General features: G+C 41.8%; 11 protein-coding genes, 2 long non-coding RNA genes and 1 other non-coding gene across 26 annotated transcripts; 8 read left to right on the top strand and 6 right to left on the bottom strand.

The window, feature by feature from the left end:
* Window positions 1-9,850: 9,850 nt before the first annotated feature.
* On the bottom strand, window positions 9,851-20,005 carry LOC110973285 (somatostatin receptor type 4-like). Its single transcript, XM_087133465.1, has one exon. It carries the CDS (start codon window positions 18,924-18,926, stop codon window positions 17,682-17,684), a length of 1,245 nt encoding a protein of 414 aa, XP_086989591.1. The 5' UTR covers window positions 18,927-20,005; the 3' UTR covers window positions 9,851-17,681.
* Window positions 20,006-23,120: 3,115 nt separating this feature from the next.
* Window positions 23,121-31,619, bottom strand: LOC147799931 (uncharacterized). The gene is made up of 3 exons (XR_015423641.1): window positions 31,287-31,619; window positions 24,130-24,164; window positions 23,121-23,725 (listed from the first exon to the last, which is right to left on the bottom strand). It is a non-coding gene; the product is annotated as an uncharacterized LOC147799931 (long non-coding RNA).
* A 15,065-nt stretch (window positions 31,620-46,684) lies between these two features.
* On the top strand, window positions 46,685-67,526 carry LOC110973173 (short coiled-coil protein A-like). Its single transcript, XM_022223781.2, has 5 exons — window positions 46,685-46,825; window positions 53,610-53,735; window positions 56,237-56,392; window positions 60,640-60,778; window positions 61,709-67,526. The coding sequence occupies exons 2-5, from the start codon at window positions 53,651-53,653 to the stop codon at window positions 61,740-61,742; spliced, it is 414 nt and encodes a 137-aa protein (XP_022079473.1). The 5' UTR covers window positions 46,685-46,825; window positions 53,610-53,650; the 3' UTR covers window positions 61,743-67,526.
* Window positions 66,393-76,982, bottom strand: unc50 (unc-50 inner nuclear membrane RNA binding protein). Of its 2 annotated transcripts, none has more exons than XM_022223776.2 (8): window positions 76,801-76,982; window positions 74,731-74,965; window positions 74,299-74,324; window positions 73,605-73,670; window positions 71,523-71,643; window positions 71,020-71,159; window positions 69,883-69,984; window positions 66,393-69,118 (listed from the first exon to the last, which is right to left on the bottom strand). In XM_022223776.2, exons 2-8 carry the CDS (start codon window positions 74,937-74,939, stop codon window positions 68,979-68,981), a joined length of 804 nt encoding a protein of 267 aa, XP_022079468.1. In that variant the 5' UTR covers window positions 74,940-74,965; window positions 76,801-76,982; the 3' UTR covers window positions 66,393-68,978. The 2 variants fall into 2 exon arrangements, with proteins under 2 accessions (XP_022079468.1, XP_022079470.1); XM_022223778.2 differs by having other exon boundaries at window positions 74,731-74,962.
* A 164-nt stretch (window positions 76,983-77,146) lies between these two features.
* On the top strand, window positions 77,147-81,232 carry LOC110973225 (cytochrome c oxidase assembly factor 5-like). Its single transcript, XM_022223880.2, has 3 exons — window positions 77,147-77,350; window positions 78,516-78,614; window positions 79,659-81,232. The coding sequence occupies exons 1-3, from the start codon at window positions 77,249-77,251 to the stop codon at window positions 79,698-79,700; spliced, it is 243 nt and encodes an 80-aa protein (XP_022079572.1). The 5' UTR covers window positions 77,147-77,248; the 3' UTR covers window positions 79,701-81,232.
* Window positions 81,233-81,266: 34 nt separating this feature from the next.
* Window positions 81,267-104,190, bottom strand: LOC110973224 (adenylate cyclase type 10-like). Its single transcript, XM_022223878.2, has 26 exons — window positions 104,036-104,190; window positions 102,523-102,645; window positions 101,831-101,965; window positions 101,000-101,146; window positions 99,782-99,987; window positions 99,305-99,350; window positions 98,535-98,566; window positions 98,065-98,110; window positions 97,322-97,371; window positions 96,704-96,854; window positions 96,537-96,568; window positions 96,011-96,129; window positions 95,399-95,475; window positions 94,676-94,859; window positions 94,308-94,351; window positions 93,833-93,995; window positions 92,966-93,158; window positions 92,157-92,545; window positions 87,219-87,391; window positions 86,594-86,724; window positions 85,874-86,063; window positions 84,068-84,116; window positions 83,788-83,935; window positions 83,227-83,307; window positions 82,970-83,017; window positions 81,267-82,366 (listed from the first exon to the last, which is right to left on the bottom strand). The coding sequence occupies exons 1-26, from the start codon at window positions 104,046-104,048 to the stop codon at window positions 82,088-82,090; spliced, it is 3,249 nt and encodes a 1,082-aa protein (XP_022079570.2). The 5' UTR covers window positions 104,049-104,190; the 3' UTR covers window positions 81,267-82,087.
* Window positions 104,191-107,601: 3,411 nt separating this feature from the next.
* On the bottom strand, window positions 107,602-173,757 carry LOC110973286 (protein furry homolog-like). Of its 9 annotated transcripts, none has more exons than XM_087132712.1 (59): window positions 173,662-173,757; window positions 172,562-172,806; window positions 172,018-172,235; window positions 169,443-169,496; window positions 168,898-169,031; window positions 168,741-168,771; window positions 167,788-167,918; window positions 167,141-167,303; window positions 166,380-166,562; window positions 164,887-165,090; window positions 163,792-164,085; window positions 162,382-162,686; window positions 160,471-160,611; window positions 159,789-159,981; window positions 159,179-159,346; window positions 157,940-158,029; window positions 157,170-157,444; window positions 156,366-156,530; window positions 154,820-154,999; window positions 154,349-154,406; window positions 153,141-153,232; window positions 152,539-152,717; window positions 151,780-151,940; window positions 151,115-151,225; window positions 150,347-150,525; window positions 149,717-149,952; window positions 148,932-149,179; window positions 148,199-148,336; window positions 147,073-147,440; window positions 146,752-146,847; window positions 145,247-145,468; window positions 144,704-144,804; window positions 144,293-144,478; window positions 140,744-140,984; window positions 140,066-140,276; window positions 139,514-139,612; window positions 138,584-138,833; window positions 137,035-137,255; window positions 136,527-136,637; window positions 135,726-135,923; window positions 135,028-135,195; window positions 133,910-134,050; window positions 133,287-133,466; window positions 132,036-132,059; window positions 130,915-130,938; window positions 128,208-128,327; window positions 126,333-126,503; window positions 125,622-125,798; window positions 125,003-125,122; window positions 122,985-123,124; window positions 122,526-122,799; window positions 121,768-121,932; window positions 120,504-120,554; window positions 119,527-119,556; window positions 118,289-118,309; window positions 114,186-114,296; window positions 113,301-113,500; window positions 112,160-112,257; window positions 107,602-111,029 (listed from the first exon to the last, which is right to left on the bottom strand). In XM_087132712.1, the coding sequence occupies exons 2-59, from the start codon at window positions 172,635-172,637 to the stop codon at window positions 110,224-110,226; spliced, it is 9,732 nt and encodes a 3,243-aa protein (XP_086988838.1). In that variant the 5' UTR covers window positions 172,638-172,806; window positions 173,662-173,757; the 3' UTR covers window positions 107,602-110,223. The 9 variants fall into 9 exon arrangements, with proteins under 9 accessions (XP_086988838.1, XP_086988842.1, XP_086988841.1 ...); XM_087132716.1 differs by having other exon boundaries at window positions 149,717-149,949; XM_087132715.1 differs by having other exon boundaries at window positions 173,615-173,749.
* LOC147799930 (U4atac minor spliceosomal RNA) lies at window positions 134,643-134,774 on the top strand. Its single transcript, XR_015424609.1, has one exon. It is a non-coding gene; the product is annotated as a U4atac minor spliceosomal RNA (small nuclear RNA).
* A 1,470-nt stretch (window positions 173,758-175,227) lies between the features above and the next one.
* Window positions 175,228-185,014, top strand: LOC110973245 (uncharacterized). Of its 4 annotated transcripts, XM_087132611.1 has the most exons (3): window positions 175,228-176,541; window positions 179,510-180,601; window positions 180,698-182,993. In XM_087132611.1, exons 1-3 carry the CDS (start codon window positions 176,530-176,532, stop codon window positions 180,995-180,997), a joined length of 1,404 nt encoding a protein of 467 aa, XP_086988737.1. In that variant the 5' UTR covers window positions 175,228-176,529; the 3' UTR covers window positions 180,998-182,993. The 4 variants fall into 4 exon arrangements, with proteins under 4 accessions (XP_086988737.1, XP_086988736.1, XP_022079620.2 ...); XM_087132610.1 differs by having other exon boundaries at window positions 175,985-176,541; window positions 179,510-185,014; XM_022223928.2 differs by having other exon boundaries at window positions 175,987-176,473; window positions 179,510-185,014.
* Window positions 183,818-189,478, top strand: LOC110973244 (uncharacterized). Its single transcript, XM_087148571.1, has 2 exons — window positions 183,818-184,150; window positions 186,137-189,478. Exons 1-2 carry the CDS (start codon window positions 183,818-183,820, stop codon window positions 189,476-189,478), a joined length of 3,675 nt encoding a protein of 1,224 aa, XP_087004697.1.
* A 2,341-nt stretch (window positions 189,479-191,819) lies between these two features.
* On the top strand, window positions 191,820-198,067 carry LOC110973287 (uncharacterized). The gene is made up of 2 exons (XM_087132609.1): window positions 191,820-191,989; window positions 194,058-198,067. Exon 2 carries the CDS (start codon window positions 194,061-194,063, stop codon window positions 196,371-196,373), a length of 2,313 nt encoding a protein of 770 aa, XP_086988735.1. The 5' UTR covers window positions 191,820-191,989; window positions 194,058-194,060; the 3' UTR covers window positions 196,374-198,067.
* Window positions 198,068-201,636: 3,569 nt separating this feature from the next.
* On the top strand, window positions 201,637-210,345 carry LOC110973250 (histamine N-methyltransferase A-like). The gene is made up of 4 exons (XM_022223933.2): window positions 201,637-201,939; window positions 207,124-207,404; window positions 208,349-208,672; window positions 209,228-210,345. The coding sequence occupies exons 1-4, from the start codon at window positions 201,902-201,904 to the stop codon at window positions 209,593-209,595; spliced, it is 1,011 nt and encodes a 336-aa protein (XP_022079625.2). The 5' UTR covers window positions 201,637-201,901; the 3' UTR covers window positions 209,596-210,345.
* LOC147799929 (uncharacterized) lies at window positions 202,370-212,839 on the bottom strand. The gene is made up of 3 exons (XR_015424248.1): window positions 212,700-212,839; window positions 209,399-209,572; window positions 202,370-208,815 (listed from the first exon to the last, which is right to left on the bottom strand). It is a non-coding gene; the product is annotated as an uncharacterized LOC147799929 (long non-coding RNA).
* On the top strand, window positions 212,756-219,001 carry LOC110973248 (histamine N-methyltransferase A-like). The gene is made up of 3 exons (XM_022223931.2): window positions 212,756-212,969; window positions 216,951-217,274; window positions 217,832-219,001. The coding sequence occupies exons 1-3, from the start codon at window positions 212,756-212,758 to the stop codon at window positions 218,200-218,202; spliced, it is 909 nt and encodes a 302-aa protein (XP_022079623.2). The 3' UTR covers window positions 218,203-219,001.
* Window positions 219,002-224,808: the final 5,807 nt, after the last annotated feature.

Here is a 224,808-nt window from a genome sequence, read left to right as displayed (position 1 = left end):
AAACGCTTTCCAGAAGGCGGGAAGAGGCACAAGACTCGATAAAATGGTTTCCGCTCAATGGATTGCCCTTGTATACCCGACTGAGCGCTAGGTTGTGCACACTGCGGGGATATATTCTCGCGCGGCTGTGTTGTTTCCAAAACGCACACAAGGTGCAGTAGCCATGGGGTGACATTCGATACGGCGCCTGATCAAACCTAGTTTTGCCTTCCGTCACGCTGCCCTCAAAACTTCTCAAACAGAAATTGGTTAGAAAGCCCAGCAGTTGGCGTAATTTTAATGCATTTGTAATGTCCGATCTTTGGAAAATGTAAGTGGAATATCAAATTGCGGCCAACGATACTCATGGAGTTTCTTTTCTTTGTGAGCAGTAGCAAGTCGAGAGTTTAATCAAAATATCCCGCAGTCACAGAAGTAGTAATTCAGAGGAGTTCCCCACGCAATATTATATAAGGGACATGTCCAAAGAATATTATGGTTGTGATAAAATACGCACTGTGCCAACATTTTCTGGAATACAATGTTTTCATACATTTGTTGAGAAGTGGAATTTTTATTTGCAGCCAGAGACTTTCGTTATGCAGACATGCAAGAAACCAAACTGAGGCCTTGTGCGAAAATCGTGGCTGCAGCTACAAATAACAAGTGCGCTGGCGGCTGCTGCCAATTTGAATGAGCCTCGAATTCGACCAAGAGAGGGCGCAATTTTCTTAAAAACAGAGGGTCCTGTGATAGGAACTGAACCTCGCGGGTTTACGAACTGCACATGTTGCGGTGGCACCGCTACCAACAAAATGAACACTCCCGACCAATATAGCTCTATTCAAGCGACGCGGGGTGTCTCTGCTCGAGGGGGAAAGACTCTCAGCAGTAGCTATAGTTTATTCAAACCTGGTCGAAGCTGTGTTAGGGACTATTCAGTGAAAGAAATAGTCTCGGCTCCTTGAACTAACCCGTAAGTATGACTTGTAAGTCGTACGTACGAGAAACAAGTCGTATAGTTGAAGTACTAGTTACAATTCAGACTTTTTACGTAGTAGAAATAAGTCAAACGTACGAGATATCAAAGTTGCACGTACGAGATAAAGTCGTATGCACGAGATATAACTCACATGGACGGGTTAGCTGAAGGGGAAGAGATTTATTTCGCCTTAGACAGCTTGGCAGCGTTGAATTCCGTTAGGATTTTTTTCAACTGACTATCCTCCGACGGGCTGGAGACATCAATCGGCTACGGAGACCAAGGCTTCCAGCATTTGACCTGTCAGTTCCTGGTGACTTTTCAGAGCTAATGTTCTCTTTGTGTTTAAGCTACAGAGGACGAAGTCGATGGAAGAAACAGATGTGCCTGCCTCCTAGTCTCGGAGTTTGGGCGTTATATTACGGAGTCAGTATTGACTTCCTGGCCTCGTTTTTAAACCCCCGGGGGATTTTGCCCCCCCCACCACATGTTTTTTCTCAGCCAAGCCTTTAGGAGTTTTTCAGTAGCCCCTTGCAATCATTTTGACACCAATGTTGTGAAAATTGCGAAGTTCTCGCGCAGTGCCAATTTTTCTGAAACAGTTCAACCAAAAAATGTATACTTTTCCACTGCTGTGCTCAATTATTAATGCATGCAGGCCGGCACGCGTCTGGCCTTGAATTTCAAATAACCGTAACAACAAAATCACGGTTCAGATTAAAAACTCATGAGGCATGTCCGTACATGCATGTCGGTTTTGCAAAATAATCTGGCATGAGACCTTGAAGGGGGGGGCTACCCGGCTGTGAGATGGTTCAAAATAACCCAGCTTTTTAGGATAAAACATGCGAGCCTGGCGGATCCTAACGCGAGTTGATTGGGGTCCGGGTGTCCATGGTCTCTGTTGGTTGCTCAGGCATTCGGCGCATCCGGGACCTACCTCCATGCTGAAACTTTCAGTGGTGATGGTTTGCTGCTGTAGAGAGTTGTCTGTTTGTCAACACACTATGGGAAGTCGGTGACAGCACCGTACCATGGTCGTGTATTAGACGACAAATGACTTTGCCTCTACTGTCTCGCTGGTTGTACAGGTATTCGCCTGCGTTGCGATCTATGATTAATAGGTAGATTTGTCCCGCTACTGAAATGTGAAATTCGATCGTGGCACTGCATGTTCGATGTAGACATGCAAACATGGACCAAACCACGGCTGTTTTTCCTTAACTGCTAATAAATGGCCTTCCTATATGGAATCAAATTACCACCGTAGAAATGTAACTGCTGCGCCTTGCCATTAATGGTCATTTGTCGTCTCAGCGCGATGTATATAAAAGGGTCAGGGCGATGAAGATGTCTTAGATACCCTTCTTGGGCGACCTCATACGCTGTTCAACTGTAGAATTCGGCATTCTTTGGGGGGTTAAGTGTATTGAAAAGAGCGCTTTTCCGAACATTTGAAATTCCTTGTGCTTTTCTAGACATCAGAGGGCGCTGTTGCTGTGATGTCAGTCAAGTAAGACCACAGACATATAAACGCATAGACCGCCGGTCTTGCACGTAATACCGTGATTTCTAAAAGTATGGGCAAACAACGATCGAAGCGACGGATGGCAGCGCGTCCAGTGCGCATTACGCGCAACGCATTTCCATGGCACATGTATTTGTTTACATGTGCTTCCAAATACGTTCACCTTTTTTGCTCTTCGGTACTGGTATCTATTCTTTTCAAATGTTGCAACCGCATTGTTTTGAATCTATGGACCAGATTAAGTAAAGAGAGGGTTTTTTACAATCGAAAAATTCCTCAACTGTGCGTAAATCTCCTAAACCGAGGGGTGAATTTGCCCATAGTTTTTATTTTAGTCTGGCGCCACGCAGAACACGAACCCCCCCCCTGTAGTTTTGAATAGGACCTGACAGTCAATGCGTTTATATGTCTGTGAGTAAGAGACCGCTCAGAGCACCGGGGGTAACGTTGCACGATATGCCTGCCCGAATTATGTCAGAAGTGTCTACGGTGCAAATTTGATTCATATTCTACACAGATGCTGACAAATATTTGTGTACATTACAATTTGATTGAGGATGTTTGGCGAGGCTCAGCGATTCTATCATCTGTAAATCCATGTGTGAGGAATTGAGATTAATACATAGCCATTGGGTCGAACGCGAGATACATTTAGCTATCTGTAACGGTGCAACTATAAAGCCTTTCCGGTTATTAAAATATGCGGGGTAACTAGACACGGACTTTTCTCATTAAAACCTGTAATGTTCTTTTGTCTTGCTTGAAAACTGATGATTAAAGCTGAAAATGATCCGAACCCTGCACCGCATTTGAAAGATGGATACAGTCTTTTCGTTATAAAGACCGGCTAAATTACACTGAAAGACTCTCGAATAAATTTTTTGTTTGGAGACGACAGCAGGGAAGTAGGCTATGAGGAAGAAAGGACACGACGATAATATCCTTGCACTTGACGATTCCGCGGTTCACTCGTCACTTAAAGCCGTTCTCTCTATTGGACAGTCTCACTGACATATCTCGTCAGCCCACTAAATGTGTTTATTGGTCCAATTTCTCTCTGCTGTTTGTCCCTTTCTGGGAGTTGCAGGAGCCATGAACGAATACAAGGGTTTCACAATTATGCGCCTCCAAGAGTTTGTGCGCGAAATCTGTCGACCCAGTGCGCGTTTGCAAACTCTTGGAGGCGCACTGTTGTGAATCGCATTAATTGAGCTAAATCTCTAAGACTTTAGACTTTTCCCCAACGTACGTCACCTCAGTACCATTACGAAAGTTGTAACCAAATAGAAGACTCCCAAATCAAGTTTGTGTGGCAGGCTTCTAGACCTTTTTAAAATGCAAATTTTTAAAGTAATCTGAAAATGAATAGGCCTATAAGATTTTCCTCGCCATCACGGGTGTTTGCGGGTCAAAATTTCCGTCAGTCATATTGGTGTGCAGTCTTTGGATAAATAGTCTAACCTTTAATCCAAGACAGCCTTTTCACTCAAAAATGATTACAGTTGGTGGTCGTACCAAGATGCAAACATTACACCATGGAGCGCTCCCCGCTGGAATTAAAAACAATAATAAGCGATGAAGATTGATTAATGCCTTTGCATGAAAAAAAAAGCAGTTGTCGGCGGTTGGGCTTAGTGAATATAAGCACGTACGTAAAATACAGTGGGGGAATTAGGCACGACTGCTTGTTCAATGCTCTTGTAATTGATTAATACAATTAGGTCACTCTGGTATAGGCTGTAGAAATAGCTGGTCCACTTTCGTTCTTTTGTACTACCGCATCTATTCATCTTGTGATTTCTCTTGCAACTGCGTTTCCCATTTTATTACAATTCCACGAGTCTCCATCTCTTTCTCTCTCAAGCTAATCGCCTAATTGCATTTTTCGCCCACCTGAATTCCCAGATCAAGTTCTTAAAGTTAGAATTTGTTGACTGAAACAATACTCTGAAAACATTTTTGGCAAAGTGTTTGTTCGTAAACTGAATACAATTATTGTCCAGTTGCATTTACTTACATAATAATCTTATCTACATCAAACCAAGCTACATAAAATGAAGCCGACGTTTTTCCTGTTGCCACAATTCAGGAAGAGGAAACAATCTTTATTTGTATTGTAAGTCCAAAATGCTTTCAGGTTTTTACTCCGCGGAAGACACTGCTACGTGTGACTAGAAACGCATTCCTAGTTAAAACAGTACAGACAGGCCGGGGGGGGAGTCGAATCGGATGCTGTTTTATCAACGCTTCAATTGACTTGGTCCAGTCAATGTTGGATATGATTTATGCTTCCCGACCTCGGGAATGTTGATGATTTCCTCGATCCTGGGAATGTGATGGGGCAGAAATCATAATGTGATTGACTTTCCTGGACAATCTCCAATTTAATTCCCCACACAGCAGTGACTAGCCTGAGTTAGCCGTGGCTCTCGTCCTCAAGTACTAAAGATAAGATCAAGTATGCCGTAATGTCGGTACCACAGCTGCTTGCAATATATTTCTGCTTAGATATGTCGTCTTTTTTTTACCTTCGGTATGGTGGATTGATTTTGTACAGGTAAATATAACTAGGTGCTATTTTTCAGGCAATCATACGGTACTGAAGCACCGGTATATAGATAGGCTATCTTAAAGTTTAGAACTCCTGATTAAACTGATGCATTGGGGGACTTCTAGTCAGTCAATCTTTTCAGAGTCTTATAGCGTAAGTGCTTCTTAGTAATATCATTTAATCTTCACACGTAGAATTTTTCAAGTGATTACATCTTTCCTACATCCGTCCACCGAAACACTACGGTTAGAATTATGATTTACAGCCGCTAGTACAAAAGTAATAGGCCTATAAGGAGCACACATGTCGAATGCAATTAATTTCGAAGTTGTAAAGGTGTGCAAGTCTGTCCGCTTGTTGGTTAGAGAGATTACTATTTTGGGGGTGACTTAGTTTAGGCTTCCCATTTTCACGACCATCAAGATTTTTTTGGTTTTTACTTGTGTACCTATCTACAAAACATGTGAACGAGTCTGTCAATAAACAAGATTGCGAGTTGGAGCTACCGACTTTAAACTTCGTCGGTCCCATCCAGTTCGTTGGTCCCTGCTCACATAATGAACTCGACCGTTCAATCCAATCTCCTTTGCACGGACGGCCACGTTTGAATCTCTTGGCCACAGCCGTTAATTATTTACGCATCTAGATTAGTTCTTGAAATCATGTGAAATCATGGTATAAACCTACAAAACCATTAAAACTTCTGCGCATATCAACATGTCTCTTTCATTTTGACGTTTTTGAACAGTGGAAACAACAAACATTATTGGAAATTTGAAGAGAATGATGGCCATCTTAACAAGAACCCAGACGCTAAAGCAGGTGTATTTTGTACTTGCCTTGTGTTGTATAAAACAAGCATATAGGCCTACATGTATTCACATCTTGCTCGAGAATGAAGTTCCTAAATTCAATCTTTTTGGACTGAATATCGGTAGAAAATTTTAACTTAAATTTTTCATACGCGGCTGGCGAGACCTGTACCTCACCAACAGAAACGACACCATCGAGTCTGCATCAGCTGCCATAGACAGTGCTCGGTTACCATGACATCTGCTGGACACGATAATCCGTTGCCATAGCACCGAAATTTGCTGGACAGTACGGATCAATACCACAACGCACCCTGCTGTAGCAAGCTCCTTTTCATTTATTGAGTCTTCTTGTAGCGGAAGTTAATTTTTGCTCTCCCTATCAAGACCATATCTAATATCTTATCGCTTAGGCCATTTACCCTTTTAGTATTTACGTGACAGTTCTTCGCAAATTTCATAATATTTTCGAAACTAAGATTACTCGAATATCAACAAGTGGGTCATCAAATCGCTTCGACATAAATATTTATTATAGCTCTAGATCAGAGTGTTAACTTTTGGAGTAAATAGCGAAGTGTGAACCGTCTTACTCTCATAACTTCAATTTTTCAAAGTCGAAAATAAAATAACAGCCCTTTATGTCCCTGAATACCACGCTCGTGTTTATCTGCGCCTTGTTTTCCCAAACCATTCCTCATGTGCTTAGTGACAGTTGAACGTAATGAGAAAGTTTGGCTGTAGAGTAATGGAAAACAGTCATTTATCTAGTTATTTATTTGTTTTTAGAGATTGTCCGAGTAATATTTGACGTTAATCGACCAAAATAGCCCATTTTTATGGCCAACGTTTGCCGGCAAAGGGGTACCACAATGATTGCACACGGAACGCTCAGTGTGATTTTCCAACGGTGGGAGCATCATCAGGTGTGGACAGGCACCCTCTTCAATGTGGTCAGCTCCTGTTTCCTCTGACCCCGGGACCTGTGTTTATCCGGGCGGGTCGAGCTGGGGCGATCCTCCCTTAATAGTGTCTATTCCTTGTTGTGTCCTCCCGCAATCCATTAAAGAAAGAATATGCCTCGGCAAAGGCCCGAAACGATACAGCCGCGGCTATCTTGATGGCCTTGCATTTAAGAGTAATAAGGTGTCTTCCGTAAGTTTTATTAACAGTAAGCCTGCAGTGTTTCCGAATGGTACTTGCCTCTGTTTAATATTCCGTACCAAACAATGTATGCAATGCCATTTCCACGTTGATGGGTCTTGATATTTCTCAGTAAAACGACTTACACGCCACGGGTACAATGATGAAGTCGGGGTCATTTAAAAGGTGATTTTTGGCGCTTGGAATAGCGCTATGTCCTCGTATGATTATATCTAAACAAAAAAGTTGTTTTTGCTTTGATTGAAGGGTAAATCGCCAAGTGCTGCGCGGGTTGCATCAGACAAAAACATAAAGCCTCATTTTCAAGCCAACTGAGCTTCTAAACACCGTGTATCTTTTACGTAATTTCTCAGCATTGCATTCGAGAATTCAGAATTTGGGTGAAAGCCGAAAGCCTCTTAAAATAAGCACTCGTGTACACAAACCAGGGGAATAGCTTCTCTGATGTGTTCTGTCGAAGTACTGTGACAACGTTCTAAGTTCGTATTAATTCTCCATTCTCCTGTATTTTTGAAAATTGCTTTTTTACAATATCTAACAGTGGCACGTTGACTTATTGGAACTAAGTCTTGCAAACTGAATTACAAATTACAATCAAATAGTTTTAACTCAACAATTATACGTATAATGATCAAACTAATACTTAGATATTCAAAAGGACTTATGTACGAACATTTGTGAGAGAAATGGCGTTTGTGAATCCTAGTGAAACAGTAGATAAGGCTTTGCTGTCTAAAATATGCACGCAAACAATTCAACAACCGAAAGTCCTTTTTTTTAGATTACCAGCAACTTTTGTCCCATGCAGTACAAAATTCCAATTTACCAAGCTACGCAGACGAACAGTATAATATTTTAATTTAAGTAGTAGTTTTTTAAATATAAGCAAGTATTTAAATTGATGGCGGTCCCTGTCGTGAGGGATAGCCGACTTTGTTACTCGGTGAGGATTTTCATACCTACAAATCCCTTCAAAACCGTATTTTTAATTTGATAAAGGGCCACTGTGAGCCGGATAATCAGGTCATTTGCAGCTGCCTTTTTTTTCTGGACGAAAAAACGTAAGTGAAATTTCAAATATTCACATTCAACATATCCTCAAGGGAATACTTCAGAAAGGAAGAACTTGACGTTGCGTCGCTAAGTCTTGGCTTGAGAAACCAACATTCATGCATGTGGCGTATATAATGACCAAACTGACGGATCCTGAGGGAAAAGTTAATTTACTGACGACGATTTTGGGGGGCTGTTTCATTTCCCGTCCCTGCCAAAACGCGTAAAAAATCCAATTGGCCTACCACGTGAGAAAGCGCAAAAAGAAACCTAAAATCGACCCCACATTCTAAAACAGGAAAGTGTGAAATTTTGCTCCGCCTTTGACCATACTCCACAAATTAAGTGACTTATTTTCCTCTATTCTCTGGCGTCTGTGTGGTGATGCAGTTCTGAGAAGTAATTAAAAACACTTACCAGTTTCACTTCATCATTATTGTCATCTATAAAAAAACACGTACACGGTGACAAGTCGATCAGAGGATGATCGGGGCTGGCCTAGCTACTGCCAATAGAGACACCTGTTTGCTGTGTTTGGGTTTTTACTGAAATGTAATCAAGCTGCAACAGAAAATTATGACTGGTTCACTGCCGACCAAATTCATTTGAAGCGAAAAAATGGAGTCGTGTCACCCCATGAAAAATGTGTGTTGGTGTCCCTTTGTGTTTCCAGGAATGTCTGAATTACCCATAGACGATAGCCAGGCAGCAGTTTGCTTTCCACTCTGAATGCTGCAATTAACCCCTTCTCTGAAATGTCCCCAGCTCGGCTATTTCGAATGTTTGATGTCCTACGTTCCACTTGTTGAAGTCGAGCAGACAACGCAATCTCGCACGCGATGCCATTTCAAATGTCAGTCATGTGATTATTTTACGACGTTGTGTGGGCTTGAGGACAAAAGTGGTCCACATATTGTAGGGTCCGAGGATGTTGTGTAAGTTTACACAAGTCCTTGCAATGTTTCTTGGTCCCTGAAAAACGATTTCAGAAAAATTTTCCTTCAGGGTGCATCTGTTGCAAAATATAAGAGGAACAGTTAAGGTAGGCCTACTCATCAGAAACTCCAGGTTAACAGAGTGTTCATGGTGGGGAAAATGAGTATTTTCCCCGAGTTCTTAAAAAAAGAAGAAGTATGCGTGAACAGGTTGGAGTGTAAACAATGTAAAGGTGTCTGCGACTTACTATTTTTGTTCATAGCAACCAGCAGTTTAACAAACAGTAGCCAATACCTGATAGTGTGCTACAATACCTGATATTGTGCAACAGTACCTGATATTGTGCTACAATACCTGATATTGTGCTACAGTACCTGATATTGTGCTACAATACCTGATATTGTGCTACAATACCCGTACTGCGCTACAATACCCGATATTGTGCTACACTACCTGATAGTGTGCTACAATACCCGATATTGTGCTACAATACCCGATACTGAGCTACAATACCCGATATTGTGCTACAATACCCGATATTGTGCTACAATACCTGATATTGGGCTACAATACCTGACATTGTGATATGATACCTGATATTGTGATACAATACCCGATATTGTGCTATGGTAACGGTATCCCATGATATTAATTTACTCAAAGTCATTCTACCATGAATTCGCCTCTGATTACCTACATTGAATATGCGAGCATAATTATTAAAAATTGACCTGGGGCAGAGTCCCTGAGGGTCACTCGTCTTGATGCACACCAGAGGCTGCGCCTGTCTGATGTGTTTGCTTGTGATTTGAAGGTCCTGGTTAATATAGAAGAAACACTTCTCCTTCTCCAAGCTTGATAAAAATGTTTATTCTCCCTTGCTTTGTTGTGATTAAACGAGCAACATCCACCAACTAAATTATTGATATACTACACAAACTCCATATTGACGATTAAAAAAACATGGTTGCAAGCGTCCACTTGTCGCATCCAAAGATTTTATTAAAATGTTCATTTTTGCTCTTAATAATTTAAAACTTCACTATTCGACGCTCAATGTTGCTTTTGTCAACCTTCGCTCAACGGAGTGATTACAGTATTTTTTTCGGAGAAAGACAACGAACCTGTTGAATATACATAGAGCGAGACTTTAAATAAAACTAACGCAACTGATGACTTCCACTTAATTCCTTACAACAGGAGCAATTTTTGTAACGAAATACTCTCTATATACATATCAAGTATAGGAAAATAAAATGTGCTGTGGTGAAACATGTATTCAATATTATATATATACATAAATTTTAGCGCAATTTCATTGAGTTTATTACAAAAATAACAAAGGTTCACTAAAGCAAGATTACAGGCTGTTGTTATATCCCTTGGTATTTTGTTAATTTCGCAAGTGTACACGGTATTTTATGTCGCCGACCCAGAAAGCAACAATTTTCCCGAGTGACAGGAACGTCTTTGGAATTCGTGAATCAAAGGAGTGCAGACTTGGCACAGTTTGAAAGTTTGCTTCCGTAAATATATTGGTAACTCTATGGGTCTGGTTGTACTCATCTTAATGTATAGATACTACTGGATGCTCAAATCCTCATTGTTCACTTTATTCTCTTCCCAACCCTGCATTCATTAACTATATTCTCATGTCTCCCCTTAACCCAAACTGTCTTACTTCCGTGTGACACCCTTTTCTGCCACGTTGTGCGCATCACAAATGTTGGGCACTTGGATGACCTCTGCAAATCTCAAACCTTGTTAGACTCCTCGTCTTAATGAGAAAATATGGCATTTTATTGAAAATGTAGTCGTCTGGCTTGCCGAGATTAGCAAGGTTGGCCTTGGTTTTTCCCCGTTGAAGAGGAAGAGTGTATCCCCGGAGAGGCAGTGCCACAACTGGTCGATAAGTGCTGAGTGTACGTAGCGGCCAGACCTAGCCTTGGGCCTCTACAGCCATTTAATAATTATCTGGTATCAGAAAAAGCGATTGGGTTTTTGTGTGTGTGTGTGTGTGTACAATTTGCTAAAGTAAAGTATCACAGGAAAAACAGCTGCAGCATTATTATTAAAACAGCTGAAGCAAATATTACATGCTGCAAGCATATTTTATGTAGAATTGATTGTTAATATCGAGAGGCATATACATTACAATCCCCTTTTTGTGTCCATTGATTACTGTTTGTAAACTTCACTTTGAGAAATGAAAAAGGATTTTATCCGCAGGAAAACACGTTACCTCGACACCAGTAAAATGTGAACAAACCTTTTACATGTACGTCCATCCGACGATGCAGATGGGTAATCATGGCCTAGTCCGGCACCTAATGTGATCTTTCCTAACTGGAATTTTCGAAATGAATACTGTGATACCTTACGAATCCATCAGTGTTGTAGTCAAGTCATTTCTCAAGTCCCTTCATAAGACTAGTCACAAGTAGCAGGTTGAGCAATGGCAGGAATTTTTGTCGCAGTTCAGTCGTGTAAGTTGTGACTTGCCCTGAGACCGGCTTGTAATGAACCCATGATGGACACGTACGTAGGAACATGTGATGGACTCGACCACAACACTGGAATCTTTACGATTGTTTTACAAACATTTAACGTCATTATTGAAAACGCCTGAAGCAAATTTACAGATTACATAAGTATTAGTATTGCATGTCCAAAGCAAACTCAATCGTTAACTCGTACATTGAGCTTAAAACAACAAAGTAAGTCTTAGAAAGTTATGTAATTGACGATGCACTTTTGTATATTCGGAACAAAACAAAAACGCAACCACTGTGTATTTTTCATAGGTGGCAAGCGTTTTCGTAGATTAAAGTAAAGGAAAAACGAACATGTGGAGAGATACGTGTGAATGAACTTCCTCAAAAGTAAGACAGTAGGGCTTACGGACATTTTGGAAAGAAATCTGAATCACAATTTTTTTCTCTTAAAAGTGTGCAGACTGAATCACTAAAGCCATTTAATGTGTTTTACGCCCTTGGGAGGTGTCACCAATCCATCGTTGCTTTTATTTGTGTACACAAAAACAACATGTCTCTTCATGTCAGTTCCAAGTTTTCTTTTCCGCAATATTTACTCATTAGGGCCTATGTCATTGAATACCAAACGCAAAGACAGGCCACACTGCAACACTAAGAGACGATGGCCAGGCGTTAATTCCATCGACATCACGTGTGGAACATTTTAAATTGCATTGTATTCAGTGGTACGAACGTCAATCTAATGATAAAACTGCAATACTCCAACGTTTGAATGGAGTTCCCATTATACTAGCTAACCTTTCAGACAGTATACCACTTCTCCTTCCGGTCGCATTCAGTGCCTTGAAGTAATTTTTTTTAAGTATAAAAAGTAATAAGAGTTCTGTGTGATTTTCATTATTTGATTAACCCCAACAATTTTGCCTTTTTTCCACTTGAAACATAGTTTTTACAAAGCGCATAATCCGTCACTATCCACCATCTGAATAAGTCCACAAAACAAACATTTGATTATTTATTACACTGATAATTAGCCACATCCTTATCCAGCACACATTTCAGTAAACAAGACAACATCACAGTAAAGTTGGTTATAACAAATTGGAATAAACCCTTCTTCGATACAAATCTTGATGAGGCTCAAAATGTGACTAGCCTTTAAAACGTTTCCTTCCAGTTTTCTGGGGAAAAAAAGATTCTGCCTAGGTTCTGAAATGCATTCTCTCCAGAGCTAAATTTACAATGCAGCTTAATCATGGAAGGCCCTGGCTACTTAGCAGGAGCAGGCAGGGTATATTGTCCTTGTCAGTGCACACCCAGTCTGTCTTTGTCAGCTTTTGTCTGTTCAGTCGTTCGCACGCACGTGTTCTTCCTGGGCAGGTGTCTTGGCGACCTTTGGCGAGCCCGGTCGTGTGCGTTACACGCGATAGAAGTGATAGGTTCTGCAAAGCCGTGGGCATTGTCAGATGCAAACTGTTGCGCAAATTTCGCAGAACTGTCGGCAACCAGGTACATATGTTGAGGAAGCCAGTGGAAATTTACGCCTTTGTAGTTTTAAGGACAGAAAATGGCGATGGATGGACAAAACGAAAGTGGGGGTGACCGTGGTGAAAGGAGTGTCGGTGGTGTTTATTACTCACGATGAGTGGTGTAAAATTATGCGGTATCGGTCACCATTCTGGGATAGACTACGTAGAACTTTAAAATCTACGATTTTTAAGACTGTATCTGGTTTCAAGACTACACTTGTGGTCAGATAATAATCTCTCAGAGTGAAATTGACATCAAAGTTGAAAAAGTGAACTACATCAGCAGCATATTTTCATACAGTTATGACATGATGTCAATGCTATTCAATCTGTATAATAAGGCCTATTGTCATATAGGTCGCATCCAAATTACCAGGCTGTTCCGCTGGAAATCACGCATACGCCTGTAGAAGCCACTAGCTAGGTAGAGGCTTCATGAATTTCCAACGGGTTCATGCAACATCTGGCCCATGCGTCATCAGCCAAATCTGATTCGGACACGGCCATCTTTGTTGTAATGCTGCACTAATACGGGTGATTCACAATAGTGCGCCTCCAAGATTTTGCAACGCATTGACCAATCACAGTACGCGAAATCTGCCGACCCTTTCCAAACGCGCATTGGGTCGACAGATTTCGAGCATTGTGATTGGTGAGCGCGTTGCAAACTCTTTGAGGCGCACTACTGTGAATCTCCCGTATTATCCCTGTTCTCCCTACCACATACCGTCGTAGGCTCAAACATTGACCACCAGTGACACTAATGCCATTCCCTTCTCACATCGGCCATCGTTTTGACCAAAGCATATCCCCCAGCAATTATCAGGGCCACTTTTGCCCATGTGGCTATTAGTAATGCGTAGACAGCAATCATAGTTTCATGAATGTTTCCAAGGCCGTCTAAGGTGAGCAGGAAATTAAACTAACGGCACATTCTTTGCGCACCAAGTCCTCAGGAAAGTGACAGAAACTTAGTTCCTTGCAACTCTGCCACACCGCAAAGCTCTAGAAATGACAGCACTGACAAATTCCTTCGGAATAGATTTTTCTTTAAATCTCCGTGTCTTCTGTAGAGAAAAAAATCATTTCTTCTACACGCGATGCTGAATGGTTTGGCGCAGCGCACGTATGCCTATCTTGGGCAACATTCCATTTGTACTATGTAACAAAGTCAACAAAATTCAAGAGAAAAACAGTTCAATCATAAGCATGAATCGGGGTGTGTGGTATGAGAAAAATCTGACGTGGCGTCGACTTGCGCGAAATAATCCCTGCTTGGTAGATTCAGCCAGAGCGTAATGTAGCCCACTCGAGTCCTCTCCGGCAAAGAGTCTCCCTTAAGCATCCCGTGGGGAGTTCTGTCTCAGGAGACTAATACGTAATTCAAGGAGCAAAGTCGAAGCGGACGGGGAAAACATTAGAAAAAGAATCAAGGAGCGAATCTTTGCCGGCACTTTTCACTCGCCCGTAGATTTTAGGTAGCAAATTCGCATAAAGTCGGGGATTTTCTTCGTTATTCTTGAGTCTAATGCCGTCAGTAATTCTGAACCACCGGTGGCATTATCGAAGTAGAATTGAGTAATCCCTTTGATAAAAACGCTCTGGCTGTATTCGGTTCTGGGTATTTAGTTTCATCCACGAAAAGTAGAAATGAAGCCCCCGAATGTTTGCGCGCGAAATTCTTTGTTCTGGCTGCTGTAAATACTCCATCGTGTAATCTCAGCGGACAGTGTCCGGTTTCTGTTTGTTATTCCATTATCGCGATCCTTTCTAGGATTTTTGTTGGAGACTATCTGTAGCTGTAGCTTTTTGAAACTTTGTTTTCGTGTTCCTTTTTCTCTTCGACAACTCAAAATGGAATATTACCTCGAGAGGATTGTTCCATATCCATTATTTTTGTAGCGCCACCATGCAGAGTGTATAAAGCGATAGCGATAGGGTCAAGCAACACAAAGCGTTTCAGTTCAGAACAACGCAAGCGATGCCTCAAAATAGAAAGATTTACAAGGGAAATGAATAGATGCCTAAAATGGCGTTCTTCGTGACGGTATTTCAGCAAATGAGTTGTGTGCCAGTCTAAGACCTAAATAAAGGGAATTCTTCCACAGAGAAGATGATTTTGTTTTTGAATCCAAAGTTGGCATTATTACTCCACACTAACAAATTTATCAGCCTTAATGATTGAGTCAGTGCGCATTAGCTCGCGATGTAGCTGACCTAATATGTATTTCCTGTACTCCATGTATTTCCAAAATCGAACATTTACAAGATGAATAGAGGGTGACTATATTCCTGGCGTTTTTCACTCCAAGGAATTAATTTCTGCCTGGAAGGATTTAGTTAAATACAATATCCTAGTCGGCAGAGGGACTTAACCAGAGAGAATTATTTAGACTGATTTGTGCTAATTTTATCCTCGTTTTGTTATTCACTGTGTTTTAATCTTTAATAACGCCTCTCAGTAGCCGACCACAAGAAATAAGGTTACTGAAGGAAATACGTCCACAGTGGAACTGTGAAACGCAGCCGCGTCACTGAATTTTTAATAGGCGGGAGTCGAGGATTTCTTATCAGATTTACAGCTAGTGAGAGGGATTCAAGACTTGCTGTAGAAGAAAAAGCCAAGGACGCACCGTGCAATGACAGCAATTTGGACGCTCTATGCAATATTCTGTTGACTGGCGCCACACGTCGATGATATGGCATCGGTCCCCAGCCGACTTAGACAGAATTGAAAGGATAAAATTAGCTCCTGGCAGGGGCGTAGCCACTGGGGGGGGCGGCCTGGGGGAACGTGCTCAGCCCCAAATTCCCAGCGCCCCCACTAAAAAACGAGATAAATGGATGAATGGATATTGAACAAGACTGAAAAAAGCTTGCCCCCCAAAACCAAACCACTTAAAGCTGGTGCCCCCCATGTTGGTGCCCCCCATAAGATGCAGGTGCCCCCTTTGTGCCCCCCCAGTAAAATCCTAGCTTCACATTGGCCTCGGGATGTTTTATTATAATTTCAGAAATATTCCAAGAAAAAATAATACCTTTAAAAAATCAAATTACGTTTACTTTTTGTTCAATCTGAATATACTTGTGCATTTCGCTAAGAGAAACCTTGATATTGTGGAAGTTGTTAAAGACATTCATTTTCGGTCGTGTGGGATAGTACTTCAAGCATTCTTGTATCTGAGAAAACGTACAGCAATGACCAAGGAAGTGTCCGTTGGCGCGTCATCTCCATTATAAATCAATGCCCGATGGAGTACAGGTGAGAAAAATTATCTGGTGAATTGCTCATGGATGAAAACATCCTGTGTTGCTAAATCGAAGTGATGAAAGAACGTATATACAGGTATAATTATCAATCAAGTATCAATGCTTTGGGGGCAGTAGAAAGGTTTCGCCCCAGCTGTCGCTGAATGACTAAACGGATAACTTGTAACTCAGTGCAGATAAGCAAACAATGCATAATTTAATTGTTGCAAAGTGCACGTTGTTGAGTGATTCCAGAAATTAGAGGTCCATTTTTTTGTGTCCCTGTCACATCTGACATATGATTTTTTAAGTTCAGAACACATTTTCAAATTTCCAAGAGTAATGAATTAATGCAAATTACCTGCCAAACAAACAGTAACAGTTCGAAATCAATTCTGGTGATATTCCTGTTTCAAATAACACAGGTCAGATGTAACAGCGACACCAAAATGTCACAATTTTGGACTCCAGTTTCTGGAATTACCCTGTTCTATTTTTGGACTAAACCTTGCCGCGTGTTGCACACGGTCGGAGATGATACCCATCAAGGTGCCTTTCCAACCTGCACGTCAACACTTGCGCCAAAATTGCTCCTGGGGTGATTTTGACGCACATGTGTGTTCATAGACACATGTTATGTTGATGGAGGCTATTTTTTGTCCTTGAAAGTGAAACACATCATGTACGCAACGCATCCCAACTATGGCATATGGAAAGGCGTCTTCCCATTAAAGAATGGCCGTTGACTTCTTGCGCATCATTTAATTCCAAAAATGAGCATACTTTCCATAAGTTTAGTTTGCTTGATTTATTCCTAAGATGCTTTTTTCAGTGCAACAGAGCCGTGTATAATTTTATCACCGCCTGTACGTGTTTTTCTTTATCGTTTTAATTTCGATGTGTAATTTTCTTGGACAAACTTTTTGAATGCGGGGAAATAATATCATTGTTTGCTCATGGTGTTAATTTCAAGTTCTCCCCTTAAGGGAAAACATATGTAAAGGCATGGGCCTTACATGAAAACGCGGGTCTTTAATCTAGTGCAAACATAATTTGATACACGGTGATTCTCACCGTGTACTCAAAACTGAGGATCCGTATGAAAATGAACCGTACTATTTATAGTTCGTCCGTCTTGATAAGTCATCGGTCTCGTGTATAGTTATACAATCTCGTCGACAAAGGGCAAGTGTACTTTGAATGTACGATGTACGTTGGCCCAAGAGACGAATAGAAAAAGCAGATTACCTTTATGCTTGAGCGGTACTAGCCATTGGCATTGTCAATAGTGAAAGCTTCCTTTAGAGTCGTACACCAATGGGTAAGCTATATTCAACAACTTTAAGTTCTTCTGTGTGAAGAGAGTTGATGTGCTGTATGTGATCTTTGCCAGTGTTCCAAGTTCAGTGTGACTGTGAATGTGACTGTGAGTGCGATACTTCCTTCTTGGCCTTGCTTTCTTGACTCTCGCCGCGCAGGTGGCTGAGTTGGACAGTGGACGGAGTCTTGGACTCGTGACGCCGGTCCTGCTTCTTTCTGAAGGCTCGCAGGAACGCCTGGCGGTACCTGGGGTTGGTGATGTTGTAGATGATGGGGTTGACGGCTGAGTTGAGGTACATCATGACGCGGCAGAACTGGGCCCAGGTCCGCCTGGTGGAGCTGACACCGTAGTAGTAGATGTTGTCCCTGCGGATCATGGCCCAGAGGGATGTCAGTTCGAACGGGGCCAGGCAGAGGAAGAAGATAGTCCCGTTAGCGATCAGCATGCGGCTGACCCGGTCTCTCATCTCAGTTTTACGTTCGCGGGAGTTGTGCCGGCTGGTCTTGGACACCCGGTCGTTGAGGGCGCGGAAAATGCAGACGTAGATGACGATGTTGCCGGACATTGCTACCAGGAATGGCAACGCTTGGATTCCGTCGCTGGCGTACGCCACCCAGTGAGCGTCTCTTATGGGCCGGCAAGTCTTCCTGGTGGCAGGATTATTGAGAATATCCTGTAGATTCGAATTCGGGGCAAATGGGTCGTCTTTGAAATAGACGTCTGTCAAAAGAGTCGCCTTGCACGGGATCAACAGCGTTGCTATGATACAACAGATGAACCAAGCTCCAAAAATCAGTTTCAGGGTCCGCCGTTTGGTGTTCAGTTTGTAATCATGTGGTCTGCAGACGGCATAGAATCGCCCCACGGAGACGAGTGTGACCAGCGTGATGGAGGTGAAGTAACAAGAGCCCTTCATAAAGGAGATTAACATGCAGCCGGCGGCGCCTTTAGGTGCTTCGTCATAGACGTCGGGACGACTGACGAACAATGCAAGCTTTTCGCCGATGGCCGTAGACAGGAACACAATGTCTGCCACGGCCAGGTTGATCAGGTAGATATTGACGACAGTCCGCATCCACCGAACGCGAAAGACCACGAAGAGAAATGCCATGTTGCCGAGAAGTCCAATTAGCAGAATGATGGGCATGATGTACATAATAAGGATCACCTCCGATGAGTGGTATTGCACGTTCTCAAGGTCAAGCCAGCTGCTTGTGTTTGGAAAACCGTTAGAGAAGCTTATCCAATCGGAATAATTTTGCCAATCGAAGGTTTCATTGGGATAGCCCTCCCAGAATCCCGAGAAGCCGTAACCCTCCATATCCATCTCGCCAGTTTGTCAACGAAGAAAACACATGTGAAGTAAAGCACCAAATGTAAACCACCGGTACCCAATATCGTCCGTCCAGTTCCTTTACGTCAACGCCCAATTTCTTTTTGCCTTGTTGAGCTCTCTGCTTGGGTTTGAGGTGCCACTGCGTGGCCAAATCGGAGCTCAAGAACTCGGAGGTACGTCTGATCTCTGAGCGGCCCTTGACGAGAGTGATTGTGACTAGCCAACATTTGCTGGACGTGCATGAATCTCGGTTGTTTACCCAACTGTTAAAACTTGCGCCAGTGGTTGCACCACGCGACTCAGATACGAATCAAGCCCGATGGAGATGCGTTTTGGTGACATCCATCACGATGTGGAGGCTTGTTAGCTGAGCTGATGGACCAACCACCGAGCCGCATCGCACCGTCAGATTTTACCAGATGCTTGCCGTCGCGTCAGCCACTGACTGTCCTGTCCGTAAATCCCGCCCACTGAACCCACCAAACTGGGACGTGGGTGATGATACTGCGCGGAGCGCAAAATGGCTGAATAATGCAATTTATGTGGATAGACAGTGTCCTCCATTTGGCAACCTGCCACGGGATCGTCGTTTTAATTATGAAAGTCATAGTCGATCAAAGACTGACGCTCTGTTGAAAGGTGTGCCATCAGCGGGAGTCGCGCTTTAAGGAATTTGGATAAAGAGAGTGAAGCGTATCGGTAGTCGCCAGTTGAAGCAAAGATGCATCGGCTTTAAGCCCGGGCAGTTGATAATACACGCTATCCCTACACTGAATTCATGTATTCTACACAGTTTGCGGCATGTAATTTGATTGATGGATGGGTGGATTGTGTATATGTTGGCGGGTCCCACAGTTCAACGCGACTACGCTGTCCCGTCATGATGCCAGATGTGACTCTGTCCTTTCGCGAAACGACTGAATCAGAAAGACGAACAAAAAGGTGCACCTTTCAACGTCGATTTTGTGACTTGCATATATTGCTGTAACGAGAGCAACTGACTGATGATTGCTTCAGAATTCTCGACAAGCGATATTTCTCATTCTCCGTGTATGAATTAAACAAGAACCGCGCTACAAGTGGTGTGAGTTCCATCGAAATTGCACGGCCGATACGAAATGCTACAGCATTCATAGATGGGAAAGCCTTAACCCTCCCTGGTTCGGTTTCAAATTGCGCATGCGATACAAAAAATGAAATCCTGACTACTTGGCTCCTTGACTTCAGTTGCGTTTGCATATTTAGGTTGAGTGGACTTCAGTCCATTGATCTTTCCTGTTTCCTATCCGATGTCTTACCGATTCTGCGACTGTGATATAAATATTCGAATCCTATGAAAAGCTTGCATCCAGTTTCGTAACAGTCTTCACAAGAGCATTTTAATTTCATTATTTTAACAAATACAAGTTGAGAGTAGGAAGAATTTGAGCATTCGCGATGAGTTAAATAAGCATTCTTCTTGATAACCCTACAGTCAAACTGTACACACTTTTACAAACTGAAGCCATCTTTAAAACTGCTCTGACATTGTGATGTGAGTGGTGATGCACGATGTACAGCTGCAATGAATTTTTCATAGACACAGTTTTTTCAACTTTGTATTCTTCGTCAGTGTATGAAAATTCTGTTACTTTCCTGTGAATTAAATGCATTGAAAAGAACATGCTTTCAAACAATTAAAATTATCCATGCTTTCTCTGACAACTGGGGGCGCTGTTGCTGTGAGGTCATCCGGGAAGACATGGTTTTGTGCATAGGTACTAGGTGCTTCTGTTCAAATTGTGAACCAAGAGTTAACTAACTAAAAGCATTCCTGAGAAGGGGGTTGATGCTTTCTTAATGGTACGCATATTAACAACAATGAATCAGCAAAGAAGAGAAAACTGAGTACAGGAAAATCTACAAACTGCAGTACTTTTTGGTGTATAAATTAGAGTAACACTGAGGTTTCTTCCAGAGCTGGCATCACACTTTTGCTCATGAATATGGAAATTCTCATTAGCATAAAAACCAAAAAGGCGGTGAAATACCCTTTGAAATAGTAAAACAAGAGTTGAAACTGAGACACAAAGGCGCATTGGGGGGTGTATTCAAAAATATTGATTACAGCTACCTTTTCAGTAGTTGATATGTCCATCAACTGATGCTGAGTTTGCTGTTCAGGGTTCAGGGATCAAGTGTTGCAACTTTTATAGATTACAAGCGTGTAAAGTTCAAATTTTCAAGCAGGTAAAACAAAAGAACACAACACTGACAACCAACAACAGTGAGTAACAGACCTTCGGTGAATACCCTACCAAATTGTGCAGTTTTTTAGCCAACAGCAAAAAGCATTCTACAATTGCAATAAAGGTTTTCGCAGTCAATTTAATCTCAATAATCGTCCAGGTGTAATGTGGTGCCCATTCAAATTCGTTTTAAATTGAATGTTCCTTTGTATCATCCTAAAACATTTAAAAGGTGTCATTCGACTCCGTGCTCCGCTTCATAACTTCATTCGATTCCGTTGAACTAATTCAATAAATTTCGCCGGAAGCCTTGGGAAGAGGTTGACAAGAACTCAGTTAAATCAATCGACAAACAATTTCAGCATTCTTCCATTCAAATAAGGCCCTGTAACTATAGCATGCTTCCTTGGTCTTATTTATTTGCATTTATTAGAGTAGCGTTTCAAGGGGGAAAGCGAAAGGCTTGTGGAAAGAAGATCAAACTCAACTCTGTTTTCAGGCTAAAAACGATTACATCCGTTGGCATTCTTTGGCATAATGCTTCTTGTTTCGTAATTTGCATATACATATCAATTTTATTTAATTTCTAGGAGAGAGAAACAAGAAAGTGACTAAATGCACAGGAAACAACAAAACCAAGTTTGTGTTCACTTGAAAAAGATGGTCAGAATATTAGAAATGAATCTTGAACACTGAATAGTTCTTGTATACATGCGCGCAATCACAAGAAAACTATCCTCCATCTGAATCTAACTAATAAAACAATATCATAATAATTTGTTTGTAATCAAGACAGGGTTTGTGGGAGGGTGTCATTATTCCTACCCCTTCGGGATTAAAGAGCATTTGGGGTGGAAAGAAAGATACGCAACACCTACTCAAACAAGCCATATATCGCATCTAAATTTAACACTTAATGTTTGAAATAGATTGATTACAAACGAGAACTCCAAAAGATTAAAAACCCTTTGCATTTCGAAGACTCTTAATTCGATGGCACTAATTAGTAAAAGTCTTTGGAAATTTCGGCTAACTAACGACTAGGGTAAATTAAAATTTGAATGAAGATACTAACATAATGCCAATACAAAATGATTTTTTGCTTAATATCGGTTAGTAAAATATATGTACGTCAGTCCTTGGTAATACACTAAAAAAAGTCTGGGTTAACTTTAACCCAGGAGGAGGGTAAAAATTGCAACTGCCCAAAATTGGGCTGTGTCAGTCCAATTTTTGAGGTATTGATTAATTGTTAGTCTTTTTTAACCAAAAAAGGTTGACATTTACTGATTTTTTGGGTGAAAAATGAACCAGAATTTAATTCTCCCCCAAGAAACTGAAAACCCATTTACAGTTTCACCCTCCCTTGGGTTTAAATTTAGCACAGGCAATTTCTTGGTGCCTAGCGGTCGTCGGTTAATTGTCACTACTGGAATAAAGTATTAAATTTAAAGCAGTCTTGTAAACGCTGTTATAAACCGTGTTGTTCTTCAGTACATAATATGCCAGCAAGTATTTTTCGCCTTGTTCACGAGTCAGCCATTTTAAATGGAAAGCCAGACCCTCTGTTTTCTTTTCGTTTTAACTTAACATAAGCATAGGCAAAAGTGAGGCAAGATCTGGGCTAGAGGTCATAATAAACAGTCTGTCAGCTCCTATTCCAGAGTGGCCCCTTTGGAAATATACCGATTCGGATAACGGTTGCGTTGCAGATAATATTCGGAGAGTGATAATTTTACTGAATTGAAATATCGAAAATCCAACAAGAGACGCGTGCATTATGAACCCATTGCGGCATGGTGAATTCGTGCACACATTAAACAGCGTGTTTCTCATCGCCAGACAGTGATACTGGCTTCACATGTTATTCACGCTGAAAACAAATCGTCGCCCCTTGACCATTATCCTGATGGGGGAGAACGACAGATGCCAAGGGATATAAACTTAGACGCTCATTGATTGGACAAATACAAATTTAATACACCAGCTCGGATACCTTTAGATGCTGTCTCATAGATCCGGGAGGCTGTTATTGATTTCGGTCCATTTGGTATTTATCTAGCTGGGTCAGTGTGGGGAACACAATCTTTAATTCTTACATCTAATATTTAGAATATGTACTTAAAGTTTCTTTTTATTCTCATCGTTTTTTCCGTATCGAGCTCAGTTGTTTCGGGGTCTCAAATTTATCAGTATACACAAGCGCCTTGTGCTTTCTTGTGGACACAAAATTGGTCATTATTTAGAGAAGCGCAATGCGGACATGATAGTTGTTAGTATCTAATTCCCCGGCAGAATCCCAAATGATCATCGGACCTGATAGAGATAGATTTGGCCATCCTTGAATGTTCTGGCCAGTGGGCGTTGTATCTGCACTTGACAGCGATAGGTGATCCAGGAGAGGTCTTCTCAATAACGCGGGAAAGTCGATGCGCTGTACGCTGCGCACTCTGTACATCGGGAGTCCTTGCAGTGTGCGATCATCTTGAAAGCGACACCGCTCATGACTGCTTGAACGGAGCTCCGGAGGTGCCAGCCGAGTCGTTTAGATCCTAACGTTACCTGGGGTCGACGACATTGCAACTGCTAATGTCAAAACCTCAGAAGACAATTCGAAAGTTGGATGTTGTATTTCTGTGATAAACTGCCACAGTCTGGTAATGTCTTTGTAAAGGGCGTTTGTCTGACGTAACCAGTAGTTTTCCAAATTTTGGCTGTATCCTCTTATCAATTTAGCCTTTTTTTAAGGAATTGAAAGCTGAAACATTTAAGAAATGGTACGGCTATCTTTTTTTTGGGGGGGGGGAAGAATTCTTCACAGGAAGAATCAACGTGGACAGGCGTTTTTAGAGAAAAATCCCATGTTTCCTCCCCAGACCCAAGACGTGAATAAGTCAGCGATGCGATCTTTTGTCGGACGGCATTCAGAAGCACTAATGTATCCTATACATACAGGTAGGTGATACCTTGACTTGCATGACACCAATCCACTTGCTGGATGCTGCAATAAAAAAAACAGAAATAGAAACAACAAATTTCCTCAAATTTCCTGATAAATTCAACACAAAATATGAAAGTTTACCTAAAATGTAAGAAATTTACCTAAAATGTAAAATCTAAAATGTAATTCAACTACTTAGATGGTACATGTAGATGTCGTAGTTAAAAACCTTGTGTCTTGATCAACGTGTTTCTAAAAGATCTCCTAGTCAGCTAACCATGAGCATGTTTAGTAAATGGATTTCTTTTCTTTTTTATTTGGTGAAAGATGGAGAAATGAAATCGCACATAATTGTTTGAAGCGGCTTAGTTCTGTTTGGTCTGTAATGTTTTGGGTATATTTGATTAGTTTTCTGACAGATTTGATATCAAGTGGAACAGTAACAGCTCAGTAAAATTTGAAATACTGAACAATCGCGGGAAATGGGGAGCGCTGGTCTTGATCACTATGCTTTTATTTTGAAATTCATCTGCATTAAAAGGCCTCAGCTTAAATTTGATATAGATCTGTATAACTATAACAAAGAAAATACTTCTTGTGAAGACTACTTTTCGACGTCATGCCAAAGGAGATGACTGTTGAAGTAGTCATTTTTATGTTGACCCCAAAGAACACTTGGTCATTAAGCCTCTTTCCTCCTCGTTCTAATGGCAGTCGGCAGTGACGGTAATGGTAAGATTTGATGCATCGTTAATGCGTTCCCCTTTGGGCACGACAGACTGTGCATGTTGGCAGGCGTTATTATACTGTAAGACGGCCAAAGTGATTGATCTTGTAAGCAAGTGTGAAGACTTTGAAAGTCCAGGCGTAATCCGGGGCCAGGGAGTCTGTGCACGCACACGCCCTGAAACCTTCTCCGAGAATTACTGTCATGAGAAACTGCAACATTGATAAAAGAGATTCCGGAAGTATGAAATACCTGGAGGAACTTCCTGCTGCGATACATATTTGACACATCGACAGGAAACGACAGAAGCTGAGCCAGCATTTTTGCGTATGCGTGCTTGCTCATTTGCATGCCAGCGCGCAAACACAGGCGAGGCAAGAAATTGCGATGATAAATCTCTGAAGATATCTCGCGAGTTGTTGGGAAGTGGAAAGAGCAGGTGGTTTTCGACCCTTAAGTGGATTGTTTGAAATGAAACTGAACAAAGGAAATTGGGCTTCTGCTGTAAGGGCCAACCCTGGATAAAAAATTGGCAGACTGATCAGACAAGGCGACAGTTATAGGTCGCGTAATGTGATAAATATTGTTCAAATCAATGCCTAGCCCCTCGAGTTTGTTTGCCTTTACCTTGTCAGGCACTGAAACCATCTATTTGGAGACGCCTCCTCATGAGACTTTTTTGAATGACGGTTGGAATTCTTCCTCTAAGGTAAATCAAAATGAATTGCCTGGCTGACGAATTGGGTGAAGCATTCCTTAATGCGTATACACGCACTATTTTTCAAGAGAGGTTCTTACAGCAGGACAACAGGACAGCAAAGTTTGACAGCAATGGTTGTTGGAGAAATCAGAGGAGGTTTAAGTGACTATTCCAAATCTAAAGGTCACAATAGGTGAAATTGGATGGAAACGTGACAATTATTTTGCCCGTACAACTCCCTATAGGCCCAAAGTTAACTTAAACTGCAGTTGTTAACTGAATTTGGGGAAATGTCGTTTACCAACTCATGAATACCAGTGATGTATTGACTCGAGTCACTGACTCGACTCGAACTTGAGTCACAATTTGTATACTCTAAAATCATTAAGTTAATTAGCCCTTGCGTCGCCGAGTACAGAGTTCTAAACTCCCGCTCTCTGGGAATCACTTTAATGGGTTAATGGGCCCGCGGGCGAGTTATGTGTTGACGAGCGTTACCCACCCACTATCGTGACCTTGCATAAGACCAGTGATGTCCTTCTTGTTGTTAAAAAGTATTGTACTTTTAAAATTAACCAAATTCACACACATTTTCTAGGAAGCTCCACTCTGCACATACGTATGAAAACTGACATCAACCATTCCATACATCAACCTAAATTTCTCTACATACTGGTCGCAGAAAAGTACTCAAATACATCAGCAAACAGACCGCTGGTCCATAAAGCTGTATAAAATCAAACAGTAGGAAAAGAGCGGGGACTGGCCCTGTTGATGCTGATAACAAATCTCACACCTTCCCAGCTATAAAAATCTAATTCACGGCAGCAATCTTCTTGGAATACCCCCTCCTCAGCAAAAGGGTAAAACCGACCGATCATTCCTTTAACCTTGCTTGCACAGACCGGTTTCCCTTATTTTCTCAGCCATAGAAACACTTCTCTTAACAAGAAAACAACATTCATGATGGCGGCCGAACTCCACTCCAGCAAACTTAAGACGTAGAGGCGACATACATGTATATGATTTCGCGCCTTCCCTGACACTGGTAACTGTCTCGACTCGACTTGAGTCACTGCGATCAAATGACTCGATCCGAGTCCCTCGTTCAGAGGACCCAACTCGAGTAAAAGTAATTAAACGCAAGTTCCAAAATTAAAAGCAAACTTCTTTGCGAATAAAAAATAATTTGCAACGACTCACATTAACGCTTTATACCGGTAATATTTGTGTCTTTATATTATTATTTTCAAGACTACATTTAGTGACCTGGAAGTAGATTTTAAAATGTCAGAAGATGACTTTCTCTCTCGTTTTCAATTAGTATAGTGTGTTCACAAATTTGTGACCCGAATTGATACGAACTAAATACTTGACTGGGCTTGACTTTTTTGCCATTACTCTGATGGACGTATTTGGTTTCTTAAATTGGAGGCATTTTTAGGGAATTTTCTGCAGTTGCTGGCACTGGTTACTTCTTTACAAAAAAAAAATTAATCACTTGACCACTTTGTTTGGAGATCATTAGAAAGTGCTAATCAGCGGACGATTTTGATTTCAGATGGTAGTGTGCCTGCCTGATCTACACGACTTCCACCAGAAGAAGCGACTTTTAGAGAAACGCAGCCTCAACAAACACAAAGAATTTGTAAAAAGGGAGAATAAGTTTGACCCTAGAGATGCTGACAGCATCCACCCACATCATCTTTAAAATTCGATAGATCGTGATTCCGCACCTTACGTTCACGGTCCGTTGGTATTTCACCCCTTTCCTCCCCTTCGGAGACACGCTCTCGCTCGCTTACATTCGCTCGATGTCACTGAGTCAGCAGTGACGAGTGGAAATGGTTTCATCTCAACGAGATTGGTTGTCCACGCGGGAAACCATCTCAAGGATGACCAGCCTGACGACTGTTCCGTTGACGAGCTAACGAGTATAGCTGAATGTGCCACTCTCTAAGGTGGGTGTAGCATACACGATTAAAAATGCCTTCTCGTAAATGAGGTTTATGGTGGTTTATTCTGTATAGGGCAAAGTGGAAAAATGTGATTTGCGTTTTGGTTTTCCGCCAGAAAGCCCGCAAAGTTCGGAGGCGGCCTGTTTTGGCGCTCCACTGTGAATTCATTGAAAATACTTCGACAAAAGTGAGTTCTATGACTGATGTAAAAATGTAAAATTGTTTGAAACATGACTCTACTTGTCAAGAGATATGAATAAAAAGGAGAAACAAAACGCCAAAGTACCCAAGTTTAGGTGTTGCAATGATAAATATATCAAAACCAATCCGGCAGCCTGTTATTTGGAGAAAAAGAACATCTGTAACATGCTTGTAAGATTTGGAATTTTCATGGCAGAGGCTAGACTGGTACATGGTGTACCCGCAAACCCTCTCTTAGCTGACAACATGAAATTTCTGGGCACCATACCAAGGCCGATTTAAAACAGAGTATAGAGCTTGTAATTTGTATTATGAGGTGTGCACGGATAGGGGTAACTCGGTCTAGCAACTTGGTGGTATTAATAGCGTGTAACACCTTTTAATTTGAGCCCAGCTCTATGGTGTGCAATTAGACGCTTAGGTATATACACTACACTACGCGGGTCTTTAAGGAGGACATTTTACTCAAATTAGTTCAGTCATCGTAGAGCTGTGCAGAATTGATAATCCGTCAAGTCGACCCGAGAACCTGCCACCATCTTCGGAAACCCCTAATAGCCGTGCGTTAGATCAGAGAATTTATGAAATGAAACGGGAGCAGAAGCAGACAAAGACTGTTGACCTCTTTACCATTTGAAGAAAACTGTTATCATTAGAATCCCTTTGGACGTAGGCATTGGCTACACCTTTGGCTAAGGAGAAACAACAAGGCTCACAACGTGCGTTTGGCTCGTACTGACTGAAAATAATTGAACCAAACGGGCTGGTCAACAAAGAACTTTATAAAATGAACCAGTCAACGGCATTAACCCAGTAGATCATTCAGTACGACTCCAGGGAAGGTCTCCTGTGTCGTCTTCAAGCCGTCCCATCACGCCAAATCTAATCATGGCGTGTTGTCATTTTCTTAGCCTACTTCTCTTTCTCGTTTCTCCTTCTAGTTCGGGCCAGGTCGAGTCGGTGAATGATGACCGCTGCTTTAAGCAAGGCCGGGTACGATTACTTGGCTCGCGAGGGATAGTGCTCCCAAAGCATCGAATTATCAGCGAGTCGAGCAATTATTTTAAGTCGGCTGTCCGAACGCCCTGATCGGGAAATCTCTCATTCCGGCAATCTCTCCCGTCTGATCACCATTACACGATGCACCGTGCTTTTTATAATTCAGATGTCACTTAATACTTGAACATACAGGAGCGCGAGCGTATAGGTTGATAAGGCCCGTGTAAATGCTGCTGCACTTTCAGTTCCACTGAGGAGATGGATTCTTTTCAGGTAGATGAATGTGATTGTAGGATTTAACGAGTCCCTTCATTGAGTAAATGTAAAGTGCCGATTAGATGGGTCTTGTTTCTTCTATCTGGCACAGATCTAATTTGCTGCTGGCGTTGTGGAGAAAGCGTTCTTCAAAATCAAAGAAATCGAGACCAGCATCAACGGCTCTCTTTGTTTGTTTGCTCTTCCCTGAATGTTGTCTCAGTCTCCAAGGGTCAGGAAAGAATATTGCACAGGACGAATAGCCAATCCGAAGAGTTTAGGTTTTCCATTCTATGATCGCCGAGCTGGGTCAAGAGAGGGTGCAATTTTCTCAGCAGCGGCGGCTCCTTTGGTGGGAAGTCCACTTCGCTGGTTCACGAACGAGAATGAAATGTACGCGTTACAGTCGCATCGCTACCAGCAAAACGAACATTCCCCACCATCCATTTTCAAGCGATGAGGGGGTGCTTCTGCTCAAGGCTGATTGACTACTGTGTGTTTTTGTATGAGGAAACACAAGTCGGCAAATGACATATGAATAGCCTTACCTTATCTCTTCATTAAATGACATGATGTTAGGTACGGAAGCCCGATCGTGCCGGGTTTTTAAGGTACATATATTTTTTATTGCGAAATAACCCAATAGTTTTGCGAGGTAACGCAGTACTATCGCGAGATAACGCCGATTAGCTTGCCGTTATTACTGTTTTTTCGTTGATTGTGTAGGCCTACATGGGTAGTCATCTGGAGGAACATGAGGTTTAAAGCCCTTGTAAGCTTTTACTTCTCTCTTGATATACGGTATTCTGACATTTTATGGTTTTTAGCTGTGAATCACGGTGTTATTGTAAGTTTAAGAACACTATAGCGACGTTCGTTGCAATATGGGCTATTTAGAAGAAGACATAAATCGTCCATAGTTGATGTTGCTCCTTTTTTTATTGGAGCAAACACAAGAGTCTGGATTTCAAAATGCATACCGATGAATGCATCAAAAGTGCTTATTGGCAGGATTCATCTTTTCAAGATCGGATGTGGCCTTGCTGCGCTCAGTTTTGGACGGCTAACAACAGGGGGCGCTTTCTTCGTGTATGAGCATTTGTGACCCACTCTGTGAAAATGAGTCACAAGTCGGCAGAGCCACTATGGAGTAAAAAGTCCTTTAGAATAATTTTGCACAGTGTAAATAAATAGGAACCCACATTATTTTGCACCATGGAGTATCCACTTTCATCAGGATGCAAAACTGGGTGATACATCAAAACAAAAAGCTTAATTTACTGTTTTCAATACAAATGAAAGCTCAAAACGTGGCTCGGGGGACTTATGACTCATTTTCACAGAGCGGGTCACAATTTTTTGGTTTTTTTCGCAAAACGTTTGCGTCATTTCACAAAACTATTGCGTTATTTCGCAATACAAAAGTACACGTACTTTAAAAATCTGGCACGATTGGGCTTCCGTAGTTAGGCCTTGGCCACTTCTGTCAATTTATATCTCCTCGCTCCTTCGTTGGTTCTTGATATGTTGTAGGAACCATACAGTACTGGTTACTGGTACCTATTTGACTTGTTCCTACTGTGATGCAGTGAATGCCGTCCATACAAATGTATGGAACAATTCTGTCATTCATCCTTATGATTAGAGTATACATTGTGTTGTTACACTTGACAAAGGGACTTAGGTGCTGTTAAGATGCGTCCTATTTTGTCGCAGATGTAAGCTTATAAAAATGGAAAACGCATCCTCTAAATCAAAGATACTTCAGTTAAACTGAGGAGTGATGTTTCAAGTGAGGCATGGAATGAATTTTACCACATGTCAAATTATGTTCCAATACCCACGCCGTTGAAGTACGCCTATGCGGAGTCACAATTTAACGTATAATGTACAGTATAGAGTTTAAACTTCTTTGAAGTGTAGTTTTTGCATGTTTTCCCCCGACAACTTGGGGTGTTGCTGTTGCGTCACCTTGTCATATACTTGACAGTCAGTTTGGAAACGTTTTGTACAGATTGCAAGCCTAAATACATACATTAAAATTATTGTTGTGTAAAGTTGAGTTTTTTTCCGGAAGCCCGTTGGCAATGGCACCAACGGGCTTTCGTAGTTTTCCCTGCACCAGGTAAAATCTCAAAGACATTATTTTAGCAAACAAGCACGAAATCTCGCCAGTACTTTTGTTACTTGTGTACAGTTTTAATTCTGCATTGTAGCCTGTAATAAGAAGCCGTCACGGTTTTGCAAAAGAAAATGAAATTTTAACCAGGGCGTCACTGCATATGGCTGATTTTAATTTGAACCGAGGTAGTGTGAGCTAATAAAATGTTAATAATGCGTACGTGCACGGTAACTGGCGTTGGATCCACTGATGAGGTGCGAAGTCATCCCAGAAGTCATTTTCGAGTGCGTGAAAATAACGGGTCCTCGTTGTGGGTTTGAAATTAATCCTTCTTCGGGTGCAGTTTACAACCTTTTATTTCTCATGTTACTTTGCTGAGGCGTCATTTCAGCATACACCAAATGTCATGACATTATAGACATTTCTGTTACACAGAAATCCAAAAATGTAGCCCAGACGAGAACATGCTGCATCGATATAGGTTTTTTCAACTAAAGAAAGAATGTTTTATAAGACATAACACAGTTCTGGCAGTGGCTTTAATAAACAGCTTTAACGATGAGGTTTTTGCCTTATGTGACGTCACAATTCTGCTGATTTATATGAATATTCACGACAACGCAAGGATATAGGCAGACCCTCAGAAATGAATGGAGGAAGACTCACAACTAAAAAGTTTTATCTGTAAGACAACTTTTAAAAAAAATGTAATTGTCTTTGGATTGATTGTATGAGCAAGCCAGTTTTCTTCTTGAACAATTTACCAAAACGTTATTGAGAGTGAGGTAATGCCATAACAGATTGGAGCCATGCATTTATCAAATCCGAAGATTTGGGGGGGAAAAGTTTTTGAGTCCAAAGCCTTGCTTTATACAGGACTTGAATTTCACACATCGTTCGAATTCTCTGGGATACCACAGGCTAACCCAGTAGTTCTCCTGCGAGTGATGGATTGCCAGTGCCCTTATAACATTGGTGAAATTCCCGAAACAACTTAACCGTGACTTGTACATAGCCTGTGTGCGTGTCAACATTTCAAATGGTTAGAACCTGGAGGACGAACTTCCGTGCCCCCCCCCCAGAGTTTAATACGGTACTTCACTGATGACGGTTTGTTGTCAACGCATGAAAAAAAAGATGGATATTTCAAAAGGAGACGCTCAAAATATACTTCAATCACCTCGAGTCGTATCTTTTGAAGCGCTTTGACGTTAAAAATAAATGTTTCCTCAATACTCATTGCTTACAGCATTAGTCGAAACGCGTGTTTGCTCATGACGATAGCCCACCATAAGACCACTTTACCATTGGTTGTTTGAGCTCAGTGGTCACCAAAGTCATGCCGCGCCATCCCTTTACCAACATCATTACTATATTCCAAACTGAATTAGCGAAAAAAAAATTCTACAAAATCAAAAAAGGGATTATATCAACTTTTCTTAGAAACTACTGACTCAGGGGAACATCCCAACTGGAAGATGCTCCCATACGTGTGAAAACACGGGTGGATCCGGTGGGCAGCCACGGGACCATGTCCCCTTAAAAAGGAGCCCTATTCAAAGTAATTGAGAATGGGTAGCTCTGGGAACTTTTGCACTTATAATCCTTCCAAAAGTGCACAAAAAGCCCCGAAGTGTAGCCTCACTTCTCAGGAAATAACAGTGTACTTAAAAAAAAATCAAAATTGGTCACCCCCCGGAAAATACCAGTCTTCCCCCAAAAGCTGGTTGAATCACCTATTGCGTGAACAAGACCCTGCTATAGACCCTCGCTATGACGTGCTCTCCTGATCGCCAATAATGTATACATGTGTCTTAATTTTGGAGATGAAATCAAACTTTATAATTTATATAATAAATCTAAAATAAAATATTATTTTCCAGATCTTTTGATCTAAACATCAAAAACTGGCATGATGATGTCTCACGCCAAGGCTGTTTTCTAGATCAATAAACTGCAAATGGTTTTATACTAAGCAATAAATCTAATGGCTAATGGGAAATGAAGTTTTGAAATTTAATATGACGTATCCCAGAGAATACAAAGCTTTGTCATTCAATTGCCCGCGAAATCAACTTGCTTCAGAAGCCACAGGTAAACATCTAAACTTCGGAGATGCATCTCCCGCAATAAATAATATAATTATAATGACAGCTTCCAAGTTGACTCTCTCTGAGGCCGTATCAGTTTTCGCATCTTCTTTGTGCTCAACTGACAATGATCCTTTCATGCATCTGCGCCCCGCCGTTTTAAAGCAATTATGTTGTCTTTGGGATGGAGGAAGCGCTATCCGATTACCTCTCCTACTAGATCTAGTAGAGCGTCGTTGGTAAAGGGTGCAGTCCACTAATTCAAGTGAGAATTTCTGGCCTGCTCATTAGCATTAAAAGTGCCCCCACACTATCTTTTGCAAAAGGGTGAGATTTTGTAAATCCTTGCTGGAATCAACTCCCTGGGTCTTTTGGCTTTAATTTGAGAGCAGAGTGGCTAAAAAATAATGTTGAAAAATGGTCCTAAGTGCCTGAGAAAGTTGAGGGTTGTCACTTGAAAAATGGCTCCAAGCAAACTTCGGAAAAATCACTTTTCGGGGGGTGATTTTGTTTTGAGGGGATAACTCAAAATGTAATTGGTTAACCCACAGAAAATTGAAAAAAAAATTGAAAGATTAGGGACCATACAATAATTTAACGTGTGTTTCAGATACCTCAGGGATGTTGGTACGCATGTTATTGGACCCCGAACAATGCTGATTTTACACTGTTTTCAATGGGGCTTGAATTAGTGGACTACAACCTAGAGCCCCGAACCCAAATGACCGGGGAGTTTTTCCTTCATCATTGATTGTTGATTGTGTTGAGGTATTGCGACACCACTGGACCATTCCTTTTTCACATCACTCAGATGCAGCTTATGGACAAGATCCGGACTTCGGAAATAGTGTGCGAGACCACAGAGCAAGGAATGGCGAGACTTTACAGCGAGCTTCGCGCTCTCTCGTTCTGCGCGTTTATCTTTGTCTGTTGCTTGTGGCAGAGAATGTGGCATTTTAAGAGGAAGAAAACATGCCATTAGGAGAGAAGATTATATTTCACTTAAACAAACAAGCAAGACTGCCTGCTTTGAGAGAAATTAATTTTGTTTTTAGAAGACTCCAGGTTTTTTGGCATGTTTAAAGGCCCATCATTACTTTCCAATGTACCCGACAGCGTACTAACATGGGAAAATTGGCCACAGAGTGCCGTACGCGTACGGCATAAACAGAGCCACGTGTCTTTTAAACATTAGAATTGAAATAATAATAATAATACTAACACGGCACCCATCCCGTCCTTTGACCTATCTGTATAATGATTTGACTATGTTATAAGATATTTACAGTGAATGTTTGTAGAATTTAGAGTTTCAAATAGTGGACATGCTAACTACAGTCGGGGAGAATGCAGTTACATCATGAAATGTCGTAAAGTAGAAAAAGGACGGTTTTGAACCGAGGACATACTCCGTGTATTCGTCTGAAGTGATATTACCTTGCAGGTATTATAACAGTGAAAACGTTACGGTTAACGTTCCAAAACCTCCTGTCACTAAAAAGAGAGATCCTCCTAAATAATTCCAGTGTCATAATTTCCTTTGACTGTAATGGAAATTTGTGCTGATAGCTTTGTGATCGCTCGACACAACATGGCACCATGAATATTAATGTCTTCCTAACAACACCTTTTATTGTGACAATGATAGTTGTTCTCAACATTTTGCCATTTTGTAAAGCAGTCTTAATGATAGTATCTGCTGTTTCGAGGTCATTGTTGGAATGATGTCATATCTCTTGTTTCCAGGTCATTGTTGGAATGATGGCACCTATTGTTTCCAGGTCATTGTTGGAATGATGTCATAGGCCTATCACTTTTTCCAAGTCATTGTTGGAATGATGGCACCAATTGTTTCCAGGTCATTGTTGGAATGATGGCACCAATTGTTTCCAGGTCATTGTTGGAATGATGGCACCAATTGTTTCCAGGTCATTGTTGGAATGATATCATAGGCCTATCACTTTTTCCAAGTCATTGTTGGAATGATGGCACCTATTGTTTCCAGGTCATTGTTGGAATGATGTCATCTCTTTTTTCCAGGTCATTGTTGGAATGATGACATCTATTGTTTCCAGATCATTGTTTGAATGATAGCATTTATTGACGGAACTTGTCATTGTTCGCGAATTCGTTGTATGAAGGCGACCTGGAATGAATTGGGATGACGTGAGCATGATACAACCGACGTTAGTTAATCTCAGAAGTAGTGTTTCTTCTTGTCCTTACGAGAAATCAGTGAAAAGATTTCATCCCAGAACGGGTGACCTGCGGACGCTATGAGAAAGCAGTAGGCCTAAGAAAAGGATTTCACTCCTAAGTTAAAAAAAAGAGTAAAACATGTGAGTTTGGTTATACGATCCAACGAGGGGTTGTTGAAGAGTGGAATGGCACGGGACCAAAATCCCACGAGATCTCGACAGAAACAGACTTTACGAAGCTGTTGAAACACACACATAGAAGTACACACACTTTCGTTTGCTTCTCTCGCCGTCTGATTCAGTTTCACTGGGAATCAAATTAAAGTTCGTCGATATTTTAGTAAAGGAATCGCTTTTGCACTTTTCTGCTCTTCGCTGGGAAATTTCCTGTGCCCAAGCTTGCTCGAGCCAAGCCGTGCCGACACATTTTATGACAATGTAAGGCGAACTGAGTCCGTCCGGCACAGTTTGTTGACTCTGCGTCCAATAGAACCTATAACGGCATGGCCTGCACTTACGCATGCAACATGAACCTTGGGCGCGTTGGCTGTTTCATGAGTTGGTTATCAGAGCAGGCAATAGATGTTTGGCGTAGAAGGCGCACGCACCTACGGTACGCTAATCTTGCTTTTGCAAAAACTGGTTTTTGAACTGCGGTCAGAGTGAGTTTATGTTTGTATCTGAAATTTGGCTTCAATCAAAAAGTGACTATAAAAGGTGAATTCAGAAATCTGAAAGTGAATTAACTGGCATAAAGTTATATTTTAGTTTTGGGTGTATCTACATGAAAACAAGTTTTGGAACACCGGTAGAATGTAGGTAGAGGGTCTTTTCTTTCAAAGTCAAAAATCTGTGTATGGGCAGCTGGGCCAATTTCATAGGGCTGCTTAAGCACAAAATTGGCTTAAGTGTGACAAAAATTAAACAAAAAATAAAACAAAAGTTACCAGCTTAAACTCTATGTGAATGTCATGCTAGCCAAAAAACAGCTAAATACCATTGTAAAACAATACACATCACATGAAGTTTTGGCTGGTAACCTAATTTATCAAAAACTTTTTTTTACCCTTAAACATATTTTGTGTTTAAGCAGCTCCATGGAAATTGCCTCCTTCAAGTCAGTTTAAGCAGAACCCACACTTTGACTCAAATATTCGGTTTGGCACGGTCCGTGTTGAGCGTATTGCCATTTTGGCGTAAGGACAGTAATGATAAACTCATTTATACTACATGGCACTGCCAGATTTTGCCTTGATGAAATATCGTTTACTAAAGCGCCTTTTACTTCACTGGCTTGAAAAACGGTATAATGTGTTGAAACTGCGTGTATTTTCAATGCATTTATATAATTAAAGGATGTACTTGAGTTGAGGTGTTGTAGAGCCATCTTAATGTGAATTGAAACGTAACAAAAATGGTAAGTTGAATCTTTAATTTGATGCAAAATTTCATAATTTAGGTTGCCAAATTATCGGAAAAAAGTTTCTGTGGCTATTATTTTACCTCCATTTCGCGCTGAAAATAAGCAGAATCATTATTAACTATAGCCGATTGCAAATTCTCACCGAAATGATTTGCACGAGCTGCGGGTTAATAAACGTTTGGCGTTGTCCGTCGATAGAAATACACGTTTACAGACAGCTTGGAATTGGATGAAGCAGTTGCTACGGAGGAGGTCGAGGGCTATCGGATATTGCTTGGTTTCACTGGCGGTAAACGTCACTTTATATCATGTCTGATCACGTTCTGGGTAATCATAATGACTTACGGTTACCCAGTAGTTCTGCTACCTATTTACTCTTCGTGCTGCGTTTGGCTTGTGCTAAACTGATTCGCAATACGATACTTATTCTGCATGGTTCTGATGTGATGCGACTCTTGACAGAATGTCACAGACGTTTCAGAATTGCTCATGCCTTGAGAAAGGATATTGTGTTCCTTGTCTGGAGAACAATGTGTGGCTACTCCGCAGGAGGTGAAATCCACTCTCCGTTGCTCTATTTAGTAGCTATACTGTTTATTATGTTCAGATAACAGATAATAATTTGTGGCATTTTACTATATTGAGACTTATTGTTGTGTTTTAGCAATATGGAACATTTCCATTTGTGTTCAGTATTTCCACTGTGAAATGTGGGTAGATAATTACCTTAAAAGTGCCAAGTGATCTAAACCTATCACAGGAACACGTTGTCTGCTACAGAATATAAGTAATTTATGTGCAAATTAGCTATCAATCTCTATTGATTTGATGGTATGCTCCAGGCAGATTAGTTCTATTAAATGACGTAGCTTTATCCCTGGCAGAAATAATGAGTTTCTACAATCTTTTGGTTAGAGACAATTTGAGACAGGTCCCTATACCCTGATATTTCTTCTCCTATATATGTCCTCCTGAGGTACACCAAATCAGCTCCAATGAATCACAGTTGAGGACAATCGCAGTTATTTATGCAAAACACAGGGCTGAAGGTGCAAAGCGTCCCTTAGGATTTCTTGGTAATTTTGAAGTTCTGATTTGGTTCAGAAATAGCTGGAGATGCTATCAGGCTAAACTTCGAGTTACACAGCTTCTACTAAAGTATGATGTGTCATCTTTTGAAAGTAATTTCATTTTAATGTAAAAACAAACAAGCAACCAATGATTTCTTGCACGTTGTGATCAGCTAGACAGAATCGCTGACATATCTCCGGCCTTAAAATTATCGTACAGAAGTGTATTGCTTCTATGTTGACATTGTTTGATCCTTCACAATTCGGTATGGTATCCCGTCACACTGCATGGGTGCAGACAAACATAATTATGTAGTCAGACGGGTGACCAACAGGCAAAACTACCCATCAAGAATACTGTATTGGCTACTGAAATACAGTAGGGTTTTTTCCTTCATACATTTACACAAAGAAACTGCCACAAGCATAATCGGTTTAGTGAGAAATTGTGCATTCATTATCCAGGCTGTAAATTCTGCCCTGATAATATCCTTGGACGCTCTTTTGTTGGATGTTACATTTAATTTAAAAAGTCAGGGACAAATGTGGACCAAATCCTATAATCCTATATATCATCTCTGCTATTTTGATATTAAGTTTGATATAAAATTGATAAATTGATATTAAATTCATGTGAATATTTCATTTAAGATATGGAAATAAATAAACTAAACTAAACTAAACTAATCGTGACCAAGAATACATGTATACAAATTGTGACGTTGCGTCTGATACTGTATTCAATTTGGCTACATAACACAGCGAAGACAATATTGACAAGAGTACGTTGTCCACTCAGCATCATGCCCACTTATTCATTGCAGTATGCCTAACGCATAACATTATTCAAGACCTCTTCGATGTTCTCGTGTAATGAGACAAGTGTCATATCTCAGCGGTGTTGATGCACCCAAGTCAATATTGTGCGCCCGATGGCATCTGCCGTTACGCATAAAAACCACGCATCAGGTTCAGCATCAGTAGTGTGCATTTCCATTTCTTGTTGATGCGGACACGTCTCATTTTCATGGATCATCCTAAGGAGAAAAAAAAACATTTTGCGTGGTCAGCAAAGTAACTTTGCATACCCACATTTTCTGTGCTCAGTACAAAAATCTTTCCTGGTATCATTCTTGGCGCCCCACGAAGATATAATGGGTACCGGTAACACTTGAACGTTTCACATAGTTACAGTCTCCAAAAGTTCCAAGAAATGACTGTTGGGGCAACTACCTGATAATGTATCGCCATACGGACAGGCGTTTGCTGTTCTCGTTTTTCTTATCCAGGCGTGTTTTTCAATCTGCCACCTTTTTTCCGCTTCGCGTCTGCCCCAATATTTTGACAGGTGTACCTTCACTGTGTAGGCTTGGAAACTGAAAAAGATATGGCTTGCACGTTCCAAACTCCATCTGTTCCTGATTTTACAAGCAGAATTTTCCTTCCCATTTCTAAACCTCGTTTTGTGAGCAGTTTTATGTCGTTTCGACGACACAGTTTCACTCACTCTTGGCACTGAAGCCCTGTCATGGAACGGCCGTCGATGCACGCGAGTTCGTTTCGGTCATTCTCCAGGCGGGTTCTTTTTTCAGCCTAATAGCTTCGCCTGCATTTTCTTGTCTGAAAAAAAGATTCTATGTCTAAAAAGATTGTACTTTTTTAGTTCTGCTGACCTCTGGTGTATCTTTTTTTTTATTTGGCTTCTGAAATTTTCATTTCTGCCGTGTGGGAATTTACTAAATAATGCTACAGGAGGTGTTAGTAACACATTGCATGGTTTGAAGTAAGGTGATGGATTTCAATACTTTGCATATGTTTCCGGTGTCGTTTTGCTTGTTTTGGTCTGTTTTGTTTTTCATACCTGCATCTGCTTGCCCTCCTTTTCTTGTTGGTTTTTCGGTGTCCCCCCTTTCACTGAACTAAAACAAATGCTAAACAAAAACACACACAAAATACCTTGGTCAAGTTGACATTGAATTGGGAACCAAAGTGGCTCAATTCTTTCATATGCTATAGGTGAAATGTGACCATTATCTTGGGCGGAAAATGGCGGTCATTTTAACCTTTTTCCACGACACGTGCTTGACCGTGTCCATTTTAACACACGAGTCTCAGAATGTGAGAGTAAATATGTCTCAACGGTTGGGCTGGGGAAAAAAAAGAACTAAAAAAGTTCAATTGGCTTCTGCGTTGCGGAGAAAAAGACAACCCCCGAAAATTTCTGAAACTTAGGCCTTAGGCCGGAAAAAAAGTCTCTTTATTTAGTATAAACGGATAAAATTCACTACACAATCAACACAGGTTGTCCAAAAACCAACTTTTGAACAACTTATTAAACGACTTGGGATTTTTTTTCCTTTTGCAAAGAAATCTTTATAATTCATAACAATAAAACAGTTGCATACGAACGTCCGTTTGCCGGGAAATGTTTTTTACAGTGATCATGCTTCCTGGCAAAAAGGCATAAGCGCTTACGTCCTTCTTCCAGGCACACGATGTATATTCCATCCAGTAAAAGTTGCCCATTTGTCACCGGCATTTCACTTATCTTCTCATGCTGTTACCGCACCGTACAAACAAGTGTTAATGTTTTACCGCCTTTCAAACACCTTCCTGCTGACACTTTATGAACGTGTTGTGGTGTTAATAGTCCAAAGCTAAACACGTTGTGGTGTTTATTTCTTTCTTTTTATAAATACGCGTTGATTCGGGCGATTCACAAAAGTGCACCTCCAAGAGTTTGCAGTGCGTTGATCAATCATAGTGCGCGAAATCTGCCGACCCTTTCCAAACGTGCTTTGGGTCGACAGATTTTGCGCACTGTGATTGGTCAACGTGTTGCAAACTCTTGGAGGCGCACTATTGTGAAACGCCCGTATTAATTTATACACAATGGCACATTTGGGTGTTAATAGCAAGACACGCAAAGACGTTTTGTGGTAACACTTTCTGAACACCCAAACACGTTTATTTTCAAAAAGGTGTGTAATTTCAACAGACTGCTATATATTTGTTATTAACGCAAAGACGCGTTTAAAACGGGCGCTGGTTTTCAGTGTTTTCAGCTCATAGTGTTGACAATAAGAACTTCGATGACACCCACAAAAAAAAACTCACCCAAGACTTGTGCTATTTGATATCGTCAATGTTCTGACAAAACAGTTTGTACAGTGTATATTTCAACAGGAAATAATTACACTGGTCTGATTGACATTATTTCCACGAATGTTTCAACAGTAGAAATGATTTGTACATGAATATTCAGAAGAGGAAGAGACTGTTTAATTAGCGCCTGTTCCTCTGCGCGTTTTAGGTGTAACCGACACCTGTTAGTTAAACCAGGACAGAATTACTCTCAAAGATCGATACACGCTCTTCTCTGTACATCAGTATACAGGTATCCATTTCATATGTCGTAGTGCTTTGTAATTTGGTTAGGTATGCTAATTCCATTTTTGGTGCCTCTTCTTGCGCAAACTGTTCGATCGTTACTCAATACTGCAGAACTGTCCTTTTTGTGGTATTATTTTTCCTGAAAGCTTTGGAAAGAGATAGAGAACACTCGCTCTCCACCCAGACACATCGAATTATCGAACCAAGCGATTGAGTGGTCGTGCGGGAACTAATGCTTTTCGTTATATATTTACAAGGAACAAAGTAATATTCGTTGGCAAACCCTATCGAACAAGTCAAAGTATTTCAGTTTGTCTTTGCGGGTTGAGGAGTGCCACCCCTTTCATTATTGCGCTTTAGTGTGTTCACTCTCTCAAAGCTGTGTTATGGAGTTGAACTTGTAACACCATTCCGCCATCCTCAAACTGTGGCCAAATACTCTGCCGAATTGTATCATGTTCATGGTTGGGTACTTGAGGATGTGGTTTTCCTGTATACCATTTGGGAGATGAGGTAACTTGCCTCATTTTGATGAAGAGGGATTCGACCGGCTGTTAGTGTGCGTATCTTAAGTTTAAGTTTAGATAATATCGGATCTGCTTTGAATTCCCTGGCCGTCAGAATCGCGTGATGGTTTGCTCATTTTCCAGACCGTGAAGTTCTACATAAAATCTTTAAACTGTCGTTAGTTCTTAGCGCCATGCTATTCCTACCGGTACTCCGCAAGGCCAGTGGTCCATAGTTGTATAGTTCCCGTGTGACTGAGTGCTCAAACCGTGTTTCAGTAATGAGTGGGGTGTGGTGAGATTTATTTGGCAAAAAATGTATTCATTTTCGCGTGATTGGATAAACAACCTCTGCATTAAGGTCTGGATCTTCACAATTTCAAACATTTCGAATTACATGTAATTAGAACGTACATACGTAACAATCCACATTATAGCCTTTATTCAAAAAGAAGTACATCAACATTATGGTCGCTGAAGTTCCCTAGTTCTGTGTTTACTGCAATCCTGTTTAATTTTGTACCTTTTCTGTTCCAAATGAATTCAGTTTACGTAGGAAAAAAGAGCCAATTTGTTGTATTTGCCATTCTAATATTTTGCGTTTATATTCATCAAGTTCAACTCACTTTCTGTGACAGTAGCTAAGGTATTTATATTTAGTCACTAATCAACCGGCCATTTATCAAAATGAAACGCACTTTTTCCTCTTTATAAAGTCAATTATCAGCACTCTTGTCTTTAATTCAAGGTAATTAGTTTTGAAATTTTGAAATGAAATTTGTTCAAACCACTCAACATTTCTAAAGTACAAAAGGATTATCTCTGGAGTTCATGTGTCCAGCAGTGGAAGTATCCTCGGCATATTGAATCATGAGGTTTTCTGGATTTGTTTTGACACAGTCATTAGTATATGCATGGGCAATAAGACACACCCTCGACGGACTCCATTGTCAACACCTGAGGCAGGTGGAATTGTAGAATTAAGCTTGCTTGTTCCCAGTGAGACGCAAAGCTTGACTGCTGAACACTGAAATCTTGGGGAAAAACAGAAACAAGCCTTCAGGATTTCGACCCTGAATGCACTGATTAAAAAATGATTTTGCAAACCCGATAGCCGGGAGCACTTGGAGTTTTCTCACAAACAAATTTTGTGATTTTTTTTTATATCTGAAAAGGTATTTTTCTCAAATGGATAAAAAAACTAATAAGCCTCGACGTCACCTTTTCTCAAATGGATAAAAAAACTAATAAGCCTCGACGTCACCTTAACCGACCGGGGATTAATCCATTGTTATTTTAAGTCCCGCAAAAACATGAAAAACATCTTTCTTGCTGTTCTTAATCTTGGCTAACACCGCTTTCATAAAATTATAATCTGACTTTCGTACAGTGCCTAAACTCATTAAGTCATTCCCCTGCAAACACTGCTACGATTCACGGCCGTATTTTCCCCCGTAATTTCGTTCCAAAACTGTCAATCTTTTTCGGAAAACCGTGAATATCTAGTGACAGCTTGATAAAGGAACAGATGAAATCTAGCATGACTTAACAGTGTACCTGCACTGCTGATGGCTAATGTGTGAAGTATTGGGTTTTAGTCAACCCGCAGGCTATATTCTGGATTAGTTTGCTCTCGTCTCCTGTAAAGACTGCATTTCCGCAAGCATGTTTTCCAGGCATTTCAAGGGCAGAACCTGAGTGCTCATCTGTCACCGTCAAACTGACTGTATGAGTTTGTCAAATTGAATCAGAGTTTAAATGTACAGATTAAACCCGCTGGTTTGGTTAAATTCACGTCACTGTATTTTTATTTTCTGTGTGCATATTTGGAGGGGGCGGGGAGTGTCTCTCGCCATGTCTGAGGCTGTAAGCTTGCCTCAGGCACTAGCCTCCAACGGTCAGATTTCAGCGGCTCTTCCCCCCCTTAACTGTTGGCGCTATTAGACAAGAAGTGACTTCATACAGAAGTTTATTTCTATATTTCAAGACATTGGTCACCAAATTTATTTGTTTGGGTTTGGATTATATTTGATTAATTTATTTTCATTTTCATATAGTATTTAGTAAATTATTTATCATTGAAATATTAGCTTGAGATTTTATAACACTTTGAATTCTTACGCATTGCCAACCACTTAATGGCAAAACCTACGGCATGTACTTGTGGCATAGCTAAAGAAAGGTCTACTGACGTCGATGATGGTCGATACTACTGTATTTCGCCTGAAATACCAATAATGCAGACAGGTTTTCATTCGGGCTCTGTATTTTCGTTTCTGTGGCTATTTGATCTCTCATGTTTTATCACTGCAGACAATTACATCATTTTGAAAAGGCGTCCTTATTTAATTATGTGATCACGGGCGTGCTTGATTCGCTCGTCATCCAGCGTCCGAACAAGGCGCTGGGAAGGACTGAGGGCTTTGCACAGATTTTAGTGAAGGAAATGTACGCAACACGGAGTCACACGCAACGACGAGCACAGCAAAATTTCTGTGGGACCCGCGAGCTCGCTCACTGCGTTCAAGACGGCAGTTATAAATTTGATTTTTTTTCTTCTTCTTCCGTATTGCTAAAAAATTCTCACAACACTTCAATCGTTCATCCAAACTTGATCAAGATAACCAATGATTTGAAATATATCTCCAAGAGACACTTAACCAGTGATACTTTAATAGTGAGAGGATAAATTACCACACTGTGATTGTACCAAGGTTATGTTTTTAATCATATAGCTGACACTTTGCCCATCCAAAGTATTGACACTGGTGAACCAAAAAATTTAAATAACGCTTTGCTAACATGAAGTCATAACTTCACAGTCACAGGTCGTGCACAGTGTAGCCAATCACAGTGCAAAACCATCGGCCCTTCTCATCAGCGCCCTCAGTATGGGCGACGAGCGAAGCTTTATAGCTCTCCCAGCTGAGCATTTATACAGGAGCGGCAGAGCGGAGAGCTATATGTAGAGTGCGTGCTAGTGATGCCAGAGCTGCAGGGCAAGCTGGAGTGAGGCTAAAACCAGGAACTCTGTACATGACGTCAAAACCTGCACAGCTCCAATCTAGCGCCCATATGCGAATACCCAACTGCAACTCACTGTCGTGCGTTTTTACAGACACTTAATATGAGGTTCTTGGGTCTCGGACTCTGCACTCTGCACATGGAGCTATTAATGCTCTCAGCGCACCGAAAAAAATATTTGGTGAAGAAAAACAATATTGGAAAAAAGCAGTTTCGAACTCAGGACCAAAAGATCTATGGTCAATTCACTATCTATGGACTATTGTGGCACCTTGCAGACAAGAGTTCTTTCACATGCTTTAAGGTAGTGAAAAGACGTATGTCCGTAATGCCAGTGCTGTAAATGGTTTTCTATGCATACGAGAGTTTTACATAGTGACGTCATGCACAGAGTGCCGAGGCCTTACCCGAGCTAGCTGAGTGGTGTGTTATAACAGCGCCCTCATTTTCGTTTCTCTTGTAGATTTTATTTCGGCGTGAGAACACAGATACACGTAGGCCTTATTCAAGAGCCCGCGTGGCTTAGGAGGGGTTCAGAACAATTTTGGGGGGATGTTTGGAAATGATTTGAAAATATGGGAGCTTTTAACTAGGTTTTAGAAGGAATGGAAGTAAAGGGGAGGGGTCCCTGGTGCTACGTGGTACATAAGTGGGTGCAGTTTACTAATTCAAATGAGCATTTGTGGCCAGCTCATTAGCATTAACAGTGCCCCCACGGTATATTTGATTGTTGTTATTTATTTGGCATAACCACAAAAACAAACTACACAAAATGAAAACTGCAATACAGAGAACAATACAATACACAAGACACACGATTTACCAATGGCACCTGCCATGAGTTGAACAAGTTTACTTAGAAACTGTGACCTAAGGGCCTCCAACTCCGCTGCCACTGGCAATAAAATAATATATGTATATCTAATATAAAACAAAATTGTTTTATAGCAAACTTTAAAACAAAACAACAATTTTTTTACAAAATACAAATTACAGAAAATAAAATTTTAAATAATACTAAATACATAATGTTAATACCAGCAAAAAAAAAAGCAATTTATCTTTTGAAAAAGGAGATTGCTTGGCCCCCAGATGGTGAAATTGTGTAAATTGTTGCCAGGATCAGCTCCCTGTGTCTTTGAGCTTAGATATGAGAGCAGAATGGCGAAATACTACGGTAGAAAAATTGTCCTCAGTGCCCGAGAAAGTTGAGGGCTGCCACACTTGAAAAATGGCTGCAACTAGACTACGGAAAAATCACTTGTGGGGTTGAATTGTTTTGTGGGAATGAAAATGTAATTGGTTAACCCACAAAAAATGAAAAGAAATTGAAGGTTTAGGGGCTATTTGTCTTTCAGAAACCTCAAGGATGGTGGTATGCATGTTATTGGGCCCTGAACAGTGCTGAATTTGTATTGTTTTCAGTGGGGCTTGAATTGGAGGACCGGACCCTTCTATCCGTGTTCCGGGTACGAAAAAACCTGGTTAGGGGAACCATTGAGAAATAAGATGTGGCAGAACCAGAAGTACATTTATAGGTATAGCCTTTGGGGAAAATCATTTTGAAAAAAGAAGAAACAGAAAAAACAGAATTTGAGATAAGACGATTGGGCCTGAAACCCCACCACGGTACAGTCAACTGCATCTATTAAAAATTAGTTCATAATTACCACCATGTAAAGTGCGACACGCCCAAGTTCATACCGACGTGACATGAGCAAGAATTTGTCCTTTTTTATTACGCAAGGCCATAGCAACATTTTCTCTCATTCTGTCAACCTACTGTGGCTTGGACATTGATTTGCTTTTATAATAGGATAATTTACACTCGGTATTGCTTACCGATTCCCTCCCCCATTCCCCGCCCTGAATACAATAAAACATAATGATAGTGCCACGCCCATACCTACTCAGCTCCCACAATGCAGTGCTGCGTCAGAATCAAGATGGCCGGCGTTCTGTGAAGAAAAAGGAATGTTCTCACTGGGGTTCAGAAACGATCTTTTCTCCTGTCTCTGATGCTGAATGCTTTCCACAAGTCAACTTGAAACGAAGGTAAGATTTTGTTTTACGACGAGTGTGTGTAGTGTATAAAAACCCTTGTTTAGCTCCCTGAAGAGATGAAACTACGGTGTCCAATGTTTGAGCCCAATTTCCGGACAACTTTAAATTCCGGAAGTACAGTAACGTTTGGCTATAGTATTACATAGGGTTGCATTGCTTTCGAGTCAACTCGTACCTTGGGCAACTCATAATGTGAGTTAAGACGTCTCGTACTTTCAGGTTCGCAATTCACTTAACTTTCTTTCTCATTTTTCCATGTTCACATGTTTAAGCCTTGAACATACATCATGTGATTGTAGGTCAACTCGCCCCCTGGCCGACTCGCCCCTTACCAGCTCGCCCCTTACCAACTCGCCTCCTGACCGACCGACTCGCCCCCTAGCCGACTCGCCCCTTACCAACTTGCCCCCTAGCTAACTCGCCCCCTGGCCGACTCGCCTCCTGACCGACTCGCCCCCTAAGTTTGCCAAGCACGTATGGCCGGCCCATTTACCATTTGAAAAAAATACAATCAGTCAGAGATGGACTCAGTGATTGCTGCCCTTAAAAATAAGTTCTGGGGTTTGCAGCTGGCACTCAAAGTTGAGTTTGTTTAAAGCTTGGTGGATATTCCCTTCGTGTGAAATTGGGGTTAACAATTTTTTTTTATATTGGTAAAACTAATTTACTATCGTGTGTATGGGCCTTGGCGCAGCGTTTCCTGTGTATTGTCTATGGGATTTCCTGCGCCACAACACCAACACCGTACCATATTAATTAACTTTGCGAACTATTTCAGATAAAAAAATGGTACATACATGTATTAAGCATAATGCCCGGCGACGCAAACCTACAGAAGTGTTAAGGAGACATGATTTATGACAAAGGGTGTAACGGTCGCTACACACTTTCAGGTTCCAATAACTTCATGGGATAATGGGGCATTAAAAATTGACATTAGTGTACAATGTACCACTATGACTTTATACATCACACAAAAAGCGTATATCCAAGAACCTACATGTAAATCAATTTTCGCAGTATACATGTATGTGAGGTCCCAGTCGAGTGAATTAGCAAAAGAACACTATAACTACATGTAACTAACTAACTGGATATCGGGTCACTTCAAGAAGATACAGTCACATACCCAAATATTAATGGGACGGACCGGGAGGGTTCGAAGTTGTTGATCCTGAGGGTATGTTGGATGTACAAATAAGCTAATCAGACAGTGGACGTAGGAAGCGTTTGAATAAATAAGTGATTAGTGGTAATGTGCAAATATCCATCACCGTCCGTGAGTCGTTCGTGTCGCGTCGTTGGTTAGAACCATTGTTTTTTTGTTTTTTTTTAATACATTGGGCCGGCCATATTTGCTTGATGTTCCGAGGGGGCGAGTCGGCTAGGGGGCGACTCGGTCAGGGGGCGAGTCGGCCAGGAGGCAAGTTGATAAGAGGCGAGTCGGTCAGGGGGCCAGTTTACGAGGGGGCGAGTTGGACAGGGGCGAGTCGGGAAGGGGGGCGAGTTGACCTGACACCCATCATGTACATGTATGATGTAGGGCCTATCATTATCAAGGAAATGCCTTTATAAATTTCCTGGAGAGATACAGAGCGCCAGCATGATTTTCTGCATATCATCCTTCCATGGGCATGTGTGTGCCATCAGTTTCAGTGACAGATGTCAAACAACCCGATGGGTGCATTCCACCAAATGGTCGTAATGGTCGCAAGCTCATAAATACATGTACTTTGTGATCCCACAGGCATGACAGGGTTTTTACAAGACATGCCATAATCAGGAGGGATCATACAAATACATGTATTTCCAAAAATCCTGAATTTTGGACTGATAGTTTCCAGTTTGGGGTATTTCTTTCACAAAAAGCCCCAAATTGCGGGTCTATTTTGGATAGAGGCAGCCGGCTACATTAAGAGCTGAGCGCTAGTATAACTGAATCTGCTTGCCCTGATGAAGGTACCCAGTTACCTAAAGCTCGGCAATTACATAATTCAGAGCACTGATTGTATATTATATTTTTGTTCGAGAAATGATGGCACTCTCCCATTCAGAGACATTTCTTCTCTGTTGACTTAATTGGCTTATATTCAAGCCTTGATTGATTTCTGCCTGACTCATGAACGACGTGGAAGCATATCGGCCTGAGAAATCAAAAATTGTTCATGATGACAGCAGCAATTAATAAACTCTGACTAAGGTACGAGTTGTCTCGTATGCGAAGGTACATGTACGAGTTGGCCAAGGTATGACTTGCCAAAGGTACGAGTTGGTGCAATTATGTTGAGTTGATGGTACGAGTTGTCCGAGTTTTCCAAGGTACGACTCGACCTGTTCCCGTTGCATTGATGTCACCCAGACATACATTGTAACAGTCATAAGTTATAACATAGAAGGGTGGCAGGCTCTGTTGTGGCTTGGCTTTATTGTTTACCCCCCACTCCCCAGAAGTGGGTCCGACGTCCGTCCCGCTCCCACAAACCCAACAGAAAACAAGCCTTTTTCAGCATAGGCTGTACATGACATTTAGCAGGGCACGAACAGGGATTTATTCTTGTTGTGCACCCATAGACATGCTGCTCCATTCCCCCTAAGACTGTAGCCTAGGCTATACATGTACATGTACATGTACCTTTGTATTGAGTAGGGCCTACCAAGAAAAAACGGGCCCAAACTGTGCCCATTTTCCAAAAAGAGCCGCAAATATTTCCTGATCAGCGTCTGAGAGTCATGCGGTTCACATGTGTGCTTGTACATGTATTTGCGAAGACGAGCCACGACCAAATGGTTGACTACGGCTGCGATCAATACTCAAGACATGGAAATTGGCTGCAGCGGCTTTCTGTACGTGTGTGTGTAAATTCTTAGCTGTGACTTGACTGAATGGTTGAAATGGCAGTTGGCTGTGGTGTGTTGAGGTTCACACTGACCAATCAAAGGGCCCCTCATTATTTATGCCCGAATGACAGGAATGACAAGCAACAGCTGTTGGATGCCCATGCACGTGAGCACGCTGTAGCACAGTAAACACTTTCTGTTAAAGCTGCACATGGATGTTGACAAAGATCGTTGCCTGTCCGCGTCCAACGGCTGTTGCTTGTCATTCCTGTAGTTTCGGACTCAAGTCCAATTTTTTGGACTTTTGACTCGGCTCTGGCTGGGGTTGTTCTGGACTCGACTTGGCTTGGACTCTGCTAGTGGCTGACACAGACTACTTACCAGATTCGACTCAAGTCCATTCAAAACTGTTTTTATGATTCAGAAATTTCATTGGAAAAACTGTCCGCATCTGTTGCCCATTATTGTGTGGTTACAAACCATCATTTTCGGGTCTAGGATAATGGCAAACGTGTAAAAAGCACGCAACCGATTCGACAGAATTGCCGGTGCAGTGCAGCATAAAACAATTTCTTTCAATGCAGTGAAGTCAGCATGCCCCTCGCCTTAGCGAGTAAAGTTACATGTACATGTATGCTGAAAGACTTGTAATCGCAGGCGCTTACATGTAGTTTCACCAAAATGTGGTTATCGGAACGTCAGGGTAATTGGAACACTTGATCGATTGGCATGTTCTTCCAAAAATGAACCAAAGTGCAACTCCACTCATTTTTCAAAATTTCTAAAAGAGTAAATTTGTTCATATAAAATACATATTTGCACTTTCTGATTTATCTTAATGATCATCTAGATGACCTGGCAGACTGTGTATATTTTGTGGACATTTGGTTAGCTACATGTACCTTTGCAAATCAACGGGAGTTGAAAATAAAGTCCTTGCCCAGTCTTCATTTTGCCATATGTTTTGGAGAGATCCCCACTCAAAACTACATCAAAATTAAGAACTCAGAGTATTTGATTTTCATCGCGAACTGTATTTTATGCCCACATCATTTTTTGGAGAACGTCATTTAGTTTGCAGAATTTTTTAGAGAAACCTCGACACGAAGAGGAAAATCCCAGAGCACTGCACTTCCTTGGAAGAGCTCTGAAATATCGAATGAAAAAGAGAACACACTATCTGTCCTATATATAACACTATCTGTGCTGATGTCCAGGTCAGACAGCCCAGAAGGCAGCAAAGTGTTTCTTTATGTCACCGTAAAATATCAACAGGCATCCCAAAGTTGTCACGATCGGTATTTATGACTGGGTTTACGAAAATACACTTGATGAAAATGTGATTGTGCAAGTCGTAAAAGCATGATGATTTGAGGATCTTTCTTGCACATCTTCCGAAAGGCTCGTTCTCTACATGAATTTTTATTTACATGTACTTGCTGGTTGTTTTTAATGTCGATCATTTTGATGGAATCGAATGATGTTTGTGCCTGCTGACTTTAGGACCCATTAATCTGTGAGACACATTCTTTTTAATAATTCATGATTATGGCTGTAATGTACATGTACGTACATGTAAATATTATCATCTGTCACCAATTACAAATCGCTTTAACATGTTTAATGATTACCGCGGGAATCATTACATGTACCTCCCAAAGATTTGTAGGTGGCTTGGATTTACAGGTTGTTCAAATGCTGGTGTTCATGATTTTAATTAATCAACTCTGCCTGAGATCCTCCACAGCCAGAAGAAGATGCAATGCAATGTAAAACAAAAGCTGTATCAAATTTAGCGTCTTTTTGAGTGGAAAGAAAAAAATTAGAAAGGGGTGCGGCACAAGGGTATTTTTTGGCAAAGGTTTATTATCCCCACCATGGTTTAACATCTGTTAATTAATAATAGGCCTATACCGGTACATGTACATATATGTATGTACATGTACTGTTGGGCTGAGTCAATTCGAATAATTCACTATTTGAACATTCAACCTTCAATTCCATCAAATATCCAGAGATTCGGATCCAGAGAAACCATGTACTAAATCAGTTGCAAAATGCACTGAATTGTACATTATGATCACTGTATAACAGCTTCTCACCTCTACAATGTACCGGTACATGTACATGTAGGACTACCTCCAGCCACAATTAAGCAAGATTGAAGAGCAGAGCAATACATGTACTTCTTGTCCTGTTGAAAGTTTCTATTCCTTTTGCATTTTTTAATGAATTTACTTTTTGAATCATAGGATGTGTTATTCTGTTGCTTTTCATTTCAATCTGCTTGAAACAAGCCTCCATCGTGCACTTTTTCTCATTTAAAATAAAATTCTTCCTTTTTATTCATTTTGCATTTGCATTTTTACTTTCTGAATCGTGGGATGCATTATTCTGTTGCTTTTCTTTTCAATCTGCTTGAAACAAGCCTCCATTGTGCGATTTTTCTCATTTGAAATAGAATTCTTCCTTTTTATTAATTTTGCATTTGAAGATATTGGAATTTGGAAAATGGTATTTGAATATTCGATAATCGATTGAATAATCGGATATTTGGCACAGCCCTCATTGTCTGATTCATGTACATGTACTGTATACTGTGCATGTACGGTATGGCTGTGGGCTAGCCGCCAGCGTCTGGTTTTGATTTATTAGTCTCCTCTTGTAACCGTCTTGTTTTACTGTTCAGTCATCATCACTGCCAAAACCAGAGTATTCATGTCATCAAACACTACTGTATCATGTTTGTGATTTTGGCGAACTCAATAACATCTGATACCTTAACCCCATTGGGATGCCAGTGGAAATAAGTCTGTGTACGTACATGTACAGTATGCGTGGTTGGCTTTTTTGGGAGAGGGTTCCAGACATGTATCTGGCTGCCTTTCATTTCAGGTAATACGATTTGAAACTTGTACCAAGAAGTGTCAATCTGATTATATTCTACACTAATTTAGGAGTGGAAAAATTCAAGTTTTCTTTGAAAATACCTCAATTTGTCTTTCTGTCATGTCCCATAGACTTTTTTCACAGTGTCTAAGGTGATGGCCAAATATGGAACTGTATCCTGTTGGGGGCCATCTTAGATGAAGTCAACTGTTTAGACCTGTATTTCGGCCTGGTTTACTTCGTAATGGGCAGTTTCTGTCACTGTTTACTGATTTCGTCTGAATAAAATAATGCAGGGTAATAATAATTAAACAATCACAGGTGCTTCAGAGGATCAGTGCTGTGCCCAATCAAGTCTTTCATTGTACATGTACGGGAACTGCAACCACTCACTTGCTATCCAAAAGCACCTACATGTAGGTACATTCACACACATGTATGCAACACCGGCCTCATTCTGGTGTTGAAGTACACGTACTGGACTGTCTCTGTATCTTTGGCCCCAGAACCATGTCTGTTAAAAACAAAATAAACATTGAAAAAACAGTAATAAAACCTAAGTAACTTTATCTGCCCAGAGTTGAAGTGCATCCCCAAGCGCCAAAAGAAAGAGAGATGGTTGTAGGTTTTCCAAGCGGGTTCTTGCACGGGTTCTTCATGTACACAAAGAACATACATGTATATTGAGGAATAAATTTGTGACGCATACTCAGCGTGCTCCGCGTCAAACGTACATTGTACCATTGATCCCATTATAAACGCGCGCCTATGGGGTAAGTACCAAAAAAACATGCCCTCTTTTGTTCCGCTTGGAGCTGATAAAACCATGGAAATCTATGCATTTGAAAGTGCAACATGTCAAATGGTAAAGCTCACAATTACTGTACATGTATTATGGGATGGGTTATTTTCTTCCTCATACATGTACATGTATACAGAAGGAGGATTTTGGATGTGAAACAACTATCTCTCGTATCAGTTGCTCCTTACGTTTGTCCCGATAGATTACATTCAAGTAAATACTTTTAAAGTCTTATCTTTCCTGTAGGGGTCGATTTTCAGCTTTAACCATTGTGCGTTTCTCCAGCAATGAGTGCTAGTGTTGTTTCACCATCAACACCCAGTTCAACAGATGGGGATATCGGAGCATTTGGCGGCATGGATGATGACAGAGGCAAGTTCAGGCATGATATCAATTCTTTTTGTTGTTTTTTTCTGCACATGCATTTTATGCATTACCAGTATTGTGTCAAGTACATGTGCGTATGTATGCTGAACATCTGAACCAACTTACATGTACCGGTACTCGGTTCGCCTGAATTGGAAGTACACATTTGGCTATTTTTAGTTCAGTGTGATAGTTCGGCTGCAGAAGCACTGCCTGAACATGGCGTGGTGACACGCCCCTCTCCAGATGACCAGAAGAGTGCTTGGGGAGTACTGGTGTGTATTTAATAAATGGATACACCAAACAGTGTTCCATTGCTAACATGGCTTGTTCCTATGCAGAACACGCACTGCTCCTGAGAACAAGGCATACATGTACATGTACATGCCCAAATGGAAGCGTGTGTGTCCTTACCAACTGCAACTTGGGAACAGTTTGTTGCTTTGGATAATGCAGTAAATCTACTGGGAGCACTTAATGATCCATAAAGGACTATGCGGGTGGGAAGAGGAACATGTTGACTTTTGAAAAAGACTTTCTTGAATTTCAGCCGGCCTTAAAAAATCCTATTTGCTCTCTGTGGACTCCATACGTGAATTGAAATTGTCATGTACATGTATATAAGAAAGCCAGTGCCGAGTATCCAAATATTCAATTATCAAATATTTAAATACTATCTCTGAAACTGAATATTCGAATGAGAATTTTTCAAGCAGATTCAAATGAAAAGTGAAAGAAATCTTACAAGTCAAAAAGTAAATTATTCATTACAAAATTTAGAAGGAATAGAAATTCTCAACAGGGCAAGAAGTGTTTTTCATCTCTTAAATCTTGCTAAATCTTGGCTGGAGATACTCCTAGACGTGAGAAGCTATTATATTGATCACAACGTACAAATGTGTGGGTTAGTGCCTCTGATTTTGTATGGTTTGTTCATCAACAATTTGATGGTCGGTACAACCTAATATTTGGATATTCGATCAAATTGAAGGTCGACTATTGGAATTATGAACTACATGTACATGGTCATGTACGTACATGTATATGAATTGATTCAGCCCTAGTATACGGTAACTGTAATGTACAATTGTACATTGTACATGTTTATGTATACTGTGGGTGCCACTGAGTTTGTTTCTGCATTCAACTGGGGACCTTGAACAATTGAGGACAATAAGGTCCCCGATTGACAGAGGGTCCCCGATTGACAACTGTGTACAAAACATATGGGTGGTCTTCTAAAAAAGTTTAAGTACAAACAAAAGAGGAACAATAGGGGGTCCCCAGTTGCAGGCAAATACACACTTATGTGTGTGTGTACAATTGTACTGGGATATACATGGACATGTGCACCTTGCTCACAAGGATGCTTTTCATTCATGCTCTGACATGTCTGATGTACAGTGTATGCAACCTGTGCATTAGCCTACATGTACGTTGGCTTTTGATGAGAGAGCTGAGCCAACAATAGAAATATTTCAGCAATGAAATTGAAATATCAGTAGACTTGCTGCAAAATTGCTGATGTTACTCTAGTTTTAGTCAAGGCAGTCATGGCAATAAGTTTGATCCATGTGAGTGACACACAGCAGCGCTTGACAAGAGGCCAGCGAATTGCTTTTCACACAACCTGCCTCTTTGAATGCCTTCAGCAACTTGTGTTGCAATGCTTTGTGCTGTTGAATTGACAAAATACATACATATGTAAATGATGTCAGGTTTTGTTTACTTGTGTATTTTCTTAGGGAATCTAGGTAGATGTACATATAGGGATGAGATCCGCTGAGCTCCTATAGGAAAGTGCACCTTGAAACAAAACCTGAATTAATCATCTCTTACATGTAGGTCTGTACAGTCATGACAGTTGTGGGAATGTGTACATGTACACATTTATACGTACATGTACATGTACATGTAAATTCCTTTTGGCAAGTCACTCAACACAGTAGGCTGCCAGCTGCGTGTTTCACCCATCTTATTTGTCAAATATGAGATTGTGTTCTCTTTGTTGCAAACATTATCACCGTTATTACTACCAAATTTGATTTTCAAAACAGAAAAATACCTGTACATGTCGCTGAACCAGTGGTGAATTAAATTACCGGCTGGTGTTTTCTGTGCTATGCCCAGACGAGAGTTCAGTGATTGCAGGGATCGCTTCCGCTTACAGCTGAATACATTTACATTAAACCTGAAGGCAAACATGCATGTTCACTCCAGTGTAGTTGTGGAGTCTTTCTGAAATCCTATCGCTAGTCCAGTAAGGAGTTCTTAGGTCTAGTCACGAGCACGTGCACATGTAACAGGATGAACACTGACATCTGACTGATGTTGTCACATTTGCTTGGGATTTGACTTGACTTTGGCTGGAGAATGTACGATGGACTTGTAGGGACTAGTGGTAGACTCGACTGCAGTACAACATCAGCATATTGTGTTGCAGAGGACTCCACGCATTCAACAGACATACACATGTACCACCTGTCTCCCCGGTGTTTTTGTTGCAGGCGTAATTTCGCCCAGGCCCATGAGTACCGACAGCAGCACCGGTGACCTAGCAATGCGTAGCGCCAGCTTGGACTGTTCCCCTGATGACAGTGAAGATGCAGAGGAGAAGGCTAGACTCACTTGCCAGGTGCTGGAACTGCAGAACACCCTGGACGGTAAGCCAGAAACTTTCATTTCTTCCCTGGAAGCCTCTGTTCCTTTGTTTTTGCTATTTAAATTCGGCATGATCACATTGTGGATTGTGACTCAGCACGTTTTGTTTTAAGATGAACTGTTTGGTAACAACAAACTCAAAGAACAGTTCTTGTTGTGATATTACTTTAACCATGGAGGAAGGATTCCATGCTTTAACCCTCCTATGCTGAAGTCACTTATGGGTCATTTGGTAAACACCTCAAAGAAGCACAGCTATGTCATGTTGTGCACTGCACTAACTGTCCCTCACAGGAATGTCAGATTGCACTTTTGTGCTGCCCAACAACTGTGCCTCGCTATTTCATGTGCATAACTGTGCAGTAAACCAAATGCAGCGAAGAGGACTGCACAAAAGACCCTGTGTCATTTTGTGCTGGCAACCAACTGTGTACACACTGAACCTGTGCATGTTTGAGTTCCATATAGAGGACACATGCAAGAGAGTCACTCGTGCATACGGTACATGCATTTGTGCTGTTAAACCAAAGGAAGGTTAATAGAAACTTCTTATGCATGTTATGGTGCCATGGTGTTGAGATGTTTTGCATTGTCTGTTTCTTTGCTTTTCATTTCATGAGAAATTGAAGAATCACACGGAAAATGTACATGTGAAGAAATTCTTGTTATGCACCTGTACATGTATGTACATGTACATGTAGGTGCATTAAAATAGCATAAGGGCTTTTTCCATTTAGCTGCCAAGCAGATTGTGTGCTTTTTACATTGGCAAAAAAAAAAAAAAAAAACAGCTGAGGAAACAGGTCCCCCCCTTTCTCTCATACTTAGACCAAAAAGTGCTCTTTGGGATGCAAGGTGGGGACATGTGATAGTTGGTATCAGTTTGGATTTTTACTAGTTTGTCGTTTTAATGCCTTTATACATGTACATGTAGCTCTGTTCATTGGAATTTGGAATTTTGTTTGTGGAAACCTTGTGGAAAGATGATTTATGTAAGTTTTGGAGTTTGGGTTTGTTGTAATGCGTTTATTTTCCATAGCGTTTTAACCCTAACCCTCCTCAATTGTCCCAAATCCTCTAGACGGTTTTGAAGATATTGGAAGAATGGCTAAAATTTGTGGCTAATTGCTAAGGATGTATTGTGTCAAGGTTGTACCGGTAGGTTAGACCTTGTGTTGTTTATGCTCAGCTACATGTACAGGTATGCATGAAGTCATGTCTACTTTACATGTACATGTGAAACCTTCCATACTGCTCCAGGAAACCATTTGTACTGTCTCAACCTAACCACAGGAATTTGCCAGAGGAGTTTGACGGATTGAGATAGTGGGCATCCCTCAAGGGGGCATATTCAAGAAAGACTGGAGGATTAAGGCTGGAAGCATTGTTTGCCATGGATAATTGGAGGATTTTGAAAGATTGTGATACTTTGCACCCTTCAAGGGAGTATATTCAAGAAAGATTGGAAGATTTTGAAGGATTAAGGCTGGATGCATTGTTTGCCATGGATAAGTGGAGGATTTTGAAAGATTGAGATAGTTTGCACCCTTCTAGGGAGTATATTCAAGAAAGATTGGAAGATTTTGAAGGATTAAGGCTGGATGCATTGTTTGCCATGGATAAGTGGAGGATTTTGAAAGATTGAGATAGTTTGCACCCTTCTAGGGAATATATTCAAGAAAGAGTGGAAGATTTTGAAGGATTAAGGCTGAATGCATTGTTTGCCATGGATAATTGGAGGATTTTGAAAGATTGAGATACTTTGCACCCTTCAAGGGAGTATATTCAAGAAAGATTGGAAGATTTTGAAGGATTAAGGCTGGATGCATTTTTTGGTACCAGTATGGATAATTGGAGGATTTTGAAGGGTTGAGGATATGCCTGGCTAAAATACCTAGGGGTTAGGGTTACTACAGTTGGACTGTGAATGGAACATTCATTACCCTTCCAAGGTCCTTGATGTCTCAGATGAAAAGCATTACTGTACATGTACCTCATAAAATTACTGTGGCTTCAGAGTTAACATGGAAAACAATACCGCTATTGTTTATCAAAGGATTGTTATATTATTTCTGGTTAATTTTACTTGGTTCAATTTTGTATTGCACCATGAGCATCACTTTTTGGTGGATACCGGCGTGTTATACATTTTTTTGTTTTATCATACTGCTGCTATACATGTACAAGTATGTATTTGTGAGTGCAGGTCATGTGCCTCTCGTGAAAAAGCATGCTAGGTTTGAGTCCAAAAACTAGAAGGGAGTACATGTACATGTACATTGTGGAAGAGCAGGTTATGCATGAAGTTAAACACTACAGGGGTCTACTCAAATCTTAGTCTCAACTGCTTCAACATGTTCAATGCAATCTGCAGTCTCAGCATGCTGGGCAGAAAGCTTGAAATAGTTGACAGCAGCTACAGTCTGCAGTCTCAGCATGCTGGGCAGAAAGCTTGAAATAGTTGACGGCATCTACAGTCTGCAGTCTCAGCATGCTGGGCAGAAAGCTTGAAATAGTTGACAGCAGCTACAGTCTGCAGTCTCAGCATGCTTGGCAGAAAGCTTGAAATAGTTGACAGCATCTACAGTCTGCAGTCTCAGCATGCTGGGCAGAAAGCTTGAAATAGTTGACAGCATCTACAGTCTGCAGTCTCAGCATGCTTGGCAGAAGGCTTGAAATAATTGACAGCATCTACAGTCTGCAGTCTCAGCATGCTGGGCAGAAAGCTTGAAATAGTTGACAGCATCTACAGTCTGCAGTCTCAGCATGCTTGGCAGAAAGCTTGAAATAGTTGACAGTAGCTGCTATCTGCAGTCTCAGCATGCTGGGCAGAAAGCTTGGAATAGTTGACAGCAGCTGCAATCTGCAGTCTCAGCATGCTGGGCAGAAGGCTTGAAATAGTTGACAGCAGCTACAATCTGCAGTCTCAACATGCTGGGCAGAAAGCTTGGAATAGTTGACAGCAGCTGCAATCTGCAGTCTCAGCATGCTTGGCAGAAAGCTTGAAATAGTTGACAGTAGCTGCTATCTGCAGTCTCAGCATGCTGGGCAGAAAGCTTGGAATAGTTGACAGCAGCTGCAATCTGCAGTCTCAGCATGCTGGGCAGAAAGCTTGGAATAGTTGACTGCAGCTGCAATCTGCAGTCTCAACATGCTGGGCAGAAAGCTTGAAATACATGGAGTTGACAGCAGCTAGAAGTGAAATGACACCAAAGGATTCAGTTGACAATTTCACATCAAATCCCAGTACATGTACCGTAAATTGGTGACAGCATGAAATGAAATCCCAATACTTCGGAGTTGATTTAGCGGAGTTTATCTTTACAATGAGACTGAGTCAGCACAATTTTAAAGGGGGGATATTTCCTTCCATGTTTGTATACATGTACATTCATACTACGTGATAATCTCCAAGAACAAGAAGAGTATTATCTAGATGCAGGTAGAGAGGCTTTTGAAGGTGTGCTGTTTGGTTTGATTGAGTTTGTTTGTTTGTTGGGTTGTTTGTTTGTTGGGGTGTTGGGGTGTTTGTTTGTTTTTTATTTTGCTTTCCTTCTTTTTTAAGATAAAATCTTAACAAATGTCAGTGCTTAACCCCTTGACGATGGGAATTTCTTCCCGAAAGCCGACTCCAAGAATTCCAGCCTCGCTTGGCCACGAAGGCCACATGCCAAACCGCAAATTATGGGTTTGTGGCCTGCGTGCTCTGCACGCTTTGAATTACACAGTGAAAAGGCTGATTGTTCGGTGGCGTGCGGCTCTACTCACGCTTCCACATTCCCGTTGCCTCTTTTCAAAGTGGGGACTATTGTGAAGCTGGTGATTATGATGCAAAATCGGTCTTTTCATTTCTGCGCTACGCACAAAGACCAATTACCATATACACAAGAGCCAGGGTCTGCCTTCTTTCACCGTGTTCGCTCAAGCGTGGGCCGGGAATAATAGCTGAAAAGCGGGCTGAGGATCTCAATTTTTACGGGGGCTATAGCTGCCTCCCGTTGCGAAGGGGTTAAGCGTGACAATCACAGAGTGTGCTCTGGGTACTTAGTTTGAGATACACGTACGTACATGTACACTAAAAACCTTTGTAAAAATTCCACTTGTTTTCATTCCCCTCAGATTTTTACTATGGATTCTGAAAATTCCAGCAGTATGGAATAATATGGAGTAATATGCAACAATGATGTGTTTCCAGGAGCAGTGTTTTCATTTACAGTGCAAATATATGAATTGTTTGTTTTTTTCCCAGATTTGTCCACCAGAGTGGACAAGGTTAAAGAGGAGAATTTGAAATTGAAGTCAGAGAATCAAGTCCTGGGCCAGTACATCGAGAATCTCATGTCAGCATCGAGTGTGTTCCAGTCGACATCACCAAAGAGCAAGAAGAAGTGAGCAGAGCATTGCCATGTGAAATATAATGAGTCAACTTCATTTAACCCTCCTGCTGCTGTAACCGTCAAAAATGTCGGGTTTTTTTTTGAAGATTCCTTCCTCTTGATTTGCCCCAGTACACAGACACATATGGGAAATGTGACTGATTCTGACCGATATGACCACTGTGTCAAGAATGTATCTTTGCATATAAGGGTTAATCAAGGTCCACTCCTATGACACCGTATTCGTAATGTGAATACATGTACTTTCCCTAAGTCCTTGAGAATTTGGTTACATGAAAAGAACCAGAACAAACCAGCGCTCTGGTTAACCGTCAGGTTTGTGTCTATTAGAAGATCAGCAGAGCAGTTTCAAAGAATTGGTTTTCACTACCCCCGCAACTGTGGTATTCATGGATTCAAAGCGGTGAAAAGACCCAGGTTAATTTAGCAATAACGAGTTCAAGGTGACCAAGTTTGAGTCCAATGTAAGCAAGCCATTTAAGGGTTTACATAATTTCTTCATCTTTTTCAAGAAAGGGGGCTTTGCCACAACTTTTTCCTTTCCCTGGTTTAGCCTCTAGAGTTATTAGACGCATTTTTTATGTTGGTAAGATCGAAAGAAGTCCTTGAGAAAAAGGTCCCAAGGGTTGAATAGATTACTCTATATTTGATTTCATGTGCATTTACATGTACATGCACAGCATATAATGGGGTCCCAGAATTAAGGGGCTAGAATGTTGATAACCTATAAAACAGCTTTCAAGTCTCTGCTTGGCTCTTTTGCTTGAAGAACCTGAAGATGCCTACGCCTACTGTACGTTAGGTTTGTGTTGTGTTGAGTCGAATTGGTTTAGTTTGAGTTGAGTTGATTTTGTTCAAATCACATGTAATTTGATTTGACTTGATTCAAGCCAATTTGATCTGATTTGATTTGAATTGCAGATCAGGAGGCAAGGGGAAGAAGGCCGATAAGTGAGTCCTGCAGTACGTCCATGTGTGTGTGTGAGTGTGCCCACCTTGTGAAGCTAACCCCCCTGCTACCTGCAGCAGAGGTTGCAAGGATGGCGCAGCATCTCGAGTATTGAAGAACTTTTTTTGCATCCATCCTGCCATCCAGAGGATGCCGGCCTCGACGAAAGTTCTGCTTTGTGACCTGCACGCCCACACTGCAGAAATTTTGTCCGGGGTTTTGTTTAAGAAAAACACAAATCTTGAGTCCGTGGATGTTAAGAGATTATCGCCAACTCACTGTTTTACTGAGGAACTTGTCAGTGCTGCATGGATCCTTGGTGCATGTAAGAAATATGCAACATTGCGTAGCTATATTTGGTCGTCTGTTTACCATTTTCAAGTGTTGTACAAATGCTCTTCAAAAGAAAATCTTGCAGTTTGGCTGAGGGGAAAACGTGACCGTTTTGTGATTGTACCTGTGAAGCGGCATGATTTGTATAAAAAACTAAAAGACTGGTAGTCTTGGTGTGTGGTAGTCATATTTGCAAACAAAACATATCTAACAGATATACATGAATTACAAAATTTTGTAATCCAACGGGTTCAACATGGGAGCATTTCACAACATTAGCATTACCTTGGCTTGCATCGATGCATAGTTAGTCTTTACACCAAATTAGATTTGGCTCTCTTTTCACAGTCCATGGACTGTGCTTTGTATCATGCCTTGATTTCCTTTGATTCCATGTCTCCGAGTCTGATTTGTGCACGGACCTTGCATAGTACTATGCAAAGTAACCATATACATACATATACCGTGCATGCAGACAGCCTTAGGTTTTTTTCCCCTTTTCGATAGTCTCTTCTTGGGCACTTTACTTGAAAATCTACATACAGTATTCAATAGAATTGGTATGATTGGTCACGTATTGCTGGTAAAGGAGTGTTGCAGTGTACATAAGATGCTTGATATCATAGTTAATGCTTCAAATATCAAAACAAGTGCAGCACCACAACTGTTAGTGAAAAAAGTGAGAAAAGTTACTTGGAAAATGAACAAATGTATTCTGGCAAATTTTGACTCCTGATGGGAAATATCATTTTAAGTGAAAAAGTTAAATTCTGGTCACTGTCATTTCAGCTTGATTTTTAGTTAAGTGCCTTGCTATGCACTGTATTTGACCTGTACCGACCAAGCTTCTTGTACATAAGTGTGTAGGACGTCGTACTTGCAGTCAGTACCTTACTAACCACTAATCACTGAGTGCTTATTACAAACAAGTTGTCCCAGATTTCTGATTATGTGTGTGTGCTAAAATCGTGGATTGGGTTTAAGCGAAGATGGTTATTCCATCTAGCATGTGAAATGATGATAAGTCCAAGATGTTTTGTGGCCATAGTGTCAGATGTGGGATGTCAGAAGTTTGATGTGCCATAGTCGCTTTATACTTAATCTAAGCTTTTTTATGCTCAGTATTAAAAAAAATTCCAACTGGATGTCTTAGAGGGCATTTTTGAAAAGTTTCAAAGGGTAAACAGCACAGTAAAAGTGTGATTCTTGGCGACAGTCGAAGGTCCATCTTTTTGGTCAGAGATAACAAAACAGAACAGGGATTCCATACTGGCAAAGCAGTCATGATGAGGATGAATTCAAAGGTTTTATGAGTGGGCTTTCTCTGGGGAAAGTGGGATGGCAAATTGTTGAGAATGGAAACAATTGGAAGGCCTCACCCAAAGCCATCCAGATTCTTTAGAATTGGTGGCGTATTGTTTTCATATTGCAGGTTTGAGGAAGGTTGGTCATAGCCACTTGAGCTTTATATTGCTTCGATGCCTCCTCAAAGGTGAAAAGAAGTAGGATGTGTGATTGGTTTCTTTTGTAGTGGTGGAAATTACAGGATTCAGCAAGGCTACCAGCAATACGCCATGGAGATAGTTTAAGAGGTTTTGAGAATTGAGCCTTGTATCGACATATGGGCTTACAGCATGAGTAAATGATTTCATTTGCTCTGTTGATCTTGCTTTGCTCGAGGAAAAAAGGAAAAATAAGACCCGTGTGGTATTTGAATGAGTTTGGCAGGAGTCGTCATAGAAATCAACCTAAAACAACAGCATCTTCACTCTGTAAGAAGCACTCCAGTATTTACATCCAGTTCGTGTCAGTCTTGAAGTTGGTGTCAAAACTGTGCAGTCTCAATTTTCAAGTCAATCTTCCTTATTATGACAACAATATGTACTGTAATTAATGTGATTCTAATAATGTACGAGGACTGAGTGGATGCACATGTCAGTGACATACTGATCTGTACTTGCACTGATGCTTTAGTTTGCGTGAAACTTACAAGAAACATCAAGTCCAAACCAAATGAAAATTTGTGAACTTGTGCTGTGATTGTACTTCAACTAACTTCAGCATTGTCTGTGAGCGTGATGCCCTGTTCTGTTCAAAAGTCGCTGGATTGCAAACGCAATCTTTTGCAAGTTATTCAACTCCAAAACATTGAGTACACAGACAGAAACTAGACCTGCAAGATGTTATGTGATTGATATTTGAAGTAAGTACATGCATGCAAAGATATGTGCTCAAGACTCTGTAGCATGTGTGTAGGTAAAAGATGATCACAAACCACCGTGTTCAGTTTGCTGAGATGAAATTGTGGCTCAACTTTTCCAACAATTCAACCAAACAATTTCTAATAGCATTTTTGTGCATTCACTCGTATGATAGGAATTGTTTTTCTGCAAATACATTGGTTCAGATTGTTGTTGTGTTTTCTCTCTGTCCTTTTCTTTGCTAAAACGTTTTTATAGTTGCGAGTTTTATTTTGCCGATAACGAACCATGAGTTCATCCTAAATATTTGTATATCTTATGTGCAATAATTTAACTTCTAGCAGTATTCTTCTCTGTAAATTATAGGCACATGTAGGTAGTGTACATTGTTCAGAGTAGTTCTATTGTTTTTGGACAGGGTCATTGTAAAGTGTACAAGCACGTTTGTAGAAAAAAAATGTGGATATGTTGATGCAAATCTGTTGGAATTCACACATGGCCATTTGCCCAAGCTTGAATGCACCGCAGAGCATTGTGGAGACACTGCATATGGTGGATTTGTTTTCTGGTCATGTAAATTGTGTAATCATGTCACCGTTCTCTGAGATGGCAAACTTTGATCCCGATGTGTCTTGAGAAGCAGCAGTGCTTGTATCTCCGCCGCATTAACATTTTCTACTTGATTTCAGATCGAAGGTGACTTGGAGCAGAATTTTTTTTTCAGGTTTCTCTGGCCTTAGGCAAGAACGTGACTTCCTGTAATTATCCTTCCCTTGAATCCGTGAGGGAAAAACAAACAGAGGTATTCAAATTGTATATTGTCAAGTAGCATCAGGAAATTGGGAAATTACATTCTGGTTTCTTGTAGAGGCACATCAAATCAATTTGTTTTGAAATATATAACAAATCAGTGTGGTCCATTTCTCATGACATGTACGGATACTGTCACATGAACGGACATGTATTATGCACAGCTTCTGAATCTTTTTGGAGTTCTTATTCCTCAGCGTAAGATGTGTTTGTTTTGTGAAGTGTGAGCTTCCTCAGACAGCCAAGGACATTACAAAGAAAATAATCAGACTCCCAAATGCTCTCTGTGCTCGGTCACAACAGTTCACTTCGGCTTGCTTTCTTACATGCTGCCCAGTAGGCCTGTGTACTGAAGATATCATTCTGTTTACATGTGCGTTTTCATATGGGAGTCAGGATGGGAGGACGGGATTGACGGATTTGATTTGGAGCTCCATAGGAAAGCGTACATGTCACAAAGCTTGATGTCAGTGCATAGGCCTATTGAACTCTGAAAGGAAAGCAGGCCAGGGAGATTAATTAAAATAGCACTGTACTCAATACGGGCATTTCACAATAGTTAACTCGAAAAGTTAACGATGTGTTGGCCAATCACAATGCGCGAAATCTGTCGATCCTTTCCAAACACGCACTGGGTCGACAATATCTCGCACTGTGAGCAAACCCTTGGAGGCTCACTATTGTGAAATGCCTGTATTGAAAGCTGATTACCTTCAAATTTGATGACTATCATCGGCTTATGTTACGTCACTGCCTGTGCCGCTTGCTGAATATGTGACTTGTCTTTATAAATGAGGCTTGTAACAGAGTAGACTGCCAAAATTGCTGGTTTTGCAGGGGGACACCTATCCACAGCTAAATAAATCCGGCATTTATAAATACAGTCGAACCTCGTTAATAAGAGCACTGTTAATACAAGATTCTGCTTATAACAAGGAAATGTTTATGTCCTAATTTCCTGTTATTGTTTTCACTCTTGATAACACAAGGTTCCTGTTATGACAAGGTAATTTGCCGAGTCCGAAGGATTTCTTATTAACGGGGTTCGACTGTACATGTAGTTCAGTAGTGCACGTTAAGGATTAGTAAATGAATCGGAGCAATCTTGAAATTATCACCTGTATCACCTGCTGCTGATTATTAGTTGCCATCAAAATGATTGATCAATGGAATGAAGGCATTTTTAACGTGACGATTTAACGATTTAATTTCTTTTGTTTCAAATTTAATCTCTTTCTTTTGCCAAAGAGACTTGTAGTTGACATGAGCTTGAAATCATTTTAACACGGCTGCAAGTTGAGTTTTAAGTTGGTTTTTGGCAACACCAACTTGTCATGTACATCCGCAATTTCCATGTCTTTGAACAGCATATTCCCCCTCATAAGGCTGGAAAGTGTTTCGTGCATTACACCCAAGGACAGATATAATCAATATCATCAAACCAAGGGTTTTGGTTTTTCTTCTGGCAGTATGTAGAAAGGTTTGTCATCTGCACGCTTGGATTATTTCTGAGTCATAGCCTGCATGTGATGGTGTTTTATTTTGGGACCCACTCAGCAGATGACCTGTGATATTTTAAATAGCTTTCATTGCTTCTGAATGTTGATTTGGTCGTGTGTGATGTAGAGACAATATCTTGGCTGAAGTGGGAACTATGCTATAATTTTCTATCGTGGCCGTTTGGTTTCCACAGGCGAGGTTCAGGTCTTGGTCACTGATTCACGTTTCACTGGTTTACTGTCGCACCAATTTGCTTCAACAGTGTTGATATGGGAGAAAAACTGAGGCAAAGTAAGTCCATAGAGAACCCCAGGGTGTATGCACATTGTGTACAGGATCCAATGAGGTCAGTTTTTATGATCTGCAGATTGGTGGAACCCCAAAATGTTACAATTTCAGCATTGCCAAGTTTTGAATCGGAGGGGGAAAAAGGTGGCTTGTACAGCATTCTTACACATGTAATACTGGTAGTGTTTACATGCATGACTTTACAAACTGACAAGACTTGGAAGCAACTCTGTGGAATTTGGAGAGACACACTGGTCGGGTGGACTCGTATCTGAAAATGCTTGTAGCAAAGACTACTCTTTTGATTGCCTGAAGTGGTTTGGAATAAAGCACTCATTATGACCATCTGAACCACTTTTTTTTTCTTTCTAAATTTTCAAATTTCCTTTGAATATTATACAATGTAATCATCTTTTTGACCAAATTTAAACCCTCTAAAGTTTGATTTGTTTCCTTGTTACTTCAAACTTTGAGAAGTGTATTTAGTGTAGATTTAAGTATATTGTGATCGGAACACCTGTAAAAAAGACATAGATTCCTGAATTTTAAGTAACCTGCTGTATTTATTGATTTGTAATCTTGCCATTATGCAAACAATGATGCTGATGAAGAAATCGTGGCTGTGAAATAAATTGTGTAGCAGAGTAGTAGAATCAAACCACCTACCATATTTCAGTGGCGTCGTTTGTTCAAGAAATGTCTTTGCCCAAGAACCTGTATTTAAAGCAGGATGTACATGTAGTTGATGAACTCACTGCTTACAATGTGCACATGTAGTCTTGCAACCAAAATTTCAAACAGCGTGCTACCGTGATTCTTTCATCGAAAACAATTCTTTTTCAGAGGTAATGAACACTTGCACTTACATACAGCGTGTTCTGGTTCTGGATATATGTACTAGCAAAATGTATTAGTTAAGTAAAAGGTTTGTGGTGAAAGGACGTCTGTCGTCAAGAGACTGCCCAACAATGGCAGCAGTCCCCTGAAGACAGACAGAGCATACTACCCAAATCATTGAGCATGTGCACCCTCCAGTTTATTTCAGTACCATACATACAAAGAGATATCTTTTGCCTGATGCTACAGCAAACGTTTTACTTAACACCTTCACCATGACAAACTTCCAAGCTGACCATGTATCAGGTTGTTGCGTGACCAGTTCGCCAGTTCATCTTCAGTCAACCCCCACTACCCTTCAAAAATCTTGAACTGTCGTATACAATCTGTTCATGAAGACAGTGAGTTTTCCAACCTGATGCACTTTTATCAAACGAGTCGTCATTCATCTGTATTTCTTGCTGGACACCAAGTAGCCTTTGTGACTATCAAGTTATAAAATGTCCAGAATAACTTACAGGAAAGGGTTACCTTTTCAAAACCGATTTCTACAAAAGACCCAAAACTATACATCTATTTACAATAATATACACCCACAGGTGTGTGCTGAGTGAAGTCAACACAATCTCAAGTTCTCTCCGTCTGGACCTTTTTGTCTCGCACACTGCTTGTGCATGAACGATATGTCGCCAGCTGGTTCAACACCACTCCCCTGCTCCCAAACAGGAATCTTCTCTGCTTGAAGACTAGACAAGTATTTTGGGCAACAGAAATGCCTGTTTACACCACACGAACACATACATGTAGTCTTGCTACAAGATGTTACTACTCTTCGTCGAGAGCAAGGAGGAATCTCTAGTCGAGTCAAAACTGCTTTGGCAACATCAACATGCAAACTATTCTACACGTGTACATGTACTCTAATGTAATGTGAAATCTTTCTTCTGCCACCTTTCAATTTTATCATTTCAATTTCCTGTGTACCAAGTACAGAAGTTTTCTCAGCACATTTTTTTATAATGTACATGTTTTATAAAAATGTCTGTTCGAGTGCACTGACCGTACTTACCATGTACATGTACATGCGGAAAGAAAAAAAGTTTACCACACGAGTAGCTACGACATGCATGAAGAAAAATTATTAAACAAAATCAGATAGATTCTGAAGACCATTTCGAAGAAGTTGGCATTTTTCATTAGCTGGGCATTCCCAGCGGAACACCCTGGGGGCAATGTTGTGACTAACGGAGGGGGGAAGTTTCCAGACGGCCTTCTAGTAGACTCTGTACTCGTAGAAGTACATGACACTCCTGGCAATGTTCCAGTTAGTTAGGAGAGATATCACAAATATGCAAATGAGGACCAGGCACGGCGGGTAGAGGAAAGCCACTGTGCGTCTTAAGAATGGCAGAGCTGTGGGGTGGAGAACACAGGAAGATGATCAGTGGTGAGTCAAGTGGTTTAGAAGAAATGCTCGAGCCACGCTGGAGAGCTTGTGAAACACTTTCTTGAATCTGAGGTGCAAGTGCATGTACATTTGGGCAATTCAAGTCACCCATATTGATCAAAGAGATGTGTCACACTTGTACAGATGAATCTCATTAATACAAGGTCCTCCGGACTTTGTAAGTTACTTCGTTGTAACAGAAACCTTGTATTATCAGGACTGAAACAACAAATAAAAGACAGGGACCAAAAACTTTCCTTGTAAGCAAAATGTCGTATTAGCAGTGCTCTTATCAACAACGTTTGACTATATACAACCTTAGCATTTAGCTCAGTGGTGGCTCGTTAGATCAGTCTATGAGGTCATTTAGAAATGTGGTTGAAGGGCTTGTACTGTACACCATTTGAGACCCATTCTATTTGGGCTCCACCTTTTTTCTATGTCCCCGTCACATCTGACGCAAATTCAGAACAAAGTCTTTAATTTCTAAGGGCTGGAGTGATTACGTAATGCAAATCATCTGCCAAGCAAATAATAATGCATTTAGTTTGAAATCAGCTTCAATATTTCCACGTCAAGTTACACAGGTCACTTGTAACAGAGACACACAAAAAATGTCACACTTTTGGGGAGCCCGACTTTCAAAAATGACCCTTTTTTGTCGTAGAGAGCAAAATTATTCAACCCCTAAAGTGACATTGGAAACAAAAGGTTTGGTTGTTACACTCACCGCTGTATCCCAAGAAGGTAACATAGATGTAATAGGTGATGGCGATGAGCCAAAGTGTGTTACCCAGCAGAGTTGACAAAAAGCTGCTACGGTCTAACAACGCTGAGGTACAGAAAATATAAAATAACTTGATTGGAAAGAGTTGCAGTGACGACTAGGCTGCTGGCATAAACTTGCTTCCATTTGTCACCACAGACCTGAAGATTTGTATCTTAGATCACATGTAAGACCTCGAAAGAAAGATTTTGCTTGAAGTAAAATTGTTTGGCCCTCCGGATTAATCTCAAAGAGTTCCTGAGAGCTGTTCCTGCTTCTGAGCAATTTGTCGCAAAATTTCTCCTACTGATTATCTGATCCTGTGGGCCACTTGTTTGCAACTTTGAGCTATCTTTGAGCTAACAGGCCTAGTTTACAAGTGTGCCAATAGATTGTACTAAGTAGTACCCATGTGCGCATGCATAAGACCCAAATGAAATCCTAGTTGGCCCCATGTCTAAGCCATGGTGTCAGACAAGATATCTAAGGCCAGGTCCAACTTATTAGTTGGCAGTTTCCACAGACGTGTTATTTTCAGGAGTGGCCGAGGAATTTGGACACTTCCAGAGTGAGATGCTGAAGCAGAACCTAGCCTAGCTTAGCTGCACTCGATGGCATTAGGGAGGGTCTCATCGTTCTGAACGGTTGGAACGTCCCATTCAGGACACCGAGTTCTCATTCTGGAACGGATGGCCTTCCACCTGGTAACACAGTTTTCCCGCTGGAATGCTGCCTCAGCAAGGTCTATGCATGAAGTGGAATGCTAGTGTTCCAGAGGGAACAGTCCAGCAGAACACACATGTTCCAAACTGTTGAGATGCTCCCTTAGGTTTAACACAAGTAAACTCCTGCCTGCTTCCAAAAGTAGTAGTAAGCCCAGCAGTTAAGCCAGAGCACACCCTCTTGATCAGGCTGGGAATACACTCTCGCATCAGGTGGTTATTTCAAGATGGCAGAGTACATGTATTGGGAGTAACACATTCAAGGGCAGCCACAGTTTCTGCACCCTCTTTATACAAGAGATTTTTTTGTGCACATTCAAGCAAAATCTGACTTTGCAGAGTATGTGCCAATCCAGCATTCACACTCATATCAACTTACGGATATAAAGGAGGAGTTGCACAACATGAAGGATGATAAGGAGTGGAAAGAATGCATTAAGATGGACATCAAAGGCAAAGCCCCACTCTACATCTGGCTTGTTTCCTCCCGACACTCTCAGGTATCTGTTGGCCACAAACCTACAGCGGAACAATTAAAACATCACAACACTGCAGGGAACACCTGATCCATGTCTGGGCAAAATTACATCCAATTGTTTTTTGTAATCATGAACACTTTGAACTACGTTTTCAATTGATTCGTTAACGCTAGCCATGCCACATCCAAAGAAATTCTACCCAATAAGCCTCAATGGCTTGGGCTATGCAGTCAAGACAAGTTTAAATTAGACAAGCACACTTCTGTGGGAAATTAAATGCATATAAGAAAGATTTTAATGGGTCGGCAAAGCCAAGGCATATCAATGCTTCTTGTCAGCATAATTTCAGAAGCAGCTAGTGCTGCGATTTTCAGCAATGTTATCAATGTTTGTCTCGTCTCACCACAGCACTGTTGCAATCAACAGACCCACTCCAATACAGTCCACAAACACCACCCACAGCAGGAACTTGAAGAAATGCAGCACTCCTAGCTGCAAGACGATGGCGAACCCCACAGAGGAGGCTGTGAATGCAACAAAGAAACATGCAGTGAAGACACTGACAAAGGTCCCAGCCTCTTTTAATGGGTGAAGAAGATTTCTGGTCTTGGTTGGCGGGCCTAGGAGGTGAATAGCACCACAGTGATTACATAGAATATAGTTTTTATTCCATTGGGATGTACAGATACTAATCATTTCATTCCAACATCACACATTCTATTACTTCACTGCAGAAAGATCAATTGACCTATGTAGTGATGACATCAGACTTGGTTTACACACATGCACCTTGCTATGGAGCCAGTGGGGGCCTATAGTTCGATGCGTACCATAGGAAAGCATGAATGAAAACAAAGTGTGCAGTTATCAATACAGGAGTCTATCCGCTCTGAGCAGGAACAAAAGAGGGCGTGTTTCAAAATGAAATTGTCAGTCCTTTGGTAGGTGTCACAAAGTTCCTTTTACATGTACCTCTCAGAAGACTTGTACATGTTTATGTTTGACAGTGTTGTTGGCTGTAGTCAAATCTTCTGTTGGTCTAAGGTTGAATGGTTTCGGTGTAAGAGAAGGTTAAAGGTGTGTTCGTCGCGGGAAAATTTTAAATAGGTTTGGGGTCCTTGGGACCTCTGGGGCAGTGCAACGTCGCTAGGTGATTGTTTTTTGATATATGACGCAGTAGCGAGCCAGAAAAGCAAGTACGACGAATGATAACAGGACCAGAATGTTTGCTGGGAGGTGGGCTCGTAACCGTTACGTGAACGATCCTCAAAGGCAACTTAATGAGTCAGTCACATTGTGCCGAGTAATGGCTGTACTATCAAAATAAGCCAAAATAACGTTTAATTTAATACCAGCGTGACAGTTGATTGGGAATTGTATTTTGGATTCTCGCCACCTTTTGAATTTGTAATTCTAAGCTTTAACCAGTGCCGTTTCATATGATTCGATTGAGTCTGGTGTTAGGATTTTGATCGAATGAAAAATCGGTTGCCGTTGGTGATTTAAGTTTGTATGTAAATGTTGTATTAAGCAGTGCGCACTGATTTGTTAAATTGATTTAACCATTTGATGTTGAGCTGTCTTCATATTGTATTCAAATACCGAGTACAAGTCAGACTCTAATGAACCTTGAATTTCTCATTCCTCATCCAAGCATGTTAACTAAATAGGCTCTCACCCTTCTTACAGAAAATAATTTTCTTCTCGGGTCGTTTGACTCCACGGGGTCATTCTGACAGTAGGCATTCCCTGCATAGGCGCGCAAGTTTATACGCGTTTGACATGGAGGACACCGAGTGCACGCAACAAATTGAGTCTGGAGTTTATGGCCGTTGCGTGCACGCCGAACGCGTACAAGAACCCGGCTGGAAAACTTAGTACTGTCTGTCTTTCTGCCAGTGAGGGCACACTTCAGCTCAGGGTGGATTGTGAACTGCCTCATCTACTGGGGCAGCTGATGACTGAAGGAAAATCATGCTGCCTACTTCTAATCCTTACAAACAGCAGCCGGTCTACAGAGTAGGTTCATTAAAAATCAGGACCACAAACAGGCAGAGGGGGGCATGGCCCTGTCCGTTAAACCTGGATCTAACCTTGTTAATAGGAAAATACACTTGCACATCAATGGATGTATCTTATGTTAGTCGAGCTCATCTCCAAGTACAGTGAGTACTGATGCCATTGTACCGAAGACTCATTCACTTCTGGATGGAAAGTAACAACTACAGCAATGCATCCCTGGTATGAGCCACCAAATTGATCTGAAACCACGGCTGCATCCGAATCTCTTGTCTAGAGCTAGGTCTAGGTCTTCGCTCCATTAGAAATGCGTGGAGATGCGTAGGTACGTGTAATAGACCTAGCCGTAGCTCTGGAAGCCCGTTTCGGACACGGCCCACATTTGGAAACCACCTCTACAGAACCATGTTAAATCTGAACTACTGAAGCCAATGATCATGAGGCACTGTGTTCATTGTTAGCTTACCACATAAGCAAATGCTGAGCAGGACAAGGAAGGCAGGGTCATCCCTTGCCCATTGGTCCTTGGTTTCTATGGAAACAGAATGTGAAATAAACAGAATCTGTACAACTGAAACCTGTAGGGAGGAAATTCCCTGTAACATTTGTAAATGAATGTTACAAAGGGGATAAAAATCACTGTGTAAAAACTACACTGCAAAATTGGTGATACCTGATAGATATCCACTATCCGGTTTGTAAGTGACTTTGTCACAAAGGCCAATGCGCCACGATGTGCAAGCTTCCATTGGACGATCGCTGAAGTTGTGCGTTAACTTCCGGTTCCATGTAAATGGCAATCAATGCATGTAACTCCATGTGCAGTGGGCGTGGTTTAAACTGAAGTGACGTCACACTTACGAACCGGATACGCAAATTCATACACTCGTTTGACCACTTATTTAAATATAATTTGCATGTACGTGTAAATGATTTATTTATCTTGATGTCATCTCTTGAAAACTTCCTTTCAACTCTGACCTCTAAGCATCTGAAATGCAGAATGCCAGCTGCTGATGATCAACAGACATAATGTATGTAGATCCCATGTGCTTTCAACTGAATATTCAGTTGAATCAATTCTTAGTTGATTCATTCTGCTTTGGACCTTGAAGGTACATGTACTATGCACGTGTACACACACTTGATGAATCACTTACGTTTGCTATACTGGAAATTACGGTACCTGCAAGGGAAAAACACCAAGAAAACTTTTCAGATTGATATTGATTGAATATCAACCGACAAATTTACAATGGTGCATGTACCAATGCACAGGTGGACCATTCTGCCAATTAACTAAATAACCACCAATCTTTATGCTCAACAATTTCCTCTATGCAGATTTTGTAAGGGTGCATAATTTCCAAATGTATACATGCTCACTTGGGTGGGCCTGTATTATTTCTTCAACATTTTGTTCAGTGCCAATGTTAGAAAAATGAACCAAATTCACTCCAACAAAAATGTACCATCTACTGTAAGGCTGACCGGTGCACAAGAATGGTAGCTGGTTTTCAAAAAGTCCTGAATTGAAGAAAACGTACTGCAGATCCTGGGAGTGGATGACGTTTGATTTTAGCCCCACTTACACTTTTTGTGGAGAGACAAGTAAGTATATCATTTGCCACATTGCGAACTCAAAGTCCATCTGCCGAAACATGAGAATCCGGCGCATAAACTTGCGACGTTTGGCCTGCGCCGTGTGTCTGTTCTCCAGCATGGGGTTGGGACTGGTTGGACGAGACCCATTTGGACTGGTCGGGGGAGACGACTTGGCTATGATGACTGACGTCAACATCTTCACTTCAGGTTTCCTCTCATCTGCTGAAGTTAATGCAGAGTGTAAACAAACGGTTATTCGATTACAAGTTTACCTGCAACAGTAATCATTTTGTATTTGGAAGCGTAACTGGTATCTTTACGAAATTTAAAATGGAGGGCCTGACGTCTCTATCGGGTAGAATAACTCTTCTTTTGCCTAGCTGAATTTACGTGTACATGCACATTAAAACTGGATAAACATCGGGCACTGTGACTTTTAAGATAAATTTGTATGTCAGGTCCTAGTCAGATGAGCAGTCGGAAGCAGTTTTCACATTTTTCAGTTTTTATTTAATAGCTCAAGAAAGCCAAAGTTTGTGTAGATCTCATGAACAAACGCTAGTTTTTCTTTGAAAAACTCATACTTTTTTTGTCATGGCCCATAGACTTTGTGCATGACTCAGCAAGTTATACTCTTTCTCGTTTTAGATGTGAAGAAAAAGAGTGGGCAATGTGAATGTCATGACTGTATGCTTAAGTGCACTCATCATGAGTCAACTTGTCTGAATCAATGATTTGTCTCACCCTCAACGGTCAACTTGTCTGCCTATTTGAGGCACAGACAGTCGAGCTGTTCAGAGCTGAGTCGGCAAAGGGTGCACTTGTCCAAACCCCTGTTAATCCAGGCCTACTGACTGCCTTTAAACTGTCATGAACTGTTACTTTTTTCTTCAAATTTTCTAAATTACATGTGACATGCAGCCTGTAGGCCTAGGACATGTAGCACTAGGCCTACGGATAGGCCTATAGTTCATGAAAGACATGGGCTATAAATGGCACTGTCTTGATAGATGTACACTGTACATGACACCGCCACTGTGGCATGGCACTGACAGTCATGACAGTGTTCAGGCTTTGGGGTTAATTAAATTAGGCTAGTACAAAAAAGTACAGTACATGTAAATTATACGTAGGCCTAGCCCCACTAATAGTGTGGCACGGACTCTCCTCCCGATCCATGCTTAGCCACACATCCGTATACACAATTTTGTGTCGGCGTATTGAACATTTCGGTGCACCCACTTATCATCGTGGGCGCAATTTCTTTTGCACACGAACATGATTCTTGACCTTTCCGCTTTCTAAAAACCATTTATTGAATTTCATTCACACTATTCGGGTATTTTCCAGTCTTTTTGCCTTTATCCATTCAATCTAATGGGCTCGCTATCAAAGTCGCCATCTTTAAAATAAGGTCGTTGAACATTACGTCACTTGATCCCTCATCGTTTTGGCAGCTCTTCCATGTTAAGACATCTAAACTGCTGCCAAAGTTTTGGAAGAGCCCATTGGTATATGTAGTATCTTATCGCTCAGTCTGTGTATTACATATGTCTTGACTTGGAACAAAATAAATAAAGGCAAAAAGACAGGAAAATACCCGAATAACATGAGTGAAATCATTCAATAAATGGTTTTTAGAAAGCGGAAAGGTCAAGAATCATGTTCGTGTGCAAAAGAAATTGCAACCACGATGATAAGTGGGTGCGCCAAAATGTTCAATATTCCGACACGAAATTGCGAATACGGATGTGTGGCTAAGCATGGATCAGAGTCCGTGCTACACTGTCACTAGTAGTGGGGCTAATGTAGGCCTACATCAACTACAAATAAATTCCATGTGCTTTCAAAGCAGTACATGTTTACACAAGTAACTCAACTGCCATGCTCTGCCTCTAGAAGTGGGCCTAGCCTTGTAGCCTACAATGTACGTCACCTGGAGCCACGGCCGGGCCGGCGTTGATAATTCTTCACGAAATACATTAAGCAGTAAGTGTAACGAACGTTGGTGATACATGTGCAAGTTAGTCAGCAATAAACAAGAATATTCGGCCTACCTGTAAATTCAGGTGAACTTTACTGAAACAGTACAACAGATATAAGGGTTAGGTATATTCTGCAGTCTTTTACCCTAAATGGTGTGTAAAATACATCTTGTCAAGTAGATGCAGAGCCATTAACCAGGTACACGTCGGTACGTTGGAACATTTCCCGTGGCAAATGGAACCTCGACCGCAATATATTGAACTAAAACGTGTTGGAAAGTAAAACAATAACAGAAAAAAATACGATTGTGCGTTCAAATAAATCTTTTTACAAAAGAATTTTTATGTTTGTCTAAAAACGGTTATATATTTCTTTAATAACTCCAAGTTGACTTTTTCTTGTATATTTTCCCGTTGAAATAATTTTATTAAAAAAGATGGCTGCGCCCATGTGTGTGTAATGAGTTGAGATTTGGTGCAGCATTTGAATTTTCACGTGTAAATACAGAGACTCTGCATCATGCCAAAATACTTCGAGGATAAGGAGGAATCTAAAAGACCTTGTTCTGGAGTGAGGGAAGATCTGAAGACATGTCTTCTTGAAAGCGACTGCGTCAGAATTGTGAGTCTGCCCAGTCTAGCAGGTCTAGCGCCGGTGATCAGGCATCGGTGCGCATTGGCATTATTATAATAATTAGGCCTAAATTATATTAAAAAATGACACAGTGCAAGTGATGACAAATGCTTAACATGTACACGTAAGCTCGGGGAGTCTGGGAGCTGTACATCATTAACATTAGAATGTCAATTGTCCTTAATTTGTGAATTTTCCTTTGTCTTCCTGTTCTATTCATATTTTATTTTTGTTTGTATTGTAATCAAACAGCCTTGTCCTATTTCCAGGTTTCACAATGCATGCATGAATTTTGGTGTTGTGGTAAGCTTAGTTTGGAATGCTGTATATCTCAAAAATGACAAATTAATGTATACATTGAAAACAGTTGTAAAATGGTCAATTTGAGATGAAGAGTAACCTCGATTAGGCCTACGGTCAATCAATTGTAGTCCTTGCAGTATGTTGGAACAGTGTCTCACTTTTTCCTTTATAGTTGAATTTTTGTTAGTTTGTCACAAACAATGTGAAATATTATGTATATTACCGCATTGTTGTCAGCATTTTAATTAATGTGTTCTGTGGAGTTCTCCTCTTCATTCCATTTATTAAGTTTGGGCATTTCTTCCATTTAGTTTTTATCATTTAAAAGCAGTAGACCTGTAAAAATCTACATGTACATGAAAGCACATTCCAAAAATCAAAACTGTGTAAAAGTGTAGATCTTGGTTTGAAAACTGATTTATAGCCAATTGCAATCTGCATGTACTCACTGTTGCTAAAAAATGTTTCTGTTCTCTTGATTTTGATAAAATCATATGAATTATACACCATGTATTTAGGGAAATATGTATGAAAGTACCTGAACTAGGAATTATCATGTACTTTCAAGTCAAATGTACATTTAAATATGAGCCCTTTTTTGCTAACCATGTAATACATTACATTATACATACATGTACTTGGCATCTTGTGACAGTACATGTACATGTATTTACCATGTTTACTTGTTTCATTTGAAGACTGATAGAGCCAAAATTACGACCCAATATTTGTTGATGAAGGCGCGTGGAAAATAATACAAACATTTCAAAGCCACAGAAATGAATTCCTTGTAACAATGATATATTTCATATTTTGTTAGTTTTCTGTTGTTTTTCTTTCATTTTTTCAGGACAAGAAAACACCCAAAGAATGTTTACAGCCTGGCACTAATGTGAATGACCAATGTCGAGCACTTCAGGTTGCATTCTTTGAATGCAAGAGGTCACTTGTGAGTACAGTGGTAGATGTTCAGACTTCTTGCATGATTTTGCCCAGGTCACTGCAGGGGGCTGGAGTAGACTGGATATTGGAAAGGACACCTTCTATATTTCATAAATCTTGGCCTCTGTCCCTTCCCCACCTCCCATAGTTGTACACACACTGTCGGACTTCACCCAAACATACATCTACCATAGACACTCACTTGGACTTCTCCCCAAAAGCTGTAGACAGTTGATCATTGATGTCCCTCAACCTCATCCTGTCTCCTTTTTGTCAGTTTGAATTATTTGTCAAGTCAACAAAGAGAACACGAACAACACAAAATATCTTGTTAAGAATTGTAAAATGCTATACACGTGAAGCGATTTAAGTAGTGAGCAGAAATTTCATTCAATAGCATCTGCATGTAGTCAAGCTTTTCAGTTGAAGTGTAGCTGCAATGAACTTTTCTTTGACACAATTTTTCTTAAACTTTGTCTTCTTCTTCGGCATATGAAAACTCCTGTACATTCCTGTTTGGTTAAATGCATTGAAAAGTGCACCTTTTAAACATTTCAAATAATCCATGCTTTCCTGGACAACCGAGGGCGCTGTTGCTGTGAAGTCATCTAGGGAAGACGTGGTCCAGTGTATAGGTGTTTCTGTTCAGATTGTGAGCCCAGAATTTACTGAAAATATTTCTGAGAGAGGAGTTGATGCTTGTTTCTAAATTGAATCAGCAAATGAATCAGCAAAGAAAACTAAGTCCAGCAAAATCTACAAAAATGCAGGACTTTTTTGTTTACAAACCAATGTAACATTGAGGCTTTCTCACTGGGATGACATTGCAGTTTTGCTCATGAATATGCAAATACTCATTAGCTTAAAACCAAAAAGGTAGTAAAATATCCTTTGAAATAGTGAACCAAAAGTTGAAAATAAGGTTAACTGAGACACAAAGGTGCATTATGAAGGTTTGTATTTTAAAACCAATTGATTGCTGCTACCCTTTAAGTCTTATGCCCCGTATGTTTTGTGAGTCAGTCTAAATCAGATGTCGTTCATTTGACAGTTGGACACAAGGACAAGATTCAGAGGGAGAAAGGGTTATTGAGCAGCCAGGACAATCGATGGTAAAATCTGGAAAATTGCCTCCAACTACACAGCAAAATCCAAGAATGGGAGTGAAGCCTGCTTTCCTGCCTGGGGTGTGGTCAGGATCCTCGTCTTCTTTGAAAGAGCCCACCACTGTCGACCGATAGCGCTCAAGTCTTACATTTGTCTCGTCCTTGGATTGGATTACTGAATGACCTGAAGATGATGGTCTCTCGGAATCAGCTGTTAAGATGACGTGTCAAGGTACATGTAGTTGGCATATCATGAGGGCAATCACCCATCAACAAAATTACAGAGCATTTACTGTGTGTACTCCAAGGAAAATATTTCCGACCGTAGCAGTCTTTGAAGGAGACAATTGGGGGGGGGGATTTAACATACTCCTCTTGTCTCATAACTGTAATGCTTGTGTTAAGCCAAAGTTGCCTGCACATTTCTGTCGTCACTTTAATTCTACAAGGCATTTTGTAATGTCCATTCAGGCCAGACGCATGCCGTCGTATCAGTGAAGTTTTTGGGTAGTTTCCTTTTGGGGTAATGGATGTTAAGTTTGGGGGGCAAGGCACTTCCCCACCTGGATCAAACTTTAAACTCAGCTAGAGCAGAGCAAAATCTGAATGCATTGGAAATGCCATGCACTCTGTTCCTTCTTGGTTCAATGTAGAAAGGTTTATTGTGAATACAGAATATCGTTGTGCTGTATATGTTCATTTTTGTTGGGGCACCTGTAGATTTCTGTCTTTGCCTCCACTATGTCTTGTCAATAGTGTTGCATTTCAGTAATTTCTCATTTTATTTGTTAAAATCAAAATTTATGTTCAAATTTTACGGAGGCTTTGCTTTGATATCGTTCATTCATGTCATTCAGTTTACATGTTACTGAAGTCATTTACTTGGGCAGTTTTAAAGTCCAGTACTGGGCATAATTTAGTTCCATGTGCCACTTGTTAAGGCCTGAAGTTTAAATGAGGAATTGTCAATGGGATGAGAAATTTTTAAAAATTGTTTTGTGTGGAAAGTACATGTACAGACATACATGTACATTTGTACATGTCCATGTACACATCAACACTATTACTTTCAAAAGTGAACCTTTTATCAGGAACAAGCTTACTTGTAAGTCAGTGTGCAGTCTTTGTGTACCAAACATTTCTGGGTTTTTTCACCTTTGCTTTAACCTGCTACTTACATGTATTTCTTACGATGGGCCTACATTGTATGTACATGTTTCCACAATGCTTTGAAGAAGTGAAGTACAATGTATGTTTAATTCTTGGTCTCTTTAAAATGCTGGCCATCAGATCTGAATTCAGAGAACTGCAGACAACACATGCCTACATTTGGTTAATTTTTCATTTCCTACAAGCTGCTGTCAGTGCAAAATGCAGGAAGAAATCCATACTGGACCTTCACAATTTTGAGGCGCCATAACACCGAAAAGGGGACACCTGTTAATAATTCGAGAGAACTTCTCGAAGGAAAAAAAACGGTTACACTTCAAGACAATAATAAAATTATCTACGTAGTTGACCTTTGGAGTTTCAGATACACTATGGTCCGTTCGTATTTGCATGTAATAAATCGTTTTAATGTATTCATATCTCTTCAATTTATAGGGCTCCAGGATCAAGTCAAATTCTGGTGTTAATTATCTAATTGTTGATGTTTAAACTAATTTTTAAACTAAATGAATTCCTGACCACTCAGAATTGCTTTTATTCAGGATTTTTAAGTGTAACTTGAGAAATTTACAAACCATATACAGTAAAAACTTTATACAGGCAGTAGGCTGAGAGGTAACCATTTCAAACGTCAGAGTTTGTCTGATGTGTCATACAAAATTGAACATTATTCTGCCAATGCTATCTAATTTGCATGTCTAAAATGGAAACTGTACTTAGAGGACCCTTCTTTTTCATTGATTTCAGCCTCTTCTGGCTACTTCGTAAAATAAGCAATGTTGAACTTTTAGATGTATTTTTTATTGTATACACGTATACAATCTCATATCTTTGCTACCTCAAGTTAAAAAATACTGCTTGGCAATCCCGCACATTGCGCACAAGTTTCTGAAGATGCAGCAATATATAAAAATATTGCACTAATTCGATTTCAGATGTAGGCAGAAATACTATTATTTCTCAGCTTTGGGGCATGCTACATGTAAATGTTAACAAAAATGCTCGACTGTTCTACCAACTAAAGAATTTCATTCAACATTTAACATGTTCAACGGAAGTCACCACTGACCGCTACGTGTATTGCGCTAGTATGTGTCAGACCTTTCAGTAATGATGAAAATTTCTGGTGATTCGGGACTTTGAGGGGATTCTGCTGATTTTAAAGAATCATGAAGGATTTCTACTGACGATAATGACCAGTGATTTACATAATAACCAGAGTGTAGTACAGAGTAAGAAAGAGCAGCACGGTAGCAGAAGCGGTCATGGCCACCACTGGCCAGTCACGCCGTCTTAGTTCCTCCTGCTCTATTGGAGCCTCCTGACTGACGGCTGCTGGCAATCTGGGGGCGACGACAGGCTTGGCGTGGTAGAGGTCAACAGGCTTGGATGGCTGTTTGGCCTTGATGCCGTCCTTTGATGCGGCCTCTCGCGAAGCCCGGAGAGCTTTGGCTGCAGCCAACTGCCAGCGCTGTTTGTTGACCTGCAAATGAGAAGGTTAAGTAAAGTGATAGCTCGTGGTAATAATAAGGTATTCACAGAACATTTCAGAATCAATGGACTCTAAATGTGCTCAGTGGGCCCAGATAGATTCCTGTTCGCTATCTCAACTTCACAAGGAGTGTACAGCAAGACTTAATCAACCACAATGACCATCTCTGCCCTCACAGGTACCCTTTTATAGTCCTGGGCAGAGAGGGGCGAGGATAAGGTGACTTGCCCGAGGTCACAACATTAGCCCCATTACAAGATTCGAACGCTGATCCTCTGATTGGGAGTCGCAAACCGGAACCACCAGGCCACACGTCTCCAAAGGGCATCAATTAGCCCTAGCAATACTCTATCATCAGGATGCTTTGCTTGAATAAGGAGGGAACAGTCTTTGCCAGTACCACGGGCCATGATTACTGAAGATTGTGAAAGAAAGTGCCATTGGCACGATTGGTGTTTCGCTCAGTGGTGAGGGTTAAAAAGGATTCAGGAAGGCTTCTGGCAAACATGCCAAGGACAGTAGAATTAATTCAGCTGAGGTGGCAGCCCTGCTAAGGCTCAATAAATTTTATCATCTGATATCGCTGGTACTTACTGATATGTGCTTCCGTTTCTCTCTGGTCAGGAACAGACTAGTAGTAGCCTAGAATGAAATAGACCAAGTAAGTCTAACTAACAGACGAAGTGTTAGATCTTAACAATTAGAATTTGCTAGCCTGATGGTGGAAAGTAACTCAAGAAAAACTGCACACGATAAAATATGGCTTTGAAATGTGTGATGTCAATCGTGTCATCCCATTTTTAATGTCAAAGAACCAGAAGATGCATTCTTTTTTTCCCAGATACATGTACCTGTGCAGCCAAGGCATCAAGATGTACAACCTGGTCTTGGGTTGGCAGCATGCCTTTGGCTTGGTAGATGAATGAGATTGCCTGTAAAGAACATAATCAATAAACTTCAAACATTACTACCCAAAATACACATAATCTGAGGACACTTTGCAAAAGACAGAATCCCATTTCGGAGCATCAGGATTTTCGGAGTGTTATACACACCATCAGAAACCCAAGCTTTCCTTGCTAAAATGCCCTTAAAATTAACAGGTGTTTGTATGAATAATGACCATCGAAATCAGTGATGGCAAAAAATATGGAATTCTTTTCTCAATCTGCAATCATGATTCAACCAGTTTTTTGTGTATTGCCTATTGTGTTAGCATTCCTCAAAGAATGACAAAACCACTTTTGAAAGTTTCGGGGCAGAATACAGTTACATTGTACTTCAAACTTAAAGACATGAAATAAGATAAAAATAGGCTTACGACACAAGCACCTTACAACACAGCACATCACATCACAGCAGTTGACAGATGACTGTTCAACAGCACATGCACAACTGCATGGTTGACCCACCTGCATGGTGCTTCCCAGAGACACGGCAGACTCTGCTGCATGGATGAGGTATTCCACAGTCTTGGTCTGGTTCCCTGCCTTGCGCCAGTGCGTGACGAGCTGTGGGTAGATCACTTGCAGGGTCATCTCCCCTGAACCGCCTAGTTTCCTGAGTTTATTGAGTGATTGTCAAAGTCAATATTTCATACAAGAACAGGGTGTTTACTGTAACGTACATATTCTGAAAGAAGTTGCAGACAAAATTGTACGTAGAACTGATCCAGACACACGTGTATCTCACCTCTCCTGAACCATTCGACTCTTCTTTTTCCTTAGGCTGAATGACTTTTCTGAAATGAATAAAATATATAAAACATACAAGTGTTTCTGTGGAAACCAAAGTAATGTTTACCAAAATGGCTTGAAGACTTCAGTTTTGTCATGATCAATTTTAAAACAGGAAGAGAGTTTCAAACAAACCTGTTAAAATTTCAAGTTTTTGAGAATGGCATAACCAAACCAGAAATTATATTTAGCGAATAATAAGGGCGATTCAAAATACAGCGCGCCACCAAGAGTTTACCGCATACAGACTACTTTTCAAGATTACGGTCAACACACGCTGCCATGATTAAGTGCACTTTGTAGGTACTTTGGGGATATTCCCCCCACCCCACAGATGCATAATGCTGACTACCTAACACACATTCGCAATAGGCAATTTCATATTTTAAACCAAGATAAACAAACATTCAGAAAACTTGAAGTTTCCCGTGCACAGCGCAGTTAGCGAATGGGACTTTGTTGACTACCTATCCCATAATGCACTGTGCAAAGGCTTCTCTATGACAGTCTCTTGGTGGCGCACTGCGTTGTGAATCGCCTGTATCATTTTCTGTGGACAAAAACTGCCTTTTAAAAAGCACAAATTGGACCAAGATTTCTGGAATGAAGTATTTTGGGGAAAAGAACTGTTAAGTTGGAAAATGAACTATTGAAAATTGGGGATTTCTTTTCCGTTTTTAAAGATGAATCCAAACACTTATAAACAACCATCACCTTATAAGATGTGATTGAATATGCAACAGGTTTTAGGAGCAAATTTTTTAGTTTCGTAAAAAAAAAACACCTAAAATGAACATTGCTTTTGAAAAAGAAATGGATGCTGTGGGCATAGTTCTGTGAAATTCAACCAAATATTGAGGTAAAGTTAAGATGGCAACTTCGGGAAGCAAAGAACAGAAATTTCAAACAATAAGTTGCAATTTCTTTGAGGGTAAGAGAGGAAACAACTTGCAATCCTGACACAACATGTCGTAAAATGTACTCTTTTAAATTTACAGTTAACCACTTCGGACCGGGGCATTTTTCAACGTTGAGGATGCTGGGCCGGCATGACTATCATTTTTTCTGTTTTCAAAATCCTTCAACAATTCATCATTCCATTTAACAGTCGTTTATAGCCGAACGGAGTAATCTTCAGGCACTACTCTAAGTTGACAGGTGACCTTCATTGACACCCGAATATTTCAGCCAGGCCTGCAGCCTTGTAAACAGAGCCCAGATTGTGCGGTGTCACACAGCTGTCTTTTGTTCACGAACCTGGCTCAGTGCACTGCTGACCTCTTTTCAATAGGGGCCAGATTAGCATGCAGCGGTGCTGTGTGGCTCATCGCTGCGGTGGTGGAGAGCTTTTGTCCCCGGTGGTAATCCGCTTGCTCTAAATACCCCAAACCCTGGTATACGGTTTCAAAATAATGCTGGATTATCACCACTTTTGAGAGCGAAAAATTCCGGTCATGCCCAGCAGCCTGGTCTTTTGTTCGGAGTACGGTCTTTTGTTACAGGGCCCTGTTTCCTTTGTCCGAGTTCGGAGACCCCGGCCACACATATAAACCATACGGCTCCGATCCCGGAGTCCCCGGCTGGTAGTGGTTAAAAAGTGATAGATTTTTAAAAACTTTCAAACTATCAGAAAATCTGTCAAAAAATCTTCCAAAATAATTTACTCCCTTCCAAATAAAAACTTGGCCACAAATTTGTTGAGGGGAAAATATCATTACAAAATCAGTTGAAACAATTAAATGAATATAAAAAAAAACCTGACTTTTTTTCTTGGCAAATCCCAGGAAACGTTGCTCAAGGTAGACGGCATATCTTTCATGCAGCTTGCGCCGTTGTTTTTCCACCAGGAGTCCATAGGCTGTCTCCTGTAGCGTGACCGACTGGAATCGGAGCTGCCCGTTCTCATAGATGAAGACCCCAGCTGAGGTGAGGCCTCCAATGCTCTCCAGAACCTGGTGGAGGAAAATACTCAAATCGTCAATTGGATTCCGAGTTGGAAACCCCCATCTGTGTCAAATAATAAACGTGCATTTGGCTACTTTCTGGAAAGTTTCTACTTTTTGCCAAATTAAGTACACATTATTATCATAATAACCTTTAAAGAGGTAAAGTGAATTTTTTCTTTGAAATTTTAACATTTTATTAATTGTATAACGAGGTTGAAAATATGAAACACCTGTAAGACAAAGTAGAAATTACAAAATGTAGCAATGATTTTGAGAGCCAACTGTGTAAACAGACATTTTACTAGATTAAGCTCCAACCCCAATATTCGCTAACTTTGTAGCGTGCGTATAACTGTCACTTGCAATGTCAGATTAAAGGATGATGCAAGGAAATATTACTCTTTCTCATTCTTGCAGAGATTTACACTAAAAATCTCTCCCAAGGAAAAAAGTGCCTCACAGTTTGGGCAAAAACAGACAGAGGAAGTAATCCAAAAATGCTGGCTGGGAGCGGGGAGACATGAAACATGGTTTACCTTGTGTGTAGGTGTCAAGGGCATAAGATGACTCAGCACTGCACTGTTGAAGGAGGCACCAATAATGGAAGCTATCTTGACAGCTGTACGCTCAGCGGCAGGTAGACGATCAATGAAGGAAACCATACAACCTGTGGGCAGAAAGAAAACAGGTGATACCCAAAACATGTTAAGGAAAGCTTGGTGCAAGCACGTAGTGCACAAAGTAGAAACAGAGCTAAATGAAATCCAAACAGTGCTGAGTTTCTGCATCAAATTGGTGCCAGCTCTCTTCAAAACGACGAGGATGGACTTAATCACCATTTAAAATTTTGAGCAACGCACACCAAGTCGCATGCTGACCGTTTAGTGCTATTTTCTGTCATGTTCTGGGCACTGGCAATTCTAAATGGCTCAGTCTGTGTGTTATTCACCTGTCCAGTCTGAAAAATGTTAACTTAGTTTCTACTTAGAGTTTTTAAAATATGAACTTTCATAGTCAGATTCGGTTTATAATCAACTTTAATGTATAATATCAGGCCAAAGTTTGAAGAATGTTTGTTGGGCTTCAAGAATCAGTGTTCCAAACGCTGTGGAACTCCAGATGACTTAAAATTTGAAGAAAAAGCCAGGATCTTGGGCTCACCATTGAGTGATGCAGGTATCTCTAGATCAATGAGTCGAACTCCCTCAGCCACATTACAGTGTGGTTGTCGACCCTCTGTGTTGATCTCCAGTAGCTGATGATGCAGCAGGTTGGTCACACACTGCTTGACCCAAGACGGGTTAATCTGGCCTGTCAGACGTGATGCCAGCAAGCTGCAACACAAGCCCAGCTACAGACTTGAGACATTTGCAAGTAATTGGGTTTCTATAGGAATGGTTATCTACGATAACCAGGCCACGGGCCAATAGACCTCTGTATTGATCACGCCACACTTTGTTTACATGCGTGCCCCTTTCCTATACAGCTCTATCTGTGGATCATGGGCAACTGCCGGCCCCACAGAAATCACAAATGTACATGTAAACCAAGTGTGGTATCATCAGTTACAGACACCCATAGAGTACCGAAGTGTGACGTCACTGTGAACCAGAAAGTGCAGTGCAAATGAATGGAGCACGCGCGCGTGTTGGTTCACGCGCTGGTTCACGCGCTCATGCCTTTTACACATTAATTGTGCGCGTGACGTATTCACTTCGGTACTCTATTCAGAACAGATTCTACAAGCTAAAAACAACAACGGGTGTCAGTTCACAGAGCCTGGTTATTGTTGTCCATTGATCTCGAATAACCATGATGCCAGATTTCTTTATTTTGAACTTGCTTACCCTTCAGAATTAAAAGTTTGGGTTTCTTGGAAAATAACTTGGGAATTTTTGTTAGAAAGATGGCCAAAGAAATTGACTGGTGCAAGATTTGAGCCTCCGGAGCACTGTACCAGTTCTCTACCAAGCCAGCTATCCAGCCCTGTACCAGTTCTCTACCAAGCCAGCTATCCAGCCCTGTACCAGTTCTCTACCAAGCCAGCTAGCCAGCCCTGTACCAGTTCTCTACCAAGCCAGCTATCCAGCTCTGTACCAGTTCTCTACCAAGCCAGCTATCCAGCCCTGTACCAGTTCTCTACCAAGCTAGATATCCAGCCCTGTACCAGTTCTCTACCAAGCCAGCTATCCAGCCCTGTACCAGTTCTCTACCAAGCCAGCTATCCAGCCCTGTACCAGTTCTCTACCAAGCCAGCTATCCAGCCCTGTACCAGTTCTCTACCAAGCCAGCTATCCAGCCCTGTACCAGTTCTCTACCAAGCCAGCTATCCAGCCCTGTACCAGTTCTCTACCAAGCCAGCTATCCAGCCCTGTACCAGTTCTCTACCAAGCCAGCTATCCAGCCCTGTACCAGTTCTCTACCAAGCCAGGTATCCAGCCCTGTACCAGTTCTCTACCAAGCCAGCTATCCAGCCCTGTACCAGTTCTCTACCAAGCCAGCTATCCAGCCCTGTACCAGTTCTCTACCAAGCTAGATATCCAGCCCTGTACCAGTTCTCTACCAAGCTAGATATCCAGCCCTGTACCAGTTCTCTACCAAGCCAGGTATCCAGCCCTGTACCAGTTCTCTACCAAGCTAGATATCCAGCCCTGTACCAGTTCTCTACCAAGCTAGATATCCAGCCCTGTACCAGTTCTCTACCAAGCCAGCTATCCATCTCTGTACCAGTTCTCTACCAAGCCAGCTATCCAGCCCTGTACCAGTTCTCTACCAAGCCAGCTATCCATCTCTGTACCAGTTCTCTACCAAGCCAGCTATCCAGCTCTGTACCAGTTCTCTACCAAGCTAGATATCCAGCCCTGTACCAGTTCTCTACCAAGCCAGCTATCCAGCTCTGTACCAGTTCTCTACCAAGCCAGCTATCCAGCCCTGTACCAGTTCTCTACCAAGCCAGCTATCCAGCTCTGTACCAGTTCTCTATCAAGCCAGCTATCCATCTCTGTACCAGTTCTCTACCAAGCCAGCTATCCAGCCCTGTACCAGTTCTCTATCAAGCCAGCTATCCATCTCTGTACCAGTTCTCTATCAAGCCAGCTATCCATCTCTGTACCAGTTCTCTACCAAGCCAGCTATCCAGCTCTGTACCAGTTCTCTATCAAGCCAGCTATCCAGCCCTGTACCAGTTCTCTACCAAGCCAGCTATTCCAGCCCTGTACCAGTTCTCTACCAAGCCAGCTATCCAGCCCTGTACCAGTTCTGTACCAAGCCAGCTATCCAGCCCTGTACCAGTTCTGTACCAAGCCAGCTATCCAGCCCTGTACCAGTTCTCTACCAAGCCAGCTATCCAGCCCTGTACCAGTTCTCTACCAAGCCAGCTATCCAGCCCTGTACCAGTTCTCTACCAAGCTAGCTATCCAGCCCTGTACCAGTTCTCTACCAAGCCAGCTATCCAGCCCTGTACCAGTTCTCTACCAAGCCAGCTATCCATCTCTGTACCAGTTCTCTACCAAGCTAGATATCCAGCCCTGTACCAGTTCTCTACCAAGCCAGGTATCCAGCCCTGTACCAGTTCTCTATCAAGCCAGCTATCCAGCCCTGTACCAGTTCTCTACCAAGCCAGCTATCCAGCCCTGTACCAGTTCTCTACCAAGCTAGCTATCCAGCCCTGTACCAGTTCTCTACCAAGCTAGCTATCCAGCCCTGTACCAGTTCTCTACCAAGCCAGCTATCCAGCCCTGTACCAGTTCTCTACCAAGCCAGCTATCCATCTCTGTACCAGTTCTCTACCAAGCCAGCTATTCCAGCACTGTACCAGTTCTCTACCAAGCCAGGTATCCAGCCCTGTACCAGTTCTCTACCAAGCCAGCTATCCAGCCCTGTACCAGTTCTCTACCAAGCCAGCTATCCAGCCCTGTACCAGTTCTCTACCAAGCCAGCTATCCAGCCCTGTACCAGTTCTCTACCAAGCCAGCTACCCATCTCTGTACCAGTTCTCTACCAAGCCAGCTATCCAGCCCTGTACCAGTTCTCTACCAAGCCAGCTATCCATCTCTGTACCAGTTCTCTACCAAGCCAGCTATCCAGCCCTGTACCAGTTCTCTACCAAGCCAGCTATCCATCCCTGTACCAGTTCTCTACCAAGCCAGCTACCCATCTCTGTACCAGTTCTCTACCAAGCCAGCTACCCATCTCTGTACCAGTTCTCTACCAAGCCAGCTATCCATCTCTGTACCAGTTCTCTACCAAGCCAGCTATCCAGCCCTGTACCAGTTCTCTACCAAGCCAGCTACCCATCTCTGTACCAGTTCTCTACCAAGCCAGCTATCCAGCCCTGTACCAGTTCTCTACCAAGCCAGCTATCCAGCTCTGTACCAGTTCTGTACCAAGCCAGCTATCCAGCCCTGTACCAGTTCTCTTCCAAGCCAGCTATCCAGCCCAGGATTATCTAAGTGGAGCGCCACGATCGGTTGGTGCGGAGCGTACCAGAAAATTTTTGGAATCTAAAAGCCCCCAGATGGCCGGAAACAGCACTTTCTGGGTGTTTTCAGCTGTGTATACACAGCCTAGAATTAGGGATCTCATGTCTGAAATTTCTGAAATTTCATAAAAAAATTGAAAATTTGTAATTTTGGTCAACTAGGAGGAGGTGATAAATTTAGACGGGCATTGAATTAGAAAAAAAAGAGTAGAAATAAATATTGATTTTATTCTGTAAATCCTTAAATATTGAATTAATTTCTTTCTCTATGATGCCCATAATTTTTCATTGCTATTCAAATCATTTTTCATTTTTTTTGTGTGTTGAAAATAAGGCGAAACATGCAAAATCTTGGCGGAATATTTTCCTTATTTTCTTTGTACGAAAGTTCGTACAGTATGCATGTGGGATAACGGCATTCATAAATGTGTGCAGGGACTTTCTGAACAGTCATTTTAAAGTCTACATGAACATAATGTAGATTTGCCATTTGCTTTTCTGACACATCTGGCCATGTGTCACGTGCATACTGAGCGCGTGTATCTTGCCATATGAAACTCGTTTACGGAAAAGGCAAAATCATGCTGTTACTTTTGAATAAAAAAATTGCGGAGTTAATATTTTCACCGTGGGATAAACAACAATTTACGAATGCAGTGCGATCGTTGGTTTAAAAAACGATCGCAGTGATCATTTTATGCAACATCGAGCAGAAAATACATGCACCGAATGTTGCTAACCGTGGTCGGCACGGCGAAAAACAGTCACGGTCGATTGTCAGTTTTTTACAAGATTTTTAAGTGTTTAAACGAAGTGTGAATGGGGTCATTTGCAATTTTGTCTTTCTGAAAGTTAAGACAAATTTTCTTTTCAAGTTGTGGAACTGGGTAAAATGCAGAACTGGACAAACAACGCTGTACATCATGGAGAGGGGGTTTTCCGATCTTCGCGCACTGAGAGCGTTGCATATGCAAGCCTATGTGTGGCCTTCCAACCAATGGAAAGATTCGTTACGCACTATGTACACGTGCATTGCGCGTAACAAAGCCTCCTATTGTTAATATTTGGTCCAGATATGTTGCATATGCACGTACGTGGGTGCGCAGACGATATGCATGGCAGTGCAAAGTGAAATTTACGAAGAAATTTTACGGTTTCTTCACGATCTTCATATCTTCACGATCGATCCCTCGACCAAGATGCTATTTTATTTGGGTTCTTATCGGGAATACGTGCCGGTCGGAAAAGTTGATTTGGCAGATTGTGGCGGTCGGCAATTCTGCATGCCGGTCGGGCCCGACCGGCGCCGACCGGCAGCGGCAGATCCCTGCCAGCCCTGTGCGGGTGGTTCGCCCCATTTGTCAGTGTCTTTGTTTAGGGGCTACTAGTCAGCAACCATTACTGCTGATATTCTATATAGCAGTTCCAAAAACTTTTGAAAATAATGAAGAAAAATCAGGGGAAAATCTCGGAAACAGACCAAATGTATTGATTCTCCATGAAAATAATTTTTAAAAATCAAACATTCTGTAATTGCCTTCTAAGTGGGTAAAATCTCGAGCGTTCTTAAAAGAATGAGACATCAGGTTGCAAGTAAAGTTTCCAAGACAAGAACTTACTTGGTCAGTTCCCTGGGTACACTAGCCACCTCCAGAAACTGACATAGCAGTGCTTCCATGTTGACTGGCTCCAAACCTTCCAGCTTGACGTGGACGCACAATGGGCTGTTCAAGACCTTGTCCATCCCTTCCGGAACGAGCGGTCCCTCCAACGCCCCCTCACTCCTCCTCAGCGCTCCCATGCCCAGCACAAAGAGGCAGGAGTAGCCGGCAAAGTAGCGCAGGTAGCCCCAGGAGTCCCGGTCAACGTACTGGGCGTCGTCGATGGCTATCAGGGTGCCCGAGTAGCTGTCCAGCTGGGTGCCTTGGACAATGCGGCCTAGGAGACGTTGGAGAGCCCTGGTGCGCTCGGCCGGGGAGAGGTTAAAGACTGACTCATGAGCAGTCAGCTGGCAAACCAAGAAGAGGAAAGTGAAATGAAATGAGTCATTCATCATTTGAACAAATCTCTACCTGCAAGTGTATTACATTTTATTGATTGACGGTCAAATCAAGAAAACCACACAGCGCTTGGGCAGTTTCAGGCAGTACGGTGCAACAAAGTTCATTAAACTGCATTTCACACAGCTAAGTCACAGCTAAGGACGTCTTAATTAGTACGAATAGAGTTAGCCTAATACATGTACACGTATGTCCCAAATGTTCCTTATTCATTAATTTAAAGGACTGCATAATTTTACGAAGCAACAGGTTGGAGAAAGTAATTAGTCATCGGTATTAATAAAGAGGCAAACTGTAAGAGCATACAAAGATGAAATCATCTTTTCCGGATTGTTTAGGGTTGATCACTGCCCTGAATTTGAACCCACCTGGATTCCCAGCAGGTTATTCAGCAGACTCAGGCTATTGAACAGCTCCGTTCCTTCAAAGCGGTCCTCCAGCACTTGCTCCCTCTCCTGTGGGCTAGAGATACCCCCCAGCTCCAGTAATTCAGCGATCACGTAGCAGGCCGTGGTGTACGGGTTGCCGGCGCTGCTGATGGATGGCCTATGACACAGGATCCTAGAGGCACAACGGGAGGGATTGGAGAAGATTTCAAGTCATCCAGGTGATGCAAATTCAAAGAAATACTGACATGAGAACTGGACTCTGGATAGTACTGGGTGAAGAACAGTTTCACAGCCTGTTTGAGTCGTAACCTCAACTTCAAATATAGGCGGCAGTTTTGGGTGTAATGTTTGTTCACTAGTATCATCTGTTGCAACTTACTTAGATATGCAGAACCTTTCACATGTCATCGGAGTCCCCACTTCTATTTACTTCAAACCCCAATTGTTAACAACCTTCTGGCTAAAGAGTAGATGTTTTGTTTTGTCTCTCGGAACAGAGCATTCTGTCTCTCACCCCATGAAATCAGTCGTACCATTGCACTCTTAAGCATTCATTATTTGTACAATAACCAGTACCTGTCGATTGTTAGCCAGACATGGAAATTAACAAATTTTTAAAACTTTAACCCTAACCCTCCTCAATCCTTCACCTGTTGGAGGACTGAGGAGTGTTAGGGTTAATGTTACGTACCAAAATGTTAACAGCAAGCTTTCCTCCAAACTAAGATGACTTGTTCCCAGATAGGTTGCTTCACAGCGACTTTTAATATGCAGACTATAAAGACGTTGTTGGCCTCAAAATTTTGCAGAAATGAGTTTGAGCTTATGCACCAAAGACAAACTGACCTCATGTCGTTCTTGACAGCGGCGTCAATGACAGATCTCAGGAATCGTGTCTTCCCCACCCCAGGCTCACCCTTGACTACTAGGAACAACGGATGCCTGTAGTCACTGGACACGCACACCTTGTCCAAGGTATTCAGGGCTTCCAGAAACTCGGCCACGTACCCTAACGTTTGCAATACAAAGACCATGACAACTTCAGAACTGAAGCTACTTCATGTAGCCCTAGAGTCTAACAAATTGGGGTTTTCACGCCTGAATGCACTTTGCTTATGGGCAGGTAATTAGCTTCTAGGAATCTTCAAAGCTCTATGTGGTGCAGTAAGCTAATGAAACAGACATCACGGGTCGTAATTATATGAAGAACAATAATACTCCTGTCTGAGCTGTAAACAATGCCCAAACAGATTTGGAATGATTTAGCATACTCGCAGGGTATAATGAGAGAATCTAAATGCCTTCGATACAAAATTCCTACCTAGTATCGCATGCTTGGCCTCTGGAATAGAATGATCTTTTCCCCTGAAAATAAATAGCAAAATACTGGTACCTTAATATCACTTCTCCTAAAAGGTAAAATCTGGACGAGGATTGCACCATCAGGACCATTATAAATCATATAATAGATCCCTCCAGTTGGTATGCAGTAAAAGCAATAAGTCTTTAACTTGCATTTAGTTTAAAGCCTCCTCACGAATCAAACTAGGCTTCCGAGAAATGACACCTGTAAAGATCTCAGGCTACAGTGAAACAATGAAGTCATCAATAATTATCCTCAGGCAATCAGAATCAATGAAGTTGCAAACAAATGCAAACTGATGGGTTGAGTGGAAGTTGATTGCTCACACATCCGCTTCAATGTACTCCGAGATGGGTCCCGGGTTGTCCATTCCTTTAAGTGTGATCTCGGGAAGGTCGTGGAAGTGAGCCGTGCCCAGGAAGGATCGATGGCGCGTCTCCTCATCGCAGGACAGCTTGCCAGGGTAATTCATCATCAAACGGGCGGCCATGTTCACCTTGGGTCCAATCACTGATGTCAGAAACACACAAGATATCACGCGGTACAAAACAGGTTCAAGATTTAACTAAAAAACACAACTGGCCTTGTGCTTGAAATCTTGAGTGCACCATTTGGTTGGCTACTGATGACCATCAGCACTCACGTCAAACCTTACAGGCAAGCATAATAATTGTCATCTGGTCATGTGTTAAGTGCCAAGTTGCACAAAACAACATATTTGCCTCAGCTATAGGGTTTTGTTATTTGACCCTCCTAGATCTTTCAAAATCCAACACTGTGCAGTGAATCAGTGGCACATTCTTTGTATGTACTCACAGCCCTATGCCAGTGGTGGCTAGGCTGTAGTTGTGGATCCTTCGTAATCCTTTAAAACTGGGAAGATCTTGAGCAAGAGCACTGCACTTCAGTCAAGACCAATTAGACTGACAAATTACACTTTAAGTATTCACACTGATTGCTTCCAGCAGCCTGCTGTCCTCAATGATTGAACACTTTCACTTATTGACTAAACTACAAAACAGGTTGACATTACCTAAAAGCTCCCTCACCTGTGTATTCATGTCGCTCTGGGTGACCTACGACCCCGCAGAAAACTTTACCTGTTGTTACTCCCACGGAAACTTGTCTGAGGGGAAAAAAAGGATGATTGCTGCATGTTTCAATTTGAATTCTCGTAGTGCTACGAATTTTTCAGGAAATGATGTGCATAGTGCAGTTTTACTAGTTCAGCATCTTTACGAATATTGGAGGAAAGCACCAAGGAAACCGCACATATAACATTGGCCTGACAAGCAAAATTAATTGGCTATGATGAAGAGACTTGCTTTTGCTCGTACATGTGACCCAATTCAACCAGACAAAATCAGTTACATATCATCCCCAGAACCACTACTGAGATAAAAGGCCTTTCAAGGAATCCTGCACAATCTAAGTCAACAGGACAGAATTTAATGCATCGTTCACCTGCGTTTTCCATGTTCATCAGGGTATCCAACTGACAACAAAGACCTGAATTTGCTGTTTCCAGTGCAAACTAAAAAATACTGGGAAAAAAAACAATGCATTTTGTGGGATCCCATCAAATACTTTAACATGGACCATTCTGTTGATTGCGTTTGTGATCCCCTCGGAGTTGGAACTGAGTCATCAATCTCGCTCACCTGACTTCAATCATGTCATTGAGTGTCATTATGATCTGGCTGGAGCATTGCAGGGCATGACCAACCTCGTCCTCATGCTTGAACCCAGGCAAACCGAACAAAACAAGGAAGCTGGTACCCTGCATACATTGGTAAACAGTGCAGTAAAAGTACTTCCCCAGCATTGAATCAACAACATGAAACAAGAAAGTAACAACAAAAGAATAATATGAATTTAGTTTAAAATTTATTTTAAAAAAATTCTTTATATGAAAATATATCAAAAATATTTGATACTTTGAAATTTATATGACTATTTATGTAGGTCATCAATATTTCAAATATCACGACTTTATTATTCAATACTGGAATTTTTGACATCCAGAGACTATGGAAATTACATGGTATTCAGCACACTACTTATTGTGACATGTCCTGCATATTTGAAAATTGCAAGGTGGTTAGTAGAATTTGCTTACACATCTTATGACACTTGTGCCTGAAATCTGAAATTTTATTACTGGTCACCAAAGGTTACGCCACATACCTTGTCAAATTCAAAAATCTTGTTGATGACTCCTGTAAAACAAGAAAATAAGAAATTGGGTGACAAATGTGAAAAAAAAGGTCTCCCTCCAAGAGACATTGTTGAAATGTCATACCATGAATGGAGAAGGTTGGAGCTGTATTGAATTGGGAAGAAATCTGTCACACCTTGAAACTGCAGGACCGCTGTTGAGATCTTGTCAAAGACCCCCTGCAGTGAGCGGCTGTGATCATGACCATGGTCCAGGGACAGGTTGATGAAGACTACAGTGACATCCCGCATCTCACACAGGTATTCCATTGGCTGGTTCTCCTCCAACTGAAATGAATATGTACAGGCTGTTTATGTAACAAGGACTGGGGTTGGATCATGTCACAAGCATTTTCAGAACAGCAATGCTGATTGGTGGAATGTTGACTTTGGTTTAAACTTGTTGAAATTGGAAACAGGTCTAGGTATTTTGAACTTTTAAAAGAGCACGGTAATATAAACTGAAGTTGGACTGTTCGAATAAACTATGCCTCATCAAGCGGTGGTTGGAATGTGCCCCACAATAACAACATCCCATCATGGAGGTTTGCAGGTGATAAAATAAACTTCTGTCTTGTTTTGAAGTTTTATGAACTGGGTTTAACGAGGTTGACATTAAAGCAATGTCAGTATCTGTTGAATTTTCTGTTTCAAAATGAATGCCACAGTAGGGTGGGACAGTGTCTACTTTTCTGAGATCTATATGCAACTGTAATGGACACCTGATTTCACATCAATGTAAGATATGCAAGTACCTTGTGCAGCACTGGAGCGGCAATGAAGGGACGCAAATCATGTTTGTGAACTGAAAAAAGCAGACAAACATTCACAATATAATTAAACATTTCTAAAAAGGCTTTTACTTCAACTTTAGCCTGTTTTACGTAAAGCTTCCAATTGAACATGTATGTAATAGAATAATGGTATTGGCACTTTCAACATTTGGCTTGGTCCTGAGTACATGAAGTTATCAACATATGATAAATTTCTTGAAGTATAAAAGATGGCAAAAGTAGTCAGCCGTGTAATGAGGTTGGAAAATGAAGACAAAAACTTCATTTTTACACATGCATTTTACAGCAAAATATCTGTAACACATGAATGTACATCGAAATTTTGCAAACATGTGTAGAATGTCAACCAATCCAATGACAAAAGTTTTGCCACGATGCTTCTACGGGTTGAAATCATTCTTGCTGTTTTACACACACTACAGAAACTGCATCAGTGAGCCACATGATGCCGTGAGTGGTTTTGCTTCAATATCCAAACACAAGCACAGCCGTTAGTAAACATCAGGGCATGAACTTGGTTCTTGAAAGGGCAAGGCAATCTCTCCTTGGCAAAGGGCATATGTATTAGAAAATTAACTTGTCAATGGGGACATTTCAATGGGCATTGAGGCAACGACCAGGGGCATCAAGGCAAATGCCTCTGATGTCTCCGTGAAGTTCCTGTCCGGACGTATGGTGCGCAGATTGTAGCAAAAATAACTTACCGTTTTTCAAGTTCACCTTTCGAAATGATGGAAACTCATCCATTGCCTGCATAATGGAAATATGGTGGTCATTTCATTACAAATTTTGAATGTACGGGTGTTATCAATAAATGGGGGGGAAACTTTCGTTTAGAGACAATTTTGCTGCAAATCTGCACAGTTAATATTGTTTTAAAGTGATCCGTAAAAAAGAAGGGGTTATTATTTACTGGAGGAATTCTTTTTAAGTTGAAAAGAAATTCAAGTTTTAGGTGTCAGGCCTTGTTGAATTACTTTTCACAATTTAGTTCAGCCCATGAACCATCTGGATGGTAGTCCTTCGTACTACATCCAGATCGAGAATTGGCCCATTTCTCTACTTTGTTTTTACATCCCTCCTAACGGTGGGCAGGTGGCTTGGAATGATGTTGAAACCAGCTATTCAAATAACTCTTTATACAAAATGACAAAATAAAGTCTTTGTGACAAACCTTCGGCTTCTGCTGTTCCTGAGGCAGAGATTCTGTGTGAAGAGCGGGGGGAGGGAAAACAAACAAACGTGAAGGCAAATTGGCAAGTTGATCTGGACCTTGTTAAAGTCATTTCGTTGTTTGTAAAGAACTACAGCAGGAGCTACGACAACGACATGGTTTCAACAGACTTTCCATTCATTGAGGCAACTCTTTCTACTGGTGGATTTGAGTGTACGTGTATGCCAGTCATCAATTATCTTTTATCCTTTCACATTTACAAAGATCAGTGGTGGAGGCTCCAGTGACCATCAAATAGTGCTGGCTTTGAGCAACTTCCAAGTGATGTCTATTAAGGTCCACCCAGGGATTACGTGTAAGGTCATATCTAGTAATTTGTTGGTAAGTTCTTTGAAGAAACACTCTGTTACTTTATAAGAACAAATGAGAGTGGAGTCTGAACTTGGATCTCAGGAAAAATTCTGAGAACTAACATCTGAATTTCAAAATCAGGTATTACAATATTGGTTTTAAGCATTTAAATCTTATCAGGGTAAACCATGGTTAACACAGCATCTTACGTTTTTAATAAATCATTTGTGTTCCGACTCTAACCCCAGAGAAGGTCGCACTGACCCAAGTAGTAAACAAAGGACCTCAGTTACGGGGCTGCCGGATTTGTCTCTTTTCAGTGGCGTCCTAAGATTTCAAGTAAAAAGACCCAGGGCCCACTCAAAAACACTTCCCTCGAACGGAGGTCAATTTGTAGATTAGATGTTTGAGCATTTTACCTTTGGTCAATTCGGACTCTGCCCACGTCTTTCTGATGTTAAGGACCTGTAAACAAATCCATACAATTTGACTGGTAGCGAGTAATAATTTGTGTTGAAGTGCAGGCAGATTCTGTGGCAAACGTGGGTAGCATGTTTACAGCCACACTGACAGTAACTACTGAATGCGTTGTGATTTGTGGCTACTGTCGGCCATCTCATACACACTGCTCAAAAACTGAAGTTTCCCACACGCAGCCCAGTTAGCCAATAAGACTTTGTCAACTACATGTATTTATCCCATAATGCACCACAGAAAGACCTCTCCATGACAACCTCTTCATGGCGTACTGCATTATGAATCGCCTGTATTAGTGATCATCACAGTTCCACATATGGAACTTTTGATCTATTGGTTGAATATACAATTGCTTCATTACACTTGAGTTTGAACATAAACGGCATATGGATGACGAAAAACACAAACACTGGATGTACCCTGACATGTCCTTCATCCAGTTTCTCCACGTTGATCCCCTTGCGCTCCGGGCAGAGTGCCCAGGCAGATGGGGCCAAGATGATGGTTCCTTTATCGCAGTACTTCTCAGCAGCATTGACATCAAGCATTGCCTGACCACTGGAAGAGAAGAGACGAAAGGACTTGGTGCCGACGTAGGTTAAGAGAACTTCACCTGCTGATAAACCTGTGAATGGAAAACAAAAATCTGGGCTCATCTTCAGAGAAGAGTGGTGACAGACAGCAGTATGCTGAACAATATTTCTGTACAAGGCAGGAAAGTGAGCAAAGGATTATTTAAAGCAAAGGCACCCTGAAGGAGTACTGAAGACACGACTAAGAAGCAAGATTGTAATGTCATAAGATCTGATGGGTAACAATGTGCAGTCTCAGCACAGCATCTTTGAGAAATCACTCAGGTTTCTAAATGTAATGGTTTATCACCCTATCGTACAGTCTGTCTGCTCTCAGTGTAAACGGTCGCACGAGAAACCACAGCAATATCTGTTCATTGTGACAAGTCTCCTAACTGTTCATCAGTATAATGGGTTCTTAAGCTTCCAGATCTGCAGCTACATGTAATGTCCACGTCCACAGTACATTTGCGATCAGTGAAGACCTAGCTCTTGATGCCAGATTTGGACACAGCTTGGACGGGCTTTGCTAGAAGCCCCTGCCACCGTGGATTCTAGGGTAAAAACAACTATGCCATCAAAAGGCAAAATATCACCAACATCTTAGCACTGCTGTATGTTGGATGTATGTACTGCATGTATGTTGGATTACAAAACAGAAGGCACTGACTGTGGATTATGTTGGGTTTTTTTCAGAATATGAGACATCCGTTATCAGGGAACGCAGGGTCTTGTAATGTAGACGGAGTCAACCACACCAGCAAATGGCAATTACAGACCTACTTTCATGGAGCTATAGCAGCATCTTAGAGAAATCCCTCAGGTTTGTAAGTTTAACGATTTATCACTTTATCATATGGTCTGTCTGCTTTTAGTGTTGATAACACAGGATTTGGGCAAGCTCAATAATATTTACCAGCTTAGCAAAACTACATTATCGGACAAAACGTCATGGAGAGTTTCTTATGACTGATTAAAAGCTGCTTTGGGCTTAGGAAAAGTTTACAGCTACTCCTTGAAACTAGCCCCAACAAGAACGAAAAGCTTTCTCTGGCTTCTCCTCACCAATCTTAACTCCCAGCTTCACCCCAACTTCAGTGTCCCAGTTGTTGCATGTCTTCATGACCTTCCTGGAGCACACAATGGCTTTGACTACGGCTGTCACGCGAGACTCGACCGACGGCGCCTCCCACAGAACAAGCATGGCATCCCCTGAAGCATAAAGAATCACTTGCTGAAAATTGGCAAGAGAATCGGCATGTCCATGTATTTCATTAATAAAAAACGGGCACACTGTGATACAATGATGGGTTCAAACTGGAAAAGAAACCAAGACCAGCAATTACAACGTAACACCCTACAACCCACAGTATTGTCAATTTATCGCACAAGTCACAAATTCTCCCTGTTAAGTGCTACATGTACACGCAAATTATCCTCAAATATCAAACGTATCAATAAACTATAAATAAAATATTAATACTTCATCAATTACTACATTTATGTTTTTATTACATAAATTCTGCCAGTATATCTTGCCCAACAAAGCGTTCATTATGGAGAAAGAGATTTGGAATGATGATGGTATCTACAGCCCTGTAAAGCAATGCTTAGTGATTTCATTGGCATTTATGTAATAATGTTTGTTAGTAGTTACATGTATTAACCCAAGTACAAGTTTTGTATTGCACAATGCTGTGCAGTATATTACTTTACTAGTGCCATGCTGTACGTCAATTAAGAAGATATTTTTGGGGTAAAATTAGGCAGTTATTCCCGCTCTTCAGAAGTGCTGTGCTACTACGGACAAACATGTAACCATTTATCAAAATCTGTTTCCATCATATCTTGATAATAAATTTGCTTAATTGCATGCGTGGGGGGAATAATGCTGACCAGCAAATTCGACGACATCTCCCCCTGACTTCAGCACCAAGTCCTCAATGCGGCCCAGGTAATCATTGAGGGTCTTAGTCAGTTCATCAACTCCGTGGTTCTGCAGAGAGAACTGCTCACACAATGCTGTGAAACCTGGAATCAAAGAATGCAAAAAGGCATTGTCTCAAACTCTTTATTAAAAACTGAAAGGTCACTTGCACCTGATGAGGGGTTTAAGACACCCGAACATTTGTATAAGTAAGTTTTAACAGGGAGATATGGCTTTAAGAAGATTAAATAAGTTGTCCCAAAATCTAGCTCCAGCTAGTTTTGTGAGAAACTGATACATTTAGGCCTAGCTCACAAAAGTGTGTTACAGTATCATTTGATACAAGTATTACACCTTACAAGTACTGAATCCTTGAATGGATTTTAAATTTCGGCTAGACAAATCTACACAAAAATGTAGAAGTCACAAATTTAGTTTCTACAAAATAAATTGCTCGCCTGATATTTGTTTCAAAATACTGTAGGCCTAGTTTGTCATCTTGAAAATTTTTTTAATGAAAAAAGGAGAGCAACTTCCTTCTCCCCATTTCAACATTTATGTCTATCATAAAAACTGACTACTGGTGAAAATATTTGAAATGCTAAAAAAATCCTTGGAATAAATATTGTCTAGTGTTGCTGCAGTAGGCCCCTACATATACCAGAGATGTCCAGGAACATGAGAACTCCATTGAGCTTCTGGACGGCGGGTAGATGTTTCAGCCCCCTGGCAGCATCGATGACAACATTGGGTAGATGGGCCACCAACTCTTGCTGAGCATCGTCTGATGAGCAATGAAGTGAAAGGTCAAAGAACATGAACAGAACCTATACAATTAAGTACATGTACAGACATGACAGGTCAAAGTAGCAATGAAAATGTACTGCTAACAGGGCTAACTGGTGCATCACTGACTCATGAGCAATAGTATTGCTGGTTGTTTGTGATGAGGAAGCTTAGGCCATGGAGGAAGCCTTCCGACGGCACACCTCAAAATAATAGATCCAAAACGGGCTAGTGTTTACCTTAAACTGGAGGCTGGATATCGTGTTTTCTTCTGTCCTCAAAAATTGCATTTTGAAAAACGTTAAAAAAATGTCCTTGACAAGTGCTCTATGGCCAGCTCACCCCCAAGCATGTGGGCAACGTATGCATCTATCTGTACATGTACATGTACATGTCCTGCACGTAGGCCTATGTTTCGATTGAAAACTTGCGGGCAAAGGACGTGTATCTCTGGCGCCCTCTTGTGATTCATTTGTCATCAAGGAAGGAGTAACTTGTGGAATCCAAGGGGTGAATGGTTCCACGTACTGGCTTTAGAGGTACAGAGCAATATAAAATTTAACATATGCCTTGAGGCTTCCTATAAACATTTTTACTTTTAAAAAAGGTGGGCCATCAACGTGAACAGTCTTGTGCAACAGAATCAAATATACACGTATATGTATTAAATTTCGTCCTGCCTCTAGCGCTCACTGATATTAATAAAAACACTCCTGCACCGGTTTTTAAACACACAATTGCATTGCACATGGCGAACTAGGCTTGGGTGTTATTAATTTACATCTTGTAAGATGTATAGACACAAGCAAATGCCAACAAGCAAATTTATTTGTTACAGGACATCATAATCCTTTTCAAAGTCAGGAAAAGAAGTCGAAAATTTGGAAAGGCACATGGACAGTAGGCTTACAACTTCATGGAACCCATAGACGCAATTATTCCAAACTTCATGAGCATGACCCACCACAGAGGCAAGTCCAATGACTGATATTATCCCCCTCAGTTGGGAGACTTTGATACATTTTATTATCTAATGAGGCGTGCTCAGAATGATGCAAACAAGTCTTAGAAATATAAATTTAATATATTTTTCCCCAAATTGATCGGACACGAAGTAGGCCCCTCCTTCCACAGGTGATTACTGTTGTCAGAGATTTTAAATTACATTATCCTGGCCGTCGACAGGTGATAGGTTATAACTTCTACTACCCTATTAGCACAGTTTGTGGAACATTTTCGGTTAATAATAAAGTATTGGTGAGTTTCTTAATCATCAATTGGCTTAATTTTGTTATACGTTATCCATTGGTTGCTACTTAGTTGTAATTAACATTAACAAAGCTGCGTATTTATTAAAGCCAGATTCGTGAGTTCTCCATTGTACCAACCTTTTCTCTTCATTTCCGTTGTATACTTCTTTATTTCGCTCAAAAGATATTTGTGTGGCACATAAATTATCCCATGACTGTCTCTGCTGCACTAGCACTTGATGTTGAAACGCTGTGACCGTACCGAATGAGGGTGTGAAGTGTATGCTTAGGTGCGTATCTAAACTTAGTGTAGTTGTTAGTTACATGACGTCACATCAAAAGCATTGTCTTAGAAAACAGCCATCCGCGATTTGCAGGCTCCCATTGGACGATCGCTGAAGTTGCGCGTTAACTTCCGGTTCCAAGGTTCCATGTAAACGGCAATCAATGCATGTACACTGTACATGTAACTCTATGTGCAGTGCGTGTGCAGTGGGCGTGGTTTAAAGAAAAGTGACGTCACACTTACGAAGTGGATAAAAAACTGCCACAACGGTTTTACGCGCGGCGCCCCGAGCGCGGCGCAAACCCAATAGGGGCCAGAATAGGTCAAAGCGAGCATGACTCATGCCACCCATGCTTTTCTTTTAAGAAGTAACTGAACAAAAAATATTACAAATTCTAAAATCTTTGCAAGTTATTTTTCCTATCCAAGAGTTCCGGAAGCGCGCCATCAGGGGTCAACTTTCAGGCTCTATTATCTTCAGGCAAACTTGAATTCTCAGTTCTGATTGGTCGGTCCGCGGCAACAAATTAAACACGGTTCATATCAAACCCCGCGTAATGCACTGTTCTAACTCAAAGCATTACTACGGTAAACGGAATTATTGAAATATTCATAGAGATTCCGAGTGATTTTGTACGGTAACAGTTAACATACGTTGAAAATAATAAACCAAGATTGGTTCTGTTCCTTTTTTAAATTCCGGCAGCCCTGATAAAGTGTTGTAAAATTTTGTTTCGAAGGACCATTTAATTTGAATTACGGATACAGTATAAACAAACTTCATTTTAACAGAGAAAAACACTGACTTGGGCCTATGTCTTGCTGACACTGAGGCGGATTGGACAATTTTTTGGACAGTGCATGCGGCCGAAATGTAGTTAGGCCTCTATTGTCTTGGAAAAGTAATTTACAGGGTTAGGCCTAAACTCAAAGGTTGCGTAATTTCCTCTTATTCTCTATATTTCTTTATCAAAACAATGCGGTTAAGTTTTGTCGGAGGCCTGGGATGGGTCACCAGGTCCATGCCTTAGTCAGCTATAATTTGCTCTCTTTTTCCTTTTTTTCCCCAATAAAATGTGACAGAAACTAATTCAAATTGATGAATGGATGAGATAAAAATAAGGAAAAATCAACACCAAAGAGCGAATAGCATGTACTTTGCACGCACGGGGGACGGAAATGAAAGAAAACAGTAAAGGCGCCCTTTCTAAATACCATGCAGCAAAGGGTAACAGCACACGACGCGTCGTGCCGGGTGTCGTGTCGTGTCGTGCTTCAGGCGACGTAATAGGCGACGCGATGCACCGGGACGACGTACGACGCGATGCGACGCACGACGGTCACCAGTGCAACACGACGGGCAATGCAAGGGGCGACGTGAAAATAATGCAACAAGGAAAGGAAGCAAGACAGCACGACGCGACGCACGACGCAACGCGTCGTGTGTGTACAAACTTAACGGCAAGAAGGCGACGGTGCGACCCGATCGACGGCACGACGTAAGGTAGCCGTCGTGTCGTGTAGTTGCGTCGCCTTAGAAGAGGCTAGAGAGAGCCTAAAATGCGTGTCGTAAATAGTACGCCATAGTCAACAGCGAGAGTAAACGGTAACTTGGGATTGAAGGCGGCACAACTGCCAAGCTTAGTGTCTTCCCAAACCTTGGTTCCTTTTTCTTTTTTTTGATGTCCTATACACGCACTAAAACTCACCGAAGAACTGTTCTCCGTCATGTCCGTAGCGCTCGGGGAAACAGCAGTATGTTCCGATCCCACCGCAGCCAAAACATAGAATAGACATCCAAAACCACACTAGTAACATGCCAAAAAATGGCGAAGTTGTTGCACGCACGACAGACCAAGCAGCGAAGAAAAGTACCGTACGAACTAAATCTAGTTAGAATTTCATACAGTGTCAAACTTATTATTGTGGACCGATGAAGTGTGAACGAAATTTAACCAATGACAGAGTTACATACGTGCAATTACTTTTTATTTGGCCATCAACGACGTCATAATTGATTGAACTCTGTGTGCACCATCCGCAAGCTATGCCACGATAATTTTTTTAACGTCTTCTTTCATACAATTTTGTAATTTCGTTCACTCTCGCTCCAAGTTACTTTTTCAGAGAGTGAGGCATTCTGCTGTTCTTGACGCATTCAGTGTGACTTCGAGCAGCGAGCAAGAGGCCGGACTGTTTCAACCCTAAAAGAGCCGGGTTATTTTGCACCATCTCAGAGCTGGAAGGTTCCTCTTTTTTTTTTTTAATTTTGGCGTGCACGCAAAAATTCTCCGCCTTATCAGTACAAATGCAAAGTTTCAACTCAATCTGACATGTGGTTTCGTTGTTACGCTTGCCGGCCTGTGCGCATTGAGCACGGCAGTGGAAAAGTCATTTTTTGGCTGACTTGTCTCGAACAAATTAGGCCCTAGCGCTACGCGAGAACGGTAAATTTGATTTTCACGAGACTCGTGTCAAAACGATTATTACGCTCCACTGGTGAAAGAACGCAATGCCTCAATATGGGACAAAAATACTGAGAGGGCGGACTTCACCCCACTTCTTTCACGGTTGAAGCACTGCCTCATAAAGAGCACTATACATGACTTGTACTGAGTACCGATGAAAACGTCATGCGAACCAAATTAAAAAAATTTAAATTAAGTGCGGCAAAAATTCGACGTCTGAAACAATTAGGAGCGACCACGTACATGTACAAGGCCTGTTAGCAGGCGAAAGCTCAGTACTTGAAGACGCTTGGAATGACACTAGCGCGACTTGGTTTCAGACGTTTATGGGCGGAACCAAATGCAAATTTATGTATTAAGTTCATCTGTCTGTAAGCAAAATTTAACTCAGTCGACCTGAGTCGCTCTTAATCCTGTTTAGCTCAGCGCCACTCTGGAACGTTGTCTGAAACGGGTGTTCAAGGTATTCACCCAAGAACCAACAAGTGAACCAACACGCGCGTACTGTATTCGTTTGCACTACACTTCCTGGTTCAAGTGACGTCACGCTTCGGTACTTTAATGCCATCAGGGATCACTTATAAATGCTTCCCGCCATCAAACACAAAACGTGGAATCTAATCAGACTTAAGTCGGTTCACACATTCACTTTGTACACAGGTTAGACCTACTTTTGTCAGTACCAGACCATTCAGTTTGACTCATATGCAGCAAGGTATGAGACGGAGAGAACCCCCCCTGCTTTGTGTTGGTCATTGTCTCGCAGTAATCTGGGGAATTCTTTTCAGACATCTTGGGGGGATGTGTTAAGTAACAACAGTCTGGAATGTGTATAGGGATTGGACATGTTGGGGGGGGGGTACCCCTCGGTCTCATTTCTTGCTGGGTATAAGATGCACATTGTTTCACAATGTAAGCAACCTGCGACGGAACACCCTCACTACACAACATTCTTTCTCATACTCGTCTTGTTTATTTACTGCCAACAATCATGTGCAATGACATAAAATTTCTTCTGGTCCCCAAAACAGCGGCGAGAGGAGTACACGTAGCCTAAAGGTCATTACCTATCAAAAAGTATTCCCACGGTCTACATGTACTGTACAATGCATCATGGGCTGGTTAGACAGGATAAGCGGATTATATATATTACTATTTCAGTATGCACATTTTATTTATCATGATGTTACATTGTGCGCGTGCATGCGGAGCAAAATACATGCAATCTGCTGGACGTAAACTGAGTCGAACTAACGCTTACTCAGAGTTCGTAAATAAATGCTGAATGTAGAAACAAATATTAATCGAAGCTTTAGCTATAAAAATTATGGAACATTCAAGAGAAAACGTGGAATAGATACATGTAGTTGCCCAAGGACGCTAAGTGAAACTTAATTCATTAACACCAGTCCGGAGAGCAAAATGTATAGCTTTCTTTTTGCCTAAAATAAAAGTAAAAAAATCTAGAATCAATATCCACATATTCGTAGATCTATTTTCCGATCATGGAATAATGATTGCCTGTTGTGTATTCATTGTCATTTCTTCAAACTGTTAAAGTTTGGCCCTTGTGAAAAATGCAATACATACCCGTCCACGATATAAATATTATGACCGAAATACATCCCTAATACCATTTCACAACTTGCGGTTAACTTGTAACATGCAGTCTTCTCCAGTGATTAAATTCACTGGCAACAAGATTTATGCACAAAAATAATATAATATATCTTTCATTTAATTTTTACTCTATCATAGCCAATCCTAAACAATGAGCTTAAGCATAACCAAAGGGTTTTAAGAATACTCCCAACCAAAAATTTCCCCTAACTAATAAACTATCTGTTATTGTGGGCCATTCCTCTGTTGTTATCCTAGGATAATAGCCTCTTCTTGCTCTCCTCAACTCCATGTTGACAGCCCTGAACGAAGTCAGTAGATAGGTTAATGATGAATCACAGAAGTTAATAGGCCAACTGTACTTGCCCTCACCATCATAGTAAACACTACCCTCTTCCATCCAAGCATGGCAAAGACATGAAGATATTGTATATCACTGTCGCACTCAAGTTCAGCGCAAGTCCTCTGAAAGGCCCTTTACAAGTCCTCGCACAAGACCAGTCATAAGTGCTTGGGTGATGAACCACGACAAAGGAATGCTTTCTGTCACAGTTTACTTGAACAGTTTGTGTTCTGGCTTAAGACTGGATGACTTGTGATGGACTTGCAGGATTCTGTGGACTCTACTAGAGTCAACTGTGGAGCACTGCTTTTTAATCTTCAACAAATTCTTGTCTTTTTAGTGCATGCAGTATTAAACTGGCAAACAAAATGTGAACAACTTGGACTGTTTGTTACATTGTCACAAGGTACACATTCTGAATCACCGTTTACATATTTTAGCACAACGATGTAAATACTTACAAAAAATACTAAGGAAAACCATAACACTGTTTCTAATAGAAATTTGCACATAAAACAACACATTGCAAACACTGCACTTCAAGTTCTTCAGTTACACATTATATTATGACTACCAATTTGTATCACATTAACATGTACATATAAACTTCATGCAACATTTTCTGTTTTAGCTACATACACTGTAAAGTCTTTTTTGTGTTGTTCAGTTGATGAGGTAACCAGTTTGGATAGTGGTGTCATGCCAGTCGCAGTGGTATGATCCGACTTTATATATGCACAGTCATGCTTCTCATATGGGGAAGACACTCATCTGTAACCTTGTTCCTAGTGATCTCACTGTATTTGTAAGCCACAGAATGGTGCTATGAAGCACACCCTAGTAATGGGTTCTGGTAAAATTCACCTGGAGCAGAGGCACCACCTCATCGGTTGAGCCACATTGGTTGGAAGTGTTCATTCTGTTGGTAGCGACCCACCCCGACCCGTGATGCAGGCATTTCATAGTCGATTGTGAACAAGCGAAGTGCAGTTCCGACCAAAGGAGCCGCCGTTGCTCGGAAAATTGCACCCTCTCTTGGTCCACCTCGGGGCTTACAAAGTGTCCCCATCCAGACATTTTGTTACAAAATTAAGTTTGCACAAAAGTATTGCAGGAGGCAAATCAACAAAACCATGTGCCTCACGCTTTCGGCCAGAAATAATTTCACGTAGATGTACATGAAACTATGCAACCTGTTTGTAAAAATACCTATTATTTTTCACTCATGCCTTATATACAGTACAAACAACCATGCCTTAACTACAATGATACAAGTAGTCATGTAGTTGAAATGACACTTAGGAAAACACCTGAATAAAGTCTGAAAGATGTAATGGCAAGATTAGATTTCACAAACTCCATCTCTCCTTCCCGTTTTTGTATCTGTTGCTGGAGCATACTCGCGTGGCATGTGAGGATTGCTGATTGGAAGTTAAGTGCTCCTTTGCCATAAGGAAAATCAGATCATTGTACTTGTATTATCAGAAGCAAAAAGCAAGGATGCAACAGGTTCATGGAAGGAAGAACGGTGTACGAGTTTGTAACTTCAGAAGGGAAACATACCACTTTGTTTCTAAGCAGATTTTCCATTAACGGAAAACTGGACTCATCACAGGTCTGTACTGATGCTGTCCTGTGAGGTTTGTGAGACGGGTCTTGATCTCTGGCTGCTCTGGCTTCCGTCTTGGCTAGCCTTCTCCTCACATTCCCCCTCAGCAGCTGGTTCTTGGAGTATTTCCCCCTCAAGCTCTCTGGAGACCCGCCCGCCTATCTCCTGCGACAGCCTACTAGAAGGGGCTTCTGACACATGCTGGGTGGTGGGCGACTGCCCCTGGATCTGCTCTGCCGATTTCGATCTTGTCATAGCTGTCACCCCAGCTCCAATGCCATCCAGCATCAGCGGGTCATCGGTGGAGCTGATTCTCAGACTTCCAGCGGACGTTCTTCTTCCAAGCTGCGTTCCACCGCTTGCTACTGACATGTCATCCGCATCAAGCACCGCAGGTATTACGACTACTTCTGACGGATCCCCATCCCAACTAGATCTCACCGAGTCCTCCGAGTCCCCACCAGGTCCTTCTTTGAGGGCCTCCTGGATAACCTCCAAGGTGGCAGGGTCTTGGCTGATCTCACTAGCAGCGGCACCCAGGTCTGATTGCACTGCCTTCTCGTCCGAGTCATCTTTCTTGATCTCTGGGACTTCGTTGGAGCCCTTCTCTTCCTCCTGGGCAGGCTTCGGGTCCTGCACCTCAGCAATGGCCACCTTCTTGATCTCAAAAATTGGAGAGGCCACAACTTCCTTGGTTTCCATAGCCTCAGCCTTGCGCAGTGAGGCCATGAGCTGCATGTTGGTGTCCATCAGTCGCTGACAGGCTTCTTCTAGGTCAGTGTTGGTTCGGGTCACAACCAACACGCCTATAAAAAAATTAAAGGGAAAGAAGGAGAACTGTAATTCAGAGGAAAAGGCAGTTGTGGATAAGACGTGCCAGACTTTCAGAAAACAGTTCTCCTAAGAACCACATAACACGGTGTGATCTTGAAACAGCTCCACATCCCCATATAATCCAACATCTGGTCTTTTCATGGTTTTATATAGGATGAAGAGCTACAGGGTCTGGCCACTGTCAGTTCACATAAGGTCGATTGTTCCAATTTGATAAAACATGCACAGAATGAGCTGCTGGCTTGACACAATGGGTTGCAGTAGAAGGAAATGTCCAAGGTTCCTCTATGACTCAAAAATGAACCATCTGCTTTCCTCAATACAATGCAGAAGTTTTTCAGTATTCACTGAACGGTTTGGTTTTCATAAATCATTTGTGTTTTTTTTTGTCGCACAAGCCTATTAATGTTATAAAAGTTACCAGTTGAGATAAAACCCTAGAATTTTATAATGTTGAGACCAAAGCTACATGTATGAAATAGTTCTTGAACCTATTTCATCCTCAGTCCGACTCTACATCCAGCTCAATACATCATTCATAAATACCTCAGACAGTCTCCCTATTCAACAACGCGCAACTTGACCGTGTATAAGTATTTGATAATGCCCGCTGCGTAAATCACGGCTGGCACCTGGATGCGAGACAGTTTAATCAAGTCTGATTGGTCAAGAGTCTGCGTGCGGGCGATGTGCCACACAGGTGCCAAGTCCATTTAAGGAGATAGTCGCGTCCACTCTCCTGAGCTGGTCTTAAATGCACGTTTAAAACCAGCCAAGCACATACTCATTCTCTTAATAAGACACTCTCAAACCACCTTGAGGCTTTTAAGTTATTTTACTTCGGATTAAAAACATCTCACCATTCAGGATTAAAAGCATCTCGTCATTTAGGGCATGAATCCAATATAAGTGCTTTTGTTGGCAAAGGTGATGTTTTGATGTTAGTAAAACCACAGCCCAACTGTCTTCATCTGTAATTATTCAGAGCATATATAACGGGTTTGCCCTTACCCAACGTATATTAATAAGCTCTGAAAATATTCAGAGTATGTCAGTTGGTGGTGTCAAGATATGGCATGTAGACACGGCGACCCAAATTTACCTGTTTTCCCCTCAGACAGGTGTTTGCAGAATAACGCCAGCAGGACATCCAAGTCATCTTCCTCACTGGAGCCAAACAGGTCACCAGACCACATGGACCTGCTCACGGAAGATGGAGAAACAGAAAATTCATCCACAAATAAGTGACACTTTGGCTGACTACTCGCTGACGATCAGTGTTGCAGTCATCATCATGAGACCCCTCAAGAGCATCACACGACCTCCGGTCTGAATTCAAGCCACTTGCAATTCAAATGAGCGGCAATATAAGAATTCCTCTGTCACTGTTCACCCTGTCACATGTACTTGTGACTAGTCTTATGAGAAGACTTGTGAATAGTCTTGTTTCTGATCTCATGCTGGTCTGGACTACAACACTGCTTACAATGCATCATTTGAAGAATGTGATCATGTTACCGGAAACCTATAAGTACTATGGTAAAAATGTTTATCAAAACTCTCATAGCAAAGCAAATTTTATGGAATTCATTTGCTGAGCATCAAAGGTCTACTTTAGTAGAAACGAAAAAGAGGTCAACATTGAAAACATCAAACGATGCGTGCTTCTTTCAACATGCTCTCTCACTGCTTTCTGCAAGGCGTGGAACTTTTCTATCAAGACATATTTTTTGTCATTTTGCCCTTGATATTGGTCTGCAATCCATCTTTGCAATAACCCTTGTTTTTATTTGATTAGGACTCAATCAGCCTTGTCCAGGTGGTTTTGACCAATAACAGTGGTGACTGTGCAACTCAACGTCAAACAGAACTCCGGGATGTGAATACGTGTGCATGACATGCTTCAGGAGCATACAGTTTGGTATTAGAGATGCCTCTGTTATGGCCTACAAGTAGAGTGGGCTGTTTCCAATAGAACAGTTGACTGAGGGATTTGATTGCAAGTTGAGAATACGGGAATCGGATACTCATGTTGGTGGATTAAATTGGTTTTACTCAGAATATTTGTCTGGGATTTTCCTTCCATCACTAAAAGCGTAGCTGCTTCTCAATGTATCTCCCCCTTCAGGTTTCTTCAGGCTCAGGACCTACAGCCCCTATGGCACTTTTGAGGAATCCCTGGTTTCATTACCAGATAAGCTTTATAATGATATAATAAGTGTCTCGCGAATCAGACTCTTCACCTGTAGACGTGTAGCAGTCTCAGGGCCAAGCGGAGCTGTCTGTTGCCTAGGTGCTCGGCCAGTGTTCTCAGGGCAGTCTCTGGCGTCATCCTGGAGGTGTCCACCTCGGGAGACAGGGAGGCCTGACCGCTCTCCAGCTCCTCCGAGGCCTGGATTAGCTCCTCCTTGGCCGCTGACACGTCTTGGGAGTAATCTGTCACCTACGCAATGAGAAAAGTGCCAGGACATTGTTAAATTGTAAACATTCTTTCTGGCTGTAACATCAATGGCATCTCAGAAGCACAGAAGATGCTCGGGATCGAAAGGCAGGAAATACCTTTAAAGTACTGATGAAAAGAGAAAAGAAATGCTCATTTTTAGAAGTCGTTAGAAAAAAAAATCTGGACTGAAATGAACACAAACTGAGGGTATATTCACATTGGTCAGTTTATATGACACAACAGGTTCATGAGGAATTTTATTTGTATTAAACGCTTCTGACAAAGTGAAACAAATGTAAATTGTGAAATGCTGAAAACCAGAATGAAATGGTTGAATGTTTGCTACTTTAGGGTATCATCAGACAGGAGAAATTTAGAACAAAACCAGCTTTAGGAAGCTTACTTTGGTTTGAAATTACTGGATCTCTACGAAGCTCTTTCTGTGATTCAAATTAGCGTGTTAAAGCAGCTTTGGCGGTTCTGGACAAAAAGACTCTTCATTGGAACTTGAATTTCTCTGGTCACTTTCACTGGTAATATAAGGACGAAGCTTTCTCCACATATCAGCAAGATTCAGATGGTGGGTTATGATCAGCAGATGTCCCCATAACGGCAAATTCTGTAGGGGTCTGGCCCCACAATTACAAACAAGACGTCTGTCTGTGAACGGTTCCACGGCACTTACCTGCAACGCTTGGCGAGCGGCGTTTAGGGTCTGTATCAGCTTACAATAGCTGTCAAACAGCATGCGTAACTGGAAGTACAGACGGTACAGGCGACGACACAACTCAATTTGCTGCCAGAGATCCCCAAAAAACAAACAACATTTGACTTTTAAACAATAACAAGCCAGTACTTATGGACTGCCTAGGTTATCAAGTTGAAAATGGGAAATCGTCACTGACGAAGAAAAAGCAAATATGTAAGTGACCATGCTCTGTGTACTGAAAAATAAATCGTTTGAGTCAAAACTCAATAATAATATCCAAGGCTTCCATTTATCTTTCTTTTACAACAATGAACCTCTTGGGAAACTATGCAAAGTAAGTTCAAGTACATTACACTTAATTTTGGCACCATATACGAAATTACATTTACATGTAACGTATTATGAAATCTGATGCTAAATCATTTAACGTCCATTGCTGGCTAAATGTACCTTTGTGTTTCAATGAAGTTGGTACTAAAAGTATTCAAACACAACACTGACATGGAACACAAATATTACTGATTCATAATAGTTACTTCTTTTTTTCATGTGTAAAAAAACTACAATTACATGTAGTATGATGGGCAGTGGCATACAGCACGATGGGACATGAGTGTGTAGCGGATTTGGAAGCAAATGTCTCAGTTGCAAAAACAACTACAGGTGAATATCTAGTCACAATCTATTCAGCAAACTTTCATATGGGCAATCCACCACAAATGAACGGTTGGAGGATTTACTGCATGTTACTTGAGACAAGGCAGAATCTGGCCGATTTACATCATCATGAAAAAAGTACTGGTGGCAAATCATCAGCTTGGGGTCGCCATCTCAACCTGCTTTATCCCTCTCCCTAAGTTTACACTAAGGTCCTGTCTACAGGTGGAAAGGCCTGCGGTAGCACCATGCAAAGGAATCTATCTCGCTTATGAGTATGTGTGGTTCTGAAAAAAAACGGGAGTATACTCAACTGGTACTCAAGACGCATCAGAGAAGCCTTGGAGATCCTCAAGCACGACACCGTTCCCCAGGACATCGGTTTCTCGATCAGTGACATCTGGCAACCCCTGCTCATCTCCCAGTCCAATAGGTGCTCTATACCCTAGGACACCCCCACCCTGCCTATGGGTCTCCTATACCTTCAGCCCTCACCCCGCACCTACCTATGCCCAACTGACACGCCTCACTGACCTGCAGGACCCCGTCTCGCATGAGCGCCCACCACCAGCATCGTCGTCACACCATGCTACATCCAGCCACCTTCTATATACAGCCTATCTTCAGCATCTCTTCAGTCTCCTGACGATGGACTGAGTACGCAGTCCGAAACGTTGAGTATACACCCCGTTCTTTTCAGAACCCCACATACTCATAAGCGAGATATATTCCTTCGCAAGGTGCTACTGCAAGCCTTTCACCTGTTGCTGTCCTTCACCATGAATAGTCTGAAATTCTATCTGAAGGGCCTGTCTGACGGTTCCTTGTAACAAAGCCATATTGGCTTTGTTACAAATTTGACAAGAAATGGGCAGGTTTATATTGCAGTGAATTTCTACCTTGGGGTTTATCAGGGCCCATAGACCTTCGTAAATGTATTCTCACCCAAAACAAATACTATCAAATGACGTCACCAATTCTAAGCCTTCTCCAGAAAAGAAGACCCTGAATATTGGCTACTTTACATGAAACCATTCTCCCATTCCAATCTCGAAATCTACACCAGTGTCTTGATTTTGAATAACTCGGTACATCACAACATAAAATGTTATAAAAGTCACAAAAAACTCATTCATTACATTAAACTCAAGAGCAGCACATGCTTGAAGTTTTTCCTTGCAATGCTACACAAGCAAACTACAATGAACCACAATAACACTTGTAACTTCAACCTCCTAATAACCAAACAAAGCCCCAGACGTGTAATAAATGACCCTTTCTCAAAATCTAAGCAAAAGAACTTCCAAAATAAAAAAGGGCTACAAAGCAGTCATGCTGACACTGTGAAATCAAATGGATGAGATTAGCCATTTCAAATGAAGACAGGTGCGAAGAGGATACAATTTTTATCAACATTTGTCGGAATTTAAAAAAAAAAAATAAAAAATAACATGCTAAAACCATCCCCTTCAAACCCAATCAATTCCTAAGTGCATGTATAGAGACACGAAAATTTGAATCTGACTGTAGTTTAGGATTTGGGAAAAGAGACCCTGCAAATCTGATTAAATTAGGTGTCCATACTCTTCCTAATCGCTTATTGCACTTTAAGTAAAGAAATCTCATCCAGAGGTTCCACAGTGTGATATGAGATAAAGGATATCAAGTATTAGACGGCAGCAAGGAAAGCAAAATGATACTGGGTAGACGATAAGATAGAAGCTGCAAACTACCAACAGAGTCAAATAGGTCAATGAATTCAATAGCACAAAGATTACAATACTGATCTGATTGGATGGGCACTAAACATTGGAATGGGAAGCATGCTATATAAGAGAATGAATGTAAGGGTTATGCTTTGTGTGGGTCAATCTACAGTCATTTGCAAAAGTTTAAGACCACCCCGAATTTGATTGGTATTTCTGTCACTGGGCCTGCATTACATTGTCTCATTGAATGATTACTTAACATGTTTTTACAGTGGTGCATAACATCAGTGTAGTGCTATATACCCATTTGAATGAAATTGTTTGCAAAGGCAGGTCTTGTATGACATTTTGTCTGTAAGGCAGCATGGGTTAAAAAAAGCCAGTGTAAGTAATCAGAAATAAAGGAGGGCACAATAAATATTAGATTGTTAACATTTCAAACCATGGAAATGTAGTCAAATAGCTGTTAAACTGAGATGCTAAGGTTGCACATTGAAAATAAACACAAGCCATAATTGATTGGTTTAAGTTTGGTTTTCTTCAGGTTAATGCATTTTTGTATGGGAGGTCCTAAACTTTTGCAAATGACTATATATATGCAACTTGTGTTCATATCTTCTGTAATCCAAAGATAAATTGCTTGTGCACCCAATGGAACCTAGCAATCATCATTTGCCTGCCACTATCTAAATAAGCAATTCTTTTGTCTTTGGGTACTATGACTCTTTCTTTCTAAGTATTAACTATGAGACCCATGAACAGCATTTATACTACCGGTACTTAGTACTTACTGTAAAGCCATGGGGCCACTTGCTGATTAAATGGAAATGAGTGGTTGAGTGCCAATGTTAGCAAGATGGACTCCAAACCTGATTGAAGAGTGGGCGCTTTGCAATGATGCCTTGTTAGCACAATGCGTGTGAACTGGTTTGCAGAATGTTAATGGCCAATCTCGATGTGGGGACAATGTCATGTACATTTCCGTGGGTGCCAGGCGTCAGGTGGCATGGAATTGGTGGTCACGAGTTGGCCCAGTCTGCCGGGGGTGTGGGGGGAGTACTTCTACACAGAGAACACTTATCTCTCTATGGGACACTTTGAAAGTCAAACATCTGGCTGAACCATGGTTTCAGGATGTGACTTTGCAACAAACGCCGGCAAATGTGACCAAGATCCCATAACATGAGCCTTACAGCCACTATTATTTCTACTTTACAATTATAGACAGATCCAAACAAACTCTTTGATTGGAAGTATCACTCGGTTTGGCTTCCCTGAGGAAAAAGAACTTTCCATGGATATAAATATGTTGAAAGTTCCTACTGATTTACAAAACTGACTCTTACAACTTACATCTCATCTCATTAGATCGGGTCAGAGATTTGCTCTTAAGGGAAACTACTTTACTGCACAAAAGGGCTGACTGCATCCATTTTTACCCTAAATCACTTCTTCTGAAAAATGCAAAACTTCAAAACCATCCCTTGGCTGTACACTGCACGTTTCCTTTTGAAAAGTACCTCCTATGACTTCTTCTGTTTGTCTAAAATTTGCTACAAAAGTATTCCAGGAGGTCCAACACTGGTCAATGAAAAAATAAACGAGCGTAAGAAGAGAGAAGGTTACAACGCAGAAGAAGCCAAACGCTTCAAGAAGCATGGAATGGGGATGGGCTATGAAACATTGAGAGGAGAGACAGATCTTGGTACTTACGTTGTTAATATGAGTCATTTCCTGCCCCAGTGAATAGTGAGTGTCAGTGGATCAGGATAAAATGTTACTCGGTTAGTACAACTCATGCTACGTATCGAGTTACATAAAACTCAATTCAATGTTTTAGTAGGGCATGTTAATCCACCAAATCCCACATCCATAGTAACATTTAAGACGTTGTGTCTTTACTGGGCTTCTACATTATGGCTATATCTACTGTCAGCATTTTCCCATGATTTTTGTACATGTACACGCAGTCAAGACAATCTCAAGATCAGATGCAAGAGGGTCATTCGGTAAAAAGTTTGGGGTCAAATTTGTTTAATGTCCGTGTCACATCTGACCACTGATCCCTCAAGTTTAGAATAGAGTTTTCAATTTCTAAGAGTGATTGAGAAATGCAAAATACCTGCCCAATAATTTAATGCAGTTTAAAGTCAACTTCAATGATATTTCCACATCAACTTCCACAGGTTGATGTATAAAAGGGACACCAAAAATTGCCACTTTTGGACCCTGAATTTACAGAATGGCCCATGACCATTCGCAAGACCAATTGCAAGTAACAGTTTGAACAGTGACTAGGGATGCTTTTCTTCCTGGTCGTTTCAAAAGCCTGTGACTTGAAATCAGATCAGAGGTCTTGTGTTGGTCTTGTAAGGTCTCATGATGGTCTTGACTACAACACACTGATACATTTGAAGCTGGGTGCCAGACCTGGACCAAGCTCTAGATGCACACAGATGGCCTCCCCTTATTTTCTTTTTTAATCCTATTTTATTTCTGACACGCGAGCTTTGTGGGCAAGTGATAAGACTGCTGTTCAGTTAGCGGGAGGACATGGGAAACAAGTCACATTGGGCAAAGCTCGTGCTTGGCGTTTCCAAAGAAACTGTCAAAAGATCTGAGCTTTGATCATATCTCAAAACACTAATATCAAAATCGACATTGTTCAAATGCACACTACTGTTACTAACTTCTTAGGAAATGCATTAATTCAATTCATTGAGGACTACTGCAACCTGTCAGGAATCTGTTTTTAGATGAAAATGTTTTCACATGTTAGCTCTGACATAAATCATGCACCTCAAAACAAGAAAAACAGGAAATCTGATTTAATATTGCCCTCAAAAAGAAGTGGGCTGAGAATAAAATCAGCAAAGGTAAGCATTGAAAGTTTAGTGTGACACAATTGAACAAATCATTAAGCATGTTTCCAAACGAAGGGTGGTCCCTACCTGTTCATCTCCAGTTGGTCCAGACATGTCCTAAAAACAGAAAGGCAAAACAGTTCCTACTTGAGCTTTCTGAGGAGTCCAGGAAATCTAACCAAAGATAGGGCTTATAGTAATTATTTAAGCCTGAGCCTCGAAGTCCTTCCACAGTTCACTAGGAAGATTGGAGAATTTGGCAGGATTGAGGAAGCTAGAACCCAGTCATTGTGCTTGGTTTCGTACATCAGGGCTTAACTTGTACGGGGCTTGATGCTAGTTTATGGCACAGTGGGGAATTGGGGGACTCAGGAAGGTTAATGCTTTAGAAATAGGGTTCTACAGCTGTCTAAAAGCTTCATGTGTGAAGTGATACATGCTTTCAGTAGCCTGAGAACCAGGGTGGAACATCTCGATGTCAGAGCTGCCAACCTCACTTGACCAAAATTCCTGATTTTACCTTAAAAATTCTATTTTGTGGAAACAATCCTATTCTTCACTGCTGCATAATTTGAAACTTGATTCGTATGCAAACGATTGAACGAGCGTGATGCATAGTTTAGGCCCCAGACTGATATTGATTATACATCGATAGTTAAGGTATAGTGCACAGACGAACGGCACAAATGAAGCAGCATGGCATTTCCGACATCGCCGATGACTGATATTACCGCGCGAATTTAACTCGTGAGAAATGTCAATTTTCAAGCCAAACAATAGATAAAAATCTAAAATAACTTACAAAGCTTATTTATTTTTGTAAATCGTATTTTATTGAGCAAAATCATACTGTGGTATTGTCACTGAAAAATTGTACAAAATACAATAAAATCCTACTGGTTGGCAGCTCTGCAATGTGGACCTGAAAGTGAACATTCCTTTCCAGCCTTTTAAACTCACTCCTTCTAATGATGTCGACACTTTTACGGAGGACCTTTCTGGGGGGCAAAGAGAGCAATAACAATAACAGATCTGTGAGCTCATCACCAGGAATACGTTCTTACCTGTGCTCCTAAACTTTGCATTTTCAGTGAGGCCTTGATAGAGTCCAAACACTGGAAGAGGAAAAGAAAGGTGTTACAGTACACTGGTGGATAAGCTTCAGTGGCTTCTGAAGTCTCTCACTTAAAACTACGGCTTGACATGTGCCCAAGGACAGCAAGACAGTAACCATGAGACAACTTTACTCAAAAGATTGGATTTACAAATCAGCGATTCAAACCCTAATGGTAAACGTTCCTTCTACTTCAACTGGAAAATTCCAAAGAGTCTTTACAAACTTGTAGAAGATGTGGAAGAAGAGAACTAAGCCATTCAGACCATCCGCACTAGTAACCAGAAGGTCAAGGGTTAAAATCCCACCCAAGAAAACCCACAAAATTCTTTAAAAAACCCTCACGAAAACAGAACACATTTACACAAAGAAACAAGAGAAATAAATGTATTAACTGCAGGTATCTAAGCCCTTCACGGCTGGATTATTTTGACCACGACTGCTGGGCTGTGGCATGCCATGAATGGAGGGCTTTGTCCAGCAGCAGGCCCCATTGAACCAGCAGCTGCATGGTGAATAGACTGTATGTGTGGTATGCACTAATCCTCACACAAAGGTGCTGTAGTAGCAGTCATCGTAGCGAAGGGGTTAATAAATGTTGCCTCTGGGAAAGATTCAGCCAGGATTCAAGCATCAATCCCTCGAACAGCAGACACTGACCTTTACAAAATAAGACTGAGTGGTTCAGGTGTCTGCACTTGTGAGCTGATGGTCACGGATTTGCCTCCCCCAGGTTAAGTTTCTTACAGGCGCCACAGGCACCAACTACTGGTCAACGGCCTAATGCTGATGCACATATGCATTATCATCTCACTTGAATGACTCTGGTCGAACCATTGTTGCAAAATGTCATTGTCACTCGCGCTTTGCCATTGGTTGTCATTCCAAATTAAAGTCCTTGCCAAGTGCCAGCCGGTTGAACTAATCATCTAATTCTCTGATCAGATCTAAGTTCCTCTGTACTTAGTTACGAAAAAGGCCATTGATAACCAGCGATGCGACCATGCCCTAGGGCCTGGTTCCAAAATAGTCAACTGGGTGGTCCCAGCATCCAGGCTTTGAACCTGCTCTATTAAGCAAGCAATAGATCCCTTGCACTTGGTACTTGGTGACCATTCTTTTTACAAGACGTGGAACCATTGAAAAACAATGAAGAGCAATCCCTGTATAGAAATACACAGTCAACAAGACTAAGCCATCATAAATTGACTCACCTCAACTGTCAGATCTCTCTTGGATATGTAAGTGTCATAGTGTTCGTGGAGCTCAATCACGCAATACTTGTGTCTCTCCAGCAGTCTGCAGGCCACCAGGGTTTCGGTGTCAATGTAGACGTAGGGGCACTCGGCATGAGTAGTCAGCAGATCTAGGGTACTGAGTAAGAAGCGTTAAGGAAGAGACAAGGTCCCAGGACTGATCCCCTACAGAGCACCACATCAAGGCCGATCCTTAGAAACTGATTGGTGCATCCAAGTGGTCTGATGAACAGAACAAACAGTCCAGTTGAAAGAACTGGTTCTACTTTGAACCACACAAGAACCACGCTGCACTCATGTGGTCCAGTTTAGAGCACTGTGTGTACTGAAAATTGACATTTGAACATCTTCACACTGCATCAAACCCAACCAGAACTTGGTTGAAGTGTGCCACCATATAAAAATAATTTCTTCCAATTTTGAGATTTTGGGGCCAATGCATGGTGACAATAATTGATGAAAATTGTGTGAAAATCCCTCTCAAACTTGAGAGAACATTCCAATAATAAAGGAAATGAAATTCTGTATATTTTGTGATGACGTCATCAAACTACTCTAGAATATCAACGACATGTCGCCAAAGCATACTTAGAAAAAAGGGCAGCGAAAGGTGCCTTCATTGCCAAGATGTCCCCGAGGTTGTGACGAGGTAGCACAAAGAGTTTGTACACCTAAGTAGCCTGCAGATTACCAAACTGCGACTGCCAAAGGATATGGAATTGGAGGGCTATATCTCGTAGCTTGTCCCCCAGATAGTTGCAGGCCTCCCTGGTCAGGTTGCAGAATCGCTGCTGCATGACCTTGTAGAGCTGTGTGAAGACGTGGAACGTGTTGACGGCGCAGCGACCGCTCGGGTCTCGCATGACATTGTCCACGTGCACCCGCCAGGCCTCCTCCACTTCGTCCACGGGGATGTAGAGGAAGGAGGAGGAGTGGGTGGTCGTCATGGCGACCGGCGAGGTGGCAATGCTGTCCAGATCACTGGTACTGCTGCACGTCACAAAATGAGAAGCATAAGCATTCAGTTGCCAACGTATGTGATGGAGAACGGTGCTTTACAATCACAAAAGCTGCATGACTCACTCAAAAACGTGACAGCAAACATCATGTATACACTTATGTCTTACATGTAATGAGAAGATGTGACCCAATTTGTGACAAAAGGATGACGGTACCTTGTGATCGATGGCGTTGGGCTGCTTCGATTGTCCATGGGATCCATCGCTGGTCCCATGTCACCTGAGTACAGATTTCGTACGCTGGAGGCTGCATCAAGACTGGCAGAATTCTCTTCAGTGCCAGGCAGATCTGAAGTCTAGGGTAAGAAAACGGGTAAGACAAGTTGAAAAGCAAACTGCAGCTTGAAACTCAGGATGTAATAATCTGACCCATTTCTTGGCGAGTGTCTAGGGTAAGAAAACGGGCAAGACAAGTTGAAAAGCAAACTGCAGCTTGAAACTCAGAATGTAATAATCTGACCCATTTCTTGGCGAGTGTCTAGGGTAAGAAAACGGGCAAGACAAGTTGAAAAGCAAACTGCAGCTTGAAACTCAGAATGCAATAATCTGACCCATTTCTTGGCGAGTGTCTAGGGTAAGAAAACGGGTAAGACAAGTTGAAAAGCAAACTGCAGCTTGAAACTCAGAATGTAATAATCTGACCCATTTCTTGGCGAGTGTCTAGGGTAAGAAACGGGCAAGACAAGTTGAAAAGCAAACTGCAGCTTGAAACTCAGAATGTAATAATCTGACCCATTTCTTGGCGAGTGTCTATGGTAAGAAAACGGGTAAGACAAGTTGAAAAGCAAACTGCAGCTTGAAACTCAGAATGTAATAATCTGACCCATTTCTTGGCGAGTGTCTAGGGTAAGAAAACGGGCAAGACAAGTTGAAAAGCAAACTGCAGCTTGAAACTCAGAATGTAATAATCTGACCCATTTCTTGGCGAGTGTCTAGGGTAAGAAACGGGTAAGACAAGTTGAAAAGCAAACTGCAGCTTGAAACTCAGAATGCAATAATCTGACCCATTTCTTGGCGAGTGTCTAGGGTAAGAAAACGGGCAAGACAAGTTGAAAAGCAAACTGCAGCTTGAAACTCAGAATGTAATAATCTGACCCATTTCTTGGCGAGTGTCTAGGGTAAGAAAACGGGCAAGACAAGTTGAAAAGCAAACTGCAGCTTGAAACTCAGAATGTAATAATCTGACCCATTTCTTGGCGAGTGTCTAGGGTAAGAAAACGGGTAAGACAAGTTGAAAAGCAAACTGCAGGTTGAAACTCAGAATGTAATAATCTGAGCCATTTCTTGGCGAGTGTCTAGGGTAAGAAAACGGCCAAGACAAGTTGAAAAGCAAACTGCAGCTTGAAACTCAGAATGTAATAATCTGACCCATTTCTTGGCGAGTGTCTAGGGTAAGAAAACGGGCAAGACAAGTTGAAAAGCAAACTGCAGCTTGAAACTCAGAATGCAATAATCTGACCCATTTCTTGGCGAGTGTCTAGGGTAAGAAAACGGGTAAGACAAGTTGAAAAGCAAACTGCAGCTTGAAACTCAGATTGCAATAATCTGACCCATTTCTTGGCGAGTGTCTAGGGTAAGAAACCGGGCAAGACAAGTTGAAAAGCAAACTGCAGCTTGAAACTCAGAATGCAATAATCTGACCCATTTCTTGGCGAGTGTCTAGGGTAAGAAAACGGGCAAGACAAGTTGAAAAGCAAACTGCAGCTTGAAACTCAGAATGTAATAATCTGACCCATTTCTTGGCGAGTGTAGGTGCGAAAATGCAGAAAACAGTAAAGAACCAAGTTCAAAGCCAGACTGATAGTTTGCCCACTTGTAGGTTACTGACGAGATACTGGCCCTTGTATGACCACAAGAGGGTCACTGGAAGACCCCATATCAGTGTGATAGGAAAGTGGCAGATTATAGCTATCACGTAATACTTTATGGATGATTGCCTGACAGTAATGATTAAAGTTGTACCAGCTTTGATAGACCCTTGTCTGTAAACCAACTTAACCTTTGGATGGGTACGCGAAGCTTGGGGTTCTGTACGCTGGGATCAGTTTATGTGAAAGCACTCCAGAGCAGCTGTCATGACAGAGAGTTTAAATGGGTGTTCTTGGCCTAGTGTTTGTGGCAATGCTTGCCGTCTTATTACCCAGACATAATCCCAGACGTAGCCATTTCCTTACCTCATCATCTGAGGATTCGTCCTTGATGTCCTCAATGTCTGGATTAGGATTATTGGTGGCGTCCATCTCCTCCAGGGACAGGCGGCTGTCGTACCAGTTGAACTTGAAACCCTTCTCATCCTGGAGATCAGAAAGAAAAAGAAAATCATTAATCCTAAAAAAAGGTATAGTGTTCAGAGAGGTGATTTCTCACAGAAGTGAGACGTGGCTGTTTCAGCACCTCCATCTGTGTTTGTTTTCCTGCTTTCTTGTTTCTGTCGTCCCCTTTCCTTGAGTGGCTTTCAGCCTTGAAGGGATAACTTCACAAAACAGAGAGGACAAGTCAAACAGAAAAATGGTGTTTTCAGAAAAGTAAACCCGTACAACAAACTATAACCCTGGATGAACCAGGACAGCTCAGGCAAACCAAATGGTCTGTTTTAATAATACAGAGGACCTCTAGTGTCCGTTTCTGCTCTTCCTATTCTTCGAACTTCAACTTTTTCTTAACATGTCCTGTGAAGCTGGTGTAAGAAAGCCTTCCAGGATATAGACCTGGGTCCTGACAGGACTGTTCCCTAGTGTAGTACAAGTCCTCGGAGGTACCAGACAACCTGAGGACATCAAACCTTACACTCACCCCTTGCTCCCCTTCCTCCCCTTCCAGGAAGTCAAAGACCTTCAGCAGCGGGATGTCTCCCCCTTCCTCCTGCTTGCTGTCGGGGTTCATGGCGTCCACCAGGGATGTGGACTCTGAGGACGAGCACAGGCTGTTCTGGCGCTCCTGGGTGATGTCGCTGGTGGAGCTGAATATCACCTGGAGACAAAGGAAATCAATTCACTAAGAAGAGATGTCCTCGGTTGAATTTCCAGCATGAGCCTCACTGTCCATATCCCAGGTACTTTAAGGATGTTCTGCAAGTAATGTTGTGTTTACAATTTTTACTGTCAGAACGGAGACACACAAAAGTCAATCAAATGCGAAAGTTGTCCTCAGTAGTTGAGACATGGTGCGCATACGACCTGTACTCTGCATGTTGCTTTTTTGGAATTATCCATGTTTAAAATGTAGCCAAAAAACAGATGACACTGAGGGCGCTGTGAAGACTTTCTTAAATGAATACGTTGGACATGCACCTTGAAGATGAACCCTTAAGAAATGTTACAGATATGTCTTGGTATGATCACAGTTTAAAAGTAGAAAAATAAAGGTTCGTCATTTTGAAAACTATCACCAGATGCTCGTGGAAAACGGTTCATCCTTTCAGCTATTCGCGATGGAGCAGCATTCGTACACACGAAATGTTGAAAAAGAACTGTTTAAACAAAGGAGGACAACTGATGAGCTTACCGATGGGCTTCTGGGTAGCCCGACCTTCTGGCCAAGACCGTTGAGCACGTTGACCAGCCTCTCCCTGGTCCGACGCATGGACAGCTGGGGCTTACGCCACGCCGACGGCACCACACTCTGATTGGCTGACGCAGAGCCGTTGTTTGACGCACCACCTGTCAGCTGGGACACCTGCAGATGTGGTGAGGGTAAAAAACAAGAGATCCTATGCTAGATGACCGGTAGAAGTTTTGTATTGTACAAGTTTCAGCAATATCATCATTAAAGGAGTGTAAACTTTTTAAAACAAAATTGTAAAGTTTTAAAACAAAATTGTAACATTCAAAAAGCTAGAAAAATCTACAAACAACTTTTAAACAGCTCTGAGACGTAATACGACACAAGATTTATAGCATTTTCAGCGAGTATGTGAGTGATTAGGTTTAAATGAAACACATGACACTGTGCACAGGTACCATACCAAAACGTGTTTCCTTTGGTAGATAAAATGAGATGAACACAATCCTCATACTGCTGTATTCTATAAACCGACTGTGGAGATACCATTCCTTCTGTGATACAACACTCAACATGTGTATTCTAAAACTTGAGGCACAAGTGCCAGAGATCCCACTGGTTGCGAGCGTACTGCCCGTGCTTGAAGCACAAGTGCCAGAGATCCCACTGGTTGCGAGCGTACCGCCCGTGCTTGAAGCACAAGTGCCAGAGATCCCACTGGTTGCGAGCGTACTGCCTGTGCTTGAAGCACACGTGCCAGAGATCCCACTGGTTGCAAGCGTACCGCCTGTGCTTGAAGCACAAGTGCCAGAGATCCCACTGGTTGTGAGCGTACTGCCTGTGCTTGAAGCACAAGTGCCAGAGATCCCACTGGTTGCGAGCGTACCGCCTGTGCTTGAAGCACAAGTGCCAGACATCCCACTGGTTGCGAGTGTACAGCCTGTGCTTGAAGCACAAGTGCCAGACATCCCACTGGTTGCGAGCGTACCGCCTGTGCTTGAAGCACAAGTGCCAGAGATCCCACTGGTTGCAAGCGTACCGCCTGTGCTTGAAGCACAAGTGCCAGACATCCCACTGGGTGCGAGTGTACCGCCTGTGCTTGAAGCACAAGTGCCAGACATCCCACTGGGTGCGAGTGTACCGCCTGTGCTTGAAGCACAAGTGCCAGACATCCCACTGGTTGCGAGTGTACCGCCTGTGCTTGAAGCACAAGTGCCAGACATCCCACTGGGTGCGAGTGTACCGCCTGTGCTTGAAGCACAAGTGCCAGACATCCCACTGGGTGCGAGTGTACCGCCTGTGCTTGAAGCACAAGTGCCAGACATCCCACTGGTTGCGAGTGTACCGCCTGTGCTTGAAGCACAAGTGCCAGACATCCCACTGGGTGCGAGTGTACCGCCTGTGCTTGAAGCACAAGTGCCAGACATCCCACTGGGTGCGAGTGTACTGCCTGTGCTTGAAGCACAAGTGCCAGACATCCCACTGGTTGCGAGTGTACAGCCTGTGCTTGAAGCACAAGTGCCAGACATCCCACTGGGTGCGAGTGTACCGCCTGTGCTTGAAGCACAAGTGCCAGACATCCCACTGGGTGCGAGTGTACCGCCTGTGCTTGAAGCACAAGTGCCAGAGATCCCACTGGTTGCGAGTGTACCGCCTGTGCTTGAAGCACAAGTGCCAGACATCCCACTGGGTGCGAGTGTACCGCCTGTGCTTGAAGCACAAGTGCCAGACATCCTAGAATAGTACAATAAAGGCTCAAGAGTACACTGGGTATTAATGCAAATGTGATTTGATTTACTTTGCAAGTCCATCATTCTGTGGGGAAAAAAAGACAATGCTAGAAATAGGAGAAGGAAAAAATTCCGGTTCTAGTGATACCTCTGTTGGCTCGGTGCTCATACTACTGTCATCGCTGCTCTGAGTGCTGGTCGCCGACTCGTCGCTGAAGGATGTTGTAATGGTCAGCATCGACGGGAACTTTCGACGAATCACCGGCGTCTACAAACACACACACAAGTAAGATCACAAAGGGAAAAACCGGCCATGAGTTCAGAATAAAACTGTGGTTGAAAACTAATCAATGAAGACAGACCTACATGTACTACAAATCGTTTTAATTACATTGGTTGATGTGCAAACAGATAACATAAAATCTTCAAACGTTAATTTTCAAATTTTCAAACTGATATATGTCAAAACTATAGCATATTGAGTGGCTAATGAATTATAACGTCTACATGGAAGTTTTAAAAAATTAGAAGGTAGAAATTATTTCATGGCGAAGACTTAACCAAATTTAAATAATGAAAAAGGAGTGATGTAAGGCCCATTCCACTGGATGGACATCTACATTACTAATTTCTCAAATTTATTCTGTGGCATCAAATGTGCTATGGCTGAGTTTTTCAAAACCTCGTAAACCTTTAGACTTTAAATGACAACCCTCAAACATGCATCATTGTGCAAGGTGCAAATGTTCTTAGAATAACAAATAGTGCATGCTTGTGGTAGATCTGAGCAGATACACTTGTGTGGAAGAGGATTAGCAAAACAACTTCAAGTTACAAACACACAGGGAAACCAATTCTGAATGATCAGAAGGAACAAGGAAACTATAACTAACGGTTCTGAAAACACAAAAACATCAGGCACTGTTGGAACAGCTATGACACGTATTCCTTTTTGAGGCCAGATTTGCAGAAAACTTGCAGCACTTTTCAAACACTTGCTGACGGCATGCTACTCGCAGACTGCAATGACGCTACTTGTTTAAACATACAAAATTAATTTGGCATCTTTTCTACTGCATTAACGGGGGGGGGGCATAGGACATCTCCAAAACAGGAACTACGGAGGGATGGGAGGGGCAAGATTGACAGAGGGGCGGATGATTCAAGAAACCACAGCACCCACACTACTTTGCAGTGCTAATGTTAGTTAAATAAGGACCTTCTTAAAGGACAGTGGACATGTAGTACTGTGCAACACGGAGTAACATCATCAAGGGGAGACTTTGAGATGCTGGACGCTGGAGTCAAGTTTGAGCGTATGAGCACACGCTCAAAATAATGATGCAAACAATAATGACCTCGTCCTATAGGACTGACAGACTGGCATGTTTGCTACAGCCAAGCGTCTCACAAGTCTCCCATGGGCATGCAAATACAGCGTTATCCAATTGAGGACTTCACACTAACTGCGTCTATGACCGATTCTGCATCAAAAGTCATGGATGAGAATGTTACCCATTCAGGCATGTGAAAACAGCGCATTCCAAATTAAACAAATTGCTACTTGACATGAGAAATGAAGCAAATTTTACATAACAAAAGTTATTTTTTTAATAACTTCCTTCCTTTTCAGGAAGCTAGGTTGCAACTTGAGTTTCAAAAATGTAACGACGGACGAGGTCACTGACAAACAAGCAAGGCGCGAAGTGCTTTCTCTTCTATACTGGTGTCCTTTTCCCTCTATGTCCTTTCATAGATTACATCAACGGACTGGAAACCAGCCTATCGGGCATAACTTTTCAAAATCAGGCAATGTCCATAAGTAATGGCTGTGGCTTCAAATACTACATGACCCCATGGTAGCCCCTGGTTTGTGGCTGCAGCCACTTCCCATAGACATGAACATTAATCCTAGTCACAGCCAGTTGAGTCAGACGCTGCTCTGTGCTATGCACTGCCCTTTCTATTATGCATTGATTACTATGCTTCCGCAGCACATGTGGCATGGACATACCCTTCATTACCTGCCCTTGCATCGTTAGGCAACCCAGCGACCTCTTTGGATCATGGACAGAAGCTATGAACCCATTTGGAACCAAACCAGACACATTTACCAGCAACAACAGGTTGATTGGATGAAATTCTGCTTGAAGCAACAGAAAAACCATGCATGAATGCTGAATGACAGCCATTGTGTAAAAATCTCAATTTTTTTCCTCAATTGCCAGTGGTAGACCCTTTCACTTAGCAATCATTGGCACATCTTCTGAAGTACCATGTACTATCACAGTGATCTTTAGACAAATAAAGAGTCAAGTATAAGATGCAGTCAATTTGTGTTTGAACACAAAACTGGAACAGCTTTTAGTGATGCAACAGCAAACAATGACATACTATGTGAATGCTTGTCCAAATGAAATCCCCCAACAAAAATCATCACAAAAACAATATCACACAACTAAAATGACAAACAATTTTCTTTCCTTCTGATAGGTTTAAGGCCATGAAAAAAAACTACACTGTACTGTGATTTCTCATTACCAAATGAAATTCTTAATACGAATGATGTTGAATATGTACATCATGTATCTTAACATTGGATGTAAGGTGAATCTCAGATGTTCATGAGTGTCCTGGTAGTGATCATGAATATGCAGGCTGTTGAATATGCATTATATGACCAGTTTGACTTTGAATAAACCTCATTTTATATGAAGGTGAATTATACCTGTTTATGACCATGTATGCTGGGAATGATCATGAATATGCACGACTGTTGAATATGTACACTTGCATAAATGAGCAGGGCTGCAGTTGCACCACATTTCCTTCAATTATTTGTGGTTGTTTGTTACCTTGGCCGGGGGATCATAAAAGTACTGTCCAGCAAGACCCATCATTCAAAATAAAACAATGAAATTAAAGTGACTTTTGATGTCATGGGGCACAAGATGATTGTTACTTTCAAATAAAAGAATGAAGAAACCTGTTTCTTTAGATTGAAATTTTGAAACAGTGACCTAAAAAAGTGCTTTGACCTAAACTCATTTTCCCTTTGAAGGGAGGACTACTGGAAGGGGAAAGCTGAAAAATACTTGTCAAAATTTGTTAGGTTCAAATTGATAACTTTGTCTATATGACTACCGTACACAAAGACAACTGACTGAGAACGGCTTGATAATTCCATTGGTAGAACACCAGAGCATTACTCTGAAAGTTCCAGGTTCCAATCCATCCCCAGTCCATTTTTTCTTTTTGCTCAGCCAAAAAATTAACACGATTAAAACTTCACAAAACAGACAGGAGACTCCTGAGGAGACTTTACACTAATAACGCATACACACATTGGGGCGTGTTACCAGACCATAACTACAGTAAGTGCAAAATGGTAACTTGTCATTATTGGAACGTCAAAGACTTCCCAAGACAAAAGACTGGTGATTGTTAGTACAAGGTGAAACAGAAATGATCTCTGTGATTTCCTCTCTTGCATTGATCACATTTATTTGCAAAATGACTTCCCCATCTTTACAAAACAGAAGGAAAATTGAAATGGCCAACAAAGTGCATAGATTCCAAATCCGTTTTGACTTACTTCAGAATGTATAAAACCCTTTGGTCAACAGAAATTCAATGAGTTTAAAAATAAAACCTTGTTTTTATACAGAACTTCAATCCCCAAATTTTTTCGAAAAAAAAATTGAAACGGAGTTTTCTCCTCCATTCCCACGGGACGCACATTCAAGCAGGCCAAAAATGGCCCCGCCCACTGTTTGCTTTTACTGTACCACACAAAAAAGTAAGAACTACAAGTTCACCCCATTCCCCCCCCAAAAAAAGACAATACCTTAAATGATGGTTAGTGGGAAATTCACTCACAAAATGACAGACTAATCACCAACAACACTTGAGCTATGGTAATTTTGAACACATATCACACTTAAGGACCATGTTAGACAAAAAAATCAAAACTCACGTTAGACACATCAGGGTCGACCACCTACATTGGAAATTCAATGGAAACAAAACAACGCAGTTTGGTGTTACAGGAATACACTCGAGGCATCACGGTATTTGCCAAACCATTGTCAAGGAGGGAGGTAAATTTTTGGTGGGAAAATTTTTCAGAGTATTCTCCTTTTATTGCTTGTATGAGTAAAAAGAAATGTGCAGAGAAGAACAGTTAATTGAAAAATGCCAATCGACATGCACAGTGCACCAAGTTGAAATACTCCAAGATGGCATTCCTTCAGACACATGCACTTTTTGGCAAACTCTTGTTACTGTTAACGACATAAGAATGGTCATCACACACTGAGAAATCGTTCTGAATTTGGGCTTTCGTCTTCCTACTGTCCCAAAAGGAACATAAAATATTGTCTAGCATTGGGCCAAGCTTTCAACGATCAACACTGGCAACAAATGCCAAAGGTGATACATGTCACAAAGCTATTGTTAACTTTGTTACAATACCATGATCATTCTAGGAGTGTCAGTTTTTCTCCTTGGCTGTGAGGTTTTTTCCTGTTCTAGCATCATTAGTGAAGCTTTAACGCCCAGCTGAAACTTCTTTGAATTTTTAACACGTGTTGAAGGGAGGATCTACATGTACCAAATCAAGGGCTTTAAATGCAAGAAAGCAAGAAATCTTGGGGTGATCAATCCTTTTCTCAAGCAGGGCCCTTCCTTTGGAACAATTTACGACAAGAACTCAGTCTAAACTGAGGGCACACTTATTTAATATTGCCTTTAATTTGGCACACTAGGTTTCTGCCCGCATTTGTTTTTTTTTCAGTTCTCATTCGATAGTCTTCTCTCTTTCCGTCTCTTTTTCCTCTCCTAGTTAAAGCTGTGTCGAGATATTCTAGTGGCGACTTGAGCATTATTTGATGATAGATTTGGCGCATTGCGAATACTCAGTATTATTTTTCTGTATTATTAAATGTCCTGAAGGGGACGCCACAGATGGTGCCGACGTTGCTGCAGGAACAAGCCATCCCAGGCTATAAATGTAGGTGTGCTCTGATGTCTTTTCTCCCCTAATTTCAGGTACGCAGGCTAAGTTTAGGCAGAAGTATGGTGCCAATATTTTGCCCAAACTTCGGAAGAAGGTCTGGAATGGGGAGGACTTTCCCAGGGTGCGCACTTCAGAACCTTTCAGTCTGCCAATTTGATCTTCTCAACGGCTTAAATAAGACATGTTTTTCTGAGGGAACAGTTTGCTCACCTTAGAGAGGTCAAAGGTAAACTCCATGGTGCGTCCTGGTAGTTCCTTCCTCCCATCGAGGTCAAGTGAGGATGACCTCTTGCCCATGCCGTCCTCAGGGATGGAGGGCGGCTTGACCAGGGAAGATGACTTGGACACAGCAACCTTGAGGATGTTCAGTGATTCTTGCCAGTGTACTCCCTGCCCAAGGACACAAACAGATTTGTTAAAAAATCATCCAGGTTCTTGGCAAATGAACCCAACAAGATACTCTGGTCACGTATCGTGGAAGATGCACTTGATGACATTTTACTTCATAAAAACAAGTTTCTGAGAATGATTGCCTTTTTGCCATCATGTTATTCAATTTTAATATTCATGACAAGCTAATTGCATCTTTTGATCTGCTAAGCTTCTTGCTTTATTCAATCTGCAAGCTCGACAAATAGATTGACTGTGAACTAGAGACAATTATGCAAGTCAGCACGGCTGGTAGTCTACTTTCAGTGAGCCAACAGCTTGGCTACTGAAGTCAAACTGTTCCTGAGCTGAACAACTTGTTTCCAATTACTTCAAGCTCTGTACCCCATAAATGAGCATTCTGGGGATTCCTTAGCCACACTGAGGAATCTTCCTCCCCTCACCTGGACATATTTAGCGATGACTCTCAGCAGGTTGTCGTTGACTTGTTGCATGGGAGCCGCCATCAAGTCGATATTGTGGATCAGATTGTAGACAATCAGAAGGACAGGAGCCTGGTTGCACATGGGACCTTTCTCCAAAACCTGCCAAGAATGTGTCAAAAAAACTTTGTTTTATTGAGAATTGTTGGTAAAATGTCTCAATGCATGTACAAACACAGATTCAATCCCATTTGACATAACTGCAAAATAATTTCCCAAGTGAGCAACACAGAATTGTTGAAACTTGTCTCATGCATTTATCCACTGGTTCCAACCAATTTACATACATTTGCATAATTTATGCAAGGTTTTGCAAAGACAAAAACTATAAAGATTTCACATCTTGTTACTTAAATTGACGAGTTACAACTTTTGCAACAAAACATACTTGATGGATTATATTAAAAATGGGAAAAAGTAACCCTGCGCAATACACTTTCCTACTAGCTCCGCCTACAGTTGCATATATTTGCATAATTTATGCACAAATTTTGAGAAGGCAATATCTTCCATTCTGTTTTAAAGAATCAATAAAAAGCTATACTTTTGCGATCTACAAAATATAGCTGATGAATCAGCAATACTTAAAAAGAACCAAATGCCCACTGGTGGCTTTATTAAATTTCCACTAGGACACCGTGACTAGAATGTAACCCCCTAATATAAAGTACTAATCACTTTCCTTATTATCTTGCTAGTCCTTGTCATGGGTGAGCGTGAGCACTCAATGAGCGTATAGCGAGAGTGGTCCTGCTGACACATACAAACACACAACGCATCGCCCTCCTACCCAGGTAGGACGGGTCAGGGTGCAATTTTTGGAACCCTCCCTCCAAAACAGGGAAGATAACATAAAGATAGAGTGAGTATAGAACATACACCGTCTAGTATATTTACATCCTGAAACTGCTGAGGATGCTCTGCAGGTCCTGAACCTAACCGATGAAATCCTAGCTCTGTGAATACCGCACGTTTCTTGAATATAAAATAATTAGGGGTTTCATGGCCTTAGCAGCAGGCTACATAGTACCATCAGCAGTTCAGGAGCGGAGCCAATGCCGACACCCCTGCCACCTCACCTCAATTAGGAAGGTCATCATGGCGATGCTGAACTGGGAGTACGCGTTGTGGATGTATCGGCAGACAACGCTGGTCCAGGCCTTGCTGTCTCTGTTGTAGGTTCTGTCTCTGTACATGGTTAGCACTGTGGAGAGGGGTGCCATTCGGGGGTAACGTTCCTGGCACACCTGCGAACCAATCAAGCAAGTTTTTGGGGGCCCTTTTCCCAACACTCAAGTTTTGGTATAGTAAGCCAAGATTCTTTCAAACTCTCTCAGTAAAATCGGTAATCTCCCGTTTTGGAACTGTACTTTTTAAGATAAATACTAATCCATTCCAACAAGAGGCAATGCGTGAAGAAATACGACTCACATTCTGTCGAGAAAGACATGTGATGTTCACCAGCTAGAGGCTGAAAGTTACGAAGTCTTTTTTTTGTACCTTAAATCAGACCACAAACCTCACTCACTAAGGAGCGACAGTGAAGTGTGGTACAAAAGTTTAAGTATCACCGTCTGTCATGCTAGAGTGGGAAAGTAATATTATCTCAAAGAATACTGAGAAATGTAGCATCAAAAACCATTTCTCAGGCTAGCACAGAATAAGCCTAAAAATCACTCCCTCATTTCTGGATGGAGAGCAGTCTTTATCAACAAGCTCAACAGCTATGATAGCAAAAGAAACATTTGCACATTAGATTCTGGATATTTTTCCTCACTCTGCCGATGTTGTAGGCAATCTCATTGGCCAGGGTGTCAGGCCGGTCAAAGTGTTGGATCAGGTAGGGCAGGAGTGCTACGATGTTCATGGGGAAACCCCCGGCCTGGGTGGGGTCCACCACACGTAGGTGGGTGTAGCCAATTAGTCTGGAGACTAGCAGGAGAGTCAGGTCGCTAGTCACAATGGACGTGAAGCCCTAGAAATTAAGGATACCAATGGCTTTATAACCAAAAATAAGGCACAAAAATGCAAAACATGGGTATACAGCACACAGTAACTGCCCAAATTAACAAGCCACTTAAATCAAGAGCTATGGCTATGGCTAACCACAGCCACATTACCATCCGTTGAATGCACTCTTTACAATGGCTAGGCCAGTCAAGTTGATCCTAGACCTGGTTGCACTGATAGTTATCAATAGCCAGGTGTACTGCAATGTACAATGTGGAGGTACGGACGAGTAACACTTGACTATCTTGGAATTGTTTACATTGGCACACAGGTGCAAGTAACATGACAAACAAATACATGTACCAATTAACCTACGGTTCATGACTGAACTTGCTTCATTGAGAAATAGATAATTCAACATAAGGTGCACAGATGGTGTATAGAGATATGTCTCAAAGTTGTGGCTGTGGCTCAAAACAATACATGTATATGTACCCATGAAAAACAATGTATAAGTTATTCTAAGCCACTGCCAATTGATTTAGACACGGCTCAAGGCCTAAAGGCTTTCTTTAATACATATAAAAAGCACCCTCAGCAGTGTATACACGGAGACAATAATGTCTACCTTGAGCAGCAGGGCCTGTAGACCAGGGAAGCCCTCCCACAGGAGCTGTGACAACACATGCTCTAGCTTGTTCTTGACTTCGGGACGGTCCAGAGGCAGGTGCTTCATCAGCTACGAAAGCATGAGAAATAACCAACATCAAGTTGCCAGTGACCGCTGCAGAGTTACTCTTTGAACAGTCGGGTCAGAGAGTGTCTCATCAATCGGAACACCCAAGAACATGCCACAGAGAACGTTGCTCCAAGGGAATATAACTAGGAGGTTCTGATGATGTGAGTGGTTGTGAATTTAGTGTTGCCGTGAGACGAAATTTTCTGATGATGTTCCACCGGTGTTAAGGAGAATCTGTGATGCATCATAGACTCTAGTCTCTGGTGGTTTCGGAAGAATGAATTGGCATAGATTGGTATTTTTGAACTAAATTTTCTAATATATTCTCTATTTTGTCCAGTTGCCATATAAACAGTATTCCTGAAAAATCTACAACATCTGGAGATCTTCTTCTCACCTTATCGAGCGACCGCAGTGCCATCAAGAACTCGTACTCGTAGTCTGACTCCAGCAGCGAGACAAAGATCCAGAAGAGCTGGCTGAGGAGGTTGAGGCGGTCCTCAACGCTGGTCTCGCCCATCTTGAGGGACTGGGTGGAGCGGGAGCGGTGGAAGCGGGGCTTGTCTATCTCGCTGGCCGTGTTGCTGCGAGACCTGTGCTCCGTGTAACCTCTCATCTCTGCTAGGGCAGGGGGATTAGGAAAAGATATTCAAGCAATAGACCTTATGCACAGCAAGAACATCACGGGGGGAGGGGACGTGCTAGATATGCAGGAACATCCATACATTTATGGCAATCCTTGCTTCAAAACTATCATCTCGAGCACTGAGCACCTAGTACAATAATCATCAACCAGTCATTCATCTTTGCCGCTGAAATGGTGCTCGCTCATGGAAAAGAAACACAAAATATTGTACAGTAATAGGGGTCACACACTTCAATTCTTACACTTGTCTTTTTGGCAGTAAACAATTCTTTTCAACCCTCAGTATACCGATTCAATTTCTGCTACTCAGTAGATATTTCTAAGGCTCAGAATGCAAGAGTTATCAAGTAGGCTTTTACAGCTCTGACACTTATGACTGCAATATCAGCTATTCAGTAGGGCTGAGTCAATTTGAATAATTCACTATTTGAATATTCGACCTTCAATTTGATCAAATATCCGAATATTTGGTCGTACCGACCGGCAGATTGTTGATGAACAACCCATATACAGAATCGGTTGCAATAGCACACACACTTGTACATTATGATCAACATCATAGCTTCTCACATCTAGGAGTATCTCCATGCAGCCATGATTTAGCAAGATTTAAGAGACGAACAAGACATACAGCCCTGTCAAAAATTTCTATTCCTTTTAAAATTGTTAAATGAATAATTTACTTTTGAAATCATTGTCAGATTTCCGAAGCTTTTCATTTGAATCTGCTTGAAAAAAGCCTCCATAGTGCAATATTTCTCATTTAAAACAAAAGAGATTTTTCCCTTACTTTTCATACATTTTGCATTCGAATATTCAAACTCGAAAAATGATATTCGAATATTTGACAATCAATCGAATATTCGGTTATTCAGCACAGCCCTACCATTCAGGCAGAATGTACAAACAAGCACGGTGTCAACAGCTTATCTAACATTGGCAGGGGGACTTATGTCCCTACAATACCACATGCACGGACAGCACTGGATCTGCAATACCATATTTGTCAATGAATATCGTACATCCCTGGAAGATCCTTTACTATTGATGATGAATCATGAACGGTAACACTCAAAATCACCTGTGCTCATGCAAGGCAGTGTTTCAGTCAAAGGGGTTTATGAATGGCTTTTGAACACACTGTAAACCATGTTAGACATCTTGTATTGTACACAAATGCATGGAAAAACATCCAGCCTTGGCAACTTCAATGCCCCGTTTTCCACTTCAAAGCAAACGAGGACAACCTTTCCTTTTTTCAAATGCTGGATAATCCTGAGTGTGAAGCACACAATTATACCTGTGGAGCCGTTATTGGCAGCGTTGGCGGCGTTCTCCATCATCTTTGCCGAGGAGATAGAGTGCCGTTTGACGTTGTCAAACCCGCATGCCCCACTGGCGATGTTATACAGGTTGCTGGTGGACTTGCGGAAGTCATTCTTGCGGGAGGAGCCTGTCTTGCCACGCTCCCGGTGATCCGTGAAGACCAGGTCGGCTGACAGGGTGTCGATAGAGGCCTCCAGGGTCAGAAGGATCTCGGTGACGTAGCCCTGGAGAGGAGGTGAGGCCAAAATAGGAGTTTCCAGTGAGCCGGATGGCATTCCAACAGCGCATGCCCAATATGAAGGGTGTCTGAGATCATTTCGGAAACAGCAAGACGCACGTGAGATCTGCCTCGATCAGCACCGCCATCATTGACTCACATGCATACTTGCTTTTTGCTTTTACGAAATACCAAACTGGTTCATTGACAAATCAGTCAAACTTTTAAAAGATAATATTTGTTATACTTTGTTAAATTTGTTAACTTACGTTTCTTCTCAGAAAGTGGACTTCAGTCCAAGCCTTTGGAATACAAGGACTTTAATAAACCAGGGAGTTGCATTAATCAACAAGAAGTCACGGGTGGTGATAATTTAAATTTGATGAATTTAATCACACCCTTTTTAGACATCCAAAAGGTCAAAGTTTAGACTAATTCCTCTCCATGCTGGATGGTCCCAAACAAGGCATGAGGTTCCCTGAACAGGAACAAAATTACGATTGCACGGATCTGGAGAAACAGCTTCTTTGATAATAGTTGCTGGCTGAGAATACACACATACAGCCTCGCTAATAGCCCAATCCTAGCCAGCTGGGCATGCTTGGAACAGAACTTGGTCATGCCTGCAAAGCGCAACACGCCCTTGACAGAATCGGAACAAGTTTCAGGAGACCTTCTCAAACGTACCTGTGTCTCCTCTCCCTGCTCTGCTACCGTCTCAACGAGTCGCGAGAGAATCTCGGACAGCATTCGAGATGTCAGGGGGATGTTGAGAGATCGGAAAATCTGCAAAACATCAAAACAAGGGAGTTTTTATCTCTTTGATGACATGTCTAAGACAGAGTATGAATTATCCTGTCAATAATTCAACAACTTTGTTACTTGTTCAAAATAAATGGCGCCATAAATGCCGCAAGATGGTGCCTTCCAGGAAATGACAAAAGCAAGAATGAAAGGGAATGGCTGATTTTTAATTTTGATACGAACAACTACACATCTTACGTATATTAAACAAAGTCTGACAAGCCTAAACCATAAGCAACCTTTTGGGGGCGATTTTCTTTAAGAGACGAGAACAGAATGTGTCACTGCAATGTTGAGAAACCCATTTCTTTTCTAAACCTGCTGGAGAAAGCTACATGAACCCACTCACTCCTTCAGGAGTACAAACAATTAGAAAGCTCAGCTTCTTTTTTAAACTAAGACAGAAACCCAAAAGAATGATCTATGATAGCTTGCCTGGAAGGAGCGACCGGCGTAGTGCCTGGAGGGGCACGACAGGGCCATGGACAGGGCAAACTGGGCCCAGCGTTGCTCCAAGTGGGCCCCCCGCACGCTGCCTTGGAAGACACGCACGACGTGTCTCAGGAACGTCTCGATCTGCTCTGCACTCTTGATGGAGAAGACCTTGGGCGTGATCTCCTCGCAGCTCCACAGAGGGCGACATTTCCTGCGAGACGGTTCCGGGCAATGAGAACACGTCATCAGATCTACACATAGCTTCCCCACATCTCACTTTGTTACGGTTACCTTTAAATCTGTCTGTTCGTGCAATTTCCAGACAATAACAGCGATCAAGTAACAGACTACAGTGAGAGTCTGAAGTCCCAGTTGCTGTCCGACCTACTCCCTTGCACTCAAACCTCACAGAGTAATTTCAACATCCTGAATCAAATCATCATTTGAGCAAGGTCTCAAGTGTAGGCTTGGACCAATATTATTGGCCTGGGACTGGGTTCTGGACTTGACCTCAACCTGAAAATTTGTAGTTGACAAGATTTGGTGCACTTTACAATGAATTTGGTTTGGAATATATGTATTGTGGAAACAAAATGAGCTTGAACACAGCGTAACCAAGCCTCCAAGAAGTCTTGAGGAATCCTCTAATTCAGTACGAGCGTGAATTCAATCCCTCACCGAGTCACTAGGAACTCCATGAGTGCCTTCGCCGTCTCTTCCTCCCCCCTCAGATGATCCACGTTGATCTGGATGGCTCCGCCCATTCCGCAGGGGATGACTGTGGCCGCGCTACCAGCACTGGACACAGAGATGGTAGACCCCGCGCTGATGGTGGTGGTAGACCCCAGGCCGATCAGCTCCTGGAGGTCCGTGGGGATGGTGTCGGCAGGGTGGGTGCTCGTGTTGGAAATGATGCCGCCTGGACAGGACAAACAGAGCACAGGAAATTCTAACTCCAAATGTTCTAAGGTTACTCATATTGTTAACAGTGTTCGCAGAGAATTTAATGATTGGTGTGCATGTCATGTATTAACCTTAAAAGAGCTGTTTTATGGGGGGCGCATCTCTACTCCCATGATCTTTGTTGTCTATGGCCCATTTATTTCAAACCTGGCACACCTGTAAAGACTTCCACTGTAGGTACATCTTTCAAATTTCTATTCAATCCAACATGGCAGTTTTCTTGCGGTCATTTAAGGTCAGTCTGCATATATTAAACACACTTGTCAGGAGAATAGATAGCATTTTGGGCAGAGTGGTCTTGGAAAATTGGGCAGTTTGCCAGAATGGGCTGAGTTTTTGTAAAATTGGTATCAAAATGGTTGTTGGACTTTACAGGAAAACCTCCTGAAGACTCAGTCCACATACATGTGTTGCAACCCTTTCAGAGTGAAGCAGGGTTCCCTGAGGTACTGATACGTGTGAGGTAGTAAAACAAATTTTGCCAAAATTCTAGTGCCTGAAACAAAAGCGAGTTGTTCAAAAAGGCCTCAAATAAATTCTACATAGTCTAATAGTCTACATAGTCTAATTTGCTCCAAATTTCCCCTCTAAAATAAATGGATCTTGTATCCTGTGTCCATTTGTACCATTCTGAACGATTTCAACATATCTAAGTTGTTTTGCTTTTTCCTTCTATTTTTGTCTAATTTAACTGTAAATTGGTACAATTCAACAGAAAAGCCTGAGGTGAGCTGGGTCACCTCACAGTTGAGTAGGCAGGGGGAAACCCTGGGGTGAAGCAATATATGCTAAATGCTTTCTAAGAGGTAGGGGGGCAATTTGTCCTCCATTTGGTTCAACTAGAGATGCAGGACACAAGATCCAACCATAGGAAATTGGCCAGCAGCTGTCAGACCTACTCTTGAATTACACTTCTTGAATAAATACACAATGAATATCCATAGAGACCAGGAACATTTTTACCGATGATACATCTATATTTATCACTGTACGAGACCAGGAACATTTTTACCGATGATACATCTATATTTATCACTGTACGAGACCAGGAACATTTTTACGGATGATACATCTATATTTATCACTGTACGAGACCAGGAACATTTTTACCGATGATACATCTATATTTATCACTGTACGAGACCAGGAACATTTTTACCGATGATACATCTATATTTATCACTGTACGAGACCAGGAACATTTTTACCGATGATACATCTATATTTATCACTGTACGAGACCAGGAACATTTTTACCGATGGCACATCTATATTTATCACTGTACGAGACCAGGAACATTTTTACCGATGATACATCTATATTTATCACTGTACGAGACCAGGAACATTTTTACCGATGATACATCTATATTTATCACTGTACGAGACCAGGAACATTTTTACCGATGATACATCTATATTTATCACTGTACGAGACCAGGAACATTTTTACCGATGATACATCTATATTTATCACTGTACGAGACCAGGAACATTTTTACCGATGATACATCTATATTTATCACTGTACGAGACCAGGAACATTTTTACCGATGATACATCTATATTTATCACTGTACGAGACCAGGAACATTTTTACCGATGGCACATCTATATTTATCACTGTACGAGACCAGGAACATTTTTACGGATGATACATCTATATTTATCACTGTACGAGACCAGGAACATTTTTACGGATGATACATCTATATTTATCACTGTACGAGACCAGGAACATTTTTACCGATGATACATCTATATTTATCACTGTACGAGACCAGGAACATTTTTACCGATGATACATCTATATTTATCACTGTACGAGACCAGGAACATTTTTACCGATGATACATCTATATTTATCACTGTACGAGACCAGGAACATTTTTACCGATGGCACATCTATATTTATCACTGTACGAGACCAGGAACATTTTTACCGATGATACATCTATATTTATCACTGTACGAGACCAGGAACATTTTTACCGATGATACATCTATATTTATCACTGTACGAGACCAGGAACATTTTTACCGATGATACATCTATATTTATCACTGTACGAGACCAGGAACATTTTTACCGATGATACATCTATATTTATCACTGTACGAGACCAGGAACATTTTTACCGATGATACATCTATATTTATCACTGTACGAGACCAGGAACATTTTTACCGATGGCACATCTATATTTATCACTGTACGAGACCAGGAACATTTTTACCGATGATACATCTATATTTATCACTGTACGAGACCAGGAACATTTTTACCGATGATACATCTATATTTATCACTGTACGAGACCAGGAACATTTTTACCGATGGCACATCTATATTTATCACTGTACGAGACCAGGAACATTTTTACCGATGATACATCTATATTTATCACTGTACGAGACCAGGAACATTTTTACGGATGATACATCTATATTTATCACTGTACGAGACCAGGAACATTTTTACCGATGATACATCTATATTTATCACTGTACGAGACCAGGAACATTTTTACCGATGATACATCTATATTTATCACTGTACGAGACCAGGAACATTTTTACCGATGATACATCTATATTTATCACTGTACGAGACCAGGAACATTTTTACCGATGGCACATCTATATTTATCACTGTACGAGACCAGGAACATTTTTACCGATGATACATCTATATTTATCACTGTACGAGACCAGGAACATTTTTACGGATGATACATCTATATTTATCACTGTACGAGACCAGGAACATTTTTACCGATGATACATCTATATTTATCACTGTACGAGACCAGGAACATTTTTACCGATGATACATCTATATTTATCACTGTACGAGACCAGGAACATTTTTACCGATGATACATCTATATTTATCACTGTACGAGACCAGGAACATTTTTACCGATGGCACATCTATATTTATCACTGTACGAGACCAGGAACATTTTTACCGATGATACATCTATATTTATCACTGTACGAGACCAGGAACATTTTTACCGATGATACATCTATATTTATCACTGTACGAGACCAGGAACATTTTTACCGATGATACATCTATATTTATCAATGTACGTCAAACTGAGTCAGACATCAAGCTGATGAGCAATTACAGTGTGCCATTTCTATTCAATGCAGATGGAAAATTAACAAATGAAAATAAATCCCTGAGACTCTCTTTGCAGGATCTGGACAAACAACATTGATACATGGGACACAGCACAAGTCTGGCATCCTGACCTGTGAAGTTATACTCTTTGACCGGTATGTGGGCCTCCGTCAGAGCATGGAGATCACTGATGACCTGATGAGACAGCAGCATCTGAGCCACATAGACATAGTCATTGTGAGGGGAGAGCGCTATAAGGAGATTCAACAAGAGGCGCTTGCAGTGTTCATGGACTACAGGCCAGGAGTGGTCCAGACCTGTGGGAAGAAGTGAAGAGACGGGGTGCAAACTGATTTGGAAATGACCGTTTGAGAGAAAATATGACTTAGGGTCAAGCAGTATTCTAAAAATTACTAGAATTATAATCTAGTCAATCCCAAATCAAATCAAACCAATCAAAACCAACTGCTAACAAAACGAACAATGAAAATGTAATTTGTGATACTGATTGTCGTGAGTTCCACTGCATGATCATGTCTTACCAAGAAACAGAACGTGTAATATCTGGGGCAGATGAATGGACCAATCAATGTCCAAGTTCTCTGAGACCAGATCTGTCATGAGCACTGTGGCAAGATTGCATCTATTGGATAAAAGGTGGACAACAATGCTGAATGAGTTGTACGCTCCATATTTTTTGTCTGAGTCTTGTCAATACTCACCTGTGAGGTATGTTTATAGCCAGAGTGTGCACCAGCTGGCTGGGCAGATTCTCTACGCTTCCCCCGCCCGAACATAATGGAATCATCCCATTTTTTCGTCAGTCACGATGAATTCTGCTCTGTGTAGAAGCAAGCCCAAACTGACAGAGATAATGAGAGCGCGGTAGGGACAGTTTCAAGCAGGCACCTGCTCAAACATGGAGTAGAAACCGAGGAAGTCTTGATTTGAAAAACCAACACTTCCCATGGAAGGAGATGCCTGGGGGCAGGCAAATAGTTAAACCTTGTACCCTGGCCAAATTCTGCACCATTCGTGATGAGGATGCAGTTAGGTTCATTTCACTGAGGTCCCTCCTTACTGACCTGAAGAGCGATCCAGACGGCGGGGCCTCAATGTCATCGATGTAGTCAGACAGCGGGGCGCAGTAGACCTCAACCGGCACAGGCAGGGGTAGCACGCTACCCAGACCGTGGAACTGCTTCCTCCAGTTGGCAAACTGGTCCTGGAGGCTCTCGCCTGACTTGGCTTGGCCCCCCGCGGCCTCGTCTTCTCCTTCCTCCTCTTCCTTGATAGCTGGAGATAGCCTGATAGAAAATAAAAAAAAGTATCAACGAGAGGCTTAACTGATTGTTGCGACTGGTTAAGACCCTTGGGCCAAGTGAGTGAAACGGTCTGCCCTGGGGAGGTCAGACCCACATACAGGGGAGCAAAAGGACAAACACAACCAAAGTAGACACAGCTGGACAATGTGTTGGGGGGGTTCCTTGAATTATTGAAGATGCAAACCCTGAAGGACTGCGGAACAGTGTCTCTTGACAAAACAACCGAGTGAACATTACCAAATGGTTCATGGCACTGCATAGGCAACAGCAATGAATACATACATGTACAATTGGGGCAAAAAGTTTACATACACCTGGTAGAACAAAAACAGTTTTCCCTCGACAGACAGACAAGATGGGTCTCCACTGAATGTACGTGGTATATGCGACAAATAAAAACACCCACAGACATAATATATGATCCATAATATTTACAAAAAGATCAAAATTTTACATGCTCCAACCCTAATATTTAGTGCCACTTTCTGTATTTTTGGCTACATCTCACAGTTGCGGTGGACCGCTTTCTGCATGCTTTTGAACAACAATAAATGGGTAGATGTAAATTTCACAAAATGATTTTTCAGAAATATTAACATCTTGAAGCATAATAAATGTCTCTGACTACTTTCAATTGAAGTACACACTAGGAACATTTAGTTGATTTGCAATTTGTCTGACCTCGTAAAAAAAACGTTGGCAAAAGTATTTCAAACAAAAAATTGAGAAAAACTGTTTATCTACCAAGTGTATGGAAACTTTCAGCCCCAAAAGAAAGTCCACAGCTGCTGAGAACTTCTGGAACAACCAAAAAGATCTGCTCCAACAGACCCTAACTTGGATCAAATCATCCAGCCACAAAATGGCACTCAAGTACAAGCAGTTTCCTTTTGTCCAGCTGTTCCATGATCAGATCAGATTTACCAGTCAAATATTCAGACGTTAACTTCCACCACATTTGATTCCATTTCGTGTACTGTTAAGCCCCAGATTATTCGTACCCATTCCAAATACGGGTAACATAAAAGAAAGGTTATAGCCAAAAGACAACAGAATTGACAACCACAAGCTAAGACGTCTGCCCAGATAAGCTTCTGTGAAGGAAATGCTAGTCTTTGGGTGCCTGGGTTAACCATCAGTCTAGTTCAACTGGTTTGAGAAAATAGCAAACTGCCACGTGTCACAAAGTGCATGAGTAATTTTGGGCTTTGCATACATATACGCCAGGGGTTCTGCTTGGATCCACGCCATATGTTGATGGGTACCTGGTTTTGTCTACGATTCCCGTCGTTGATTGATCACTGCTATGTGTTGAGGTGCTGGTCAGTGTAGCTAGACTGCTGTTACTGTGATGCATGGAGCTGTGGGGGGTGAATACGAGGCAATGTTGGCTTGATTATGAGCTTCAGAACTCTCTAACAAAGATGCAGATGAAGTCAAGAATTGTAACACAATTACAGCCTGATGATTGAAAAAATACTGCAGAAAAAACTTTACAGCAGAACAACATAAGATTAAGAGTGCCCAATTTTGGGTACAATACCAGAAAGAATTTCAGTCTCTGGCCGTTTTTCTTCAACTTTCACCTGTCCGATTTATCCCTCTCTTTCCAGATGTCTTGTGAGGATGCCTGAGAGGCCAGCGACTTGCCACTCTGGGGAGTTGACACTCTCTCCAACGTCCCACCGCTACTGCTCCTCCGATGAAACACCCCTTTGTCCGACGTGGTACGGGCCACCTCCACTTTCTGTACCTTGTCGGGGAGGGAGCTTGTACTCCCCATTTCGGGGGAGGCGGAGGAGAATTTGTTCTGGTTAAAGAGCTGGAAGTACGGGGCCTCCTCGATCCGCTCCACGCTGGAGTTGACCAGCTCGGTGGAGAACATTTCCTTCATGAGATCGTCCATCAGCTTCTGGGGTTTGGCTTGGGCAATGAAGGTCATCACACGCTTGACCTGGCAAATAAAAAAGGAGGTCAAACACACTAACAATTTATAAAGCGCAGGGCATTGCACTACAGAATGTCATGGAGCATGGAACAGAAAAATCCACCAAAACCAAACAAATCTCCCAAAAACTCTGGTGCAGAAAACTTTACAAACATGTTTGTATTTGTTCTAGTTCAAGCCTGTGAAAAATTTGGTCTAATTTGATACAGTACACGTGCCAACACAAACTGAGGGGAATGTGTTCTGATGTCATGATTTCCAAAGGTCAGGAGTTCAACTCCACCTGATGTCACTTTATTTGTCCGACAATAAGTGCCAGATTCAGCTTGGAAACAACATGTGATGGACTGACATCCCATCTGGACTGACTAAAAACAGTTTCATGCCAAAGAAATGACAGATAAATACCAGCCTTTTGAGCCACATTGACTCAAACTGAAGAGTTCAGATGCAAAAACAGAAAAATCTATTGTTCACCTTGAAAGCAAATACTTCATCTTTACTTCTTGAAATTTTAATTCAAAAAGAATTTGAACTGCTCAGAAGGAAAACATGAACCCCTTGGCTGTCATTGGCGGGGGGGGGTCAGAGCTCCACAACCGACTGACAAACATAAAAAGTCGCCGCTAGAAATTACTGAACTTTACCACAGGCTCCAATGTTGCCATTTTGGACCGTTTTCTCCAAAATGTATCACTGAATGCACGTCTAACTATTAAGGTTTTCCTACGTATCCCAGCATACCACACTCTGTGATTACTCACATATGGTAGGAGATCCGGATTGGTCATGATACCGGCCAGAGTCATCAAGTAGGTCAGGATGTGACGCAGGTTACCAGACCAGCAGGTGCATAGGGCTGCCCAGAGTTGCTCCAGTTCTTGTGAGTGGTCATCACCGTACTAATAGTAAAAGGGCAAACAGAGAAAAAACCTAGCTGTCATTGGCTGATCTTAAAATGCCAGCCAGCAGTCTATCCTTTTTAGCATGTGATAACAACAAGCAAAAAACCACTGAGTAATACAACACTAATTTCTAGACTGATTTCTGCTCAGTCATTTTGAAGTCCATCATTTTAGGGACTGAGTACACGTCTACTTCACTCGAGTTTGGATCATACTCCACAAAAATGTTACAGCAAAGTTCATTTTGTAACATAGGGTTAAAGGGAACATCACAAACAACTATCATCCTGAGACTCATCTCAGTTTTGTTTCCGTGTGAAGTATGAATTGTCTCTTAGCCTAGACAATACCAGCCTTACTGTGGCAAACTGTTTTTGATTTGCATAAAGAAATCCTTTTACGGAGGAAATTTGAATCCATGGGTACAAGCACAGTATAAAAAAAATATTTAAATAATAACACAAGAAGTCTTGTGCCGCATTGCTCGGATATTTTAAGGGTTTTTGTTTTTTTCAAATACTGTGCTTTGATAGGATTTCCTGAGTTTAGCAGCTCTGAGATACTGGTTCCAGCTGGTCTATGTCTCTCCTACCTCCGAGGTGATAAAGAAGAGATTATTCAAGACGATGTCGGAGGCTTGCTTGGACCCCCAGCCGCAGGTCTTGAGCGGACTGCCGTGGTCTTGGTCTTCAGGATCTGTGTCTCTCTCATGCTTGCCTGGAACCGTCCCGTCTCGGCTGGTCTCCCCGACCAACTCCACATTGTAGAGCCAGGGTAGCAGGATCTCCAGCATGGCCTGGCGGTGAGTGAGCGGTGCCGACTCAAAACGCTCCGTGATTTCTACGAAGCAGAAAGAAAAACTAATCAAACCAATTTCATTTGGAATTCTATCCACTCACAGACGTGTCTACGCAACTGCAGATCAAAAACACCATCGGGGTAAACACCTGATTTAAACAACCCCTACATCTGTCATCGGTCAAACACAGCAATGTAAATCCAGCTCACGCCATCCAGGTGTAGCCAATCCTGAATTCACATTTGGTTCACGAGACCAAACTTGTTTGACTTGTGACTGAGTAGTGACTGACTGGATTACCACAACTATGGGGCAAGTCTTGTGAGGGAGCATCTCGAGCGTCAGGAACGTTAATGTTCTGTAGGACCCTCCCCAGCAGAAACACTAGTGTTTCATCAGAATGTTCACACATCAGCAGAAACAGTCTGCTTTGTGCCTAGACAGCACTGACGCAGCATACCACTGGGAATGCTGCGTTCCTAGTGGAACGCCTGTCCGTTCCGGAATGAGCAAACAGCATTTTGTATAGGACGTTCCAACTCAAGAGATGCTCTCCCAACTAGCCTCCTACCACCTACCAGAGAAGACGGCCAGGGTGAGCTCGGGATGCAGCCGTGCCAGCTCGTGGGACAACGCCCTGTGAGACTTGCCGTAGGTTGGCTTCAGCTTGCTCTTGACCCCGCCCAAGCCAAAGAACCGCCGGTCCAGCACCTGCAGGAGCTGCAAGGCGGTGGACCGCACCCTGCTGTAAGGGTCTGCCGTCTTGAGCAGCACCACGCACAGGGTAGGGATGACCTCACATGGGTAGTCACTGCTGGTTAGAGAGAGGCAATTGCTGTGAGGAGTATTCCCTTGCTTGAATGTACCCCCAAGGTTCTGAAAATTTATCCTCTCCAATGCTTTTGAACATTGATGATATGATTTGAAACTAGCCATTGGCTACCTGTTTAGGTCCTTCACAGCACCTGTCAATGACCCATCTAAGCTCCATAGGATGCTGCAGATTGTTCCACTGTGGTAGGTACATTGATACCTACATGCAACTGTTGTTACTCTATATTGCTATTATCTCAAACATGGCTTGGAAGTAACCATTAGCAAACTGTGCAGGTCCGGCGCAGCACCTACAAATAGCCATCAGACACCTGCGCCGGGTCCTACATATAGCACCTATGAATGGACAGGTTGAATGTAGTACTGATACTCACCTGTGATTGCTGTTGCCTTCTCTGTCGTTATTGAGCACAGACGCCATGCCTTGGAAGTAACCATTAGCCACTGCTGGTGGTCCTGTGTAGCACCTGTAAATGGCCCACCTTAGCACCATAGGCTGCTGGGGATTGTTCTGTAGCAGCAGAAGCACCGTCTCCTTGCCCAGTTGCACCACCTGGAAGTTGGTTGATAAAATATGAATCAAGGAGGTTGGGATGAAAGAAAACGAATCCCTAGCCAAAACCTGAGGTCACCTGCAGGCAACAGCTAACAGGTGCTTGGAGACAAGTTTCCAATTACATCATTTAGTAGCATGTAGTATCCTGCACTCTTACAGGTCCACTCCTGACCACCATAACTCTACCCAGCAACAGTACCCCTTTTAGAATGTCCTTGTAGCTCTGCCCTCCTCTGGATCCTAATGGCCCTACCTGTTATACATCAATCATTGTACCCCATGAGACCTAGCCCCCATATATAGAGTGTACATGTATATAACATAGTTGTGCTCCTGGATCTCACACAATGAACCAAGCAACCATCAGAACAACTTAAGCTTGTGTCGAGCACACGATATTACATAGCACGCTTAGTAAGAGACAAGTTTCAATAACTGTAGTACATGATTGTCATAGTAAGTGCATATGGTCATAATCTGTAGATACAGAAAAGAAACATGGTCCAAAGACCTTGAGACAGGTTTTCTGGAGGTCCGACGGATGAATAATTATGATGAATGAAGGATGTGAATGGTTGAACCGTACCCGTTCGTCGTTACAGTTGAGGAGATTATCCAGCCAGGTGTAGAGATATCCCTCTTGGGATAAAGCGTTGGCGTCAAAGACTTCCCCACAGACGAGCAGACCGCACATAGCCTGGGTACGGAAAACACACAGCAACACCTTCTGTCGTGTCCTACCAGAACTTTGAGAACAAGGCACTGTGATTTTCCTCATGAAAGACTGAGTTGCGAGGACAAAAACAAGCAGCACGTGGCTTTTTATCATCGGTCAAATTCTTGACATGGGGTTTTGATAGCAAAGTTTGCTTTTCACTCAGTCATTCTGATAGCTCCCTTCTGTGGGGTAAAACTTGGCAGTCAAAGGCCGTGTTTGTTTCACACGGATCTGGATCTCGATGGGTGATCTTAACGCTGGTTTGCACCATCCATTACGAGGGTTTTCGGTGTCGGTAAACCAACGAAGGATCGCCGATTGTGATTCGCATCCGTGTGAAACAAACACAGCCAAAGCAATTCTTGGTTTGCTCTAATGGTGTTTCATAGCACATCAACAACGTATGAACGTCAAACGAAATTACAATTGCACAATGAACCAATGTTTTATTGCTACAGCGTTTTGGTACTTAGAGTGTTCAAACAGTTCAAAAGTTGAAGATTACAATCAAAGGAAGAAAAGTAAATTTCTACCTGCAAGGCCTCCATTTCCAGGTCTGTGATTGGTTCGTCCTTGTATGTAGGACTCCTGTCCACGGCGCCGTACGTCACGCCCAGTTTACGACACATTGAGCCACAGAGAAAGAAGATGCTGTAGCGTACGTCCCTCGCCAAAACGTTGAAACGGTTCTCAGCTGGAATGATAAGGAGTTAACAACAGCTGAGAAGGGACAAGTTTGATTAAGGCCCATTGATGAACTACTGGTGAATCCTTCATTATCTCGCACCTCTGCATTAATATCATATCAAACTCCCTGAACATTTTTAAAAGAATCCCGGGCAGTGTTCTCATACTCAGCTTCAGCTCCGTCGCAAGTGTTGTAACATTGATCACTGAATGCAGGCCCACAAAATTCACATAAAATAAAAATACTTTAATATTTAGCTCTGGTGCATATAGTTCAGTGTTCCAAGGGCACTGTCTGACTTATTACGGCGCTAACAACTTCAAAGCCAGGGGGTTAAAAAAATCAGGTAACGGACATGAAGCTGGGTGTTGGATCCCCCCCTCCTCATACATTGTGGTACCAGATAGAGGTCATGTCTAATGAATGAACTACGAGTGGCTAGGTGTATCACATCTGTCTATGGGGAAAACAACTACAACCGTTACCCAGCAGGCTTTCACATATGCATGCATTATATCCAGCGAAGCCCCAAGTTTAGCACATGGCCAGAGTGTGTGGCAGTACGACTCCGCCAGACTGGGGATTTACTGCATCTCGTTCCTACCCGCTAAGCTCTTGATAAGCCTGGCCACCAGACCGCTGTAGTGCAGTCTGATCTCATGCAGCGTGGGAGAATCCTTGTCGCCTTCGCTCTCCAAGACCAGTCGCATGTTCTCGATGTAATCCGCCAGGACAGAGGCATTGTGTAGAGTCTGACCGTCCTTGTTTAAACTGCCACTGAAACTGTATAACAAGCCAAAACGTGGAAGTTTACAATCAGTTTATGCACATAACTCCCCAAATGCTGATTTTTGTTTGTGATGAGTTACGTCTACAATGTTTTCTATACCAAAAAGGACCGAAATCATCTTTCCTGTTCCAAAAGAAAACTTACTAGGCAATAAAAACAGCGGAAATAAAGAATAAATCTTCCTCAACACTGAACTTGGTTTAAAAATCAAAATTCAACAGTTTTAATCATTTTTTTTACTGCAAAGTTTTAATTTGTTTGTCTTTCCTCAGGCTAGTCGCATCTTTTTTTAATTTGTTCCAAGTTCCTTCAAATAAACCCAGAACACAAACTCATCCATCACAAAGACTTTTTTCTTACCTGAACTCAAAAAGAACACTGGACAATTATTAAAATTGTGTTTCTTTGAGATATACCTTTCTTTGAAAACACCATGTTCGGCCAGAAGCTCAAAGACACGGATGAGATGGACTCTCAAGAAATCTCGTCTTCTTTTCCTTCGCATGTTCTACAAGTAAATCACATGGAAGGGTTAACTGCGTTTCACAAAAGAACTCTGCAAAGAGTTCCAGCATCTGGGGAGTCGGGTTGGCGTAGTGTTTCTTTCCTCGCCTTCCACCTCTGCGGTCCGGGTTCGATTCCTGGCTCAGTCCACATTTGGATTGGGTTTTCAGTCCTGACCTGATTCCGTGGGTTTTACCCAGAATATTCCTCTGGGGTTTTCCTCCCACCTCTTAAACTGTAACTGCTTCTCATTGTCTCCTCTCTAACGGTTTCTTCAGGCATGCGAGCTACAGTGCCTAGGGTGCTTTTGAGGAATCCTAGGTGTCATTACCAGAAATGAATAATAATAATCTTTTTTGTGCATCTTCAATGGCAAACTATTCACAGGCAGTCCATAACTTTTGTGTTGCCCAAGACGCATCTGGTCAACCTTCATTATAACAAAGTTGCTGGGACCAGTCAAGTTAACTTGTTAAACTACAACCTTGATTTCATTTTGCACAGGGAAAACACTCAAAAACAAAGGAATTCAAGATTTTGCAACCCTCAGAATTTGTTCTTTGCAGTGCTGTATACATCAAGAGTTGACAGTAGGCGAATTGAGCGACTTGCCAGACAGGTGGAAAAGCCATATGTGACCTGTCACCACAAAATGAGCATAAAGGAGCACTCCCCTATTCCCTTTTTTTGTGACGGTTCAAAGTCACAAATTGAAGGGGAGGTCAATTTCTGGGTTTGGTAATATTTGGAGAGAGTAACCAAATAATTGAATTCCAAACTTAAAACAAGATCAGTTGTTCAAGAACATCATTTTCTCATACACCATCATTTGTGCCTGATTAACAATGTTGAAACAATGCTGGAAACTAAGACGCAAAGCTGCCCGAACAATGTCCTATAGTCATCCGATTTTTACACGTGCCACTGGAAAGCTCCAGTTGAATTCAAAACTACCAATATCTCAATTTCCGAAAGTTCCGGCTTTCGGCTCATTTTGTGATGACAGGTCACATATCCTCAAGGAATGCATTAGAAGATCCTTCAGTGACAAAAAGCACACCCGCTATGGTGGTTAGAGGAATCCATGAATTCAGATTGGACTTTAACCTTTGACACTCACTTCTGTTTTTCGTTCCACCGCATCTTTGATGAAGATTTGAAGTTCGTCCAGCAGATCCCTGAAAAAAGAGAAAAACCAAAAAAACAATGATGCGTTAATTATGAATTTACCTTAAAATGAGATGTTCTAGCACAGCTATGGTCTTGTCACCATACAACAGAAAAGAAAAAGTAACCCTCTGACAACTTATTTTTTTGTAACTAAATCACTTCTTTTTAAGTAAAAGTGATGACCAACAATAGCTAATATTATTAAAAAGCATACAAGTTGTTTAGTGCAGATCAAACTTTGAAGAACTCCCAAACCATGTACATGTATATACAATAAAAAATAAATCATTAACGACAGTGGAGAAAATATGCAGAGCATAAATTTTGATGACTACCAGCACAGCCCTGAGTGATTGGTTCTCTTAACGGATTTTTCATTTTGTTCAGTTGCTCTGTCCAATCAAATAATGCAAATCCTTACTTTAAGGCTACGGGAGAGGTCCATCCCAGACCATTCACTACAGCCTCCCTGGTGTCCGTGTTATCACACTTGATCAGGGGAACCAGCATCTTGAACAGGGTACCAGCTGAGACAGCCGTTGAGAGAATGTACCCTTTGATCTCCGACCTGTCCACGTGTGACATTTCACCTGAAGATCCACTATAAGAAAAGCATAGAACACACTCAGTCATCTGGGCACCTGTACTGAGACAGTAAAGCAAAGATTCTTAAAATATCGAGGGCAGCGTGGCTTGCAAATCTGTAGAAAACTATTGCAAGGAAAGATGAAGCTACCGTTGAGGATCACACGTAGAAGTACAATTGCGCCCCATTTTTCAAGTGGAACTGAATACAGAGAATTGCTTGGGTGGGATTTGAAATTGGTCAAAGGGGTTTCTTTCCCAAATGGCAGCTCCATCTCCTCTTCCGGCTTCCGGTTTTAGTTTAACTGACCCTCCAGTTTAACAGCCATCTCTTTTCAGTCGCAGTGTTTAACGCCGTGCCAGGGTTGTTCCTTAGACGCAAACTTTGTGCAATTTTCTGCTCCTCTGAATGCATCAAAGTGGTTTGACATCTCTGTTGTCAGACATCTTAAATTGTCTCTGCTTTTCATGGCAAAGGAGGGCAGTGTTGCAGTGACATCATTCCAGGAACACAAGATTCATTATGAGGGTGTTCTGCTAAAATGGCTCAAATTTGGTCACCAAAATTTTCCTGGATGACTGTCATGTATTTGAGCAACACCAAATCAAAACCAAACTGAATACTGCCAAATATCTAAAATTTTGGTAAGGTCTGGTGCTGAAATAACTCTAACGTCATGTCTGAAGCACCTGGATGTAGCCTGAAATTACATACGAATGTATGGTAGTGGATGCAGCCAGTTCCAATAGAATTGTATGTATTCTCAAGCCACAGCCGAGTGATTTGGGCAAGGTCTAACATTTCAGGCTTCTTCCACGGATGGCATCACACTTTTTTTCCCGAAAATTCAAAGTTGCATTACCACAAAAACCAACATGTTCCAAAATACCCCCTATAGTGGCAAAACAATATCTGAAAGTAGGGTTAAATGGGACACAAACATTCACTTTCAAAGGTTTGATTTAAATAATTATAGATCCTAATCATGGTGCTTGAGTTTAAGAGGAAGATATAGACAACGCTGAGATGGGTCTTATGCTTTGATGTCATTTCTATATGCACCACTACATAGGACCGAATTAAATGCAAAAGGACAATATGCTTTACTCTGTATGTTGGTACGTCTGAAACTACTCTTTGGGGCTACGCCTTTGGTTTCATGACAACGACAAGCTAAGGTAGAAGAGGCTCACCGCAGAAACAGCCCGAGGCTACCGGTATGTAAGCCCATGTCTAAAAGTTATAACTGTGGCTGCCAGTGACATTGGCACCCTATAGTTGCAACTGACGAGCAGCTGAGGCCATCCCACGGACAAAATGTGCTACCCCAGCCACAGCCAGTCAAATCAGACACACCCTTGGATGAGGCGAGTTGAGTTACCTGGTGGGGTCGGGTGACATGCAACGTCTTGGGGTCTGGTACCCTGTGCTGGGTGGGGCACAGCTGCAGGCAAAGACCAGGTAGTTGCGCCAGAGGGAGATGTTCTCCTCCATGGGGTTCAAGGTTTTCTTGGAGCGGATGGAGGTACGCCCCTCAGACGGAGCACTGGAGGTAAAAAGGAAAACGCGCGTGCTCAGAGGTCGACCAGAGGCAAAACATTGATAACCAACAACTTGTAAATTGTATGTACCGCTTTTTTAAAACAACACAGTGGCCACAATCATAACCATATACCAAATACAACCACACACAACCTTGTTACTGGTTTAATTCCCTCGATGAAGTAGATGCTTATTAGCCAAAATACAATATGCAGACACTTACCTGTAAAACTGACAGGACTTAATTTAAAACCTTCATGACATTGTACTGAAGGTGTCATCACACTACCTGACCAGATCCATTGGTCTTAAACTATGTGTAGGAGTTTTTGGTCAGATTGTGGAATGAAGACAATTCGTCTGAGTATCCAGTAAGACAACAACAATGTAACAATGACAACAAAATACTTTGATCTTTCGGGGTTTTTAAGAGTAAACAAGGCATCTTTCCAAAATGGCTTGGATTGTTTCTCTTTTTTAGTTATTTTTCGTCCAAAAAGTTGAAAAAAAAAAAGACTGACAGAACTTTTCTAAAGAAATTACAATTTTGAAGTGAAAAACACAGAAAATCCTTAAAAAAATTAAGCCTGGAAAAAAAAATCACATCTCTGGCATTAGATTTGAAATCTTCCAGAGGACTCACTTGGGGTCTATGTGGGTGTAGAGCTGTGTCAGCCTGGTGTGAACCACAGGCCAGGCCTGGCTGACTGCTGCTGGGCAGAAGTGAGGCAGGCAGCTGCTATCAAAGAACCGGGCCAGGCAGGTGATCCAGGGGTTGAAGCCGCCCATGCCACGGCTGGACAGCGATTTGCTCATGGAGTCGCTGGGCGTGGATTCGTAGGTGCTGCCCGACCACTGGTTGATGGACCGCTCCACCACCCAGTGCAGGTCAATGTTGGACATGGCTGTGATGGTGGCCTGAGATGAAGAGGATGTTACAAAACATTGACTAGACAGAATTACGGGAGTGACAATGGAGGTGTCGTGGTGCTTTCCTCATTGTGTATCTTTGTGACCCAGGTTCGAACCCTACCCAGGCTGACAAGTGGACTGGGTCTTCGGTTCCAGGTTCGAACCCTACCCAGGCTGACAAGTGGACTGGGTCTTCGGTTCCAGGTTCGAACCCAACCCAGGCTGACAAGTGGACTGGGTCTTCGGTTCCTACCTGACTCCATGGATTCCACCCAAAACATTCACTTGGAGTTTCTTTTCATCTCTACCACTGGGATTTCTTCTGTCTCTACAGGTTTCTTCAGTGCCTAGGATGCTTTGAGAGACCCTTGGTTTCTTTGCCAGTAATATGTAGTAATGCATGATTATATGAGGGCAGTGACTTCCAGGCACGATTTTCTTTTATGAAGATGACACATGGTAGACTACTAGAAGTGATTGAGAAAATGGAACACCCTTCACCTTTTCCGCGGGAGGGAGCCTATTAAGAAAGCCTTCCACCACACTGGGACAGGCCTTGTCGATCACATCAATGACTGCATCGTCATCAATCTGCGTAGGAAAATAACAGAAAAAAAGAGGAGTTCAATCCCAAACTGCTGCTGTTGATAAGCTCCCCTTTCACAGAAAAAATACATAGGTTTGAATTGCATCAGCAAAGCACCGATGATACGGTTTTATAAATTCAAGCCTTTTTGTTTGCAATAAGAGTAGTGTGCTGATAAAATTCATATTTCACTGCTCAAACAAGAAATTTTCTTTCCCAGTCAAATGAACCAAGGAAATGCATCAACTTCATTCAAAACTGAATTTAGTAAAAAAAAGTGATGAAAAGATCCTTGACAGGATCTGAAAGTACCTTCTAAGCCAACCTGAATCATGAGAAACTGCTTAGAAAGTAAAGTTACAATGCTGCCAAGTCTCTAATGGAGAAGAAAAATAAAACTGCATTTGCTTTTGAGAATTTCTTAGTCTCCTCTCCATCAGTTAAAAACTTTACATTCAGCAGGGTTCTCATTTCAGCCCTGTTGCATTCTGTTGCATTCAGCAGGGTTCTCATTTCAGCCGTGTTCCATTCTCTTGCACTCAGCAAGGTTCTCATTTCAGCCGTGTTCGATTCTCTTGCACTCAGCAAGGTTCTCATTTCAGCCGTGTTCCATTCTCTTGCATTCAGCAGGGTTCTCATTTCAGCCGTGTTCCATTCTCTTGCACTCAGCAAGGTTCTCATTTCAGCCGTGTTCCATTCTCTTGCATTCAGCAAGGTTCTCATTTCAGCCGTGTTCCATTCTCTTGCACTCAGCAAGGTTCTCATTTCAGCCGTGTTCCATTCTCTTGCATTCAGCAGGGTTCTCATTTCAGCCGTGTTCCATTCTCTTGCATTCAGCAGGGTTCTCATTTCAGCCGTGTTCCATTCTCTTGCATTCAGCAAGGTTCTCATTTCAGCCGTGTTCCATTCTCTTGCACTCAGCAAGGTTCTCATTTCAGCCGTGTTCCATTCTCTTGTATTCAGCAAGGTTCTCATTTCAGCTGTTTTGCATTCTGTTGCATTCAGTATGGTTCTCATTTCAGCTGTGTTGCATTCTGCATGGTTTCCATTTCACTTGTGTTGCATTCTGTTGCAGTTGGCAGGGTGCTTAATAATCAGACAGGGCTTAGCGATAACCCTGACCAATTGCAAGAATTAAACAAATGCATCCTTACCCTTGAGTATCCCAGAGTTCCGAAGAGTGCACGGACTTCCTTGAGGAGGAAGAAGCTCAGACGACGGACCAGCGGTCGACAGCTGCACAGGAAGACCAGGGCAAAGCCCTCAGCTGTGTTCAGGATGCTAGCATGGGGGTTACGCTCGTAGGGTGACTTGGCTTGCCCCTGAAGTGAACAGATGGAACTGGGAATCAGGACCCGACTGCTGATGAGTCATTGGGTCAGCAAGAGTAATCACATAAAATGGTGATTTCACGTTGATATCAGATTTTGTGTGGACAGACAAAAATTTTGATCTCTGACTGTCCATGTAAATTCTTGCAGGTAAATACGGGCGATTCACAATAGTGCGCCACCAAGAGTTTGCAACGCATTAGCCAATCACAACAAGCAAAATCTGTCGACCCTTTCCAAACGGGCCTCGAAAGATTTCGTGCACTGTGATTGGCCAACTCTACTATACTATAGTAACTAAGCATTTGTAAAAACTTGTTGCTGTAGAACAAACCAAACCTTCAAATCCCTTCCTTGCTCTTTATGTTTACGAAAAAAGTTTCCCATGATAAGATATTTTTTGGACGAGAGTAATTTCTACATGACTGGTCACCTTGTCTTCTTTGCTCTGGACTGCTGTGCGCCACTGCGACAGCAGCTGCAGCAGCATCTTGAGGGCGCTCTCCAGGATCAGAGGGAACGTGTCGGTGATGTCCCGCAGGATGAAGTGGATGAAGCAGTTCAGTAAGTCGTCGCGCCACTCTGGGAGGTCTAGGACCATGTTCTGGAGCGAGGTGAAAGCCAGGCTGGGAATGCGAAGAAGGAAAATAAATTCCTGGTGCATTTTAGTTATTCCCATCCTGTCACTTTCTTACAAAATCAAGCGCTTGGTTGAGATTAATTTTAATGGAAAGATGACACACAACCATGGCATTATTAACTCCACACAGGGCTTACGTCTTTGATACGTGTAAATAAATGTCAATGCTACGATTTGGCATTCAGGAATACTCGGGATAAAGCCGAGGGCTGGGATTAAAGCTTAAATCTTAAAATCACAAGACAACTGAACTTGTTGTTCATGATTGACAATTACACTAGACTAGGACTTAAACTGTTCAATACAGTCTACATTTAGATACCCACTGCATTTATGTAAGCCTGCATTCATACTGAGAAGACTTGCTAATCGATTCATTTGAACACTTGGACTTTTAGGTTTAACTCTCTAACAATTCAACAAGTAATACTAGCATTTATAGGAAACAAAGCATGGGAGGACGGACTGTTCTTACCCTCTGAGTTCATCGTCCCTGTGTACCGTCAGTCTTGTCAGGAGCTCTAGTATGTCCTTCCTACTCATGCCATCTGGGATGATACGAGGGATGGCTGCAACGCAGGTACGGAACAGCTCAATCTTGGGACGTCGCTCACTCCTACATTATAAATTACACGTAATAATAATAATGTGATCCTTTAGTAAGTGCAAGTTCCAGGCAATATATGTTTAAAGGAGTTGAACAATAAAGACATACTAAATTACAACATGGTCGAGCCAAAGGCATGTAAAGGCACTTCAAGTAGCCCTCAACTGACAGACATATCTCCATGGAGCACAGCCACAGATCCTAAGTGTTGATTTTTTGTGGAGGAAAAAAAACCATAGGGAATCTACAAAACCCTTGTGGTAAAAGAGAAAAGTAATATCTGTACTAACAGATGGCCCAGGTCACAAATCGAACCCAGGCCTACAGTGATAAAAGGGGAGCACTTAAAACACTGGCCTTTCTTTCAACCCAAATTTGAAAACAGGTTTTAGCTCAGAAGGGTCCAATTTCTTATTGGTAAGCAGAAACACTGTTGAAAATTCACCTAGCCTCACGAGTATTTCACGTGCCAACACTTGAAAACTTCTCATGTGGAGCATTATTCAAGTCCATTCTGCTTCGTCCATAAAATGACAAAACTCTGCAAAGGAATCCTACGTACTTGGCAGAGGCATAAACCATGCTTTGGTTTAGTGACACAGACTTCAGTCAGTGTGGGCGGTTGAGGTACAACTCTGGGTCTTACACCACTGCATTAACAGTACAAGTGAACCTTGAGCTTAGGTGAATCCAAAATTGGAGGTAGCCCAGATATGACTCAAACACATATCTCAAGGCCAGACTTACATGCAGCGTTAACCTCAGCATTTTAAATTCTGCACCAGGCTTTGTCCTGGCATATATTCACATTGCATTCTCAGTGTGGTCCAAGAGTTATGAAATGATCACGAGCTTGCTCGAATGGGATTTGAACTCATGACCTCAAAGCTGGCATGAATCCAATGCAGCAGTACGTGTAGGTATCAACCCAGCAAACTTTTAAAGGTGGAGACAGACTGGATAAAAATGTTATCCGCCCCAAGCTGAAGTGCACCATCAATTAGCAAAAGAAAGGCAGGTGGTTACAAGCAGGTTCTTGCAAATACATTCTGTGTTTACGCAAAGACCATACAAGCCAGAGTAAATTAGTTACATGTACTCAGCGTGCCCTGTGTCAAGCGCGCATATACATGTACTTGCACGCCTGTGGCGCGCCTATGCGGTGAGTGCCAAAAAAAAACCACACCCTCTTTTGTTCCGCTTGGAGCAGATACCAAAATGTGAAGAGGCTATATTCTGGACATTAAGCCTGAAGTCAAGTGGTACTACTGTATATACTCTACAGTTGTTAACACAAAAGCATTCAAGACCAACGCACGCACATGGACAAGATTTATTGATCTTAACCCCTTCGCGCCGGGAGGCAGCTATAGCCGCCGTAAAAATTGAGATCCTCAGCCCGCTTTTCAGCTGTTATTTTCAGCCCACGCTTAAGCGAACACGGTGAAAGAAGGCAGACCCTGGCTCTTGTATATATGGTGATTGGCCTTCGTGTGTAGCCCAGAAATGAAAAGACCGATTTTGCATCATCATCACCAGCTTCACAATGGTCCCCACTTTGAAAAGAGGCAACGGGAATGTGGAAGGTTGAGTAGAGCCACATGCCACTGGACAATCAGCCTTTTCACAATGTAATTCAAAGCATGCAGAGCACGCAGGGTCACAAACTGAGAATTTGCGGTTTGGCAGGTGGCCTTCGTGGCCAAGCGAGGCTGGAATTCTTAGAGTCGGCTTTCGGGAAGAAATTCCCGGCGTCAAGGGGTTAATACGGATTCTTACGTCATAAGATCATCTAGTTCTTTGTTCAAACACTGGGCGTTGGTCATCAGTAGAGCTCGTCCGACCGCTGCGTCCAGTGTCCTTATGATGGCATCCACTGCTTTGCGGATGCTGGGATAGTACGGGAGAACGCCAATGCTCTTGGCTGCGTCCTCCGTCAGCTGTTTGTTCAGAAACGTCTTGCGGACTCGCAGGGTGTTCCCGGAAGGCATGATGCGGGTTGTGGTCGGCATTGGCGGCACACCGTCCTTCTGTTGGAGGTCGTCGGCAATGACTAGAAAGGCCCGCAGACCAATATTCATTCGCTGCATGGAAAAAGCACACATCGGTGCTTGGTTATTGCCAACTATATGTTTGTCAATTTGTTAGAGTTGTGGACATGGATTCGTCACTGGATCTGACAGGATGAGTAGAGTTTAATCTCTTTCAAATCACTTGTAGCATGAGACCAATAAATCCAGTTGGTTTCATACTAAATGCAAATACCGTAGGAGTGAGAAATGACAGTCTTTTCTATTTTCCATCAGGCAAGGTTTGCTTTAAGGCTTGTATCTTAAAGGTAGTTCAGGCAACTTGTGGCTGCTTTTGTTGAGCCAGATGCCATTTGGAAGAGAAACTGCAAGTGTATGAGTTCAATACCTGCTTTCTTCACAGTACCTGTCTTCTTTGACACAGCTCTTTACTACGTCTGTTTGTTCCAATGAGCTGCATTGGTTTTTTCCAATTCAGTATATTTGTCAAGTCTAGAAAGACTATTTGTTATTAACGCAACATGAGAGGCATCAGTGTAGCATATGAGACTGGCACAGACACGTGTATTTTCACAGTAAGCACGACAAACCACAAGTTATGCTGTGAGGTGTTATCAGAGGACTTCAGACTGGTACACTAACCTAAATAATCCCTGGAAGCATCCCAACAGGTTTCCAGAGCTAGGGCTATGTCTACTGTCCACCATATATTTGCAACTGGTCACAAAACCTTGACCTAGCTCTAGCCATTTGTGACCTGCTCTGCAAAAAGGTGTATTAATTCGTGCAATGTAAAAACGCGTAATGGCCCATTCCAAGTGCTGAGGGTGAAAATATTTGGAAATATTTTGAGGTCAATTGCTTGACCAGAACGTCTCTGTTGCTAAGGAAAACCAAGACAGTGTCTAATTTAACTTTAATATTTCTGTTCGTTAAGTTTCAAGGGCGTTATCTCAAAACCCATGTGTGATAAAATGAAATTATATGGATATACAAAGGGCAAATAACTCCTAAATGCAAAATGCCACTAGGATGAATAATATATCAAATTAAAGCTCAGGATGTCAGCAATTTGATTGTTTGTAAAACTCAAATTCAAAAAAACGAGACATAATACACCCTTTTGCACCGCCGGTCACATTTCGGACAGCGCCCTCACCTCTGGGCACAGGACCCGCTGTTTACTGTTGACCCCCAGTAGGTCAAAGATCACATCCCGCATGGCAAACTCCAGCTTCTCCTGGGCGATGAACTGGAGGATCTTGACGAAGATGTTGAGCGGGGTGTCGCGGGGGACCACGTTGCGTGAGCCCTTGGGGAAGAGACAGTTGACGATGCTCTGGAGGCGGATCTGGGTGGTGGTGTTGCTCTCGCACTTGATGCGGATAACGTAGACCCAGAGGAGACGGTAGAGAGACTCCAGGGCCACGCGAGACATCTTAGGGTCCCGGTGCTGTTGCCGACAAACAGAATTTAAAGACAGCAGTAACTCGAGACGAGTACCGTCAAGCACATGCGTAAAGAAGTTGGTGTAAAAAATTTCACAATGAAATCTTGCCCATATTACCCTGGATTTACCATCATACTGATACATGTACATATTATTAAAAGTTTACACACTGTATCACATAAACCCAAATAACCAACTCCCACAATACTATAAGGTATTCATTCAGCTTATCAGCAAACCTAAGTTTCCAATTTGGCAATTGTAGAAAATCCATCTAGTAGATTCTCTTACAACAATTTCCAATGCACCATTACCAAAATACTTTCAATAAAATCTTATGTATTTCCTTCAGGTTTCACACCACCATGGCAAATACATGTACATCCACTGGGCTAATCCACTAATATCAACTTTCAGCATATCACCATCAACACATCCACTAAGCTCATCAAACATTTTCAACTACACTTACCACAACACCACAACAAATGTATCCACTCAGCTTATCCACTTACATGTATATCAACATACCATACACAGGCATGCAACTTGGACTTTGATAAAACTAGGAGGAAATCAGCTGATCCAAGGAAATGTTACATGCCTGCACATATCAACACCAACGCATCTCAAATAAAGTTCATCAAACATTTTCAGTTACAACAATATCACTACCAATATGCCCACTCAGCTATTCCACTGATACCAACTTCCAGCACACCATCACAAACTTATCCACTAAGCCTCCGCACTCCTTTCATCTTCCACAAAACCATCAACAACGCATCAACTGAACCAACTCACCTTGTTGAGCGGCGAGAGACATAGGTTGAGCATATTGCACCAGTTGGAGAGGAAAAACTGTTTCTGGCTGACGCACAGCAAGCAGGTCAGGAGAGGAAAGGCAGCCAGGGCATGCTTCTTCTTGTTGCACTGGTCCAACGTGGTCTGGTACAGTTTGTCCACAAAGTTCTTGAGGACGGGAATGTTGACCTCGTTCATGACGCACTGAGAGGCAGTTCCAGTTGTAGGTATCATGAAAGTGACCAGAGCATTCAAGCACCAAAAAGAAGAGAGGAAATCCCACTCACAAAGACTGTTCGGTGTTTTTTAATTTGCAATGGTTTACTGGGAAGTACAAAAAAAGGGACAGCTGGTGAACGGAGGAAAAGTTGCACGCAAAGAGTAGGTACGTTTTCCTCAGGTGAAAGCTTCTAGGCCAACATCACAAACCGGACAACCAGAGTTTAGCATTAGACAACTGTCAGTTTGATAACTTTTATCACAACACCTTTACACACAGACTGCCACCACTGGCTGAGGGCATGCTACATACAGTAAAATCTCGATAAGTCGAAGCTCAGGGGAATGGACGAAACGTTCAAGTTATCGAAAGTTACACGCTTCAGTGCACATGCAACCTTACTGGCTTACGGCAGTTGGCCTGCAAGCTGAGTCGAACACGAAGTGGATTTTAGGCTATCCCTACTGAGCAAGTTTTCCTCAAACGTCATCATTAAACATGTTTTTATGTGGTACATTAATAAACAATAAACCAATTAAGTTATGTACCGGTACCTGTGTCTACGTCTTAAGAATTCATTCATTTGTTTTGCTTGATCGGGCTACCGCATAACAAAGCATGTGGGCTAGTCGGTACGGTCAGGGTTTCCGTGCTGGGTCATGTGATACATGTACAAAGCGCTTGAGGGTGCATCATTCGTGCCTGATTTATTTTACGGTTGGGGTTGATGCCCACTCGGTGCTTGTCGACGTGACAATGGCAGCCCGTGTGAACATGCTCGGCTCATCAAAGAAAAGCCGTTATTCATCATTCTTCAGTGTTTTTTTTTAATTGGCCTGCCAAAACTTTTGAGATAAGCGGCGTTAGTGGTATTGACGTTTCGAGTTACGGATAGTTTATTGTACATAAAAGCCTATTCTTTTGTCGGGAATACAGAAAGACGTCGAGGTGAACAGAGTTTCAACTTAACGGGCTTTGGCTTGTCGAGATTTTACTATAGTTTTCACTATTTGCGCTTTAGTTTTGGCCACTGAAAGCTTGCTCCGGCGACAAGCAACACAATCTATAGCAATGAAAGTACTGTAACCATAGCAACCAAAGGTGGAGCAAAACTGACCTCCCTGAACTGAACTGCCAATGGCACCTTCCAAGTTTCCACAGAGAGGGAACAATCTATTGTGGATACAATAGAAGACTTAGGACTCCCATAAATGCTTGCCATTTGGAGCACAGCATTCTTACTTTCTCTAATAGCATGAGGGGTGCAGCTTACCGATGCGACGGGTACCAGTATTTCCACCAGTAGGCCTGCCAGGGCATGCTTGATGTCTTTATCTTTAACCTCCAGGTAGTAGTTGGCACACTCGTGGAGCAACTGGAAGGAGGCCTCAAAGTCCTCCACAGGGAACATCTTGACGCGGTAAAACTTCATCCCCATGATGAGGCTGATGATTGCCTGGTTTAAAGAGAGGTCACGCAAGTCAAAGGTCAATACCGACATGAAAGTATGCTTACCATACACAAATTGCAGATGCTTACAAATGGCCTTAAGAATTATTATATACTTAATACTTGGCCACCAAAATCCTCAGAAAAAACCCTGAGATTGTCAGTGAGAAAGCAAGAGTAAGGAGGGAAGAACCTACCTACATGCATTTTAAACAACTATGACATTTGACCCTACTTGAAAGTTCAAGTAAAGGTATTAGCGTTTGAGTTTATGCACAGCAGAGATTTCAGTGTAGCCCTCAGAGATATGGATAAGATCCTGGGTTACAAAGGTCTCTCTCAAATAACGTCACTTCCTACAGATTACCACACACCATCAGCATTTTGGGCATCAATTTTTCGTGATGTGCATGGACTGTACCGTATTTCGCGGCTACTTGGATCAACACAGGTGCATGTATAGAACACTTTACAGCACACTGCATGTACACACATGCCTGATGGCTTGAATATGCAGTTTTTCCAGAAAGACAGCATCTTGTGAGAGCTTTCTCTGAGATGCTTCGTTACAATAAAGATGCGCACCTGTGCCGTCTGGACATTCTGCGGTTCTGAGCGAAGCTCTTTCAGCTCAATCAGGAAGCGCTTACGGACTGACATGAACCTGGTCTGGGCCAGCACACCCAGGACCTCTGCGTACAGGTCAGCGATGATGTGGAAGTTCTCTGTGTTGGGGCCTGACTGAAGGCTGACATGAAAAGAAATGAACACTCAAACCTCAAACGTGACCTAAGCCATGTGTGCTTCTAAGCTTTTTGACAATAGGCTAAAATTAAAAAGGGGAGCGTTAAATTTGTTTTAAAGTTCTCCATTTACATGGATATAAAAGATTTATAAATTTTTTCAGGAAATAAACTTTCTATCAGCCAAAATAGATAAGATATTGCATATTAGTATTAAAAAATCAGGACAATTTTGCAAAAGAAGCAGAACTGATACCTACATCTACCTAACCAATGAAAAACTTTCAAATTGTTTCCAACAATCAACAAACCAGTCACTTTTTCAAAATCCATTTCATTCCCTTTGAATCAGGTCACAAATTTCAGTGACCAATTTTTTTTCATGCGGCTTCTCACGACTTCTGCCAGACAACGATGGGAAACAAAAGATCAGTCTTGAGGAAGGAACAGAATTGTCTGCTTTAGTTGCTGGTGCCGCGTACAACGTACCTGTCTCTGTGTTTGAAGTGCTTGAAGGCCAGGGTCTCAATGTGATTGAGTTGCTTCTCCGGGACAGGATGCAGAGGTAGCTGCTTCAATACTTCAATCAACACTAGACAGTAGAGGAAGTCCACCGCCAGCTGAACATGTAACAGAATGTGGATATTACTCAATCTTATGTAGCACTTAGCATAACTGAAAGGAATCTCAAATAGCATCACTATAAGGAAAAGGGAAATAACCCAATGACGAAACTTATTACAAGTGTTTCAACTTAAAGATAGGATGGGGTGAGTGGGTGAACTGGTCAACAGTGACAATTGTTCAATAGGAAGTTGGAAGGGCATTCTACCACCTCCGAGAGATATGTGAACATGGCCTGAGGCCGTACGACTCGGTTCAGGGTGTTGCAGTGGTAAGGAGGCCTTGAGATGATTGCAAGCATTTTCCTCTTGGCTAGTATGTCTAGAGCAGGTCGACAATATAGTTTGGTGCTTGTCCTTTTTTTAACAGCAATGATAGTGCTGCACCCAGAGGTCAGGGTGGGAGTCCTTCTCATGTGCAAGGTTTTGCATTTTGTATCAATAAAAAACTGACCTTCCAATTTTGACTCCTAACAGACTAAACTGAGGAGATACCTTTACTGCGGTGGCACTACACTCAGGTTGCTGAATTAATCAATACCCGCTATTCAAACTCATGAATAGTTTGGAGAGAGGAAACCAGCCTACATGGGGCATGATGTCTCTGTCAGTCATGGTGCATATTCTTGAAGTCGCAAACAGTGTATATGGACTGACAAAAGGCCGAGGTTCATCACATTGCCATGGCAACCTGCTAAAGCAAACTTAGGGACAAACAACTCTCCTCTCCCCACAACACTGCAAACATTTTCGAGACAAACGTTTATACTAAGACAAAAAGTTGTAAAATACTGAACCATGTGTTTTTTTGGTACTCACATCTCTTCTTTCTGACACATAGTCCTTTTCCCTGAAGAAAAACAGAAATAAATACATTGCGTCAACATTGGGGATGTAAGATGTTTTATAAAGGCAAAAAAGCAACTTTTGACGCGGACACAACCTAAATTAGTAATGAAAACACACTACTGCCTACCCCTTAGATTTTCCTGATCCACCCTTTTGTCTTCTGGATCCTTCATCCTCATTCTGAAGCTCGTACCAATCAAAGAGGGTTTTGAGAAGAGACGGAAGACAATGCTCCGAGACTGCACTTAGGGAACTTAGGAGCTGAGGAAAAGAATTGGAAGGTTGTGAGTTTTTTTAAAAAAGAGTGAAGAATGAGAGCCCCCAAGTTCTGAGCAGCACAGTGTCGGCCAGGTGAAATTTAGGCAACCTTGGTTGCACAAATGCATGTAGGAGCAAAAGAACTTCCGCATCTTGGACATCTTCTTGTTCACTTCAAGGCAAATGTGGACACCCCCTTTTCAAATACTACCTACGGTAAGAATGGGCAGTTGCCTTTTTTTGATGAATGCTGAAAGACATTTCAAGTGCGCATGATGCCTAGTTTTTTTGTTTTGCTTTTTTCACAAGAATAGAACTTTATGGGTGCAATACGAAATGGCTTAATGGTTTCCACTGCCAAGCATTTTGCTTGTATCTTCATGGGCACTTTTGCATGCCTCAAGATGTGTTTACCTGATCAAACTGTGGGTCCTCTCCACGCTGTAGGGATTTGGCCAAGGGGCTGTCCTGTTGATGAAAAGAAGGGGGGGCAGTTAATTAAAAAAGTCAATCTTCCAACAAAATTTCATCGTGGTAAAAACAAAGTTAGGGCCAAACTTTGTTTACTAAAGGCCGACTGGACCAGCAGAGCCAAATCTTGACAGGCCCGCCAAGGTTTTGACTGATTCTCTATTAGAAAAATAAATCTCTACATGTAACATAAATTCCACTCCAAGTTGATGGCTGAATTCATGAGTTAAGTCATACTCTTATTGCTGCATTTTATCCCAAGATATTTAACGATTTTCATCCAACTTCTCTCACCATTTCCCTCAATTTTCAGGACGCATAATACAAAAGCTGCCGTAAGTGGCTTGCTGCCTACAGTGACCTAAAGTTCAAATTTTAGAAAAAGTTAGAGGGCCTGATGTTTCGATTTGGGCAGAATATTTCTCAAAGGCCAAATCAGAAAGATTCTAGGAAGATTGAAACATCCAGCCCTCTAACATTTTGGATCCCTCAATTTTAAAAACCATTTAGACAAAATATTTTTTTTGATCCTTCAATTTTAAAATGCAAAAAGATTTAGACACTGCATAATGGAAAGCTTCTGTTTAAGTTTTGTGCGGACAGGGCAGGTAGGGACATCTGTTCTCAGTCTTGTGTGTTCAATTTCCAGAAAAATATTTGCAAAGCAAAAACTGCCATGCCATATTTTGTTTGCACAACTGCATAATTTTGTGTGGTAGGGTTTATTTTCCATTTTAATTGCAGAAATCACTGAGTATCCACATAAAGGAATACAATGAAACAAAGTCTCCAAATGGTCTTGCAAATCATTTTAGGCTCTTAGTCTCGGGCCGAAAAATTTTGAAAGTGGGTAAAGTAGGCATAAAGTACCTGATAATATGGGTAACTACCAGCGCACAGGATCTGAAAACGGTTGAGTGTAATGAAAATAGCTAAAAACTTGAGTATTTTGCCCCTTTTTCTGATGATCTAAACTGTACCAATGACAGAATTTGGCCTTTATATGGCTAGCAAGATTGAGAACATTTCTGTAGGCTTACAGGCAAACGGACGGCGGTACACGATGCACTGGGCTTTACACTGATCTTCCGTACAGCATAAGTAACGTTAGTCCAAAACAAAACATCCATCACCAGTGTCAGTCGAACTTGATTTACATTTACATCGATTAATTTCACATTTGCACTACTTTCAACTTCAATCTGATACATTTCGAAGTCAAAACTTTATGCAATGTCTCACTGTTAGATACTAAATGATGTCTGCGTGTTTTCAGTCCGTCATGTCCATGCTTCTGCACCACGCCTTTCACACGAAGTGCATGCCCGTAACTGGTTCCCTTAGATCTTTGGCCATCTAAAGTGAGCACGAGTTGTGTGGAAACCAATGAAGTCAGCTCATCACAGACTGGATTTCCGCATACGTGTATTTTTAAAAATAATTTCATGCACATATAAAGCAGCATGGAGATTGGAGAGCCCTGTGCATTTCGTATCGTGCACAATGTGCGATTTATATCACACAGTGTGTAGCATTAGGTTGATGTTACGTCACAAAATACAATGCAATACAAAGTAAACCGAACACTCTCATAGTGGTGGCGTCTTAAGCTGCATTAGAATAGGTAAAGGGCAGACTTCGGCAACTGTTTTGACTGGTACGCAGGATCAATTCAACAAGGGTTTGACTGGTCCCCGGATGTTTTGACTGGGATTTGGCCACTGGACCAGCGTTACATTTGAACGCTGATTGAACATGATGATAAGAACAAAGGATGAATATGTGCTGTAACTCAGGGCAGGTTTGCATCTCTTTTATAGAGTACAGAGGTGTGACGTCACTGTGAACCAGAAAGGGCAGTGCAAACGAATGGAGTACCCGCCCGTTTTGGTTCACGCACTAATGCCTTTTACACACTAATTGTGCGCGTGACGTATTCACTTCGGTTCTCTATAATGGTTGTGTTCATCTGAATTCCTGTGGATCTGTCTCAAAAATTCTGTGTCATCTGATTTTCCAAACTACTGGCCCGAGCATGAGGAAGACTTTGAACTGCTTACAAGGGTGCTACAATCAAAAAGCACTGCACATTTAAACCACACAATATTAAAACTCAAGCAAAGTTCTTGCACTCTAAACACGTTGGTTATGATACAGAACACACCAGTTTAAGCTAACAAAGGTTGGATATAATGCAATGAAACAGGCATGCAACTTGGACTTTAACAAAAAAAATTCCATTCTTTACGAGAATTTGTACCGTGTTTTCAAGGGCATGAGTGTGAAAGTTAGGAAATCAGCTGATCCGAGGAAAACTTACATGCCTGAATGAACAAAAATGTTAAGCAAGTCCCCAAACCTAAGAGTAAATTATGTGTGTTGAACTAGTATCGTTTGGATAGGGCAAGATAATTTCCCAAAATTCAGGGTCTAGAGTGCATTTCCTTGCTTGCAAGAACAAAGTAGTAACGCTCACAAACATTTCATGAAAAAAAAAAACACCAAGTTCACATCTTACCAGTGGTTCTGACATGATCTTCTCTATCTTCCTCTCAGCCTGAATGGTGAACTCGGCAAAGAGGCTCTGCAGTACATACTGGCCTGGCTTGACGTTGGTGTCCAGCATGATGGTGGAGGTGGTGCTGGGGTCCCGCTCCAAGCCTGGTTCATTGACTCTGATCCACGGCAGAGACAAGGTGTCCGAGGAGGTGCTCGTGGCCAGGCTAAGCGTGGAACCTTACCCAACAAGAAAACATGAATGACTTCAAATCAAGAAGCCCAATAAGAAACTTGTCACATGATAGTGGTGTATTAAGAGCAAAGACCAGTGAAATTTATTTGTTTTTAAGGCTAAATAAACAGAACTTTTGATTTGTATGAAATTTCCAATTTTTTCGACAAAACAACAGAAAATTTCAAACTGTACTACCATAGGCACCAAAGTGGTAATTTCGACAACTGTTCTGACAAAATGTGAAATATTTTCAGCTCTCTCTATTCCCTTAAGAAACATATCCAACCCACTTTTCCATCGCAGCTCATCTCCAAGTCCTTGTACTCACCACCTAAGTTCTCACTCTGCGACACTGACGTGGTCATGGTCTTGGATTTTTTACGACTGGATCCCGACTCCGACATCTCGAGGCAGAGACGTTCATCCAGCGATAAAAGATGCTTGCTGTTTTCCAGGCAACCCAGATGAAGGTTGCCACAAAATCTAGCACAGTCTGCTTTTCTTTGGCTTATAACGCTTGCACATTTTTTTCACCAGTGACACACAAATCTATATGTATTCGGCAGTGACAACCTGGGCAGAAGGAACACAAACAAAAGTTGAAAGCATTCAAGCAAGCGAGCATTCCAAAAGGTGTCTGACTGGAAGTGTAGCCAGGACATACCATACAAGACTTACATGCAGAGGAAGAAATTGGAGTGGGCTACAGGTTAACACTTCAGTGTAAAGAGCTTTAAGATCGATTTCAAAGAAAACCAGGCTCTAGAGCTCAAATGCATGAAATACCCACTACCTTCTGAATTAACCTCACGGTTAACAGACATGTCAGAAAGCAAAAACATGTCCAGAAAGTTCAATTTAGGAGGGGAAAAAACAAGTCGCTTACTTAGAAAACACAATTTTAAGACCAATTCCATAGGGTTTGTGCACAAGGTGTCAAGTAGGTGAAACTCTTTCCAAGTTTGTTTGTCATGTTTGTTTGCAGCTTAATTAGACTCAGTAAAACTTCATGGGGCTAAAACTATGGGATATCGGCCTAGGCCTACATGCATGACATGTAAACAGTTCTTGTGACTGGCCATTTTCCATACATGCCATACACGATACAAGCCTCTAAATGAGTCAGTTCCCTCGCGGCCGCCCACGCTACACATTTTTTATGTTCTTTTGGTGTCGGAAATACAAGTAGCATCCTACCCCAATGGACGACTATCATCGTCAGATGGATAGGGTCGATCCTACTGTTCCTTAGGCATACAGCCAACCAATCGAACATTTTCAAAACAGAAAGATCCAGGCCCAAGGTCATACCATTCACATAGATTCTCGCAAACCTTTGTTGTGGAATAAGTAAAGAGTCATCGAAATTATGAACATTTACATTGACTACAGCAACTGACGGTCCACAAATTGGATGCAAGGGCTTACATTATGTACAAGCACAAATGTAGCGACGTTTTTGTACCGACGTCTGGGAGCGCCATTTTGTTTTTCGAGACAGCGTTTCTCAAACATTGGCTTCGATATGGAAGGTTCAGCCGCTTCACTGTGGTTGCAGAATCCTTCGGACTGTAAGTGTCCTACCGTCATGGAAAGACTATATATTTAAGTCATAGAATTCTTGTGGCTAAGTTCTTTTGGCTAAAATAACAAATAAACAAAAGAATGACACTGAACAATATGACGAAAAGTCAGGTAAGAATTGGCGATGAAGCTTGGATCTGATCCATTCCTGGAAAGGAGGAGACGTTTGAAAAATTGCAGTGAAAAAATAAAATAATTTTCTACAAATTCAAAAGGGAACGCGGCTTTGGGCTCATTCAACATGATAGTGGTGGTGAAAAAAATATCAAAAGCCTTACTCGCCATCCCGACATCCTTAGCTTTTAATTTATAGTGTTGTTTTCTTAAGGTTCTGGTGCTAATATTTGATAATAATTATATAGATTACTTTCTTTCCTCTGAAGTATTCTAATAGATCAAGTCCACAACCAAAACAAACAAACAAACAAACAAACAAAAACACCAGGGGTTGGGGGCAAGTTGCCATTTAGACGCTGAAGTTCCCTGACGTACTTGAACGGACTATTATGTAAGGTAAAAGTTGTGGACGGATACTTTCGCTCCTCGGCAGATATATGTGTCTGTAACGGTAGGAGCTAGGAGACTATTTAACGCAGTGCGCCAAGAGAGCCTGCCTCCTTGAAGTTGAGTGAACATAGTAAGCTTTGTATCGGAAAGATAGAACGAGACGGGAATAATATTGGCGATTTACAACAGTGTGCCTCCAAGAGTTTGCAACGCGTTGACCAATCACAGTGCGCGAAATCTGTCTATCCTTCCCGATGCGCGTGGGGGTCGACATATTTGCAAACTCTTGGAGACGCACTATTGCGAAAAGTCCAACTGCGTCACTTTACACATTAATCCAGCAAGGAATGGCTTCACCTGAACTTTTTTTATCCCAATCTTAATTCCACTTAGTCCCAAACAACTATCTATAAATCAAGTATGCCTTTAACAATAATTTTGTCAGCTACTTAAAGGACATCTGCAAATGTAGGACTTTGAAATTATGTACGTACTAGGCCCTACTGCATATTCATTACATTGGCTAGTGAATGACGAAAACGTAGCTCATTAGCAGGAGCTGGATTTATATAAAAGAAATATCCTTATGTTTCTCAATTTTCGTGTAATGGAATTTCATTTGATGATGGACTAAATTTTCCACTTTTCCACTTCGCGCCTCCCTCATAAATAATTCTTCTTTCCAATGCGTTCATATTTCGCGGCACTTCCACAAAAACGGTTCATGGCACCAGTGGCGGATTGTTGTGTATCCGTGTGGAACGCTTTGCTGACAGGCCTGTGGAACATGATTACGTCACGACTGCCTGTGGTTCAGATGACACGAAACATGTCATAAGGACTTTAACAGAACCTTCAGGCCAAATATGAAAATAAATATATTCAGCGTCCGGGTACGGTACGTAGGAGGTAGTCTTCTTCAATTTCATGGCAGCTACAACCAAAAAACCATAGGTTTCCACTGTTGAAAAATACGAAAAGGACAGAGAAAAGTTGGACAACTTGAAGAGAATTGGAATCCGAGAACGGTTTTAGTAGCTTTCAAGGACTCGTGTGAAGCTGAAGTAGGCTATACTTGTATAGTAGTTGGACAGTAGAAGAACATGTTTGGAGATCACAGTCGTGGACAAAAAATCAGCACAGTCGAAAGGCTGGATCAAACAGGAGGTTTGAAGTTAGTGACTTATTCCTCGTTTGACGTTCGACATACGATGTTGAACAAGTAACCGCTGGACATTCAGGATGCACATCCCTAAAAGCGATGGAGTGTAAAAGTGAAAAAACAAAACCAAAAAAAACAGCCTGTGCCAACTAGATTTCAGGACTTGTTTGACCCCTATGCCCCGGGTTCCAAGGAATCGACGATGATCGAGGAGAAGAATGACATCAGATTCAATGTAATCTCCAAGCGGGGCACGGGCGTGGGAATTTGATTTCGATTTGAGAAAAGTGTGGTGCGATGCATTCGCTTTTTCACTCCGGTTTGAAAGGGAAGAACTCCACCGACAAGACAAGACTTTCGTCAACATCATTTGAACTGTGGAAAACTGCTTTGCCCTGGTTGAAATGGAGTCAACGGGGTAGCTAAAGTGTACAGAAGCACTTTCATGGGAAAAAAAAGAAGTTTTGAGCCGGAGCGTTGGATTAATGTATAATTTATATCGATTGACTGGAAAAGTTTTGCTGAAACAACATATATATATAAATATATATATATAATCGTTTTCCCTCTAATAATTTTACTGCCATAAAAAACCATTGCCTACATTTCAGGGCTTGTTGACCCCGAAGAACCCCCATACCCTAGGTTCCCTCTATGGGAGAGACTTGTTTGTATACACATGTACATGTACATCATTGTGAAATGGCATGTATGAAATGGCACGTACAATGTAAATTTGGTACATATGAATGGATGTGCATGGTGGCGGAGTGTTTTATTTTTTCTTTATCTTTTTTGGTCCCTTTTGGACTCCATCCCTTTTAGGGATGTGCTTCCCGAGTGTCAAATGCTCTTTCAACGTTCGAATTCAACGTTGATTGTCGAGCGTCAAACGAGGGACGAGGAACTATCTTCACATCGATGTTCAAACATGAAAGCAAAGCGAGTTGACGAACAACATTTGAGACTTCCAATAGCGAATATCTGGTAAGTCACAAATTGACAAATTCGCTTTCGCGCCAAGCACGAGCCGGCCTTTAGGCATGAATTTCACCGTAAGTATTTTATTTTTAGATGATGAGAAGACATATGCTTTTTCACAGTTATTCCTATGGCAAAACTAAGTAATAAATCCACGAAGTTCCCCAAAGGACTTGGCCAACATGGACGCTAAACATGATTTCCCCCAGCCTCAACTTGACCTTTGGACTTAGACACTGACATGGCGGCTGCCGCGGTAGTACCAGCTACATTAATGGCTTAACATGAGCATTAAATATCCCGATTACCAGACCCTTTGCAGCGTGTTACTGTCGCCGCCAATGTCATCGCCATTGTTTGCAATGAATCGATAGTAAGACGGACTTACATGTTTTCAGTACGATTTGACTGTTTTTGAGGTAAACCATTTCTCATTTTCATTGTTATCGTGTCGACCAAATGACGCAAAATAGGCCAGAGTCATATATCGCATTCTGTTGCAAAGGCAAGTGCGTCTAATTTTATGTGTGGGAAGCATGAATTTGTACAAACCGTAGCTACAAACCGATTAAGCCTCATGTTTATTACAGATTAGTCGCTGGTACTAAAACAATTTGCCTGGGTTTGTTGAGGCATGGCACCAGTTATAAATCTTTGGTTATGAGGTTGAAATTTATTCTCTCGGTGAGTAGCTTTTGTATGCGACCGACTTCGAAGAATCTGGGGTTTTCACGAACCGCCACAGTAGTGAGTGCTGAATTTGTTCTCGTAATAAAATAGGAGTTGTGCCTCCGAAACTCTTGTTAAGTTTATGAGTTTTAATTAACCCTGTCTCTAATTACCCCCATTTATCTTAAATCTTTGGCTTTTTAAATTTCATTTTGGAACCTGTCTTGGTTTATGCTAATGCAGTTTGCACATCTATAAGCAAAACTGTACACTGTCATCCCAGGCACTAAGCCTCAATGTTGCATCAAGTTGATTGTGCACAAAATCTGCTGGAAGTTTTTATATTTTGCTATAGTAAATTTATTGTTTTTATATATTGCGATAAGTCAGCGCAAAAAGTAAATTTGGGGTTCACAAATTTAAACAAGAGTAGGCCTACATGTCAACTGCAGAGTGCGTTCCCTACATCACAGCTACATTGCCATCACTTATCTGGAAAAATTTCAGCGAGTGAAAAAAAATTCCGGAATGTTTTAAGCAGTTTTCAGACACTGAAGAAGATGCATAAAAAGTGTGTAGCACAAAAAAATTCATTGCATGGATGTTTTAATGCTACTTGATGAACTTATGAAAAGGTTAGAGTTGAGTTGACCACTCCCATTCAGTGTGAAGCAGATAATTTATATAACGGGTTTTGCCCTAACGTAACGTATATACTGATAAACACTGTATTCTCAGTGCTTGTCCGAGAGCTTGCGAAAAAATTCACAAGCTTACTCGGGTGGGACTCGAACCCACGAAATCCTGCTGCTTATTAGTGGAGACGTCTTAACCACTCGACCACCGAGCTTGCTGGTCCGAGTCAGGTGTAGCAATGGGTACTGCGAACTATTTCAAGATGTATTTTTGGGTTGGGGAGACGTTCATTTATATAACAGGTTTTGCCCTCACCCAACGTTTATATTGATAACACTGTACATGTATGCTCAGTGCTTGTCCGAGAGCTTGCGAAAAAATTCACAAGCTTACTCGGGTGGGACTCGTGCGAAGCAGGGTTATTAAATACTGCTTCAGACAGAATGTGAGTGGTCAACTCAACTCTCACAGTAAATATGCATAAACGTATGCAAAGATGTAACTCATCAGGGAGAACCTGCAGCTTGTGTTAGTTCTGTGACGGGTGTCAGTGCGTAAGCTGGCACACGGTTTTGTTGGTCTAATTCCAACTCCCAGCGTGTCAGCTCATAAATGGGAAAAGTTTACATGTTTGGCATACTTGCCTTTGGAAATTTAGGGGGGGGGGTAGAGAGCAGTACATCTGATTTTCATAAAATTATCAAAATCAAAATGTCAAAAGTGTCAAAATCATTGCAAGGTATCAGTGGAACTAAAAAAAATTGACTCGACAAAAATGGGTTGAAGTGATATTGGTGAAAGTAATCAGGGGCGGATTCCATCCCAGGGCAGGCTTGGCATTCGGGGAATACTTCAAAAGAATTAATTTGATATTTTGCATTTAGTCAAAAAATCAAAACTAGGACTATGAGCCCCCAGCTGACCAAGAGAAGGTGCAATATTCCTAGCAAGGGAGGCTCCTTTGGAGGTATTTGCACATCAGTGGTTAACGAACGAATATAAAACTCAAGCGTAGCTGTCACGCTAGCCACAAAAAATTTCCCTCCCCACCAACAAGGTTCCTTTCAACCGATGAGGGGGTGCTTCTGCTCAAGATGGATATCACAGTTGTTTTATAAGGTCAAAGAACTAACCCAGAGCCAAATTTTAGGTGGGAAAGCTTCTTTTTTCGGGGAGGGGGGCAGCATTTTTGGTACGGTAATGTTTTTACAGGTATAACCTCCTATAGAGGTATGACCTTTCTTGAAGGGTGAACGCTATACATTTCGGCATTTTTGCACACTTCTAGAAGAAATGGAAAGGAAAAAGACCCCCCCATGATGTCGGTTCTAAAACTATGTTATGCTATTATGTCATATTTTAATTTGAAAAAGAACCTCGCCCCGGATCATAGTCTCCAATAATGTCGGTCCATCCCATTTACGAATACGAATATCAAGCATAAACAATTTGGTAGGGGATCTGCCCTAGCCTTGGCGTTAACAAGACTGCATCTTCACTTGAAGAATGTAATATTAATATGCACTGAGCTGGAACTTCAGCAGTTGAGTTTTCCTAGTTAGATTTGGAGAACTACCAAACTTGGAATCGATTTGTGACAGGGTAATGCAGATTTTCGTCTTATCTGCACTATGCTTTGGAAGTAATCTTGGAGGCACATTACATTTGCCTATACCATCCAGATAAGCTGTTCCTGCTTGACTTACCTGTTTCCTTATTCGTAATTTGTTTGGGCAGATCATGGATCTTCAAGTGCCCAACGCCAACCTTGTCGCGGAATATTGTCGGCGAATCTTGTCGGATGTCCTGGATGAACTTGTGAATCAGGTTCCTAACGGATTGACAAACAACTGGGATAATGTCAAGCAGTCGCTAAGGAGTATCACAAATATGTATCAAAATGGACTCAGATATGCCCATTCAAACTTCCGTTCCGATTGGAACGATCCCGCAAACCGCTGCGCTTATGTGTTTGTGTACTTGATGCAGCATTGCTATCTTGTGAACGGCTCGCTGCAGTACTCAGACGTGGTTGCAAAAAGTTGGCGCAACAAGAGCAACTTGAAGGTGTGCAGCATCGGAGGCGGGCCTGGGTCCGACCTGGTGGGCGTGACAATTTTCCTCCGTGAGAACAGAATCTTTCCTCCTTCGCTGGAGTGTCTGGTCTTGGATCTGTATCCCACTTGGAAAGACACCTGGGATACGATATACCATCACTTACCGGAGAGCTTCACCGTGAATTACCGTAAATGTGACTTGGTGAGAGATACGAAGCTTCACAGTCAGGATCTGCAGTTTGTCAAACGGGCTGATATTCTGACTCTGTCCAAGTCTTTCTCGGCAGTGGCTGCTTTCTTCCGGAAAGACCGGTCTAGTGGTAATTTTCTGCGAGATATCCTTCGGGAGGCAAAGCCAGGCTGCTTCGTGCTGTACATCGATAACGATAACGAATCAGGTTGTACTGAATTCCAACAGAACTTTGCATCCCCAGCTGGTCTGGCCTTAGTCTTTCAATTCCGCGGCAAACCCACGTTGCCTAAAGGAGAATATTCCTTTCCCATCAGAAAGTACTGCCGACTTTTTGATTTTAGTCCGATGCGAAACTGTGAGGTGGTCATCCAACTCTTCCGAAAGAAGGGATCAATTGAATCCGTTTTAGCCATCAGAGACGAGAATAACCCAACCGGCAACAAGTTAGCGAGGATTACCTCCAAGCAGACAGCTGTGCCCCAAACGTCCCCCGTCGCAAACCAATTATGGGGTATTTGTTCGTCCCAGGCTGTGACTTCTGCCTCCAGCAGTTCTCGCAGAATGGACATGACGCCTCAGGTGAGCACAACTCAATCCATAACAGCTCATCCCAATTACAATCGACCGGCTTATACCAACTTTAACCAGCTGTATGGAATCTCCTCTTCCGCGCAGGAACCACCGAGAAGCACTATTACAAGGTCCGTGGGCCATAAATCCCCTACAGATCCTCGCGATATCAGAATCTCTGCCAGCCCCTCCAACCCCAAACCAACCAGAGAATCAAAACGGGAATTAAGCCCGCTCGGACCGCTCACACAAACACCCTCCGGCGAAACTCGTCGGCACAGACCCGTTCATGTGTCAACCACCAGCCTCCGAACGACGAACAGCGGCTGCCACGGGGCATCGAGACAAAATTCCAATGATGAAGTTAAAGCCAGAATGTGCTGTCCGGCATGCTCTATTTTGTGATCCTCTCTCTTTCATTGCGTCATTACAAACCACAGGTTTTCCCAATGGAATTTATTTGGAATTCGGTTGTAATGTTGCAGCTTTAGTCGTGAGTCGATACATACAATAACCTTCCTATCATCCACCCCCTTTTTTTTCTGAGGAGTCATTTTTGGATTTTACAAATTCACATTTATGCTTTGTTTTTATAGCCTAAAATTTGCGCTTTATTTGACATGTGACATCAGGGGGTGGAGATTAAGAGGTAGGTTTAATTGAAACATGGGGTGACGTTTTTAAACACACCTGTGCTTTTTACATGATAGGGCAGAGCATTTTTGTGACTGCTGGCTATTATGGCTGCTAGAATTTCATACCACCGTCTGTGAATCAAGTATGTAAACTGTTACCGAAACATTTACGTTTTGGCAGCCTGCGTAGGCACCATTACGGCACCATTGGCACGTCTGAATCCACGCCACTTTACAAACTCTCACTTTTTAATTTGGTCGACAAAAATGCATTTATGACGGTGATATCGGGGAGTGTATACGAAGGAGGAACGATGCTCTCGCTCTTTTTGGATTCAAATGGTCAATAGTCCATTCCTTCCTTTTAAGAATAGAGTATTATGGCACAGAAAGGTAAAGGCGAAGATTGTATACTGTATAGTGCTCATCAAATTGTAGGTAAAACGTCTTGAATGCTTCATTTTGGCTCTTCGAATGATGCCTCCGAATTAAGCAATGCACACACACGTATATTAGAATGAACCGTTCTCGCTCGACTGGCAAAGAGCTGCATAGGCCTATAACAAAAGAATACGTATTTTAATCTTTGTATAAAGACAGATTTGTAGTTGAATGCAGATTTCGATTCCTACAAAGTCCAGAAATCAAAACAAGAAGGAAAAAATAATCCTTCCACACGAATTCACAGTGGGCCCTCCACCATGTTGTCAGTTAATCTTTGACATGTATCACCGAGTCTTGCATTCAGTGTGTTCTTATTAAACATAAAACAATGTATATATTTCATTTCATTCTTTATTATTTTTTTCCACACCACTTGACACATTTTCAATACATACAATTATATTCTGGAGTTATTCATAATGACATGGACGGACATCCCCAAAAGCAATGATTGTCAAGTAAGGATCTCCCTACTGAAAGCTAAAATTTTACTTTGAACCTTAACTGAAAAAAATACATTATGCACTTAAACACGTAAAAAACATTAATTAAAAAAGCTAAACTATCGACAAAACCAAACTTCTGTCAAAGAGGTGGAACAATGCTAAAAATCGTTGGCACATGTAGGCCTACATGTTCATGTTAGCCTGCAATATTATTCAGAATTCAAGTAATTGACAAAAGATAATTTTTAAGTTTTTTAAGATTTAAACAAGGGGAGACTGTGAATGGTATAAGAGAATTCTGTAGGGAATTCCAGTACTTGGGGTCTTGATGACGAATTGTCTTTTGGAAAATGGTCGTTCTTGCAAATAAAGAGAGAAAATCTCTAGACTCTCTTGTAAAATAATGGTGAATAGTTTCATTTCTACAAAGCATTTTATTAATTGTAGTTTGGAGGGGAATTGTTACTTAAACAGTGTATAAAGGTTCCGAGTTGAAGAGAGTAAATGTTGCTGACCTTAAGAGTTTTGTGTCTGTAAAAAAGAACTTGTATGTTCTGACATATTGACAAAATCAATTGCCTTTAGAGCTCGTTTTAGTAAGCTATGAATTCTGCTAATATGCTCAACAGCATAATTTCGCCAGAATCCCATATTTTAAATATGGCAATATTAATGAATTATACAGCACGAAGAGGACTTTCTTTGGGAAGAAGGCTTTGAGCTTACTAATGATACCAATATTTCTTGAAATGATAGTACTTATATTATTGATATGAGTACATTTATTTTATACATACAAATCAGAATAAAGATAAAACTTTATATTATTCACTTATTTAGTTTGCTTCAAAATTACAATCTTTGTAAATGCAGGTCTTAATTCAAGCAATACATAATGTACTGACTGGAGACCACTTCGCAAACTATGCGCTGGACTTTACAGCGTTTTGATTCTTTTTGCGTTTATGTGATGATTTTTATTCAAGCGTAAGTACATGTACCAGGTGTAAATGTTTTAATGTAAAATTGTTGTAAAATGTAACGGACCATTCCACGTGTAGCATGCTTCTGCATTTAACAGTAATCCGAAATACTGAATGTAAAAGTAAAACAGAAAACTCTTCATGAGATTTTGCCAGACCAATTAAAGTAGCTCTCAAGTGAAACAAGCGTTTCATTTTCTGCTTTTGAAAAAGTTTAAACAGTGAGTTGCTTCTTGCGTATACATCGACTTAATCTTTTTGTGTCCATTTTTGTAACCATATATTCCAATGCAAAATGGGTGCCGTTTGCACTTTGTAATGACACTTTTTATGCACTTCAACCTTGAGACACCTATCCATGTGAAGAACAGTGTGAACACACAAGGACAAGCCACTATATGAAGACCAGTGTGAACAAACAAAGACAATCCGCTTGTGGTATTTACATCTATTGTAAACACACAAATCTCTGCTATAGAAAATATAAAAATAAAATGTTAAGAGGTGATTTATAGATCAGAGTCCACGTTGGATCCAGCACAGTTGAAACGTGCAGGTAGTTTCCTGATGAGGTACTTAGTAAGTGCGTAGAAATGTTTGAACTGGTGTATTTTTGCAAATCTTGCATTTCATGACTACAGTTTAATTATACATTCAACAAAGGACGAATGACCATGATGAGTTCGATGGCAGTGAGCCTTCCGACGGCCAAGATAGATGAATCTGGTGACCGTGATTATGTTGACGGTCAATGTGTTTCGTGGCATTCATCCCATGTGTTTGTGTTTTTTCATTTTCCTCTGGACCAGCTGCATTCTTTCAGTTTTCTTGTCGCGTATTTTTGGAGGATTTGTGTTAAGAGAGACGTTTTGGGGTGTAAGGACGTATCCAGGCTTTCATTATCATTGTGTGAGGAATGTCATGCATATTGTACATATAATTGTGAGTATGCTGGTGTGTAGCAACAGCGCCATCATGCGGTGGCAGGGGCATTCCTCATGTTTGCCGTCGCCTCCGCTGTTGGCTTGTCTACTGTGTAAATTTAAATCGGTAACTTTGACTATTCTTGAGCTTGTAAATTTCATGTTAATCATCGAATGGGTTTCCAGGGGAGTGGAAGAATTGTTAGACATCGTGGGAAGGGTATAAATACATTATTTTATGGGTAAATTGGGCAAATGGTTTTGTTACCCTCGGGCGGTAAAATAATGGCGGTCTTACTGCAGTGTGCTCAGACAACTGGTTTGCATATGAATGTATATATAAATATATCTGTGTCGACGTCCATGGTGCCGAGACCAAAACTATAAGTAGGATCTATGGTGGAGTAATTATTTGGGGTTATGTAGTTTAGATCATTTAATGAAGGAAGTTACTGGTTTCGCATAAGTGTATTTTACTTGCATGTACATGTACAGGCACATGTTGGGCAAATTGTGACATGTAAATTAATGAGACGGGCACATGTACTTGAGGATTAAGTGACATGTAAATCCCTTGCTTATTGGAGATAATTATTGCTTTAATTTTGAAATTGTTTGGAATGAATGGACTTCAATTATATTAGATTCTATCTCTAAGGTACACAGTAATTAGGGGGTAATCTTCCCAGTACTTGAGGGATATTGATTTATAGTCTTTATTCCAATGTACAAGTAATTTTAGGATTGGATAATGACAGTAGGGTGAACTCTTTGTTATTTCCATCAGGAGGAAGTCCACAGTGTGAATTTAATTTTCTTGGCAATTAATTTGGAAGGAGTAGAGTAGATAAACTGTTTTTCCAGACATTTCCAATTTCATCATTTTAGGGCCAAACTGTGCCATTTCAATACATTCAGATTATACATGTATAATTCCTGCCATTCACCTAGAAGGAACAATTAACTTAAGTTGTGTTTCTTTTTCTTAAAATTCCTCATGTTTGCCGTCACCTCCGCTGTTGGCCTGTCTACTGCTGAAATTTAAATAGCAATAACACCAGCAGAGATCCCAGCCCAGGTTGTTCTGGTGTGCCTGTTCATGCGCACCCCCACCAGATAGCACCCCTCCCACAATTGGAATATCAGAACAATCACTAAATTATCAAATTTAAGTCTCAGATAACGGTGGTTTCCGTCTCGATGGCGGCCATATTGAACGCGCTGAAGTTTACTGACACGCATGCGCAGTACCCACAATCCTTTAAAAATGCAACTCCGAGCATTCGTTAGAGCCCGCAAGTGGCCCGTAATTTGTTTTGTCCTTGCAGTACGTGCAATGCTGGCGGTGGCCATCATTGACCCTTCTGATCTCCGTTTATGCTTACTCCTTGTGTATACTAGCTCCATGTCTTGACTAAATACTTATTTATATTTATATCTGTTCATCCAATAGTGCATTTAGCGCCAATTGCAGGATGGTAATGAGTGAAGGCAATGAAGAAATGTTCAGATTTAGAGGTGGGAGGAAAACCCATGATAGGTGTTTTGGGGAAAACCCACGGACTCAGGTAGGGACTGAAAACCCAATCCACATTATGGACTGAGCCGGATTCGAACCCGGACCGCAGAAGTGGAAGGTGAGGAAAGAAATACTGCGCTACCCTGACTTAACAGTACACAGTGACGTCATAGTCGTGGAGTTGCATGTTCAAGAATAGAGGAGTTTTTACTAGCTGGGACTTAAAAATAATTATAAATACCATCGTTTTTAGTATCATAGCTTTTTATAAATTTCTTTAAAATCACTCTTCTTTGTAGACTGCGCTTTATGCAAATATCCTTTTCCGTCTCTATGGTATTTGTGTATTAAATACGTAAAAACTCGTTGGAAATATTTTAAAAGGAATTTGTTATAAAATGTAAGACATTTTCCACAATTCATAAAGCATTGTCACTGAATGCAGTGTAATACGTAATGAGTCGTTAACATTTTTATATTCATATAGTGTTGATTGGTGCACTGCTGCAAAAAAATGGAACACCTTTTTCCCAGTGAATTCATGATGCATGAACTTTTACTGTTCCTTTTTCATTTTTGGATGGTTTATTACAGACCATGGAAGCTTGGAATCGCCTTTTGACATCTGCTCGGGTCGAACCTGCAGACCTTTTTCGTCAGATACTGACAGAAGTCTTGGACGACCTCATGGACCAGGTTTCGGGATCATCAAGAACTGAAAAAGTCAAGCATGCTTTGCAAAACATCTCCCATATGTACAAAGGAGGACTTTCGATAGCCTCTAGTCAGTATCGACCCGACTGGAGTGACTCAGCCTACCGCTGCGCCTACGTGTTCCTGTACCTGATGCAGCATTGTCATCTCGTGCACTTCTCACTTCAACGCGAATCAAATGACATCATAGCTGCATGGCGCAACATGAGCAACATGAAAGTGTGCAGCATCGGGGGCGGGCCTGGGTCTGACCTGGTGGGCGTGACAACCTTCCTCCGTGAGTATGGAATATTCCCTCCTTCGCTGGAGTGTCTGGTCTTGGATCTGTATCCCAACTGGAAAGACACGTGGGACACAATACACCAATGCATTCCAGAGTATTTTAGGGTAAAATACCAAAGGTGCGATGTTGTCAGAGATGTAGGTCTCGCAAGCAATGCCCTTCAATTCATCCAACAGGCTGACTTGATCACCTTGGTAAAATTCTTCTCAGCAGTATCTGCTTTCTTCCGAACGAACCATGGACGATCACGAGGTAACTTCCTCCGTTCGATTCTCCGAGAAATAAAACCCGGGTGCTTCGTGCTGTACATCGACAATGCACACGAAAGCGACACGCAGTTTGAGAGGGACTTTGCATCTCCAGCTGGTCTTGATGTGGTGTCCCAGTTTCGTGGCTATTCCAGCTTACCTTTTGGGGAATATTCTGTTACTGTTAGATCCTACTCTCGTAACTTCAATTACCTTCCATTGAGTAGGTGCAATGTTATCATCCAGCTGTTCAAGAAGAGAGTTGATCATGCCAGCTTCCAGAAGGGACCTCCTCTTTCGTTGGTTGATCGGATTCAGCGTAGTGTACACTGCTTGTATAATACCTTGGACGACCACAATGGGTTTGATGAGAGCAATTCATTCGACGGCCAAGATGAGTTTGGTGGCAATGATTATGTTGACGGCCAAAGTGGCAGTGATCAGTTGGATGACCAGGAAAAGCTTGGTGACAGCGATTATTTCGACAACCTATGTGAGTTTGGTGGCAGTGATCCGTTGAATGACCAGGATGAGGCTGGTAGCTGCAGTCCTTTCGACAGGCAAGATGAGTTTGGTGACAGTGATCCATTGGATGACCAGGATGAGTTCCATGGCAGTGAGCCTTTCGACAGCCAAAATGAGTTTGGTGACAGTGATCCGTTGGATGACCAGGATGAGTTCCATGGCAGTGAGCCTTTCGACAGCCAAAATGAGTTTGGTGACAGTGATCCGTTGGATGACCAGGATGAGTTCCATGGCAGTGAGCCTTTCGACAGCCAAAATGAGTTTGGTGACAGTGATCCGTTGGATGACCAGGATGAGTTCCATGGCAGTGAGCCTTTCGACAGCCAAAATGAGTTTGGTGACAGTGATCCGTTGGATGACCAGGATGAGTTCCATGGCAGTGAGCCTTTCGACAGCCAAAATGAATTTGGTGACAGTGATCCGTTGAATGACCAGGATGAGTTCCATGGCAGTGAGCCTTTCGACAGCCAAAATGAGTTTGGTGACAGTGATCCGTTGGATGACCAGGGTGAGTTCCATGGCAGTGAGCCTTTCGACAGCCAAAATGAGTTTGGTGACAGTGATCCGTTGGATGACCAGGATGAGTTCCATGGCAGTGAGCCTTTCGACAGCCAAAATGAGTTTGGTGACAGTGATCCGTTGAATGACCAGGATGAGGCTGGTAGCTGCAGTCCTTTCGACAGCCAAGATGATTTTGGTGACCTTGATCCGTTGGATGACCAGGATGTGTTCGATGGCAGAGAGCCTTTCGACAGCCAAGATGAGTTTGATGACAGTGATCGGTTGGATGACCAGGATGAGTTCGACGGCAGTGAGCCTTTCGACAGCCAAGATAAGTTTGGTGACAGTGATCCGTCGGTTGACCAGGATGAGGCTGGTAGCTACAGTCCTTTCGACAGCCAAAGTGAGTTTGGCGACAGTGATCCGTTGGATGACCAGGATGCGTTCGGTGGCAGCAATCTTTTCGACAGCCAAGATAAGTTTGGTGGCAGTGATCGGTTGGATGACCAGGATGTGTTCGATGGCAGAGAGCCTTTCGACGGCCAAGATAAGTTTGGTGACAGTGATCCGTTGGATGACCAGGATGAGTTCGATGGCAGTGAGCCTTTCGACAGCCAAGATAAGTTTGGTGACAGTGATCCGTTGGATGACCAGGATGAGGCTGGTAGCTGCAGTCCTTTCGACAGCCAAAATGAGTTTGGTGACAGTGATCCGTTGGATGACCAGGATGAGGCTGGTAGCTGCAGTCCTTTCCACAGCCAAAATGAGTTTGGTGACAGTGATCCGTTGGATGACCAGGATGAGTTCCGTGGCAGTGAGCCTTTCGACAGCCAAGATAAGTTTGGTGATCTGTTATATGACCATGATAAGTTTGATGGCACTAAGCCTTTCGACAGCCAAGATGAGTTTGGTGACAGTGATCCGTTGGATGGCCAGGATGAGGCTGGTAGCTGCAGTCCTTTCGACTGCCAAGATGAGTTTGGTGACAGTGATCCTTTGGATGACCAGGATGAGTTCGATGGCAGAGAGCCTTTCGACAGCCAAGATAAGTTTGGTGACAGTGATTGGTTGGATGACCAGGATGAGTTCGATGGCAGTGAGCCTTTCGACAGCCAAGATAAGTTTGGTGACAGTGATCCGTTGGATGACCAGGATGAGTTCCATGGCAGTGAGCCTTTCGACAGCCAAAATGAGTTTGGTGACAGTGATCCGTTGGATGACCAGGATGAGTTCCATGGCAGTGAGCCTTTCGACAGCCAAAATGAGTTTGGTGACAGTGATCCGTTGGATGACCAGGATGAGTTCGATGGCAGTGAGCCTTTCGACAGCCAAGATAAGTTTGGTGACAGTGATCCGTTGAATGACCAGGATGAGTGTGGCAGCAGCGGTCCTTTCGACTGCCAAGATGAGTTTGGTGACAGTGATCCGTTGGATGACCAGGATGAGTTCGATGGCAGTGAGCCTTTCGACGGCCAAGATAAGTTTGGTAACAGTGATCAGTTGGATGACCAGGATGAGTGTGGCAGCAGCAGTCCTTTCGACAGCCAAGATGAGTTTGGTGGTAGTGATCCGATGGATGACCAGGATAAGCTTGGTATGAGCAATTCTTTCAGCAGCCAAGATGAGTTTGATGGCAGCGATTCTTCCGATGGCCAAGATAGATGAATCTGGTGACCGTGATTATGTTGACGGTCAATGTGTTTCGTGGCATTGATCCCACGTGTTTGTGTTTTTTTCATTTTCCTCTGGACCAGCTACATTCTTTCAGTTTTCTTGTCGCGTATTTTTGGGGGATTTGTGTTAAGAGAGACGTTTTGGGGTGTAAGGACGTATCCAGGCTTTCATTATCACTGGAATATCAGAACAATCACTAAAATTATCGAATTTAAGTGTTCGATGACAGTGGTTTCCGTCTCGATGGCGTCCATGTTGAACGCGCTGAAGTTTACTGACACGCACGCGCAGTACCCACAATCCTTTGAAAATGCAACTCTGAGCATTCGTTATAGCCCGCAAGTGGCGCGTAATTTGTTTTGTCTTTGCAGTACGTGCATTGCTGGCGGTGGCCATCATTGACCCTTCTGATCTCCGTATATGCTTACTCCTTGTGTATACTAGCTCCATGTTATGACTAAATACTTATTTATATTTATATCTGTTCATCCAATAGCGCATTTAGCGCCAATTGCAGGATGGTAATGAGTGAAGGCAATGAAGAAATGTTCAGATTTAGCCTGAGGTGGGAGGAAAACCCATGATAAGTGTTTTGGGGAAAACTCACGCACTCAGTTAGGGACTGAAAACCCAATACACATGTAGCCTGAGCCGGATTCGTACCCGGACCGCAGAAGTTGAAGGTGAGGAAAGAAACACTACGCTACCCTGACTTAACAGTATACAGTGACGTCATAGTCGTGGAGTTGCTTGTTCAAGAATAGAGGAGTTTTTACTAGCTGGGACTTAACAATAGTTATAAATATCATCGTTTTAATTAGTTTTTTTTATAAATTTCTTTAAAATCACTTTTCTTTGTAGACTGCGCTTTATGCATATATCTTTTTAGTGCTTTTTCCGTGTTGTATAAAAGCACATGAAGGGATAGTTTTGTCAATGAAATATGTGACGACGTCATCATGGTGAAGCTCCAGACCTAGAGAGATACACAGAGAGGAGCTTTTACTATCTGGGACTTAAAAATAATAATAAATATCATCGTTTTCAATAGATTTTAATAAATTTCTTTAAAATCACTCTTCTTTGTAGACTGCGCTTTATGCATATATCTTTTTCCATCTCTGTGGTATTTGTGTATTAAATACATAAAAACTCATTGAAAATATTTTTAAAGGAATTTGTTATAAAACGTAAGACATTCTCCATAATTCATAAAGCATTGTCACTGAATTCTAATAACCTGAATATTTCCTTTTACTGCTGTGTATCACCAAATTCGTGAAGAAATCAAAACAGAAAACACCCGTACGTTTTTGTCAGCCTAAATTTCAGGTACTTTTGAAATAAAACAATCTTTTCATTTAGTGATTTTCAAAATGTTACACAGTGAACTGTTACTTCAGAACATCTACGTAAGAAGCTTTTTCAGTTGATACTTTTGTAATGGCTTCATGTTTTTCTGCGTCTAATTTCATTTTCGTTATGTGCAACTCATTGCTTGACACGCTTATCTTGTTTAGTAAAGAGGACCGTCAACAAACAAGGACAATTTACTTTATCTACATCTGTTGTCTATACATGTATACCAAACGATTTTGTTATATAAAATAGAACGAATACAAAGACGTAGGCCAGGGCAGAGTTCAATCCAGTATACAGTTGACATGTTGAGGTACCCGCGTTGAAGTATGTTGTAACTCATTCCACTGTTACTCGATAGCTTCATATTTTACCGAAAACATTTAAAATTCAGTTTTAGATTCTGCTTCCTGTCTGTGAATTTTTGGCTACTCCAGCAGCACTGAATTGGTCGTTTTGAAGCATGGCGGACTCAAAAGGAGGGCACTGGTTGAAGTGGGTAAATGTGGAGTAAACACAGAAGATTTGTCCCAAACCAAAGTGCACCCTCCCGTTGTGTCCACCATATTTTAAAAAAAAATTATCGAACGGAAGATACAGAATGCACACCGGGGCTATGATTTGACAAATTGACCAGTGTACAGTGCTCAAGTTAATAAATGTCGTAGGTATCTTCGGCTGTGACGGAACCACCCGGCAGCGGCTCTGAATACACACACTCCTTTGGGACTACAACGATGCATGAGCCACAGCGGCCGTTTTGTTTCCAGCCGTAGCCAGATCATTTACAAACCACTTTACATGTATCTCGCAGCGTACATTTACGTACAGGTTCAATCGCCGCTGCGTGGGGAATAGAGCTGCATGTACATGTTTTTTCCAGTATTGTTGCGACGCATGCCACCAACAAAACAACGGAAAACAAACAACGCCCACTCATATTTTAAAAATACACCATGACAATCCGGGATTTCCCGCAGTTTTCGGGGAGTGATGAGAAATGATTAAAGTCCATTCTTGTCCATTGGCATGATTACTAATGTACGCGAAAATCTACACCAAATTTGGGAATGATTTTTATCGATAAGCACTAAATTTAGGACCCGGAGGTATACGTGCCCAAAAGAGCGGACAACTTTATAGGTAAGTAGGGGTAATTTTCTGTCGAAACCTACGAAACGATGGGATAATGTGTAGTCCTGGAGAAAACCTGGTCGTCCTGTAAAGGCTAAATACTGCCGGCTGTGACACATTGTTGAACTGGCAGAGTGTGTCTTTAGGCTGAAATTTGGTCTTCCATGAAAATGTGTCCTCCCAATATGGATGACCAACATACATTTCATATTAGGCCTGTCCGTATTGCACTACAAAAGCGCACAAACAAAAATCGTTTCAAAGCAACACCATTACCGTGAAGAACAGATCGTCGACGAGCGGGCGTGTGTGTGCACCATTGATTTGAGAACAGGTATGGAGGTACTAGGACGCGGGCGAGTAACAGATGATCGCCTACGCACACAAACATTGGATGTAAAGAGAAGTGTTATCTCTACTTGGGGCGTAGTTGAGATTGCGACTGGTGGTCAAAGGTATAAAGGAGACAGAAGAAGTGGCAACTCCGGTACTTCAAAGTGTTCAATGATGATCGCTGCCGAGTCAGACGAATAATAGAAAACATTCCAAAAATGCTTGATTCCTGCCTGCATCTTAGCCGGACAAGTGGGGCCAGTAATATCCCAGCAATACTTGTAGTTTTTTGCTTGCAATTAAATAAAAAAATATTGCTGTGACCAGGAAATAAAGAGAAAACTCCCTATTAGACACACTTTTGCCATCGTAAATAAACTTTTACATTTTGATACACGGTTCCATTATTCATGCAAAGTTTGTAATTTTATTCTCATCCCTCCAGTACTCCAGTGTTCAAAGACTTGGTACGAATTTGGCTCAGACTGGCCAACAAAATGTTGACTTTTACTGGAAAGCTAAGTTCATAAGTAACAAAATGCGCTATTTCATCACAGGGAGTGATCGTGAAATCTCATAAAATACGCTTTTGTACAAGTGCCATATTAAAAATTATTCAAACAAAACACAAAATCTTGTAAAAAAAAACTGGGTTATTTATTCCCAAAATAACTCCAGAAGAAAGTCATTGAGGGCAATGACTGCACATATATATATTTAGGACACACAGCTTAATGCAAGCAACTGCGCAAACATTAAATTTGGTGTTGTCATGAGATAATACCAGGCACCAACAAAGCACGAATATTCAATTTCCTATACCTCAGTGCACAAAATTTTAAGGATGTAGATTACCAGCGACAAATTACAGCACCGACCACATATAGGTACCAAGGGGTTTCGTGGTTGCGAAACAGCTGGTGCGTAGCAAGCGTTTGCTGCACTCTGGCTATGGACATACCAGGCATGCCAGAAAGCGGTGATTGGCCAGGTGTTACAGCCCCGGCAGTTCAAACTCCCGTGTCATTCCCCTATGATTATAACTTATGCAGGAAAACTTACTAGGTGTCTGCGTAATAGTTATAAACATAACGAGCAAAGGACAAGCGATATCGATTAACTTCTGGAACATCCTGTCGACGCTACATAAAGTAAACTGTCCAGCCCCCATGTTGAGGAGCCACCCAAATTGTCAGTTTCTAACTTTCTATTATCGCACCGACTACAGAGCATAATGGAGTATTCAGTGCTTGTTGTGTGAGCCACAATAATGCTCGGTCTTAGTTTTAGGTAAGGTCATGGACGGGGAACATGAATACTACTGCAACGGATAGATCCAGAATCGAATGTTGGGGGGGGGCAGGGACAAACTAATTCAGGAATTTCTGTATGAACACTTTGAACCCTCTCTGAAGGATTTGTTTTGTTTTAAAGGCTTTGGAAAGGAAGGCAGGTAAAATTACCGCCCAAATAGTATTTCTCTCCTTAAAATTTTAAAAAGAATTTCCCTTTCGGGGGGGCATGCCCCCATCTGTTTATGTTTTTGCACGGTATTCTGCCAGTAAGGTTTTGTATCAAGACTGGTTTAAGTGCAGTGTAATACGTAATGAGTCGTTAACATTTTTATATTTATATAGTGTTGGTTGGTGCATTGCCGCAAAAAAATGGAACACTCTTTTCCCAGTGAATTCATGATGCATGAACTTTTACTGTTCCTTTTTCATTTTTGGATGGATTATTACAGACCATGGAAGCTTGGAATCGCCTTTTGGCATCTGCTCGGGTCGAACCTGCAGACCTTTTTCGTCAGATACTGACAGAGGTCTTGGACGACCTCATGGACAAGGTTTCGGGACCATCAAAGACTGAAAAAGTCAAGCATTCTTTACGAAGCATCTCCCAGATGTACAAAGGAGGACTTTCGATAGCCTCTAGTCAGTATCGACCCGACTGGAGTGACTCAGCCAACCGCTGCGCCTACGTGTTCCTGTACCTGATGCAGCATTGCCATCTCGTTTACCTCTCACTTCAACGCGAATCAAATGACATCATAGCTGCATGGTGCAACATGAGCAACATGAAAGTGTGCAGCATCGGAGGCGGGCCTGGATCTGACCTGGTGGGCGTGACAACCTTCCTCCGTGAGTATGGAATATTTCCTCCTTCGCTGGAGTGTCTGGTCTTGGATTTGTATCCCAACTGGAAAGACACGTGGGACACAATACACCAATGCATTCCAGAGCGTTTTAGGGTAAAATACGAAAGGTGCGATGTTGTCACAGATGTAGGTCTCGCAAGCAATGCCCATCAATTCATCCAACAGGCTGACTTGATCACCTTGGTAAAATTCTTCTCAGTAGTATCTGCTTTCTTCCGAACGGACCAAGGACGATCGCAAGGCAACTTCCTCCGTTCGATTCTCCAAAAAATAAAACCTGGGTGCTTCGTGCTGTACATCGACAACGTGCATGACAGCGACACTCAGTTTGAGAGTGAATTCGCCTCACGAGTCGGCCTGGAGAAGGTGTCCCAATTTCGCGGTCGTCTCGAATTGCCTTTTGGTGAGTATTCCTTGACTGTAAAGAATTACTGCAGCGACCTCGATTTCACTCCAATGCGTAGCTGCAATGTCATTATCCAACTGTACAAGAAGAAAGCAGTTCAACCATTCAGTCGACCAGTCACAACCTTCGATTGGATAAACTCTGGTTCAGGCCACTTGGACAATATCAACCGTCCCGGCAGTCTCCAGCCTCGTCTTAGTTTCCGCCCTTCAATTGAGGGGGTCCCAATGTCTGGGTGGACGACCCGTTCAAATCAGACAGAGAGGAAGTCCACCCCTTCTGTAAACCCATACGACAACCAGCAGCGAGTGCCAACGGTTGTGCGTGGCACCAATGTCCTTGCACCTCCCTCTGGTTCTCCGCATTTCTCAGTGCAGCAACAGACGGGCTGGTACACGAGTCAGGTACGGTCTTCAGTTGGGTCACATCTTGCCTGTACTTTCTCATCTCCAATAACCACGACACACCGGCACGCATCCACGACACACCACGCAATTGGACCCGTCACGCAAGTGCGGGCAACAATTCCCCCTACAAGTGCAGGGACCAATTCATTATGTTCGCCCCTTCCGTCACAACAGTTGACTTACCCATTCCTGAAGGAGACCAATGCCAGCATCAGCCCTGGTAACATGCACATTACCTCAATGGGTAGTACCACTTCCAGCTGTCCGACAAGAGGGCTACCTGTCGACAAGACAACTGGAGGAAGTGTTCCTTACATAAAGCGGGTGTCAACGGTTCAAAATCAGAGTGACAACTCCATTTCACACCCACAAACAACGACCATCGGTCCGAATACAAGTACGCTGTCTCGTGCGAGTCGATCCTCCTTAACCGAAAAGTACTTGTCGGCCTGGGGTCCTGATCCAATTAGGTCCTCTCAATCCAGAAATTCGACTTTGACGAAGACAAGCTCATCTACAAAAGAATCAACGGATTCCAAGCCTCACACTGACACCTTTCTTTCAAAACAGATGTCACAAAGACTGTGTCTACAGGACATTGCAAGTAATGAGTCGGAGAATACTAACCATAAGTATACCTCACCATCTGAACTATCCTCAACACAGCGTTCAAAATCAATAAGGTCAACTGGTTCAGAACGTCATGAACACCTGAAATATAAAGGAGCACCAAACACCTCCAGATTCGAGTCAGCCATTTCCCGATGCAGTGAAGCAACAGGCACAAAGACCAAATCGGCTAGTTCACCAGAACAGAACTTACCGCGATGGGGCTATATCACAGGAAATCGTCAAAGCGATGCCTTTACTGCCACTTCCAGAGTATCAACTTTGTCCTCTGATGAGACTCTAGGTTGTTCATCCTATATCAAACCGCGAGCACGTGGCTCGGGCCTTGCTGACTCGCCGCCATACGGTCACGCTAGACACAACGAGATGGGCCCCAGCTGCAGGAACGTTCTCCAATCTTACCCATGGCCACGTCACTTCCATTCAACTTCTTCATCGGATTCAAGTTCTGATGATTAGGGTCTGTAATACTTCTTCAGGCCGCACCGTTTCCGCTGCGGCGGACGTAATATAAAAAACTGGACTAGCGATGCCCTTACTCAACCCACAATAGGTCATCAAAACCACGTCGGTCATCTTACCATTACGAATACGAAGGTAGCCTACTACAGACGCTTGCGCTCCATTGCTAACCAAAATTAATGGTGCTTGGCAACGGTACATCTTGTTAAAATGAGCCAACGTGCACCATTGTATTTGTATAAGATTAACTGAAAAGGGTTTCTGCAATGGAAAAATACACAACCTCTAAAATTCACCTTTGTGTCTCATTTAATGTCATTTTCAATTTTTGTCACCTCTTTAAATGGTATTTTGCTGTCTTGTTGGTTTTTATGCTAATGAACAGTTCCATATTCACGAACGAAAGTGATGTTACATCGCGAAGAAAACCTCATTGGTTAACATGAGTTGGTTCACCTGATTTTGCAAGCAAAAGTGTCTTTTTTCTACGTAATAATCAAGCAAGTAGCCCTTTCTGAGAAGTGTTTTCGGTGAGTTAATTCTTGTTCAACATTTGAACTGAAAAAACTTATGAATAGAATTGTCTTTCGTATAGATGGCATCACAGCAACAGCGTCCACAAGTGACCAGGCAAGCATGAATCGTTTTACTGAGTAAAAATGGTACTTTTCAATGCATCGCAACAAAACAGGGATATATAATAATACTCATACGCTGAAGAAGAGTATAACGTCGCAGAAGCATTGTTTCTGAGACAAATTCATAACTGCTACTCTTTAAATGATGTGTCACTTGTTTTAAGTCCATGTTATATGACAAATTCGATAGCGTTCAGAAACTAAGATTTTCTATCAAATTTTATTTTCCTAAAGAGGAAGAAAAATGGCAATTTTTGTATTAAGAGGTATAAGAAGATTCTTGTTTAATGTGTGATTAATGAAGGATTTATATTTCATTTATCGTTAGGTTTTAGTTACGAATATGTCATCATTTCATATGTTGGAAAGACGGTACTATTGTGGTATGTGGTTTTAAGTATTCCAGATCAATTTATTCATAAGTACAATTTGCTTCAAACTTAAAGGTCTTAGGTAACCTCAGATGCAATTCAATGAAATAAAGCAAGGTATGCGCCATGTATTCATTCAAAGAGGTAAATAGCTCATTAACCATTTTGTCAAATGAGAATCGGGGGCAAGTTGATTTGAAATGAAGATTATTTCACCATATTGAAGGACCTCTCACGCGTCAAAAAAAATCGAGGTGTGTAAAAAAAATCTGCTGCTCTTGCTGTTCGAGTTACCAAGGTATGTCAGCCAGAGAGTGTTTCCTTTCAATCGTCGCATAACAAATTTCTTTGAAACTAACCATGCATGGATTGAAACACCTAAAACCATTTATTCGACCCAATCGGGAAAAAACTTGTAGTCGACATTTTTACATGTACTTTATACAGACACGTGTGTTGCTTTGTTTTCTTAAACGTATACTTAAATGTGATACACACATGTATGACCATGTCATCTTGCCTTCACGTTACTGAAATCTATAGGCACGTTTCAAGATTCAACTTTTGGTATTCATTTTAAATCTATTATTGTTTACGCTTAATTTTGTTTAGGTTTGTTTATTATTTGTCAGTGGACTCCGCTGCTGATTTCCAGTGAACATGAGATTTTGGTTTATTTTTACATCAGAGTAGAAGCCCTGATTGTCTGTGTCCTATTCCGGTTTTATCCCATGGACATAACCAAAGATCCTACAGCACTGCGAAGCAGCGTGAATGTTGGCCAGTCGCCCCCAAAAAAGTGTAACGCAAGATGGCCGCTCATGGTATAGGGCGCCGCTTACGTTGGGTAAGGGAAAACTTTTGCTGAATCGCAACGCGTCTATGGAAAATACAAGCAAACCCGCGGTGCTCTACTAATAATTGCACCAATTATACATGCCAAACTACCCCGACTCTTTCTACCATCTCTCGAGAAACAAACAAATGTGAGAGAAGTCTTGCTTGGAGAAAGTTAAGCACGAAAGAAAGCGCGTGGCTCGGGCCTTGCTGACTCGCCGCCATACAGTCACGCTAGACACAACGAGATGGGCCCCAGCTGCAGGAACGTTCTCCAATCTTACCCATGGCCACGTCACTTCCATTCAACTTCTTCATCGGATTCAAGTTCTGATGATTGGGGTCTGTAATACCTCTTCAGGCCGCACCGTTTCCACTGTGGCGGACGTAATATAAAAAACTGGACTAGCGATGCCCTTACTCAACCACAATAAGTCATCAAAGAAAGTTGGTGTATTTGATCGATTTTTCTGGGACAGACGTGTACGGAAGTTGTCAGGCGATATTGCCGCGTTTTGTGAATATTTTTGTAAATAAGAAAAATTGGGCCAGGGCCATAATGTGAAGAGATTGTAACTTTCAAAACCTTTGAAAGTATTGGTAACCATCCCTCCATTGTACTGTTATACAATCTGGCACAACCGATAACATTTCAAGCATAATGTTCAATTGTGAAATAAGACATAATTTAATCAGCATGTGTGTGAACACTACTTGACCATTTTAAACACTAGTGTGAACACTACTTGACCATTTCGATTAAAATTCGCTCAACTGCCCACTCTTTCCGTACATTCAGTGGGGCCTCCACAAGTGTTAAGGCTCCCAACGTTAAGTGGCGCCCTTGACCATGGACCAAAAATGATGTCATCGTTGTACTCCGCGCTGTGTAATGAGATGGTCACTGTCCGATCTTTGACATAACAAACTTACACAAGATAAGAACAGAAAAGGACCCAGGTATTCTGTTCACAACAATTTATTTACAAATTTATCAGTTGTCGTGGACTCAATATGCTTCAAGGCTTTTACACGATGTTGCAATAAAGAGACGAAGGGCTAATGTAAGAGTGACCTTTTGTTGCTTCCTTTATCTCTTTGCTAAACTCGTGAAGTAATACAGTATGAAGCAGTATTCGACAACTGTGTTGGTTAACCTTCTAAAACTGGTTGTAACATCTAAGAGAAATAAACGGTTCTGGAAGTCACAAAGAGCGACACACTACGAGACGAAACTTGGTAGCAAACTGCTGTGTAAAACGTGAACTAGATACATGAACAAATTTGTGTATGGAGCTAGTCTCCAATCCAGCCGCAAGGGGCTAATTAGAAGTGACGGACGTCTAAGTCATGACATCAATGTTTTTTTTTAAAGGCAAGCTCGATTTCTCCTGATTGCTCTTGATTTTTTCCCGGGACTTTATATGATCGAACTTGACAGATGTACAATTTTAACACTAATCAACAGAACAGATAAATATTCAGAAGGATAATTTTGCTAATTATGGAGCGATGGCTGGTTCACGAGACATTCGGTTTGTCCTGACCAAAAGGGGCTCTCGTTCGCCGCAGAATCGGCCACAGGACAAAGACCTGTCTGGCCCTCCCTCAGTTCACTGATCAAGAGTTGACTCTTGCAATTCTGCTTGACCTGACTAAGCTACAGTGTAACCAAACTGTGTGGAAATTTGGTTATTGAAATCTTGAGGGTCTCAGCAAAGTGATTTCTGCGTCATACGACCAGTGCTTATTTCTACCAACACCACCCACAACAGAACTGACTTTGTCTAATGTCCTTCAGCTCAGCATGAAGGATAATCAGAATTCTCAAGATAATTTCTCAAAATCTTCGACAAGGCTGCTAAGACGTGGCCTCTCCTCGGACTCTCCAACACAAGTGTATGTCCAGCTAAGAGACAAGATTAGGCCTACTCAATGTACCCACAAAATTTTCTGAACCGCGCCAAAATTTGTCTCCATTACTCCTCACACCTATTATTTTATATTGTGATCTTACAAGAAAGGATTTATTCACGTTGTAATCAAACTATCCAATGGCGATTGACTATTTTTCTTGCGAAACTATCTTGTTTACATGAAAATACTGCATGGAGAAATACCGGTACACAACTCAACAGTTTATTTCTAGACGCATAACCCATTACCACCTGGATCAAGTCTGACTATACATGGCATGGAAACACCATCAACAAATTAATTTCACTTTGTGACAATCTGGTTTCTCACCAGGGGAGTGACTCACTGCTTTTGCAAATAGATTAGTGGTAAAAGAGCATATTAATCTGAACATTTTCGAAATTTCCGAAGTTTGATTTTTTCTGTTCATTTTCTTTATGGCGGACGGGATATTTCCATGGAGGTAAACTGATTGTTTACTCCAGTTTTACAAAAGTAAACAAAGCTGTAAACAAATTGGATTCATCTGAACCTCTTAACTTCTGGCTTTAATTCATTTTTTTGTATTTCAAGGCGCATACAGTGTACAGCTGATTTCCATTAATATTTATCAAAATACATTGTTGTTTGTGATGCCACATGAAAGACTAGTAAATCTTAAGTAGAAGAAAAAGAAGAAAACCGTTTTCTGAAATTCACTTCGTTTTTCAATGGGACCCATTTTCGTCATTTTCCGTGTTTTTCACCTTACTTAGTGCCCAATTATCCCACTTTTGTCGAATTTCCCTCAGATCACTGGTGATACTGTCTGGGAGACTAAGAAATTTTATTGCATCCATCAGCTCATTTTGTTTAAGATTGAGAGCCATTTGTCTGAAATGTGGTTCGTTTTTCATGCGGATTCAAATTTCCGCACTGAATTTGGCAGCGGTCAAATATGGGTGTACATGTACGTGTGCACCATTCTCAAAATCCGGACACGTACACACACCTGGTGCGTTTGGGTACGAGTTGACCTTCTGCATTGCACAAATACATGTACATGTACGTACAATCACGTCAAATTGCCCGACTAAAAGGCACAAACAAAAACTTTCCGTTTTCAGCCATAAGGTTTCCTTCTTGTATGACACTTTCTCATTGGAGTGTTCATGATATTCCTCACCATTCCCATGTAGAGAAATGTCAGGGAAAACTCGGCAAAACTGAAAAAGTCCCCTCTAAAATGTTGGCTTCACTTCCAACTTCTGACTCTGTTACTTTTGAGGTATGTGACAAAGACGGGCAAAAATTTGGCAGAAAATGGATTTTTTTATAGTGTGCAAGTTAACAAAAGGAACTTTGAGTGTTTAAATTCTAATCGGTAGGGAAATGAGAGGCAAACAAGTTTATCTGAGCTTCATGTTGATCGATTCAAGTTAGTTGGTTTTGGGGTCCACCTGCCCGAGTCAACTGGCTTCTGCCGCTGTAATGGTTCAGCGCGCATGCGCACAAACTAAGTGAGGGGCATGACCGTACACCGTGGTAACAGTTCTCCGGCGCGGCTGGTACAGGTACGCACTGAGCCGGCGCGATCACGTCAATGCGCAGAATTACACGTAGTATAGTAACACATGTGTAGTTACACTGTCCACAGTCCGAGGCGCAGAGCCTTACCACTAGCACTGCACTTCGAACCCATGATGATCATGCCATTGGAGCGCTATCAGGTCCTTCCTCCATGATCGAACTGACGATGGGGCCACTGCTGGAGAACTAGGCGATGAAGGAGACCAAGATCATTTTGATAAATACGGCTTGGTAAGTTCAGCGTGAAGGACAGATTTTTTTTTCCAAAAAAAGGGTCAGGCTAGGCTGGCATGTACTTTGTATGAAAACATACCCACGAAACCAGGTCATGCGAGGTCATGACTTTTTCGTTTCCACGGGGGTACCGTACGTACGTAATCAAAAAATAATTTCTTCGTGGCGCCACCAACGGTACAAACGTGGAAATTTTTTGAAAACCCCGCAGAAGTAGTCCGTATGTTTATCGCATTATTACCATTCATTCAGAAGTCACAGTGCCACTTTACATATATAACTTAATTCTGCTAGGATCGAAACGTCAGGCCCTCTGTATTTTGAGATAACTTATTACTTAGATACCACGTGAGAATATTAAACTGTATTCCCCATTTTTTCACCACCGTTGAGGTCGCTCTTTAAAGGCCATCGTAGAAACCCGGCATTTCTCGATAACACGATAACAGAGACTCCACCTCCGCTTGCACATTGTGCACATTGATTTTCTGAGCTATCGTAGGGGAAAATGAATTGAACTACAAACAATTTTTCATGAATCAAGTTAAAAAAGTAAGAGTTAAACAACAATAAGGGCAGGATAAATCAGGAAGGTGAGCGAGTATTTCCATCGAGAATTGTGATCACAACCGCGATACTAGAGTAACCCATCCTACGTGCGTGGAGATCATTGTAAGTAACGCTTGGGGTGGCCCTATTGTTTACTTATTTATTTATTTAATTTATCCAGGGTGAGCCAAATCGGGCCCTGCGGGTTTAAGTTAAAAACACAAGCACCATAAAAAGACATGAAAAGTATTGAAATTATATAAAACCAGTGTTGTAGTCAAGACCTTTATGAGACCGAGACCAAGGCATTCGAGATCAAGACCGAGACCAGCTCTTTCAAGACCGTGACCAGAACTTCGGGACCGAGACTTTTGCAGTTCGAGACCGAGACCGAGACCAAGATGACCGAGACCGAGACCTTGCACAACATATACAATATATAGGCCTACATGTAGTTCATTGATGGTAAACGTGGTGGACAATTGGCATTAAACAGCAAAATTAAGTGCAAATTTTACATGTAAAGCAAACAACATATTCAATATTCCATGGAAGACTTTTATTTGAACTCTGGGAAAAAACAGCACACAGTTATTTTGACCATGAAGGCATGGACTGCCGATGCTATAGAATTTTGTATAGAGTATACGGCATAATCGTTCATTAAACATGTACATGTACAGAGTTTTTGTGTTCCATATGTTTAGCAAAATTAACGTGGGCGGGCAATGTCCAAATGTTTAAAAAGGCAAAACGTGGGGTCTGAGTTGCTTGGACTATGCCAAAAGGTGTGCATGAGTTCAGTTTATGAGTTATACTCTGTAATGATCAATGGACAGGTTAGAAGGGTCACACAACATCGTGGGCAGTTCCCTATTAAAAGTACATGTACATGTAAGCATACACACAACTGACGTATGTATACCAGTGAAATTAAATAGGTACTGCAGTAACTGCACGCAGGGCACCAGTGCTCCGGGCTGAGAATATGCATTAGTCTCCATTCCAGTTTTAATTTCATTCTTTATCGTGAATACCATGTCGTACTGTACATGTTCCAAGCATAGATGCGGAATAGCGTGCAGTTCGGAACTAGACTCATTCGGAGGTAAACTTGCGCTGCAAGCAGCACTGCTATATACATGTACATATGTGTGCAGTATGTACCGTACGATCCGGGTACGTGATTTTGCCGCGGCCGAGCGTGAATTGTTGACGCACATTTTCTGCATTTCTGTCATGGTCTCGGCAGGTCTCGGGTGGGACCCGAGACCTCGGCATCCGAGACCAAGACCGAGACCAGCCCTCCCGAGACCGAGACCAACCCTCCCGGACCGAGACTCTTGTAGGCCGAGACCAAGACCGAGACCGAGACCTCAAAAAAAGGTCTCGAGACGGTCTCGAGACCGAGACCAGGTCTCAAGACCTCCAACACTGATAAAAACATAAAATCACAAGAACAAAACTAATATAAAATATACGTAAATTAAAAATGACAACATACGTATAGGTAATACAAATTGGAAAACATCGAGTAATATATTAATGGAAATAAAAATGGAGAGTAAGGCACAAATATAGAAAAATGATGTGTATTATGCAAACAATAGTTGGAAAAGCTCAGTTTTAAAAACTGGAAGAGACTCAATTTGTCTGAGTGTATTCGGCAGATCGTTCCACATTTTAGCCCCAGAAACAGCAAAGCTCGAGCGCAGGCTTTCCATCTTGGCCAAGGGAACCCTCAGAGTAAGGTTATTATTTTGCCTTGTGCAGCTGTAAGTACATTTTGAGAATAGATCTGTGCCACAGTGTGCTCACTTTACTGCCACTGCAACAGAAGGACTGGATGCAGGTCAGAAAAATGATTGTAACAACACCCAAACTATACTATTCACAATATTTGATAAGAATTTATTTACAAAATTTCTCAATTCTATAATACATATATATATTCTGGCCACAAAAGTACATGCATTTATACAATAGAATGGTTTTTTAAAACAAATGCTATCGGCAAAACTTAACCATTTCATATCAGTAGAAGCAGTTCGGTATGGACAACCAGGAATTAATCTGGCGGCTCTTTTCTACATTCTGTTGAGCAACTAATTACAGTGTGCATGGTAACGGCCTCCCAAACAGTACTGCAATCATCCAAACTCGGTAATACATAAGTTTGAACTAAAGTATGGAGACTGCTTTTAGGGATGTTGTGGCGAATTCTACTTAACATGGCTAGTTTGGAGGAAACTTTATTTTTAATGTAATCAACATGGAGAGACCATGTGAGTGTTTCGTCGATTATAACACCTAAACACTTACAAGAGGTGACTTGTTCAACTATATCGCTATTAATAACAATGTTAAAGTCAGTAGAGGTGATCTTTTGTTTCGAGCCGATAATCATAGACTTGGTTTTGGCAGCATTAATTATCAACATATTTTGGACGGCCCAATCATAGATATTAGCCATGGCTGTGTTGAGGCTACGCTCAATTTCGTCTCGGGTGGAGAAGCTACATGTTATTGTTGAGTCGTCCGCGTACATGTACAGCCGGCATATGCATCGAGATATATCACTGGTATACGTTATAAATAACAGGGGTCCCAAAATGGATCGCTGTGGAACGCCGCGCCGGTTCTTAGAGGGACAGCCTCGGAGCAACATTTCCTTATGCAGACAGACTGTTTGCGGTTGGCTAGATAGGACCTAAACCAAGTGATAGCCGAAGCTGACAAAGACATCGAATGTAGCTTCTCCATTAAAATACTGTGATCTACTGCATCAGAGGCCTTACTCAAATCAATTAATACAGCACCAGTAATTTTACCGAGCTCTATGGCGTGAAGACAGTTATTCATCAGTCCATGCAGAGTGGTCTCTGTTGAATGCAACGGTCTGAAGCCTGATTGACAAGGGGGAATCATCCTTTTTTCATCAAGGTATGAATACAAATCATCGTTAACTGCTCTCTCGAGAATTTCGGAGACAATCGGGAGAATGGACATCGGCCGATAGTTATTATTAATACAACATTCATGTCCGCCTTTATGTATAGGAATAACAGAAGCATATTTCCAATCATCTGGGTATTGACCACTTATAACAGACAAATTATTGAAAATATATGTTAATGTGCTCACTACAAACGGACAAGCAAGTTTCAAAAGCTTGGCACTTGAGCCGTCTAAGCTTGCAGCTTTCCTAGCTGATATTGAGTCGGTATGTTTTTGCACAAAAGCTTCAGTGATTTCAGACAGCATAAACTTGCGTTCGTGGTGCGCTGAAACATGGAGATTATCGCTACCATCACTCTTCTTCTGAGCGTACCTGTTACCAACGATACACTTGGCTACGGTCGAAAAGTGTTCATTTAATGCGTTGACAATGTCGCTGGGACCTTCTAAATGCTCACCATCGACCACAACCGAATTGGGAACCGGCGTTTTTTTTGTTGGGAAGGATCCCCTTAATTGTTTTCCAGAAGGTAGAAGAATTGCCTTTGTTCGACTCAGTTGTGGAAACTTCATAGTTACTCTTCTCATAGCGCATTTTGAAAGTCACCATGTTACGTAACTTTTTGTAATTGTCCCAGTCACTGGGTGAACCAGACCGTCTAGCTATTGAGTGGATACGGTCATGTATGCGCATCACATGAACAATTTCGGTGCTCAATCAGGGCAGAGATGCACTACGGACACGTTTAGTTTTTACGGGAGCTTGCAAATTAATAATGCTCGTCAGTGTAGAGTGCCACAAAGACCAAGCATCGTCAACATTGTTACAATCAAAAACGCGATGCCATGGAGCAGCTGCAAGATTATCCGCAAACGCATCATAATTAATGCTTGCAAATGATCTGAAATTAATATAGTCACTTTTCAGTTTCGGTTAGTTCCACTCATGTACACCATAGATAAGATAGTGATCGCTAACTACAATAGGCAAAACGCCACTTTCAGTTATTAATTCTGACCGAGAGGTAACAAAAAGATCAACGGCACTTTTGGTGGTCTTTGTAACTCGTGTTGGATCTCGGATAAGTTGTACTAGCTGAACGAAGATTAAAACAGGACAATAAATGAAAGGATGAATTTACATTTAAGACGTAAATATTAAAATCACAAGATGCTTTATCTAGCAAATTATTGAGTTTGTCGATAAATACGCCTGGTGTCGATGGGGGCCTATATACAGAACACACAACAAAAGATTTCCTGTGCTTGTGCTTTATCTCAACCCAAATACACCCAATGCTAACCGTCTCCAGATCAGTACGCCGGGCATAAGAACAATTACAGCGAATGTATATAGCCACCCCACCACCATGGTGACTTCTATCTTTGCGGACAATGTCATAGCCTGGAAGTTTGATTTCATCATCTGAAACTGAACTGTCGCAAAATGTTTTATTCAAACAAAGGATGTCGAAAGGAGCCATAGACATGATCATTTTAAGCTGGTCGAGGTTCTTCACTAGGCTCCGTACATGTATATTCAGATGAGCAATAGAAAAGGCACTGGGAAGCTTATTGGAGATTATAAAGTTCGTAACAGTAGTTATCGTTCGATAAAGAGGATTAGGGACACCACAAAAAAAGTTTTTTGCATGCCCTGTGTCACTTCTGCAGGACGGTGGACAAAAGTAAGGAGCCCACTCGACAACTCTGTACGGTTGGCCATTTCTTTCAACCCGACATGTCCGGTCATCATTCAGCGGCAAACCTGCTGGCTCTCTCAGAGAGTGGTGACTACTATAATGTGGCTCTCGATCTTTACGATCGCGGGAGTAGGAGGATTCAGAGGATAAGTGAGTGGGTGGATGACAATCTGGCTGGGTTGGCCGACTCGATCACTTGTACCTTGGGAGAAGAGGAAGACTTTATGGTGCTTAGTGTTGGACCAGGTGATGGTAAGTTCCTCCACACAGCAACACAAATTGTGGCTAGCCTTAGGCAGTCAAGCTCTTTCAAAATCCCAATACTAAGCCCAAATCGGATGAAAGATTATAGGATTTAGATTTGTAACACTTATAGTTCAAAGTGAATCACAGACGAATATGTGTATTTAAGGGAAAATCTAGGCCTACGATGAATAAGTTCAAATTTGTGATAAATCAAACTTTTTTGTTTTCAGCCAGTTTTTTAAGGGAGATTTGAAACGCACACCAGTCATAAAATATTTCGGTATAATTGCATTGTTTATGAAACAATAACACAACAATGGCGAAAATGGTTTTCTCCTGACTCAGGAGAACTCGGACCGGCCAGCCGACCCCAGCAAGCTCGGTGGTCGAGTGGTTAAGACATCTGCACTAGTAAGCAGGAGGTCGTGGGTTCGAGTCCCACCCGAGTAAGCTTGTGAGGTTTTTTTCGCAAGCTTTCGGACAAGCACTGAGCATACAGTGCTTATTAATATACGTTGGGTACGGGCAAACCGTTATATATAATCAGTTATCTGCATATGCCTTCATGTGACTTTTTTAGCCTCCGTTACACCCCTTCAGCATGATCCAAACAATGATGGATCCGTGTAGGGAAGGAAAGACGAACATATCTGGAAGTGGCTATGCTTGAGACTCATGTCGTGTACTTGTGCAAGCCACTTCACCCCCTTCTTATAATGTTATTTCAACCGGGACTAGTAGTACGCATAGGCAACAGCACAATTGTCTTAGAGAGTATAACCTGCCTCGAGCTGATAGATTGTTCTCCCGGGGGGCAGGCAAATTGATCTCAATTGTTCATTGCCGTAGGAGCGAGAGACCAACACTTCTACACATTATGAACCACCCAAAGCCAGATCAAACTTGATGCCCTTAATTCTAGAGTTTGATTTTGAATTTCTGACCTATAGGTTTCATAGACAGCAAGATTGCACAGCATCTCAGGGGCCTTGTTCACGCCAAGATTCGCGTCGTCGTTCTTGAGCCGGATTCTCACATGGTGCAACGGTACCAAGACCTGGTCAAGAAGGAGTCTGCCAAGCTACAAGGTGTCAATTTCGACTGGAGGCAGCAAACATTCCAGGAGTATCAAGCCACCGCGGAGGAAGATGAAAAGTTTCATTTCATCAGTTGCATCAGCTCCATTTATTATTGCGGAGACTTGGACAAGTCTCTCGAGTACCTGTACGGGAAACTGCACGTCGGAGGCCTCTTAACAATTGTGCTGATGGCAGGTAATAGAGCTCTTCCAGAAAAAGCTACTTTGCGTCAAGCGGTGCATGTCAAGTCCATTTCTCCTCGGTTTCAGAGAGACATTCGCTCAGGACACTCCAAAGCCACTTTTGTTGTTTGTTGCTGTTCTGACCTGTTCCCGAATCTCATAAAACGGTGCATAAATGCTTTGAATTTTTTTATTTAATTAGGCTGAACTTGCTTTTAAGAATTATAAAATTTTGAAAAGAACCACAGATACGCGAAAAGATTAGGAGTGATGCTTAGAAATGGGTTGTAATGAGTACAGGCTTACCCACAAACTGAATCCGAATTTGCTCTATGCTTTTCCTATTTAAATTCCACGGTTTTTACGGGTCCAAATGAAACGAGAAAATATCAGTTGTAGCCCTGATGAGAGGGGCTTTTTTACCTAAAAATGACAGAGCACATCCGAATTCAGAGTCTAGGTAAATCTGACTCGGGCCTTTTAGAGCAAAGTTATGAATGATGTCACTCATTGTGGTCATTTTGTTCATTGAAATGCCTGTTTTTCAACTTATGAATATTGAATATAGGTGAAGGAGGATTTGGGAGATTGTGGGAGTACCTTAACAAAACACTGGGCAGAAAAATGGACTTTTTCACGTCCACTGATGTCGAGCAAGCTTGCAGAAGACAAAATATACCCATCGCAGACACGCAGACGATCAGGATCACTTCCAATATCTCAGCCTGCTTTGACCTACCTCAACAACTCTCCAAAGGCGGCGACATCCTTCTGGATTTCCTGACTCACACGGTCAACTTCGCTCAGAACACCCCCACGGAATACCGGGACGAGGTGCTGGGGTACTTGAGGAGCGATGCCTGCTCAGGAACTGGCCCGACGGGGGAGGTGATCTTCAATGGTTTTGATTCCGCTGTTATCATACAAAAACAATGATAACCGACAGTAATTGAAAGATGACAGTCTATACATGGAAAATCTGTTTGTTTCACAGGGATCTAGGTCGCGATCAGTGATCCCAAAGCTGGTTCGCGCTATACTTTAGGCGGGCTCTAGTTTCCTTGAACCAGTGCAAGATCAATGATGTGATCCGGATCCGCGTGAAACAAACAGGTCAGGTTCTTTTTAAACTAAATCCAATCTTTGCAGAATCGCTTAGTTTTTTATGCGACACAATGAAATGAGTGAATCTTGTATGTTTTCGAGAATATAACGTACATGTATAAATTAAGGTGAAGGAAAACGAATGCAGAGTCTTCATATAAAATCATCTGTACCCGTATTAGGACACAGTACCTTGAAGTCACAGGCAGCCATCTTACCGTGCCCAATACAAATACAATGTAAGGCAATGCTGATGGAATCAATACTTGGTAAGGCAATGCTGGTGGAATCAATACTTACAACAGCACACAATCCAAAACTCACCTTTGTGTTCGACGCGGTAAAATGGGCGCCGGTGGCTTCAATCGGTAAAAAAGCACTGCGAGGCTAGAATTTTTTTATGATGCCGGTTGTTACAATTATGAATTATTACTCTTTGGTATTTCAAAACAATTGAGGGCGCTTTTAAACTAAGCTACACCAATGGCTTACATTTTCTAGCCGAGGCTACGCTGGCACACCTCAGTTTGGAATAAACGCAGCTTTGCTGAAGGACTGCAGGACTGCAGCATTTTGAAGTTACCCGCAATAATGTATCAAACCTTTTATTTAACGCTGTCAGTGCTTTTTATGCAAAACCAAATGGGCCAGTACTCGTTGAAAACAATGACTCGACGTCACAACTAGAAGTGAAGTGACGTGCAAGTACTAATTTAAGCCCCATTGAAAACCGTGCACATGTGTAAAATCAACAAAGTTCAGGGCACACTAACATACAAGCCAACATCACTAGGGTTTCTCAAGCAAAAATGGAATTATCGTCTTCTGCTTATAAATCCTTCCATTTCTTTTCAGTTCTTGGTAGGCAGGCCAATTACATTTTTAGATTGTTCACACAACAATCTCCTCGCAAAGTGATAGCTCTCAAGCCTGCAAAAAGCCATTTTGTCAGATGGCATCCCTCTACCTTCTCGGATACGTAGGACCATATTTTCAGCCAACATTATATCAATTCTAGTGGCTAAGAAGCCTCTTTTTTAAAGGGAATTGTGGGAGCACTTTCATGCGACTGAGCTCAGCAAAATTATTATTTGAATTACTGTGCTGCATGAACCCATAATGCCTCCAAAATGCGCCCTAGCGCAGGGCGGTGTGTAGAGACGTCTTGGTTGCAAGACTTCCCTGTAGTTTATTCCTCGATCCGAGACGATTCATAAGTATCACAGTCGTAAACTATGCTGTCTCCAGACGAACTGATCGAAGTCAGAAAAGGGACCCAATAAATACAGCACCCCCTTTGTCGACGTGTAATCAATCAGCAGATAACCTCGCTCCCTTGGTTCTAACTATGTGTATAATAAGTTTTCTTATGTCGGTGATCAATACTCCTTCCTAAGTTGACAGTGTGTAGCAGGGAATCTTTGCCTTGCTCGTCCCAGAACAGAATTTGGTAAGAGAACCTTCCAATACCGGGAGTCCAATCTTGGAACAGCCTGCCTTGCCTCGCTCGTCTCAGAACAGAATTTGGTAAGCGAACCTTCCAATACCGGGAGTCCAATCTTGAAACAACCTGCCTTTGCCATTAAAAGAGCCTCTTTCAACAAGTTTAAACATTTTTAAATGTTTATAAAATTTTAATGTAATGTCTCCTCTAAAGATAAGTTGTAATTATTTTCGATTACTTTTGTAAATCTCTATACTCATTTGTATTTTTTTCCTTATGCCTGTGCACACTTTTCATTATTGTTAACTGGGACCTATGGGAGAACAGTTTTTATAAACTGAATGGGTTCCCCAGTATAAATAGAGATAAATACCCGAACTTCAAAAATCAGGAAAAAATACTCACGAGTTTCTCAAACGTTCGAGACCCACATTCAAGTTAAATCAATGCCCAGCTTATGATTTTTCGTCTCCTTTTCAAGTTTCCAATTATGAGCCGATGACTTTTGAAGATACTAATTTCCACGGAAGCTCACCCCTAAAATGCAATTGTAAAGCCCCCTCGTCATTTTGAAATATCGATGCCTACATTTCTCGAAAAATTGACCGTTAACTTTTCAGGCACCGATTTCTTCCAAATCTCATTCAGACGCAAGCTGGTATTCTCTTTGCCCGCTTAAACTTGTCTTTTCTACAGATCTTCAAGTTCGTGGGCCACAAAATGCTTTATTTCGTAGAGAAATTGAGTGAATACAAATCGTGATTTGGCCCGCGAAAACAGTTTTTGGCCTATTTACTGGTCTGCATCCTACAGCTATACAACCTGAAAGTTGACTGCTATTTTTAATGGCACGCTTCCGGAACCCTTAGACAGGAAGAATAACGTGCAAAGGTTTTAGAATTTGCAATTTTTTCGTTCGTTTATTTCTAAAAAAAAAATCGCCTCCAAAAAGGCCTATATGTTAAATGTTAATTAGCATACTTCATAAAGTTGACATTTACCTGACCTGAGGGAGAAATAGTTTAGATGCCATGTAATTACTGACCCCTCACTTCCAAAAATTTAACAGTTATAGGGAAATAAACGTAATATAATAATATTGGTGTACGAAAGGTTCTGAAGTTTAATCTAACCTTTGCTGACTCCTGCGTCAGGTCAACCCTACTGAACCTTGAACCCATCGCTTGCACTAGGAAGGTAAATCTTTGCAATGTTGTACAATTTCGTTTGCACGTAAGCACATGAAGTGAAACTAAGCGTGCATACTAATGGAACGATATTTCTGGAAGTGAAAAGTCTTTAAAGGCAATTGGTTTTACCCATCTTTAGTCCAAAAACTACATTTCGAGGATATTTCTTTCGGTACGTTTTTGCACCCCCATTTATTTTACAAATGGAAGAGGCTCACAGACCATCGCACGAATACAGCACTCGGCTGCCGTTCCCTTGCGCTCCCCCTCCATTATTATTATTATTATTATTATCCTATTACCTTCTTTACTCGGCCACGAACGTGACCCCCTGAACTCCCACAGTGGTCGATACAAAATGGCGACTGCTTCCAGTTCCCCATCTATACAGGATCTGTCAGACAGTGGTGACTACTACTTGACTGCATTGGATGTGTACGATCGCGGAAGCGGCAGAATTCGGAGGATCTGCGAATGGGCAGGTGAAAACATTCCCGCTCTTGCCGACTCTATCGATGTTTCCCTGTCCAAAGATTCTGCGTTGAACGTGCTAAGCGTCGGTGGCGGAGACGGTGAGCTTGTGTTAACTGCATGTTTTCAATCATTTAGAACTTACAATGGTAGGGAGGCTAATAGTTTTTCATTTATTTTTTCTGTTTTGCAGCTAGATTTTAGGGTTTTTTGAAGTTGTACCATCCCTTTTCGAAAAACACAATTTGTTTTGCTAGCAGAAATTTGGATTTTACTTTGACGACAGCTGGGTGGTCCAAAAGTGGACAAGTTAAAAACGGCGGAAGGACATTTTTCTCCCTACGTTGAAATGGAACGGTCTTGGGAAGATTGGCATCACCCGACCAAGAAAAAAAATTATGAACGAAAGTTGCGAAGTGGCTGCCAGAGTGACGGTCCGTTGTAGTAGTACTGCAAACGTGTGGAGCCAGCCCGTTGCTGTGATTGGCCTTTTTCAAGCACCTTGTATTTCCATTTCTACGATCAAAAAATGAGAAAATGGGGTTGTCCACTTTTGGAGCATGACAGCAATTTTGCCAGTGGGAATTTGAAGTTTTTAGTTTTCCACTTTTGACGCGCCACGAGAGTTTTTAAAGTAAACGCCAAATTTCTCCTAGCGGAAAAATGCGTTTTTGAAAATGCTTCAGGCAAATTCCAGAATCCCGTAAATCTACTAGCAGAATATGAGAAAATGGGGTTGTCCACTTTTGACGCGCCATAAATGCGACACAATATTTTCAGTACGTTGTAGTTTTCTTGAATTTATTGTGTTGGTCACTCATTAATGAATTCAGGTCGGACAACTCATCCAGCTAACCAGGTAATCCAACTAACAGTGTCACAGAGTGGTAAAACTGAACAGAAATAATGAGCCTAAAACGTCAGGTCATTTACAGGAGGAAAACATAAAAATATGGGTTAAAATTACAAAATAAAATCAGCTAAATTGAAACCCAAAGATGCAATTTCAGTGATTTTAGTAAAATCTATAAAAACATTTCTATTTCATGGTTCCTTTAAAAACGAGGAACAAACAGCGCAAACCTTGTGCGGGTATGTTTTATTTTTCACAGCCCCCAACTTAAGACCCTGGGTTTTTCAGAGAGTGTGGGCAAAGTGCACATTATAAAGAATATTATCGCTCTGCTGTGATTTCTTTATTTTTTCTTTTCGGTTTGCTTGCTTGCTGTTTATGCTTAGAAGATCATCAGCTGCTCTGTTCATGACACAGCTGGGTCATGTTGTGCACCGTGAATGCATGAAGGTGCATCAGGATTATTATGGTGGCCACTGAGCGCAGTTTGTAGTTATACAAACGCATGTCAGCACTATACATGTAGCTTATAACTCCTTCCATGTTTCACTGCCCATGCGCCACAATCAGAATTGGGTCATTTTGTGCATAATGTTTCTCTTTACACTTATTCAACATTTTACATGTTCATTTTTTAAAAACTCGATTTCAATAATCTGATTTAAATCAAAGCAAACGTATTCTTTTAATTAAAAAAAATCATTTTATTTTTAGAAAATGATGATTGTTATCAACCCTGTCTCCATCCCTCCAGCCTGGCCTTTCTGTCCTAATTGTCACAGCCAGCTTCTCCCCAGCCCTTCCTCTCTTTGCAGATTTTTCTTTTCCTCTTTTACCACATAATCTGTTCCTTGTTGTCTTACGTTTACTCTTTCCGTGCCTTTTCAAAGTTTTATCATTTGTCTTTCTCTACTATTTGTTAAACACTCTAATACGGAGCTCTGGAAGTGCCACCCGACTTGTTCAGATACCGAGATGGTTTTTCTTATTAAGTCGACTTATAAAGCGTATTTAGTCGATTTAACGAGATAAATGATGTAGTCAAGTCGACTTCCTAATTCTAGTAAGTCGACTTGGCGAGATAATCCATGTCATCAAGTATACTACATGCAGGCAAGAACTGACTACTCACAAGTGAACGTGACCTGCAGCGTATTTTCTCGCCAAGTCGACTTGCAGGAACTGGGAAATCGACTTGACAACAAAATTTATGTCGATGAGTCGACATAGTGAATTCTGGAAGTAGACTTGATCACATAAATTATCTCGCCAAGCCGATAGAGGGAACTCTGGAAGCAGGCTTTATGTCATAAAATACATCGCGATGTCGACTTACTATAGGTGGGAAGTCGACTTAACTACATCATTTATCTCGTAAAATCGACTAAATACGCTTTATAAGTTGACCTAAGATAAAGTATCTCGGTATCTGAACAGGTCGGATGGAACTCATAGAGCGCCGTACTTTATCCTGTCTGCACCTCCCCTTTCTTTTCCTTGACTTTGTTTCATAGTGTGTGCAAGACTTGCATTAGGGCCTAATCTGCAATAGTCGGTGTTTTTGTTTTGTGTCTTAACTTGTGTGAGACTTTCGTTTGTTTGTAATGATTTGTGTAAAAGTTTTGATGTATTTTAAATCCTAATGCACTTTGTCAGACGTACTGTTTACGTGCAAAATACCTACACTTGGCTTTCTGCCCCATTGACGAAACAAAATCGAGCAGTCAGTGCGTCAGTGAGTCAGTTGGTGAGCACACGTGTGTCATGACCATGCATAAGTTGACGGTCGTTGAATACCACCCCAATACGAAAGGTGATCCCTTTCATGTTTTACTTCCTCTTTCTCGGGGAACAGGGTGATCGGGATAACATGAGGTTACTGACGGCTTCGTTGGTTTTTGAATAAGATATGGCAATCTGGCCAGGCCTATAGGTTGTAAATATTCAACTCCAAAGTTCTTGATAATTGCACGCGCTTTCTATCCGCCTGGAGCAGAAGCACCCCTCATCGGTCGAAAAGAGGGCTGCGTTGCTCGGGAGTATTCCTTTTGCTGGTAGCGATGCGACTGCAAGGCATTTCCTATTTGTTCGTAAACCAGCGATGCAGTCAGTGGGGGCGCAGTCTACTAATTCAAGTGAGAATTTCAAGCTGGTTCATTAGCATTAAGAGTGCCCCTTTTGTATCTTTGGAAAGGAGATTGTTCCGTCCCTAAAATGCTGAGATTGTGGATTGTTGCCAGGATCAACTCTCTGGGTCATTGAGCTTTCATGATGAGAGCAGAATGGCTCCAAAATACGGTTGAAAAATGGTCCTAAGTGCCTGAGAAAATTGAGGGTTGCCACTTGAATAATGGCTGCAATCTGATTTCCCCCCAAAAAATCACTTTTTCGGGGGTTGATTTTGTTTTGTGGGAATAATTAAAAATGTAATTGTTTATTAAACCCACAAAAAAATGGAAAATAAATTGAAAGTTTATGGACCAGACAATTATTTCATTTGTGTTTCAGAAACCTCAGGGATGTTGGTATGCATATGATTGTGTCCTTGACAGTGCTGATTTTACAAACTTTTCAATGAGGCTTGAATTGATGATCTGTACTCTTAGGAGGGTGCATTCCACCAAATGGTCGTATTTCTGTGCGCGAGCTCATTAATATTAATATGAATTAATATTAATATTAATTAATATTAACCCATTTTAATTAATATTAATATTAATTAATATTAATATTAATTAATATTAATATTAATTAATATTAATCAAGAGGGATCATAGAAATGTATCAATGCTGGTTTCCAGTTCGGGGTATTTCTTTCAAAATAATCCCACAGTTGCTGGCCTATTTTGGATAGAGGAGGGCGGCTACATTCAGAGCTGAGCGCATATGTATAGTTTTACTGCTATTTGGGGGCTGTCTTCGGGGAAAGGCGAATAAATAAAATTTTTGTGGCTAACCCCGATAAAATTGAAACGAAAAGTGATCTTCCGGACATTGTTGTTGAATTTCCAGTGAAAAAAACGGAGGCCGAAATCTTCACGAGAGTCAACAGGCAGCGCTATTTCAGTCTGATTTTGCACTGTTTTCTATGGGTGCGTGTCTGGTGTAACGCTACCTTAGTACCCAGGGAAGCTCCATTGGTCCAGATCGAAGCCCAGGTTCAGACCCAGTTAATTATACCTTGCCGATCTTTCCAGTTTAGCGTGACTTTTTGTCTGTATTTGAACAGGAATGTCTGACAGCACAATTTTAGCCCGTCTTCTGGACAGGACGCATCCTAGGATTCGTGCCGTCATCCTTGAGCCGGATTCTCACATGATGCATCAGTATCAAGACCTGGTCAAGAAGGAGTCTGCCAAGCTACAAGGTGTCAATTTCGACTGGAGGCAGCAAACATTCCAGGAGTATCTAGCCACCGCGGAGGAAGATGAAAAGTTTCATTTCATCAGTTGCATCAGCTCCATCTACTACCTTGGAGACCTTGAGGTTGCCCTGAAGCGTCTTTATGAGATTTTGGCTGCTGGTGGTATATTGCTCGTTACACTTGTTAAAGGTATATTCACATTTTGAAGGCGCCAATGTTTACTTTCTCAAGGGGGAAGACGGAGCATAGAAAAATGTGGATCATTTTGGTTCAGAACTCATTAATTTGGATGGCTGGCATTGTAATAATAAAGAAAGATGTTCTGTTCTATGTAGAAAATAGCCGCGCCTTCATGCTTTACCCGGTTTCCTGTGTCGTATCGAGATTGTTTCATGCCACGTTTTGGCTTCCGAATATTGGCATTATTTCAGTAGACAATGCCTTGATATTGTCTCTTAAAGTTCACTTAGTGTACATTTAGACCAATGTTATGCAAACCTTATTTGGCAATACTTGTCCATATTTAAAATGCTCATATGATTTTGCATACACCCTCATGCTCGTCATCTTGTGAATATTACTGCAAGTTCCATTGTCACTGAAACAGGTGCATAATAAATTGTATAAGCTAGTCAGCCTTTTAATACCATGGATCAAGGCATTCCTGGTCAACAGAATGGCTGCGTATCTGATCACTTTCCTTTTTGTAAAGGATTTTTCTTTTCAATCCTTTCATGCCTTTTCAGGAGATGGAGGTTTCGGAAGACTGTGGCAGTACCACTACAAGTCTGTGCGCACGCAGAAAACAAGGTACATAACGTCATCTGATATAAAAGAAGCCTGCAGGAGGCAGAGCATACCCATCGCAGACACGCAAACAATCAGGATCTCTTGCGATATCACAGCCTGCTTTGATCCGCCCCAACAAATCTCCAAAGACGGGGACCTTCTTCTAGATTTCTTGACTCACACGGTCAACTTCTCTCGGAACGCCCCGGCTGTATACCGAGATGATCTGCTTCGGTTCTTGGGGAGCGAAGCTTGCACATACCGGGGCTCAGACGGCGAAGTGATCTTCAACGGGAACAACGAGGCCGTTATTATCCGAAAACAGTAACTGTGATGGCATTCAGGCAAAAATCGTGGTACTTGTATTTTGGTTTTATTTGTGTGTGGTATAGTGTTTCCTTTCGGCTGCGTGTACTTGTGGGGTACTGAAACGGTTTTTTAGTTATAAATAAGGGACGTTTGGTCGAAATTTCACTTAAAGAAAATGATTCAGGACCAGATGGAAGCAATAAGAAAATTTTGCTTCGCACACTTATTTTTTTACACAAAAGTACACGAGAACAAAGGAAATTCCCCACAAGGATACAAATGTAGGAGTGTGTGAGTAACTTTTGGTCAGCCAGCGGCCGGGGTTGGTCTACTTCTGGTGTTTCTTCCATGATGCCCAATATAGACACTGTGCTTACGTAAACACACTAGTCAAATTTTATGTTGTACCGTGGATCACGTTTATTCCAAAGTGTATCTTCAATTCTTTCTAATATTCTGCGAATTTAAGAGCCGGTTTTTTTTGCCTTGTCACAGCCGGGGGAAAGGGGGGGGCGGAATCTGCCTCCCCCAGATCTCGGCCATACGATGAATTATTTCAATGAAATTTGGCACGGCCATAGAGGCATACATACTAATCATCTGTGTTAAATTATATGTAAATTAAAATGTAAATTAAAGCTTTTGCATTATTATGACTCATTAATTATTCATGATACCAAGTTTTTATCTTCTTTCGATTGTCGATGCCGTATGGATTGTATATTCAGTGGAAATGAAAACCAGAGATGCTATGAGCTGTATACAGTAATGTGTAGAAGTAAATTATACAATTAATAAACCTTCCCCAAAGCAAGAGACTTCCTGACAAAAGGAAACCGCTGCCCTTTGTACCATGTACTTCTGTGTACAAAGTCAATGGTAATTTTCACATCATACTTCACCCTGCCTCCTAAAATTCTTCACTGAGAGAGAACGCCATGTCTAATTTTCCTAACTTTGGTGTCACAATTAGGCTAATACATTCGAAAAAATTGTAATAAAAGCATTAGAACGCAGAAATTAATCCTGAAGATTCTATAAGCAAAAATTAACAGGGGGCGGATTCTGCCGCTCCCCCCAGCTCTTTTAGGGTTAAGTCTTTAAATTAATTGGTTGTAACATGGAACTAATAAGTGCCTGCCCCGTTTTCACAGGCCGGGTCCCGGCCCCTAGACAAATAAACCTGCAAAAGTGGTCCTGGTATTGAGCGCACTCAGTCCTAGTATGGCGGTTTCACCAACCCCCTTCTCTACGTCCCCCCGAACATGCGTAACGTCTTCCCAGCGCCCTGGAGTTTGGATTCCACCCGCCAGGCACAGAACCCCCGCTGAAACCCAGCGGCCATCCTCACATAATAAATATTCCTCCTGACAAATGAGCAGAAATCTAAAGATGTAATTCTTCATTTTTCTTCTTAAATTAATCTACAGTGTACAATTTCAAAGCACTTTTCATGAACTCTACTTAAAATGCGGCGAGTAGGTTCTGTATCGGCCTACATGTACAACAGCAGAACCTGGTAACGGACAACAAAAAAGACTGAATTTCACATTCTGTCGTACGACATTTCCGGATAGGGTAGGTACTCATGATGACATCTTAGCCCATCACTGAAACAGATGGAAGAAGGTGTAACAAATATGTCATGCGTCCCATGTTTGCCAGTAAAACTGAAATCATTCAATGAACTCCATTTGCATTACACCATAAATATGCGTGTGACAAAGGAAAGAGCTGGAACAATGTACTTAACGTGTTTGTAACAGCGGTTGGAATAATTCAGCATGCAAGACCAAATAACGGCAAATGGAAACAAACGTACATGTATTTATTATTTCTTCAACTCCTCTGCGTTTCAAAAATTTTTTCCCTGTCCACACACCTGCTCTGAACAGTCCCCGTCGAAGTAGCTGCAATTATAGCTCTAGCCTTGGAGCTCAACAAGTGAAAGACAGAAACAGATCTCACGAAAAGCCAATGCGAGCTGAAGCAAGTAAAAGCGTGTTTTCTATTTTAGGGATACCCACAATATCGTTCAGAGCATCTTCAGGGCTGATCGTTAGACTGCACTCTTGATTTATAAGTCAAGTAGTAGCGATTGTCGACTGCCTTGAAGTCGGCGCAATCAGCCCGAGAACGCGCATGGTCATTGAGCTGGCACACTTTCTCCATCTTGTTGCTCTTCAACAGATCAAAAGAGTGGCATCGATCGGTACCCAGCCCGACATGCCCAACCGAAGGCAAGCAGACCCTCCACTGTCACATTCTTGATGTTGTGATGGAGAAGGCACTGCTTGTGGACACATCCATTTGGACCGATATAGGTGTGGTGGATTGGTACTGTCGAAGCTGTCATCTCGCGGGCAGCGAATTTTCTCTCCGATGAATCGCATGCCACGTTGGAACGCCACGCCTCATGTTGCTATAGATATACGGATGCAGTTCAGTGTAGCACGATTTTTTGCATGGCCGCTGTCCCACTTGGTATGATTGTAGATGCTGACTTCGTGGGCCGCATCCGTACAATCAATCCAGAGATCCCCGTGACCTTTCACTAATGCTTCCCAGATGAAGAGGTTTTCTTCGTTTGAGTTGGCCACAACCAAGCTGCTTCCCGGCCAGTTATGAGCCGAAGAGATCTGAAACCAACTCATCCTACCGGGGAGTCGGTTGTAGCAAGACTGCTGCCAGTTCAGTCAGCTGGGCGGGCAGGAGGAGCACAGGGCCTGCAAGATACTAATGCAGTATGTCGCGAAGACAAGAACTCGTACGGTTTTGGCCTTGAGACACCACATGCTTAAGAGACAAAGTAGTTCGGCTGAAGTGATGTAGAGTTGTCGCTAGTCAGAATACATGTGATTACATGTATACCAAAACGCGCCCCCTTCAAGTTGGCGCTGTTAGGCCTAGATATATGTCTCGTAATGTGATGAATATGCGCTAACGCAACCAGGCTCAGCCAGAGATACAATTTCATTTCACAGTCATTAGGCCTATATAATAAAAAAGTACTCACACACGAAGGTCTTTTTGTCGTCGTTATTTCTGTTCATTACTATTTCAAACGAATGAAAAATGAGACGTATAATCAATCAGCAGATAACCTCGTTCCCTTGCTCTAAACTATACCTCACGCCATGGTGCCCTTGCATAATGCTATAAATCGGTCATTTTTTTCCCTGGAAAACAATTAAAAACGAGAAAAGTCTGTATGATTTAAAAGCTCACCACCATTAAAAACTGAATGGTGAATTTGTCGCGGGGGGGACAAAAATTGGCAAGTTCCATCATGGGTAGTTGTCATACCTCTGTCTTGGATACTGTCCGTTTGTTGGCCCAGAACGATCACATGACCATGAGATATCTCATTATATACTGCCGATAGTGCGTACACGCGCACGCGCGCGAGACAGAACTGTTAAGGGAAGTTCGAGACCGAAGATATTGTGCCAGTATAACAGGCTAGTTCCCGTCCCCACTGCGCATAAGTTAATGCGGGGACCGCTAACCAGACTATACAGATGTACTCGCTGGTACCCACCACGGGGCGCCATGTGTCCATCCCTGTTAAATGTACATAACTCGGTGTACATGTAATACAGAAAAATTGCAAATGGGTTCTTCCTACGCACCATTTCCAATTATATACACGATGCTATTTGGAAAGCAACAACCACAAAACTGCACTATTATGCTCACAGATTTCACGAGGGAACGGGGCAAATGGAAATGAATAGGGCCTACATGTAAAGGGAGAAAGGGAAAGAAAAGAAACGAAGCTAGTAGACGCAAAGGTCCTGTTGCCTTTAAAACAAAGTGGAATTACCCCCTTCATTAGTGATGCTCTGCCAGTCTGCAGGATTATATAGTTCGATAGTTTTAAGAAGTTCAGGGTTGGGAAAAGGGAACATCAAAATGGATTCCTCGACAGATGTCAACAAACCAGTGGGGGTATCCAGCGAGGGAGGGGGTGGGGGCAAAGTTTCCCCCTCCCACGGACTTTTTAATTTTTTATTTTTTTTCAACTGAGATTAGGCCTACTTCACAGGTGAGTAGGAAATAAATATATTTCGTTATATTTAGCTATCAAATAAATCAGCTATATTTTTCTCTCCCATTTTCATTTGCAATGAGTCCGAATGTGCGTTTCCGTTTTGAACCCCCCCCCCACACCAAAAGCTGGATACGCCACTGCAACAAACTATCACTTCCCCTTAAGTTGGTTTCATCTCTGCCAAGACCTGTGAAATATGCCAAGTACACTTGAAAACATTGATTTTTGGAGATTCGGGAGGGGGAGTGCACCTTTAATTACGCACCAACAGAGTTTGGTGGTCAGTCTCAGTTATTGATGACGAATCTGAGCGCAAGCGGCTGCGCAAGTGCAGTTGTTCATTGAACGCCACTGCTGTCTTCGGGGGCTTGTGTCGTTCGTTTCGACAATTTCACCGTTCAATTCGGCAGCATCATTCAATTGTTCAACTCTATCATTTCGTTCTGCAGTTTCATCATTCAATTATTAAACTGCATCATTTCATTCGGCGGTCACATCCTTCCATTGGGTGTATTTTTGTCATTCGGTAATAATCGATTCTCTGCTCTCCCACGACTATTCGGTATCAGCGTAATCGTCCTGCGCTGCAGGATCGTCCTGTTCATTTGCCAATTTGCCATTCAATTTGGCAAATGTAATGGTGAATTGCCAAACAGAGTGGCGGAATGTCAAATGATGAATTTTTCAAATGGAATGATAAAATTGTAAAATTGAATGATCGACTTGTCAAATGATGAAATTGTCGAAACGACATAGGCCTGAGCCACCGACGACAGCTCTGGTGTTCCACGGAAAGCTATACCCAGCAAGAAATTAGACCGAGGGGTACCCCCCCCCCAACATATCCAATCCCTATACACATTCCAGACTTTTATTACTTAACACATCCCCCCCAAGATGTCTGAAAGGAATTCCCCAGATTCCTGCGAAACAATGACCAACACAAAGCAGGGGGGTTCTCTCTGTCTCATACCTTGCTGCATATACGGAAAACCATGGGGAATTCCTGCACATACATTTTTGTTCCACTAATAATGTGTAGGATTGGTGTATAATTGGTTGATTTGGGCTCAAAGAATTACCGGAAAGACCATAACAAAGAAAAGAAAAATCCAGAAGGCACCTTACGTTATTTTTTTTTAAAACTTGTACGGGCCCACAAACAAAGACGCACTGGACAAGTATTTATATAGAAAACAAAATACAATGAATTTAATGCAAGTGGAAATACTTGTCCCAAATCACCGCCGAATCAAAATATCTGGTTACTAATTTTTTGGTCACAATATGAACACAGTGTGCATTGTATCTCACAACCAGCACGAAGTTAACATTAACAGCGATCCAGAATACAAGGCATGTGAGGGGGCACAAACGTGTAACACTACAATTTCAACTTCTAAAGAAAATCCTGGAATGGTATGGAATGGTTTCTCAATCAGACTATAACAATTTCATTTTTTTACGGGATCAAGGTAGACTACGCCACATAATAATCACACGATGGCAAGCGCCGAGATATGAAGTTTGAACACACACAAAAAAAACTAAATGAAAGTTAACACAAAGGAATTAATGTCAAGATCAAAACAAAAAGGAACTTAGTCCAATTCGCTCTGGTCCTCCCAAGAATGTTCGTTAATCGAATCCGATCCGGCGAGTGAGCAGTCAGCGAGAAAAGTGATGAAACGCGATGTATTGAAGTTCCGACGTTTCCGCGACAGACAAGCAAGGTGGTGACCAGGAACAGCGTCACTCACCAGGAATCAGGGTTATCATGGGGGGTACATCCAGCATACGGTGGGGTCCAGCACTACACGAAAACAGCTACATGAAAACGACGACGACTCGGGCCAGCAATACAACAAAAGAGGAACGAGGAGCGGCGAAACTTGACACTCAGCAACTGCTCCAGCCACGGTGGAAATGCATACGTGGCACCGTGCTGGTCACAGGGGGTGAAACAATGGTCAGCGGTCCATGCTCGAAAAATCCTCTCTAAATTTTCGGACGTGCAAGAAAAAGTTCACCTCCAAAAGGAACTCCGGTGGCTTGACGTGTAAGGCAGAAGACGTAGAAAAGCAAACAGTCTCCCAGAATGTAAAAAAATAAGCGAAATTTGTGGGTAAAAATCGGCACAATGCACAAGCGGATCACCGATCGTGGGTGAGGTGAAGCCTGAGAGAGAGAAAGAGAGCAAGTCATTCGATCGGCCGGAGAGGGCCTAGTGCGGAGGAAAAGCGCGTGTAAATAATGGACTAACAATTCGGAAGCCGATTGGATAGACAAAGGGTTGCTTTTTACATATTATTATTATTATTATTTATTCGGCCTTCACCAAGACAATGACAGCAAAAACAAGTGATAAAAGAAGTAAGACGAGTTAAAAGGAAAAAAAAACAAAAACAAAAACAAGACATAACCCCAACCAAGTCGGCCCGGAATGACAAAAGTATAATAAAACACTGTGACCCAAGGGCCTGCCAATCCTAACTTGGAGGGAAACACAAGAAGATCTTAAGCGACAATATTACAAGTACAACAAAATAAATAAACATGAAATATAAATAT

This window comes from Acanthaster planci, linkage group LG02, assembly GCF_054643075.1.
Source record: "Acanthaster planci isolate LZ-2023a linkage group LG02, COTS_SCS, whole genome shotgun sequence".
Lineage (NCBI taxonomy): Eukaryota > Metazoa > Echinodermata > Asteroidea > Valvatida > Acanthasteridae > Acanthaster > Acanthaster planci.
Note: the sequence above shows the minus strand (reverse complement) of the source record. Positions and strands in the feature narration are given on the sequence as shown.

Coding starts and splice junctions, on each gene's coding strand:
- LOC110973285 (XM_087133465.1), bottom strand. CDS start 18,926: ATGGATATGGAGGGTTACGGCTTCTCGGGATTCTGGGAGGGCTATCCC.
- LOC110973173 (XM_022223781.2), top strand. CDS start 53,651: ATGAGTGCTAGTGTTGTTTCACCATCAACACCCAGTTCAACAGATGGG. Junction 56,393..60,639: donor ACTGCAGAACACCCTGGACG/GTAAGCCAGAAA, acceptor TTTTTTTCCCAG/ATTTGTCCACCAGAGTGGAC. Junction 60,779..61,708: donor TCACCAAAGAGCAAGAAGAA/GTGAGCAGAGCA, acceptor TTTGAATTGCAG/ATCAGGAGGCAAGGGGAAGA.
- unc50 (XM_022223776.2), bottom strand. CDS start 74,939: ATGTTGACGTCAGTCATCATAGCCAAGTCGTCTCCCCCGACCAGTCCA. Junction 69,985..71,019: donor GCAACTCCTCCTTTATATCC/GTAAGTTGATAT, acceptor TCTGTACCTCAG/CGTTGTTAGACCGTAGCAGC. Junction 69,119..69,882: donor TACCTTCTTGGGATACAGCG/GTGAGTGTAACA, acceptor TCCACCCCACAG/CTCTGCCATTCTTAAGACGC.
- LOC110973225 (XM_022223880.2), top strand. CDS start 77,249: ATGCCAAAATACTTCGAGGATAAGGAGGAATCTAAAAGACCTTGTTCT. Junction 77,351..78,515: donor AAAGCGACTGCGTCAGAATT/GTGAGTCTGCCC, acceptor TCATTTTTTCAG/GACAAGAAAACACCCAAAGA. Junction 78,615..79,658: donor TTGAATGCAAGAGGTCACTT/GTGAGTACAGTG, acceptor TTCATTTGACAG/TTGGACACAAGGACAAGATT.
- LOC110973224 (XM_022223878.2), bottom strand. Junction 96,855..97,321: donor CCGCTCCAGTGCTGCACAAG/GTACTTGCATAT, acceptor TATTCATTTCAG/TTGGAGGAGAACCAGCCAAT. Junction 93,159..93,832: donor GCTGTCAAGAACGACATGAG/GTCAGTTTGTCT, acceptor TTGTGCCTCTAG/GATCCTGTGTCATAGGCCAT.
- LOC110973286 (XM_087132712.1), bottom strand. CDS start 172,637: ATGTCGGAGTCGGGATCCAGTCGTAAAAAATCCAAGACCATGACCACG. Junction 169,497..172,017: donor AGATCATGTCAGAACCACTG/GTAAGATGTGAA, acceptor TTTCATCAACAG/GACAGCCCCTTGGCCAAATC. Junction 114,297..118,288: donor AAATGACTCATATTAACAAC/GTAAGTACCAAG, acceptor GATCTCTGGCAG/CAAATTGAGTTGTGTCGTCG.
- LOC110973244 (XM_087148571.1), top strand. CDS start 183,818: ATGAATCTGGTGACCGTGATTATGTTGACGGTCAATGTGTTTCGTGGC. Junction 184,151..186,136: donor TACTGTGTAAATTTAAATCG/GTAACTTTGACT, acceptor GGTTTATTACAG/ACCATGGAAGCTTGGAATCG.
- LOC110973287 (XM_087132609.1), top strand. CDS start 194,061: ATGGAAGCTTGGAATCGCCTTTTGGCATCTGCTCGGGTCGAACCTGCA.
- LOC110973250 (XM_022223933.2), top strand. CDS start 201,902: ATGAAGGAGACCAAGATCATTTTGATAAATACGGCTTG. Junction 201,940..207,123: donor ATTTTGATAAATACGGCTTG/GTAAGTTCAGCG, acceptor TCACTTCTGCAG/GACGGTGGACAAAAGTAAGG. Junction 208,673..209,227: donor AACAATTGTGCTGATGGCAG/GTAATAGAGCTC, acceptor TATTGAATATAG/GTGAAGGAGGATTTGGGAGA.
- LOC110973248 (XM_022223931.2), top strand. CDS start 212,756: ATGGCGACTGCTTCCAGTTCCCCATCTATACAGGATCTGTCAGACAGT. Junction 212,970..216,950: donor AAGCGTCGGTGGCGGAGACG/GTGAGCTTGTGT, acceptor GTATTTGAACAG/GAATGTCTGACAGCACAATT. Junction 217,275..217,831: donor GCTCGTTACACTTGTTAAAG/GTATATTCACAT, acceptor ATGCCTTTTCAG/GAGATGGAGGTTTCGGAAGA.